General features: G+C 45.0%; 10 protein-coding genes, 2 long non-coding RNA genes and 3 pseudogenes across 20 annotated transcripts; 4 read left to right on the plus strand and 11 right to left on the minus strand.

Annotated features, from left to right (window-relative positions):
- Positions 1-22,312: 22,312 nt before the first annotated feature.
- On the plus strand, positions 22,313-34,004 carry LOC136511460 (protein PSK SIMULATOR 1-like). Its single transcript, XM_066505524.1, has 12 exons — positions 22,313-23,050; positions 23,619-23,944; positions 24,092-24,184; positions 24,267-24,357; positions 25,089-25,176; positions 25,408-25,505; positions 25,674-25,743; positions 32,259-32,359; positions 32,676-32,792; positions 32,903-32,979; positions 33,075-33,119; positions 33,226-34,004. Exons 1-12 carry the CDS (start codon positions 22,721-22,723, stop codon positions 33,743-33,745), a joined length of 1,956 nt encoding a protein of 651 aa, XP_066361621.1. The 5' UTR covers positions 22,313-22,720; the 3' UTR covers positions 33,746-34,004.
- A 32,224-nt stretch (positions 34,005-66,228) lies between these two features.
- Positions 66,229-68,881, minus strand: LOC136511463 (uncharacterized). 8 transcript variants are annotated; one of them, XR_010772722.1, is made up of 5 exons: positions 68,022-68,881; positions 67,747-67,896; positions 67,298-67,592; positions 66,665-67,201; positions 66,229-66,533 (listed from the first exon to the last, which is right to left on the minus strand). It is a non-coding gene; the product is annotated as an uncharacterized lncRNA (long non-coding RNA). The 8 variants fall into 8 exon arrangements; XR_010772719.1 differs by having other exon boundaries at positions 67,298-67,620; XR_010772718.1 differs by having other exon boundaries at positions 67,298-67,620; positions 67,736-67,896.
- Positions 68,882-69,564: 683 nt separating this feature from the next.
- On the minus strand, positions 69,565-73,027 carry LOC136511461 (probable magnesium transporter NIPA6). 2 transcript variants are annotated; one of them, XM_066505526.1, is made up of 9 exons: positions 72,675-73,027; positions 72,379-72,435; positions 72,206-72,296; positions 71,901-72,061; positions 71,496-71,623; positions 71,275-71,412; positions 71,100-71,192; positions 70,905-71,022; positions 69,565-70,131 (listed from the first exon to the last, which is right to left on the minus strand). In XM_066505526.1, the coding sequence occupies exons 1-9, from the start codon at positions 72,829-72,831 to the stop codon at positions 70,001-70,003; spliced, it is 1,074 nt and encodes a 357-aa protein (XP_066361623.1). In that variant the 5' UTR covers positions 72,832-73,027; the 3' UTR covers positions 69,565-70,000. The 2 variants fall into 2 exon arrangements, with proteins under 2 accessions (XP_066361623.1, XP_066361622.1); XM_066505525.1 differs by having other exon boundaries at positions 71,901-72,064.
- Positions 73,028-75,507: 2,480 nt separating this feature from the next.
- Positions 75,508-76,219, plus strand: LOC136510911 (protein ROOT PRIMORDIUM DEFECTIVE 1-like). The gene is made up of 2 exons (XM_066505202.1): positions 75,508-76,051; positions 76,212-76,219. Exons 1-2 carry the CDS (start codon positions 75,508-75,510, stop codon positions 76,217-76,219), a joined length of 552 nt encoding a protein of 183 aa, XP_066361299.1.
- Positions 76,220-77,032: 813 nt separating this feature from the next.
- LOC136510912 (uncharacterized) lies at positions 77,033-80,285 on the minus strand (annotated as a pseudogene).
- A 9,683-nt stretch (positions 80,286-89,968) lies between these two features.
- On the plus strand, positions 89,969-92,760 carry LOC136511692 (amidophosphoribosyltransferase, chloroplastic-like). Its single transcript, XM_066505732.1, has 2 exons — positions 89,969-91,979; positions 92,627-92,760. Exon 1 carries the CDS (start codon positions 90,328-90,330, stop codon positions 91,966-91,968), a length of 1,641 nt encoding a protein of 546 aa, XP_066361829.1. The 5' UTR covers positions 89,969-90,327; the 3' UTR covers positions 91,969-91,979; positions 92,627-92,760.
- LOC136510913 (protein NRT1/ PTR FAMILY 5.10-like) lies at positions 92,623-98,293 on the minus strand (annotated as a pseudogene).
- A 947-nt stretch (positions 98,294-99,240) lies between these two features.
- LOC136510914 (protein NRT1/ PTR FAMILY 5.10-like) lies at positions 99,241-113,941 on the minus strand (annotated as a pseudogene).
- Positions 113,942-133,099: 19,158 nt separating this feature from the next.
- LOC136511691 (protein NRT1/ PTR FAMILY 5.10-like) lies at positions 133,100-149,733 on the minus strand. The gene is made up of 5 exons (XM_066505731.1): positions 149,622-149,733; positions 148,744-149,412; positions 148,375-148,592; positions 134,132-134,661; positions 133,100-134,026 (listed from the first exon to the last, which is right to left on the minus strand). The coding sequence occupies exons 2-5, from the start codon at positions 148,877-148,879 to the stop codon at positions 133,216-133,218; spliced, it is 1,695 nt and encodes a 564-aa protein (XP_066361828.1). The 5' UTR covers positions 148,880-149,412; positions 149,622-149,733; the 3' UTR covers positions 133,100-133,215.
- On the minus strand, positions 141,165-141,811 carry LOC136511693 (protein NRT1/ PTR FAMILY 5.10-like). The gene is made up of 2 exons (XM_066505733.1): positions 141,682-141,811; positions 141,165-141,566 (listed from the first exon to the last, which is right to left on the minus strand). Exons 1-2 carry the CDS (start codon positions 141,752-141,754, stop codon positions 141,391-141,393), a joined length of 249 nt encoding a protein of 82 aa, XP_066361830.1. The 5' UTR covers positions 141,755-141,811; the 3' UTR covers positions 141,165-141,390.
- A 3,667-nt stretch (positions 149,734-153,400) lies between the features above and the next one.
- Positions 153,401-157,074, minus strand: LOC136510915 (uncharacterized). Its single transcript, XM_066505204.1, has 4 exons — positions 157,012-157,074; positions 155,285-155,611; positions 154,841-154,875; positions 153,401-154,060 (listed from the first exon to the last, which is right to left on the minus strand). The coding sequence occupies exons 1-4, from the start codon at positions 157,072-157,074 to the stop codon at positions 153,928-153,930; spliced, it is 558 nt and encodes a 185-aa protein (XP_066361301.1). The 3' UTR covers positions 153,401-153,927.
- A 727-nt stretch (positions 157,075-157,801) lies between these two features.
- On the plus strand, positions 157,802-158,693 carry LOC136513412 (cypmaclein-like). The gene is made up of 3 exons (XM_066507419.1): positions 157,802-157,958; positions 158,084-158,117; positions 158,257-158,693. The coding sequence occupies exons 1-3, from the start codon at positions 157,890-157,892 to the stop codon at positions 158,436-158,438; spliced, it is 285 nt and encodes a 94-aa protein (XP_066363516.1). The 5' UTR covers positions 157,802-157,889; the 3' UTR covers positions 158,439-158,693.
- An 8,536-nt stretch (positions 158,694-167,229) lies between these two features.
- Positions 167,230-175,297, minus strand: LOC136514406 (uncharacterized). The gene is made up of 4 exons (XR_010773638.1): positions 175,251-175,297; positions 174,942-175,023; positions 174,801-174,856; positions 167,230-169,058 (listed from the first exon to the last, which is right to left on the minus strand). It is a non-coding gene; the product is annotated as an uncharacterized lncRNA (long non-coding RNA).
- Positions 175,298-183,545: 8,248 nt separating this feature from the next.
- Positions 183,546-187,568, minus strand: LOC136512366 (bifunctional aspartate aminotransferase and glutamate/aspartate-prephenate aminotransferase-like). The gene is made up of 10 exons (XM_066506330.1): positions 187,332-187,568; positions 187,031-187,241; positions 186,599-186,692; positions 186,412-186,515; positions 185,519-185,767; positions 185,293-185,406; positions 184,967-185,050; positions 184,364-184,534; positions 184,180-184,293; positions 183,546-184,100 (listed from the first exon to the last, which is right to left on the minus strand). The coding sequence occupies exons 1-10, from the start codon at positions 187,436-187,438 to the stop codon at positions 183,960-183,962; spliced, it is 1,389 nt and encodes a 462-aa protein (XP_066362427.1). The 5' UTR covers positions 187,439-187,568; the 3' UTR covers positions 183,546-183,959.
- Positions 187,569-188,192: 624 nt separating this feature from the next.
- Positions 188,193-191,372, minus strand: LOC136511810 (uncharacterized protein At5g49945-like). Its single transcript, XM_066505835.1, has 3 exons — positions 190,303-191,372; positions 188,844-189,047; positions 188,193-188,759 (listed from the first exon to the last, which is right to left on the minus strand). The coding sequence occupies exons 1-3, from the start codon at positions 191,326-191,328 to the stop codon at positions 188,532-188,534; spliced, it is 1,458 nt and encodes a 485-aa protein (XP_066361932.1). The 5' UTR covers positions 191,329-191,372; the 3' UTR covers positions 188,193-188,531.
- Between the last annotated feature and the right edge of the window lie 96,986 nt (positions 191,373-288,358).

The following is a 288,358-nucleotide window of genomic DNA, read 5'->3' on the forward strand; positions in this document are numbered from 1 at the left end:
TAACTCAACTCTCCAATCATGGACATCTCAAACTCATTAGCCATCATCTTTCCAAACTCATCATAAAAGTCTTGATTGATTGATCCAAATATGATGTCATCAACATAGATTTGCAACACAAATAAATCTTTTCCAATCTTCTTGATAAAAGAGTGGTGTCAACCTTGCCCATCATGAACCCTTTAGAGAGTAGGAAGTCCCTCAATCTCTCATACCATGCTCTAGGTGCTTGCTTCAAGCCATACAATGCATTCTTCAACTTGTACACATGGTCAGGCTTCTTATCATCTTTAAAACCGAGAGGTTGCTCAACATACACTTCTTCATTGATGTAGCCATTGAGAAATACACTCTTAATATCCATTTGATAGAGCTTGATGTTGTGGGCACAAGCATAGGCTAGCAACATCCTAATTGCTTCCAATCTAGCAATGGGGGCATATGTTTCTCCAAAGTCAAGACCTTCAACTTGTGTATAGCCTTGTGCTACTAATCTTGCTTTGTTCTTTACTACTATCTCATCTTAATCTTGCTTGTTTCTAAAGATTCATTTGGTTCCAATTACATTGTGTCCCTTTGGTCTCTCTACTAATTCTCATACTTGATTTCTTGTGAAGTTATTCAATTCTTCATGCATAGCATTCACCCAATCAACATTCGTCAATGCTTCATCTATCTTCTTTGGTTCAATGGATACACAAATGAGAAATGCTCACAAAATGAAGCCAATCTTGATCTTGTTTGTATACCTCTAGAAATATCACCAATTATAGTATCCAATGGATGATCCCTTGCAATATTAGTTGGTTGAAACATTAGAACTTGATTGCTTGTATTTACTTGATCATTGGGTTGAGATGATGTACTAGCCACTTGATCTTGTTCATTGTCATGAGAGCCACTTGTACTAGCTTGATTTGTATCATCTTGCATATTTGAGTTAAAGAGCACTTGCACTTGATCATCTTCATCATCATTTACTTGCCTAGGTCTTAATTCACTAATATCCATGTTCTTCATGGCATTTGAAAGTTGAATGCCTCTAACATCTTCTAAGTTCTTATTCTCTACTTGTGAACCCTTGATTTCATCAAATTCAACATCATGAACTTCCTCAAGAGTACCACTATCCAAATTTTAAACTCTATATGCTTTGCTTGTAGTGGAATAACCAAATAGGAATCATTCATCACATTTCTTGTCAAACTTACCCAATCTAGTGCTTTTCTTCAAGATATAGCATTTGCAACCAAAGACCCGAAAATATGCAATATTGGGCTTTCTACCATTCAAGAGCTCATACGGTGTCTTCTCTTTCAATGGGCGACAATAGAGACAGTTGCTACAATAGCAAGCCGTGTTGATAGCTTCGGTCCAAAAAGATTGACTCACATTGTACTCACTAAGCATAGACCTTGCCATATCAATGAGTGTTCTATTCTTCCTCTCAACAAGGCCATTTGATTGTGGAGTGTACTTGGCCGAGAATTGATGTCTAATTCCAAATTTATCACACAACTCATTAATTCTAGTGTTCTTGAACTCACTACCATTGTCACTTCTAACTCTCTTGATAATTGTTTCAAACTCATTGTGAATGCCCTTAACAAATGATTTGAATGTTGCAAATATATCACTTTTGTCCACTAGAAAGAATACTCATGTGTATCTAGTATAATCATCCACTATCACAAAACCATATTTGTTACCACTAATGCTAGTGTATTGAGTTGGCCCAAACAAGTTCATGTGCAATAACTCAAATGCTTTACTAGTGCTCATAATGCTTTTCTTAGGATGGGTGTTTCCAACTTGTTTTCCGGCTTGACAAGAGATACAAAGCTTATCCTTCTCAAACACATCTTTCAAGCCTCTAATCAAGTCATGCTTAACCAATCTATTCAATTGTTTCATTCCAACATGACCGAGTCTTCTATGCCATAACCAACCCATGCTAGACTTAGTGAACAAGCATATAGATAATTTAGCTTCACTAGCATTGAAATCAACTAAGTATAGATTCTCATATCTAAAGCCTTTAAAGATCAAATTAGAGCCATCCACACTTATGATCTCTACATCATCTACCCTGAATATGCATTTGAATCCAAGATCACACAATTGAGCCACGAATAGCAAATTGAAGTTTAAGCTCTCTACTAGCAATACATTGGATATGCTCATGTCATTGGATATTGCAATCTTACCAAGCCCTTTGACCTTGCATTTGCCATTGTCACCAAATATGATACTATCATAACCATCATTGCCATTGGTATTGATTGAGTTGAACATTCTTGCATCACCGGTCATGTGTTGAGTACACCCACTATCAAGAACCCAATGCCTTCCTCTAGCTTTGTAATTGACCTACAAAAGAAGATCAATTCTTTTTAGGTACCCAAACTTGCTTGGGTCCTTGAAGGTTAGTTACTAAGCTCTTTGGTACCCAAATGGCTTTTTTCTTTGAGCCCATCCATGGTTTACCAATGAACTTAGCATTTACACCATTTGCACCCTTTATAAGCATATAAAAAGAATCAAGCTTAATTGAGGATACATTAGTATTTTTGCTCTTGTTTTTACATTCATGCTCTTTATGACCAATTTGCTTGCAATTAGTACAAAACCGACCATTATTCTTCACAAAACTAGTCTTGTGAGGAGCAAAGGCCGCCTTGCCTTTCTTAGGGGTATAGCCCAATCCCTTTTTGTAGAGAGAAGCTCTTTGACTACCCAAGCACATAAGCAAGCGGTCATCACCACCATAGGCCTTAGCCAAGGTGTGAGTGAGCTTATTGACCTCCTTCTTGAGGTTCTCATTCTCAACCATTAGTGAGGCATCACAAGTGAAACCATCACTACTAGAAGATATGGAAATAGAAGTACTACAAGAAGGGTTAGTGGGAGGAACAATGATAAGCATAAATAATGATTCATCAATTATATCACAAGCTAAGCCTACATTGCAAGTTTCAACATGCTTCTTTTTATTTTGCTCATCAAGCAAAGAGGAATGCGCCTTTTCAAGCTTTTTGTGAGCCTTGCCAAGCTTCTCATGGGCTTCCTCTAGCCTCTCATAGGATGCATTGAGCTCATCAAAGGCTTGCTTAAGGGCTTTTAGTTCCTTACGCAAGCTTTCCCTTCTCTTGATGTCAAAGTGTTCTTTAGCATCTTCTAGCATGCCAAATAGTTCATCCTTAGTAGGTTCATCATCATCACTATCACTTTCATTTTTATTATCATATTCCTCATCACTTCCATCATCACAATTTTGTACCTTAGTGGCCTTAGCCATGAAGCATGATAGAGTGTCGAAGAGAGAAGGTTTCTCATTGATTGCAATGCTTGCAAGTGCGTTCTTCTTGGTGGTCTTGTCATCATCACTATCATCATCATCACTTGAGAAAGCATCACTATCCCAAGTGACCACATATGAACCACCCTTCTTCTTCTTAAAGGTCATCTTGTCCTTCTTCTTTTTTTTCCTTCTTGTCCTTCTTCTTTTTCTTCTTATTGTCATCATCATTGTTGCTATTGTATGGGCATTGAGCAACAAGATGATCTTTGCTTCCATATTTGAAGGACCTTCTTGACTCTTCCTTGTTCTTGGATGAAGATTTCTTTCTTCTAGCACAGCACCCTTTCTTCATCATGAACTTGCCAAACTTCTTGACAAAGAGAGCCATCTTTTCATCATCATCATCCCATGAACCATCATCTTCACTTGATGTATCTTGTTTTGCCTTGCCCTTGGATGATGTGGCCATGAATGCCACGCTCTTCTTTTTCTCATCCTTCTTCTCATCTTTCTTCTCCTTCTTTTCTTCCTTCTCATCATCATCTCTATATGTATCATCGGTCATTATATCTCCCAACACTTGGTTTGGTGTCATGGTGTCCAAACCACTCCTCACTAGAATAGTGACCAATGTACCAAATCTTGAAGGCAAACATCTCAAGAACTTGTGGGAGAAGTTCTTGTCCTTCACCCCTTCTCCAAGTGCTTTGAGATCATTGACAAGCACTTGAAGCCTATGGAACATCTCCGACACACTCTCATCCTCCTTTATCTCGAAGCTTGCAAGCTTTTCTTTGAGAATGTATGCCTTTGCACCCTTCACGGCTTGAGTGCCCTCAAATGATTCCTCCAATTTCTTCCATACCTCATGAGCTCTCTCAATGTTCTTAATTTGCTCAAATGTTCTCTCATCTAAAGCATCATGGATGACACTAAGAGCAATGTCATTATTTTGGAGTAGTATTTCTTTGGCGGCGGTGGGAGCGTCTTCATCTTCAATCTCAATATTTGTCTCTACCACCTTCTAAACCTTCCTATTGATTGACTTGATATAAGTTGTCATCTTAGCTTTCTAATAGGGAAAATTTGAGCCATCAAATTGGGGTGGCTTCTGGGTGTTGTTGATTTGAGCTATTTTTACACCAAATGTTGTTAAGCCTCAAATCACGGTAACTTCGGCTCCGATACCACTTGAAAGGTCCTAATGGCTAAAGGGGAGTGAATAGCCTATTAAAAATTTCTACAACAACACTTAGCAAACCGGTTAGACAATTATGAGGTGAAGCAAGTGTTACGCTAGCCTACTAAAAATGCAATCCACCTACCATAATTCTAGTTTCTATAGATTCTAACCACACAATGACTATGGCACTACACTAAGTTAGTGTGCTCTCAAAGGCTAACTAAAGAGCCACACTAACCAAACTAACAAGCTCTCACAACTAGCTACACTAAAAAGCTTGATAACTAGTTTGCGGTAATGTAAAGAGAGTGAGCAAGAAGGTTATACCGTTGTGTCAAGGAAGGAGCCAATCAATCACAAGAATGAATAACGATGAAGACCAATCACCTCGGAATCAAATGATGGCACAATAATTTTTCATTGAGGTTCACTTGCTTGCCGGCAAGCTAGTCCTCGTTGTGGCGATTCACTCACTTAGAGGTTCACGCACTAATTGGCATCATACGCCAAACCCTCAATAGGGTGCCACACAACCAACATAAGATGAGGATCACACAAGCCACGAGCAATCCACTAGAGTACCTTTTGGCTCTCCACCGGGGAAAGGTCAAGAACCCCTTAGAATCACCACAATCAGAGCCAAAGACAATCACCAACCTTCGCTCGATGATCCTCGCTGCTTCAAGCCATCTAGGTGGCGGCAACCACCAAGAGTAACAAGCGAATCCCATAGCGAAACACGAACACCAAGTGTCTCTAGATGCAAACACTCAAGCAATGCACTTGGATTCACTCCCAATCTCACAAATATGATGAATCAATGATGGAGATGAGTAGGAGGGCTTTGGCTAAGCTTACAAGGTTGCTATGTCAATGCAAATGACCAAGAGAGTGAGCTTGAGCCGGCCACAGGGCTTAAATAGAAGCCCCAACGAAATAGAGCCGTTGTACCCCTTCACTGGGTACAACACGGGGTGACCGGACGCTCCGGTCATATTGACTGAACGCAGGACTCCAGTGTCCGGTCGTGCGATGCACGCCACGTGTCCCCTCTCTTCAAATATTGACCACCCGTTCTCAACGGTCAAGTGAAGACCGGACGCAACGGCCTAAAGTGACCGGACACTGGACCTCAGCGTTCGGTCGTTTCTAGTAAGCATCTAGAAATGATTTTTTACAATCGGACACGTCTGGTCATGCTCGACCGGACACACCTAGCGTCCGATCATACGGTGACTCTTTTGTGCGCTGCCACATCAGCCAGACCGGACACGCCCTGTCAGCATCCGGTCACCAAGTGACCCAGCATCTGATCGAAGACTGACGCTAGTGTCTTGTCTGTATCATTGATCGGGCGCACCGGTCCTAGTGAGACTAGTGTCCAGTCACAGCGTGACCAGTATGACTAACTCATTTTCAACTCTATCTTCTTCACCCTTGCTCAAATGTGCCAACCACCAAGTGAAAGCTCTAGTTTGGTTTTGGTAAATTGATGAAACCCTAAGTGCTAACCTAGTTTATCAAGTGATCATGACATAGGTAGCACATTCCAAGTGGTGAAGCAAATGAAGATCATGACATGATGATGATGATGCCATGGTGATGATCAAGTGCTTGGACTTGAAAAGAAGAAAGAGAAAAACAAAAGGCTCAAGGCAAAGGTATAAATGGTAGGAGCTATTTTGTTTTGATGACCAAGACACTTAGAGAGTGTGATCACATTTAGGTTTGATAGCCGTACTATTAAGAGGGGTGAAACTCGTATCGAAATGCGGTTATCAAAGTACCACTAGATGCTCTAACTCATTGCATATGCATTTAGGATATAGTGGAGTGCTAACACCCTTGAAAATGTTTGTGAAAATATGCTAACACATGTGCACAAGGTGATACACTTGGTGGTTGGCATATTTGAGCAAGGGTTAGGAACTTCATCGGTGGAGTGTCCACCTGTAGAGTGCGAATAGTCCGACGGTACCACCGGCGCCCTAGACAGAAAAGACGAAGGTCACTGTAAGTGACTAGACGCTGGTCTCTGAAGGATCAGCGCGTCCGGTCAGTAGCAGCAGAAGAAGCGCAGCATCGGTCGTCGACCGGACGCTGGCTGGCTACGTTCGGTCACACTGACATGGTCATGCACAGGAGAAACGCCAAGTGACCGGACGTGTCCGGTCAAAGAAATTCGTTTCTAGAACCTTACTGGAAACGACCGGACGCTAGAGGTTCAGCGTCCGGTCACTTATGCCACAGCGTCCGGTCGACTATTGACCGTTGAGATTAGATGAACAGTATTCAAAGAGAGGGGACATGTGGCATGTATCACGTGACTGGACACTGAGGGCCAGCGTCCGGTCGATCTGACCGGAGCGTCTGGTCACCCCGAGTTATGCCCAGTGAAGGGGTACAACGGCTCTATTTTATGAGGGCTTCTATTTAAGTCCCATAGCCAGCTCAAGCTCACTCTCTTAGCCATTTGCATTGACATAGCAACCTTGTGAGCTTAGCCAAAGTCCTCCCACTCATCTTCATCATTGATTCATCATCTTTGTGAGATTGGGAGTGAATCTAAGTGCATTGCTTGAGTGTTTGCATCTAGAGGCACTTGGTGTTAGTGTTTCGCTATGGGATTCGCTTGTTACTCTTGGTGGTTGCCGCCACCTAGATGGCTTGGAGCAGCGAGGATCGTTGAGCGGAGGGTGGTGATTGTCTCTGGCTCTGATCGTAGTGATTGTGAGGGGTTCTTGACTTTTCCCCGGCGGAGAGCCAAAAGGTACTTTAATAAATTGCTCATGGCTTGTGTGATCCTCATTTTGTGTTGGTTGTGTGGCACCCTATTGAGAGTTTGGCGTGTGATGTCAATTAGCTTATGAACCTCCAAGTGAGTGAATCACCATAACAGGACTAGCTTGCCGACAAGCAAGTGAACCTCAATAAAAATCATTGTGTTCATCATTTGATTCTGAGGTGATAGGTCTTCATTGGTATTCATTCTTGTGATTGATTGGCTCCTTCCTCGACACGACGGTATAAACGAATTGCTCACTCTCATTACATTACCGCAAACTAGTTATCAAGCTCTTTAGTGTAGCTAGTTGTGAGAGCTTGTTAGTTTGGTTAGTGTGGCTCTTTAGTTAGCTTTTGATAGCAAACTAACTTAGTGTAGTGTCATAGCTATTGTGTGGATAGAAACTATATAAACTAGAATTGTGGTAGGTGGCTTGCTTTTTTAATAGGCTAGCGCAACACTTGCTTCGCCTCATAATTGTCTAACCGGTTTGTTAAGTGTTGTTGTAGAAATTTTTAATAGGCTATTCACTCCCCCTCTAGCCATTAGAACCTTTCACCAAGTGTATCACCTTGTGCACATGTGTTAGCATATTTTCACAAATATTTTCAAGGGTGTTAGCACTCCACTAGATCCTAGATGCATATGCAATGAGTTAGAGCATCTAGTGGCACTTTGACAACCACATTTCGATACGAGTTTCACCCCTCTTAATAGTATGGCTATCAATCCTAAATGTGATCACACTCACTAAGTGTCTCGATCACCAAAATAAAATGGCTCCTACCATTTATACATTTGCCTTGAGCCTTTTGTTTTTCTCTTTCTTCTTTTCAAGTCCAAGCACTTGATCATCACCATGGCATCACCATCATCATGGCATGGTCTTCATTTGCTTCACCACTTGGAATGTGCTACCTATCTCATGATCACTTGATAAACTAGGTTAGCACTTAGGGTTTCATCAATTCACCAAAACCAAACTAGAGCTTTCAGATGGTGACGACATAAGTTGAAAAAACCTTGGTTAGTGTTTTGCGTCTAGCTTTTTCAAATCTTGAAGATTCCTAGGCATTAAATAAACACTATACGGTTACGAAGTCCTAAAGATTTCTCGACATTTGATAAATGTCATACGGTTATTGAAAGTGCATTTGCCCCCTATGTGGGTTTTGGTGTATTGATGACATCCAAATTAGGGACTAATGTGATCTAAATGAGATATGTTGCAGCTATTAGTCCCATGAAAGAATCAAAGAGTTGAAAAAGCTGAAATGGCATCCCTCAATTCTTGAAGTTGTAAGGGCGGAAGAACTCAAAACGATCTCCAAAGGTTTTAATTTTGATTTTGAGTTTAGGACCGCCGCACTATAAAGAGGGATGCAAAGTGATTTGGTCTGAGGAAGATATAGTGCTCAAGCATAATAATTAAATAAAAATTGGGACACTCTAGCACTTCATGAGCACATAGAATATTTTTTCTATGTCTGGCGGTGTCGGAAGTCCCGACGTATGTCAGAACTCCCAACGGTCAGAAGTCCCGACCTAAACCGGGAGTCCCGGCACCTATGCTTCTGAATGGCTAGCTGTCTGTGCTCGTCGGAAGTCCCGACGATCATCAAGAGTTCTGACCATCAGAAGTCCCAAAGTTTGTCGGGAGTTCCGACACTGACTTGACCCAAGCCGGGAGTCCCGGCGTCAGTGGTGCTGACTGACTTGTTCAACTGTGCACGTCAAAAGTCCCGACGAACGTCGGGAGTTTCGACCGTCGGAAGTCCTGACGTTTGCCAGGAGTTCCGACACTGACTTGCACCCGTAGACTTCTGACCCGTTGTGAACAGTGTTTTCTGTTAATGTTGGAAGTCCTAGGATCTGCGTCGGGACTCCTGACGTAGATCTGAACGGTTGAATTTTCACTTGGAGTATAAATACTCCTCTCTTCACTTCTAATCATTACGGACCCATTTCACAGTTGACTCACTTCGTGCTGAACAACTCCCAAGCAACTAAAGCTCCCCTCTCCTTCCCCCTTAGCTCCAATCTTCGATTCCCTTAGGGTTTGAGTGAAAGAAGAGTGGATTAAGTGAGAGCATCACTTTGGAAAGCTTGAGCACTAGATTTCTTCGTCAAGCCAGTTGTTTTTGCGTCTATTACTCTTAGGGCTTTGCCCCTAGCCGGCTAGGCGTTGCCCAAGAGCTTCCATCTTATGGAAGAGCCTTGGGAAGTTTGTATCACCCTTCGATTTCTTAGTGGAAAGCTCAAGTGACCTTTGTGGTCACTTTGAGAGAGGCAAGGAGGCGGAAAAGACTCCAACCTTAGTGGTCACCTCAACAACGAGGACGTAGGAGCTCCTTTGTGGGGTTGCCAAACCTCGGGATAAATCCTTGTATCCCGCATACTTGTTGTTGTTGTTGAGATTACTTGAGATTACTTGTATGTGTTTGTCTCTTTGTCTCCAAAATCTCTATTTTAGGGTTTGGACTCGATCTACGGTTTGGAGGCATTACGGCGTCAAGGGAGTGACCCAACATCTTCACCAAACCACTAGGAAGTGAGGTTGTAAGATTATATCTCCGCAAAGTTAAATTTGGCACTGCTTTTGTAGTTCACGTAGGCGTCGGAACTGCTGACGTTTGCATTGGAACTTCTGACAACGTCGGGAGTTCTGACCCAAACATCGGGACTTCCGACAGTGGCTGACAGATTTGAACTTAGCATTTGCAGTAATTTTTTAGATACGCCTATTCACCCCCCTCTAGGCATTGTTAGATCCTTTCAATTAGTATCAGAGTAAGGTCTTCTCTTTGTGTTTCACCACGTGAGAAGAAATAATGTTGGAGACCGACAAGATGCAAGTCATTGCTGTCGAAATGGCCAAGAAAATAGCTGAAGAGTTGATGAGTGCTCAAGTCAAGCTCTTTCAAGATGAAATGAAAAAGATGCAAGATGAGATGAGCAAGTTGAAGAAAGAATTGAGCAAGAAGGTTGATGATGCAATAAGTGGCAAGAATGATATTAATGACAAGAATGAAGCAAACAAAAATGCCGCTATTGATATTGGAGCCAGTGAGCATGCTCATGGAAAAGGAATATATTCACACATGAGTTTTGACTATGGACAAATCATGAAAGGTTCAACACTACATACTCCATCCGTCAATATTGGCAAGCCACCTCACTTTGATGGAACAAGATACACCGATTGGTCTTACAAGATGAAGATGCATCTAATAGCCGCAAGACTTTGGGAAGTTGTGGATGTTGGTGTGATGATTCCTACCGATGAAGATAGAGAGATAACTCCAGAAGAAGTGCATAACCTCCATCAAAATGCACAAGCCGTGGCATTGCTTGTATCAAGCTTAGCTCCGGATGAGTTTAGAAAAGTAAATGGAATGGAAAGTGCAAAGCAAATTTGGGATACTTTGAAAGTATCATTTGAAGGAGATAAAAGTGTGAGAAAAGACAACATAGAGTTACTTCATGGTGAATTGGAAAGATTTGTATTCTTGCAAAATGAAACAACACAATCCATGTTTGATAGGCTCATGGCATTGGTCAACCGCATAAGAGCTCTTGGTAGCAACGAATGGGATGACAACAAAGTTGCTAGAAAGATGTTGAGAACCTATAGAGCCAAGAACAACATGCTAGCATCTGTGATCATGGAAAGGCTCGGTTATGATGAGATAACCTCAAGAAGTTCTTTCAAAGCTCAAGCATTATGAGTGTCTAGATGAAGATGCAATCAATGCTCACAATCAAAATTCTAATGCAATGGGATTCAACAAGAGTGCCGCCCTTAAAGCAACTCAACAACATGAAGGTCAAGGTTCAAGTCAAGAAAAGAAGAAGAAAGTGAAGGATAATTCCTCAAGTGGAGAAGAAGATTCTGATGCGGAGGTTGCATTTATGATTAGAAATATTAGAAAGTTTATGAAGAAGAAAAGCAACTGTAAGACCTATGGTGATGGTAAGAGAAGGTTCAAAAAGAGATTTTGCTATGGATGTGGTCAAGTCGGTCACTTCATAGCTGATTGTCCTAATGAGAAAAAGAAGCACAAGCATGACAAGGATGAAGATAAGAAGAACAAAGGCAAGAAGAGAGGTGAAGCTCATCTTGGGGAAGAATGGGAGTCAAGTGATAGTAACTCAAGTGATGATGAGAAGAAGAAGAAGGGAGCCGCAAACATCGCCATCCACCACTCTTCTTCACCGACCATGATCTTCCCCGACTCAACTTCACCACCAAAGCTCTTCTCCAACCTATCTTCACCACCGAGGCTCTTCTCTAACCTCATCGACAACGACTACTACACCCCAACTTGTCTCATGGCAAAAGGGGAGAAGATACATACTACACCCGTTTCCTCTAGTGATGAGTATGATAGTTGTGATGATAACATAGAAGAAATTGAAGCAACCATGATAAAAAAATTTGGTAAAAAGGCATTCACTAAAATAAAAATGCTAATGAAGAAATTAGAGAAGAGGGATAGATGCTTAGAGTTACAAGGAGATATAATTACTCAAGAGAGAGAAAAACCTTGCACTTGAAGCATCTATCGCCAAGGAAAAGATGAAGGTTGAGAAGTTAACCGTTGAATTGTCTTTAGCTAATGACTCAATTGGGAAATTGACTAAGGAACGTTCCTCGGTTAATGATCAAATAGCTAGCCTTAAGAATAAAAATAGTATAGCTCAAGAAAGCCTCACAAGCTTGGAAGAAAAATATCAAAATCTTGAGCTAAACTATAGTACTCTTTGGGCTAGCACTTCAACTTCTCCTAAGGCAACTGAAGTCTCTAATGTCTCCACTAGTGATGGTTGTAAAAGATGCTATAAAATTGATGTAAATGCATATGCAACTAACCTTGTTGAGTTAGAGAAGAAAAATAAGGAGATTCATAGGTTAGAGATGATTGTGAAGAATGGGTGCAAGTGTCAAGAGCAATCCAACAAGACTATATACAAGTCATTAAGGCACCCATCAATCAAGGAAGGCATTGGCTACAATAGGTATGATGGAAAAGCAAATGGAAGGAACATGATAAATGGTGTGCCTTGTGTGAAGTTCAACAAGGGCGTTGCTCTTGATGAGCTAATATGCAAGGCCAACAACAAGGTCTACATTCCAAAGATCCAACCTACAAATACCAAGACTATCAAGACAAAGCAATTCGATGTCATCAAGCCACAAGCACCACTTCCACGGTGCTATGCTAGTGACTATATGTGTTGTTGGGGCAAGGATGGCAAGATTGTGGTTAAGTATGTTGGTACCCAAAAGAGAAGGGAAATTATGAGGAGTGTTTGGGTGCTCAAGTTTTATGTGACTAACCCCCTAGGACCCAAATCTTTTTGGGTACCTAAAATAAAAGCTTAATTTGTTTTTGTAGGAATATTCCTCCGATGGAACAAGTTGGGTGTTGGATAGTGGATGCACCAATCATATGACCGGAGAGAAGGACATGTTCACATCATTCCAACCAAGTCATGATCAAAGTGGAAATATTGTGTTTGGTGACAATGAAAAAGGTGAAGTACTCGGTTTGGGTAAAATTGCAATATCAAATGATAATTCCATTTCCAATGTCTTGTGAATTCGTTAAGATATAATTTGTTGTCCGTTTCACAACTTTGTGAGATGGGTTACAATTGTCTCTTTACGGATAAGGGTGTGAAAGTCTATAGAAGGGAGGATTCCTCTATTGCATTTATGGGTCATTTAAAGGGGAAACTCTATCTAGTTGATTTCACATCAAATAGAGTAAATCCCGAGACTTGTTTAATGGCAAAATCTAGCATGGGTTGGTTATGGCATCGTCGACTTGCCCATGTTGGGATGAGGAACTTGGCCAAACTTCAAAAAGGCGAACACATCCTTGGACTATCAAATGTTTCTTTTGAGAAAGATATGATTTGTAGCGCATGCCAAGTGGGAAAACAAGTTGGAGCTAAACATCCCATCAAGAATGTTGTAACAACCAAAAGGCCATTGGAGTTGCTTCACATGGACATATTTGGACCTGTCGCTTATATAAGCATTGGTGGTAACAAATATGGTTTTATAATTGTTGATGATTATTCTCGTTTCACTTGGGTATTCTTTTTGCGTGAAAAGAGTGAAGTCCAAGGAATCTTCAAGAAGTATGCAAAAAGAGCCCAAAATGAGTTTGATATCAAAATCAAGAGAGCTAGAAGTGACAATGGGACGGAGTTCAAGAACACCAACATTAAAGAGTTTCTTTATGAAGAAGGAATCAAGCATGAGTTTTGGATTCCATACACTCCACAACAAAATGGTGTTGTGGAGAGGAAGAACCGAACACTCATAGAAGCCGCAAGAGCAATGTTGGATGAGTACAAGACTCCAACCAACTATTGGGCGGAAGCGGTCAACATGGCATGTCATGCCATCAATCGCTTATATCTTCATAAGAAAAGAGAAAAGACTGCCTACGAACTTCTAACCGGTAAAAAGCCTAAGGTGCACTACTGTAGAGTTTTTGGATCTAAGTGTTTCATACTTAACAAGAAATCCAAAAGTTCTAAGTTTGCACCAAAGGTTGATGAAGGTTTCATGCTTGGTTATGGTACTAACGAACATGGATATCGTGTTTTCAATAAAACCACCGGTTTGATTGAAATCGCGGTAGACGTGACTTTTGATGAAACCGACGGCTCTCAAAAAGAGCAAGTCAATGTTGAGAATGTAGGTAATGAGGAAGCCCCACATGAAGTAATCAAGAAGCTTGCTATTGGTGAAGTAAAGCCCATTGAAGACGAAGATGAAGACCATGTTGTGCATGATGATCTTGATCCAACCATTCATCATGTTTTATCAAATGAACATGGTGAAGCTTCTGCAACAAGAGATAGTCAAGATGGGAGATCAAAAGAAGCACAAGGTCGTTCTCATGAAGATAGTGTCAACAATGAGCGAGCTCAACCACAACTCAACAATGAAGAAAGGAGTGAAGTCAACTCTCCACAAGCTCATGATTGTGATCTTCTAATCAATCATGACCGTGATGATGATGATGATGGCCCTATCCAAAGATCAACTCAAGTGCCACATCCTAGAGTGCATCAATCCATTCAATAGGATCATCCCGTTGATAACATATTGGGGAGCATTTGACGAGGGGTAACTACATATTCCCGTTTAGCAAGTTTTTGTGAATATTACTCGTTTGTTTCTCCTTTGGAACCTCGTAGGGTGGAAGAGGCACTTGATGATCCGGATTGGATGATAGCCATGCAAGAGGAGTTGAATAACTTCACTTGGAATGAAGTCTGGTCCTTGGTGGAAAGACCCAAGCAAAATGTGATTGGAACCAAGTGGGTTTTCCACAACAAGAAAGATGAGCATGGCGTGGTAACAAGGAACAAGGCAAGGTTGGTGGCTCAAGGATTCACTCAAATTGAAGGCTTGGATTTTGGAGAGACCTATGCACCGGTGGCTAGGTTAGAATCAATTCGCATTCTACTTGCCTATGCCGCCCATCATGATTTCAAGTTATATCAAATGGACATGAAGAGTGCATTTCTCAATGGCCCCCTATCTGAGTTGGTGTATATAGAGCAACCACTAGGCTTTGAAGACCCCAAGTATCCAAACCACATCTACAAGCTCGACAAGGCGCTCTATGGGCTCAAACAAGCCCCTAGAGCTTGGTATGATTGTTTAAAGGATTTCCTACTCAAACAAGGTTTTGAGATAGGAAAGGCCGATGCTACTTTGTTTACTCGCAAAGTCAATAATGAAATCTTTGTTTGCCAAATATATGTCGATGACATAATATTTGGTAGTACTAATGTGACTTTTTATGAGGAATTTAGTAGGATAATGACAAATAGATTCGAGATGTCCATGATGGGAGAGTTGAAGTTTTTCCTTGGATTTCAAATCAAGCAACTCAAGGATGGTACGTTTATAAGTCAAACCAAGTACACCAACGACATGTTGAACAAGTTTAACTTGGACAAGGCCAAGCCCATCAAGACACCCATGCCAACCAATGGGCATCTTGATCTTGATCAAGGAGGAAAGGACATCGATCAAAAGGTATATCGCTCCATGATAGGATCACTCCTTTACCTTTGTGCATCTAGGCCCGATATTATGCTTAGTGTGTGCATGTGTGCAAGATTTCAAGCTAATCCGAAAGAATGCCATTTGACGGCTGTTAAGAGAATTTTTTGGTATTTAGTGCACACTCCTAATCTTGGCTTGTGGTATCCTAAGGGCTCCACTTTTGAGTTACTTGGCTATTCCAATTCGGATTATGCCAGTTGCAAAGTAACTCGAAAGAGTACTACCGGAACTTGCTAATTTATTGGTCATACCATGGTGTCTTGGAGCTCTAAGAAGCAAAATTCCATTGCTTTGTCCACCGCCGAAGCCGAGTATGTGGCGGCCAGCGCTTGTTGTGCCCAACTACTTTGGATGAAGCAAACACTAAAGGACTTTGGATGTGAGTTAACCAAGATTCCACTTTTGTGTGACAACAAGAGTGCCATTAAGTTGGCAAACAACCCCATAAACCACTCTCGAACAAAGCACATAGACATCCGGCATTATTTCTTGAGAGACCACGAAATCAAAGGAGATATCGCCATTCATCATGTGAGCACCGAAAAACAATTAGCCGATATCTTCACAAAGCCCCTAGATGAGTCAAGATTTTGTGCTTTGAGGAGTGAACTAAATATCATTGATTCTCATAACGTGGCTTGATCCCTTGCACACATATTTTGTTTGATCTAGTTAGGAGAAAAGAATTGTGAAAATATTGTGTGCCACTTTCAAAATCTATTTTGTAATTTTCATGAGTGACTATTGTTTTGTATTGGATGAATGAAATCTAGTCACCTATGAAAATATTAGTGTCCATCATATTTTTGCCCCACATGGTAGAGCGAGTGTAGGTTAAGGTGTTTTTCTGTTTCCCTGCGTCGGAAGTCCCGACATTCGTCGGAAGTCCCGACCGCCGGAAGTCCCGGCGTACGCCGGGAGTTCCGACGTAGATCTGACTATGCCATGCCCGTTGCTCGGCTCATTTATAACCGGCCAGGTCCTTTTTTCCCTCCCGATGCTGCCTTGGCTCCTCCTCGCGCCCTCCCCCCCACCGCCGCCCTACCTCGTGCTCCGACCTCCATTCTCCTTTCTTGCGCCACCGGAGGCCTTGCCGGTAGTGCCGACCGCCCTTCCTCCCTTCCACCACCCGTGCCCTCGTTTTCTTTGGATCATGGTGACCTTGTGATTGGTGTGGTGGAGAACCAATTGGTGGTGGAGATTGTGCCCGTGGATTTGTTCGTCGTCGACTGCAATTCGCTTCTCTTCATCTCTTCCATTCTCGTTTCAAGGTACTACCATGGTGTTCTAACCCTAAATCCAATGTACCTTTTGTTTTGCCTCTATTCTTTCTTTCTCTCTACTCCTCTATCTCCCTTGTTTGGATGTGTGTCGTGATTTGAAGCCCCATGAATGGGATGGTCAATTTGGGTGTTGGAGGTCCTAGAGGCCGTCGGAGGTTATGACCGTCGGAACTCCCGATGTTGGGCCGGGACTTCTGGCTATCAGAAGTCTCGACCTTGGTCGGGACCCCCAACCCTAGAGTGACCACTCCATTCCTATTTCTTCACTTCTCGATGCTCGTTCGCATTTCCTTGTATTGTTTCTCAGTTCCACTTGGTGTTCTTCGCAGTCATGGAAGGTGGTAGCAGTCCCTCGCGCCATCGGGAAAAGCGTTCCAAGAAGACTCAAGATCGTGTCGCTGTTCCCAAGCCACCTAGCCACACTAAGGCGTCTTACTCGTGTGGTGGTGCTGGTGGTTCCCATGGCCGTGGTGACCAGGGGTCATCGGCTGCCGTTCTGCCTCCTGCTCCGGCCTTTGTTGGGGATATGCCGATCGTAGATGAAGCAGAGGAAGCTCTTGATCGTGCCGGACGCACCATTGCTACTCCACCGATTCGCACACTGACTCGTGGTCCAGCAGGTGTGTCTTAGCTTGTTCCATTCACCGGTGTGTCGCCGATCATGCGGGAGCCCACCATGGCTCCCAATCCTGCTGGTGGTTGGACTCCTCCTCTTCCAGTGGATTATCGTCACCAGGTTAAGGATATCAGGTACAATCAGAACAGGAACCTTTATGCTGAGGATGATAAGGACCTACGACTTGTGTATTGTTTCTGGCATCCCTTCCATTATGACTTGTGTATTGATGCATACTCTCTTGGCAAGTACAAAGAACCCGAGTTGGAGCAGATGGTTCGGGATATCAACTCAATGGGGCTGTCTTACCTGTTAGAGTTTAGGAAGCATTAGAACAACGAGCTAATTTGTCAATTTTATGCTTCTTATCATCATGAGAGAGACCGCACCGGTGTTGTTGACATTATTCATTGGACAACTGAAGGCAAATATTATAAAGTGGACTTCATCACTTTCTCCCGCCTTCTTGGTTTGAGTCACAGTGACCGCATTGCTACTGAGTTGACTGAGTATGAGGATCTCGATATGGAGGAGTACCAGCACATGTATCTTGATGGACACAAGGCTGATGGACAGATAGTGTTTCTGAAGCCCTACTATTATGTTCTAAACAACATCTTGCGACAGATCTTGTATTCGAAGGTGCTTCAGCGCTTTGGCGATGAATTTCAGAAGTTTTCCATCAGCCGCTATATTTGGAACAAGATACATGATGCTATTGAGGATCCGGTAAAGCATCTTCCCTATGCACCATACATTATGCATGTCATTGAGCAAGTATCTGGCATCCGTTTTCCCTATGACACTCAGCAAAAGCTCCTCAAGATATCCAACAAAACCTCCATCCTTGCTGCAAGAGAATTAAAGGAAAAAGCTGAGGCAGCCACAACGAGAGGGAAAGGTGTCTCGGGTTCTCGCTCTCGCCATGGTGCTTCCACTGCTACTGCTCGCTCTTCTAGTGCCGAGCCCCTCTCCTCGTCCTCCTCTAGAAAGAAGCCCAACAAGTTCAAGTTCCTAGTGACATACATGTTTGGACAGTGTTGTGCTAGTGCTCAACGTGAGCACGATATACAAGAGAGGATATATCGGTTGGAATAGCAAGCAGGCATTGTATCTTCTCTTTCCGCCACCGTTTGTGCCTCCTCGTGATCCGTTGGCTTTGTATGATGAGGCTTGTGCGGCGTACGAAGATGATGCGACTTCTCGCTCGCATGGCAAAGGGAAGGCGACTGAGGACAATGAGGAATACATAGGAGAGGATGATGATGAAGACGACGACGGTGGTGACGACGATGACTAAGATGAGGACGATGACTCCGACGATGAGTAGCTGCTTATTCACGCGGCCTACCCCTTTTGGCACTTGTTGACAAAGGGGGAGTGTTAGGCTTTGATTTATCTTGTAATAAGTTAGTTGGTCTTATGGTTTCAGAACTTTAAAACCTTTAGCATGTATGAACTATGTCGTGTGGTGGCAATCGTGTGATGGACAACTATCTATTTATATGTGTGTGATGGATGATTGTAGGATAAGTAATGTTTTAATCTATCTTATTTGCTTGTGCTTATCTCTACTTGTCATGATGAATGCTTTTTGTATGGCCATGTGTTCCTTCAAGTTTCTACTTTGAAATCTTGGCCATCATACTTCTTTTTACTTGTTGTGTGAAATAACATGTCATATTGCATCTCTTTTCACCGATACTTATTTGTTCACACACTTGTTGCACCCCACGAATTGCAAAATTTAGGGAGAGCTTTTGTCTTGGTGTATGTAAATCATGTATACATGATTCCAATTGAAATTCAAATTCATGCATACATCAAGGGGGAGCTCTCCATAAATTTTGGGGTTCAAAAGTTTTAAAATCTTTCATTCTTATAAAAGCCTAAGTTGGTTGTCATCAATTACCAAAAAGGGGGAGATTAAAAGTGCATTTGCCCCCTATGTGGGTTTTGGTGTATTGATGACATCCAAATTAGGGACTAATGTGATCTAAATGAGATATGTTGCAGCTATTAGTCCCGTGAAAGAATCAAAGAGTTGATAAAGATGAAATGGTATCCCTCAATTCTTGAAGTTGTAAGGGCGGAAGAACTCAAAACGATCTCCAAAGGTTTTAATTTTGATTTTGAGTTTAGGATCCACCGCACTATAAAGAGGGATGCAAAGTGATTTGGTCTGAGGAAGATAGAGTGCTCAAGCATAATAATTAAATAAAAATTGGGACACTCTAGCACTTCACGAGCATATAGAATATTTTTTCTATGTCTGGCGGTGTTGGAAGTCCCGACGTATGTCGGAACTCCCAACGGTCGGAAGTCCCGACCTAAGCCGGGAGTCCTAGCACCTATGCTTCTGACTGGCTGGCTGTCTACGCTCATCGAAAGTCCCAACGTTTGTCGAGAGTTCCGACACTGACTTGACCCAAGCCGAGAGTCTCGACGTCAGTGGTGCTAACTGACTTGTTCAACTGTGCGCGTCGGAAGTCCCGACAAACATTAGGAGTTCCGACCGTCGGAAGTCCCGATGTTTGCCAGGAGTTCCGACACTAACTTGCACCCACAGACTTCTGACCCATTGTGAACAGTGTTTTCTGTTAATGTCAGAAGTCCTGGGATCTGCGTCGGGACTCTCGACGTAGATCTGAACGGTTGAATTTTCACTTGGAGTATAAATACTCCTCTCTTCACTTTTAACCGTTATGGACCCATTTCATAGTTGACTCACTTCGTGTTGAACAGCTCCCAAGCAATTAATGCTCCCCTCTCCTTCCCCCTTAGCTCCAATCTTCGATTCCCTTAGGGTTTGAGTGAAAGGAGAGTGGATTAAGTGAGAGCATCACTTTGGAAAGCTTGAGCACTTGATTTCTTCGTCAAGCCAGTTGTTTTTGTGTCTATTACTCTTGGGGCTTTGCCCCTAGCCGGCTAGGCGTTGCCCAAGAGCTTCCATCTTGTGGAAGAGCCTTAGGAAGTTTGTATCACCCTTCGATTTCTTAGTGGAAAGCTCAAGTGACCTTTGTGGTCGCTTTGAGAGAGGCAAGGAGGCGGAAAAGACTCCGACCTTAGTGGTCACCTCAACAACGAGGACGTAGGAGCTCCTTTGTGGGGTTGCCGAACCTCAGGATAAATCCTTGTGTCCCGCGTGCTTGTTGTTGTTGTTGAGATTACTTGTATGTGTTTGTCTCTTTGTCTCTAAAATCTCTATTTTAGGGTTTGGACTCGATCTACGGTTTGGGGGCATTACGACATCAAGGGAGTGACCCAACATCTTCACCATACCACTAGGAAGTGAGGTTGTAAGATTATATATCCGCAAAGTTAAATTTGGCACTGCTTTTGTAGTTCATGTAGGCGTCGGAACTGCTGACGTTTGTGTTGGAACTTCTGACAACGTCGGGAGTTCCGACCCAAACATCGGGACTTCCAACAGTGGCTGACAGATTTGAACTTAGCATTTGCAGTAAATTTTTAGATATGCTTATTCACCCCCCTCTAGGTATTGTTAGATCCTTTCAATTATAGAGTTCTAAAGATTTCTAGGTATTAAATAAACCTTATATGGTTATGAAGTCCTAAAGATTTCTAGACGTTAAATAAACATCATATGGTTAAGGAGTCCTATAGATTTCTAGGCCTTAGCTAAACGTCACGACTATGGAGTCTTAAAGATTTCTAGATATTGTATAAGCGCCATGCGACAAAGTTTTGAAGGTTTATAGGTATTAAACAAATAGTGTCTATGTTCCAAAGTATAAGACGTTTTGGTTTTCTAGATACATTATTTTTACTTCTTGATTGTATCAATATGTGCAAAAGAGGACATCAAATTACTAGTTCGATGTCGAATTGCCTGCCAATACGAATTTTTGACAAGGAAGTTTGAAATTTCTTAATACACCAAGAATGAAATCTCCTTCAACCAATATGATATATTTAGAAATGCTTGCATGTGCGTGTAGACATGGTTGTGAAACATTACAACTAACACAGAAAACTTTATCGACATTAATGATGACAACAAAAGCTAAAATGAATCTCATGTAGTGTGCCACAACTTGCTCTAGCAATTAACAAAGCAGACACATTGTAGTCCTAACAAACAGTTAAAAATATAATAAGATTTTGGTGTTAGAAAATATTATAGTGAGAGATCTCCTTTAAAGATGGGTGCTATTTCTTATTTCTTATAATGCTTCAAGATTTTACTTGTCGCATAGATGCTCTTGGTGTATCCTCTATCTATATTATCGATTTGCCTTCTTGATTGTATTAACATGAGTAAAGGGGAACATCAATCCCTGCTTGGATATCTAATTACCAAAAAACATCAATATTGGACAAGTGGATTTGAATTTCATAATGCACTAATAATCGTGACCACCTTCTACAATGGCGATGTATTTGGAGGCGATGTATTTGGAAATGCTTACTTGTGTATGCAAACATGGTCACTAACCATACTAGCCGTCAATGATGAGACATAAGTTGAAGAAACCTTGGTTAGTGTTCCGCGTCTAGCTTTAGTAAATCTTGAAGATTTCTAGGCATTAAATACACGCTATACGGTTACGAAGTCCTAAAGATTTCTCGGCATTAGATAAACATCATGGTTATAGCATTCTAATGATTTCTAAGTATTAAATAAACCTTATACGGCCCAAAGATTTCTAGAAATTAAATAAACATAGTACGGTTATGGAATCCTAAAGATTTCGTCACGGCTACAGAGTCTTAATGATTTCTAGATATTATATTAGCGCCACACGACAAAGTTTCGAAGATTTACAGGCATTAAACAAATAATCTCTCTGTTCTAAATTATAATTTTTTTGGTTTTTTCTAAATATATTGTTTTTACTATGTATCTAAACGTTATATATATATATATATAGATAAATCAAAATATCTTATATTTATAATGAGGGGGTAATATAGGAAGAAATCATTTCAGACATGTTCTGTGTTCAATGGTATAACAAACCACTTCTCTGCTACTGTACCATTTATTATTGACTTCCCCTCGACCTGCGCTTGTTCTTCCTCTACTCAACTTCCTTCTCACTTTCTCAGCACGAATTCATTTCACCGGCCTTCGGGGCGCCGTCGCAGCCTCCTCCCACCTCCCGCCATCAGCATAAAAAAAGAAAAAGAAAAATAAAGGAAATCCCCTCTTCCCCTGACCGCCGCTGTCGCCGCCGAACACATCTCTAGTCAGCTTCTACTGGAGCACGCCACCCCGAATTCTTCTCTCGCAGTCGTTGCCCTCCTCCCCTACCCCCATATATTAAAGCAGGTTCGCAGATCCACCCGGACTTGATCGATTCCTTCTTCTATTTCTTGCGAATAAGGCCCAAGCATTCTTGGATGGACTCCGTCACTGGCTGCGACGGCGGCAAGAAATTGGATTAGGACGAGGTGGGGATCAGGGTATTCGTCTTGGGAAAGGGGATGGGGGGTCTCTGCTCGAAGGTCTCAGCTGTAGATAAGTTACCGAGCGACACCGCGCTTGGCCGGAACCAGGTCGCCGATCATGCGCCCGGGGCGTCGTTGGAGTTGGAGAAGCCGCCGGTGTCCGGAGAGGCAGCTGCGCAGGCAAAGCGGCTGGACGAGCAGCAGCAGCAGCAGTCTTTCTCGTTCCTGGAGAGCGTCGTCCCTGGGGTTGCTTTTCATGCCGGGGCTAACGCCGGCGGCGAAACGGGGTCCAGGACCTCGCCGCAGCTGACCAGGTCGCTGTCGCAGAGGGCTGGTCTGGGCAAGGCAAAAGCCGGCGCTGCCAAGGTTTGAGGAATTCTTGTGCCTCTTGTTTGATCTATGTTTAATTAGACCGCAATATAGCATGTTTTGTTAAGGCGCAGTTGTTCCAAGTGATTCTTAGTCATTTGTTAGATTGCCGCAATATACAGTGTCCCTACGGTACATAAAAACTAAATAATTCTAATCATGATACTATTGTATATTGGGGACAACACTCACTGTTTGTTCAGTATCTATAGTCTTCTTTACCATTTGACTAGGAATAGTTCAAGAAATTTTCTTGTAGCAGGAAACCATGCCATTCTGTATGTCTTATCAATAAAGTTCTTATATCTGTATTTATGCTTATTAGCATCCTGGCAAAAGAAATTGAGTTGTTAATGTTCTCTAAGGCATCTTATAGTTAAAAATTAAATGGTCTATCATGCACAAGCGCAATTGTCTATGCTATTGCATTTTGGCAGCTACATGTGCTTCAATTATCATTTTTTATAGTATACCTCAAAGTCTAGGTTAGTGCTGTGTTTATGTCGGAGATTGTTAGTTAGGCATCTCTATCATTCATATTGGTTCCTTTCCTGTATTGAAACAGGTTTCAGAAGTGAGCTCAATTTTAGGTAGAGCTAGAACTGTTGGGCTTGAAAAGGCAGTGGAGGTTCTAGACACACTCGGCAGTAGCATGACAGGTTTAAATTCTAGCAGTGGTTTTGTGTCAAGTTCTGCAGCAAAGGGAAACAAAATAGCCATGCTGGCTTTTGAGGTGGCAAATACTATAGTTAAAGGCTCAAATCTGATGCGTTCTCTATCGGAGCCTAGCATAAAGCATCTGAAGGAGGTGGTGCTTCATTCAGAAGGTGTTCAACACCTTATATCGAAAGATTTTGATGAACTGCTCAAGATGGCAGCTGCTGACAAAAGGTTTGTGCTTGGTGTTCACTTCATATCATGTAACCTAATTTATCCATGCTTGTTGTGTGTGTTACCCTGCTAGATATGTATTGAAAATTGTAGTGTGCCTTTTATTTTTATCTCGAAATCAATACCTTAATTGGTTAATTCCAACAGGGAAGAGTTAGAAGTATTCACAAAAGAGGTTGTTCGCTTTGGAAACCGTTGCAAGGATCCTCAGTGGCATAATTTGGACCGCTACTTTGAGAAGTACAGTTTTTTCTCAGTACCTGAACTTGTCAATGTGTTTACTTTAGGTTACTAACTTTTATTTCTGTTTGGATTCCATTAGGCTGGCATCCGAACGAACACCACAAAGTCATCTGAAAGGAGAAGCAGAATCAGTGATGCAGAAGCTGGTCACTTCGGTTCAAAATACAGTTGTAAGGATGCCCTGATTTGTTTGGCTTCAATGGTTTATTTGCTAGCCTATCCGAACTTGCTTGAGAATAAAAGGATTTTGTTCATGTTATTTCCAGTGACTTATAATATACAGTGCCATTTTGGCTATTTCTGTATTTCAGCTTGAACCAATAAATAATTTTAAAGACTCTATCTTGGCTGACAGTCAATAAAATACTGTGGTCTTTTTGGGCTGCTGTTGTCAACATTTCATTTTGGTGCCATCTGACCGAATTTTTTTTGGTTCCTCTAAAGTTTGTAGCCAGCGTGATATTTACTGCCAGTTGCAGTATGTCCATGCCAGTTATGCTTTGTATTCCTGTTGTTTCAAAATGTTTGTCAACCTGTAAAGTGGAGTGACACAGTTAAGTTGTGATCATCAGTAGGCGAAGATGTTTCTAATTTTGCCAGATGAAGTTTTTACCACTATATTATTCTTGAAACTTTCATAATGTACAACTTTCTGTTTTGCAACAATGTATTACACAGAAATTAGTAGTCAAAAGTGATGCCAAATGCTGTCTACCTATATTTTTTTTCCGAAGTGGCTAGGAGCAGTATAATTGTATTATTTTGAATAAGGAATCCCTACTTCCCTAGCACCATTGATGAATTTGTGTGTGTTTTTATCATCTGCCAATTTGGCCTTCTTATTCTGGTTATTAATATCACATTACTTATTTATTTTCTCTTCCTACTTTTTTGCACTCAGGAATTATATCATGAATTGCATGCTTTGGATAGATTTGAACATGATTACCGTCTTAAACAGAGAGAACAGGATAGCTTGAGTTCAAGAGGTCAGTTTCATCAACTTCGAATGCGGAAGTAAATAAATATTATGGCTGCAGTATAAACAACTTGTTTCAGATTCTGCTCAATTTCCACGGGCATTTAAGCAGTAGGATATAAAAGTGTCTTCACTTTTCTGAACGATACATTGTCATTTACTTCTACATCTCATCCCATTCTGTGAATAGAGTTAGTTTGAACTTCTAATGGATTAGAGACAACCTGTGATTCCTTTGCAGGAGACAGTCTGGATATACTGAAGCAGGAAGTGAAGGTTCAGAGTAATCACGTTAAGAGTTTGAAAAAGAAATCACTTTGGTGCAAGAATTTGGAAGAGGTTGGTATGAGGTGCCTTTGCACAAAACTGTTATATTACCAAATGCTGGCAAGGGAAGACATTTTTAGGATATTGGTTACTACTAAAACATTTTAGGACCCTGCTCAAACTGCAAACATCCTTTCCTACCATCTTATTTCAAGGTCTAAATATTACCTTTTTTCTCAGGTGATGATAAAGCTTGTAGATATTGTCCACTTCTTACATTTGGAGATGTACAACACCTTCGGTCGTACTGGTATAATCCTTACCTATGGATCCTACTTATTGTTGTTGCACAGTCTGAACTGCTGTTGAGTACTAGTGTTTCTTGATTGTGGTGCTTTGTGGAAACAATAAACACATTTTCTTTGTCTTAATGATATTTCTTATGTTTACTTTATCATATGTCAAGGACCTGGGCTCCTAGAGTTGGAGGCCCTGACTTCTCAGCTCATAACTCGAACCAGGTAATGGAGGTGCCAGGGTTTTTGCCTGACTACCCCAGCAGGAGGTGAGATTAAGAATAGCAGAGAAAGGGGAAGATTAGGGAATAGCTTCTTTCTTACTTCCTTCAACGAGTACAGGGGTACATATAGGAGCTCTGCTCCATTGCTACTTGCGCCAGCCATTAACTGCTAGCTGGCTAATTAATTCCTTAATCTCTTCAACTTCTACTTAATTGTTTTAGAGACAGCAGCCCCTCCAACTGCCTAAACCTCCTTGGGTTCTTCCAGGCCATGCGTCCCCTTGGGGACTGCCCCGGCTGCACCTCGATGACATCTCTCCCCCCCCTCGATTAGCAGCTCGTCCTCAAGCTGGAAGCTTGGGTAACGCTCGGTGAAGCTGTCAATGTCCTCCTAGGTAGCGGAGGTCGAGGGCTCGCCTTGCCAATGGATCAGGACTTGGCGGACGCCTCGGGCCAGCCTGGATCGTGAGGCGCGTTCTGGAACCGGCTGTGTGGCGCCATGATGCATAGGAGGTAGAGCCGGGGGGGGGGGGTGGCCGGGGGAGTACCCACGAACTTCTTCAGGAGCCCGACGTGGAAGACATCGTGCAGCCGGGCGTGGGGAGGGAGCTCGAGGCGGTAGGCGACGTCGTTGATGATGGCAGAGATGCGGTACGGCCCATAGTACCAGGGTCGCAGCTTCCCTTTGGTGACGTCGTGGAGGGAGGCCGGGGCGCGATGGCAAAGACGAAGCCAGACCCAATCACCCATGCTGTAGTGAACGTCGCGGTGATGCTTGTCGTAGAACCGCTTGTAGACGTCCTGAGCTTGCTCCAGCCGGGCCTAGGCATCAGCCAACATTTCATCGCGTTCAGCCATGGTCTTGGCCACCGCAGCCACCCTGGTTTCGACAGGCTCATAGGAGCGGATGGAGGGTGGCTCACGGCTGTAGACGAGCTGAAATGGCGTGGTCTTGAGCGCGGACTGAAAAGCGGTGTTGTAGATGTATTCCGTCCATGGCAGCCAGCGCAGCCACTGACGGGGGCGATCGCCAATCAGGCAGCGCAAATACATGATGATCACCTTGTTGGCTACCTCTGTCTGGCCATCAGACCGCGGGTGGAATGCCGTCGTCATGTGTAGCTTGACTCCGGCAAGGCGCAACAGCTCTTTCCAGAAGATGGAGGTGAACACGGGGTCCCTGTCCGAGACAATGGACTGCGGAATACCGTGCAGGCGCACGATGTCGGAGAAGAAAGCCTGCGCCACGGACTCTACAGAGTAAGGATGGGCCAGCGGAATAAAGTGGCAGTATTTGCTGAACTGATCAACAATGGTGAGGATGACAGATTTGCCTCCCACGCGCGGCAAAGCTTCGTTGAAATCCATCCCGATGTCTGCCCAAACTGTTGTTGGCACTGGCAGGGGAAGAAGGCCTGCTGGGTGCAGGTGCTCGGACTTGTAGGGTTGACAGGTGGCGCACGCGCGCACATAGTCCTGGACCACGGCACGCAGGTTCGGCGAGTGGAAGTTGCGGCGGAGGCGCTGGAGTGTGTGTTGGACTCCTTTGTGTCCGTCATCGTGAATGGCAGCGAGGAGTTCCTGGAGGAGGGGGGCGCCAGACGGGATGTAGAGACGCCCCTGGAACGCGACCAACCCGTCGACGAGGGACCATGGAGCCGCGCGCTGGGAGGAACTGATCTCCTCCTTGATGGCGACCAACGTGGGGTCCTGAATATTAGCTTGTCGCAGGCGCTCGATGAAGTCAAAGCGCGGTCCCGAGAGCGCCAAGATCGCTGCCTCCTCCGTGTCACGGCGGGACAGGGCGTCGGCTACCGTATTGGTGCTGCCCGCCTTGTATTCCACGGAGAAGTCGAAGCCCGGCAATTTGCCCACTCAATGGTGCTGGGGAATGGTGGCCAGCCGCTGATCCAAAAGAAATTTGAGGCTGAAATGGTCAGTACGTACTAGGAAGCGGCGTCCCCAAAGGTACGATCTCCAGTGGCGGATGGCCAACACCAATCCAATCAGCTCCCGCTCATGCCGCCAAAGATTGATGTCGAGGGGCAGCAGGGTGGCTAAAGAAGGCGATGGGGTGCTGATCTTGAAGGAGAACGGCCCCAAAGCCATGTGTCGAAGCGTCGCACTCCACGATGAACGGTTGCTCGAAGTCGGGCAGGGCCAGTACCGGTGCTGTGGTGATGGCCGTCTTGAGGGCGACGAAGGCTGCGGCCGCCTCATTCCAGGTCAACTCCTCCTTCAGTAGGGCCGTCAGGGGTGCTGCTATGGCACCAAAATCCTTGACGAACTTGCGGTAATACCCCGCAAGCCCAAGGAAACCCCGGACCGCGCGCGCCGATCAGGGCTGCGGCCAATCAGCGACGGCCTGGACTTTATCAGGATCCATGGCCACCCCCTGTGCTGAAATGATGTGCCCCAGATACGCGATGGAGTCAACACCCAAGGCACACTTGGATCTTTTGACGAACAACCGGTGTTGATGCAACACGATGAGGATAGCGCGCACATGGCGAAGGTGTTCAGCCAGGGAGGCGTTGTAGATTAGTATGTCGTCGAAGAAGACGAGGACGAAGCAGCGCAGGAAGGGGCGGAGAACGTCCGTCGTTCATCAATGCTTGGAATGTTGCTAGGGCGTTGCACAGCTCGAACGGCATGACGAGGAACTCATAGAGCCCATCGTGGGTTCTGAACGCCGTCTTCTCCACGTCGGCTGGGTTCATGCGAACCTGATGATAGCCGGAGCGGAGGTCTAACTTGGTGAAGAACCGGGCGCCATTCAACTCATCCAAGAGCTCGTCGACCACTGGAATGGGGTAGGCATCCTTGACTGTAATAGCGTTGAGGGCCCGGTAGTCGACGCAGAAACACCACGTCCCATCGGCCTTCTTGACCAGCAAGACCGGGGAGGAGAACGCCGATGTGCTGCGCTGGATAAGCCCCTGTTCCAGCATGGTGGTGCATTGGCGCTCCAGCTCGTCTTTGTGTGAAGCGGGGTAACGGTAGGGCCGGACTGCCACCGGCGAGGACCCCGGGATAAGGTTGATGCAGTGATCCCGGGATCGAGGTGGAGGCATGTCGGTCGGCTCAGTGAAGACCGCGGCAAACTCGTCCAACAGGGCTAGTAAGAGATCAGCCACGCTGCACACTCGTAGAGAAGGGCCGGTGCCCCCGGCGATGCCTGTCCAGCACACCCTGTGATCTCGGTGCCAGAAGGACATGGTGAGTGCGCCGAAATCCCAGAGGATCGGACCAAGGGAGGCCAGCCACTCGGTGCCGAGGACGACGTCATAACCAGCTAGCGGTAGTGCGAAGAAGTCGGTGGAGAACGGTTCGCCGGCGATGGAGAAGGGAACGGCACGGTAGACGCCGGGGCACGGCACCCGTTCTCCATTTGCCACCGTGACCTTCATGTTGTCGCGGGGTTGAAGCTTGAGGGAGGTGCGTGCCGCTGCTTCCTCGGACACGAAGTTGTGGGTGGAGCCCGAGTCCAGCAGGGCCAGTAAGGATGTCCCGCCCAGCTGGATGCGGACTTGCATGGTCTTGCTGGAGCGGACGCCTGCCACGGCCAGAAGTGAGATGATCGGGTTGTCAACCGCAGCGTCGGTCTGCTCAGGGTCGTCGTCGTCATCGACCTCGGCCAGATCGAGGAGGAAGATGTGCTTGCAGACGCGGTTGTGACCCCTGCCAAATTTCTCGTTGCAGTTGAAACAGAGGCCCAATCGGCGCCGCTCCTCCATCTCTGATTGGGACATCCGCTTCACTTGGCGGCCCTCGACGGTGAGGGAAGGGGCGGCTGCACGGGATGGGGGGGCTGGCAGGGCCAGCTGTGGTGGTGGCCCCGTCAAGAGGCCGCGCGTGGCCTGCCGTGGCGCAGGTAGTACTGCTCGCGCAGCTCCAGCTTGCGCGCGAGGCTCATGGCAATGACGAGGGACTGCGGATTGTGGACTTCCACGTCGAGGCTGAGCGGCGGCTGCAGTCCTGCCGTAAACGCTTGTACGCGTTGTGCCTCCGTGAGCGTGCCGACGCGAGGAAGCAACGCCTCGAAGCAGTTCTGGTACTCTGCTACCGAGCTCGTCCGCTTGCACGCCATCAGCTCACCAAGGGGATTGGAGCGGATCGGCGGCCCAAAGCAAAGGTTGAGGAGCTCGGAGAAGCGGTGCCAAGACGACGTACCCTCGTCCTGCTACACTTGGAGGAACCACATCTGGGCGCCGTCTTCCAGGTTGTATGACGCCATCCAAACTTGCTCCTCAGCTGCAATACGTTGTTGATGAAAATACGACTCACATCGGTTAAGGAAGGCCAGCGGATCAGATTTCTCGTCGAACTTGGGAAAGTCCAGCTTCTGGAACCGAAGTGGACGGTCCTCGTGGTGGTCACCGTGGCCCGAGCCGCGCGATCCTAAGCCGGAGAACGCCTGTGGCTGCGCCTGCTGAAGAGCGGCGACCTGCTGTTGAAGGTCGCTGATGGAGGCGTTCATGGTGGTGGTGAGGGCCTGGATCATCTTGGCCAGGTCGGCGGTGGACGGCTCAGCCATTGGCAAGGATGTGGAGGCTGCTGAGGCGGTGGGTGAAGCAGGGGTTGATGGCGAGGTGGCTGCAGGGTTGGAGTGCGGGGCGGAGGTGGAAGAAGATCGCCGGCTAGCTGATACCAAGTTGTCAAGGACCTGGGCTCCTAGAGTTGGAGGCCCCCGACTTCTCAGCTCATAACTCGAACCAAGTAATGGAGGTGCCAGGGTTTTTGCCTGACTACCCCAGCAGGAGGTGAGATTAAGAATAGCAGAGAAAGGGGAAGATTAGGGAATAACTTCTTTCTTACTTCCTTCAACGAGTACAGGGGTACATATAGGAGCTCTGCTCCATTGCTACTTGCGCCAGCCATTAACTGCTAGCTGGCTAATTAATTCCTTAATCTCTTCAACTTCTACTTAATTGTCTTAGAGACTGCAGCCCCTCCAGCCACCTAAACCTCCTTGGGTTCTTCCAGGCCATGCGTCCCCTTGGGGACTGCCCCGGCTGCACCTCGTGTTCGAGGCCGGCGGCTGTATTGTCGGCCCCACATGACATCATATCAGACAGACCCACCCTGGTAACCCCATATATGCTATGAGAATTGAGAATACATTCTGATGTATTTGATTAAGTCTATTGTTCCTGCAATCAGTTGATCAATCCAAAAATCATAAATGGATGACTCCTTTGCCTTTATATTATACTTCATATTGGCTTTAAGATATTATGAATACTTGAGGTAGTTAATATTTGTTTATTGTTTGTCTTGTTTTGCAAAATACTGATCTAAAAACACTCGAACTAACGCAGGTTACCTGATGCACCTACAATGTTTAGTCTCCTGTTAGCAAAATGTTGGTTTAAACTTAGTTGCAATTCTGGGAGAGTGAAAATGTGCACCCATACCACTATCATATACGATAAATATATGGCGCCCTCCTTATCTGGAGCCGTTGCCAGGCACACTGAGATTCGCTTTTGACAGAAGCCTGTGACGGTGTTTCTTCCTCCACCTCCCTCCTCGTCTCGTGTTTCTCTGCTCCGGTCCGCGCCTCCCTATGAGCACAACCCCCTGTAAGCGTGCGTGTGCCTCCCCATGAGCACGACCCTAGCGCCCCTCTTCGTGATGCTGCAGCTGCCCCTCTTCTTGATGCAGCGGCTGGATCCAGAGGAGATGGGGAGGGCAGAGGCAGCCGCTCCTCTTAGTGATGCAATAGCTGGAGCCAGGAGGAGATGGGGAGGAGCAGAGGAGGTCGTGGGGAGCGGAGGCAGCTGTTGGATCCGCCCCTCCTCCTCGTGATGCAGCAGCTGGAGGCTAGGAGACAGGGAAGAGCAGAGGAGGTCATGGAGAGGAGCAGGGCCATGGCTGGCGTGCTTATTGGCGGTGAGGAAGACGGGCGGCGGTGTGAGCAGTGAGGAAGAGAAAGACGGCTCCGTTAGCTCTGTTTGCTTTCCATTTATATTAATTAAGATGTACGCTCCAGATAAGGAGGGCGCCACTATCATATATTTGTACAGAACTTGCATGGTTTCCTCCTGTTATTAGAAATGTAGTGTTTGACCCATATAAACTGCACAGTGCATCTATTTCCTAACTTCATTGCTAGCCATTGCTGTGACTTGTCCAACGATTTTTTTCCCTTTTTGGGTAAAAGATGTCTTTCTTGCCTACATGCTAAGAAAACTCTTTTCTTTCCCCATTTTTTCCTTGGTAATGTTACTGAAGCAACAATGATTCTTGACTCCATGATCTGTGGCATTGCTCTAAAGTTTCTTGCTTCTATCTTACTGCAGACAGTGAAGAGCCACAAGAAACTGCCAAACACCATAATAGATTGGGACCAGCAGGCCTCGCATTGCATTACGCTAATATCATCAATCATATTGACAATATTGTAAGTTCACATACTCTTCCAGATATCTTATTGAACTATATTGTTATTAGAAGATAACTTTTTTTTGACAATATATTAGAAGATAATTTGGTGAACCTTCTACATCAACCATATTTATTGGAATAAGTCTTCAATCAAATCCCATTGCTTGTTTGAAGACTGTCAGAAAATGAGCACTATTACAAGGACTGTAACCAATTGTGGTTTATCCTATAAATTGGCATCACATCCTTTGGTGGCAGCTTTGTCTTCATGTGATGAATGCTTTGACTTCAGTTTCTTTACAATATATTAATAAGGATTGATCGATTGGTAGGTCTCTCGATCATGTGCAATGCCTCCAAACGCAAGGGATACGTTATATCATAGTTTACCACCTACCGTCAAATCTGCTCTCCATTCTAAGCTACAATCTTTTGAAGTCAAGGAAGAGGTATGCCAGGCTGGAGTCTCAAATTTGCTAATTGCTATTATTATGAATGCACAATAAGAATCTATATGCTATGCTGTGCACCTGAACATAATTCTGCTAAATGAATGCAGCTTACAGCTTCTCGGATCAAAGCAGAAATGGAGAAGATTTTGCGATGGCTTGTCCCTTTTGCTAGTTACACAAATAAGTAATTAATCTCACCTAATCACCTATGATCTGATGATTTACAGCCACAATGATTATTCATATTGTACTTCAAATGTTATTACTTGTTCATACCAGGGCACACCACGGCTTCGGTTGGGTTGGAGAGTGGGCAAATACAGTGTTAGCATCTGTACAATCATTCTACACAGAAATTGATGAAACTGAAGTTTCTCAGTGATGTAAATGGAAAACGATGAAACTACTGACAATCTCTTTTCTAATGCAGATCTGAATTAAACTGCAAGCTATCAGGGCAGATGGACATGTCCCGAATCGAGACACTGTATCATGCTGACAAGGAGAAGACTGAAGCACTTATCCTGGAGCTGGTTGTGTGGCTTCATCATCTTATCAGTAAATCAAGAAACGCTAGTGGAGGTGTAAGGTCTCCCATCAAATCTCCAGTCAGCTCACCAACACAAAAGGGTGCTGCAATCAAACTGTTGCCAGGCAAAACAAACAATTCACCACCGATTCTCACCCAAGAGGATCAGGATATGCTAAGGGATGTTAAGTACAGGAAATTTGTCCCAGGAATAAGCAAAAGTCAAGAGTTTGACACAAAGTCAAGTCACAGCAAACAGAGTAGGTTGAGCAAGAGCAACAGCCACTCTCCAGCCAGTGGCAACAGGAAAGGCTTGCTCCCAGTTAGGAGGCCTTCCATGCTTCCAGTTATTGACTTCGAGATTGACAGGACCAAAGCTTTAGATCTAATTGACAGGCTTGACAACCTAAAAATACAATGAGCATTGAAGCTAACTGGAACGGAAACCTGAAATTTATGTGGTCATCCGCACGCAGTCTTGAAACCCCAGCCGCGGTATAAACAGTTGTCGTGTATCAGCAGCAAGGCCGCCCGTTAGACTCTGTGGTGAGAAGCTAACAGTATGAGAAGCTGGTATCGTATGTCCTGTACCGAATAGAATAGGAGAAAAAATGTTGTAAAAATTACCTGTCGTTTCTACCTGTACAAGAAATGGAAAGTGCAAGTTTTGATAAAGAAAAGGGACTAAGGGAGGGCAAAAAGGATCTAGGTGTTCTATGTTTTCATGGCCACTAGGTCGGAATAGTTTGTATGAACCGTAGTATCATTTTTTTTTTCAGAAAACTTAAAAGCAGGGAAACCGTAGTGTCAATTTACCCAGTTCCCCAATCTAATAGATCATCCAGAAGTATAGGAGCAACCAAATTAGGAAACATTGCGACATTATTTCATTCCTCAAACCTAATTCCATTACATAGACACATAGTTGAGCTCAGTCAACCTATCATACAAATCAGCTCGTTTGCTCTGGACTGTCTAATAACAGCAGGAGCATTTCTAAAGTATCGTGTCTTTGAATCATTAGATGGACAGCTATTCTGAATTAATTCCTCGTATAGGCGCAGGTCCAGGGAAAACTGTCCTAGAATGGTGCCACGAACGACACTAAATTGTATTGTGATATGAACAAGCACATGTCTTTTATCTAAGGATCTCTGATATCCCCATTGTTCATGTTGGAGGTCTCTCCAGCGCCACCCATCCAAATTTGCCTTTCCTGTAGTCCAACAATATGCGGAAAGCCGCCTGGCTTGTGTCTCCATTGAACAAGTGAACCGAGAGCTTTGTGACAAACCTGCAGCTTATTAAAAACTTTATCAGAACATTAACTCCTAGTACTATGTCAGAAGGGCTTCTTTTTTTGGATAAAGAACTAGAGAGGATCAGTCAAAGCATACGTTTTACCGCACTCGCTATCTACATCAATCCTATATCGTCTTCGAAATGCTTCAGAACATGAGTCCATCAGCAATGAATTTAGACAAGCACAAAGCAGAAGCATCAATACTTCATGAAACAACAGCATGCAAATGTCTGATTCTAAAAAGCAGACTGATCTTTAGGATGTATTACTATCATCTTGTCTCTTAGCTGTAATGTATCACTCACTCTAGTTGCAAAATAAGTGATGTTTTGAGGTTGTCCGAAGTCAACCATTTCCAAACCTTGTTTATAAATTACTTCTTGTGTTAGAATTTGGACACGAAAAATGATGAGTAGATTTGTTTCAAAACATAACTTCATAAAAGTATAGTTCTGTAAGTACTAGTCAAAGTTGTTCTGAAGACCATGTGGATGTCGAAAACACCACTTATTTGTGATTGGAGGGGGGGGGGGGGGGGGGGGGGGGTGTAGTCGTTAGCTTATAAGAAAACTGACCTACTCCAGGATGTCTTATCAACATCTGCACAAGAATTGCCGTCACATCAGCGAAATCGTATGACCTTTCTCCAATATCATCACATATAGCAAGCTTGATTGCAGATGTCTGGTCACTAATTCGCATAGGCAAGATTCTAGGTAAATCTAACAACTCTAGGTCTGTTCCGAAACTATGGGGGTATAACCCCAGGTACCCATGGCAATGGACATGGGTTGCACCACCAGGGGAGGTCCAGTCCATAAGATCAAGGCCTACGGTGCTCGGCTCTGGTCGGCGTGTACGTCGATCAGACGTCCTGAACCTGTCTAAATCTTGTGTCTTGTCACCATCTCGCTCCTGATCTCGCTCACCTCTACGACAAATCTACCATCGCGGGATACCCCTCGGTAGACTGCCGAACATCTTTTGTCGACAATTGGCGCGCTAGGTAGGGATGTGCGCTTGATCCCATGGCGAGCCAGATGGCATACCTCAAGATCAACAACATTCGCGGCAACTCGGTTGATCGAGTCGACATCCTTCAACAACCACGGCGCATCTCAGAGTAGCACGCGTCACCAAGTCTAGGCGCTGCTATCTCTGCAGCGACTAAACCAATCGGCTACCGACGGCCCAACAGATGGCAAGTTCGAATCGGCAGAGGAATCTAGACGAGGTCACGCTGCTCAAGCCGTTCGCATATCGCCAGTTTGGTATTCGATGAAGGTCACTTCCCTGCACGACGTCAAGCTAACCTCCTACTCCGCCTATGGGAATTTCATGACGCAATGGAGCCGGCTGCCGGCGGAGCTAGCGGTGTGCGTGGGCCCGCACCACGCAGAGGCCGGTGCCGACTCCTAGGCTTCATCGACACGCCAAGCCGCATCCACACGAGACTACGGGAGTCCTACTCCGACCCAATCAAACATGCACAGGAGTCCTACAATTGGATCGGACATGCATAATGATTGGTTGCCACCACATGCAAGATACTAAGGCTTCACGTGTTTATGCATGCAAAGCATCTATGTGGGGGGTAGTTTCCCTCGGTATATACGGTTTTCATCAATGCAAGGACAACACGTCTGCTTGCACATCACTACATCCGATCTACAAGCCGTGAGCCGGACTCGACAGTGAGCCGCCCGAGCTACCAAAACCGTCAAGCAAGCCGCTAAACGAGCTGTCCGCGTCGCCGACCAGTAACATAAGGACGACGTTGCTCGGATTACTTACTCCGACCATCGATGAGGATCATCGCGAAGAACGGCGCCGTGACAACCACGACCGCCGCCATGATGTCAGTTCGGAAAGCTCGAGGGCCGGGCAATTTCTTCAATGCCGACTAGATAACGCCATACGCCGCTGATCATACGTTCTATCTAAAGCTAAGTCACACTTTAATATTCTTCTAAATATTCTTCAATCCTCGTATATCACCATGATGTTTCTCCGAGCTGTTTTCTTCATATTTGCTCTCCAAATGATTTTATTTTATGTATACGATCTTAAAGATGACATACAGCTAAACCTAAGGCAAATCCCCGAACAGTCATGTTGATGCTCGGATGTTCCTAGAGACGGTCCTGTCTCCGACCTCTCCCTACACGTGCACGAGCGTCTGGCCTCTACGTTACGGGTGGTCGGCAACGGCTCCTTGACGACGCTTTGTTCTTCCTACACGCACACGGGCTCCGCGCTCCGCGTTATGGTTAACAGGCTAGCTAGGACTGGAGACTCAGCTATACACTAACTGGTCGGACGGTTTATATTAAATATAAACACATCTTCAGAATAACACTAAGTGTTCACACCAACTCATCGCCGAACTGCATATGCTATTTCATCACCATTGAGTTCATATAATTTTACATCATATACTACCTATTCTACACATTTGTTTCACAGGGGCACGGCTCGGTCAACGAGCTTATGCTCAGGGACTGGGCAAGATGATCATCGTCTGGGTGGTCGGACCACCTATTGGACGGACTTCACCGCCAACCAACTGGTCGGACTGCTCGGAACTCACTCCTGCTCAGCGTTCACTTCGCCGCCGACCAGTTGGTTGAACTGCTCATCGCATGTACTTCATCGTCAACTACGTTGGGGGCTCGCCGGCTACGCTGGGGACTCCTCAGTGTTTAGATTCTTCGTGCAAGCGTCACCAGCTAAGCCGGGGACTCCTCGACGTTCGGGTTCTTCGTGCAAGCGTCACCAGCTAAGCCGGGGACTCCTCGGCGTTCAAGTTCTTCGTGCAAGAGTCACTAGCTAAGCTGGGGACTCCCTTGGTGGATCATCGCCCAGGTGGTCGGACCACCTGGTGCTCGGACTTCTCCACCGATCAACTGGTCGGACTGCTAGGATTATGGACTTCGTTGCCGACCAGTTGATTGGACGGTTCGCTGATCAGTTCTACTCAACGCTCACTTCATCATCGACCAGTTGGTTAGGCTGCTCAGCGCTCATTTCTTCGTCAACCAACTGGTCGGATTGTTTGTCGCTTCATCGTCAGCTACGCTGGGGGCTTACCAGCTAAGCTGGGGACTCCCTTGGTGGTCGGACCTTGCTACGTCTCATCGATGTGCTATCAAACTGCTCCATGCTGCTCGGATCAGGGTGCTAATCTTAGGCAACACGTCTAGGATCTTGATACGTGCATGTCAGATGACGTCGGCAAGCTTTCAAGCTTCTTTTCTTTGACCCTGCTATAAGATTTATTCTTCATCTTCCAGCAGGCTCGGGACTAAGTGGCTACACTTCACCTGACGGTGAATGTAGTGCTTATTTCTTGATTTACCCTCCTTATTGATGGAGTCTAAGTGGCTACACTTCTCCTAAGGGTAAGAATTTTTAAATTTTATATTGAGCCCCTTACATCCTTCTGGCAAGCTTTACTTGGCTAAGTCTAAGATCTTCTTACCAGTTAAACTGGTCGACTTTGATTTTCACCGCCTAGGTCACTAGGTAAGTTGGTCGGCTTCGACTTCCACTGCTTGGATCACCAGTTAAACTGATCGGTTTCATGTCAAACTGCTCGGACTTGTTCAAGACAGCGTTGCTCAAAGGATACAAGGCGCTCGGGGACTAGCTGTGGGGGGGTATAACCCCAGGTACCCACGGCAATGGACATGGGTCGCACCACCAGGGGAGGTCCAGCCCATAAGATCAAGGCCTACGGTGCTCGGCTCTGGTCGGTGTTGAAAGCATCTAGGCCCCTAGTTGGATTTTGGTGATTAATGATAATACAAGATTACTATGACTAACGTGTGTTTTGCAGAGGCAATTGAGTTAGGTCATAGTAATGGTGATTGATTGGGCAATCGAGATGGTCATGCCCCTACGATGGAAATCGTTTCGGTTTTCAAAGGATGGACAACAAGGTTAAGGATGACTAGTTCTAAGTGTCGATTGGAGTTGGAGAGACACTTAGAGTAGTTTAGTACTTTATTTTTCCTTTGGCCGTACTATTAAGGGGGGTATGAACGGGTAGCTTGACCTAGTTGAGTCTAGTGAGTTAGGTGTGGTGCACACTTGTTAAAACTAGCTCTAGGTAGCTCCTACAAATGCCTAAGATCCTTTGGAGCAAACTTTATTCGCATATGATCGAGAGTTGGAAGTGATTAGAGGGTCAAATGCTGATCGGACGCTGGCCCCGGTGCGACCGGACGCTGGCCGCAGGGTCCGGTTAGTTCATTTGATCAGCAGACAGCGTACGGTGCGACCGGATGCTAGAGAGGTCAAGTGATCGGACGCTGAAAGACAGCGTCCGGTCGATTCCAGTAAGGTTCCAGAGAAGGGAATCTGCGACCGGACGCGTCCGGTCAATACTGACCGGACCCTGAGGGTTCAGCGTCCGATCGAGTCCAGTAAGGTTCCAGTAAGGGTTTTATGCGACCGGACACGTCCGGTCAGTGCTGACCGGACCCTGCCAGCGTCCAGTCAACTCATTTTTACTGGTTCATGGGTTGAACTGACCGGAGCGTCCGGTCAACATGACCGGAGCGTCCGGTCACCCCGCAGAAGCTCATAACGGTTTGTTTTTTAGGCTGCCTTATAAATAGAAGCTCCACTCATGTGTGGACTTACTTTTGCTCATTCCAACAGCTAAGAAACATGTTTGTGAGTGCCAAGAAGAGCAAGGTCCTAGTGAGGTGATTGAGATTTGAGAATCCAAGAGAGTAGCCTCATTAGTGAATCAAGAGTAGTCAAGTGTGCATCCATCTTCTCATTAGGCTTCGCAAGGTCAAGTGAGAGTTCGTGCTTGTTACTCTTGGTGATCGCCATCACCTAGACGGCTTGGTGGTGGTTGAGAGCTTGGTGATCACCCGGCGGAGCTTGTGGGTGACCCAACTCAAGTTGTGAGCGGCTTTGGGTGATTTGCCACGATGGAGTGTTGAAGAATCAACCCGTAGAGAGCACTTGATCCTTGCACGGATCAAGGGGGAGCTACACCCTTGCGTGGGTGCTCCAACGAGAACTAGTGGGGAGTGGCGACTCTCCGATACCTCGGCAAAACATCGCCGCGTTCCTCTCTCTTTACTTTGAAGTATTTACTTTGAGCAATTCATTACTTGTCTTTACATTCTTAGAATTGCCATATTAGAGTAAGTTTGGAACATAGGTTGTTAGTCCTTTTGTGCTTTAGTTTGATAGAAACACTTTTCTAGGCACAAGGGGTTAATTGGGCTATCCATAGGATTTGATTATTGCAAGAAAATTTAGAATTAGCCCAATTCACCCCCCTCTTGGTCATCTTGATCCTTTCAATTGGTATCAGAGCCTTGTGCTCATGTTTTAAGCTTAACCGCTTAGAGCAAGATGTTTCACGGGGATGGACTTCCTCCTATCTTTGAGGGAGATGACTTTCTATATTGGAAAATTCGCATGGAGGCGTACTTAAAAGCTCTAGACGTTGGTATTCTTAGAGCCGCCTCACAAGGCTTCCCAAAACCTCAAAATGCTACTAACCTACAAGGCGATGAGGTTAATTATGAAAAATGGAATGCAAAGGCTCGCAACACTATCTTTAGAGGCCTTTGCAAAGATATGTTCAATCGTGTAAGGAACCACAAAGACGTCCATGCACTATAGTCGAATGTTTGTGCGCTCCATGAGGGAACCAAGAGTGAGCGTGAGGAACGCTATCACCTTGTAATTAAAAAGCTAAATTTATTTGAAATGCTTCCCAAAGAAAGTGCTAATGAGATGTATTCTTGTTTAAATGTTCTTGTAGAGGAAGTCAATGGGCTTGAACTTACTCAAATGTCACCATCCGATGTTGTGAGAAAAATCTTGAGTGTCCTCCCCATTGACAAATATGGGCACATTGTGACCGTGCTACATCAAGGTGATCTTTCCGCCGCTACACCAATACAAATCTTGGGAAAGATCAATGCTCATGAGATTTACATGGACATCACGCCACAAGATGGCTCATCCTCTACAAAGAAGAAAGAGAAGGACTTAGCATTCAAAGCTAGCCAAGATAAGGGCAAAGCAAGACTTGAGTATGAGAGCTCAAGTGATGAAGATGATAAAGAAAGTCTTGCTCTCAGGGTGAAGAAGACCGCCAAGATGCTAAAGAAGCTAAACAAGAGTGGCATCAAGTTTGACGGCAAGAAGAAGAAGTTCTTCACTAGCTCAAGAAGAAAGCCAATCTCCGAGATGGATTGCTACAATTGTGGTGAACTTGGCCATCTAGCTCATCAATGCACAAAGCCCAAGAAAGATAAGCTCAAGAACAAGAACAAGGGTAAGAAAGATGACTCAAGCAACAAAGATGAAGATGAGAAGAAAAAGAACAAGCCATACAAGAAGAGAGATGGCAAGAAGAGGGACTTCCACAAGAAGAAGAAGAGTGGAAAGGCCTACATTGTCGGTGATTGGCTCACGGACATTGATTCATCAAGTGAATCATTCGATGATGATAGTGACAATGAGAAGGTAGCCGTCATTGCTATTGATCTTGCATCTTCATCGCCATCATCCTCTACACACCTATGCCTTATGGCCAAGGGTGAACGTAAGGTAACTAAGAGTGATGATAGTAGTGATGATGAGCATGCTAGTGATGATGATAGTGATAGCGATGATGATTCACCTACATATGATGATCTTGTCAAAATACTAAGAAAATACACTAAGATCATTAGAAAGAGTAGAGCTACAAATGAAAAACTTGATGCTAAAAATGATTCACTCTTAGCTAAGTGTGATACATTGGAAAAGGCTAATGATGAGCTTAGAGAAACTAATGATGCTATATCATCCAAACTCAAGGAGCTCAAATCTTCTAAGAAAGAGCTTAAAGATAAACATGATAAACTTGAGTGGGTGCACAATGAGCTCATCACTAGCCACAACAAGCTAAAAGATGAATACACTACTCTTAAGATCAATCATGATACTCTTGTCATTGCTCAAGAATTTTTACCAAATGAGCCATATGATGCTACTAACCATGTTGTTAAGATTGATATAGCTACTTCATGTGATGATTTAATTGATGAGAGCATTAAGCATGGATCTAGTAGCAAAGGTAAGCAAGTGGTTGAGTGCAATGACTATGATGAGTATGTCAAGCTCAAGAGTGATAATGAGAAGCTCATGAAAGATCTTGAAGAGATGAAGAGCAACAACATCATTGTGCTAGAAACTCTTGATCATGACAAAGAGTTGATCCTTGAGAATGAGAAGCTCAAAGAAGAGAACAAAAAGCTCAAGGAAGAGAAGAACAATGAGGTTCTTAAGGAAGAGAACAAGAAGCTCAAGATAGAGAAAGAACATCTCAAGATTGGGTTGAGCAAGTTTGCTAAAGGCAAGCATCTCCAAAGTGAGCTACTCATGAACACCGTCATGAAGATGGATAGGAGTGGCATTGGATATGTGTCAAGTATAGAGAAGAAGAAGGCTCAAGCTCAACAACAACAATCAAAGCCAAAGCCAAAGCCAAAGAGATGCTTTGAGTGCGGACAAGAAGGCCACTTTGCTTATGAATGTCAAACTCCACCGCCACAACCCTTGCCCAAACATGCTAGACCCTTTGCTTTCAATGCTCACTACATGCTTAGAAAAGATTCTAGTGGAAAGATGAAAGTCATGTTCTTAGGACCCCCCAACAAGAGTAGGCCTAAGAAGATTTGGGTGGCTAAGTCACTTGTTGAGAAGGTGAAGGGCCCTCAACAAGTTTGGATTCCTAAAGTTTGAATCTCATGTGTGTAGGTGAACTACAAGATCGGTGGAAGTCATTGTGTTATTAATAGTGGTTGCGCTCAACATATGACCGGTGATCCTCGTATGTTCACCTCACTAGATGAAGAGGTAGATGGACAAGAGAAAATAACATTTGGAGATAATTCAAAGGGCAAGGTTAAAGGATTGGGCAAAGTGGCAATATCAAATGATCATTCCATCTCCAATGTGCTCTATGTTGCTTCATTGAGCTTCAACTTGCTATCTGTTGGGCAATTGTGTGATCTTGGCTTTCAATGCTTGTTCACCGAGAAGGAGGTTGTTGTATCCAAGGTAGATGATAATCAAGTGATATTCAATGGATTTAGATACAACAACTTATATCTAGTTGACTTCACCTCCGAAGATGCAAATTTGAAGACTTGCCTATTCACCAAAACAACACTTGGGTGGCTGTGGCATAGAAGACTTGCTCATATTGGGATGAGCTCACTCAAGAAGCTTATGAAGAATGATTTGGTGAGAGGGTTGAAAGATGTGAAGTTTGAGAATGACAAGCTTTGTAGTGCATGTCAAGTCGGCAAGCAAGTTGCAAACACTCATCCAACCAAAGCTTTCATGTCAACCACAAGAGTGCTAGAACTCCTACACATGGATTTATTTGGACCAACAACATACAAGAGTTTGGGAGGAAATCTCTATTGTCTTGTGATTGTGGATGACTATTCAAGGTATACATGGGTGTTCTTCCTTCATGACAAATCCGAAGTTGCATCTTGCTTCAAGAAGTTTGCCAAGAGAGCTCAAAATAAATTTGAAGTGAAGCTCAAGAAGATTAGAAGTGATAATGGCAAAGAATTTAACAACACAAATATTGAAGCCTATTGTGATGAAGTTGGAATCAAACATGAAGTCTCCGCAACCTATACTCCTCAACAAAATGGTGTAGTTGAGAGGAAGAACCGGACTTTGATCAGTCTTGCAAGGACAATGCTAGATGAGTACAACACCCCCGAAGCTCTATGGGCGGAAGCAATCAACACCACATGTTATGCATCCAACTGCCTATTCCTTCAAAAGTTCCTTGGCAAGACACCTTATGAGTTGCTCAATGGGAAGAAGCCAGACGTCTCATTCTTTAGAGTGTTTGGTTGCAAATGCTACATCTATAAGAAGCGGCAACACCTAGGGAAGTTCCAAAGACGTTGTGATATAGGTTTTCTTGTTGGTTACTCATTGAAGTCCAAAGCATATAGAGTATTTAATTATGCCACTGGCTTGGTTGAAGAAACATATGATGTGGAATTTGATGAATCTAACGGCTCCCAAGGAGCACATAAGAATCTTGATGATGTAGATGATGAACCATTAAGGGAGGCCATGAAGAATATTCCGGTGGGAGACATCAAGCCAAAAGATGATGAAGATGATGTACAAGTCATTAACCTTTTTCATCAAGTGTGCCACAAGATGGTGAAAAAGATGGAAGAGTAGAAAATGAAGATACTCATATCTCCCATGAGCAAATGGTGGTATAAGCACAAGATGTTGATGCTCCACAACCTCCTCCTCAAGTGGTCAATAGAAGAAATATACCTCTCCTACAAGATCATCCACAAGATCTCATCATAGGGAGTCCATCAAAGGGTGTAATGACTCGATCTCAAAAACTTACTTCATTTATTGCTCATCACTCTTTTGTCTCTTGCTATGAGCCTACCAAGGTTGAAGAAGCTCTTAAAGATCTGGATTGGATCAATGCCATGCATGAAGAGTTGAACAACTTCACTCGCAATGAAGTTTGGACTCTTGAAGAGCGACCAGACTCTTGAAGAGCGACCAAAAGGAGCAAGAGTCATTGGAACAAAGTGGGTGTTTCGCAACAAGCAAGATGATCAAGGTGTTGTTGTGAGGAACAAGGCAAGACTAGTTGCAAAGGGGTTCTCTCAAGTTGAAGGTTTGGACTTTGGAGAGACATTTGCACCGGTTGCAAGATTAGAAGCCATCCGTATCCTTCTTGCATATGCATCACATCATGAAATGAAACTATATCAAATGGATGTGAAAAGTGCATTTTTAAATGGCTTTATTAATGAACTAGTCTATGTTGATCAACCTCCTGGGTTTGAAGACCCTAGATATCCTAATCATGTTTATAGGTTGTCTAAGGCACTATATGGGCTTAAGCAAGCCCCAAGAGCTTGGTATGAGCGCCTTCGGGACTTCCTCATTGAGAAGGGCTTCACTATTGAGAAGGTCGACACCACACTATTCACTAAGAAGCTTAATAGACATATCTTTATTTGTCAAGTATATGTTGATGATATCATCTTTGGATCATCAAATGAAGACTCATGCAAAGAATTTGGTGAATTGATGTCGAAGGAATTCGAGATGTCAATGATTGGTGAGCTTACATTCTTTGGTTTTCAAGTCAAGCAAATGAAGGAAGGCATCTTCATCTCTCAAGAGAAATACACAAAAGATCTTCTCAAAAGATTCAAGATGGATGAATGTAAGCCAATCAAGACACCAATGCCTACAAATAGACATCTCGACCTAGATGAGGGAGGTAACCCGGTTGATCAAACTCTCTACCGTTCTATGATTGGTAGCTTGTTATATTTAACCGCATCTAGGCCCGACATCATGTTTAGTGTGTGTATGCGTGCTAGATTTCAAGCTAGTCCTAAGGAAACACATTTAATTGCAGTAAAAAGAATCCTTAGGTATCTTAAGCACACACTAAGCATTGGCCTTTAGTATCCCAAATGAGCTTTATTTGAATTAATTGGCTATTCCGATTCGGATTACGCCAGATGCAAAGTTGATAGAAAGAGCACATCCGGAGGGTGCCATTTGCTTGGTAGATCACTTGTGTCTTGGTTCTCCAAAAAACAAAATAGTGTGGCTTTATCCACCGCTGAAGCGGAATACATTGCCGCGGGTGCTTGTTGTGCACAAATTTTATACATGAAACATAGAAAAAGTACCTCTTTTGTGTGACAATGAAAGTGTGGTAAAACTTACAAATAATCCGGTTCAACACTCTCGCACCAAGCACATAGATATCTGCCATCACTTTCTAAGAGATCATGTTGCTAAAAATGATATATCACTAGAAGGGGTAAGAACCGAAGATCAATTAGCGGATATCTTCACTAAACCGTTACATGAGGCTACATTTTGTAGATTGTGGAATGAGCTCAATGTACTTGACTTTAGTAACTTCACAAAAAATTGAGCTTGTGTTGTCCCTTGCATTCATTATAATATACAACATGTTTAATTTTTGGCAATGCATATAGGGCTTGTCTAACATGGTTAAGATAACCGCCGAAAAGCGTGTGAAGAAGCTTAACCTTGGATCAAACTTGATAAGCAACTAGTTTTACTTACAAGTTTTGCATATGCATGAATGTTGTTTTGTCATTTTATTCCATTTGCCCTCTTATTGCCTATTTTCTTAAAAAGAATTATAGCCTAAGGCAAAATATTTTGAAAAATATGGGGGTTTGAGAGAGGTCACTCACATCAGTCCCAATTGGTGTTTATTTGGATCTTATTCTAGTTGGGACTTGATTAGGAACAGGCAGCGCAAAGGAAGTTTGAAGATTTACTGGAAAAGGTGCACCAGACGCTGCACCGAACGCTGCTGTCCAGCGTCCGGTCAGTTCACAGGAGGTGAACTGCTAATGAAGGAGTGACCGGACGCTGTGTTTGTGTGTCCAGTCAGGAGGGGATCCAGCGTCCGGTCGATCGAAGGAAGATCAAGCTGTACTGACCGGACCCTGCCTACGTCCGGTCATGGAACACCATACGCGTCCGGTCCTGATTCCAGGAGAATTGGACCTCTCTAGAATCGACCGGACGCTGGGTGGTAGCGTCTGGTCGCTACCACCGAAGCGTCCGGTTAGTGGATCCTGCGCGGCTTTAGGACTCTTTTTCTGTTTCCTTTCTTGTCACGTTTGGGGAATCTATTTAACCAAATCGCCGTACCCTTTTCTCTGCATCCCGTCGTGACCAAGTCGTGCCCTAGCTAGCACCATCGCTCCCGCGCCTAAGCCTCCGCGCCGCCTCAGCTCGCCATGCTACCGTAGCTTCATCCCGTGTCCACGCGCCCGCCACTGCGCCTCCCTTGACTGAGCTCGCCCCTGCCTCGCTCACCTTAGCGCCGCCGCAGAGGAGCCCATTTGCCGAGCATCTCTGTGCCATCGCCGCCATCGGCTCCCAGGCATCGAGCATCACTCAGGGACGATTCCAGTGCTTCTGGCCTACCCCTTTTTAGTAAAGCTTGATCTTTGTACCAATTTTTGATTTGCTTAGATCAAATTGCAATTCAATGCACTAATTTCAAATAATCTAGGGCCATCAATTCATCGTTGTTCTTCATAACCCTAGCCTCAGCCGATTCCGAGGATTCCCCCCGCGTGACGTCTTTCCTTTTCTCGGATCACCAATTCGTCAGGTAGCTTGCCCGTCGTCTCAATTTCGTATCTACATTACTTGCTTCCTAGGTTTTCGCACCTATTAGATATATTGTATTTATTTGTATATCCATCTATTCCATCATGCAGCGAGTCGGTGCCGTTGTGGTTCTTGTGGCAGTTGGCAGTCAACTCGGAGCCAAGCTCACGAGTAAGGATCGAGGCCAAGCCTCGAGAGTGTCAGTTTGTCTGTTGATCTTCATCAGCAGCAGTTCATCCTCTTGTCAGATCAGATGGCTCGCACCAAGAACGTTGGTGGTGGCCTAGGTGATGATGATCGGAGGCCCCCGCCTCGCCAGCCTATAGGATCGAAAGGCAAGTCAACAAAGCAAGTGACATCCAAGAAGCGCAAGTACACCGACGCAGAGACAGCGAGAGCAGCTGTAGTTGCTGAGGCCGCAGAGCGTGCCGAGAGAGGTGGTGCCCGCAGTGGAGTCGTCATAGCAGATCAGCTGGCACCAGATGTGCAGGACAGACTGAGGGAGATTGAGTGACTTCATGGTAGTCCACCTAGGACTATCATGATGGCTGGTCGTCATCTAGCTATTGAGGAGCCACAGCATCAGGGGGAGTCCCAGCAGGAGGCACAGCAGCAGCCCCCACCAGCAGAGCCTCAGCCAGCCCAGGAGACTTAGGAGGGTCAGCAGACCGAGGAGACCATGCCAGCACCCCAGCTACGTCGCTCTGGTCGGACCAGTGCCATAGTTCCACCGAGGCTAGCTACACAGCATAGGGGTTCACGCCCTCCGCCCAGACCTCAGGGTCCGTCTCCAGTGGTTCACCTCGACTTGAGGGCCGCCTCAGCCAGACAGGTTCGCCAGCTATGTTTTGTTGAGTTCGACGTGTGGTTCCCTCCGAGGAGGGATGAGAGAGTAGCTGAGGGGTTCTATATACCACTCCAGGAGGACTTCTACAATGCCTATATCAACAGTGGGGCAGTGTTCAGATCACAGAGGGTCTGCAGTTTGAAGTCTATTATGGCAGCAGCCGGAGAGCACATCCACCCCTACTTGTCATATTTGCCAGGGCTAGCAGATTTGATCGGTCGGACAGGAGTATATGTACCATCTTGGGTCTGGTAGTTTTATGCTTCACTCTACGTTGATCCGCATCACAACTTCATTCACTTTGCATTCAACGGTAGAGATTACCGGGTAATGAGCTTCAGGGCCCGAGAGATACTAAGGTTATAGGAGCGGCCTATAAAATTGCATGAGGTATGTTATGGACAGTAGGAGCCTCCTAGGCGTCCTCATGGAGGGTTGGTGCCCCCTATAGATTTGGTGCGACATTGCTTCAAGGAGCCCTTTGGTGAGGGGTTGAGTAGGAACCCTAGTGACTTGACTCCTACAGCGCGAGTGTTAGAGGCCATTATCAGGAGGACACTGCTTCCCAGGTTGGGATACAGAGAGGGTCTGACTCGCCTACAGCTCTGGCTCCTTAATGCTCTAATGCAGCAGACTGTGTTCGATATTTAGGACCTCCTTCTATCAGAGATGGAGGATACTATTGCTGAGGGCTTCAAGGGTCGTCGACAGCTTCCTTATGCACATTGTGTCACATTCTTGATGCTCAAGTGTGTGCAAGTCAGGACCCCTGAGTTAGTTGCTGAGTATAGGGCTACCACCACAGAGTTTCCAGCATATAACGTGGCACAGAGGATCAGACACAGCACTCCACAGGCACCTGCTTAGCCCAGCCGTCGTCTAGATGTTCCAGAGTCAGCAGCTCAGTAGGACGAGATCATCAGAGGCATAGCCGCCACAGAGGAGGAGCAGCTTGAGGCCCAGCAGGGGATGACCGAGTCCAGTGATAGCTCGGATGATGACTATCAGCCGATACCTTAGATGCCTCCACACAGACATGATGCAGAGGTCGGCAGTTCTAGCTCAGCACCACCTACACCGCAGACGGACCTCGCATTGATTGCCATTCTTGAGCGGATGCAGCGAGAGCAGGCACGATAGGCACAGGAGATAGTTGCCAACTTCGTACAGTTTCAGGCTCATCAGGACGAGTTCCAGCGGCAGCAGCAGCTCCTTCAGCACCAGCAGTTACTTATGCAGCAGCAGCTCATGGGATTTATGCAGCATGTAGTGACAGCACTTGGGGCCCCACAGCCACAGTCTTTGCCCCAGCTTGCTCTGCCTGCCACCACTTCGACGACTCCAGCAGTACAGCCCAGCGGGCTTCAGAGTCAGGGACAGCCTCTAGCTCCATTTGCTTCACCTACAGTTCAGGTGTCCCAGTGGTTGTCCTTACCAGTGGTAACCCCGTAGTTCACGCCTCTTCAGACGAGTTTCACACCAGAGCAGTCTTTCTCGCTATTCATGCCTGACACGTCAGTCTCTAGGAGTCTTGGAGCATCTTTCAGCGAGCTGATCGGCATGCCTACTCCGCCACACATGCATACCGCTGGTCCTTCTATAGCAGCTCCAGTTGCAGTGACTACTCAGAGGCTCCCCTCATCTGTCGCCTCATTAGATCCTATGACAGACATTCTTGTAGCTTCCCAGGCAGCACCAGCCCCAGCTCAGACCCAGACCGCTTCAGCGACACTTCCTGCTTCAGAGGGTCAGTCAGTTCAGAGCTCAGGGTCCAATGATGATGGCGCCCAGTTCCATCTTGCTCCACGTACTTCAGCACCCGGCTTGTCTGCTGTAGCCCCACCGTTTGACCCTTAGGTTTTGGTGTTTGATGCCAAAGGAGGAGAGGGATCGAGTATGTAGACTCAGGGAGAGCGAGTTTTAGGGGGAGCTAGTTATCTAGTATTAGCTTATTATATACATTTGGAGTTTTATTTGTGTGATACACTATTACTTATGCATTCGTGTGCTTACTTTCATGCATACTATTATATATATGTGATAGTGTTATCTACGTGATTGTGATATATAACATGTGTGCTTTCTACTTTGCATTATTTAAATGTCATATCACTTGTGTTATGCTCATTTGCTTTTGCTTCCACGTTTATACTTCGAAGTAAATGAGCATTGTCACTTGTACTCTTACTTAATTCATATCCTTTGAGTACATAGTGTTGGCTTGGGTCATATAAGCTTGTCTAACACTTTTGTTCATTTCGACAAAAGCTTATATGAACCAAGCCCATCAAAAACCTCACTCTTTCACATACTCGATGTGGTATTGTCATCAATCACCAAAAAGGGGGAGATTGAAAGCATCTAGACCCCTAGTTGGATTTCGGTGATTAATGACAATACAAGATTACTATGACTAACGTGTGTTTTGTAGAGGCAATTGAGTTAGGTCATAGTAATGGTGATCGATTGGACAATCGAGATGGTCATGCCCCTACAATGGAAATCATTTCAGTTTTTAAAGGATGGACGATAAGGTTACGGATGACTAGTTCTAAGTGTCGATTGGAGTTGGAGAGACACTTAGAGTAGTTTAGGACTTTGTTTTTCCTTTGGCCATACTATTAAGGGGGGTATGAACGGGTAGCTTGACCTAGTTGAGTCTAGTGAGTTAGGTGTGATGCACACTTGTTAAAACTAGCTCTAGGTAGCTCCTATGAATGCCTAAGATCCTTTGGAGCAAACTTCATTCACATATGATCGAGAGTTGGAAGTGATTGGAGGGTCAAATTGTAACACCCCGGGTGTTTGCCACCAGTTAAGCAATGGGTTTGAGCTCGAACATGGCATATTAAGTGATGATGAAGATGTCAAGGTCCAACCTATAGAAACGAGCCCCAACCTAAACTTGGATATTGCACCTTTGCTCGCCTATAGACCCCGTTTTCAAGATATATGCTTGGGTGGTGTCATTGGAATATCTTCGTGTGTCTCACATCAATAACCATCTATATTGATCCATGGAAAAGTTTCGTGAAGTTTAGAATCAAGAAGTCACATGAAATGACGAGTTATGTCCTTGCTTGAATTATTTTATAAAGTGAATGGAATTCTCGATCGTCAACCAAATCTTGCAACCATGCCCAAATGACTCTAGATGAACTCTACAACAAAAGTCATGAAAGGTTCATGTTGGGCAAATGCCAAGAAAACGCTCCAATTGATCAAAAAGGATAATTTAAGCTTCATAGTGATCCTACTTTGGTCAAAGTAGAACAGTAGGTTCTATACCAGTTTTGAGGTTGGACCTTAAATGAAAGTTGTAGTCCATATCATGTAGAACAAACTTTGTTTTTGGACAAAGAGCTAGATCATCTTGGAAGTAAGTCAAATCGAGGTCACAAGATCAAATTTGCTGCTGATTTCAGCACTTAGAAATATTCTAAGTCTGAAATTCATCGACATCGGCATTGACATCTCGCGTTCTCCAAATTTCGTTAAGTAACTTGACTTGACCCCAAAATAAAAGTTGGAGCTTATGTGGTGGAGAAGAGCAGGCAAGAAGATGGCACTTGTCGGACTTCATTTTGCCCATCAATATGGAAAGATTGTTAATTGTTGCCGATACTTTGACAATGTCATATTGGCACTTGATTATTCCCTAATCTGTAGCTCTAATGGCTGTGCACTCTTAATATGAAATGTAGAGTAGGCTGAGATTGACAACTTTTCTTTTGGGCCCAAAGTCTAATTCGGACCCGAGCTAGCCCAAAACAGCGTCCCACCTTGTCCACTTCGCTGCACACCACGTGCTCGACGTTTTGCCTCCGTGGCGACCAGGCGCAAGCACCACGCGCCCACCTCCTCGCCGCGTGTCCCGGCCGCCCTGCCGTGCCCCTACTGCTCCATAATGGAGGCCGAGCTATCCCAGACGCTCCCCACTCCTCCCTGCTCTCACTCGCTGCCCTTGCTCGCCCTCCTTCGCTCTAGAGCTTGCGAACGCCGTGCATGTCCACCATGGCCGCCGTGGAAGCTCCGGCCACCGCAGCTGTTCTCGCCGCTCCCAGTCTCCTCACTCCCCACGAGCACTGCCCTCAGCTTCGCCGCCATCTCCTTCGCATCGTGCTCGTGCTCGCCGTCGCAAACCGCCACCGTGGCCGTGGATGTTCCGGCCGCCGCCGCCGCAGCCGGCGCCCGCGTGTGGCCAAGCCGCCATGGGCCACCTTGGGCTAAGCCGAGCAGCCCCGCGGGTGCGTAAGGACCCCTTGGTGCTTCCCCATCACTCCCCTGCCGACGACGTACCTTCTCCGGCCGCAACAGCAAGCTCCGGCCATCCTCTGCTCTGTTTTTCCGACCAGGGACCTCGTACAGCAATTTGATGAAAGGGAGGGTCCTATCTGCAATGTCATAGACTCAGGTGAATAGTGCCGTAAGGACTGGTTTGTAATTATTTTGCAGGAACTTTGGAAATTCATAGTAAATCGTAGAAAATTCGTAAAATAGTAAATGAGGACTTTGTGGAATCCTTGTGAAATTATCTATGCAGTGGATCTATAATATGGCATGTTTTAGTTTAAATATTTTGCGGTAAAAATAGATTTGTGCAGTAAGGTTGTAATGCTAGTTGAATTTGTTATTTTTCATAACTGTAGATCTAGGGCTCCAAATGAAGTGAAATTTTTGTGGCATGCTACTCATATGATAGTTGATGTGTGGTAAAAATTTCATGAGTATTGGAAGAAGTATGAGTGAGTTATTGGTTTATCTTGCTCTCACATGAATTCTTGCTTTAGCAACTTGTCTTTTTCATAGAGGTTGCTATACATATCCAAATGAAGTGAAATTTGTACAGTAGACTATTGAGAGGATATGTGAGCCACTGTAATTTTTGTAGAAGTTATTGTGCACTTTTGGTATATGTTCATTAAGTCACCTTGTTATCTAAAATAAATTAAGAAATGCATTAAAAGAATTTATTTGGTCATGGACACTAGGTTTTCTGGTGTTCTTTAGTCATGTGTGAAATGTTGGTAAAGTTGGTTTTGCCCAATTATGTATTTGCAACATAAGTTAATAATTATTTTCTTGCCGATGTGGTTTATGGACAGATCTGGGAACTTAGCAAAGTTCTTCATGATAATGTGCTTTGTTATGAAACTTGTTTATACAAAAGTTGTAGATAATTCATGTATCTAGCTTCTATTAAAATTTGGTGTTATTTGTCCAAGTAGTTTAAGAGTTACAGCTGTTTAAAGTTGGGTTTCAGAAATGGCTGTTTTTTGTCAATTGTGGACCAGTTTCTGTAAATGGATATATTTGACTTAGTTAACTTGAGAATCATGCTAAGATGATTAAAGATGAATTGTAGAAAATTTCATAAGCTTTCCATAATGTCTTCTTGCAAGTCATTTGGATTTGTGTAACTCTAGTTATAGTTAAATCTTGTAGCTGCTGTTTGCATGTCCAGAAATTGGCAGATTCCAATTATAGTGCTTGCTTGTATATTGTTAAGTGTGACGTATGCCTTGAATGATGACTGAGTTAGAGCACTTGAGATCTTGGGAAACTTGTGTCATGATTGGTGTTGTCGTCTTCTTTGCCATCTTAGCATGATAGATTGTGTGATGTTTAAGTTAAGCATCGCAAAGTACTTAAGTGTGTTAGTGTAAACTATGCTTGTCTTGCTTGCTATTTTGTGGTGTGTCTCATGGTACTATTCTTCATATTTATGCACTTGCATATTGCATCTCATCTAGGTACGCTAGATGAACCACGTGAAGGACGTGATGTTGGAGCCAAACCCGAAGACAGTGTTTGATGGATCTATCCCGAAGATGGAAGGACTAAGCGAATGCTAGAACCGGAGATGTCACCAGGATGGTGCAAGCTAACTGAACTGACTTGTGTCGGATCCCAGGCAAGCCCCAGAACATTCTAAGTCTCCTACTTTATAAAAGCAATTCTTTCTATATACGAGTTATATATTGTTGCATTAAGTTGTAGGAGTTGATTGAAACCGTTGATGCATTTATTATTATCCTTGCCTACCTTATTACCTTTTTACCCTGTTAGGTCAGGATCGAATAACTGCTTAGCCTTGCTTAGACCGATAGCGATCGGAGATATCCGGTCACCTACATTATACGTGGTTACTGGAAGAATTTAGCTATGGAAAGAATGATATCCTGGAATTAACCATGTGTGATGGATAATTGGAGACCGGACGGAAAAAGTTGGAGGCAACCAGACAGGGTTCTAGGGTGCTGTTAGTTTCTATCTGTGTTGATTAAGGACCGACCGTTGTTGGGCCTCGAGTCATGTTGAACGCATGCCTTACATTTAGCTGGCCGGATAAAGTACCTTCCGACCGCGAAGCTAGGAGATTTTTCGGGCCGAGTAGATTGCCCGCAGCGCACTGTGCCGGAGCAGGTGTGGTAGGACACGGGGGCGAGATGATAAGACCAAAGTGCAGTTGGTCAGCCCCTGAGTACATGTGGTTCTTGGCAAACTCGAGATTCCTGGAAAGTTGACTCGGTGATCAATATCTCACTTTAGCGGGTGAGTAAGGTTTGTGTAAGGAATAAATCACCAGCTGGTTAGGAATCGATTTGAATCGCCATCGCTCCTGGATAGTGAGCACTTGACTCGAGTTACTGCATCGTAGTAATTATTATGGAACAATGATGGTTATCTGGATGGTATGGAATATGCTAAATCTAAATTGGTAACTGGATGTTATTGGTTAATCAAGTGATTGCTATAGTACAGGTGCTTACCTAGATGGATAGGCCATAATAAAGATGATGCAAAGTACTTAAAATGGTTTCTTCATGATAGCTTATGCTTTTCGCAAACAAGTCAGCTAGCCTACTAAAGAAAGCCTTGCATGATCCTTGGTGTCATTTGTTTTGGTTTCAGACGGGTAAGTCTGGCTGAGTACATTCGAGTACTCAGGGTTTATCCCACCTTATTACAGGTGATGTTCTCGACCTATTGATGATGGTGGCTAACCACTGGTGGGCTCGGTGATTCTATACTTACTTCTCATCTATATGCTTTTGTCGGATGATGTCACTATGCTAGCAATATATTTGGAACTTATATTAATATAATCATTTGAAAGCTATGTTGTTTTCACTAAGCGGTTTTGAAACCCCAAACTTGTACTACTAATTGTTAACTCCTTTGTAATATTATTTCCGCTGCAACCCGATGTATGTGATGTGTATTTGCTTAATCTCGCGATCTTGGTTGTGATGTCGATTTATCGAGGCCTTTCGGGACACTCGGCGGACTACTAGATTTATATGAGTGAAAGTATGGGTGTGTCAACGTGTTAGCGGGGACAACCGTACTTGATCTTGTATAAATTGGGCGGTTCTATCACAGCTGGTATCAGAGCGGGATTAAGCATAATACTGTCAGGTACATAGTTTTAAAAGCTAAGTTTTGGTTTTAAAAGGTCTATTTTAACTAAAACTTTAGCTATAGGCGAATTTGTTAAAACTTATTTGCAAAACTATGCTAGCGACATCTTCCTTTATGCCCAGTTAAGGACTATTAGGTGGCTATCTAAGTACTAACTTTGGGGGATGTACTTTATTGAAATTTTTACTTTCGTCGTCCATACGGCGTGCTTTTGTATGGATGCCATTCGCTTGAATGGTAATGTATGGATCAATTGTCTCTACGTCCAGGTAAGTGTGAGTTGTGAGAGCATGACCGTCCAACTGTCGGTCTAAGGGAGAGTTAGCTGTGGCTACTGGAATATTTACATGTTACACACATGTATATATGAAGGTACTTAATTGCGGGTATATTTATCGGGTAGCTATGGATATCAAAGTATATACATCTAGGGATGTATATATGGAGAGTATCTTAGTTTACTGCTTTCATTGTGTGCTTATTTATCTCTTTGTGGGGATGGGCTGCAATGAATTTGCCTATAGGTACACTAACCACGAATGCGTAGATGGAATATAGCTGACGACTAGTTATATATCGAGAGAGTACGTGTCATGCCACCGACATAGAACGTGATTGCCACCTTAGGCTGGCAATTTCGTGAGGACGAATAGGACGAGCATGCATCATGATTGTGCTTGTGCATAATTATGCTTCCCTTCCTTTGTTCTGAGTACTAAGTAACTTGTGATCGATGTATTGCACTATCTTCCTTGTGTGGAGTTAAACAAGAATGCCTTGTTCCATGTTGTTTGAATAGGAAGTGCTTGAGAAAAGTGTGTGCTTAGCCTTGCTAGAAATAATTGTGGTTACATGCTTAACCTATAATGTCCTCTAGTTTAGCCAAGTGGTGGGTATGTATGCTTGTTATCTAATTAGTGCCATAGTTATCACCCCTTTTGTCCTCGGTAAGCATACGAGTGTTGAAGAGCGCTATCCTAGAACCACATCCAAGTTTTGGCAATCTCATGGTTGTCATTTTCAATTAAGTTCTCTCTTAGGAGCCTAAGCCTGTACATGTGGTTGCTAGCCCTTGAACGTTGCGCTACGAAGACCTTTATCCCTGCCTTTGCTTGACCTTCGACCCAAGCTTAGCCCCCTTCTTTGCTCGCATGTTTTGTGGTTGTCCCACTCCTGTGTGGGAGGACATTGCTTAAAAATCCTTGTTAGATCTCATTGCTCCTTCTTCAACTAATGATCTGGTGCAATGCTAATCGCTATCTACCCTGCTTTGGAACCTTTTTCTCACAGATCATGTCGTTGTCTTATCAACTGAATCCTTAGTCAGTGCCTTGGCTCTGACCCTTGAATCTTGTTTATTTTGTCTCCAACCTTCCCATGTCTCAGGATGTCTATCAGTCTTGGTCTCATGTTGCTACTCGACAAGACCAAATCTCATGTTAATCTTTATCTGGTAATCACTTGGGTGGACACAAGACGTATATGGAAATTCGGCAAGAAGTCCCCTACTCGGTTGTCTTTGGCAATTAAGCTATGCTCTCTTGCGTTGTGTTTTGATCTTTGGATCCTCTGCTTGTTAACTCCTAACCTTGTGACTACCTTTGTTTGCTATCCCTCCTTCGCATAGTGCTTGCTCCTATGCAACCCAATTTGTGCCATGTGAGATTTCTTGTAGGTTATATGTTCAGTAATGGTGCCACGATTAGCGATCTATGGTGCCACGACGAAACCAAGAGCCCCTGTGGGCGCGCACACAAGGTTGTGCTGCTCGGCACGCGCTGGTATCGAGGTTTCTAGTCATGATCCATTACAGAACTACACCGACATGTTATTTTCACATGAGCTCTTCCTTGGTTATCTCTCCTTATCATGTCAAGCGATCTATATGTCGAACTAGATGCAATAGGACTCCCTTATGAAGTCGTCCAACGGTTAACCTTTGAAGAACAGGTCACTAACAGGAACATAAACAGACTACAAGAGGGTAGACAAGTAACTCTACTCGACGTGACTGTCCCTGTAATGACGTCGATCATCTAGTGAACAACTTATGTCATTTTCATTGGATCAGAAAGGTGCACCACACTTAAGGTTGAACAAGTTATCAGTCAAAAGGTAAATGGACCAGGATATTATGTGCTATGATAGGTCACCTGATATATATGAGTTCCTATCCAAGTTCTCAATCTTTAGGTGCATAAGGATCACGTAGACGAACCAACCTTCTTTGGTGTGACCCCTTTCTGCTGACTTCAATGGCGACCATCTGTAGGCTTTGACCAAAATTTTTATTATCAAGAGTGAAGATTTGGAACCTTTTTAGTGTTGAGGGACAACTGATTTGTTACCAGTAGGAAAGTTAGTCTTCAGTTAGGTAACGACTATTTGGTAACTATGAAGGCCAGATCTCACAGAACAAAGTTGATCAAGGAAACATCAAACCTAGCCCCGCAATGCAAGTGCTACTTCTTCTCCAAATGTGCTATCCAGTCAATTCCATCTTTGACAATCACGTATATAGTACAAGACGTTGTATCGGCTAGGTAGGAGCTAGTGAAAGCACGTCCCTGATTTTAGTCAGCATCTTTATGCCCCAAGGTGCCAATTACACATATGCCCGGACTCTATTGGATGAAGTGCCGAAGGATATATAGGAATGGTTCCTTGTCGATGTAGAAATGCCCTACATGTGGAATAATGTTTTGTGCCCTGCGAAAACAGCCCACCAGTCCAATGCTTGCGCATCGTCAAGTTGGTGTCTAAAACGATGGTTGAAGTATTACCAGAGAAGCATGTAAGGAAAACTCTAGCCTCCATCCTCAGCTAGAGAAAGACTGCTGCTGCTACGAGAAAAGTTAGAGAGTGCAAAACACACACCTCAACATGTGGGGCAAAGAAAAGAGAGGACACAAAATCTGTCCAGATTTTGTGGCACTAAACCGGTTATCTTCAAGCCGACGGTTAGTGACTCAAACGAAGTTGGATTGACCCCAAACTTGGTGATCTCATTCCTTGCTTAGGGCCCTTCAATGTCTTAAGTTGGTTTGAGTATTGGTTGAGTAAAATGTCGGATTTGAGAGATATCTTGTCAGGCTCGGTTTGCTGCCATTTTAGAACAGAGCAGTTTTGGTAGATGAATTGTTTGGATGGTCAACGGTGTTCGGTTGAGTTGATTTTTGGTGAGTAGTTAGAAGACCCATGGATCTACAAGCCCACCAAATTTTGTGCATATTGGAGCAGTAGTTTATGAGATATGAATAGAAATCAAAAGGGTACAGAATCTGCAATTTCGCTGTGATTGCGATCCTCATTTGCATTAAACGGTTGTGTTTGTAATTCATGCCAAGAAATTACAACTTGTAGGTGTATCGCTGTTAGACAACCCTCCATGCCCTAGAGAAGACTCCTTGCACCCATGTTTGTGCCGTACCTTTGTCCTCTTGTATCGATAATAGTTGAGCAGTCAAGGTGTTCTACAAGTCAACTTGTGCCATTGCAAGTCAAAAAATAGATTGGAAGGGTGTCAAACCGTAGATTTTCAGATTATGGTTTTTGAGATATTGATTGGCCTTAGAATGGAAGTCTCGATGACAAATGTAGTAAGAAAGCTGGTTCTGCTATGAGGCAAGTCAACCCAACTTGCTGTGCAACTGCACCACGAAGGCAAATTATGCTCAACCTGCTTGGTAGTGAACTAGTCCCTAGTTTTGTGATTACTTGCAACTTGTGTTGTCCTCCAAGCCTCGCTAACATCCTTCTGCGTCAATGGTTCTCTAATGCTAACATGTCTTTGGTACCTTATATGTGTTTTTACCCAAGAGGTTGCATCAGATCCTTGTTGCAACCTGGATCCAAAGGCTCCCTAAGGAATGATCATCAAGAACGTTGAGCTGACAGAGTCAACTATTACGTTTACCACTCACTCGGCAGACTCAGACCATACAATATTGTTATCAAAGAAAGAGCACTGCGCACATGGAACATTATGTAGCTTTCCATCAGTTGACATTTGAGTAATTGCACCATTATAACCAATTTGGATATTGGTTAACTAGCTTCTCATACCCTCAAAGGACGTTTACCCGTTTATGATCACATCCTTTATGAGAAGTTGTGCTCAAGCCACTTTAATAGAGAACTGCTTTTCAAACCTTGGGAGCAAATATAGCACCGTTGCAAGAAATATCCGTCAACCGACTGCGGTCTAGTGCAAAGTCCATATGGTCTGTGCTATATCCACTTGGGAAGTAGATGCTGCAAGTATTTAGTCTATGTTTGTATCGCTCTTCGTACATCAAGGGCGAAGTACGTAGGACATTGCTATCTTGGATTCCTCCCAAAGTAACAATACATCATGAAGGCCAACGAAGGAAATTCTTCAGACAAAACTTACTACAAAGGACAAGTATTAGAAAGTGTCTTGACCAAATTAGTCTCTCTTATGCTTGAAGCTATGTAGCCTAAAGCTCTGGCTGATATTGGAAACTGGTAGCATGTCTCTCTTCCACAAAAGTCTTTCGTCCTGAATCTCGGGACACGATTCTTTTAAGGGGGGAGGGCTGTAACACCCCGGGTGTTTGCCACTAGTTAAGCAATGGGTTTGAGCTCGAACATGGCATATTAAGTGATGATGAAGATGTCAAGGTCCAACCTATAGAAACGAGCCCCAACCTAAACTTGGATATTGCACCTTTGCTCGCCTATAGACCCGTTTTTCAAGATATATGCTTGGGTGGTGTTATTGGAATATCTTCATGTGTCTCACATCAATAACCATCTATATTGATCCATGGAAAAGTTTCGTGAAGTTTGGAATCAAGAAGTCACATGAAATGACGAGTTATGTCCTTGCTTGAATTATTTTATAAAGTGAATGGAATTCTTGATCGTCAACCAAATCTTGCAACCATGCCCAAATGACTCTAGATGAACTCTACAACAAAAGTCATGAAAAGTTCATGTTGGGCAAATGCCAAGAAAACGCTCCAATGGATCAAAAAGGATAATTTAAGCTTCATAGTGATCCTACTTTGGTCAAAGTAGAACAGTAGGTTCTATACCAGTTTTGAGGTTGGACCTTAAATGAAAGTTGTAGTCCATATCATGTAGAACAAACTTTGTTTTTGGACTAAGAGCTAGATCATCTTGGAAGTAAGTCAAATCGAGGTCACAAGATCAAATTTGCTGCTGATTTCAGCACTTAGAAATATTCTAAGTCTAAAATTCATCGACATCGGCATTGACATCTCGCGTTCTCCAAATTTCGTTAAGTAACTTGACTTGACCCCAAAATAAAAGGTGGAGCTTATGTGGTGGAGAAGAGCAGGCAAGAAGATGGCACTTGTCGGACTTCATTTTGCCCATCAATATGGAAAGATTGTTAATTGTTGCCGATACTTTGACAATGTCATATTGGCACTTGATTATTCCCTAATCTGTAGCTCTAATGGCTGTGCACTCTTAATATGAAATGTAGAGTAGGCTGAGATTGACAACTTTTCTTTTGGGCCCAAAGTCTAATTCGGACCCGAGCTAGCCCAAAACGGCGTCCCACCTTGTCCACTTCGCTGCACACCACGTGCTCGACGTTTTGCCTCCGTGGCGACCAGGCGCAAGCACCACGCGCCCACCTCCTCGCCGCGTGTCCCGGCCGCCCTGCCGTGCCCCTACTGCTCCATAATGGAGGCCGAGCTATCCCAGACGCTCCCCACTCCTCCCTGCTCTCACTCGCTGCCCTCGCTCGCCCTCCTTCGCTCTAGAGCTTGCGAACGCCGTGCATGTCCACCATGGCCGCCGTGGAAGCTCCGGCCGCCACAGCTGTTCTCGCCGCTCCCAGTCTCCTCACTCCCCACGAGCACCGCCCTTAGCTTCGCCGCCATCTCCTTCGCATCGTGCTCGTGCTCGCCGTCGCAAACCGCCACCGTGGCCGTGGATGTTCCGGCCGCCGCCGCCGCAGCCGGCGCCCGCGCGTGGCCAAGCCGCCATGGGCCACCTTGGGCTAAGCCGAGCAGCCCCGCGGGTGCGTAAGGACCCCTTGGTGCTTCCCCATCACTCCCCCGCCGACGACGTACCTTCTCCGGCCGCAACAGCAAGCTCCGGCCATCCTCTGCTCTGTTTTTCTGACCAGGGACCTCGTACAGCAATTTGATGAAAGGGAGGGTCCTATCTGCAATGTCATAGACTCAGGTGAATAGTGCCGTAAGGACTGGTTTGTAATTATTTTGTAGGAACTTTGGAAATTCATAGTAAATCGTAGAAAATTCGTAAAATAGTAAATGAGGACTTTGTGGAATCCTTGTGAAATTATCTATGCAGTGGATCTATAATATGGCATGTTTTAGTTTAAATATTTTTCGGTAAAAATAGATTTGTGCAGTAAGGTTGTAATGCTAGTTGAATTTGTTATTTTTCATAACTGTAGATCTAGGGCTCCAAATGAAGTGAAATTTTTGTGGCATGCTACTCATGTGATAGTTGATGTGTGGTAAAAATTTCATGAGTATTGGACGAAGTATGAGTGAGTTATTAGTTTATCTTGCTCTCACATGAATTCTTGCTTTAGCAACTTGTCTTTTTCATAGAGGTTGCTATACATATCCAAATGAAGTGAAATTTGTACAGTAGACTATTGAGAGGATATGTGAGCCACTGTAATTTTTGTAGAAGTTATTGTGCACTTTTGGTATATGTTCATTAAGTCACCTTGTTATCTAAAATAAATTAAGAAATGTATTAAAAGAATTTATTTGGTCATGGACACTAGGTTTTCTGGTGTTCTTTAGTCATGTGTGAAATGTTGGTAAAGTTGGTTTTGCCCAATTATGTATTTGCAACATAAGTTAATAATTATTTTCTTGCCGATGTGGTTTATGGACAGATCTGGGAACTTAGCAAAGTTCTTCATGATAATGTGCTTTGTTGTGAAACTTGTTTATACAAAAGTTGTAGATAATTCAAGTATCTAGCTTCTATTAAAATTTGGTGTTATTTGGCCAAGTAGTTTAAGAGTTACAGCTGTTTAAAGTTGGGTTTCAGAAATGACTGTTTTCTGTCAATTGTGGACCAGTTTCTATAAATGGATATATTTGACTTAGTTAACTTGAGAATCATGCTAAGATGATTAAAGATGAATTGTAGAAAATTTCATAAGCTTTCCATAATGTCTTCTTGCAAGTCATTTGGATTTGTGTAACTCTAGTTATAGTTAAATCTTGTAGCTGCTGTTTGCATGTCCAGAAATTGGCAGATTCCAATTATAGTGCTTGCTTGTATATTGTTAAGTGTGACGTATACCTTGAATGATGACTGAGTTAGAGCACTTGAGATCTTGGGAAACTTGTGTCATGATTGGTGTTGTCGTCTTCTTTGCCATCTTAGCATGATAGATTGTGTGATGTTTAAGTTAAGCATCGCAAAGTACTTAAGTGTGTTAGTGTAAACTATGCTTGTCTTGCTTGCTATTTTGTGATGTGTCTCATGGTACTATTCTTCATATTTATGCACTTGCATATTGCATCTCATCTAGGTACGCTAGATGAACCACGTGAAGGACGTGATGTTGGAGCCAAACCCGAAGACAGTGTTTGATGGATCTATCCCGAAGATGGAAGGACTAAGCGAATGCTAGAACCGGAGATGTCACCAGGATGGTGCAAGCTAACTGAACTGACTTGTGTCAGATCCCAGGCAAGCCCCGGAACATTCTAAGTCTCCTACTTTATAAAAGCAATTCTTTCTATATACGAGTTATATATTGTTGCATTAAGTTGTAGGAGTTGATTGAAACCGTTGATGCATTTATTATTATCCTTGCCTACCTTATTACCTTTTTACCCTGTTAGGTCAGGATCGAATAACTGCTTATTCTTGCTTAGACCGGTAGCGATCGGAGATATCCGGTCACCTACATTATAGGTGGTTACTGGAAGAATTTAGCTATGGAAAGAATGATATCCTGGAATTAACCTTGTGTGATGGATAATTGGAGACCGGACGGAAAAAGTTGGAGACAACCAGACAGGGTTCTGGGGTGCTGTTAGTTTCCGTCTGTGTCGATTAAGGACCGACCGTTGTTGGGCCTCGAGTCATGTTGAACGCATGCCTTACATTTAGCTGGCCGGATAAAGTACCTTCCGACCGCGAAGCTGAGAGATTTTTTAGGCCGAGTAGATTGCCCGCAGTGTAAACTATGCTTGTCTTGCTTGCTATTTTGTGATGTATCTCATGGTACTATTCTTCATATTTATGCACTTGCATATTGCATCTCATCTAGGTACGCTAGATGAACCACGTGAAGGACGTGATGTTGGAGCCAAACCCGAAGACAGTGTTTGATGGATCTATCCCGAAGATGGAAGGACTAAGCGAATGCTAGAACCGGAGATGTCACCAGGATGGTGCAAGCTAATTGAACTGACTTGTGTCGGATCCCAGGCAAGCCCCGGAACATTCTAAGTCTCCTACTTTATAAAAGCAATTCTTTCTATATACGAGTTATATATTGTTGCATTAAGTTGTAGGAGTTGATTGAAACCGTTGATGCATTTATTATTATCCTTGCCTACCTTATTACCTTTTTACCCTGTTAGGTCAGGATCGAATAACTGCTTAGCCTTGCTTAGACCGGTAGCGATCGGAGATATCCGGTCACCTACATTATAGGTGGTTACTGGAAGAATTTAGCTATGGAAAGAATGATATCCTGGAATTAACCATGTGTGATGGATAATTGAAGACCGGACGGAAAAAGTTGGAGACAACCAGACAGGGTTCTGGGGTGCTGTTAGTTTCCGTCTGTGTCGATTAAGGACCGACCGTTGTTGGGCCTCGAGTCATGTTGAACGCATGCCTTACATTTAGCTGGCCGGATAAAGTACCTTCCGACCGCGAAGCTGAGAGATTTTTTAGGCCGAGTAGATTGCCCGCAGCGCACTGTGCCGGAGCAGGTGTGGTAGGACACGGGGGCGAGATGATAAGACCAAAGTGCAGTCGGTCGGCCCCCGGGTACATGTGGTTCCTAGCAAACTCGAGATTCCTAGAAAGTTGACTCGGTGATCAATATCTCACTTTAGCGGGTGAGTGAGGTTTGTGTAAGGAATAAATCACCAGCTGGTTAGGAATCGATTCGAATCGCCATCGCTCCTGGATAGTGAGCACTTGACTCGAGTTACTGCATCGTAGTAATTATTATGGAACAATAATGGTTATCTGGATGGTATGGGATATGCTAAATCTAAATTGGTAACTGGATGTTATTGGTTAATCAAGTGATTGCTATAGTACAGGTGCTTACCTAGATGGATAGGCCATAATAAAGATGATGCAAAGTACTTAAAATGGTTTCTTCATGATAGCTTATGCTTTTCGCAAACAAGTCAGCTAGCCCACTAAAGAAAGCCTTGCATGATCCTTGGTGTCATTTGTTTTGGTTTCAGATGGGTAAGTCTGGCTGAGTACATTCGAGTACTCAGGGTTTATCCCACCTTGTTGTAGGTGATGTTCTTGACCTATTGATGATGGTGGCTAACCACCGGTGGGCTCGATGATTCTATACTTACTTCTCATCTATATGCTTTTGTCGGATGATGTCACTATGCTAGCAATATATTTGGAACTTATATTAATGTAATCATTTGAAAGCTATGTTGTTTTCACTAAGCGGTTTTGAAACCCCAAACTTGTACTACTAATTGTTAACTCCTTTGTAATATTATTTCTGCTGCAACCCGATGTATGTGATGTGTATTTGCTTAATCACATGATCTTGGTTGTGATGTCGATTTACCGAGGTCTTTCGGGACACTCGGCGAACTACCGAGTTTATATGAGTGAAAGTATGGGTGTGTCAACGTGTTAGCGGGGACAACCGTACTTGATCTTGTATAAATTGGGCGGTTCTGTCACACAAATGCTGACCGGATGCTGGCCCCGGTGCGACCGGACGCTGGCCGCAGGGTCCGGTCAGTTCATTTGATCAGCAGACAGCGTACGGTGCGACCGGACGCTGGAGAGGTCAAGTAACCGGATGCTGAAAGACAGCGTCCGGTCGATTCCAGTAAGGTTCCAGAGAAGGGAATCTGCGACCGGACGCGTCCGGTCAGTACTGACCGGACCCTGAGGGTTCAGCGTCCGGTCGAGTCCAGTAAGGTTCCAGTAAGGGTTTTATGCGACCGGACACGTCCGGTCAGTGCTGACCGGACCCTGCCAGTGTCCGGTCAACTCATTTTTACTGGTTCATGGGTTGAACTGACCGGAGCGTCCGGTCAACACGACCGGAACGTCCGGTCACCTCACAGAAGCTCATAATGGTTTGTTTTTCAGGCTGCCTTATAAATAGAAGCTCCACTTATGTGTGGACTTACTTTTGCTCATTTCAACAGCTGAGAAACACGTTTGTGAGTGCCAAGAACAGCAAGGTCCTAGTGAGGTGATTGAGATTTGAGAATCCAAGAGAGTAGCCTCATTAGTGAATCAAGAGTAGTCAAGTGTGCATCCATCTTCTCATTAGGCTTCGCGAGGTCAAGTGAGAGTTCGTGCTTGTTACTCTTGGTGATCGCCATCACCTAGACGTCTTGGTGGTGGTTGAGAGCTTGGTGATCACCCGACGGAGCTTGTGGGTGACCCAACTCAAGTTGTGAGCGGCTTTGGGTGATTCACCGCGACGGAGTGTCAAAGAATCAACCCGTAGAGAGCACTTGATCCTTACGCGGATCAAGGGGGAGCTACACCCTTGCGCAGGTGCTCCAACGAGGACCAGTGGAGAGTGACGACTCTCCGATACCTCGGCAAAACATCGCCACGTTCCTCTCTCTCTTTACTTTGAAGTATTTATTTTGAGCAATTCATTACTTGTCTTTACATTCTTAGAATTGCCATGCTAGAGTAAGTTTGGAACATAGGTTGTAAGTCTTTTTGTGCTTTAGTTTGATAGAAACACTTTTCTAGGCACAAGAGGTTAATTGGGCTATCCATAGGATTTGATTATTGCAAGAAAATTTAGAATTAGCCCAATTCAACCCCCCTCTTGGGCATCTTGATCCTTTCAGGCGTGCACCACAAGGCAATCAGAAAAATCTTGAAGATAGAGAAGAATCTGTTCGGATAGGATAGATATCGTAATACTTGTAAATACTTACCATATAGCCGAATAGATCTAGATCTAACTGACTTGTAACCCTGCCCCCAGACTATATAAGGCGGGCAGGGACCCCCCTCGAAATCATCTCATATTCAATACAATCAATCAAAGACACATGACGTAGGGTATTACGTCGATCAGGCGGCCTGAACCTGTCTAAATCTTGTGTCTTGTCACCATCTCGCTACTGATCTCGCTCACCTCTACGACAAATCTACCATTGCGGGATACCCCTCGGTGGACTGCCGAGCATCTTTTGTCGACAGAAACGAACCCACCTGTTCAGTCTCAAATGTTAGAAGCTCAATAGTGCAAATACAGAATTGTTTTGTATGAGTAAACAATACATATACATTACGTTTCTTCAAACCAATTGTAAAATTACATGTATGCATCTACTATAGCTTACTTCCGCTCTCTTGTGACACCTGGCCTAGGTGCTGCTGGGCACATTCTTCGTTTTAGCAAGCGATTAATCAAGGAAGATTTGCCAACATTTGGATATCCAACTATTCCAGCTCGAACCTTAAGGCAAAACAAAAACAAGCAGCCAAGTAAACATGTCTGGTTGATCACTATATTTATCTTGAATAATCAGGATATTATTAAGCTTCAAACAAGTTCCAAAACACTAGTATATATGAATTTACAGAAAATTGGGTTACTATAGTCAGAAGGAAATGGTCTTCAAACTGCCTAGTTCAAACCAAAATCTCCGAGTGTTATGCTAATCGTTTGGAAAGAAGACTTGAGTTCTATGATGTCTCAAGCAAGTCCTGACCCATACTAATTTGCACAAAATGAGTAACTAAATGAACCAATGAAACACGAGGAACCAACAGGATATGAAATGGATTATCGGACGAGGAAGTAATCCCTTTTCCTTTCTCTTTGTGTTCACAACAGATGCTACTGATTTTGCCATCCTACCTAATTTCATTGTACCCTGCACTCCAGCAAAGGAAATGGTGGCAAGTGAATGATATATGCATCAGCGAATCAGCCAGATAGACCAAATCAGTTAGCTGCCAGGCTATCTTACCATGCCCAGCTGGCCATTGGAGAAAACAACTTTGGTGCCCTGATTACCAAAGTAAGTAGCCCATGCATTCCTATCCCCAGTTGAGATCATGTCCTCACGATTCAAGACTATGATCCTTTTCCGGTTGCCTAGCCATGAGTCCATTTGATCATACATAACATGACTCAGTACATAACATGACTCAGTACAATCACCAAAAGCATGACCTTAGGATGGCTGGTGGACAAGGGAATCCGAGCATCACGGATCTCTATAACAACATCCATGAGCCTCAATTGTTCCTTCAATTCTTTCTCTGTTTTTGCAATATGACCAGTATACCACTGTGAATTAGCAATTGAATAGGAAAAATGAATATGTCAGACATTATCTTATTTTACGGTGCATATGGTGGTGAGCTCGTATGCTTGTTAGTGACTTAATTCCACTAATGCACACCTTATGTATACCTGCACTGGGCGCAGGGATCTGGTCCAGTAACGCAAATCAGCATCCAAGGTTTCCCAGTAGCTCTCTTCTTTAAACTCGTCGTCGGCTTACCGCGAGAGGCCTAACCTCTCTTTCTCATACAAACCAAGCAATGTGTCACCAGCAGCAACCTAATAATCCACCATAGCATGAGCAAAGCAAACAGAGTGCATCAGATGGATACCTATGACTGTGTTGCGCCTAATACAACTTATAATTGCTGCAAACAGTACCAGTAATTCTGAGCCATAATTACTTTTTAAATGGAGCTCTTATACGAATTAGTGATGAGCATGAAGCTTTCAGAGGCAGTTGAAGACTGAAGCTGAGGCATTAGTTAGTCGACAATTGGATGGTAACAGAAAGATATTTACCTAACTATGCTTTTGGCCCAAGACCTGGTCCGTTTTGGTTGTGAATACCGATTTTGTTCTTTTGTAATTTAAAAGTCTGATGATTCGAAGGAACGGGCAGGTTTACAGTGATTCGTTCTTTTCTTCTGTAACCTTGTACGCAACCGCACAGCTACAATCAGTAATCTGAACTCTGAAGTAGTAGAACTGTAGAAGACACCGACTCTGAAACCAATTATTATAACAAAACACACATATGCAACAACGAAGTTTTTGGGATTTCGCTGTTTCATTGGAAACTTGGCAGCACACATCACAAGGGTTGCTGTAGAATAAGCAGGTTGCAGGGATTTCGAATCAGCACGCCCAAATAGAGCAGCCGAATACAATCGAACATCTCCAAATTCGAGGGCTACCGGAAGCTAAACATCTAACACAATAATCGAATCGAAGCAGCAGAAGAAGAGGAGGGATAAAAAGCAAGAACCCATTGGTGTGAATAAATCAGCCAGCCACGAACCATGGCGGATTCGCCAACTGCGTTGAGAAGCACTCGGCGGGGAAGCGTCCTGAGGGGTAAAGGCCCCGCCTTGATCCTCCACGGCCCCCGCGCCAGCGCCGGCGCGAAGGAGGTGGTGGGCACGGCCCAGGAAGCGGCAGCCATGGCGATGGGAGGAGAGGAGCGGGGGATAGCCGAAACGGGTGGGCTTTAGTTAATGGCGCTCTGCCGCTATGGATGATACGGCTGGCTGTCAACGGGCCCAGCTTGGGCAAGCAAGGTGGAGCCGGCTTGCCCAAGCTCGGCCTCGATATCTGTTCGGCTGATATTAAGATCGACTGAACCTGAATCTCACAATAAATTAGGTTCAGCCGGCTACCGAAGGAAACGTAGTATAGCGTTTTGTGTAGTGGTAATCAGCATCGACCATTGCAAATTCAGTTGTACCTTGTACGGCGATGCATGAAGCTCGTAGATAGAAAAAAAAAAACTCAACTCACATTCCCACAGGAAGTGGAACCTAGGACACCAAAAGTGCTACTAGAGCTACCTAACCAGTCCGAGTAGGCTGGTATTCACGAAACTTGCAAAGAAAAGGCAAGCTTCAATGTAATGTGATTGGCGAGCTTCAAAAGGCAGAGTAGGAGTCTCGGGATTTATTGGCAGACTTAGTCTGATCGATCGTGGGCGGTAGGTCTCTTCTGTTCGGAGGAGCCCTACCAAATGCTTTTGCAGAAAGAGCTATTTGGAGCTGTTTTTTTAGTGAAAAAAAGGAGCCATGCCAAACACCCCTTCAATGGTCCATGCAAAGAGACCTCAGTCTTGAAGCCCCCTGTCTTGTATGATAAATACAAACCATGTACCTTGCTGCCTTGCATCATAACTTCTGAACCAGGAAGCAATAACAAAGCATCACAAGTTAGGAGCAATATATATATAACCTAAAGAAGCTCGACAAAGTTTGTCATGAAATATCTGCGCAGATTCTGTTAGCTCTAATTCATACATTCACATTAGACTGTACACTATAAATACAACAGCTGCACCACCCTGATACACTGCAGCAAAACCTTGCTCAACCCAGCAGGCTAGACAGATTGCTTACATCTTACTACAAGGCATCGGCCCGGGTGCCTGTGATCAAACTGGAATCAACAAATCCTAACCATTTCTACAAAACTTAGCAATTACTCGGGTCAGTCCAGCGGACACAGAAAGACTGCCTTTGACTCTTGAGGCATCATGAGCATACGAAGCATAACGAGTTTCTCGATGATGAACCACGCAAAGTGGGAGAGCCGCAGTACATGGAGCATCAGTAGGATCCTTCGATAGTGTTCTCTTCTTTTTTTAATCAAGAACATTGAGCATTGTGGAAGGTCTCTAGACAAAGTAGTCTTGTCGCACCACGGTAATGAAATCGCCAGAGAGTAAATCATCCTCTTTCAGTTTTCCTCCTGTTTCACCGTTGCCTTGGATATGCCAATATATTGGGGAAAGAGGAGCGTACAGATCTGTAGTTGTAAAAGAAAATTAGTTAGTTACACTGTATCGCTTTTGATATGAGATTCAGATTTCATAAGCCAAAAGATTTCACATGGAGAAGTGGATATCTACATAAAAAGGCCTTGCAAAATAATCTAGAAACAAACTTTAAAGAATTTAAAAAGGACAGCCGTGTCAGCAGTCAGCACATCAAAAGTGGTTGGTGGCAGGTCCAATTTCAAAAACTTAGAAATGGTGGACCATCTCTTGATCCATAAATAATGTCCTGACAACAATTGTCAACAGAATAATCTCCAGGTACTCGTAGCAAATCACCAAATAACTTTTCAATTCAACCAACTTTGCTGCTAGAAAATTGACCAACTTTAGCAGGGATTGTAGAATTGGTACCCAATACAATAGTAGCATAAAGTACCAACTCTTAACAACTACAACTTCTATGCTATAATCAACAATACAAGGCTGGCAAGGGAGAAATGGGTAGTTTGAAACAAATTTACCATACAGGTTTTCTAGTCAACGACTTTCCCTGCTGCAAAATTTAATAACTTCAGTAAGATTGCCAAATTGATACTCTGTACGACCATAGCGCAAAGTAAGAGCTCTAATGCTATAAGGCTACTAATTTGGAAATGGGCAATTTATGACATCAGTGACCAAAGATCTTATGCTAATTCTGGGAGAACCTGGTAAGCATGTTTGCATAATGTAGTCGTCAAGCCAAAAGTGCATTGATTTATCACATAGCAAACATTCATCTTTCCAGTAGAGAAGCGTTTACCTGAAGAAAGGGTTGGATCATGTTCTCTTGTAGAATGCAGTACAATAGTACCAGTAAGCACAGTAAGAAACCCACAAATCTCAGAGGCAATACTGCTTATACTCTGCCCGGACCAGTCCTAGTTGTAATGAAAAATCCTTAGTTCAGCAAGAACAAAATATTTGGAATTTATGGAAGTTTTCAAAATTAGAATACCTTGAACATTATGGCACTTGCTAAAATTGTGAGGGATGTGAACATCGCATAGTAGATGGGAGAAACAACTGCAGTATTGAAAGTATCCAATGCCTGGAAGTTCAACATGATGTGGAGATGCAAATCAACATCGCAAATGTTGTTACCTAAATTTTTAACTTAATCCTGGCAGTACCTTGTTCAGGTAAATTAACTGAATAATTATGCATGTTGCTGAAACAGTTGCAAACAACCAAGTCTGGAAATAGCCAGCCTGGTTTATACCCTCAATTGTAAGCTTGATAGCAATGCCTACCGCCTTGATGCTCATTACCTAGCAAAAGAAAAGGCAAAGAAACACTCCATAAAAACCAAAACGAAGTTGGTCTCGAAGGTATGCCAATGGACATCATTTACCGTCAAAGATCCTATCACCGAGCAAATTCCCACATACACCACTATGTTGGTCTGGCCATAACGGGGTGCGCAGTGAAGTATCAAGATTAGTGAGATCGCCAATGCAGAGACCGCATAACAAAGAAAGGCTGCAGAAAGCAAGGAGAGACATTACACAATGTATGTCAAAACCCAATAGGTTCGTTTTGGTGACCCAGCATGTTGTCCCAGAACGCATCACTCAATACTTTAACTAGACTATGAATTAGGTAAACCATATGAAAAACAATGCAAACCGGTTATCTTGAAAATCATGTTCTTATTAGGATTTACATCGGAATAAAAAAATTTATCAAGATGTATTTTTTCAGATCGTGTTGATATATATAAGACTAGTTATTTAGTATTTATGATAATAGGGAATACCAGGTTGCGTTGCCAAGTGCCAGATCTGTGTCACTGAGCTTGGTGTCTCTTCCTCAGGTGCATGGAGGATGATAACGGTTGACCCGACTATACAGAGCACACAACCCAACACACCCATCCGCTGCAGCTTCTCATTCAGGGTGAAATGGGCTAGAACAGCACTGCTTCGTAGAGATCACACACAGGAGCGTGTACATGTTTTTTTTTTAAAAGAAGAAGAAGAAGAAAATACACAAAATTTAGCCATCTCCACTCTCCACATGCTATATAACAGTCATTTAGCAATCACATATTCACAATCTTACCTGACAATTATGCTGAGCGCGCCAAGCGGGGTGACAAGAACAGCTGGCGCAAACATGTAGGCCACAAAATTGGCAATCTCCCCAATCAGCACTGCGAAGTTTCGAGCATTTCAATTATTTCTGCCAGACAGATGCCGTGAAGAATGAGCCAGCCAAAGGAATCAGGAACGTACTCGTAACCATCCCAACCCACCAGAGTGGCTCCAAGAGGTACCCATAGCCTCCAACACCTGCAAATTCCATCACCAACACAGATTCACAAATGTTCGTCGAAGGGAGAAGAAGAGAGCAACGAACTGGTCATGAAAGAGGCTGACTTTTCAATTGTTCGTCACGTAGACTACACCGGATGGCTAAAAATAGAACGAAACGAAGAATTCGACGCGCAGCCCACGGGACTAACGACAGAGAGAGAAAGAGAGGAGGCGCCTTTCGGCCGCCGGCGAGGTGACGGAGAGGGGGCGTGCACCTGCGCGGGCGCCGGCGGCGGCCGCACGGCGTAGGCCCTTCTTCTTGACGATGAAGCTGACGCCGATGAAGGCGGAGGAGGCGACCGCAAGGAGCGCGCCCGTGAGGTTGGCAGCGAAGAGGTCGCCGGCGGCGGCGTTCGGAGGGGCGGGAGTCATCGACGGCGTGCAGCGGCGACGGCGCGAGGCCGGCGCATTTGGGGCGGGCCCAGGTGCGGATTTGGAAATGGAGGTTGGGATCTGTTTTTTTTTTTTTTTTGGATTTTTCGTGTTTGAAATTTGTGCTTATTCACCTGGAGAATATGGTGGTGTGTGAGGCTGGACGGAGGAGAGAGAGAGAGAGAGGCCGCGACGAGAGCGGACAAGTGTGTGCAACCTGGAGATGGAGATTCAAGGTGATTAAAGAATGGAAAGGTTTTGCATGCTATGATTCGTTTACGTCTTTGCTTGGAGTACATATGCTGCGCACACGGCTGTGAGGCAATGCACATTTGTATGTGTGAAAAGAATTCTAGGGGGAGACATTGGTTACCCTTTTTTTGTGGGTACATAGGAACAAAGGAAACGTTCATCTCACTATCTCCATCCATTTTTTTCGTAAATTTTGAAGATATTATTTTAAAAATGATACTCCATCCGTTCTTTAAATATATAACGTTTTCGATTTCATAGATACATTATTTTTGTCATATAGACATCGAGTATATCCAGTGCATAACAAATGTATCTAGAAAAGTCTCGTTGGCACCGGTTCAAATAAAAATCTAAATTAAATGCATAGCTGTAGATGAAATCTTTGCATGTATAGCATCGTGTTTGCATGTGTAGCACTTAACCACACATTAATTTCCCCTCTCTCTAACACACACATACACTACTAATTTAGATTACCATTTTTGTTTTGTTTATATTCAAACTTGCTTAGAGCATCTTAAAGAGTTTCCAAAACTCACTCCTAGTCTTGATTTTTTTTTTTTTTGCAAGATTGAAAAAATTGCTCTCCAACACCTCCGTATCTTAACTCCCAACCAGTGATGTGGAAATATATGAGCTGTATCGATCCGATCGATCGGCGGATAGGGTTCCTAATGCAAATATCCATGAGGGAAAGAAATTATAAAAGTGGTTAGAAAGATTTGCAAATAATCTAGGATTTTTTATGAAATTGTCTTCTTTATTTTAGGAGCGATATTTTAGAAACTGTTAGAGAAGCCCAACAAATATACTCCTAATTTTTTTAAACTCGCTGATTTACTAATTGATTTTTTTTAGAAACTATTGGAGATGTTACGTCGTCACCTTTGGTCGCTGAATTCTACATGAAACAAGCAGATGTAGGTAACGGTGTGTCCATAGCAGAACCCACGAGAACCAAGGCCAACCGAACTAATGCTAGCGGAGTTGTTAGATGGGATCAACGGTGAAGCCGTGAAGGTGGCACGATTTGCGCAATGGCGCCTCCTCCCGGTACCCGCGACAGCGCACGGCCCACACCCATACGCCTCCTCCCTGTCGCGATCTAGATCTCATCACGCACCACCGGCCGCGCGGGACGTGGTGGTCCCAGCGGCCAGCGCTGCCTGTGCCTGCACCGCTGCACGTATACCTCCCCGCGCGCTGCCGTCCCGAGACTGCTAGTGATGCTCCACCCCCAGCCGGGCGCCGGCACAGTCCGCGATTGGCCAACCAACCTCCTTCCCTCTCCCGCCGGCCGCCGCCCCTCCCGGCTCCCATTCGGACTGCCGTCAGGGCTCGTTTGGTCGGGGGAATCGGTGGGAGGGAATGGGAGTTAGAGAGGAGGAACTGCCGTCGGCTGCGGGTTTTCACGTGCCCTGTACCTGTCCGTCCTCGTCCTCGTCCTCGTCCGCGTGGCTCGTCCTCTGGCGCGCTTGGGTCTCGCTCTGTCGCCGCGGGACGGGGATACGGCGAGATGCGTGTTTTTTTTTTTTGGCGAGATGCGTGTTTTTTTTTTGTGTGTGTGGCACGGATTTCAGGCTGGGTCGGGTGTCCAGGGCTAACTTGTAAATTCTATTCCGGGTCATTCCGGTTTACTCTTTGGAATGGTATATTTTGGTACCGGTGCATTCCGGTGTACCATTCCGAATTTTTATGATTTTATGGAATATATAAATTATTTTTTATATCTAAACTCTTCTGATACGAGAAATTAGACCATCATTCCGGTGTACCATTCCGCATTCTGGTATGTTTGGGCCAGCCTGTAGGAACGCACTAAAAACAGTAGAAGTAGTTTTGGTAGTCAACGTAGCAAAGTAAATCGGATTTAAGTCCGGCCATACGTCCACAGCCTCCTACCTCCTAGTACTCAAACCAGCAAACCAATGTGAATTCACCAGGCGAGGCAAACGACGGGAAGAGACAGGAGGCAAGAAGAACCAGCACTGCTTTTTGCGTCATTTTCATTCCTGCCCGGCTATCATCAGCGACTCAGCGCATGCAGCAGAGCCAAGAAGCAGGCAGCGTCTTCCTCAGCGCATCGACGCAGCGAAGCAGAGAAGTAGAACGATTACATCTCATGAGAGGGGGAGAGAGTTTACATCCATACAATTGATCTGCAAAAGCTAGAGAGCAAGGCTAGGAATACGACACTGCCAGAGGAGAAAATTGAATATTTGACACCTAATCTGCGTGTCCGTGAACATTTGACATCCAATTCGCACGTCGTTGAAAATTTAACACTCTCTATGCGAATTCGTTGAAAACAGGTGTTTTCTCATTCTTTTCTTCATTCAATATTTTTTCTATTCTCTTTTGGCTTTCAAGGCCAGGCTGAATGACCAAAGTACCCTTGACCTTTTATCCATCCATTTTTTTATGAGAACGAACATCGACGCGCTGCGGGCCTGCCCCGAGCCGCTCGCGCTGCCGAACCTCGCGCGCCGCCTCCCGCTCCGCCTCCACCGCCGCGGGCCGCTCCACTTCCTTCGCCTCTTCCCGCGCGTGTTCCACCTCCGCGCCCTGCTCCTGCTCTCGTTGTCCCTGACCCCCGCCGCCGCGGGCCTCCTCTCCGTCGCCAGCTCCCCCGCCGACGCGGCGCGGACGCTCCACCGTCTCCTCGCGATGTCGGTCACCCGCTACCTGCCCCTCCGCACCATCTTCTGCGTCTGGCGCGAGCTCGCCCTCCCCAACGACTTCGAGGACTCCGTCGCTGAGGGGCACCCGCACCTCTTCCGCCTTGCCCCCAATCTCGACGAGCCCAACACCCACATTCTCCACCTCGTCGCCGATCCGGCGACCGAGGAATTCACCCCGGCGGTGGAGAAGACCCGGCCGGACAGGTACGCCTTCAAGCTACGGTTTCCGCCGGGGTTCAGGCTGACCAAGGAGTACCCCGCGCTTCAGGCGTTGAGGAGACCGAGTATAGAAGTTCAAGATGTGATTTTTTTTTTGTCTGAACCTGTCGGTGGCCAGTGGCAAAGGAGATGAACAATTCTTTTGTGCAGTGTTGTGAACTATGCATCGGTGCAATTTGTGAATGATGTATATGAAGCCAATTTATGAACAATTCTTTTGTGCAGTGCTGTGAATTGTGCATCGGTGCAATTTGTGAATGATGTATATGAAGCCGATTTGTTCAATCACTTGTAACTGAGTAATCCTGTAATGCAAGAAATTGAAGTAATGGAACCTATGCCTCTGTGGCCTCTTACTCCTGCAACATTGAAAATATCTATATCATTGCATTGCTGCCATATCACAACACGCATCAGCAGAACCAAACCGAAGACCAAGAAAATGCTCAATTGATTCTTCAGTTCAGTTCAGTTTTCAGTTCTCACTCAAGACCTCACTGTTTCAGTTGTGCAACTCTTTGCCATCTACAACTGGAAGCAAGCACATAGAGCTAAACACACACAAAGGATACCACGCTCTACCACAGGCACAAGAATACCTACCGCCTGTTTCTTCCCTCCCTTGGTGCTTATGCTTCAGACGACAACACACAACATACATACATACTCTGAATCAAAAGACAGGGAAATTAAACAAGCACAAGTTCGCCTCATGTGGTGCCACATACTATCATTTCACGTTCAGACTTCAGAAACATGCCACTGAGGATCAAATAATTCAGAGCCAATCACAGGTTGTGTTACTCCTTCACGGTTCCACAAGTACATGTACATCTGGCGTTGCCGGAGGGCACGTCGCTCTCCATTGCCCATAGATGCATCATGCATACATTACACCCAAACAGATGCCACAGTACCACATACATTACAAGGTTTCTTAGGAATTTAAGAGGTTCACAGTTTAACATAGGTAGAGGTATCATCTAGGTGCACATGTCCCTGGGAATTTAGAATTACAAAAGATATGACAATATTCTTGGATTGTCTCATGCGGCATAAATTTTCCCCTTCCTTGGAGTCAGCTTTTTGTTGATAGCTCTCTTTGTTGGAGACTTCTTTGGCCTAGTTGGGGTAGTCATAGGATCTGTTGCTCCACCAATTTGACTGAAAAAAACATAAAGTCTTAGGCAAGATGAACGAGCTGCAAAATTTGTCCTTCATTTGAACAAGGATTTTTACCTTCTTGTAACAGGTCCTAGGTTAATATTGACATGACTTGTCTCTCCCATATTCTCCATGGTTAATTGCAGTTGACTAAAAAAAGAGTAAATGTTCAGTTTGGAAACGGAAAGAATAAAATGTATAGATTCAACTATTGTACCTTCTTGTAACTGGCATGGGAGTTGAACTTTCCTGCGCATCAACCTTTTGCCTTTTAGGTGTACCAGTAGTTGCATCTCCTTTGTTGGAGGCAACTAGATTACAAGGCCTCCCTTGCTTGGCATGACTCTTCCTGTAAAATTAAAAGGGTTGAGATTAAGAAATCTATTTCACTCAAATAGCAGAAAAATAGATTTTTGTACCTCTTTTTAGTTCCAGTAAGCGGGCACTTTGGGGATCCAGTTCTATGCCCATAAGCAAAGCAAGTCTTGCATTGTACCTGTCACTTGCCTTTGGTCCTTTTCTTGTTTCCCTTATCTTCCATGCAGCCAGGAATTCTAAGCTTCCTTAGTCTCCCTACTGGCAATTTAGATAGAGGTGGCAGCACCCTAAAACCAAGATTCACTTTTGCCCATTGAGTTTTGTCCGGCAATGGTTTAATGACACCACCATAGGCAATCCTAAAATGATAAACTGAATAGTAAGGATGCATGTAATCTTGCATCTTAGGATTTTGACATGTAGTAATGAGTGCTAATGCATGTGGGCATGGTTTCCCCGAGACTTGCCACTCCCTGCACGTGCATGCATGATTTGTAAGATTAACCACGTGTCTTATGATCTTGTGCTTCTGAGTGATCTCTGTCACCTCTGCTTCATCTCTTCCACCTTCTTTGACATGTAGGTGACCCAATTGCCTACTCATTGCATAGAGTTGGCGAACTACAATAGGGAGCATTACATGGCCTTCTAATTTTTCACCAATTCTTCTCCTTTTTGCATACAACTCCATGAACGTAGACCGAAGAGTGTCTGCAAGATCAGCTATGGGAAGGTCCTTGCTCTCCTTCACCCAATTGTTCCAAGACTCTGCAAGATTATTGGTAATGTGATCACACTTTATCTCTTCTGAAAATTTGCTCCTGGACCATTTCAAACTATGGTGTTCTTCCAACCAAGGCTTCACATCTGAACTTGCTTCATATATTTTATTCATCAGGTACTCATGATATTCTGGCTGGAAAGTCCTAGCTGCAGGATACATTCTCCCATATGCAGGCCCTCTAAACTTCTTGACAAAATTCTTCATCAAGTGGACAAAACATTCTCTATGTTCTGCCCAAGGATACACTTTCTTCACAGCATTTGCTATGCCCTTACAAGCATCTGAACATATAGCTAGATAAGGTGGATTGCCAATTGCCTTTTGCAGCTGCTGCATAAACCAAGTCCAATTGTCATTTGTCTCACCATCAAAAAATCCAAATGCAACTGGAAACATCCAGTTGTGTCCATCTAGAGCAGTAGCTTAAGGTAGGTGTCCATTCCACCTACCATTGAGAGCCGTGGAATCTATACTCAGATATGGCCTACAACCATTTAGGAAGCCATGTATGCTAGGTTTGAAACAACAAAAAAATCTATGGAAATATACACCATCTGGCTTCTGTATTACATCTATCTCTACAACACTTCCCGGCATTCTGAGCTCAACCTCTGCCTTGAAATTGAACAAGTATCCAAAGCTCTCTTCCCATGTACCAAAAATGTGTTCAGCTGCCTTCTTCCTACCGAGGCACACTGTATGATATCCAATTGAGACCTGATACTTGTCCTCCAACTCTTTTTGTAATTTCTTGGGACCCATGTTTGGGTCCTTCTTTAGAAAAGGGATTGCCTTCTCTGCTACCCAATGGTAGGTTGCCATCTTTGTCCTCACCCTCCCAGTGGATGGACAAAAATGTTCTTCCTTATTCAAAGTAACCTGCCAATCAAAATAGCATATATTAGTAAAATTAAAAATATAGTTAAGTTTGTCATATCAATAATTTTAGTTAAAAGTCCAATCAGAAAATCATAAAAAGTTAGCAAAGTATACCCTGACATGCTTTTTATCACTCATCAACCTTGCTACAATAGCCCATGGACATCCCTCGGCTTTGCAGTAGCCCCTGAATAATGTTGTACATGATTTTTCTGTTCCAAGATCAAATTGACCCATTATAGCATGTTGTCTCACAGCTGATCTGAACTCATTCATACTAGCATATATGGTTCCAACTTTCATTGGAGGGTTTTCCTTGTCATAAAAAATAGAATCTTCACCAGGAATACAATCATCAACAGGCAACTCAGCACCCTCTAGGTCCATAGGCCCAGCATTAGTTTCATTTTCAGCATCAAAGCTAGCTTTCTTTGCTCTCTCATCCTCTGCTCTAAGACCAAGAAATTCATACATTGCATCTTCACTCATCAAAGGGACTGCGCTACCAATCTTATCTTCTGTAAGTGGAATTATCTCTAAATTATCCCAATCAATTCCATGTTCAATAGCAGGCTCAAAGCTTGATTGCATTAGTGCACTATTATTATCATTAACCACATTGCTCAAGATTTCTGTTGCTTCTGAAACAACTGAGGTTGCAACCAATTCTACATGTTTCTCTTTCACATCAACATATAGAAACATCTTCTTATCGATCAGTCTTTCGGAGAAGGCAATAAACAAATCATTATCATCCACTATTTTCCTTTTCCCACCTTTGCTCATATCAAATTCAGATATTATAGGATGCTGGTTGCTTCCCCACTTGGCCCTAATTGTCAGGTCTTTTTCTAAGTTCTGCAAATTATAATAGCGATAGTCCACCACCCATTCATCATATTTGCGTTGAACATCAACTGAGTTAGCATTATCTAGTTTTGCTGTGAAAGGTGAAACCTGAACACATAGTTTAAATGCCCCATCCGGATCGACCCTACCGAGTTGAAAAAAAAGAGAGAGAACATAACCATGAGCATCAGCCATGCTTCTCCCCCAAATCCAAAAAAGCAACCTTGGAGAGGACAGGGGAGGGATAGGGTCTGCGTTCTTACCCTGGGGGGACCTCGAAGGGGATCATAGCCGGCCTGATCCGGCCACCCAAAGCTCCTCCTACAGTCCGAGGACCAAACCCTAGCAGCTTCTGTTCACTCGTGAGAGAGAGAGGAGGCAATGAGAGAAAGAGAGAAACTAGAGAGAGAGAGGGAAGGAATGCAATGCTTCTCATCCAGCGAGATAAGTTCCATAAAGAGATACGTTTGGGATTCAACCTTGCCTTGGAAGCAGATACGTTCCATAAACAACAAAAGATCTCCTCATCCAGCAGATGCGTTCCATAAAGAAATAAGGCTAATGGGTACTTTGGTCATTCAACCTTGCCTTGGAAGCCAAAAGAAAATAGAAAAAATGTTGAATGGAAAAAAGAAGGAGAAAACACCCGCTTTCAACGAATTCGCACCCAGAGTGTTAAATTTTCAACGGTGTGCGAATTGGATGTCAAATGTTCACATGCGCGCAGATTGGGTGTCAAATATTCAATTTTCTCCTGCCAGAGGGATGTTGTTGATCTGCAGGCCGCTACAAATCGATCCCACGCTAGGAGGAAGCCCTCGGAACACTACATCATGTTGGTATCTATATAAGAACTTTAAATTTGAGGCCTTTCGCGGCATCGCGCACTATTCATCCAGCGTTTCCACCGACTCAGAACCCTGTAGATCAACAGTACCTGGGTGCGCTACTGTTTATCCAGGGCCCAATGAGTTTCCCCCAAAAAGGAACAGTGCCAGCCCGATAAAAAATTTAACCGTTTTTCCTGCGTTACTGTTTATCCAGCCCGATAAGTTTTTTTTCCTCTTTTTCCCCCAAAAAGAAACAGTGTCAGTCCGATAAAAAAATTACCCATTTTTTTTTTCCAACCTCCTTCCCACGGGCACCCACGCTAGTTTCCATAATTCCCAGCAGCATAGCAGGATCAGTGTTGAGGCCGCTCTGGCAGGCTCCCATCAGGCGGCTTAGTGCATCATAAATATTCACTCACTAGTTCGGTCGTCTTGAGTTTTTAGTGCCTAAAACAATTTGTAGAAGCTTAAAAAGAGCGTACTAGTATAAAATATTTTAACCAAAGTAAACATGTTTAAATTTAAATATATGCTTAGACATAGATAAACAGCATCTTACGTCATACTTGCTTCTGGCGCTCAGTTCGCGGTGGTTTAGTTGGTACTACTTTTACAGTAGGTAACAAGCAGACAATTCTTGATCCCGTATGATTTCGTGTCTAAATTTTCCACGTGTGTATTATATATATAGTGTTACGTACGACGACCACTAGCTTGGTTACTTTTCTCACTGATTAAGAACAACTGTTACTGCATAACTGACTTTCACTATCGGTTTCTTCCAAACCGTTAGTAGACTACTAGCCTATCACTGTCGGTTTTTTGCTTGAACCAGTAGTGGTAGGACCAATCGACACTGATATTGAGGTCATCGTTGTCGGTTTCTTTCATTGCTGGTTTTTTACCTAAACACGAAAGCGCAGGTAATGCCAGTTGGCAAAGTGGCGTTAAGCATCCCTAGTGGTATCCTTCTGAAAAAAAGTCAATCTCTCTAAAAAAAAATAAGCACTTCAACACTGCCATTTTCTCACTTGAACTGACAGTATGCTTGAACAGAGCAATGATAGGCTGCGCAGAAAACTTTATAACTTTCTCATATGATATCTGATGAAGACGAACTTTATACCAAAGTTGTAGTACTTTTCGAGATCTACAACTTTGTAGGTCAAACTTTTTGGATTTGAGGTCGTTTGGATGTCTAAATATATATCACAAGATTTTATAGGGTTAATACCAAAGGAGTCCATATACTCTAAAGTCACTAGTGAGTGTTTAGTGGTAGAAAAGGATCTCGGATAGAAAAATAAAAACAAACAAAAGTTGTAGATCTTGAGAAATTCTGTAACTTTATAGTTCACAACTTTTTTTATTTTAAAGTTGTTTTGATGCTGAAATATTTGTTTCACAAGATTTTATAAAAGTTAATAGCAAAGAAATCCATGTGCTCTATAGTCATAGGTAGGGCTGGATAACGAGTCGGCTCGGCTCGGCTCGTTCCGGCTCATTAAGAAAATGAGCTAGCTCGACTCGACTCGTTTACGAGCTCGAGTTGGCTCGAAGCTCGCGAGCCAGGTATAAAAAAGTACATAAAATATAATATTTATATTTATCTAAAGTTTGAGAATAGTAATAACACAAAAGTAACACATCCAACAGCCTTAAATCGAACAAAATATTCATATGTGCTAACATATATACAAGTATAATAATATACTATAGTATTACATCATACATCCATGGTACATACTCCATATCATATATAATGCGTCCATGATTATCCATACATCCACTAAAAACAAAATAATAAAGTCATAATAATCCCAAGTTTATAGAGTCTAGACAAGTCATCAACCGATTGTAAAGTGCAAAACATGAAGTAATACAAAACTAATATAAGTTATGTTGATTTTTTTTCTGAAAGCGTAGCTCGTTTGGCTCGCGAGCAGCTTGCGAGCTGGCTCGAGTTGGCTCGTTATCGGCTCGTTATGATAACGAACCAAGCCAGCCACGAGCTAAGTGAGCTAACGAGCTTCGAGTTTTTTTGTCCAGCCTTAGTCATAGGTGAGTGTGTAGTTGTACTTAAGGATCTCGGATGGAGAAGTGACCAAAACAAAAATTGAAGATCTCGAAAAGTTATGCAATAATGTAGTTGATAACTTTTTCATTTGAAATCGTCTATCCAACGAAAATTACATTTGAATTCTCATATTTGAAATTTGAATTTTTCAAATGATCTCGAATGGAGAAACAATCAAAAGAAAAGTTGTAGATCTCGAAAAGTTATGCAACTTTATAGTTAACAACCTTTTCATTTGAAATCAGTTATCCAAGAAAAATTATGACCGAATTTTCTCACATTTGAAATTTATTTTTTTCGAACAACCTTGGATGGGAAACCAAAGTCGTAGATCTCTAGAGACGGGCTTAATTAACCGAGGACTGAAGACTCAAAAAATAATTGAGACCAAAACTAAAGTATCCGAAAGCAAAATATTCAGTCACTAGTTCAATCTTGAGTTTTTCTGTAAACATAAAACAAGTCGTGGTCTCAAAAAGTTATATTAGTACAAACTGATTTAACCAAAATAATCATATTAACATATGTCACATATGTGCTTATAGACATAAATAAACCGTTACTGTGTTAAATAGCACAAACCCACCTTGCCCTAAATTTGCTCATTATATCTTGAAAATGTTTCTCTCCTATCTTCCTTTCTACTTTTACACTCATATGTGTTCTTTTTACTATAAGTTATTTTCTTTTGTGTTAGAACACCAAGACCTTAATAACTTCCACTTTTTATGTAACACCCTAGGTGTTTGGCTCCCACAAAATTGCATTTCACTTTATAAACATGTGCATCATCTATCTCATCATGCCATTGTTACTGAAACATGTATATGCAACATTCTCAATTATGTTGTTTCATACTTGATTGCTTGTGAATGGTAGTTAGTGCAACATGTGAATGCAACATGAGTTTCTCATACCTTGAAATATGGCAACATGGTAGTGTAATATGACAAGTTTAAAATTGCAACAAAGTCATGAAACATGTGAAACATGGATTTGCAACATTAGGGTAATTTGAGTGTTTTGTTGTTTTATCACATGTGATACTTAGAAGTTGGTGTAGCACTTGTGTAGAGTGGTTAATTATGGTCTAATACACCTTAACTACACTTAGGATAATTGATGGGACATTGTTCATGTGGACCAAAATGACTAAATTGCCCTCTAGGTGGAGGTTTGACTTTAGGATGACCTCTAGAGTGACTCTGTTTGACTGATTAAAAAGTCCAACCTAGAGATATTGCATGGATATGCACCCTTTACCAAAGTTGTAGCCAATTTATCAAGGAACAAAAGTCTCAATATGACCATCTCATGAAAATGGCTAGAACATGCTCAAATAGGGCCCACAAGTCAGGTTTCCCTGCTGATTTCAGACTTAGAAAATTTTTAGTCGAGTCCTGACTTACAGTTTCATGAGCCCCTCTTTGAGACCTTGCATCTCCCAATCCAGACCGAATTAGTCTAAGCCCCAATTGACAATGTTGTAGTACTAATATAGCTCTACAAATTTGCTATTACTACCTACCGCTAACTCGGGCTAGATTATGAGCTATGAGGCGATGAAATGGCGCTGTCAGTCATGCCACCGGACCCCGATTCAGTCATTTTAGAAAACGTTCAGTGAACGTCATGGCCGACCGATTCATAGGCTGGCCACCGCATGGTGTGCATGCCCAGCTAGCACCTCCACGTCGCGCGCCCGTGCTCCCAGGTGAAAGCCAAGCCAACACCTCGCTCACTCCCTCTTCCTCTCGCCATTTCCCTCTCTACCGTCCTCTTCCAAGCAAGCGCGGTGATCGGGAAGACCGTGACCGCCACCGAGCCAAATCACCTAACTGAGCGCCATTGTCCGATTCTCCTAAACCACAGCACCACCGTGAGCCTCTCCACGTCCTTGACCTCACCGAAGCCTCGTCCTCGCCTCAGGTAGGGCTCACCGTGATGGCGGCTCCACCAGGTCGCCATGTCCACCGCCGGCCGAGCTCGCACGTGGCTGTGCCGCTCGAGCCTCTTACTGCCCCCTCTTTCCCTTGCTTTAGGTCTAGTTAGTGATGCTGATGCTCGTAGGGTAGACCATTAGGGTCGTGTTACCGTCAGCTCGCCGGAGCTGGCCAACTCACGGCCGTGTGTCGTTGCCATTCCCCTAGCCACCGTAATTGCTGCAATTAATGGTACCCCTAGGTGCGCACGGGTGAGGTGAACACGCTAGTACCGTGGCCTCGCGCGGAGTTGCCACCGGTGGCGAGCTACCGCCATCGCTCTTCTTCCCTCCCCTGTTTTTCTCTCTGACTAGCGGGGCCCGCTTGTCAGCAGCCGCGCGCGGGCGGGAGCCAACCACGGGCCGTGCACGTGAGTGGGCCACGCCATGTTTTTGGGCCACGCTGGCGGGTGCAGGCGCGCGCGTCGCGGGCCGCAGTGGCTTTCCGGGTCGGCCCAGTAGTTGGTTAGGGTTTCCAATTTGTTTTGTTTTATTCTTTTTCATAGATTTGGGTATAGATTCAAAAATGTATATCTCTTAGTTGGTAGATCCAAATGATGTGGTTCTAATTTTGTTGAGTTCCTGGTAATGTCTAGTTTATATTAAAAATATAATTTATGCCATGTTCTGTTATGAAAAATGGAGTTGCTAATTATCTCTTTTAATCATGTGGGAAATAGGGGTAATTATATCTTTTTCTGTGTAGCTCCAAATGGCATAAAATTTTTATGGTGTACTGCTCATATCATGAATAGCTTGTAGTTAAATTTTCACATACTTTGGACACTGTATGTAGGAGTTATGTAATTCTCTTGTTTGCATGGATGGATCTTGTGTGAATTTTCATAATTTTTCTATAGATCCAGTAAAGGTTAAATTTGGTGAGTGCTATTCTTATGCTAGAATAATATTAGGAAAAATGTGAAATCTATTGCTTGACACTTTTCAATAGGGTTTCCTAATTATGCTAGAAATAGACCTGCCATCTGTTATTTTTGATACAGCAAGTTCTGCTTGTCCAATTGCTTTGAAATTTTTATGGTAGTCTATGTGAAGCATGAGGTAGCTACTGTAATTTTTGTAGATTTTTCTGTACAATTTTACTATATGTTGCTTTAATCACCTAATTAACTAAATAAATTAGAAAAGGACATTAAATAATTTATTTAGAAGTTGGCACTATACTTTCTGATGTTACTCTGGTATGCACAACAAGTTGGTAAACTTGGTTTGGTCCAATTATGCTTTGCATCATCACTAAATATTTAATTTAGTAAAGCTGCCATTTCTGGACAGATTCTATGTTTATTTGAATTCGATTTGGTTAACGTAAGAATCATGCTTTGATGTTTACAAATAATTTGTAGAGAATTTCATAAGCTTTCCAGAATGTCCTCTTGCAAGTCATTTGAATTTGTAGAACTCTTGTGGTGATTGAATTAAGGAACTGCTCGTTTGCATATGAAACCTTAACTTTTGATTTAAATATGCCTTTACTATTCCTAAGCTTGTGGTAATGTTCCTAGGTGTTAGGCCTTTAACTGAAGATGAGCATCTTTATATTAGGTTATGCAAGTTAGGTAAGTTGATCTTGTTCTTCGAGTTAAGTTAGATACATGTTTTAAAGTGATTTGAATAGAGCTATTCTTAATCGGTAAACAAGTGTCCAGTGATGTTTTCGTTAAATACTTACTGTTATCCATTCATCATGAGCATCATGTCATTCTTTATGCATCCATGATATTTATCTCGTGCATCTGCATGCAATAGGTGTACCGGAAGGTGTGACACTGCTGGAATTCGAGGAACCGAGCGGGGAGCAGCAGCAGCCAACACTGGAGGTTCAGGAGGTGCAGCCCTCAGGAGAAGTGCCAGACGAGGTCACCGTTGAGTGCCCGGATCACCGTCCGTGCAACTTTGTGAAAGGCAAGCCCCGGAGCATATTAAGCCTCTTAATTTCTGAAATGCAATTAAAGTATTATTGTTACATATATATTGTTGCATTAAGTTTAGGTGTTGGATGTAAATACTTGCTGCGTTGGTTATCCAATCCTTGTCCAGATATTGATACCCTAAATCCTATGTAGCTCAGGCTCGTATAGTGTTTAGCCCTGCTTAAATGTGGTAGAAGTCAGGTGATTTCCTGTCACCTACGAGCTATAGGGATATACACATGGCACGGTTGGCTATAATTGCTATCGTGGAAAAGAACCTGTCTTAATTTGAATTGAAGACCGGGCGGAGGCTTGTCGGTTCGCAGTGACTCCGTCTGTGTTGCTTAAGGACTGAATCTTGGAGCCTTTCCTGTTCATGTTGAATGCATACCTCTCTCTTAGTTGGTCGGGTCTGGAGACCGACCACGAAGCCGAGTAGCTCAACTCAGGTCGGGAGTCGATAAGTATAAAGTACGCCTCGAAAGGGAGCCGTAGGCGTGAGTCCAAGGGCAGGTGATTTAAAAGTCCTGATCGTCCTGGCAAAAGGGTAATCCCTGAGAGTGCTGGTGCTGATCGAACCCACGAATTTGGTTTCTGAGTTGTACGAAAGGTGACCCACGGCTACCCTTGCAAAGTATGCCAGGGTGAGAGTTAGGAATACCCCCTCAGCTGAGTTGTAATTCGATTCGAGTCGCCGTCTCTCACCGGTTAGTGAGAACTTGATGGGCTTATCTCCAAAGTAGATACACTAAATAACATAATGGTTTAGGAATGATGATATGATGATGACAGCCTTATTATACCTGCTATGGTTAATATTGATTGCTCCTAATAAGTGAGTGCTCTAGTACATGTGCTAATCTAGTGGACATGTAAATGATGATAAACTTGATGCTAAGTTTAAATTTGGCACTATATTTATAAGCTCTTTTATGTAACTGTGTCAAGCTTGCCCATCTCATAAGCCTTGCATGACCCTTGGTGTCCTTTATTTTTGGTTTTGACGGGTAAGTCTAGCAGAGTACCTTCTCGTACTCAGGGTTTATCTCCCACCTGTTACAGATGACCAGTTCTACTTTGGTTGCTGCAAGTATTGCCTTCTCCCGACTGGGGATGAAGACTAGACCGTTGGGCGCGGTCTCTCCTAGTTATCGTACCTGAAGATGCTTTTGGTGGGACATGACTAAGATCTGACAATGTATTTAAAACTATGAAGTTATGTACTAAACTATGTTGCTTCCGTGAATTTGAATTTGGTTTGTAATATTTTATTTGAACTCTGATGGATGTAATCCGGATGCCACTTGTGAAATATTGTAACGAATGATGTGTTGTGTTGAATCACTACGGTCTTGGTTTGTATGTCGGGAGTTGTTTGAAATCCTTCGTGATTTCCGGACTACCGAGATTATGGGAGCTTAAGTACAGGAATTTGATCACTTCGGTGATTGTTTTTGTACTTACGTTCTTATAATTTGATCGGTTCTGTTACAATTTATATGCTCATAGCATAGTGCGGCAACATGTTCTTGAAGTCATGTGTAGAGCTCAATGGATGTTGTGTTAGGCGGTGTGCAGTGTGTGCTTGGTGCCTCCGGCCTGCACTTACTCCAACCATTTTTTTAAATTCTCGCTTATCCGGAGTTAAATATTTCTAAATCTAATTAAATACATATAATACTACTATCTATGATGTGTAACAACTATCACTAGATTAATCATAAAATATTTTTAATAATTAATATATTTGAAAATGTAATTATTGATTTATCAATCTAGTCAAACTTAAAATTATTTAACCTGCTCCTTCTGTTTCAGAAAGAATGCAATTCTAGTACAGTGTTATGTTTTAGAATATTAAGGGTAGCCTTCCTGGCTCTGTTTCGAACTACAAACGACAATTTCAATGGATTCCAAGGTAAAGATTCTTGGCTTCAAAACTGGAAAGCCCAATTCCATTTTTGTTATATGATTTACTTGCCCGCTTCCTCATCCTTGGAAGTAGACTTCTTCCACGTGAGTATTGGACCAACCACAACACCGTCAAAGGAGCACAATCGACCGTGCCTACTCAAATATGATGGGAAAGCATTTCAATTCAAGGCCAAACAGACCGTTACATTAATTACGAAATGTATTTTTATAATAAATTTATTTGAAATTGTAAATGTGAATATTATTCACTAAAAACTTGGTTAAATGTGAACTATTTTACTTGGCACGAAACCAATAGTTGCATTGTTTTTAGACGAGGGAGTATTTTGTTAACGTTTGACAATACACTGTAACAATGCACAAACCGGCGTAGTAACCATTTGCTGCAAGCATATTGCGTGCGCCTTTAAAGTAAACAGTGGCACAAAATTTAAGTGACGACCTATTACTGATGTGATAGACTTCTATAACTATACAAAAGAAGACATTTTTTTTAAACAAAGAATTTGAGTGGGGGCATGTGCCCCTGCTGCTTGTGTACTTCGTTGCCTTGATTAGTTTAAATTAAGTAATCGTGTTACAGTCTTTATTCTTATATTATCACGTCAACCTTGAATACTTGTTATCTTGAGACACCTGAGCGAGTTAATCTAATCTACGCAGGTTTATGGGTGCATTATAGCTTCATAGGTCATGCATCCATGATACATTAGTGGCAGATTTTTTTTGGTCTCTCTAAATCTAAAGAAAATGGAGTAGCTAGTTTTCGGCCACTGCGACCCATACACATACACCACCAAATTTGACAAAATTATTTATTAGCCAAAAGGCTGATCATATAAAATACGGGAATGTGAACCTACACAAAAGTACAAAATCATTAGCAAATTCTCTTCTTGCTTCTTCATCAGGGCCTTGTTTAGATTGCAAGTTTTTTCACTCTTTCTCCATCACATCAAATCTTTGGACACATGCATGGAGTATTAAATGTAGATAAAAAAAATAACTAATTACACAGTTTGATTGTAAATTACGAGACGAATTTTTTGAGCCTAGTTAGGCCATGATTGAACAATAATTGTCAAATATAAACGAAAGTACTACAGTACCAAATACTGATTGCTAACCTCAATCTAAACCAGGCCTAGATGTGTTATCAGCAAAAATACCAACAGCAATAATCTCCAATGCCTACTGCCTGCTGGTGCGTGGGCTGATTGTATTTGTAGCCGTAGCAATGAAGGAAACCCATCGTCGTGCAGCAAAATTGGGCCTTTGTGCATATAGTTTCGTGGGTCGAGTTCTTTTAGCACGGGCCATGCATATAATTTCGCACTTCCTGGGCTTGTGGCCCATAGGCTCTGTATTGACTGTCCACTTCGAGTCAACTCATCCTGCCGGTCCACAGCACATCAAGTCGGCTGACCGCAGCGCGCCCAGCAGCCAGCAGGAGATACGATACGGTTGCCGACCTAATCCAGCGGCAGCCAGGCACTCACCAAGCAAACCTCTTTAAATCTGGCCCCTTGACGCGCAGCCGGAGAGTGCGTGTGCCCTCGCCGCCCGCCCCAATCCCCTCCATCTCAAAAAATGGGAATTGTCACCCCCGCCGCCGCCGCCTCCGCCGCCACGTGCACGTCCCGACTCCTCCACTACCACGCAGCCGCTGGCACCGACCGCCGTCACCGGCACCAGCTCAGGTACTCCGCGAGTCCGTTTCCTCTCTCGCTGCGCTGCGGCTCCGGCCGGCGTGAGGCGGCGGCCCGGGCGCTCCTGCCCGTCCGCGTCACCCCGTTCTCCTACGGCGTGGATGAGGACGCGGATGACCACCCGCGCGAGGAGTGCGGTCTAGTCGGGGTCGTGGGCGACCCGGACGCGGCCTCGCTGTGCTATCTGGGGCTGCAGAAGCTGCAGCACCGCGGGGAGGAGGGGGCCGGGATCGTCGCCGTGGGCGGGGACGGCAAGCTCAAGTCCGTGACCGGGCTGGGGCTCGTGGCCGACGTGTTCGCGGACCCGTCCCGGCTCGCCTCGCTCCCGGGCCCCGCCGCCATCGGGCACGTGCGCTACTCCACGGCAGGCGCCGCCGCGTCGCTGCGCAACGTGCAGCCGTTCCTAGCCGGCTACCGGTTCGGGCAGGTCGCCGTGGCGCATAACGGCAACCTCGTCAACTACCAGGCGCTGCGGAACAAGCTCGAGGTCAGGGGATCCATCTTCAACACGTCCTCGGACACGGAGGTCATCCTCCACCTCATCGCGACGTCGCTGTCGCGGCCGCTGCTCGCCCGCGTCTGCGACGCCTGCGAGCGCCTCGCGGGGGCCTACTCGCTTCTGTTCCTCACGGCCGACAAGCTCTTCGCCGTGCGCGACCCGCATGGGTTCCGCCCGCTGGTGATGGGCCGACGCCGGAACGGCGCCGTCGTCTTCGCGTCGGAGACCTGCGCGCTAGACCTCATCGACGCCACCTACGAGCGCGAGGTGGAGCCCGGGGAGGTGGTCGTGGTCGACCGCCGCGACATGTCGGTGGCCTCGGCCTGCCTCGTCCCGCACCGCCCCCGCCGCTCCTGCGTCTTCGAGCACATCTACTTCTCGCTGCCCAACTCCGTGGTGTTCTCCCACGCCGTCCACGAGCGCCGCACCGCCTTCGGGCAGGCGCTGGCCGAGGAGTCCCCTGCCCCGGGCGCCGACGTCGTCATCCCGGTTCCCGACTCGGGCTTCTACGCCGCGCTCGGGTTCGCACGCTCGTCGGGGCTCGAGTTCCAGCAGGGTCTCATCCGTTGGCACTACAGCGGCCGCAGCTTCATCCAGCCGACGCAGGCGATCCGGGACCTCGCCGTGAAGCTGAAGCTCGCCCCCGTGCGCGGCGTCATCACCGGCAAGAGCGTCGTTGTCGTGGACGACTCCCTGGTGCGCGGCACCACCTCGAGCAAGATCGTGCGGCTGCTCCGCGACGCCGGCGCGCGGGAGGTGCACATGCGGATCGCGAGCCCGCCCGTCGTGGGCTCCTGCCTCTATGGCATCGACACGCCGAGCGAGGGCGAGCTCATCTCCAACCGGATGGACCTGGATGGCGTGCGCCGGGAGATCGGCAGCGACTCGCTCGCCTTCCTCTCGCTGGGCAAGCTGCACAGCATCTACGGCGAAGAGTCGGGGGACTACTGCGACGCGTGCTTCTCGCGCAAGTACCCTGTGCTACCCACGCTGGCCGACCCGGTCGCCGAGCCGGAGGAGTGAGCCGCGAGCAGGTGAGCTCTGCTCTGCTTCGTCTGCCTGTACTTCTAGGTTGTTCGGAGTGTGGGACAATTTTGCGCGCCTCAAGGCTGTAGCTTTATATGATGAGAAGCGCTTTTATCATGGTACTGATGGATTACCAATAAGAAAATGACAAAAGCCAAAATCTGGTAGTTGTGTCAGCCCTTGCTGTGCCGTTGTGCTCTCTATCACGTTATTACTGCTGAAGTGCTGATCAAATTATCCATGTCATTGCTAAATTTTGGCTTCGTCAGAACATAAATTTGGCCTGGCGCAGTGGGGTCAGGCTGCTAGCTAAACGCACCCTAAAAATCTTATTTTGCACAAATTTATCCTTTGTGAAGCAACTTCACAATTTTTTACCCAGAAGAATCAACAGCGAGTGAAATCATTATTGTGCCCCATGACCTCACTAGTACTACTTGGGCCGTAGTTCACTTTCATTACCATTTCCCGATAGCTCATTATATTTTTCAAGAACACTGAAGAACGCTATTACCTGCTATCCATCTGACGCGCTAACAAATAGTATTTTTCTCTCATGATAAATCAGTCAACAGTACTTTCAGCAATGGCTTATCAGCCAAACGAACAGGGCAATACATATGCTGATATGCATGCTTCTGTGTCCATGGGTCAGTGATTGCCTGCGTTTCTCTGGTAAACGTAAGACGTTGAGAAGTAGGCGAAAGCCAGAAGCTCCAACGCGGTGAGCGCTGCAAGGAGAAGGTAGAAGTAGTCGAGGTGACCCCGGTTGAGGTCGTCGGCGAACCAGCTGGTGCCGCCATTCCTCCTCGTAACGCCATTGATCACCGTGATGAGGATGCCACTGATGAAGCTGCCGACGCCAAGGACGCTCAGGTAGAGCGCCAGCCCGAGGCTCTTGAGCGCCCCGAGGACCTGGTCGTCGAAGAACTCCTGCATGCCGACCATCGTGAACACGTCCGCGGCGCCGAGGAGCACGTACTGTGGCACGATCCACCACAGGCTCATGGGGACCGCTGACGTGCCAGAGCCATCCACCACCACCAGGCCGCCTACGGTGTCCCTCGCCCGTTCGCAGCCGCTTCATCTCCACCAACGCGGCGACGACTAGAGTGACAAGGGACAGCGCGATCCCCGTGCCGATCCGCTACAGCATGGTGATGCCCGAGGCGACGCCGGAGACCCTACGCGCCACGGGCACCAGGACGCGGTCGTACAGCACGATGCAGCTGACGATGCTGTTAGAATCATAAATGTGTATCTCTGTGTGTAACCGTAGATCTGGGGACGATCTCTTCCTTTAGGGCTTCTTCACTCGTCCTGGGACAGTAGCACCACAGCGGGTAGACGCCGCTGTAACGATGTAGAAGACGTCGGTGGTGCTGCAGTGGAACGGTGGAACTCTGCAGGCGCGACGGTGAGCTTGGTGGGGCACATCCCGTCGCCGGCAGCAGTTCTTTAGGATCGGTTTAGGGTTTTCTCTGTAGGTGGGTGGCGGCTCCGTTCAACCTCGTGACCCGAGCCCAGTTCCCCACTCCTATATATATGTGCTGTGCGACAGGGGCCCACCAATCAGTTAGGGTTGGGCTCCCCCGATCAGGGAGCAGAGGCAAGGACCCAATAGGCCGTTGGGCTTATTGGTGGAGGTCAACTAACATTCTTTCCCTTGATCTCATTCCATCTTTCAATTTCATATCATTTACTTTTGTTCATTCCATTACAGATTAGCGCATAGAGCATGTCTCATCGTTCCGGTCCATTGCCGATAGATTTAACAGCTACAACACACTACTCTGTTCTGAAATAGATACTAATCTTTGGGCCTTCTTTTGTCCAGAAATTTTAGGCTTTCCCTTAAACCCATGCTAGCCACATGTTCTCTGAACACCATGTTTTTTGAACATGTTGGGTGGTAAGCCTTTTGTAAGCGGATCCGCAAGCATCCTTTATGTACTTATATGCTCAAGACTTATGACTTAATCTCGGACTTTATCTTTCACAACATAATACTCTATGTCAATGTGTTTGGCAGCACCACTTGACTTATGTTGTGAGCACACTGTACTGCCAGATTATAATCGCAGTATAACTTAAGTGGTCTATAGATGTTGTCAACCACCTTCAAACCGGGTATGAACTTCTTTAGTTAGTTCACATGCCCGTTGCCTCATAACACGCTACAAACTATCATACATTATGGACGATGTAGTGACAGTTTGCTTTGAGCTTTTCCATGAAATAGCTCCCCTTTGCGAGATGATAGAAAATCCACGTCTAGATATATATTCACTCTCGCATAATCAGAATCTGAATATCCCACTATGTGAAGTCAATCAGATCTTCTATACGTCATCATGAGGCCTTTCATTCCTTGCAAATAACGCAAGACTTTCTTTATCAATTTCAGTATTCTGTTCTAGAATTGCTCTAGAATCTGCCAAGTAAAAAACCCGGTAACAAATGCTAAGTCAGGGCGCGTACATACTCGAGCATGTTGCAAGCTTCCGACAGCTGAAGCATATGGAACCACTTTCATTTGATTGAGCTCATATTGGTTCCTAGGGTATTGAAAATCCCCATATCTGTCGCCCTTGACTATAGGAGCAGGTGAGGGACTACATTTGTGCATACTGTATTTCTTTAAGATTCTTTCTATGTATGTCTTTTGTGACAGTCTTAATACCCCTTTTCTTCTATCTCGGTGAATCTCGATCCATAGAACAAACAAGACTTCACCAAGATCTTTCATATCAAGTTTTGAAGATAAAACTTCTTTGTCTCCTGTAGTAGACTGACATCACTAATAACAAGTAAGATATCATCCATATACAGGACAAAGAAGATAAACTTCCCATTCTTAAACTTTGCATAGACACAATTGTCCTCTACATTCTCTTTAAAACCCAAAATTCTTTATTGACTAATCAAACTTCAAGTACCACTGTCTTGAAGCTTGCTTTAATCCATAAATGGATTTCTTTAGGCGGCATCCCATTCGTTCTTTTCCTTCCATGACAAAACCTTTTGGTTGTGCCATGTAAACATTTTCCTCCAAGTCTCCGCTGAGAAATGTCGTCACTAATACCATTATGATTCTGAAGGAAACTTTACATGAGACTGGAGAAAATGTCTTATTGTAATCAATCCCTTCATTTGCATAAAGCCTTTTGCCACAAGTCGTGTTTTATATCTTTCTATATTTCCTTGAGAGTCAAGTTTTGTTCTGTAGACCCATTTACAGCCTACTGTTTTGGTTCCTTTAGGAATTATCTCCAAATCCTAAACTTTATTAGCATTCATTGATTTCATTTCATCTTTCATGGCCTCAAGCCACTTTGATGAATGATCACTTCTCATGGCTTCTTCAAATGAGGTGGGATCATCCTCTATTTGAAATTCATCAGTGTTGTACACTTCATAATCAGCAGGAATAGCTGATTTTCTAACTCTTTAAGACCTTCTAGGGGCCTTTACATTTTGCACATCTTTTGTTTGAGGCTGCTGTTGCTCCCCCTCATGTGTGGCAATAGGTTCTATATGATCCTGAAGAACAGGTTCCTCATTTTCATTCATTATTGCCACAGTTAGAATAACAACAGGTGCTGACACCATAGTCTCTTGCACTGTCGGTGCAGCGACAGCAGGTAGTGAAAAAATTGGCACATGAATCACTGGAGTGGGCGCATACACCCGCTTCACTTCAAGGTCAATTTCTCGAGCTACCATGCTCCCCCTTATCAATTTATCCTCTAGGAAAACAGCGTATCTCGTTTCCACAAACTTTGTATATCTCTCTAGACAGTAGAAAATGAAAACCTTTTGACATTTTTGGGTAGCCAAACAAATGGCATCCCAATGTTTGGGTTAAATACTTTAGCCTCAGCAGTGCTCATCCACACACACGCAAGCGTTTAGTGAGGGTACTCTTCCTGTCCACAACTCATACGGTGTTTTAGGCACCGACTTACTTGGTACTCTATTGAGAATATGAATGGCGGTTTTAACGCCTTCATCCACAACCGCTCATCTGTAAGGTGGAGTAACTTATCATACTGTCCACTATATCCATCAGGGTACGATTGATTCTTTTAGCTACTCTATTCTGCTGAGGTTCGTCCGGTATAGAATACTGGGCTACTTTGTCATTCTCCTATAAGAACCTTACATAAGGTCCAGGAACTTTGGCCATATGGGGTATGCCGACCGTAGTACTCTTCCACGGTCAGACCTGACTATCTTTATCTTTAAATTGCGTTGGATTTGAACTTTTGCCTTAAATATCTACATTTATCCAATGCTTCTGTTCTTTCTTTGATTCGATAAATATAGACATAATGGGAGTAATCATCTGTGAATGTTATGAATGAATTATTACCATCCACACTCTTTATAGGAAACTGACCACAGATGTCTGTGTGAATAATCTATAAAATTCCTGCGCTTCGTTTGTCATCTTTCTTAATCTTCTTTACATACTTTTCTTTTATGCATTCTCTGCATTGTTCTAAATCTGAGAGCTCTAATGGAGGAAGAATATCTTCTTAACTTATCTTTCTATTCTCTCCCTCGAAATATGGCCTAAACGACAATGTCATAATTTCGACAATGCATCGTGAGCTCTCTTATGCCACCACTTCCAGATTAACACTCTGTCACCAGCTGCTTCATCAGCTGAGTGGCATATATTTTTGAAGAGCCAGTGAACTGACTCTTTATAGCCAGTGAATTGACTCTTTATTCTATCGAGGTACTCGGTGACCGTGTCGCATTCTGGGATTGAGCCCATAATTGCAGGTTCAGTCATGTTCTTTATCACAACCAAACATTTCTGGTTGGCTATGACCCACTTCCTATGCACAAAAGTCATAGGACTATCTTTTGGGATTCAAAATCTCTCTCTTTAGTTGCCTAAGTGACATCATTCTCTTTTGTCTCTCTCACCGGTTTCACAAACTCAGTGGAACACGGTGAGGTGACTACCCAGTCCACCTTAGACAAGATGAAAACCAGGTCAAAACTTTTTTTAACATAAAATAACACCATTTGCATGCCTTGATTTCAACGTTGGTCAAAATCAAAACATACAATTATTCTTATACACTAATTCTACATCACCGTTGGGCAGAAATAGAATTAATGTATAAATCTTTAACTTTCACAACTGTTCTTACACATTAATTCTACATCACCATTAGGCAGAAGTAGAATTAATGCATAAATCATTAAAATTAACATATGTTCTTATACACTAATTCTACATCACCGTTGGACAGAAATAGAATTAATGCATAAATCATTAAAATTATGATATTGTTATTAACAACGTTGGTCAGAAAATAACAACATCATAATCATGTCAAATCTCTTTTTCTCCAATTAAATACCACATTGGTTCAAAATAACTGGAGAATCAACATTTTCTTTAGCAGCGAAAAAATCTCTTTTTCTCCAATTAAATACCACATTGGTTCAAAATAACTGGAGTATAGACAACTTTTCTTTGGCTATGGAAAAACTCTCTTTTCCTTGAATTTTACCCACAGAAAAAATTGTATTTTCGATTTCCTTTAATCCATTAATCAATTTCCAGGAAATAAAGATTTACTGAAAAAACTTTTTTTTTCTCCAGTTAAATATCACGTCGATTCAAAATCACTGGAGAATATACTTTTTTCTTTGGCAGTGGAAAACATATACTCAATTTCTTGAATTTTACCCACGGGAAAATTGTCTTTTCTCTATTTCTTTTGAGCCATTTTCCATTTTTCAATTTACTGAAAAAGAAAAACAGAAAATGTGGGCTCATTTTGCTTCTCTCGGCCCAAAAACCGGCAAAAGCCGGCTCGGCCCAGGTCTCTGTGCGCGCGCAGGCCGCACCCAGGCCGCAACCTGGGCCTAGGCCGGCAAAGCCGCGCCGGTGCGCTCGGCCGCCTGGGCCGCGAGTCAGCCCGAGCATCCGTGGACGTTGGATTCATCGGACGGTTGCACGCCATCTTCGGGTGAACAAAACCGCTCCCAGCCGCGTCCTCCCAAACCCTAATCTCATTTCGCCGTTTGCTTTCTCTCCGTTCGCTGCTCTCTCTTCTCTCCCAGCCGCAGCGCGACCATGAGCGAGACGGCGAGCGAGCGGGCGGTGGAGCGACCATGGCGCCGTCGCCGGCCCCCTCACCGGCGCGCGTGCTCCCCAACGGGTGAGCACGCCGCCGTCGAGCGGCCTGGCCACGGTGCAACCCTTGGACGAGCTCTTCTTCTCCCACGCCGGCGAAGGGCCATCCCGACGCACAGCGAGGTAGTTCCGTTCCCCCTTTCCCTTCTTCCCCATCCCCTTCTCTTTTCTGGGATTAACCTGTGGTGGGGTTGGGGTCAAAATTAGGGTTAGGGTTTCGCTTTTCGATTCGATTCGGCCGATTTGGTTTTCTCTCCTTTTGATTTCTTTTTTTTCGTTCATCCGAATGTGGATCTAGAGTTAGGGTTAGGGTTCGGGTTTCGACCCCTGTACTTTTTCTTTCATTGAATTTCCTTTCTTTCTTCTCGGATTCAACCGGTTAGGGATGGGTAATCGTTCTTGGGTTAGGGTTTTGGCTCTGTTCAGATCCGAAAGGAAGTGTTCGGTTCTTTTCTCTTCTTCACTTCTTCTCTGATCCGAACACGGATCTGTTCTTTCTTGCCGTGTTAGTGCGGCACTTTTCCCGTGCGGTGGCGGTGGTGACCAGGGTTCCTGTGACCTCCGCCACCCCCGTCCCTTTTCTGTTTCTTTTACCCGATTAGGGTTCGAGTCACACAGAGGCAACCTCTCTCTGATACCATTGTTAGAATCATAAATGTGTACCTCTGTGTGTAACCGTAGATCCGGGGACGATCTCTTCCTTTAGGGCTTCTCCACTCGCCCTAGGACAGTAGCACCGCAGCGGGTAGACACCGCTGTAATGGTGTAGAAGACGTCGGTGGTGCTGCAGTGGAACGGTGGAACCCTGCAGGCGCGACGGTGAGCTTGGTGGGGCACATCCTGTCGCCGGTAGCACTTCTTTAGGATCGGTTTAGGGTTTTCTCTGTAGGTGGGTGGTGGCTCCGTTCAACCTCGTGACCCGAGCCCAGTTCCCCACTCCTCTATATATATGTGCTGTGCGACAGGGGCCCACCAACCAGTTAGGGTTGTCGGTTTAGGGTTTTCTCTGTAGGTGGGTGATGGCTCCGTTCAACCTCGTGACCGGAGCCCAGTTCCCCACTCCTCTATATATATATGTTGTGCGATAGGGGCCCACCAACTATTTAGGGTTGGGCTCCCCCGATCAGGGAGTAGAGGCAAAGGTCCAATAGGCCGCAGATGCTGGCTCCGAGGAAGCACTGCAGCGCCGCGGGGGGTATCTGGAACGACTGCCCGACCCTCTAGTCCAGCGTCGCCGCCTGCTTCATGAAGAGCGTGGGCGGCTGCGCGAACACCACGCCGTAGAGCAGCATGTCGCCCATATCAGGAACAGCTTTGCCAGCCCATTCACCTCCTCTGCGAGCACGGCGTCCTGCGTGAGCTCATCACCGTGTCCCAGCTCCACCGACCGGCTGCTCCACGCGGCCTCTTCCTCCAGGCCACGAAGGCCTTGCGGACTAGGGAGAACGTGCTGGCACTGGCACCACCGTCGTAGAACCTGTAGGTCCTCGTGCCAAGCAGGAAGGTGACGAGCGCGAGTAGCATGGCCATGGACGGCAAGCCAAAGCCGAGGGCCCAGCCGATGTTGTCCTGCACGTAGCTCATGAACGCAATCGTCACGGTGCCGCTCGTGCAGAGCCCCATATACCACCAGTTGAAGAAGGAGACCCGGGACACGAACTCGTCGGGGTCAGTCGCGTCGAATTGGTCCGCGCCGAAGGCCTGGACGCAGGGCTTGTGCCCACTCTGGGCGATGGCCACCAGGAAGAGGGAGACATAGAAGAAGGCCATCTGGAGGGAAGAAGGCAGGCATACACCTTGTCCGTCGGCGGAGTGACGGCATTGTTGAGGTGATGAGAACATTGATGAGAGCGTCAGCATCCTAAGGCCCTGCCATTTGCCAAATTTGGGTGAGAAGAAATGATATGCACATACTGTAACTCACACTTGGTGAAAGTGTGGCTTTTGACAAAAGGGCAACGTTTTGATATTCATGCAACAAAGCTTTGTAAAATTTGGCACAGATACATGAACATGATATATGGATATGCATCTTTAAATATACTTGCATAGTTTTGCCGCTCTAATTTAAGGGATGTTTGGATCCAGTGACTAAAATTTAAGAGGTGTCACATGAGGACGTCGCATGTGGTGTTCGAATACTAATAAAAAAAATAAATTACAGAATCTGTCAGTAATCCACTTAGCGAATTTATTAAGCCTAATTAATTCGTCACTAACACATGTTTACTATAGTACCACATTGTCAAATCATGGACTAATTAGGTTTAAAACATTCGTCTCGCAAATTAGTCGTAAACTGTGCAATTAGTTTCGTAATTAGTCTATATTTAATACTCCATACATATGTTCAAACATCTGATGAGACAGCTACTAAAGTTTAAGAGGAGGAATCAAACACCCCCTTATTTGGTTTATAAACATACAACATCAGTACATCACATTTCTTTCGACAAGCAGGCTATTCGCAGGAATCATGTTTTACTCGAAGCATGCCATATCATCACAGCAGCCTTTGGCTGTTTGGATCAATGCGACTATCAACGTTTTTACTTTTGACGCTTAATTGGACATGGACATCATACAGGTAGTGTATATTCATTTTTTTAGACAAAAGGTTTCTCCTGCTTTATTGCTAAAGCGTTCAAACATTCAGCATAGCGTTTAGGCGCGCCCGCCATCATTCAAAAACCGGTCTCATAAAGCATGGCCTAGAGGCCTACAGACATTCTTAAGTCTTCAGGATTTGAATCTCCAAGGGACGTAAACGTTTTTTTGGTTGGCGTGTGTTTAGTTCTATGAAGTTGGAATTTGGGACACCGTAGCACTTTCGTTTTTATTTGGTAATTAGTATTCAATTATGGACTAATTAGGCTCAAAACGTTCGTCTCGTAATTTCCCACCAAACTGTGCAATTAGTTTTTTTTCGTCTATATTTAATGCTACATACACGGGCCGCAAACATTCGATGTGATAGGTACTATATCACTTTTTGAAAATTTAGGGTGAAACTAAACCAGACGTCGGATCCGTTTTCTAATCCGAATGGAACATTTGTTACCCAAATTAGACTTAGCGTATATTCGCAAAAACTTAGACTTAATTTGAATGCGACCACAGGCCGGTAATGCTCCTGTTTTGCCTCTGAACTGTCAGGCTTCACCGAAGGATACAAGGCACGCTTTGATTTCTGCTGAAGTCGGCACACTGAAAACGACTGAACGAACCAAAGACGTCTCCGGGGCTTGGGTTGCCCCTCCTAAATTTTAGTCGTTGTCTCATTAAATATTTAGATAGATGTATGAAGTATTAAATATAGACTAATTATAAAATTAATTATATAGTTTGCGACTAATTTACGAGACGAATCTTTTAAGCCTAATTAGTCTATGATTTGACAACGTTTTGCTACAGTAAACATATGCTAATGACAGATTAATTAGGCTTAAAAAATTCATCTCATAGAGTACCGACGGATTATATAATTTATTTTTTTATTAGTATCAAAATACCCCATGCAATATCCTCCCAATATACCTCCTAAATTTTAGTCACCGAATCCAAACACCCTGAGAAATGTGCATGCGCAGACGTCGCGTAGTCCTCTTGAATTCAGATTCAGAACGCTCAGGAAAAGACGTCTCCAAGGCCATCTAGGGTTGTGTTTAGTTCGCGAATTTTAGGAATTTGACTACTGTAGCAATTTCGTTTTTATTTAACACTTAGTGTTTAATTATTGACTAATTAGGCTCAAAACGTTCGTCTCGCAATTTTCAACCAAACTGTGCAATTAGTTTTTTTTTTCGTCTACATTTAATGCTTCGTGCACGTATCGCAAGATTTGATGTAATAACTACTGTAACATTTTTTGGGAATTTTTTTAGGAACTAAACAAGCACTGAGATGATGATGATTCTAACATGGAAAATGGAGACATTTTTTATGTTGAACGTGAGATAGGATGGATGGTCGTTGCAGGGGCAGGCCGAGTGAGCCGCTCGAGAGAGTCAACCAGCGTCATATTCGCTCGCTTATAAGCCATATTTTTTCAGCAATCAATATTATTTTTTCTTATATAATAAATTTGTCAACAGTTTTTTCAGTCATGGCTTATCAGCCAAGCAAACAGGACTAAGATGCACGGTCAGCTTGCTATACTGCTGAGCTACGGACACTACTGTCACAACTGCTAGTATACGTAGGGGGTGTTTGGTTCTAGAGACTAAAATTTAGTCTCAGTCACATCGGATGTTCATATGCTAATTAGGAGGACTAAATATGAGTTAATTATAAAACTAATTACACATACGGAAATTAATTTACGAGATGAATCTATTAAGCCTAATTAACCCATCATTAACACATATTTACTGTAGTGACACATTGTCAAATCATGGACTAATTAGGCTTAATAGATTCATCTCGCAAATTAGTCTCAATCTGTATAGTTAGTTTTATAATTAATCTATATTTAATATTCTAAATTAGTGTTCAAACATTCGATATGACAGGAACTAAAATTTAGTTCATGGAACCAAACACTACGTAAACCCAAAAAATACATGAATACGTAAGTATGAAACAGGGTGCATGAGCGTCAGCTAAGCAACCACCAGTTCTTGTCTGATTCTTGGAATCCATTCATCACTCCTCCAGATGAAAAACTTGTTTAACTACCTTTTGTTTTTTTTAAACCGACAGGAGTATTTCTGTACTCATTTTGCCTCATTTTGTGCCGAATTTCATACTCGGAGTGTGGTGGTCGTGGACAGGTCAGCGAAAACATGACAGCAAAGAGTATAACCCAAGCAAGCACGCGGAAGCGGAAATTGATTAAGTATGTCGGGGTTGAGATGGAGGAGATCGAAAGCGGTGCGGCGTGGTTGGGGCTCACCGTGATGTAGAGCACGGAGGAGGTGACGATGGTGCGGTAGCGTCCGAGCCAGGAGTCGGCGACGGCGGCGCCGAGGAGCGGCAGCATGGCCTCGGCGCCCGACCACGCGTTCACCGCCGTGGCGGCAGCCGCCGTGGTCTGCCCGAGCGAGCCGGTCAGGTAGCTGATCAGGTTGGACGAGATGCCCTAGTATGCGAACCACTCCGTCACCTCCACCCCTGCATGCACGTAGCTCCCACTAGTAAGCGAATCGAATCGAGGTCGAGGCCGATCGAGCGCCGGCGAGATCGTGGGGGGCAGCGGGGCTTACAGATTATGAAGAGGGCGGACTTCCAGCCGCCCGTGGACGGAGTGGCGGCCGGGGAGGAGCGGCTCTGACTCCGAGGAGGCAGGGCCCAAATCAGACGCCATGGCCGGCTGACGACTGAGGCTGGTGGTGTGCTCGCGGAGTGCGAGCGAGCGCAGAGAACCTCTTCTTAGAGGAGGCGGCGTTGTCGCGCCTCGACTAGTTAAGAGGAAGAGAGGAAGGGGTGTGGGCTCTTTCGGAAAGAGAGGAAGGGGTGGGCAGGTGGCAGTCGGTTGCTCCGTCCTAAACCCGCATATAGAGAGCTCTCAGCAAGATTTGGTTTTTCTGTAAATCCGGTCTCTTCCTCTCTTCTTCTCCAAATCCAATAACTTTACAAAGGGCTCGGGGGAGGCAGGCCGGCCAGGTGGTGGGACGATAGGAGGGCAGCGTTCATGTCCTGATGACGGCGGAGACGGTCGGGCCAAGTCGGGGCAGGGGCACCCATTTGCCGGAGCGCCGCGGAAGGAAGGGGACAGGGGAAGGAGGATGAAGAACAGTTAAATTGAGTGTCGCAACACTCTAGTGCGCAATAGTCAGACTCTAGAAATATATCTAAACTGCGTATATCTAAAATTTGAATGGAACAAAATTTGTTTAGGGAGGGAAAAAAAGAGACAGACATTCACATATTTGCGAGTGCAACCGTTCATGTCTAATCTGCAACCCTACAACGAATTTGTTTACTTTTTCCTTTTACTTAAATAAATTTCTATTCCATCTTAAAAAATGTATATTCGCATAGATCATGATCTATTCATCCGTATTCTTTTTATAAATTATTATGCACCACTTTACAATTTTTTGTACCTAGAGATAGAAGTGAGCTAGTCTGTGAACTCATGTATAGCCAAGGTAACAACATATTTGGATAACCCAAAGTCTAATTGGACCCTAGTTGCTTTGAATACACTCTGGACGCGGTCTATTTGGGTTTGGACATCCACCATGTGATCCATTACAATCCAAAATTTTCATTGGAGATTAACTTAAAATGTTCAAGTGTCCATTGATTTTTTTTCGGCCACTCCTAAGCAAATTTTTCAATAAGAAGAGAAAGATACAACATAAGGTCCCAGCAAGCCTAGACTTACCAAGGCCAATCCTTCCTTACATGTCTAGTCTCATAAAGGTCACCCACAAAGTTCAAGATAAGTAATTAGAGCATCTCCAAGAGTCTTTCTAAATCTCACTTTCTGTGGGGGGTATGGCCCCCAAGACATAGGCCGCACCATCAGAGGTGGCCCAGCCCACAAGATCAAGGCATGCACGGCGCTGCTCGGCGTGCACCGCAAGCTATTGTATAGTACCAAATATGATACTTTCTTTGTAACCCTACCTCCTTCAGAGTATATAAGGAGAGGTAGGGGTCCCCTAGTGGACAGATCTATCTACTACATCTTAATACAATCCACCAAAGACACATAACGTAGGGTATTACGTCGATCAGACGGCCCAAACCTGTCTAAATCGCTGTCTCTGCGCCTTGTGTCACCATCCGGTTTTTGATTACGCGTACCCCCACCGACAAATCTACCATCATGGGATACCCCTCGGTGGACTGCCGAGCATCTTTTGTCAACAGTTGGCACGCCAGGTAGGGGCATGCGTGCTGATCCATGGTGAACCAGATGGGATCTTAAGACTTACGTCCTGGCGAGACCAACTTTCATCTCCATAATTGCTCTCCAAATAATTTTCTGAACCCCCGAACAGTCATGTTGATGCTCGGATGCCTCCAGAGACGGCCCAGTCTCCGGCTCCTCCCTACACGTGCTACGGGCTCCGCGCTCTGCGTTATGGGTGGTCGGCCGTGGTTCTTTGGTCACGCATGTTCCTCCTACATGTGCACGGGCTCCGCGCTCAACGTTATGGTTAACAAGCTAGCTAGGGCTGGAGACTCAGCTACACACTAACTGGTCGGGCGGTTTATATTAAACATAATTACATTTTCACACCAACTGATCGCCGAGTTGCATACATTATTTCATCGCTATTGCTGATTTTTCTCTGGAGTTCATATATTTTTACATCATGTACTACCCATTCTACATATTTGTTTTACAGGATCAGAGTCCAGGTGATCGAATCACCTGGTGCTCGAACTTCTCCACCGATCAACTGGTCGAACCGCTAGGTTCATGGACTTCATCGCCGACCAGTTGATCGGACTGTTTGCCGGTCACCTCTACTCAACGCTCACTTCGCCGCCGACCAGTTGACCAGACTGTTCGTCGCTCGTGCTTTATCGCCAGCTACGCCGAGGACTCCTCGGCACTCGGTTTCTTCATGCTCAAGGACTAAGTGGGCACACTTCACCGCACGGACGTCGCCAGCTACGCCGGTGCTCGGACCTCGCTAGCTTCGTCGGGAACTCCTCGGTGCTCGGACATCGCCAGCTACGCTGGGGACTCCTCAGTGCTCGGACATCGCCAGCGACGTTGGGGACTCCTCGCTCCTCGGTGCTTGGACATCGCCAGCGACGTCGGGGGCTCCTCGCTCCTCGGTGCTCGGACATCGCCAGCGACGTCGAGGACTCCTCGCTCCTCGGTGCTCGGACATCGCCAGCGACGTCGGGGACTCCTCGCTCCTCGGTGCTCGGACATCGCCAGCGACGTCGGGGACTCCTCTCTCCCCGGTGCTCGGTCATCTCCAGCGACGCCGAGGACTCCTCACTCCTCGGTGCTCGGACATCGCTAGCAACGTCGGGGACTCCTCACTCCTCGGTGCTCGGTCATCGCCAGCGACGCCGGGGACTCCTCGCTCCTCATTGCTCGGACATCACCAGCGACGCCGGGGACTCCTCGCTCCTCGGTGCTCGGTCCTCACCAGCGACATTGGGGACTCCTCGCTCCTTGGTGCTCGGACATCGCCAGCGACACCGAGGACTCCTCGCTCCTCGGTGCTCGGTCATCGCCAGCGACGCCGGCGACTCCTCGCTCCTCGGTGCTCGGTCATCGCCAGCGACGCCGGCGACTCCTCGCTCCTCGGTGCTCGGTCATCGCCAGCGACGCCGGTGACTCCTCGCTCCTCAGTGCTCGGACATCGCCAGCGATGCCAGAGACTCCTCGCTCTTCGGTGCTCGGTCATCGCCGGCGACGCCGGCGACTCCTTGCTCCTCGGTGCTCGGACATTGCCAGCGACGCCGGGGACTCCTCGCTTCTCGGTGCTCGGTCATCGCCAACGATGCCGGTGACTCCTCGCTCCTCGGTCATCGTCAGCGACACCGGTGTCTCCTCGCCCCTCGGCGCTCGGACATCGCCAGCGACGCCGGGGACTGTTCGCTCTTCGGTGCTCGGTCATTGCCAGTGACGCCGGGGACTCCTCGCTCCTTGGTGCTCGGACATCGCCAGTGACGTCGGAGACTCCTCGCTCTTCGGTGCTCAGACATCGCCAGCGACGCTGGGGACTCCTCGCTCCTCGGTGCTCGGTCATCGCCAGCGACGCCGGGGACTCCTCGCTCCTTGGTGCTCGATCATCGCCAGCGACGCCGCTCCTCGGTGCTCGGTCGTCGCCGCCTATGCCAGGGACTCCTCGCTCCTCGGTGCTCGGTCATCGCCAGCGACGCCGAGGACCCCTCGCTCCTCGGTGCTCGGTCATCGCCAACGATGCTGGGGACTCCTCGCTCCTCGGTGCTCGGTCATCGCCAGCTACGTCGGGAACTCCCTGGGTGGTCGAACATCGCCGGTTACGCCCGGGACACCTCGATGCTCGGATCTTGCTACGTCTCATCGGTGTGCTATCAAGTTGCTCCATGCTGTTCGGATCAGGGTGCTGATCTTGGACAGCGCGTATGGGGTCATGATACGCGCATGTCAGACGACGTCGGCAAGCTTTCAGACTTCTTTGACCCTACTACAAGATTCATTCTTCATCTTCCAGCAGGCTCGGGGACTAAGTGGGCACACTTCACCTTGCGGTGAATGTGCTTGTTCTCATCTCGAGGCTACGCCCGGGGACTGGCTGCCTGCTCGGCTGGTCTTCTACTTTATGACCCTAGCACCACGTGACTACGTCACCTACTGTCAGGCTCGGGGACTAGTTGTGGGGGTATGACCCCCAAGACCTGAGCCGCACCATCAGAGGTGGCCCAGACCACAAGATCAAGACGTGCACGACGCTGCTTGGCGTGCACCACAAGCTATTGTATAGTACCAAATATGATACTTTCCTTGTAACCCTATCTCCTACAGAGTATATAAGGAGAGGTAGGGGTCCTCTAGTGGATAGATCTATCTACTACATCTCAATACAATCCACCAAAGACACAGAATGTAGGGCATTACGTCGATCAGATGGCCCGAACTTGTCTAAATCGCTGTCTCTGCGCCTTGTGTCACTATCCGGTTTCTGATTACGCGCATCCCCACCGACAAATCTACCATCGCGGAATGCCCCTCGGTGGACTGCCGACGATATTCTGTCGACACTCTCTAAATTATCATTTAGAGTCATTTACATAAAAATCGCTTTCTATATCTTTTTATTTTTCAATAATTTTTCTATATCTCATGCGCACTCTAGAGAGTCAGTCTCGTCTTCTATTTTTGGCTAGCGAAAAATTCGGAATAGAAGATGGCTATATTTGGATGACCATTTAAAAAAGTTGTTGGAGAGTAGTTTTTTTCATAAAAATATTTGTTCCTAGCATTTTAGAAAGGATATAAAGAGTCTGTTGAAGATGCTCTTATATAAGAAAAACTTACGTCTCGAGCCAACTTTGTACCAAGAGAAATAGCTACCAAAGTAATATGGCTAGCAACTAATAGCGACATTCCTATCCTAGGCCGTAAAGTTCACCCCAAAGTCCATCAACAGTAGCTAGCCCAAAGGAACACGACAGCCACCTCCATGCGACATGGCGCTTCGCGGCATGCCAATGGTCCATAGGGCGGTGCGGCGGAGGTGCCATTACCAAGAACAACAACCAAGGATGAACTGTGGAGGTTGTGCGCCAAATTGAGGCGAAGCATCACTTCTTTTGAAATTTTCAGTAGAATTACCGGTGACGATAACTTCTCAAGCTTCAAAGAGCGGCACAGCATAGCAACATCTTGATCCCTGAAAGGAGCATCCATGGTGGAACATGGAGCAGTAGCAACAGGCAGGAGCAGAGTAAGAAATTATACATAGAGGGGACCGATCGAAAAAAAAACAAACTTATAAAACTGAGCGTGACTCAACCTATTAGTTTTTTTCATGGTGGTCATCTGGATTAATTCATCGACTTCACACAATTACTCGCATTTTCTTATATGTATTCTATAATTTAATGCTATATCCTTTCTGTGCTAGGCGACATGCCAATTGAAGCAAGGCTCTATGGTAAATCGCAAGATCTACCAGCCTAGTCTTTGGGAGGTATTTGTAAGGATGATTTTATCTAGCTGTGTTTTCTATAATTTTATTATCTACTCCATCATCCTTCCCATAAAAAGTATCGCTATGAAATTTGTACTGGTCTTAAGTTTGACTACGTTTATAGAAAATATTAGTATCTATAAATAAGTTTATTATGAGAATATATTCAATGATCTATCTAATTATACTAATTATGTGCTATAAATATTAATATTATTTGACTTCTCAGAAAGTGAGAATGATATTTTTTTCGGACGAAGAGAGTAGAAGATATTAATAAGTATATATGACAATAATTTGTTATATTCTTCCACTAAATATAAATAAAAATTATAAGATTATACTAATAACAAAATTGATGTCATATGTTACGGGGAGGCATGCCCCTTCCGACCCAATTGGCTCCGCCGTTGAGTGTACTGTATAGTTCTTCTGTATACGGGGGCAAACTCTCCTATTCATAGTCATGCAAAATATTTCTTACGGTTGTTAGTACTGATCCGTCTTAATGTTTAGGTGCTGCACTGCTCTTCCCCATGGCTATAAAGGGGTATCTAAATATATTAAGGCAGTTTGTTTTGGCTGCCTCTCATTAGGCTATCCACGTCACCCTCATCATTTACCGCCGTTGGATCTTTAATCGTGTGGCTATGGTTGTCTGGAGCAGATTCGGCCGAAAACAGCTTCTACCGCTCTGCCTTCGCTTCCATAGCTTTCCCTTACCTATAAACATGTAAGTATGTAACGGACAGGGATTACGAAGCAGACACAAACCCAAAGCAGGGGGTATAAACATGTAACGGACAGGGATTAGGAAGCAGACACAAACCCAAAGCAGAGACAGTTCTTACGAATACGTACTCGATCCTAGTACTCAATCCTAGTGTTGGCCCCGGTGTAGGCTGACTAGAGGAGAGTGAATATTTTTTTTTTAAAAAATAATCTAATCAAAACAAATATATAATTAAAATTATCGATCTAGCTAAGACTAGATATCTCTATCTAAATTCTTAAGCATCTTATAAAGATTCTAAGTAGGCAACAAAAGTGCTAGGCTAGTTAGAGCTCACCTAAACAATTCTATTAGCAATGGCACACAAACCTATGCAACTAGTACTTTGACAACCAGGAGAGCTCCTACACAAACTAGTAAGCAAAAGCACAAAGCTCCTAAGCTCACTAGCAATGCTCAATAACAAGGCTACACAAGCCAAATTAGAGAGCTCAAATTACTTAGCTACATAAACTAAGCAATATTACTAACAAGACTATTCAAGCCAATTAGTCACGCAAGGGAGCTACTTCTATGCTACACAAGTATGAAGGTAACTAACAAGCTACATAAGCCAACAAATTACTAGTACACAAGCATAATATATGAAAAGTAAATACCAGCTTGTGTAAGGGGATTGCAAACCAACGGAAAGATGATGACACGCTGATTTTTATCCTGAGGTTCACTTAATTGCCACCAAGCTAGTTCCCGTTGCGTCGACCGCTTATTTGGTGGTTCGACGGTTAATAGGTATTTCACAAACCTAGCCCACACGTTGGGCACAAGAACCGACCTTAAAAGTGAGGGTAGCTCAATTACACGCTCTACTCCGCAGAGCGAGCACAACACCCCTCACAAATCTCTTCTCTGTAGCACCGCACAATCACCACGCGGGCTTCACAACGGAGACCACAACCTTCAAGCCGTCTAGGTGATGGCAATCACCAAGAGTAATAAGAAATTCTCCGATCACAATGATTTCCTAGTGCCACAAAATATAAATCCCGAATGCACACACTAGGCTCTTAATCCCTCACTCAAATTAGCACCACGCATAAGAGGGAGAGGAAGGGGAAGGGGTGGATCTTAAATTTCACATCCACACTCACGAAGGCATGTTGGTTTAAACTTATTAGCCGGCTTATCAGCTAGAATATACAGTATTTTTCTCTCACAACAAAACAGCTTCAGCCGGCTTTAATACCAGCCGAACAGGCCCTCAATCTCTCCTACAAATCTTAGCTCAAATCATAGGGGGAGAGAGAGAGGAGAGGGAAGAACCCTAGGTCACCAAGAGCAACAATGGGGAATGGGAGTGGTGAGGAAGGAGAGGAGAAGCCAGCCTTATTCTCTCACGCACAGGCTCCCTCAGCTCTCAGCCCCGCACTGGAAATTTCAGTCAGCGCGGCCTAAAAATTCTCGGGCGAACGCTCCACACACCAGGTGCGCTTTCGACCGTTGGCGCCGAGGGCCCCCGCACTGGAAATTTCAGCAGGCGTGCCCTGGAAATTCTCGGGTGGATGCACCTCTTCCGACCGTTGGCTGGGAGGACTCCCGCACTGGAAATTCCAGGCGACGGCTTGGAATTTCTTGGGCGCACGCTCCACATACCAGGTGCGCCTCCTGCACAGACAATTTCAGCTCGGGCCAACTAATTTTCTTGTTAATTAGGCCAATCCAACAGAGAACCCCTGCTTGGAATAATAACCACTATGAGCAAAAAATTCCAGCAGCAGTATCAAACTTCTCCTTCTTCACCCTTTCTCAAGGCACTAACTCCTCCAAGGTACTAAACCAAAATTATCACATGAATTAGCATTTTCATAAAGATTTTTTCTAGGCGTTCTCGAGCATCTCACCACGTCACTAAGCGTAATGCATATGAAAATGAAACTCACACTGAGTAGCACTAGATAACCGTTGTAACTAAAATATTTTCTCTCTTTATAGTACAACTATCTAACCTAAATCCGGTCAAGCACTTCTCTACTCAACTTAGACCGGTGAAATGAAATATTCTATAGGTTATACCTTTGCATTGCGCATTCCATTCCATCTCCTCCAATGTTGATGCAACACATGCACCAACCAATCACAAATGATATCATCCACTTCATATCATCACGTGACCGTATTGGTACATCGATCTTGACTTCACTTGTTCTTCACTGTTGCTTCGGTCCATCAGCGCCAAGTCATTACTCAACTTACCCTTCACACCTGCAACTAGTCCATCAAACCAAGTCTTGTCTTGATCTTCTCCACCTTAGTCACATGACTCAATGTCATGTCTCATATGCAATGAGCTCCTTCATCCAATATTTACCTATGAACTAATTTCCTGTGTATCTCATTATCAATGTTTGACCACCGATAGCCTGCCATAGGGGTACCCGGGGCAGTATGTTCGGGTTTCAGCGTATGCAGATGTAACAACCCGGGTTTTTTTTGAGAAACCAAAAATACGAACTTTTTAAATTTTTTCCTGCAATGTGTGAAGCATGTAGATGCTAGGTCAAACTAAGAACAATTTATAAATAAATTGTTGCAACCATGTAGAAATGCTCGTAGAGGTTTGCCGGTGTTCTTTAGTCGGTTTAGATTTTTGTGTTGGAGAGCACAATCCGTAGCAACTCTCTTGTCCATTCTCGCACCTCTTCCGAGTTCCTCCCGACCTTCCTCGAAATCCCTTCCAAAAATTCCATAAGCCATAATTCATAGGAGGGGGGGGGATCCTTTTCTTTTCCCCTCAACCCCTCCTTGTTTCCTGCCTAGCTCATGCACAAACATATATGCATGCCACTGTGCTCATGTACTTATCACGTGAGCATCCTGCTACTTCTCTAGTTCTCCTAAAACTAGGAACACACAAGGTACATGCAAGCTGTAGGCAGCAACATGCACTGCCATGCTAGGCTCTACACGTGTATATACATGTATACATGCCAGTGCCTAATAGCAAGTACCGGAGCCCAGCTTCCCTTCCGGCCCATCACCATCACGGCCAGCCACAGCAAACCGCTACCCAATCCTCTAATCACGTGAGCTCCTTGCTGTATACACAGCCATGCAAGCACTCTATATGTGTATGTAGACGTATATACGAACTAGTGCCCAATCGCAAGGCCCATCTCGTGCAGCACCGTGACCCAGCTAGCAACGTGGCCCAACTCGCGCTTGTGCTCGCCCGCAGTCCGCATGTGCGTGCGCACAGCCCAGCTTCCTTCCCTGCATCCCGCGTACACAGCACGTGACGCCGAACTGCATGGCCCTGTTCCTTCACCCGTGGGTCCCGCACGTCAGCCGCACTACAGAAGGAACCGAAGCCTCCGTCTACCTTTTCTGTCCAGCGCTTTTCCTCTTTTCCGCTGGCGTCCAGAGCAAGGAAGCAGGCCACCGCGTCGCCCTCGGATGCTCCTTGCACCCCACCCTGGAGCCTACCTCGCGTGACGAGAGCCCAGCCGCGGACCCCGCCTGGAACGAACAGACCTGCCACGACGCCACCAGGACATGGACCCGCATTGCAAGCCGTAGATGCCCTCGAACCGTACTGCAAGCTGGCGAGCCCGGCGCCCGTTCTGGAGCACTCCAGAAGCTTCCCAGCTCTGCTCACCTACCCCGCTTCGCGGATGGGCGCCACGTGTCCGGCCGGCCGCACCCCAAAGATCACCGCCGCCCGTAGCATGCCCCGGCCTCCGCGAACCGTAGCCCGAGAGCTATAAGAGCCATGCTCGCCGCCTCGCCCTCACCCTTCCTCCACACAGCCGCCAGCGCGCCGCGGCAAAGGCCCGAGGAGCCGTTTGGGCTGACGCCACGCCCTGGCGGTAGGTGCACGACGTCGCCGTCGCCGCGAAACCACCTTGCGCCAAGCTCGGGTCATCTCGGAGCCGCACGCTTGCACTGCGACGCCGCCACCGCGAGCCGTCGCCGAGCCGGAGCACCCCCGGCGTCGCCACCATCAACGCCACCATAGCCCGCTCTACGCTGCACCGACCTGTGCACCAAGGCGGAGCCACAGCACTACGACCGCACCCTCCGGCCAGCCACCGTGCTGTCTCCTCCTCGTCACAGTGCGACATCGCCCGTGCCTCGACGGTCTTCGATGAAGCCGCAACCGCCGTGGTCACGTCCTCGCCGTGCTGCACGTCAAGCCGCCGCCAGCCGTCACCTCGTCGCCTCGCCACGGCAGCACCTCGCCCTGCACCGCCATCCTCTCCTCGCCGCCACCAACGGTGAGTCACTGCAATCCCTTGCTCACCGTGAATACCGAGACCCGCCGTGGTGCCGCGCGCTCCCATGCCGAGGGGAAGCGAAGGCGGAGCTCTTCCGCTCCTGGACACTCACATCACGAGCACGCACGAGCAGTTGACCAGCCAAGCCAAATCGACATACGGCGTTGAAGAACGCCGGCGTGATCACCCTGACCGCCATGACCGTCATGGTCAAGACCATGCCCCGTCGACCATCACCGCTGTGTTCCGGCCGCCCTGAGATAGTAGGAGCAACGCGAGCCCCTGGACCAGCCCTGCCTCGACGTGAGACATACCGTGCGCTGGCTGGATGTCTGAGCCAAGCCCGAGAGCCGACGCCCATCCCCGCCTCGCTGGAGTCACGTGCTCCCATGTCGCCCCCGTAGCGGAGATGCCCCTGCCCTCTCCGGTCACCTCACGTCGTGAGGACGCGATGTCAAGAAACACCCTCGACGATGCCTCGTCGTTTGCCGCCACTGCCGCCGCTGGTCGCGAGCTCTTACACGCGCCCGCGCAGACCCGAGGCCCCATCTTTCCTAGTTGCCACGCCGTCGGCGAACCTCGTCGTGGACGTGACCACGCACGCACACACAGACCCAAAGCCCGACCTTGGCCACGCTGGCGCTCATACACCAAGCAGTGTCACGGCGAGCCGAGCGCGCACAGTGTCCGTGCCCTCAGGCTCTTCGGTCAAGCACCGCTGGGCACGGTCGCGAGCTGCTCACCCGAGCCATCCCCGCACCGTCCAGGCCTCACGGTGTCGACAGCAAGCCACCGCAGCCGCTTAGCCTTGCCACGAGGCCACACGCGCGGACACGCACACCAACGATGCCATGCGGGCATCGGAGCACCACCGCCGGTCGCCCATGACCGTGATCACCTGCACTCGTGCACACATCACTTGAACTCACGTAGCCTGCGGCACTGCTTGACACGCCACCACCGCGAGCACGACGTCAAGCTGTACAACGAGCCATCGACGACCGCAGCGCACGACCGCCGCGGTGAGCGTATCTCCGCGCGGCGCCGTACCAACGGAGTAGCAGCCGACGGCCTACTCTTCTTCAAATCTTGAGCCTCCTCCTTTCTTGGGCTGTCAGCCACGCCGAACGCCTGGAGCCCAGGTGCTGACCCCTCTAGTCCTTCACCTTTCCGCGGATGGGCCGGCCAGCAAGCCAACCCAGCCCACTCCGGCTTGTGGCCCGCACGCGAGCCCCTGCCATGGGCCACCAGCAGAGAGAAGCAGCCCACTTGAAGCCTGCCCTTTCCATCCTTTTTCTGATTTTTAGAAATTCTTGGCCTCCTTTGGAAATTCGCCAAAAATTCATCCTAGCTCCTAAAATTAAGAAACCAGTTTCATAATTTTTCTAAAAACAAGCCTTACGTCATGAACCCATCCTTGAGTAATTCTGACCCCTCACAATGGTAAGCCATCACAATGCTTGTGCTCACTCATGTTCACGCAGCTCACAGACTAACTTTGGATTGCCACCGCGGGACCCTAGCACCCGACGACCGTGATATATGCCTAAGCCAAAGACTCGACGCTCGTAGCCAACCCTTGGCCACCTGTAGCCATGACCGGCCAACCATGGCCCACCGTAGCTCCACGAGACTGGCTAACTAAAGCCGTATCGAGCCATAGCAGGCCATTGTTGGCCAGGTGCAAGATGTGACTCCGTCTACTGCGAGCCGTTACCTCTGGATCCTTGAGTTATCAACCTTAGTCGATGGAAAGCCCCATCTATTATCTTCCCGTATGCGCATATCTACCTTGTTGGGCCCTAATCTTACAACCTATCTGTCCATGACTGTCTTACAGGATCTATCCATCTCCCAGCTATGGAATGTGCTACTCCGCAGTCGTGTCGAGTTGTTGCGTCTTTCGGTCATGTTTGGTTCTTATCGCTGGTTGTTGGTGTTGTTGCCTGTGTGCCGAGCCTTCGAGCCGGCTGAGGGATCGTACCTTGTTCGGACGTTACGATCGCGGGATCCGTCTCGCCATGACCGTGATGCCGAGTGTAACTCGACCCCTCGCTTTTTAGTTGACTTCATAGTACCACGAGTGTTAGCTCCTGTCTTCGGCCCTAGGACATGGTCGTGATGGATTCGATGTCGATACTAACATCGATGTGGATGTCACCCGCACGCTTTGAGCCCTCCATGACCAAGTCCTGTGGTAGATGACCTGGGAGATAACAATCATGGAACAATGGATGCCAACTCGTTGGTGTAGCTTGTGGCCGCAAGTTCGCCTTGCCTTGACCATGGAGCTACGCCACTCTTTTGCTTTTACTTGCCTCTTCGTGCTCAAACCCCCGTATGCTTGCACCTTGTATGACCATCGCATTTCTTTGATTCCCGCGGTGACAACCGCACCGCTAAGAATTAGAGAGATGTCTTAGTGCCGATGCACCCAGGTCGAGTACCCTACGAGTGGCTTACGCACTTGGTGTTCTTGAGTGTCGCTCCTTCCGATGCCCCGTCTTTGTCGTGGCGTGTGCGTTAGAAGAAGTGGACCTTGCTCTTGGTTGTTCTTGCTCTTACTGCCCCGATAGCCCGCTCTGTTCGATCCCGTCTTGCCCGTGACGATTGGATCAAAGACCGCACTATTCCCTTTGTTAGCAAAGCTATGGTCTATGTCGTACCTCGGACCCGTGCGTGTCGACCCGATCGACCGTCTAAAACCATCTTTCCCGAAGATGTGTCTGAGAACATGACATGGATGTGCCTAGCTAACCCCGCATCTTTTGCCGTGTTGAGCGACTCTCCTCTCGGCTCTCGACGTTATTTTGTCGTGTGGATCGAGGGGAACCGTTGATGTCTAATCTCTTTGCGCTACCGCTTTCTACCATAGCGGGCGAGCCGAAGTATGTTGGAGCCAAGTTACGATAGTGTTAATCATTCTTGTTTGCTACTCGTGTCCAATTGTGTCTTGCGGGATAAGGCCATAAGAGCCGAACCCCGTCGTTCTTTCCTTACTTGGCCCGTCCTCCGATTCCCGTCAACTCCATGACGCCCGAATCGAAAGACCGTAAGCCGTGATGCTTGCTATGGATAAGCCTTGGTGGCTTAAAACAATTATCCTACAGCCGTTCCGGCTTGGCCATGACTTAAGCTTGTGCATAGCAAACCACCACTCTTGTTTCTTTGGCCCGAGGAAATCGGACAACCACCGAGAGGGCTAAGCCGTGTATCTTAACGTGTCTCGTTGGTGTTATTGGGTTTTCCTGTGTCTTGTCCTCTTTTCGAGTGTTGAGTGCTCACTTGCCTTGTGTGTCGCCTCGCGGAGTAGCTGACGATCGGATCAAGAGAACGTGGACGACGACAAGGACTGCGGAATGGAGTCAACGTAGGAGGAGGTGACCCCGCTAATGGAACACCAACGAATGGAGAATTGTACCACTACTACCTCAACATCGCAGGTGTCATGGCAGCACCCTCTTTTAGAGAATCCTATTAGACATTGCATAATATCTAGAACTGCTAGCGCTTTATAATTATTCCTTTGCTAGTACTTTTGATGCATGCTACTACCTGAGCCATTACTACCCTGATGCAACCCACTCTACCACGTCACCCTGCTTTGCGCATTCGCACGCTTATATATGCTTACTTGCTTGCTTGCTTGCATGTTACACCACTATACTTATTATTAACTCCACTTCGCATTATATCGGGGATGTGATGCTGGTGGTGAACCCCCCCTGGGAATGGTTTGGTTATGGGTACCGGGCTTGGTGGTGTGTGAGCGTGCTGCGTGTGTCTTGGGTGCGTGGAGAGTGAGGGTTGTGTCGACTGAGCTAGAATAACGACGAGCCTGGGGCGAGTCTTGCCATATGGTGCTACCTGGGCACTTGGATATGGAATACCTGTGGCAGGTAAATGGTAATTGGAGGTGGCCTTGGGTGTGAACCTCGGAGAGGTGGAGCCCAGGGTGGAGGTGCTGTGGTGGCACATAAAATGGAAACCCTGATGGAGACATTCTGGCTTGGTTAATCCCTAAGGACTTACTAGTACTCAGACTCACCGGGAATCCTTTACATCCCACTCGCCCTATATGGTGCGGGACGGTCGGACTACTTGGTAGAACAATGCCACTACTGCTAGGCGAACGTGTGCAAGGAGGTACGGGGTGCGCGGTTTTCCCCCACACCCTTCCGAGACTTTAGGAGGCCTTGTGGACATGGCTCTTGACATCCGGAGGGCCCCGGCTCTGTCTACGACTCACAGTATCAGCCATCCCAGACTAGACTTGGGATGTACCAGGGCTGAGAGGTAGGGTGGCATCGTTCTAGGCTAGCAAGCGGCCGAAATCTGCCTAGACGGGGCACCGTCGAGGATGGCTATCTTGTGGGTATGTAAAACCTCTGCAGAGTGTTTGGTTGATCGATCGATACATATGCTGACTTGTCAGCTATGGACCTTTCCTAGGTTTCGCTTAAACTAGATAGGAGATGAGTCCTTCTTTCCTCCCTCCAGGGTTTGGGGTATTTTTCGGCCGTGAGCCAGGGGCTGCGGGCCGTTGAGACAAGTGCCGAGAGGGAGTTGGCCTGTCGACCTGAGTGTGTGAGATGAGATAAGGTGTGGTGGTATGGAGACGGTTTGGGATGGATGGTTGGGGATGGATATGGATGGATGTGGATGTGTGTGGTTGGGAATTGTGTTGAAAAACTGGACATTATTATTACATTACTACTGTTACTTACTTCTCATGCGCTAAGGATGCAAACCACAACCAAATGTTAGGATCGCCAGATCCTCTTGTTTTATCTTTTCCACTAAAGCTCATCGGTGCTGACCATGGCCTGCACACATCTGGCGGTGTGCAGATTTCCTGCTTCTCAGAGATGCTGACTTTAGAAGGATTAGGAGGTCTCGTGCCTACGCTCAAGTTTGGTTCGGAGATGGAATCTATGCTGCACTACGCCAACTCTGATGATGACCTGTGAAGGAGGAGCCTTCACTCGATAGTCTTCCGCTAGATTAACTCTGTAATAGGAGTGTTCCCAGAGATGTAATATCTTGTATTCTTGTAATCTTACGATGTATGACTGTGATAACGACTGATATATGATAATATAATGGAATCAACTATTGGTTTCATCATATTATAATTCATTCTGTGGATTTTCCCTTCACGGAAAATTGAGGATGTTTCAGCAGAACTCGATGGTTAACGCAAGAGACAGTCGGTTTATCCTAGTTCAGGCCCTCGATCGTAGATCGAGTAATAGCCCTACGTCCAGTTGGTGTTAGCTTTTGCGTTGGATTGATTATGAAGCGTGGTGTTGTGTACAATTGTTCTCTTGAACTCCCGATCTAAGGAGTCCTGCCCTCCTTTATATAGTCAGGAGGTCAGAGTCCTAGTCGGTTTATAATGAGAATTCCTAGTAGGATTATAGAGTAACACTGCTACTAAGATTACAAGGGAAGAATCCTAATTAGACTAGATCTTCTCCCTTTCTTGCGGGGTATCCCGTAGGTCCTACACCGACAAGCCCCCGAGCACTTCATGGTTGAGTTCTAGAAGCCTCGTCTTGTTCCTTCAAGCCTCGTTGAGTAGGAACAAGCGTCGTCCGAGTGCTTTCTTGAGCAAAACCGTGCAGCGCTCCGTGAGATCTTTGCATGGCTATGTATCTTTTTGAAGAAAAAAGTACTCCTATTTGGATGTAGCCCCCGAGCCTCTTGCTATTTGGTACAAGGAGCTTGAGGGTCTTATCTTGAAATCGTTCTGATTCTTTGTTGAAACCCGGGTTCTTTATCAAAAAGAACTCGAATATAGCTTGGTCCGACTTCTTTTTGTTAGGAGTCCTTGAAGTAGCTTTATCTTGAAGAGGTCTTCTTGGTGACGTGCGCTTTTTTAAAGAAAAAAGTGCACTCACTGAGTGTATCCCCCGAGCCTCTTGCTATTTGGAACAAGGAGTTGGAGGGTCTTGAATCTTATGTTGTTTGAAAATTGCTGTCTTGAAGAAGTCTTCGAGTTGTTCAATAGAACTGTATACCTCTCCTTTTGCAGCCCCCGAGCATATATCCGGGTTGTTTTGTTCAGGAGGAACTCAGAAGCAGAGTTTTGGCGTATTCTCTGGTAGTCTGCTGTTGTCAGATGTAGTTGTATGGTGGTGGTTGAGTGTAAATGCCTTTCGTTCACGGGTTGCACTGTGCCGGTATATTCTTCTGAATATGCCCATTTTTTAGTACTGTTCCCTCTCGCCTGAGTCTTCCATTATTGAGTCCTGTCTTTTCACTGTGTCCTTTGTTAGGCTTATTTTGTTGGTACTCCTGGTCCATGTGCACCGCTCCTTTGATCTATAAATACCCTTCTCGGAGTGCTTGTTTTCATCCATTGAACATTCTGTAGAAACCTTCGTGGTCATGAACATGGTAGTTTATGAAGTAGAGCAGCCCCCGGGCATGTTTTGTAGTTCCTATGTGTCTTGTCGTAGCTGACGGAAGTCTTGTGATAGGGATTAGAGGTAGGCTAATCCTGCGGTAGCATTGTACCAGGTTGTACGTGGCGGTAGTTGGAGGAAGTCTTGTGATGTGGACTTCGTTCCTTCATCTGGCAGTTCTAGGTTGATCCTCGTCGCCTGTCTTGAGACTGTCCGGTGCAGATCAACACCATATCTAGCATCACATCGGTCTTGGGTAGACAGATGCCTGCCGGCCTTCTCTGCTCCATGTTGTCCTGCCGTGCTGCTGATTTCCACCTTGGATGCACTATGTCTGTCCTTTGAAGAAAACAGTGTAGCCGATGGCGGTTTGTCCTTCTGAGTGGCAATTTGGGACACGTATTCGTTCCAGAGCCTAGCCATGTCCGTGATCTTCTTTGCTACTTTGCTTTTCATGGTACCGAGTACGTTGGGTCTTGTAAGATTTGTAATCTTCTATTTTTGAAGTTGCTTGTAATGGAAAGAATCTTGTCTTCTGAGTTGTCATTTATTTTTATGCTATAGTTCCGGTTGTTCATGATATTCCTGAGTTCTTTCCGTAAGAACCGAGTTCTTATATTCCTTGTGAAGTTGCTCCTCTTTTCTTCTTGGTTGACGGGTTGTTCTTGTAGTTATCTGATAACTCCACAGTAGTGTTGGACGGATAAGTCTGAAATCTACCCGTTGAATTGTACCTTTGTATGGATTTGTGTCCTCTGTCATTTTAGCTATGTCAATAAATGGACCGTTGCGTTCTCACACGGTGCTTTAATGGGCCTGGTGGGCCGTTTTTAACGCTGTAAAATCTATTTAAAGACCCTTCATCTTCTTTTTTGACTGCCCTTCTCTTGCCTTCAAACCCTAGCTCTTAGTCATCCGCCGTCGCCATTGCCACCACCGTCTTTAGCGCCGTTGTCTAAGTTTTTTCTTCCCCTAGTTTCTTTTTTTGCCTCTGTCAGTACATGGGTAAGAAGAAAACCGTAAGTAAGGCTCAGTCTTCCTTCGTGGATGAGGAGTCATCACTCTCCGTGATTGAGAATCAGGAGTTTGTGGCCATGAGGGCCGCCCAGAAGTCTTGGCTAGCTCCGACAACAACCGAAGAGCAGCTCCACGAGCTCGTCAGTGACGGTTTGATCTAGAGCAAGGCCTTTGCTGAATGGAGAGTTCTAGGCGAGCATCGGGTCCCTGCTCCAAGTCTTGGTGAGATCGTTCTTTTTGTCTCTTTCATTCGTGCTGGACTTTGTTTTCCTGCCTCTGCCTTTCTTCATCAATTTCTCAGCTATTTTGGGATTTGCCTGAATCATCTTGCTCCTAATGCAGTCCTTCACCTTTCTGTCTTCGTTCATCTTTGTGAAGCTTTTCTTAGAATTCCCCCTTTTCTTTCTCTGTTCCGTTACTTTTTTCGCTTGAAACCCCAACCCCGCCGTGAAGACACCAGTGTTCTTGGTGGTTGTGGGATTCAATTTCGCTAGGGTCTTAAGAGCAAGTTCTTTGACTATGACCTGGTTGATTCTGTAAGGGATTGGCGTGCCGACTGGTATTATGCCGCCAATCTGATCCCTTCTCTTGCTATCCACTCTGGATCTGGTCCCGTGGTTAATGACCAATGGGATAAGAACCCTATGTCGTCTACTGAGGTCAGGTAATCCAGCCATTCCTTGATAGGATTAGTATTCTGAAACAGCAGGGTTTAACCGGTTTTGGCATTGTCTCGAGTTTTCTTCGTCGCCGAGTTTAGCCTTTGAAGGAGCAAGAGCACCTTGGCTTCGAGTACTCTAGGGTTGAGGATCCTTCACGCATGGTCCCAGCTCTTTAGCTAACCGATGAGGAGGTACTTGAGCATCTCTAGAAGATGCTGAAAGGAGCAAGCGTTGTCCTGCTTACTATCTCTGAGTTCTCTGCCAACAACCTACCTCCAGCTGTAAGTTATTTTCTCTCCGTTTGGGTACTTTATGTATTCTTGCTGTATCCTTTTTTTGTTTAACTTTTCCTCGTCTTGTTGTTTTATTCTTTTTTGTAGGAATTTGGGCGCAACTTTGTTGACCTGATCCCTCTTGATGTCCTCCCTGTTGTGGCGAACACTAGGGAGAGACTTGCTGGAGCTTCCGCAGCTAGTAAGTCCCTAATCTCCACAGCGTTTCCTAGAGTTTCTTCTGGATTTGTTGATGTATATGAAGAATATGTTCCTTGTCTAGTCCCTCGTGGTCCTCGTAGTGTCTCGAAGAGGGGGTGAATGGATGGGTCTTTGTCTGGCCTGCCTGCTTCCAAGAAATCTCGCATGCCAAGTACTCCTCCAGGTACTCCAGTTGTAGCTAGCATGCTCTTAGGTGAGCATATTTTATACTCTCTGTCCCTTTGTTTTCTTGTTTTTATCTTGAACCGAGTACTTTTATTCTTTTTTTAGCGGGTGCCCTGGTGGTCTTGGTTGAGACTGAGGGGAAGAGGATGATGAAGTACCCCTTATCATGCGACGGTGAATTGTTTTCATATTCCCCTTCTATTGAATTTCTCCTCTTTGTCTTGACTTTCAGTCTTGATCTTTTTGAAGTAACCGGTCGTCGGGTATGGGTTCTTCTGAGGCTCCTGCGTCGGCTTCTTCTAAAGCTTTGGTGTTGAGTTCTTTGGTAGCTTTGGTACCGAGTTCCTCCGCACCTCCAGTGCCGAGCTCTTCCGTAGCTCTAGCCCCGGCTTCTTTCGGGGCTTCGGTATCGGCTATATCGCTCCTGTCACCAAGCAGCGGGGACATTTTTGCCACTGTGGTCCCCCCCTATGAGGTCTTCTTTTGGTTTTGCGAAGAAGAAGGTAGCTGGGTGAGTAGATTCTAGCTTCGTCTTTTTGCTTCTGTTCTCCTTTTCTTTGGTTCTCATCGACGATTTCTTTTATCAATTTTCAGTCCTTCGTCTTCTCTCGTTTCTTCATCGACTTCTTCTCAGCCCTCCATCGTGCCATCTAGTACTGAGCCTCAGGACTCACAGCATACTGTTGGTGAAGTGGCTGTGGGGGCTACAAAGCTTTCTGGCAACGGTGCCGCTACATACTTGGCCACCTCGGAGGTGACCGTGGCCATTGCGTCGAGTCCTTCTGAGCGATTGGCCTTGGCTTTCTAGGAGGTTGCTCTGGTCGTTCCTTCTTCCCCTTGGCCGAGCTCTTCTTCTCCTTCTCTTACCTCCGGTGGTCTGTCTTTTGCTAATGATGTGGTGCAGCAGTTTGATGCCACTCATCGGCTATCGGAATTAACTGCTACCTGGGGAAACTTGTCATCCCTTGCGACTTCTTTTGGAGAAAAGCTCTATGTAAGCTTTTTCATCGTTCCTTCTTTGGATGTTCACTTTTCTTTGGTCCTTATTCTTTGTATCTTTTTGCTCAGTCCTTCTCTCATGATCATACCAGCTTCTTTTTCTCGTCTGAAAATAAGAAAAAGTTGTCTTCAGAAGTGAGCGCCCTGAAAGCTGATCTTGATCTCCTCCGAGCCGAGATGGAGGCCGAGCGTCAAACGCATCAGGATGAAGAAAAATCTCTTCGTGCCCGGGCTATTGAAATCGAGAAGCAGAGGGATGCCGCACTTTAGGAGGCTTGAAGGAACTCGAAGGTCGTAAAGAACTTGGAGGCCGTGAAGGAGTGCAACGGTATTGAGGGTTCTTTTTATTTCTTTCTGTATTTAAACTTTCCGTTCTGCTAACTTGTTGTCTGCTGTTTCGTCCAGCTCTCCGGGTAGAAAAGCAGAAGCTCTCGAAGGGTGTTGAAGAAATGGAGACTCTTGTTCATACAAGTCATAAAAAGCCGAGGAGGTAATTACTCATGCTGAAGAGGAAATCGTGCTTGCTAAGTTGATTAGGCGTGGAGCTGATAGAGATCTTATGTAGGCCCAAAAAACTATTGAAGACTTGTCTAGCAAGTTGGCGATGGCTACTGAAAACTGGAAGGCTTTGTGGAAATCCTTTCGTTCAGTAGCCGACGTTCTTCGAACTCCAGCAGATGACAGACAATCTTAGGCTCAATTGATTCCTCGAATTCTGACTCGTTTCCAAGAGTTTGTGAAGAGGTGCGCTCAACTGTGTACCAAGAATGTTCGGCCTAGGTCCGGGTTCTTTCTCCAGTGGCTCCTTTGTCCAAGATAGCAGAGGAAGCTGACAGTCAAGAATACATTGATGCTGTTGAGAGGATGGAGCCTGAAGTTGAAGACTTAGCTAGTAGGATAGTAGATAATCTTAATATTGTTCTCCCTTCTCCTGATGATGAGGCTTGATGTATTTGACTTTTATGCCCGTGCCTTGTAATATGACATTATACTTCTTTTTTGAATGAAGGTCTTTTTTGTTGATGTCTTCTTTGCCTGAATGCGTTGCCTATTCCTCGGATGATTTGTCGAGTACTTTTCTGCCCTGTAAACAACTCGTTATATGTAGATCTTTGTGTTGATGACCTTTCTTGATCTGTTGAGTGCTTGTCTGGCCTTCTCTTGTGCCCTATAAATAACTCGTTACATGTAGATCTTTGTGTTGACGACCTTTCTTGATCCGTCGAGTGCTTGTCTGGCTTTCTTTTGTGCCCTGTAAACAACTCATTTGCGTTTTTGGGTATCTCTAGTGTAGCCCCCGAGCCTCTTGCTATTTGGTACAAGTAGCTGGAGGGTCTTGCTTTTGAAATTGCTCTGGTCTATGCCCAGGCTTAGTTTCAGTCGTTTTGCTTTTATTTCGGGTTCTAGCTTGTTAGGTACCTTCATCGGCGGGCTCAAGCGTCTTTTTAGCTATTTTGCTCTCGGCCGGGATGCTCAGGTGTATTTTTAGCCATTTTGCATTTTATTTTGGGTGTTAGCTTGTTAGCTACCCTCATCGGCAGGCTCAAGTGTCTTTTCAACTATTTTGCTCTCGGCCGGGATGCTCAGGCGTATTTTCAGCCATTTTGCTTTTTGTTTCGGGTGTTAGCTTGTTAGCTACCCTCATCGGCAGGCTCAAATGTCTTTTCAACTATTTTGCTCTCGGCCGGGATGCTCAGGTGTCTTTTCATCCATTTTGCATTTTATTTTGGGTGTTAGCTTGCTAGCTACCCTCATCGGCGGGCTCAAGCGTCTTTTCAGCTATTTTGCTCTCGGCCGGGATGCTTAGGCGTCTTTTCAGCCATTTTGCATTTTATTTTGGGTGTTAGCTTGCTAGCTACCCTCATCGGTGGGCTCAAGCGTCTTTTTAGCTATTTTGCTCTCGGCCGAGATGCTCAGGCATCTTTTTAGCCATTTTGTATTTTATTTCGGGTGTTAGTTTGTTAGCTACCCTCATCGGCGGGCTCAAGCGTCTTTTCAGCTATTTTACTCTCGGTCGGGATGCTCATACGTCTTTTCAGCCATTTTGCATTTTATTTTGGGTGTTAGCTTGTTAGCTACCCTCATCGGTGGGCTCAAGAGTCTTTTCAGCTATTTTGCTCTCGGCCGGGATGCTCAGGCGTATTTTCAGCCATTTTGCGTTTTAGAAACAACTCGGAGAGGTCCATGAGACAAATGCTTGTTGAGAGATAATCATCTTTATTGATCATGAATATTGATGTGTTACAGTGATACATAGCGCTATTTTTGTTGATCATGAACGTTGATCTCCTGTGTCTTGTATACATATTTTCCCTTGAGTTGTTTTTATGCATAGAATCTTCGTAGCTGACTGATGTGCCATATATTGTTGACTTCTTTTCCATCTTCAGTTATGAGCTTGTATGTGCCTGGTCCGATGACTTTTGTGATGATAAAAGGACCTTCCCATGGACTGAGTAGTTTGTGGCATCTGTCGATTTTTTATATTTTTCTTAGTACTAAGTCTCTGACTTGTAACGATCGAGACTGGGTATTCTTGTTGTAGTGGCGTCTTAGTCCTTGGAGGTATTTCGCTGATTGCAGGGTAACGTTTACTCTGACTTCTTCTGTGCTGTCGAGTTCTAATCTTCGGGTGTGTTCTGCTTCTCCCTCGTCGTATTGTTCTATCCTTGGTGACGTCCAGATCAGGTCTGCGGGTAGTATGGCTTCTGATCCATATACCAGGAAGAAAGGTGAGTATCCGGTGGCTTTGCTTATTTGAGTCCGTTGCCCCCATACAACTTTGGGTAATTCTTCGATCTATTTTGACCCATAGTCTACTAGTTCTTCATACAGTCTTGGTTTTAATCTGGCTAGTATGAGTCCATTAGCCCTTTCTACCTGTCCATTGGCTTCTGGATGTGCGACTGATGCGTAATCTATACTAAAGCCACAATCCTATGCCCAACTTTTAAATTCTGTAGCTATAAAGGGAGAACCCAAATCTGTGATGATTCGATTGGGCATGCCGAAACGGTGCATAATATCTTGGATGAACTCGACCGCTTTGGCTGCGCTGTATTTTGCGAGTGGTTTGTATTCGATCCACTTGGTGAACTTGTCGATTGCTACAAAGATGTACTTGAAACCGCTCTTTGCTTTCTTGAGAGGTCCTACTTGATCCAGCCCCCAGCAAGAGAAAGGCCAAGCGGGTGGAATGCAGATGAGGTTGTGGGCTGGCACATGAGCTTGTCTTGCGAACATCTGACAACTTTTGCATCTTCTGATGAGTTCTTCTGTGTCTTTCAAAGTGGTTGGCCAGTAGAAACCAGTGCAGAATGCTTTGCCGACTAGTGTTCTTGAAGCGGCGTGATTTCCACAGCAGCCTGAGTGTATTTCGTCTAGGATTTGTTTGCTTTCTTCAAATGAGACGCATTTTAGGAGTACTCCTGATGATGCGGCTCTTCTGTATAGCTTGTCTCCTACTAGGACGTAATTCTTGCTTCTGCGGACGACTTGTGTGGCTTGCTGTTTTTCCATCGGCAACTTATTCTCTTTGATGTAATCAATAAAAACCTATGTCCATGAAGTGTTGATCACCAGAATCTGGTTGCCTTTGGCTGTGAGTTCTGTGGTTGTCTCACCGGGTTGTTTGATAGAAGGAGCTGATAATTCCTCTATGAATACGCCAGGTGGGACCTTTGCCCTGTCGAATCCAAGCTTGGCAAGAACATTTGCTGCAATGTTGGAATCCCGTAGGACATGTAGAATTTCTAGTCCTTGGAAAAGTTTTTTGAGTTTTTGGATTTCAGCACAGTAAGCACCCATGTTTTCTTTGGTGTAATCCCAATCTTTGTTGACTTGGTTGATGACTACTGCTGAATCGCCGTATACGAGTAGTCGCTTGATTCTGAGGGTAATAGCCACTCTTAGCCCGTGTATGAGAGCTTCATATTCTGCTTTATTGTTGGTGGCTTGCCATAATATCTAAAGGACATACTTTAGTTGTCTTCCGTCTGGAGAAATTAGGAGGATGCCTGCACCGGCTCCGCCTAGCTTGAGTGATCCATCGAAGTACATCTTCCAATGATCAAGGATGACGCTTGATACGGGTTGTTGAATTTCTGTCCATTCGGCAACAAAATCAGCAAGGGCTTGGGATTTAATTGCTTTCCTTGGGGGTGAAATCGATATTGAGAGCGCCGAGTTCAACCGCCCACTTGGATATGCGTCCTATTGTGTCTTTGTTGTGTAAGATGTCTCCTAGTGGGAAATCTATCACCACGGTAATCTTGTGGCCTTTAAAATAGTGACAAAGCTTGCGTGAAGTGATCAGTAGGGCGTAGAGTAGTTTTTGCACATGCGGGTATCGGATTTTTTATCCTGACAGTACTTCACTGATGTAGTATACTGGGCGTTGTACTTTATACGCGCGCCCTTCTTCTTCCCTTTCTACTACTATTACCGTGCTGACTACAGTAGTAGTTGCTGTAATGTATAGCATCATGTCTTTGTCTTTCTTTGGAGGTGTGAGGACTGGTGAGGAGGTGAGGTATGCCTTAAGTTTTTTGAAAGCTTCATTGGCTTCTTCCGTCCACTCGAACTTGTCTGTCTTCTTTAGTAGTTTAAAGAAAGGCAACCCTTTTTCGCCGAGCCTTGATATGAAACGGTTGAGTGCTGCCATGCAGCCTGTTAGTTTTTGTATGTCTTTGATGTTTCAAGGAGGGCCCATCTCCATTATTGCTCGAATTTGCTTGGCGCTTGCTTTGATTCCACGATGACTGACTAAGAATCCGAGTAGTTGTCCTGAGGGAACTCCGAATACACACTTGTTTGGGTTCAATTTCCACCTCCACTTCTTTAGATTCTCGAAGGTTTGTTTTAAGTCTTCAATCAGTGTATCCGGGTTCTTTGTTTTTACAACCACGTCATCTATGTATGCTTCTACATTTTCGCCGATCTGATCACCGAGGCATGTTTGGATGGCTCTTTGGTAAGTGGCTCCGGCATTCTTAAGTCCAAATGACATAGTCCTATAGCAGTAGGCACTGAATGGAGTGATGAAAGATGTCTTGCTTTGGTCCTGTTCTTTTAATGTGATCTGGTGATACCCGGAATAGCAATCAAGAAAAGATAATAGGGTAGATCCTGCTATTGAATCAACTATCTGATCAATGCGTGGTAGCCCGAACGGATCTTTTGGGCAGTGTTTGTTGAGATCTGTGTAGTCAACACACATGCGCCACTCATCCGTGTTCTTTTTCTATACTAGAACTGGATTTGCTAGCCAATCCGGATGGAGAATTTCCCTGATGAATCCAGCTGCCATTAGTTTTGCAATTTCCTTTTTAATTGCTGCCTTCTTGTCGGGAGAGAATCGTCGTAGTCGTTGCTTCACAGGCTTGGAGCCTTCATTGATATCAATTTCGTGCTCAGCCAACTCTCTTGGGACCCCTGGCATGTCGGCCGGCTTCCAAGCGAAGATGTCCTTGTTGTCCCGAAGAAAGTTGATGAGCGCGAGTTCCTATTTTGCCGATAGGTGGGCACTAATGGTTGCTATTTTTGTTGGATCACCGGTGCCTAGGTCGATTTGCTTCACGTTGGCTTCTTTTGGTGGTGCTAGGATGCTTGGTCTCTTAGCCAGTATCTCTAGTTCTTCTTGGCTTATTTCTGCGGCGATAGTGGCTATTTCTTTTCTTCCATCGTTTGCCTGTGCCTTTGCTGCAATTTGGATTGCCAGTACGTCGCAGTCAAATGCGCGCTTTAAATCGCTCCGAAGAGAAAGAACTCCGTTAGGCCCTGGCATCTTAAGCAATAGGTACAGATAATGCGGTATTGCTATGAATTTTGCTAGTGCCAGCACCCAAGAATTGCATGATATGATGAATCAAAATCTGCGACTTCAAATTTGATGAACTCTGTGCGATAGTTCGAGGGAGTCCCAAAGGTAACCGGTAGAGTGATTTGTCCAAGTGGCATTGCTGCCTTGCCAGGTACTATGCCATAAAAAGGTGTGTTTGTTGGTGTGATCATCCCGGTGAGTTGTAGTCCCATCTTTCTTAGAGTTTCTGAAAAGATGATGTTGAGTCCGGCTCCTTCGTCGATTAGTACTTTTGTAACAGTCATGCGGGCAATGGTTGGATCCAGAACTAATGGGTAATGGCCTACGTTTCCTACGTTGGTCCACTGGTCTTCTCTTGAGAATTGGATTGGGTACTCTGACCAGTTGAGATATCTTGGTGTAGCAGGTTCTGCGGCCATGATTGTTTGTAACGCTAGTTTTTCTTGATGTTTGCTTCTGGAGTCTGGAATCTCGGCAAAGATTACTGTGACTGTCCCTCTGGATTTTTGGAATCCCTTGTCCTCATGGTTGTCTCCTTCTTTTTTTTGATTGTCTTCTTTATTGTTTCCCTTGCTATCTTTTCTAGTGTATCTTTCGTTGAAGGTGTAGCAATTTCTGATGGTGTGCTTTCCGTTGGGGTGCAAAGGGCAACGCGTGTTCTTAATGTCGTCATATCTTCTGGGCTTGGTAAATTTCTTTGATTTGTCAGCCATCGCTACTATGTTGTCTAGACCTCGCTTTCTCTCCTGATGTCTGTTGCTTCGAGGATTTTGCCTATCCGGGTTGTCTCTGTTGTTCCTTTCCGGATATCTTTCTCTTGTTTTTTCTTCTGCAGTAATCATCTTTTCTACTGTTCTTCTGAATTCTTCGTTATTTCTTGGGTTTTCTTTGCAGAAGTCTTGAAATTGCCATCTAGCCATGATTCCATGAGAGAAAGCTTCGATTACTTCTCGTTGTGTGATGTCGTGTACTTGAGCCCGTAGTTCGCCAAATCGTCGATAGTAATTTCTGAGACTTTCACCTCCTTTCTGTTTGAGTCCTTTTAATTCTGTGTGGGTGATTGGATGTGTAATAATTCCCACAAAATTTTCACAGAAAGCTATTTGCAAGTCTTCCCAATTTCTGATTGATCCAGGATTTAATTTATCGAACCATTGAAGCGGTATGGTTTCTAGGGCCATGGGAAAGTACAAGGTTTTGATGTCATCGTCTCCTCTGGCTAATTCAATTGATTGTGAGTAAATCCTGAGCCATTGCTTTGGTTCGGTCTTGCCGTCGTACTTGGAGTGGTTGGACGGTTTGAACTTGTGAGGTAGTCAAATCAAAGCCAGTCTATTTGCAAAACAGGGAATCTATCGTGTGTTCTGGCTTCTGTATATTCTGATTCTGTGCCCCCTTCTTGCCAACTGTCGTCTTGGTGAGAGTAGTTTTGTGTGGCTGTCCAAGTTGGTGCTCTGCTTCTGGTCTTTCTTGGTTGCTCGACTCGGTTATTTTGACTGTGATTTCTTCGGCTCTCTCCGTTGTGGCTTCTACTTGGTCCTAGTCTTTTGAAAGCAGACTTCCTTTGATTTTGATCTTCCTGTTCATGAGATGTTGCCTTTCCGTCGTTCGTTTTGAAGACTATTGATCGAAGGAAATCTCGGAGCTGTTCTTGTTTCTCATTGGGATGTGAGGTCGCCCTGAGTTCTTCTAGTGCTTCTCGGATCTTATCGTAGGGTGTATTCGCTGCTCGTCCTTCTTCGATCTCTCATTCTGATTTTCTTCTATTGTACTCGGCTAGGTCTGATTCATATTTGATCCAAGTGTCTTTTCGCTGCTTCGCACGGCGTTGTCGTCCTTGTTTCAATTTGTTCTTTCTTTCTCTTGCTTGCCTCTGACTCTCAGTCTCACCATCATACCCCTGGATAAATGGTGATATGTTGGACTCGGATTCATCTGAAGATCTTACGTCGGGTGCTTCTAGGGGGATCAATGGTGATCGAGGACGGCGAATCATGAGTACTTCTCTAGCGTGAATTGTTCTGTCATCGTCGTTGATTTTCGTACTGCCAGAGCTGTTGATAACTTCAGTAGAGGTCTCAAAGTCATGGATAGAATCTCCTTCTTGGTAGGGTAGAATTGCTGTTGTTGTGTCGTCGACTAGTTGGGTGTCGTCATCCTCAGGAACGGTATCTGGCCAGTGAATGATGCAGTCTTGAGATGTTATGGTTAAAACGAGACCTTTCTGGGCTCCTTTTAGCGACATTCTAAGCATGGGATAAGTGGGTCCTTCATACCATGTCTGATAAGATGTTGCCATGTTGTGGAGTCCGAACGGAAAAGGATCCGACTTCTTTGAAGTATTCTGGGTGTTCTCCGAGTAGTATTCTTGACAGGTTGACGTCATGTTCCGGAGCTTTGTCAGAAAAGAACTCGGTTTTCCGAAAGAACTCGGATAAGACTTCGTTTCGGAAGCGGAACCTGAGTTTGAATCGGATGCGTGAATTTGTGAAAACTGAGTCGGATTGGACATTACGAGCTGTGCGAATCTTCCGGTAAGCTGATCTGTCGTTATCGTCGAAATAGGATGGTCTTGATGATGATCTGAATCTTCAAAGAGGCAGCCTTGGAGCTTGCCATCGTCGCCTGCCTTGCAGATCCATGAACCGAAGATGAAGGTTGATCTCTTCAAGAAGATCATGTCGTCGAGGTCCATCAAGCTCTCGGATGCAAAGTCGCCGAAAGTCCCTACCTGACGCGCCAGCTGTCGATGTTTGACCACCGATAGCCTGCCACGGGGGTACCTGGGGCAGTATGTTCGGGTTTCAGCATATGCAGAACTCGATGGTTAACGCAAGAGACAGTCGGTTTATCCTGGTTCAGGCCCTCGATCGTAGATCGAGTAATAGCCCTATGTCCAGTCGGTGTTAGCTTTTGCGTTGGATTGATTATGAAGCATGGTGTTGTGTACAATTGTTCTCTTGAACTCCTGATCTAAGGAGCCCTGCCCTCCTTTATATAGTCAGGAGGTCAGAGTCCTAGTCGGTTTACAATGAGAATTTCTAATAGGATTACAGAGTAACACTGCTACTAAGATTACAAGGGAAGAATCATAATTAGACTATATCTTCTCCCTTCCTTGCGGGGTATCCCGTAGGTCCCACACCGACACTCATATAAATACATATTAGTCCACCTAGGTTGTCACTCAATTACCAAAACCAAATAAGGATCTTTCACCCGGGGCCGCCCCTGTAGCACCATCTGCTCTGGTGCGCCATTGATGATGATGACGAGGGCCTTCGGAGCAGCAAGGTTTCTGGCGAAGTGAGGCCGTCGGCGAAGCAAGGCTTCTGGCTTCGCATGCGCGGACAAGTACACAAGGAGCGAGGCACGTGCCCCTCTCAAATTCTAGGCCATTTCTAATAAATTCTGGTAAATTTTACAAAAAAATAATGTGCAAAAAATACACTGCAGATACAAACGTAATCTAATTTTGATCATGCTTTTAGAAAAAAATATGTTAACATCTATAAGTATAAATAAATGCACAATTGAGACATGTTTCATGAGAAATTCGATGAAAGTAATTTGATATTATAGGAGTTGATGTATTTTTCTATAAACTTGATCAAAACTAGTTAAGTTTAACTTAGAACAAATATATAATGAAATTGTAATTTAAAATGGAGGGAGTAACTCAGAAATGAACCGCTGATTTGCTGATTACTGATTTAACCTTGGCTTAAGAATTGAATGATCGCATGGCCCTCCCAACAGATACAAATGGGAATCAACATCAAAGATAAGTTGGGACGATCACAAATCCTAATTGAGGAAAAAAAGACATTTACACTCTTAGTTGGGTATCTTATCACCTATACTACGTACTTACGTATGGCGTACCACACAGCTCTAGCTAACCCTCAAACAGTTGCATGTACGGCTCCTTTGTTCTTGTACTTGTATGTCACCGCGAAGAAGACATAGGCGAGGAGCTCGACGGCGCTAAGCGAGGCGAGCAGCCAGTAGAAGTAGTCCACGTGGCCGCGGTTCAGGTTGTTGGAGAACCAGCTCCCGCCCCTGGCCGTCGTCACCCTGTCGATGACCGACACGAGCGCGCTGCTGATGAAGCTGCCGACGCCGAAGATGCTGAGGTAGAGCGCGAGCCCGAGGCTGCGCAGCTTGTCGGGCACCTGATCGTAGAAAAACTCCTGCAGCCCGACCACGGTGAACACGTCGGCGGCCCCGAACAGCACGTACTGCGGCACCATCCACCACAGGCTCATCGGCAGCGGGACCTTTGGCTTGTCCACGAGGCCAGCGTCCCGCGCGACGCCGAGCCGGTGCTTTTCGACGAGCGCCGCGATCACCATGGACAGGAGCGAGAGGAACATCCCCGTGCCGATGCGCTGCAGCATGGTGATGCCGGATGGCTTCCCGGAGTACAGGCGCGACACCGGCACGAGGACGCGGTCGTAGATGGGGATGAAGACCACGATGGTGATGCTGATGAAGCTCTGCAGCGCGGCCGGTGGCACCTGCAAGCCGTGCCGCCCGACGCGCCGGTCCAGGGTCGCCGCCTGTTTGGTGAAGAACGTCGACGACTGCGAGAACGCCACCGCGTAGAGCAGGCACGTCGCCCATATCGGGAACAGACGGATGATGGCCTTCGCCTCCTTGACGAGGCCTGCGTTATTGCTCACTGCAGCCTGCTCCTCCTCATCGACACCAGCACTGCATAAATCAACAGACATCAAAAGGCAGTGAAGTCATGCTGTGCCGTCGAACACATCGTGCAAGATTGTACGAGACTCCCACATATAGTGATAGAGTAGATACCTGAATCCGGGCGCCCCCTCTGCTGCCGGTCGATCACCATGCTGCAGGGCCTTTCGCCTGCGCCGCCACTCAGCGAAAGCCTCGGCGACACGAGCGAACAGGCCCCACTCCCCGGCAGTAGTGACGTAGTACCGGTACGTCCGCGTGCCGAGAAGGAACACGGCGAGCGCGGCCGCCATGACGGCGCACGGGATGCCGAAGCCGAGCCCCCACCCGATGTTGTCCTGCACGTAGCTGAGGAGCACCAGCGTGACGGCGGTGCCGGCGCACATGCCGAAGTACCACCAGTTGAAGAAGGAGCTCCTGGAGACGGTCTCCTTGGGGTCGCTCTGGTCAAACTGGTCGGCGCCGAACGCCTGGACGCACGGCTTGTGCCCGCCCTGCGCCACCGCCACGATGTAGAGGGAGACGTAGAAGAAGGTCACCTTAAGTGTGGACGGCGCACAAGTCTGGGTCTGGCCCCCGGCGGTGGTGCACTGGTGGCCGCTGCCCGAGGAGAGCAAGGTCGAGAAGGCCAGCATGCCTAGACCCTGCATTCGTTCGTTTTCCAGTGGTCATTGGCAGAGTTGCAGTTAGTCAGAATCAGAGTATCCGTCAACGAAGAAGAGGAGGAGAAAACAACGACGTGAAGGCATGGCTGAAGGCCCAAATTTAAAAATGATTTCCATAGAGGGCCATGGAAGCCTGGCCCAAAATCTTAGTCTCTTAGGGAAATCCAGGCCCATCAGCTCAACGAAGCAGGTATGTGAAGACTGTATAGACTGAAAGAGAGAAAGAAAGGGCTGGAAAAAATATCTGAAGGCTCTACCACAGGAGCAGGAGCAGTTGGTGGCTATAGATGCTCCTCTTGAGTTTTGTATGATCCCATCAGCGGTGATGTTACTGCAACGGCAAGCACTAGTTTTGCGTGATGTGACGCGACGAACCCAACTAATATACTAGTCCATCGAGCCCGGCGATATAGGCCGCGTTCACTTGGCTGATAAGCTATGACTGAAAGTATCGTTAATTGATTTATTGTGAAAAAAAAATATTGTTCGTTGACTGAAAAAGTACGGTTTATAAGCCAAACGAATTTTCATCCACGTGACGTGTAATCATCACTACTGAAAAAACGTTTGTAACAACGGGACAATTTTTTTTTTGGTAGGGGCGGCGAGTGATGGAGCCGCCTCTACAGTGGCCGTGCTCGGAACACACAAGACCAGCCGCCCCTACAAATGAAACAGTAGGGGCGGCTGGTGATACGAGTCGTCCCTACAAATGAGTCGATTTGTAGGGGGCGGCTCAAACACCAGCCGCCCCTACAAATGCTGCCACCGAAACCCATGGGCTCTAAACCTGGGCTTGGGCCTCACTTTCCCTTGTAGGCCACTGAAACCCACATGCCTGTTAAGGCTGTCAATGATCTAAGCCCTTGGTCTGAATCCAATGGCCGAAGTTCGTCCCACCAGGAACAAAACCGTCGGACTTCCCAAACCCTAACCAGATTTTCTTATTCTATCTCTGTCACCCGTTTTCCTCCCTTCCCCACCTTCTTCCTCCTCCCGTCCCCAACGGCGTGCTTCCTACCGCATCCTGGGTGCCAGCGCCGCAGCGCCGGTGCGTGCGGGTGTGGCCGGAGGACCTGCCTGTGGTAAAGAAGAAAAGGGGGAGGGACGCGTTTGTAAGAGAACTGACTGTAGGAATAGTGTCATGGGTCGCAGGATGATTCACCGGTAGGTCAAGGGGATTTACGCATAAGTGACCGGCGCGCGCAGGCCTCCCCATCGCGGGTCGTGCCGCGCGGTTGGGCCTCGCTGGCGGGTCGCGCGTGCGCGTGCGCTGCGCGTGCGTGGGCCACGTCGCTCGCTCGTGGGCCGCGCGGATGGATTTCGGTTTTCCTTTTCCAGGGAATTAGTAAATGTTTATCAATTTAGTTTTGAGCTGATCTTTGGAAATGATAGTAAATTCTGTAGGTGTCCAAAAATAGTGAAACAAAATTTGTTAGGTTCACAAAAATGTTATCTATCTATTGGTGTAGTTAGTTTATAGTTATCTGTGATAATGATAGAATCATTAATTTGTTTAGGAACGCTTAGTATTATTTAGCTTAATATTTGTAGGAATTTTTGTGGCAAATTGGTTGTAGCTTTAGCCATAAAATTTTGACAGTAGGTTCATTAGATTATTATGTGCTCACTGTAATTTTTGTAGCCCTAGAGTAAGTTGATAAATAGAGTAGCTAGTACTCCTTGTTTTATCATATATAGAGTAAATCGATATTAAGAATAGGAATGCCTTTAGTTGCTAAGATAATGCATGCAATGTTTCATACTTGTTAGTGGTAACAATATGTAACTTAGCATCTTAGTCGGTAGAGCATTTAGTAGCTTGATAGCTGTATTTTATTTTAAGAGTTGTTGTTGCCGTATTACTAAGTGTTGCATCATCATTTCATGCATGTAGATAACGAGTTGGTATAGTTCGTGCATGTGGGCGAACAGGAGTACGAGGAGATCATTGAGGAGTACGAGGAGGAGATTCTCGTATAGGAGGGAGTTTCGGAGCCATCAGTTGTTGACTTTGTTGACACACCACCTGCATAAGGCAAGCCCCGGTGCATAGCCCTTATTTTTGAATGATCACTGAATATATATGATGTGCATTTATGTTACAGGCATTTTATGGAAACTACATGTATAGATAAACTTATCTATGAGTCCTACTAGTATAGGTGGAGTAGCTGCTATGCTCAGGATTTCGGTAGCGTGAGTAACCTGCCGTTACTCACAATAGGTGATTATTATGATCATTCATGATAAAATAGTGGAAAGGAAAAATGGAGACCGGACAGAGATATGGTATGGGTATTGGTGGATGTAGGAGGTTGTGTCCTGTGGCTAACGGGGCATAGCTTGGTTACACTTTTTCTCTGTCTGTGTTGGTTAAGGACCGGCCGTTGTATTGGGTTCTAGACAAGTCACAAACTTATTATCCCGAGCACATACTTGGGTATGGGCGCAGGAAAGGCCTGTTGCTCTCTTGTCGTGGGTTCCAGCTCTTTCCGGGCCGACTGATTGGAGGCAGGGATGGTGGAGGTCCAAGCACCGCACTGAGTCCGAGACTCAGGAGCGGGGGCTTGAAGTCCAAGTTTGACGGGGTCCTAGACCTTATGATAGGAGAGTGATGGGTTGGTCCTGCTTGTGCCTGTGGTACAAGCGGGGCATGTGTTTCGGGGTACCTAGCTGGGCACAATGATTCGCGAATCACCGGTGTTTCGGTACGGATTATCTATAGTCTAGCACCGTAGTAAGAACTGAAAGATGAAAGGTGATGAAATGGAACTGTTTGCTCAACTCTTGCTTGAAAGTAGAACAGATGCTTACATAGAATGGCTAGATAATGAATTAATCATGACTGCTAATAATAACATAAATAAGGATTTACTATTAGTATTGCTTTCCACAAAAAGAGAATCCAGCAAACCATAAAGCTTATCATATCCCTTGGAGTCAGGAAATTATCCCCACTAGTCGAATAAATCTTACGAGTACATTGTGTACTCAGGGTTTATTTACCCCTGTTGCAGGTATTGCTTGAGGAGTAGCCATTGTGTGAAGGATTCATCTGGTGGGCACAGACGGATCCTTGTATATTATCGATAGATGTTTCTTTTCTTTTCACTGCTAAATTTCTGCACTCTAAATTTGGTACTGTAATAATATATTTCTGAGAACTCTAGATGTATGAAATGGACTAAGCAATGTAAACTCATTCTCATTATTGGATCCTGCGGAAAAAAAGTGGACTATTCGGGCTGTCCTTAGGGTGTGCTCGACGGAATCCGCCTGATGTAGCTCGCTCTTGGGGTGCTTAGTGTCTAGTGGAAGACAAGCGCCTCCGTAAGTACGTTATTTCGGGCGATTCTGCCACAGTTGGTACCAGAGCCAATAATGAGTTTACGAGTTTCATCACTCTTTTCCAAAACCTAAAATTTGACCAGCAAAAGTTTTGTGAAAAGTAGAATACGATAAAAAAATTATCTAAATAAGTATAAGCAATATGGTCTATCTAGGATAGCGGCACTTGTTTTATCTAATCAATTTTCTGTAGGTACACTAACTTGCGCTGCGTAAGAATCGTTAGCAAAGCGGAAAGTGAGTGTGCGATGTGCTAAATTTTTTGCGAATACCGCTATATTCTGGCTTGAGTGAGCGTACAGGCCGATGCATGCATCATGATAAGGAAATCTTACTTATAACTAAATTCCCCCTACATATATAATTTGGATTAGTAAATTGATAGGGTAACTAAAAGAATGCTTCAATAAATATCTTATCATTTCTCTAATCTCTTATTCCTGATCTAGAGGGTGGTCCTAAATGGTTGGTTCCTATCTGGTTTCAGATGAACTTGAGGTTCGGTCACGGGAGCACCAGTGCTGGAGCGGGCCACGGTCTTGGCAAAGGCCAAGGTGAAAGTGGCTGGGGCAATGGGAACGGCAACAGGGAGAGCCATGAGGCTACACTTCTGGCTCCTCCTCCTCCACCACCGCCACCTCCGATGACTCATGCAGAGATGATGGCGGAGATGTTGGCTACTTGTCGTGAGTCAGCCCGTGCCATGGAGCTGCTGGCATAGGCTATCGGTGGCTTTGCCCGTGGAGGCCACGGAGGCAATGGTGGGAATGGGGGTGGTGCCCACGGTCCTGAGGGACCCTGCTCTTATCAGGATTTCTTAAAGACGCACCCACCTACGTTCGCGCCGATGGCTGAGCCTCATGATGCGAAGCATTGGCTTCGTATTCTGGAGCAAAAGTTTCTGCTTCTCACCGTAACTTAGGAACAGAAGGTGCGCTTTGCGGCGCAACAACTGTTGATATCTGCTAGTGCATGGTCTAAGCCCTTAGTCTGAATTCAACGGCCGAAGTTCGTCCCACAGGAACAAAACCGCCGGACTTCCCAAACCCTAACCAGATTTTCCTATTCTACCTCCGTCACCCGTTTTCCTCCCTTCCCCACCTTCTTCTTCCTCCTCCTGTCCCCGATGGCGTGCTTCCTACTACCGCCGTCGGCGAGCTGCTCATCCGCAGCATGACTCTGCATCCTAGGTGCCTCGTCCTACCTCTGGCGGCTGCTTCTCCCTGAATCCCGCTGTCCTCCATCCGCCACGCCGCCTCAACCGCACCGCGTGGCTTCCAGACGCCTCGCTCGTCCATCCTCACCACCTCCCTCCGCGGGCGAAAGTACGACCCCGCTCCGTTGAGCTCCCTCCGTTGTTCCGAGTTAGTCTACGCGCCCCTCCACCGGCGGGCTGTGCTGCGCGGACGCGGTTCACGGATCCGGCAGTCGGATCTGTGCTGTTCTCACCACCGGCCTGTTCCCTCTCCTCGCGGCTGGGCGCACACCCCCTACTCCACTACCTACCTTTCCTGGGCCACGTGGAGTGGAGTGGAGACCAGGGTTGGCCTTGGCCCTCCGCTGGCCACTTAGATCCTCCCCGTCCTAACCTCTTTTACTCCTCTTGATGTAGATCTGCTGGAGCGCCAGCAAGGAGGCCTCGCCATCCCTCCGGAGTCCGGAGCAACAAGGTAAGGCATGCCCGTACCGATGACGGCAGCATGCGTGGCGCCCCCGGTAGCGGATCTAGGTCGGCAGCGCCCTATGATGGTGGATCCAGGGCGGGCGCGCTCCCTGATGATGAATCTGAGGCGAGCCTATCATCCGGCGACGGATCTAGGGTGGTGATGTCCCCCGTCAGTGGATCAAGGGCGGGTGTGCTCCGCGACGGTAGATCCAGGGAGAGCCCATCCTCCAAGCGGCAGATCTTAGGTGGTGGCATCCTCGGTGGTGGATTGAGGGCTGGCGCGACCGGATCTGAATTCGATGCGAGCGGGCGGAGATATGATGTGGTCGGATCCTTGGGTGCTTCCTCAAGCAGTCAGCGCCCCTTTGTCGGTGCTAGGCCGCAGCACATGGTGGAGTGGCGTCGGGCCAAATCCTAGCGCAGCCATGCCGGTCCGTCTTCGTCGGTGCTTCGGCTCATCTCCGAGGTGGCGGCGGTAAGTGCTGTCTGGTCCTCTCTTTTTTCACATTTTCTTTAGTAGATTTGTCTCCCGTATAAATGAGTTAGCTTCTTATTCAAGTCGGCATCTACTTTCGTTTAAATTTGCAACAATAACATATCGTTAGATCGTTGTGTCTTCATTTCTCATAATTGGTGGTTTTTATTTGCAACCCATCATCCTAACTTATGATTTCTCGCTCACTCATGTGCAGGAAATAAGAACAATGGAAAAGCTATCGGAATTGATGAACTTAGCTATTTTATGATTTTGGTATGCTCTTGAGTTTTTTTTTATGATTTTGATAAGCTCCCACTGCAACGTGGTGTGTATTGATGCTGTGAAACTTGTTAAATTTGGTTAATCTGAATACGATAATGGATGTAATGATATTGGGTTGTGCATATGCTCAGATTTGAATTATATATATATATATATATATATATATATATATATATATATATATATATATATATATATACACACACACACACACACATACATACATACACGGGTCGAATTTGAATTGTAAATTTAAAAAAAATTACGGAAAAATGTATTGTAGGGGCGGTTCTAGAGTGAACCGCCCCTACAAACATGGATTATAGGGGCGGCCGGTAATACGTCCGTCCCTACAAATCAATTTTGTAGATGTGGCTGGTGTTACCAGCCGCCCCTACAAATCGATTTGTAGGGACGGCTGATAACACCAGCCGTCTCTACAAATCGATTTGTAGAGGCGGTCTGAAAACCGTCCCTACAAATATATGATTTGTAGAGACAGTATGATAAGGACGGCTGGTCGAACCGCCCCTACAGATACCATTAGCCGTCCTAGAAATCATGCATGTCGCCGGTGTCACTCGCGTGCCGGCAACTCACGTCCTAGAAATCATGCATGTCGCCGGTGTCACTCGCGTGCCGGCAACTCATATTACGTTTTGAATAGGTAATGTACGTACGTGTACTTCCTTAGCGATCGTTTTTCCCGACGGATGATAACTAGTGGTATTGGTACGCCCGTTACATGTCTCAATTGTTCATTAGTTTATGCAGGCAACGTTTTCTTCACGCACGTAAGCGAACAGGGCGATAAACTTGCCGCGACAATGGCTCAAAAGCAATGTACTCTACCACTTGTAGACAATCTGTAGCTTCCTAGACCTCGCCCATGGACGAAGAATTTTCAAAGGAAGGCCGAAGGGCTAGTAAGCTAAACTACTAGTTCCACGCGTTCCACGCCCAGCAGCGGCAGCAGCTGCGCCACCCCGTTCCACGCGTTGATGGCCGCCGCCGCCGCCGAGGTGCCTTCCCCGAGCGGGCCCGTCAGGTAGTTGATCAGGTTCGACGACACGCCGTAGAACGCGAACCGCTCCGCGATCTCCACCGCTGCATTATCATATCCATCGATCGCGAGCTAACTGATGACTATGTGCTGGGGGTCGCTATGTATGAGAAGTCAGAGAGATCGATCCAGGGGCGAGGGCGAGGTAGCTGGACTTGCCTATGATGAAGAGCGCCGACCTCCAGCCGCCGGTGGCACCGCGGTAGTCCAGCGCCGCCACGTCGCCGGTCATGCCGTCGGCGTCGGCGGCTCGGCGCGCGCCAGCAGGGGGTCGAAGTAGTCTGAGCCGGAAGGCATCGTCGCCGGAGTATAAGGGGGATTTATTGATACTTTCGTCGGCTGAGAGCGAGTAGTTAGTGTCAGCGACCGATTCTTCAGACTTCTGTGTAACTGCTAGTCGCTAGTCTTCAGCTGAGCCGTGCATGCAGGTTAGTTAGAATTGATCGGCTAGGAATGATCGGCAAGATGTATAAGTACATGTACACTGAACATCGAATGAACTGAGCGTTCTATTCTCTTACATGGTATCAGCTATCTCTCGATCCCACCTCCCACCCACTGCTTCCGCCTCTCTGAGCCATGGTGAGTCCATCCGGGTCTGCTGCCTCCTCCGGCTCCAACCCTTTCGCTGGTCCTGCTGACCCTGCTCCACCCTCAGCCTCCACCCTTGTGCTACTTAACATCCGTAGCCATGTCCCCGTCGTGCTGTCTGCCGACGAAGGCAATTTCCGGCAATGGCGTTCCTGCATTGAGCTCACTCTCCAAAATGTTGGCCTCGTCAATCATATTGACGGCACCATCGATGCCGCTGCCATGATCAACGACGCCGAATGGCTCCAGATCGATGCTTGCATCGTTTCCTGGCTCTACAACACCGTGTCCAAGGAAATCTGGAACGATGTCAACCGCCCCAACGCCAACGCCTACTCCGTCTGGACTGCGATCACCGGCCAATTCCTCGACAACAGTCTTCAGCGCGCGGTGTATGCCCAGCAGGAGTTCCACAGCCTGTACCAGGGCGACAAGTGCGTCGGCGAGTACTGCGGCCGCCTCAAGCGCCTCGCCGACACGCTCTACGACTGCGACGCCGCCGTCTCAGATACGGCCCTCGTCATCAACACCCTGCGTGGCCTGAACAACAAGTTCAGCCAGGCGATTGCTGTCCTCACCACCATGTCTCCCCCACCCACTTTTCTCTACACCAAATCATACCTTCTGCAGGAAGAGAACCGCATCCGCCACTCTCTCCAGATGGAGGCGCAGACGACCCTTCTTGCGGCGGCCCCCAACAACTCGGCGTCTCAGCCCGCCGCGCCTTCTCCACCAACGTCCTAGGCATCCAACAACAACGCCAATGATCGGTGCAAGAAGCGGAAGGCCAACGACGGACGCACTCGCAACAACAACTCCGGCGGCCCTCCGGTGCATCCTGGCGGCACTCCACCACCACAGTGGGCGACGGCTCACAACCCGTGGCAGGGGGTTGTTCAGGCGTGGCCCATGAACGCCTGGAGGCCCAGCATTCTCGAATCAAGACCCGACGTTCACCCTCCATCCGCCATGGCGACACTCCCGGCGCCATCGCCATCACCTGATGCCGCCTTCTACGCCGGCGCCTCGGGATCGTTGCCAGTCGGCCTCTACTCCGCCCTCAACAACATGTCCCTCAACAACACCAACGATGGCGGCGGCGACTGGTTCCTTGACACGGGAGCCACATCGCACATGGCTTCCAGCTCTAGTATTCTCAATTCCTCCTCAACACCCACTGTTCATCGTCATATTGTTATCGGCAATGGTCAGTTCATTCCGACTGAATGCACTGGGCACGCCACCATCCCCACTCCTTCTTCTTCCTTACAATTATGTAATGTGCTCATTGCTCCTCACCTTGTTAAGAATCTGATTTCCGTTCATGCTCTAACCCGTGACAATTCCATCTCTGTTGAATTTGACCCATGGGGCTTCTCAATCAAGGATCTTCGCACCAAGACGGTACTGCTCTGATGTGATTCTTTCGGCGAGCTCTATCCACTCTGCCAAGTCAACAACACATCGGCGCATCCTCCAGCTACACTTCTTGCCTCCCACGACAGCAGTCTCTGGCATGCGCAACTAGGTCACCCTGGCCATGCCACGCTCCAGCGACTCTCTCGCTCCACTGGTTTTTCCTACTCCAAGTCTAGCCGGCACACCTGTGATGCCTGTCACCGTGGCAAACACGTACGGCTACCCTTTAGCGAGTCCAATAATGTTTCCCAATTTCCCTTTCAACTTTGGCATTGTGATGTATGGACCTCGCCAATAATGAGCAATTCTGGTTTCAAATTCTATCTTGTCATTTTGGATGATTACTCACATTATGCCTGGACATTCCCACTACGCCACAAATCCAATGTTCTGCCTACCCTCATCTCCTTCCATGCATTTGTTCATACACAGTTTTAGGTACCCATCATGAGCTTCCAAACCGACAATGGCCGCGAGTTTAACAACTCGGCCTCCCGCGCGTTCTTCGCCATGCATGGCATTGCTCTTCGGCTCACATGCCCATACACATCACAACAAAATGGTCATGCTAAACGTGTGCTCCGCACACTCAACGATGGCGTTCGCACACTGCTGTTTCAGGCAGCCATTCCCCCTACCTTCTGGCCCGATGCTCTTGCGGCCTCCACCTATCTCCTCAATCGACGACTGTGCCAACCCCGTGACAACTCGACTCCCTTCGAGCTCCTCTTCGGCACGGCACCTGAGTACAACCATCTCCGGGTGTTTGGGTGCTTATGTTATCCCAATCTCGCGTCCACTACACCGCACAAACTCACGCCGCGTTCAGTGCGCTGCGTTTTCCTTGGCTATCCCCTTGATCAAAAAGGATACAAGTGCTATAACCTGGAAAGCAAACGAGTTATTGTCTCACGTCATGTCTACTTCGACGAGACCTGTTTTCCATTTGTGCAGGACCAGACAACATCAGCACCGTCGGCCCCTCCTTGCGCGCCGTGCCTGTCAGACGAGGTTCTAATCCCAGTCGAACCAAGTCCGACTCGACGTCGTGCGCCAACGAACGCTCCGCGCGCCGCGGCCTCTACATCACGCAACGACCAGGCGCGCGGACTGACTCCACCGGCCTCACCCATCATGATGCCGCCAGATGTGCCACCCTCATTGCCCACGCCCACCGTGACGTCCATGCCTACTGCACCTCCAGCGCCCCCAACGGCGACCGACGATGTGCCACCGCCTCGACACCCGATGGTCACGCGCGTGCAAGCTGGGATCCGCATGCCTAATCCCAAGTACGCGCACGTGGCTACTACAACGGCACCGTCACCACCACCGACTTCGGTCCACGCCGCTCTTCGTGACCCAGAATGGCTGGCCGCGATGCAGGCCGAATTTGATGAGCTAAAGAGCAACGGCACCTGGACACTGGTGCCCCGACCTGCCCATGCCAACATCATCACTAGCAAATGGCTGTTCAAGAACAAACTACAACCTGATGGCAGCCTAGAACGCCGCAAAGCTCGGTGGGTTGTGCGTGGGTTCTCGCAACGCCCAGGGGTCGATTTTCATCAGACCTTCTCACCGGTGATTAAGCCGGCGACCATCAGGACTGTGCTTCACCTCGCGGCGACACGGCAGTGGCCAGTGCATTAGCTCAATGTCAAGAATGCTTTTCTACACGGTGACCTCGCCGAACGCGTCTACTGCCATCAACCTGCCGGATTCGTCGACAAGGACCACCCTGACCATGTTTGCCAGCTCGTCAAGTCCTTATATGGACTTAAGCAGGCGCCGCGGGCCTGGTTCCTTCGACTTGGTGGCCAACTTCTTCGCATGGGCTTCACTGCGTCACGATCCGACAGCTCTCTCTTCATCTATCAGCACGGCATGCACGTGGCGTACCTCCTGGTGTACGTGGACGACATCATCCTCACCGCCTCGTCGCATGCACTTCTACGTCAAGTTGTCGAGCAGCTTCGGCAAGCGTTCGCGATCAAGGACCTTGGTGAGCTGCACTTCTTCCTTGGCATACAGGTGCGACGTGATCATGCTGGTTTCCACCTCAACCAAGCCCAGTACACAGAAGACATTCTGGAACGAGCAGGCATGGCGAATTGCAAACCGGCATCCACGCCTAGTGAAGTCAAGCCCAAGCTGTCTGCCAAGGACGGCGAAGCTGCAACAGACGGCACGTTCTACCGCAGTATCACCGGCGCGCTCCAGTACCTCACTCTCACATGCTCGGACATTGCCTATGGCGTGAACCAGGCGTGCCTTCACATGCATGCTCCTCGCGACGTCCACTGGAACCTTGTCAAGCGGATCCTGCGATATCTGCGCGGCACCATCAACACCGGCATCACCATCTCGGCTACTCCATCGACAACACTGAAGGCATATTCAGACGCTGATTGGGCAGGATGCCCAGATACTTGGCGTTCGACGTCTGGCTACTATGTGTTTCTTGGTGACTCACTCGTCTTGTGGTCGTCCAAGCGACAGACTACGGTCTCGCGATCGAGTGCTGAAGCCGAATATCGGGCGGTCGCCAACGCTGCTGCGGAGTGCTGCTGGCTCCGTAATCTCCTTCGAGAGCTTCAAGTCGTCGTCGACAAAGCCACGGTGATCTATTGCGACAATGTATCTGCAGTTTACCTTTCAGAAAACCCAGTACACCATCGCAGGACCAAGCATGTCGAGCTTGACATCCATTTTGTGCGAGAGAAGGTGGCCCTCGGTCAGTTCAAGGTGCTGCCAATACCAACCCGGTACCAAATTGCCGATATCATGACCAAAGGCCTTCCAACGCCATTGTTCAACAGAGTTCAGAGACAGTCTGTGCATTCGATCACCCGATGCTCCAACTGCGGGGGGTGTCAGCGACCGATTCTTCAGACTTCTGTTAGCTAGCGTAGGATCTGCTCCTCCTCTTGTAACTCAACTGTGTAACTGCTAGTTGCTAGTTTTCAGCTGAGCCGTGCATGCAGGTTAGTTAGAATTGATCGGCTAGGAATGATCGGCAAGATGTATAAGTACATGTACACTGAACATCGAATGAACTGAGCGTTATATTCTCTTACAGTTAGTTTATCATTATTAATACATGTCCCACTTGTCTCTCTCATAAATTTTCTAGTTTTTTATGTCTAGACCGGCTATAAGCGTACAACCTACTTCTGCTCTCCTTTTCTCTCTCCTTCACCTCAGCATTTAGCCACTTTATATCTCAAACAACAATGTGTCTACACTATATAGCAGCAGCGGGCCGTGGAGGAAAAAAATTGGCTTGCTGGATGCGCAATTGAGGAAGCGGGGATTGATTGAGGTGGAATGAGGCGTTCTGGGATGAGACTTTCATGACGGAATGCACTGACTAAGCTCGAGGTGTGCATCCAGGGCCTCCTTAGTGGTCAGTGTGGTAGCTTAAACACGAGGGCGCTGCAAAGGGCGACCTGCATGGCACAGATGGTTCGTAAACGTACGGATACGGCGCATTTATATGATTAAAATTTGTCCTCTGCAACGTAACCTCAAGTTACACAGTGGTGCTATGACTATATGATTAAAATTGTCCTTTCATAAGAACTTATAGTACTTAAACTTTGAATGATCGGGGGTGTACAGAGGTGGACACTAAATTTTACTATACTCCATCCGTCTTAAAAAAGAACTTGTTATTTTAGAAAACTTTAGACAAATCATCGTGAACCCAAATGACCATGGTAGCCCTATTTATACATATTCTAGGTAGCATTTTTCAAACACTTTATTTGGATCCCTATAGATAATAGTTATCTACTAATAGTTATCTCTTTTGGATCCAAACAAGTGCAGCTAATAAAATAGCTAATTGTTAGCTAGATCTCTACGTAATAACAATCTCACTAGTTGGATCAAATAAGATAATAGCAACTAATAATTATCTTATTAGCATTTTTCATTAGTTGCACATCCAAACCACCTTTCAGCTAATAGGTAGCTACTATACTTAGCTAGCTGATATTAGATATGAGTTGTTAGGGCACTCCCAACCATGAAACTAGATGGTTTCTATCTTTATTAATTAGGATGCCATCTAAGAAAAAGATGACGTGACATTGCGATTAATGAAGAGAGGTGAGGAAATGGTTTCTTACAGAAGAAATCATGTCTACGCGAGAACCAAAACATGAAGAGATGTGATTGGTAGATGATAGAGAGAAAAGACTTGTGATTGGACAAAAAATTATTGTATATGATCTCTCTGTTGAAAACATATTTTCTACATGTAGTATCTAAGAAAATTAATAAACATGGCAACTACCTGTGATTTTTAGCATTGGGACTGTCCTTAGCCAGCTAACTATTAGCGGATAATGAATCAAATATGGCCTAAGTTAATTGTGCTTGCAGCTATAATTAAGGAGTCTGCAGTCATGTGGATGCGATTGGGGAAATATATAGAGGAACAAGATACGCGATAGATCAGTTGATATACGTGGGACCTAACTGGCTGTCCAAAGACTATAACGGTAGATTTTGTGGGACAAATTTTGAGTGTTAGAATGACAATCTTTTGAGCACAGAGTGTACCAAAATCTGAAGGGGTTGCTCTAGAAAGAAATCATTGGATGTTTTATTTTTATACTGAGAATCTTGTCGCGCCCCAATATCGATCGCTTAATTTATGTTGAAATAACCAAAAAAAAAAAACTTCATCACAACAGACTGGTGGTTCGTGCAGGGGAGCTGTCCAGCAGCGAATCGGGAAATTTATTTTAAAATGCAAAGCAATGAATCAACAGCAAACTAGCTAAGTAAGGAAAGCAAGCGGAAATTTATTCAGTGTTTTTCTTTGCTTACGAGGATGTAGACGAGCGAGGCGAGCACGATGGTGCGGTAGCGGCCGAGCCACGAGTCCGCGAGCGTCCCGCCCAGCAGCGGCAGCAGCTGCGCCGTGCCGTTCCACGCGTTGATGGCCGCCGCCGCCGCCGCGACCTCTTCCCCCAGCGGGCCCGTCAGGAACGTGATCAGGTTCGCCGACACCCCGTAGAAGGAGAACCGCTCCGCGATCTCCACCGCTGCACGCATGAACCCATCTCATCTCAGTTCTCGCTTCTCTGCAAGAAAACCAGTGTTCGCCGGCGGCTCCGATCCCGCGCGCGGTGCAAAACGCAGGACATAAGCCGCTGCATATATATACGGACGATCGAGATGCGGATGCCAACTTGCCTATGATGAAGGAAGCGGACTTCCAGCCGCCGGTGGAGGCGCGGGACGCCGGCCGGCCTCGGTGGTCCACCGCCGCGTCGACGACGGCGGCACTGGCACCGCCTGCTGCCGCGCCCTGCTCGTCACCGTCCGCCATTCTTGTGAATAGAGCGAGTTGGATGGCTAGCCTAGGTGTCCGACCAGAGCCCGATGACGCCTGAACGGCTGAACCGGCCGGAGCCAGGAGCAAATAATTAATGGCTAGGCATCCATCCTCGCCGGAGCAGCAGCGCGGTTGGGGTCCGTCTGGGGCGTTAAATAGCCGTGGACTATGGAGAAATCAAGAATCAAGCACCGCACCGCTGGAGAAGGCGGATCGGAGATGACAAATGCGCTAGCTTATCTTCGTGTTCAGTTCTTTATTTGCCACGGGTTTGACTTCATTTGCCGTCCTGCCGATTTCGGTATCGTGATCGTGAGAGATACTACACTGACTCTGTGAGGCACGCGGTCAACTTGCTTCGATGTGCATTCATCCACGACGCAGTCACGCTCACGCAGTAGCTGGCCTCATCGGCGGTGCGCGGCGCCGGAGACGTGTACGCTGGATCCCTCTGCGCGTGCCACCACTGCACCAGCTGGAACACAGGACAGGTGGACATCCATGGCGGCGGGAGCTATTGTGCCTGTCTGTGCGTATAAGAAAAGACGGCACTAGTCACACTTTCCTCCAGCAATCAGTCTGTTCGTTTCGTCGTAAACGATCATGAATTATTTATTGCTGGCTGGTTTAGTGTGAGAGAAAAATATTTTTCCAACTTATAATTCATGATCGTATATGAGCGAAGCGAACAGGCTGATTATTCGTTCGTGTCTCACTCCCCTGCCCTGCTACCAACCTGGCCAAACCGGCGAGCCACCGCCGCCCGACGAAGCCACCAGTATTCGCGGTCGATCGCTTTGCACCGCCGACGGCCGATACACGGCGCCGATCTTTCAACTAGAGAATCTACTTTTGAACATTAGAAGCAGTCTCGATGCAAACTAAAAAAACAAACAAACATCTGAAGCATCCATTAAAAGTCATTGAATTGGTGAACTTTTGATATTACCACTTTTGGTTTCCGACTCCTGTGCGCGAGAATCACGCTCATGCAGTCAAAAGCTACTTTTGGTTTCTGAGTGAACTTTTGAATTGGTGATCAACTCGAGTACATACGACGACTGTGTGGTATGTTCAGTAAAAAAAAAATAAAGTAGTTTAATTCAAGAAAAGAAATAATTTCGTTAAGTAAGATATCTCACGGAAAGACAGAGACTTCTTACTTCAATGAGTCCCATATTCTTCAAATGGATCTCATAATTGTTTAGGTTTCGAAAATACGCTATAAGGCATACCCAGTAAATCTTACAAGTCAACCAGATATTGGGATGGTGACTGAAGTTCTGTTTCCATTTTCATAGAAGTTCAAGATTACAATGGATCAATAAAAAGACCATGTTCCCTAACAAATGGATTCAATTCTCGATTCAAAATTTACAAGCTATAGTATGGGGAAGGGAGCCTGCTATGTTTTTCTTTAAAATAACTTGTGAACTAGCGGCCTAAGTTGCTCTCCTTTACGTAGTCACGCAGCCTCATGGAGTTGTTAGTGGATCAAGGTGATCGCCGTGTTGTAGCATAATCGGAGTCTCGAAAAGGTGAGGCTGAGGCATCCGTCAGAGAGCAAAACTAAAATCACGACCATCGGTCATCTTTCTCGCACGAATCTTAGCATTCTGGCTCCGTTGATTGATATCACCAAACTTATTACTGGACTATAGCAAATTATTACCATCTGATAATTGGATCATAACTAATAATGGCCCATTAGGCCCATTCCTGATATCACCAAACTTTGGTATTCTATTAGGTAACCTACAACTATAGTACCGTAATGAGCCCACCCATAAAGAGGTGGAAAACTAGAAGCAAAATGAGATGTACGATTATTAGCTTGACATGACGTATAGTTTTCTAAATTACACTTTGACCATTTATTTATTTTATATTATATTGTTTTAATTATAAGCTTATGATAATTAGATAGTACATTTGATTATAAATCAAACTGTATCAAATTTATATTATAATAATAGTTAATAATAATTAACTACATTATTGATCAAAGATTTTAGATTTGAACCTTGATATACATGTGTGTCTATTAAAAATTTGGAGAGAGTATATATTATAAGCTTACACGCACAATACATGCCTTACCTCTACACTGAACTTGTTGCGTCAAAGAAATTAGTAGATCCATGACACTGCAATTGGCAAATGACAAGCATGACAAGCGATTAGGGGCGGAGCATAGGGCATACCAAACTGGGCCATACCCCCCTAACATTTCAAAAATTCTTAATCGCCATATACTAAACCATGGCTAATATCATTTGTGCATAGTTAGTGTCCCCTCCAATTCATCCTGGACCTTAATGGCGTGTTTGGATTGGATCACGAGCCGGCTCCGGAGCCACCCGATCCTATATCTGAACCTGGCAATTTGTTTGGATTGAAGCAAGGAGCCGTCGCATGCAGCACAAAGTGATCCTTTCTGGGTGATTGGTTGCCCGAACCAGGGCGTCCGAAGGCGCATCCTACATTTCTCCGTGCACTTACGCTGTGTTTGGTTCTCTTGCTCGCACCTTTTGTCTGTATCTTTTCATTTATCTGTCGTCCTCCATCCTGCACGTCTCTATCTTCTGGATTTCTCCTTCCCTCATGGTACAGGATGACTTGATTCACCCATGATGCAGGGACCCATGTGTCAAACACCTAAAACACTATGCATGCATGCAACCGAATATAATCTCGTCTCGTACTGGACCAACAAAAAAGACAACTAAATACAACTACCTACACGAGCTCAACCCAGCTTCTTTAGTCCTGCATAGCCCGGCCATCCTAGATCAACACTTACTCTGCAACCAATCACACCCTTTGTAGTTTACTAGGTTGTGCCCGTACATTGCTACGGGACAGCTAAATCATTGTACTAAAAACACACGGATCTCACAATAAGATAACAATAATGTGAAACTAAATACTGATGTTAAAGTGATATTTAATCCAAAAAAATAAAGTTTGCGAAATTAGCATAGTCATGGAGAAAACGACGTCACAGGCTCACAAACTCTATTGTATAAAGTATAAACCTTTCCGTGATGTAGCTAAGATAATGTTTTATATTGACAGAAAACAATCTCCATGTTAATGATAATGGCAAAACAATCTTGACAATATCAAAAAACAACCACCCTTGCCTGAGCGACTTGAGGGTTTCGTGACTCGAGCGTCGCCGCCGCCCCCGCCTCCACCACCGTAGGTCCCCCTCCCTCCCCCTCCAGCATATCGTCGGAGGGCGGAGGGAGTGAGGATTCATCGTTTTTAATAAGTTTTCCTAGTAGATTGAGTTTTTAGGGTTAGGGTCTCTCCATGCTAAGTTTCTTGGTTTTGGGGATTTATTTTCTCCTTCTCTCCGGCGACGGCGAGAGGGTAGGGTGGAATCGTTTTCTCCATGGCGTCTCTGTTGGAGAAATGGGGGCAACAACTACGACGTCAGCATCCTCACCGGTTTGATGACATTGAGACTTTTATTTTCGGACGACAACATCAAGGCGGAGATGGTATTGTCACCTTGGAATAATTTTTTTCTGGTATCTTCTCTATTTTATTGTGGTTAGATTTGGCCACGATAAAGGACTAGGGAGAATAAGTTCTAGATCAGTCTTCCTCGTTCTTCGGTGGCAGAAAGAAGAAGAAGGAAGACACCAGAAAGAAAGAAGTTTCTCAACTCCGCCTACATGAATGTTGGCCGTCGTTCGTTAGGCATCTGTTCTCGGGTCTTTTGCCGAGTGTTTGCCTGTGCGGTCATCCATACTGCAAAGCGTCGTACAGGTTTAGTTTTCAGATCTGGAGCTATCCACAGCGTGGGTACAATTTAGATGAAAATCAGTTTATGCATATTTGTGTAATCCAGAGTGCTTGTAACGTGTTGATGTACCTGACTATCATCTAATACAATTCTTCTTTCATCGCAAAAAAAATACAATATCAAAAAACATGATCTATGTCAGTTGGTGGTCCAATAATTAATTGATATCATTATTGGAAAAATAATTAATTGATATACCATATAAAATCAATCTACAAAAAAGTAAAGAGTCACGTCCAGCAAAAATGAATCGCTTAGTAAAGTGTGTTGCTCAAATTAACAGAAGCAAGTTCATGATACAATTACATGTTTGTTGGTTTCTCCTACAACACCCCCTTAAAGCCTTCTTCCTCCAAAGGTCAATACTTTTAGTTAAAAAAAGTAATTATAATTTGAGCTACTGCCAGTCAGCCACTGCCCATATATCACTTGCCCGGTTAACCCTCAAATCTACAGTCCAATAAAAACAATTAAGAAAAAGTATGACAAATGATTATTTGATATTCATTGGTAGTTTAAATAACTTGCTAATCGCAACATTTATCCATAACTTGCTAATTCTATTTTCACTCACGCACTGATGCTCCAAAGAGATTTTTTTTTTTCAAAAACCTCGCTCCAAAAAGAATCAAGCTGTGATGGATAGAAATGTGACATCAACAATCTAAAAGACAACTGGCAACATAGTGTAATGCCTCAGGTAGCATAAAATGCCATACACTATGCATACCTCCACCCTCTAATAAGACAGCAAGAAAAATATTTTGTTCATTCTGCAACCGGTATATATTAGGGGACTTAAACCATAGCATGCAAGTGCAAAGCATGGAATCTAACAAATACCTTTAAGAATATTTTGAGCAGAGCATATGACAGCACACAGAAGCAATAGCAGGGGAAAGAGATCACCAATGATGTGTCTGCGGCTGTAACAATGACAGGAGAAGATAATCGGGGTATCATGACTCTTCTTTAGTCCATTGTATTAGGACTTGCCCTTCAGAAGTTGTTTGTGCCTATTCCGCCATGCAGCTTAGCATAGAAAAATAATACAATTACAAAGCTGTAAAAAGGAACTTACCTTAGCACATCCTCTGATCAGCATTGCCATATTATTGGAGAATTGTTGCTATTAGGTAAAATTTATTTAGAGACAGTTTCTTCCGCGGACGTTTGCAGTGGTGGCCGAGGAATCAATGCAGAAATAAATTGGTTTCGTGCGCAATCACTCATGAGGAGTTCGAAGAGTCGATGGCACCAGACCCAGCCAGGAAGCGCAAGCGTTCCCTTCTGCGTTTCTTCTTCTACATGCGCAGGGCGGCTGGGGTGAGTAGCCAAGAACGATGACGTGGAGCGCTCTGGATTGAGAAAAATTGGTCAGTGGAGTTTTGTTTTATAAGAGTTTAAAGTAGGATTAGGCTACATTAAAAAATAAAAGAAAATGACAATGGTAAAACAAACTAAATCATCCATCTGCCCTGTTCGTTTCGCTGAAAAAACAAGCCGAAACATTGTTGCGGCTGATTTGTTGTGAGAGAAAAACACTATTCCAGCTGAAAAAACGAGCTAAAAAGTATCGATTATAAGACAAGCGAACAGAGCCACCGTGAAGACGTTACATTAGCTTATGGTGGATTCAGAAAACTTCTTGGTCTGCAGAGCTGAGTGGAACACAGTAGCACTGAACTGTTTTTTCTCTCACATCCGTTCTGCAACAGCAGAGGCATGTCTTTGTGTATCAATAGCTGCCTCTTGCGGCAAGAAATTCAAGCTAGAGGAAGCACCATTACTTCTTACATCAATAGTTGTAAATGAAAGCAGGTCAACATCAAACTGTATCGTTGCATCGGTGGAATAGTTACATTGTTTTGTTAGCTTCTTCTTAACCATTCTACTTTGAGTGCAGAGTAAAAACTAAATTCATTACTCCTAAATTAATCAATAAAGAATTATAACTGGTACAAAATCCTCAATTTCCTTTGTCAATGTGTTCTCAAACATAAAATGCACCAGACATAAGTAACTGGCCTGAAACCGTGAAGATGCATGAACATACCAATGCAGAGAGAAAAAAATTGACTCCTGCATGACTGAAATTTTGCAGTGCGGAAAACAAGGTATAGATCAAAGGATGTCACCTTGGCTCAGCAGCTTTGTTGCATATGGGCAGCACCTGCATGAAAGGCACAAATTATTCCACTTTGGATGGTTCCTCCTCCGAAATTTAGACGTCTCATCCGAAACTGAAAACTTACAGTAAATATTTGATACTTCTATATACTAACCGATATATTTCTTTATTAGAATTTAAGCACAAGTTTTTTTTTTTGCTCAAGCGCCGCAACTGATCCTGCTACTATGTTTGATGTTTCCCCTCCAAATCGACCCTCAAGCCACAGTTAACTTTGACCAAATGGAAACAATAGAGAGTAGATCAAAACTGATCGATGTTTCTGATTTTTTAACACGGTTCCTTGAATCTTTCATTGACTGTTAGGAGTCGACAACGTTCCTTGTGACCTCAGATCAAGCCACAAATCAAAACTAAGAAAAAAAATGGCTGACCTGATCTGTGCACTTACCCTATCGTGCATGGAGAGGATGAGGTGGCCGGTGGCGTCGAGGAGGACGTGCCAGTGACGGACGCTCAAGATGGCGCTCTTGCACCGCAGCACGACGGCGACGTTGGCGTTGGTGAGGTTGACGTCACCGTCGGAGAGGCTGATGTCCTTCTTGGGCGAGGGTGGCTGCTGTGCGCGAGCGCGCGACCACGAGGATGACAGTGACGACGTGGGTGCGACGAGCGAGCACACCGCCCTGAGGGTGAGGACTGCGGGGGAGAGGGATTGATCTTTCCTTTTGTGCTGGAGCGAGGCGCGGGGGAGACGGATCGATGATTGAGCCGCGATCTTCGTGCGGGGGGAATGAGGGGATCAAAAGCACCGCACGCGTGATTTATGATTCCTTCTTTCGCCGGCATCGAGTGGCAGGCGGGGATCGTACGGGGGAGAGGCAGAGTGACCATCCAAAAATTGTTGCACCGTTGGGTTGTCTTTGTTTTGTTCTTTTTAGGGTCTGTTTGGATCCGTTTTAGATTCTAGAAAACCAGCTATTACTTCTAGTTTTTAAAATCTGGTTATGAGCAAAATCTGGTGGGATGTTTGGATCCCTAGTTTTTAGAAGCTGGTTTCATTTATGATTAGTGCTAATAGACTATTAAACCCTTCATTTATTGCTCTTAAACAACCATGGCGTGGTCTTTAACGAGGGCAAATAGGTACTTGTGCAAAAAAAAAAAAACTGGCAATAGCTGAGTCTCATCCGCATATGGGTTCTTTTAAGAATCTAGGTAGGTAGATTTTAAAAACTGCCCCAAAATCTGGTCTGTTTGATCCTACTTAGTTTTTAAAAGTCAGATTCTTAAAATCTGAGTGGATCAAACAAGCCCTTAGTTGTAGGAGATTTCTTGGACTCGGCTCGTCCGCCAGAAAAGCAAGGGGCCGCCTCGTCCGGAACCATGCTGACCGGAACCACCTAATCCAGCAAACCAAACAGCCTGAGTTGCTGGCCCTGGCACCCTTCAAGATTATCTCGCTCAAGCTCCGCTACTACAAGCGATCGGCTGAAGACCAGTTGACGTCATCCGCTTGGTGGTTTTCTTTATGCAGGCAGGACAAGAATGACCGAGCACAACATCTCTTTGGCCATGCACTCGTAGCCCTCTAGTCCTATTCTTAGTATTACTGTACTCCTAAAGCCTCCATATTAATATTTTGAGGCAGGTTAGTAATAAGCGATCAATCCTAACAATTAGTAAAAACGATAAAAACACTCGGTCACCAATTTGATAGACTCAATCATCACTGATAATAATAGCTATTGGATATATTTCATTATCTTGAAATCATTCGTGTCTAACAATATGATCGAAAAATAGTTTGAAGTAACCGCTGAGTTATATTTGAATCATGCACATGCACCTCTGTCACTGTAGAAAATAATCTAAAGTAACCCTCTTAAATCTTCATCTAAATTATCCATCTATGTAAATAATGAAAAATAATATGAAGGAACCTTAAATTAATTTTATATATGAATTACCCATCTTTACCATTATTAAGAATAGTAATCTAGAGCAAATTCCTAATTATTAATATTTATCTAAATTACTTATGTCTTCCGCAAAAGAAAACAATTATACTTACCTTTGTCATTATAAAAAAATAATCAAATTACTCATATATGTGTTCCTAAATTACCCACATTTTACAGTGTTACTCATGTTCATGTATGTGCCGGCACACCTTACCTCTCGGCTCCTTATTGGTGTTAACTCTATTATCGTCTGTATAATCTCATTAACACGATTCATTTATGGCATTAGACTAAACCTAAAGGTGTATCAAACAACATGCAGAAGAAACAGAGGGCTAACATAGCGGCGAGAGAAGAAGAATAAAAACAAAAAAAAACAGTACTCAATTCTAATGGCATATGAAAACAGAAAACATGAGCCCCATGGAGAGAGTGGTTGGTTCCCATATGTGGCTTTGAGTTGTGTGTGAGACTATCTCACCTTCCTCTCTACTTATAATGGTTTAATTGCTACACCTTACTAATAGCCAGCAGACAAGTAAGTCAACCAAAAATGCTCCTAGACGATTAATGAGGGGCATGATGGACTGTCGCCTCGCTGCATAATGAGTCCTAAAATTGGTAGAAGTGACAGTTTTTCAAATCGAAGACGTGATCTTCCGGCGCTGCAGAACAAAGTTTCTAGTATGAATTAGCAAGTGTCGATGTCACTCTAGCTAGACCAAAGTGTGGCGACAATTGCACTTTGCTCTTAGTAGCGGATCACCGAGTGAGACACGGCTCAGCTGGTTTCGCAACCCTGTCTCAACGTTCGCGGAGAGAGAGATCAGGCAACACGGAACCACACCGACGGCGTGTGCTTGCGTACGCCGAGCTCGTGCGCTGTGCACAGCAAGCGTGCCGCCGCCCACTGTGCGTCGCCCGGAATCCTCTCCAACCGCCGCGCCGGTAGCTCGGCCTATAAATTGGCTTCCGCGCAGCAGCCAGGCTCCTCATCTCGCTCCCGCAAGCCACAAAGCAACATACTAACAAGCACTATCCGTGTGTCTCTCGCTCGTGCAAGGAAAGAGGCAAGCAAAGCTTCGTTCCAGCATGGCCAAGCCCAGCACCAGCAGGCTGCTCTTCTCGCTCTCGCTCGTCGTCCTTCTGCTCCTCGTGCAGGTGAGAGCAGACACGACACGAGCTTGGTTAACTAAAGCGCTTCTCTGATCGATGATATATATACATGCATTGTGCTAATTGGTTTGTATCCTGCTTGTTTTAATTGATTTCTTGGCGTTGTGCAGACCACTGCTCCCCATGGACAGGCTGATGCCATCGGTAAGACCTGCTGCATGCATTCGTGTGATTCTAGCCCGTCTCTTGTTGCTCTGAATGAACATGCATCATGCATGTCGATCAAAATACATACTGACGATGCATGAGCAAATGATGTTTGTTGGGGTGAACGCGTACGCAGACTGCGGCGCGAGCTGCGCGTACCGGTGCAGCAAGTCGGGGCGGCCCAAGATGTGCCTGAGGGCGTGCGGCACCTGCTGCCAGCGCTGCGGCTGCGTCCCGCCGGGCACCTCCGGCAACGAGGACGTCTGCCCCTGCTACGCCAACATGACAACCCACGACGGCAAGCACAAGTGCCCGTGAACAACCGTGCATCCCGGCCACTCCCAGCAGCATCAGCCGCTACCAAGACATGCATCATACTGCTTCATTCTACCTATATATAGCTGCTACTACTACGCCATCCGTACGTCCATCCGTCATCAGGTTCATTGCTGTGTACGCGTGCTTTCAGCTACCTGTAGTAATACCTACCATTACTCTGAATTAACGAAAATCAAAGCTCTGTATTCCGATCATACGACGTACGTACATGAATAAACACAAGATATAAAACTATACTAGTATGAGAATATGGTGTTTGGGTGACGCTGCTCCGACAGTGTCCACACACATGCAGTGATAGATTAGCTGGGCTATGGATATGGTCACTTCAAGCACCAGCACGTACTTCACTTATTCCTGTGTACGAATGGCACGCGTGTTGAAATCCTAGGACGTGTAGATCAGTGGGTAGATCCTTAGAAAAACAAGTAGTTTAACCTAGAACTTGAACTAGAGATAGAGAGAGAGGAGTAGACGTGGCTGACCATCGGACTTGGAGGAGGAGCTGGTCATGGCGTCGGCGGCGGTGAAGGGAGGGGGGGGGGGGGGAGTTGGCGACATAAGCTCGGCGGCGGTAAAGACGGCGGTGAAGCTTCCCGTCGCCGTCAACACATCCTCTCGATCGGACTAGGGTATGTAGGTGGGGTTAGTGGCGGTGGTGAACCTCGTACCGTGAGCCCCGGCCCCCACCTCCTTTATATAGCGCTGCGCGACGGGGGCCCACCAACCATGGTTCAGTTGGACGCCCCCGATCAGGACGTGAGTCAGGGTCCGACTCGGTCGTTGGACCGAGCCGGTGGAGATCAATCCAACATTCTCCCCCTTGATCTCAATTTATAACTTAAACTTAAAATACTTATCTCTTTTTCCATTCCATCACAGATTAGTGCATAAAGCGTGTCTCATCACAACGATTAGTACCATTAGATTAACAGCTATAATATACCTCTCTGTTTAGAAATAGATTCTTAACTAGGCCCTTATTATCGAGGAATCATAGGCTTTCTCATAAACCTATGCTGGCTAAGTGTTCTCTGAACACATTGAGCGGTAAGCCTTTTGTAAGCGGATCCGCAAGTATTTTCTTTGTACTTATATGCTCGAGACTAATAGAATGATCATGTACTTTGTCTTTCACAACATAAAACTTTATGTCAATGTGTTTGGCAGGGCCACTTGACTTATTGTTGTGAGCATAACATACTGCTGGCTCATTGTCGCAGTATAATTTGAGTGGCTTATGGATGTCATCGACCACTTTCAACCCGGGCATAAATTTCTTTAGCCAGTGCACTTGCCCCGTGGTCTCATAGCATTCTATAAACTCAGCATACATCGTGGACGATTGTTGATGCGGGACCCACGGGATACACCGCAAGGAAGAGAGGAGATCTAGTTTGATTAGGATTCCTCCCATGTAATCCTAGTAGTAATACTACCCTGTAATCCTACTAGGACTCTACATTGTAAACCGACTAGGACTCTGGCCTCCTGACTATATAAAGGAGGGCAGGGCTCCTTAGATGGGGAGAGCAGAAGAGAACGTAAAACACAACACTTGACAATCAATCCAACGCAAAGGCTAACGCCGACTGGACGTAGGGCTATTACTCGATCACGGTCGAGGGCCCGAACTAGGACAAATTGACTGTCTCTTGCATTTACCATTGAGTTCTGCATACGCCGAAGCCCGAACAAACTGCCCCGGGTACCCCCGCGGCAGGCTATCGGTGGTGAAACATCGACAACTGGCGCGCCAGGTAGGGGCTTTCGGCGAATTTGCATCCGAGAGCTCGACGGATCTCGACAACATGATCTTCTCGATGGGATCAACCTTCATCTTTGGTTCATGGATCTGCGAGGCAAGCGACGATGGCAAGCTCCAAAGCCGCCTCCTCAAAGACTTGGATCACCTTGAAGACCTTTCTATTTCGACGACTACGACAGATCAACTCGCTGGAAGATTCGCGCAGCTCGTGATGTCCGATCCAACTCAGATTTCGTGGTTTTGCGCATCTGACTCAAACTCAAGCTCCGCATCTGAGATGGAGTCTTTACCGAGTTTTTTTGAGAAACCAAGTTCTTTTCCGGTGGGGCTCCAGAGCGTGGCCTTAGCCAATCAAGAAAACAACTCGGAATACACTCAGAGTCCTTTCAAGAAGTCAGGTCCTTTTCCGTTCGGACTCCACAACATGGCAAAATCTTACCAGGCACGGCTCGAAGGAACCCTTGATCTGGTGCTTAGAATGCCACTAAAAGGAGCTTAGGAAGGTCTCGTACTAACTATAACATCTCAAGACTGCATCGTCCACTGTCTAGGTTCTGTTCCTGAGGACAGCGGTACCCAACTAGTCGGCACGACGACGACAGCAATTCTACCCTACCAAGAAGGAGATTCGATCTGCGATCTTGAAGCCTCTACTAAAATCATCAACAACTCCGACAGTGTGGAAACCAACACCGATAACAGAACAATTCACGTACGAGAAGTATTCATGGTTCGTCGTCCTCGATCACCATTGGTCCCCCTAGAAGCACCCGACATCAGGTCATCGGATGAATTTGAGTCCAACATATCACCCTTTATCCAGGGGCATGATGGTGAGACCGAGAATCAGAGGCAAGCCAGAGAAAGAAGAAACAAATTGAAACAAGGACACCAACACTGTGCTAGGCAGCGCAAGGAAGCTTGGATCAAATATGAGTCAGATCTGGCTGAGTACGATAGAAGAAAATCAGAACAAGAAGTCAAAGAAAGACGCGCGGCGAATACACCCTACAATAGGATCCGAGAAGCACTAGAAGAACTCAGAGCAACATCACTTACCAGTGAAAAACAGGAACAGCTCTGGGACCTCTTCCGATCAGCAGCCCTATGGACGCACGACAGAAGGACCCGCTCAAGACTACCTACCAGGTCAACATCTCATAGGAAGGAAGATCAAAATCAAAGGAAGTCCGCTTTCGAGAGACTTAGACCAAGTGGAAGTCACAATAGAGAAAGTAGAAGGGACCATAGTCAAAACTACCGAATCGAACAACCAAGGAAGATCAGAAGTGAAGCACCCATTCAGACATCCCTGCAGAACTACTCTCACCAAAACGACAGTTGGCAGGAAGGAGATGTCGAATCATAATACAAAGAAGCCGGAACGCACGATAGATTCCCCTATTTTGCAAACAGACTTGCTTCAATACGACTACCTCACAAGTTCAAGCCGTCCAACCACTCTAAATATGATGGCAAGACCGAACCAAGGCAGTGGCTCAGGATTTACTCACAGTCGATTGAACTAGCCGGGGGAGACGACGATATCAAGACCTTGTTCTTTCCCATGGCCCTAGAAACCATGCCCCTCCAATGGTTCGACAAATTAAATCCAGGGTCAATTAGAAATTGGGAGGACTTGCAAAGAGTTTTCTGTGAAAATTTCGTGGGTATCATTATGCACCCCATCACCCACGCAGAATTAAAAGGACTCAAGTAGAAAGGGAGCGAAAGTCTCAGAGATTACTATCGACGATTTGGCGAACTACGTGCTCAAGTACATGACATCACCGAACGAGAAGTAATCGAAGCTTTCTCTCACGGAATCATGGCTAGGTGGCAATTTTAGGACTTCTGCAAAGAAAATCTGAGAAACAATAAAGAATTCAGACGCACAGTAGAAAAGATGATTACTGCAGAGGAGAAGACACGAGAGAGGTTCTTGGATAGAAACAACTGAGACAACCCGGACAAACAAAATCATCGAAACATCGTCAGCTGGCGCGTACAAGTTGATAACTGAAGATGGAAAAGAAGTTAACAATACATGGCACATCAGCCAACTAAGAAGATTCTACGCATGAAAACAACTCAAGGAAGAATATATATACAAGCCACAAGAGATCAACGTTTATGATCAATAAAGATGGTGTTCCTCGACAACATAAGTCTTATTATGGCTTTCCTGGCCGAGAGCAAAAGAGCTGAAAAGATGCTTGAGCCCGCCGATGAGGGTAGCTAATAAGCTAACACCCGAACCAAAAAGCAAAATGGATGAAATTATGCCTGAGCATACCGGCCGAGAGCCAAAGAGCTAAAAAGATGTTTGAGCCCGCCGATGAGGATAGCTAATAAGCTAACACCCGAACCAAAAAGCAAAATGGCTGAAATTATGCCTGAGCATACCGGCCGAGAGCAAAAGAGCTGAAAAGATGCTTGAGCCTACCGATGAGGGTAGCTAATAAGCTAACACCCGAACCAAAAAGTAAAATGGCTGAAATTATGCCTGAGTATATCGGCCGAGAGCAAAAAAGCTGAAAAGATGCTTGAGCCCACCGATGAGGGTAGCTATTAAGCTAACACCCGAACCAAAAAGCAAAATAACTAAAATTATGCCTGAGCATACCGGCCGAGAGCAAAAAAGCTGAAAAGATGCTTGAGCCCGCCGATGAGGGTAGCTATTAAGCTAACACCCGAACCAAAAAGCAAAATGGCTGAATTATGCCTGAGCATACCGACCGAGAGCAAAAGAGCTGAAAAGATGCTTGAGCCTGCCGATGAGGGTAGCTAATAAGCTAACACCCGAACCAAAAAGCAAAATGGCTGAAATTATACCTGAACATACCGGCCGAGAGCAAAAGAGCTGAAAAGATGCTTGAGCCCGCCGATGAGGATAGCTAATAAGCTAACACCCAAACCAAAAAGCAAAATGGCTGAAATTATGTCTGAGCATACCGGCCGAGAGCAAAAGAGCTGAAAAGATGCTTGAGCCCGCCGATGAGGGTAGCTAATAAGCTAACATCCGAACCAAAAAGCAAAATGGCTAAAACAAGCAGTTGTCTGACTACTCGTCACAATTTCCGACTACTTTGGCTGCGGTGACCAACTACTCGACAGCTCATGTCCAAGTACTCGTAAGCTGATGCTCGGGGGCTACAACCACTGGGGTCTCCTAAGCGTAAAATGTTAGGATCGCGCACTGATTCTACCACGCAACCGTCAATCAAGCTAAGTCATGGTTTAATATTTTTTTCAAATATTCTTTAATCATCATATATCTCTAGATATTATCCATATGCCTCCGTGGCTCTACTACAGTTGATTTACCTGGGTCGCTGAGGCCTTAATCCTTGAAGCCTACTCGCCGAAAAGGGAACCATTTTCTAGACCACGTCATCAAATAAGGAGCTCGCCCACCGCTGGCTGCCTTACTTGGCCACTACTTCGTTGGGTGAGACACACGCCCCACGCTGTCTTACTCGGTTGCTGCTCTAGAAGTTGCCAAGATGTCCGACTACTCGGCCACGATGATCGACTACTCGGTTGGGGTGATCAACTACTCGACAGCTAAGGTCGACCTTGTTGCGGTGATTTGGAAATTCTAAGGTGGGGGTGATATGGGGTCTCCGGTGAGGGGACTGCCCACCCAAAGCCTTTTGATGGATTATCTAGGTTGCCTTACTTGGATCGGATCATGGTCGAACGAGAAGATTTTGCGTCAGCAAGATGAGCACGAATATGAGGATGCACGTGCATATTTATATGTACTTTCATTACTCAAGCGAAACAAAGGAAGAGGCATGGCATACAGCAGCATGCAAGAAGACATCAAGCACACAAGATAATTATGGAAAGTACTCGGTGGCGCAACTGTGTTGACTTGCAATGGTATATGGATGGCCTACTATAGTTCGCGGGTTACTTGGATACACCCTTGAGAATGTCTACAAGATCCTACATATCCTCAGAAGAGGTTTTCAGTTCTTTGAATAACTCAGATTCAAGACCCTCCAACTTTTTGTTCCAAATAGCAAGAGGCTCGAGGGCTACACTCAGTGAGTGCACTTTTTCTTCCAAAAAGCGCACATCACTCAGAAGACTTCTTCAAGATAGGAGTTTTCAAACAACATAAGATTCAAGACCCTCCAACTTTTTGTTTCAAATAGCAAGAGGCTCGGGGGCTACACTTAGTGAGTGCACTTTTTTCTTCAAAAAAGCGCACGTCACCAAGAAGACTTCTTCAAGATAGACCACTTCAAGGCCTCACAACAAAAAGAACCCGGACCGAGCTATATTCGAGTTCTTTTTGATAAAGAACCCGGGTATATGCTCGGGAGCCCTTCGACGAAGAATCAGAGCAATTTCAAGACAAGACCCTCTAGCTCCTTGTTTCAAATAGCAAGAGGCTCGGGAGCTACATCAAGATGAGAGTATTTTTTCTTCAAAAAAGCACACACCACTCGAAGATCCCAAGAAGCGCTATATGGTTTCACTCAAGAAAGCACTCGAACGACGCTTGTTCCTACTCGGCAAGACCTGAAGGAACAAGACGAAGCTTCCAGAGCTCAACCATGAAGTGCTCGGGGGTTTGTCGATGTGGGGCCCACGGGATACACCGTAAGGAAGAGTGGAGATCTAGTTTGATTAGGATTCCTCCCATGTAATCCTAGTAGTAATACTACCCTGTAATCCTACTAGGACTCTACATTGTAAACCGACTAGGACTCTGGCCTCCTAACTATATAAAGGAGGGCAGGGCTCCTTAGATGGGGAGAGCAGAAGAGAATGTAAAACACAACATTTGACAATCAATCCAACGCAAAGGCTAATGTTGACTGGACGTAGGGCTATTACTCGATCACGGTCAAGGGCCCGAACCAGGATAAATTGACTGTCTCTTGCATTTACTGTCGAGTTCTGCATACGCTGAAGCCCGAACAAACTGCCCCGGGTACCCCCGCGGCAGGCTATCGGTGGTGAAACATCGACAATGATGTAGTGACGGTTTGCTTGGAGATTTTCTAGAATATAACCTGATGTGGATTTTGTATCATCTATATCTCCCGCAAAATCTGAATCTGAATACCCTTCTATATATAGGGAACCAGATCTTCTGTACATTAGCATGAGACCTTTTGTGCCTTGCAAATAACGCAAAGCTTTCTTTACTATTCTCTAGTGTTCTATTCTTAGATTACTCTGATATCTATCAAGTATCCCGGTAATAAAAACTAAGTCAGGGCGTGTACATACTTGAGCATACTGCAAGCTTTCTACAACTGAAGCATATGAAACCACTTTTATTCGATCGATCTTATATTGGTTCCTAGGACATTGGAATTCCCCAAAACTATCGTCCTTGACTATAAGAGCGGGTGAAGGCTTACACGCATGCATATTGTATTTCTTTATAACCTTTTCTAAGTATGCCTTTTGCGATAATTTTAAAACCCTCTTTCTTCTATCTTTGTGAATCTCTATTTCTAAAACAAACGAAGCTTCACCGAGATCTTTCATACCGAAATTTGAGGACAAGAACTTTTTTGTCTCTAGTAGTAGATTAACATCACTACTAGCGAGTAAGATGTCATCCACATATAGGATTAGGAAAATGAATTTCCTATTCTTGAACTTTGTATAAATGCAATTGTCCTCTACATTATCTTTAAACCAAAACTTTCTTATTGTTCCATCAAACTTTAAATATCACTGTCTAGAGGCTTGTTTCGATCCATAAATGGATTTCTTCAAGCAACATCCCATACGTTCTTTTCCTTTTACGACAAAACCTTTTGGTGGTTCCATATAAACATTTTCATCCAAATCTCTGTTAAGGAAAGCCGTCTTTACATCCATCTGATATAATTCTAAATTATAGTGTGCCACTAATGCCATTATGATTCTAAAAAAATCCTTGTACGAGACTGTAGAAAATGTCTCATTATAATCTATTCCTTCTCTTTACGTAAAGTCTTTCTCCATAAGTCGCGCTTTAAATCTTTCCACATTCCCTTTGGACTCATATTTAGTTTTGTAGACCCATTTACAACCTACTGTCTTGACTCCTTTAGGATTTTTTCTAAGTCCCAAACACCGTTGGTGCTCATTGATCTCATTTCATCTTACATGGCTTCAAGCCACTTCGACGAGTGAGCGCTTCTCATGGCTTCTTCAAATGAGGTGGGATCACTCTCCATTTGAAATTCTTCACATTCATAGATTTCATCGTCATCAAGAATGGCTGGTTTTCTTGCTCTTTGAGACCTTCTGGGAGCCTCATTAGTTGGCACTTGTTCCATATGGGGCTATTGATGCTCTTCCTCATATGCGACAACGGGTTCTATAGGATCATGAAGGATAGGTTCCTCATGTTCATTTGTTGTTGCCACGAGAGAACTAACAATAGGTATTGTCACTGCAGAGTCATGTATGTTGGTGCAGCAGCAACAGATAGTGAGAAAAATGGCTCTTGAACCATCGGAGTGGACATGTATACCCGCTTCTCCTCAAAGTTAATTTCTCGCGCTTCCATGCTCCTCTTGATCATATTATCCTCTAAGAACACATCGTGTCTTGTTTCTATAAACTTCATATGTCTGTCCAGATAGTAGAAATGATAATCTTTTAACTTATCTGGATAGCCAATGAAATGGCAACTAACTATTTTGGAGTTTAGCTTCCTAATATTTAGGTTAAATACTTTAGCCTCAGTTGGACAGCCCCACACACGTAAGTGGTTAAGTGAGGGTTCCCTTCCTATCCACAACTCATATGGTGTTTCGGGCACCGACTTGCTTGGTACTCAATTGAGAATATGAATGGCGGTTTTTAACGCCTCTATCCGTAAACTTATCGGTAAAGTGTAGTAACTTATCATACTTTTCACCATATCCATTAAGGTACGGTTGTGTCTTTCAGCTACTCCATTCTGCTGAGGCTCGCTTGGTGTGAAGTATTGGGCAACTATGCCATTTTCCTATAAGATCTTTGCAAAAGGTCCAGGAACTTAGCCATATGGGGTATGTCGACCGTAGTACTCCCCCCATAGTTAGATCTTACTACCTTAATCTTTAAATTGTGCTGATTTTCTACTTCAGCCTTAAATATCTTAAATTTATCCAATACTTCTGATCTTTTCTTAATTGGATAAATATAGCCATAACATGAGTAATCATCTGTGAATGTTATAAATGAATCATAATCATCCACACTTTTCATAGGAAAAGGATCACAGATATATGTGTGTATTATTTTCAAAATTCCTACGCTTCGTTTGACGTCTTTCTTTATTTTCTTAACATACTTTCCTTTAATGCAATCAATACATTGTTCTAAATCTGAAAATTCTAATGGCAGAAGAATTGATTTCTTAATCAATTGTTCTATTCTCCCCCTCGAAATATGGCCTAAACGACAGTGCCATAATTTCAAAGATACGTCATGAATTCTCTTCCGCTTATTACTTACATTCATAGATGAGGAGGCATTCTCATTATTAGTGCCCACAACATTCATATTCTCACAAAGTGATAACAAATAAAGCTTATCTTGTCGGAAGGCAAGACTAACACACTTATTATTAAACGTAATCTTACATTAGCCATTACCAAAATGGCAATCATATCCATCATCGTCTAAACGTGAGACACTTATTAAGTTTCTACGCAAAGAGGGTACATAAAGGACATCTGAAAGCTTAAGTACAAAGCCATCATTTAATTCTAATGGGAGGTCTCCAATAGCTTCAACTTTAGCTTTGACTCCATTTGCTACCTTAATGTGTCTTTCTACTCTTTGCAGGGTCCTCCTCGTATGGAATCCCTATAATGAATTTGCAACATGAATAGTTGCGCCTGAATCAATCCACCAAGTAGATTTTGCATAACTTAAATACAAGGACTCATCTACAAAAGTAATAATGTCCTCACCTTTTCTGATTAGGTGCTTCAGGAACTCTGGACAATCTTTCTGGTAGTGTCTAGTCTTATGGCACCATCTACAGGTGTCCTTGTCCACTTAAACATAGTTGGATTTCTGATGGTAATCTTTCTGAGGGGCCTTTCCTTGTGACTTAGAGGAGGAGCTATTGTCCCATTAAGGTTTTCCTTGTGGTTTAGCATTCTTGTTGTTAAAGTTCTTCTTTTTATTTTCCTTGACATGGTTGACGGAGTCACCATGTTAGCTCTTAAGCCTCTTCTCTTCTTGCACACACATGGCAATGAGCTTCTCAATGTCCCACTTATTTGGCTGTAAGTTGTAATTAACAACAAAAGTCTCATACTCTTTGGGCAAAGATGCAAAAACCAAATGAATTAGGAACTCATTCTTGAGCTCCAAGTCCATTGACTTGAGCTTGGATGCCATGTTGCTCATCTTCAATATGTGCTCTCTAATCCCTCCACCAGAGTATTTCTCATTGACTAACTTCTTAATAAGAGTGCTTGCATAAGCCTTTGAAGAGCCAGTAAACTGACTCTCCACCTTCTTGAGATACTCAGTGGTAGTGGTACATTCTAGGATCAAACCCCTTATTAGATCCTCAATGGAGCCCTTAATCACCATCAAACACTTGCGGTTGGAACTATCCCACTTCACACGATCAAGATCGTATGTCATTCTCACTGATACATGGTCACGTTGCCGAGTAGCGAAAGCTGCATCAGTCTCATTTGCTTCCCTCATCAGGTCCACTGGCTCAGTGAGACATGGAGAGATAAGTGTTAGATCATTGTCGGACAGCGCAAGTGCTATCTCAAGCTTCTCTTGTCATATGTTATAGTTGCTTCCTTTGAGAGGCGGAATGGACGAGATAAACGTCATTGGGTTGTATCCTGAAACAACGTCAGAGAAAATGAGAAACACTTGACATAATAATTGCATGCCATAATTTAACGTTGGTCAAAATTAAAACATACAATGTGCTTCTACATTAATTCTACATCACCGTTGGGCAGAAATAGAACTAATGCATAAAACATTATGAATAAAAAATTATAATATTGCTATCATCAACTTTGGTCAGAAAATAACAATATCATAATTTACAAAAAATTATTGCTACTCTTCAAAAATTAAATCCTCCCATTGGTTCGAATTTAATTAGAAGATAATAAGCATCATCTTTGCAGCGGAAACATAAAAATAACCTTAAAATAATATTATTTAGAAGCATTTTAAAGCACTTTTCTACTCTCTGAACAAATTTTTCCGTTAGTTCAAATTTGTACAAAGATTGAACATTTAAAACTTAACAAAAAAACATCAAAATTGCTTCTAAAAAAATATAAAACGAGATCAAAAGCCCTACTGTTCTTTTGGCTCAGCCACAAAAACGGCCCGTGGCCAAGCCACACATGCCGCCCTCTCTCGCGCCTAGGCCGCAACTTGGGCCTAGGCCAAGAAACCCCTTTCCCATATGGGCCTAAAGCCGGCCCGAGCTCTGTCGGCCGTCGATCATGATCCGACGGCTGTGCGCACCGATCGGGAGAACAAAAACACCCCCCCGGCCGGCCTCCCCTAACCCTAGCCTCATTCTCACCCAGCTCTTTTCTCTCTATGCCACGGAGGTGACAGCTGCAGCGGCGGTGAAGGTGGGGTGGAGTTGGTGATGTCAGCTCGGCGACGGTGAAGGCGGCAGTGGAGCTTCCCATCGCCATCAGCGCACCCTCTCGGTAGGACTAGGGTATGTAGATGGGGTTAGTGGCGGCGGTGAACCTCGTACCGTGAGCCTTAGCCCCCACCTCCTTTATATAGCGCTGCGCGATGGGCGCCCACCAACCATGGTTCGGTTGGGCGCCCCCGTTCAGGGCGTGAGTCAGTGTCCAACTCGGTCGTTGGACCGAGCCGGTGGAGATCAACCTAACAACACGTAGTGCTCGCCTAGTGCGGCGTTTCAGTGGCAATCTCCGATCCATGGCATGCCCCACGAGAAAAGCTTTGTTTCTGGTACGCTACTGGCTACTCACACGGGCGCCTTGTACGCTTGCTGCATGTGATTGTGAGATCGATCAGTCGACGTGATCGATGCGACCAGTGCAAACAAATACATTAGCAGCACCAGTGCACTACATACACTACGGTTAACATCTCCCCTTCCCTTCCCCCGAGCTCCCCCAACGGGTGAGTCGGGGGCAACCACGCCGGCCACCGAGCTCGCCCCCCTCCTAGCCTCCCCTCCGGCCGCCATCGCCGCCCTCTAGCGTGCGGCGGCGGCGGCCAGCGGCGGTCCCTAAAAAGGGCGCTCGTCCACGGTTTCTGCCCACTCCCTCTCTCTTGCTCCTCCACCACCCCCTCCACCCCCGTCACCTACGGCGGTGAACGGCGGTGGTCAGCCGGATCTGCACCTCTAGGGGCTGGATCTGTCATCTGGTGGCGCCTAGGCCATCCGTGCATCCCTCCTTGTCGACGGCCAGCGGTGTTCGTCCGGGCGACCGGGGAGGGACTGGGTACACACGCATGGCGCCTGCTCTTGGTCGGCCTAGCCGGCAGTCCTCTTTGGCCTGTGCTGGGGGGCCAGTGGCGGCTGGCCAGGGCATGGCAGGGCCACCCTGACTACGCTCCCTCCCCCTCCTCCACCGTTACCTTTCCCGGTGGATCCGGCGGTTTCAATGGCCAGCAGGCAGATCCCGGGGCCCCGGGGCCGGACCTGGCCTATCCTGCCATGGATCCGTGGTGGCCGGTTAGGACGCTACGGCTGGCCCGGCGTTCGGTGGCCTTGGTAGCCTAGCGGCTCACCTATGGTGGTCGCCCAAGGCTATGGCTGCCTCACCGTACCTGCTGGCAACGGCGGGCAGGCAACAATGCCGCAGCGGCCAGGCCGCGCCTACCTTGGTCATGCCGACATCCACGACTGCGGTGGCTAGGCTATGCTATGAGGGTCTGGTGTCTGCGACGGGCGTCCATCGGATCTGGCCTACTGTGGCCGGTGAACAGTCTTCGGATAAAAATCCCGCCAGGCTTCTTGCCTTGGGCCGACGACGGTGGCGCGCTAGTGTCTTCACCTTCTTGGAGGTGTCACCATTTTTCTGCTCATCGCTGGGGGTTGCTGGGGCAAGTCTGGGGAAAAAGTCCATCTTGGGTGCCTCTCCCAATGAAGTTGGCGTCCGTAGATGTCATTCCTTTATTGAAGGCTTCGTTATTGCACTCCGCCTGCTTCTCCCACGCCGTTCACCGGATGTCGCTCCTTACTATATTGTGCCTGCATGTGCCTCATTCTACTCTTCGCATCAGTCTGCCCTGCCTTAGTTGATGTTGCCGCTGCGGTCGTTCGGCTGGTCACAGTGGCTACCTGGTCGATGTTGACGTTACAGTCGCAGTTGTGCGGTTCACAGCGGCTACCTGGTCGCTGTTGATGTTGCAGCTGCAGTCGCTCGGTTCACAGCGGCTACCTGGTTGATGTTGGAGTTGTCGATGCAGTCGTTCGGTTGACCACAGCAGCTACCTGGTCGCTGTTGTCGCCGTTATCTGGGTTCTTTCGGCGGTTGATCACAACGGCTACCTGATCGCTGTTATCGCCGTTATCTTGGTTCTTCCGGTGGATGCTTTGCCACCGCGGCTTCGTTTTCTGAGTGGGCAGCCTTTGCGTTGAATTTTTTTCCTACAGGTTCAGTCGGTTAGGTCTATGGTGAAGGGTCCTCTCCCTTCCGCCTTTCTTGTTATTTTCTTGCTTTTTTCTTGTATTGGGTGCTTGGGGTATTGGTAATCTTGGAATTACCGGAATGCATGTTGTTTTAACTGTTTAACTACCTTTACTTTCTCTTAATGAAAAACGGGCTATATGGCCGATCGAGAAAAACATACACTACGCAGGGGATCACTTCGTCGCAGGAGCACAGGACGAGCAATGCCCACGGGAGCTGGACACAGTCACACAGCCAGCCATGCATCATGCATGCATGCCTACACTACACGGGCAGATGTTCTTCTCTGTGTCAACAAGCGCTTCACCTTGATCCTGTTGTGTCTAGAACTGATGTGCAAAAGGCAACGAAGCCTTACACGACGTTTCTCCTCTTGTTTATCCATTCTAGGCTTCTGGAGTAGCTAGCTTCGTCAAGCAAAGTTGGCAAGTTGCTCGATTGAGCTGAGCTTACGTGCAGATGATCTGGGTATATCTCTCTCGAGTATCGACGTTCTTGATCTCGAGAGTCTCGACAACTCGACAGCAGCCCTCCACCGATCGATCGCTCATCACTCCAACGGACGCCGCCGTAAGCTCACGCATGGAATCGAGCCAAACAAGCATGCATCAAGGGCACACGACTCTGCTTTTTATGGGAACGCAGCTACTCTACTACAGCCTATACAGGGTAGGTATACCGCACGACAAATGGTTGCCACTTGGCAGTGGCGTTTTCCCTGCCCACCAAAATCTTGCACAACTCATACAAAAACCGTCGTATCAATACAAAATCTATTCTTATTGCTCCCTCCGTCACCCAAAAATGCAATTCTGAAACGGTGTAATGTTTTAGTATATCAAGTTTACCCAATTATAGATTAATAAAATAAATTATGAAAAATAATACCATTAGATTAATTATGAAATGTATTTTCCTAATAAATTGATTTGGAGTCATAAGTGTGAATATTATTTACTAAAAACTTGGTCAAATATGAAAACACGCTGGCACGTAACCCATAGTTATATCCTTTTAAGGACAGAAGTAGTAATTTTTAAGTTAGACGACAAAAGTTCGAACAATGTTTTTAAGGGATTTTTTTCAAGATTCCGCCAAGAAGATGTTTTACAACAAATTTTTTTTCCTAGTGGAATATTCGATGGACACCATGGTACAATCCTGAAAAAAACCTATAACAAAACATTCTTATAATGTAAAGACAAAAAGCAAACAAACCCAAACTTGGCACATCAATAATTGCAAAAGTTGAGATGCAAAATTGATATGGAACATGTTCGCTTGTCTTAGGAGCCGTACTATTTCAGCGAACGAACAGTATTTTTCTCTCACAATAAATCAGCGAATGAACATTATTTTTCTCTCACAACAAATCAGCGAACAATACTTTCAGCCATGGCTTTTCAGCAAAGCGAACATGGCATATGTCCTATAGTGCACACTGTCGATGAAATATGGTCGGCAGTCCACCGAGGGGGGGTGCCCGTGGTGGTAGATTATCGGTAGACGGTGCGTGTAATCAGGAACCAGATGGTGACACAAGGCGCATAGACAACGATTTAGACAGGTTCGGGCCGTCTGATCGACGTAATACCCTACGTCCTGTGTCTTTGGTGTATTGTATTGAGATGTAGATGGATTGACCTGTCCTCTAGGGGACCCTTGTCTCTCCTTATATACTCCGAAGAGACAAGGTTACAAGTAAAGTATCCAATTTGGTACTATTACAATATCTAGTACGACTTGTAATCTTGATGTGCACGCCTTGATCTTACGGGCCGGGCCACCTCGGATGGTGCGGCCCATGTACCATCTTGTGGTACCCGAGGGTATATCCCCCACACACACATATATGGACTTTGCCATTTTTATACAAATTTTGTAGAACTGATTTTTGTATCATACTAACTTTTGCGACAAAATAAGGTTACATGGAAATGGGCTAATAGGTAAGAGGGTCAATGGCTCGCTCTTTTATATGGACATTAGTATACAAGCACGTGCAGTACGTGTATAAAAAATCACTATTAATGGATGAATATGAATATGTAATTTTTTTCGAGAAGTCAATGCCTATATCATATAAAAAATGTTCTTGATCCAGGTCAACAAGGTATATAGGCCGCAATTCATTTTGTATATGATTCAAAGTCTGTTACTTCTACAGATAATTATTTGCTTCTACCATCAAGCATTCGTCGCTTCTATCGATAATTGTGAACCAAACCTTCCATAAAAAGTTTACACAATTGGCATATATTCTGGATCAGCTTGGATTTGCCGGGAAGAAAATAGGGCAGATCTTGAGCGCCGGAGGGGTGCACGCTATCAAGCAGTCGGTGGCCGTTAACACGCTATCGAGGGCGAGCGTTGAGCAAAAACTGGAGAATGGTGTGAGGCGAGTCAGGCGGATGGAGATATAAAACCGAGACTCGTGAGGCACGATTGGCGTGCATAGAGGGGAAGGATCCGAAGGATGCAGCGTGAGATGGAAAGGGAAAACGAGTGCATAAGAGCTAGAAGAACCGGCGAGTGCCAGAGCAGAGCAGGGCAAAGCGAAGCATGAGAACGTACGTCGTCTACTGGGTAGAGTCAGCTTTTAATGCTTTTTAGTTGTAATAGAGATAGAGATTGCTTTAAAAATATATTTTTTTAAGAAAAAAAAGTTTAAATACAATCTATTTTAACTTGTTACACTAAAAATGATTATTAACTGAAAAAAGAGAAGTACTGAGTAACTACTAGTATATTGTCCGTGCTAACGCTACGGTGACGTCTAGAAAAAATGACATTGGTGTTCTAGCTATTAATATTTTATGTGTTTTTTAATCACTGCTTTAGATCAGGACTACTTAAGGAAAAAAAAGAAACCTAAAACTACAATTGATGAAGTTTTAATAATAAGAAAAAATAACTTAGTGATGAAAGGATCACCATAATACTTGGCAGAGCCTCATCTACACCACATAAATTTGCTTCAGACTAACCACCTAAAATCAGAATCATTTATTTAATTAAGTAATTAAAATAATTGCAATGTACATACAAAAAAAGCACTAAAAAGATCACTTATACCTTTTAAATCCATTTACAAACAGTTCCAAAATCTGAAATCCACTTAAAAATTAACGCCGCCAACTCAGCCCGGTATTAACACCTGAGTCCAAAACAATTAGCAAACAGTTAGTAGTAACCAGAATTTTTTGCTGGCAAGATCATGGATTCAATGAATAAGTCAGAACATGAGTAATCCCTATCTGATCATGTGGTTCATATGTGTCTACTTCCCAACAAGCTTGTGATCCTAGTATTCAGAAGTTCATATATGCATCTACGGGTATCCAAATATTCAGTTTAATAGTAAGGCAAATATTCAGGTTGTACCCTTTCTCTGCTATGCCAAATATTTGAATCAAGCATGGGAGATAATGGGACTTGGAATTGCTGTCAGAAACTGCTAGCAATAGAAGTTCTTCCCAACTGTATGTGTAGTAACAGAATTAAGGAACTGAAGTCCACCAGCCGAAGGCGCGCAATGATGCATTCAAAGCTCGCAGATTCTTGTCACCTACAGTACAAAGTCTCCAACCATGAATCGTCAGTTGCCAAATTCCATTTCAGCGGAAGCAGCGCATCGCTTTTTCATAGCACGGCCACAGTCCGTAATTACAGACAACTAATAATTGTTAAATTCTACAAGTTTGATTCTTCGGGAAAAAAAATCAATGCATTGGCCTGTACATGTCGATGCCTGCCTGCTCATGGCATTTTCAAGTGTGTATATATCTGATAATCCAGATGCTTTTGCAGGCTAGCAACTCAAACTGAATCCAATGAATAATCATAAGATCGGCATTGCACTGACACAATTCAGATACGAGTTTCGGTTAATAATTAAACTGGCCTAATTAATCAGGAACCATTTTGAATTCAGACCAAACATAATCAGAAGTCTAGACCATTGCACATTTGTTTGAATCAGTAACAGACTATTGCAGCTAAATTGTAGGCTCTGTTCCCTGCTTCTGCGATGAAGGCAAGGAGGAGAGGATGGACAGCCTGTGGGAGGAACTGAACGACGATCATCTCTGCGCGGATCTCTGTTGAGTTGGCGACGTTTTTGAACCCGGGCAGGAAGGCAACATCCGTGTCGTCTGGGTAACTCACGAAACGGAGGATGGCGTCTTCGTAGAGCTCAAAGGCCGGGTGAAGGGTCGAGATGGCGACTAGAGGGGGGGTGAATAGTCTTTTCTAAAATTAATCACGTCGGCTAACCGATATAAATGCGGAATTAAAACAATCGGTCTAGCCAAGACTATACCCCTCTATATATGTTCACTAGCACCTTGCAAAGATACTAATTATGCAACTAAGGTGCCGGGCTAGTTAGAGCTCTCCTAAACAATTCTAGGAGCAAGGTCACACAAACCTATGCCACTAGTACTTTAAACAACAAGGGAGCTCCTACACATGCTAGTAAGCAAAAGCACAAAGCTAACTAAGCTCACTAGCAATGCTCAATAACAAGGCAACTAATGCCTAATTAGGGAGCGCAAATACTTAGTTACACAAACTAAGCAATGTGACTAACAAGGTTACTAAAACCAAATTAGCCACACAAGGGAGCTACTTCTATGCTACACAAGCAAGAAGGTAATTAGCAAGCTACACAAGCTATCTAATTACAAGAGCAACTACACAAGCTTAATATGTATAAAAGTAATTGCAAGCTTGTGTAATGGGGATGCAAACCAACGGGAAGAACAAGGTTGACACGATGATTTTTCTCCCGAGGTTCACGTGTTTGCCAACACGCTAGTCCCCGTTGTGTCGACCGCTCACTTGGTGGTTCGACGGCTAATTAGCATCACCCGCTAAGCCCGCACGTCGGGTGCCGCAAGAACCTACCCCTTGAGTGAGGGTAGCTCAATGACACGCTTTACTAGAGTTGCTCTTCGCGGCTCCCGCGGGGCAAGCACAATGCCCCTCACAAGCACTTCTCCGGAGCGCCGCACAAGCTTCTTGCGCGCTTCGACGGAGACCACCACCAAGCCGTCTAGGAGGTGGCAACCTCTAAGAGTAACAAGCACCACCAGCTTGCAACTCGATCACCTAGTGCCACTCGATGCAACTTCACGATGCAATCGCACTAGAATCGCTCACTCACACAATCAAATGATCACTATCAAGTATATGTGTGATGAAGGGCTCCCAAGCACTCACAAGCATGGACACTAAGTCCCTTGAGGTGCTCAGCACCAGCCATGGCCAAAGGCCACTTCTATTTATAGCCCCAAGGGCTAAACTAGCCGTTACTCTTTCACTGGGCAACGGTCGGGATGACCGGACGCTCCGGTCGTGTTGACCGAACGCTGGACCTCAGCGTCCGGTCGCCCGCAGACGACCACGTGTCCCGATTCCAACGGTCACTTGACTTGACCGGACGCAGCAGCTTCAACTGACCGGACGCTGGACCCTCAGCGTCCGGTCGTTTCCAGTAAGCTCCCGAGCATGACCGGACGCGTCTGGTCGAACGCGATCGGACGCAGCCAACGTCCGGTCACTCTCCAGCTACTGCTACACTCCACGTCAGTGCGACCGGACGCAGCCTGCCAGCGCCCGGTGCATTCAGATCCAGCGTCCGATCAGTTGACCGACGCCAGCATCTTCTCCATTCTCTTCACCCTTGCTTAAGTGTGCTAACCACAAGAATTTGCATCCGGCGCAATAGAAAATAGGCATTCCATTTCTCGAAAGCGCCGAATCCCGCCTCACAAGCTCGACGGGAGGGAGAAAGGGACCCAAACCCATCTCACCCCTACAAACACCACCTCCTTTATAAATGTGCCAACACCACCAAGTGTACACCACCATGTGTATGTGTGTTAGCATTTTCACAATCATTATCCAAAGGATGTTAGCCACTCAACTTGCCACGCCACTCGATCCTAGCGATAATGCAAAGTTAGATCACTCGAGTGGCACTAAATGACCGATATGCAAACAAGCTTGCCCCTCTTGATAGTACGGCCATCTATCCTAAACCCGGTCATAAACTTCTCTACACACCTATGACCGGTGAAATGAAATGCCCTAGGTTATACCTTTGCCTTGCGCATTCCATTCCATCTCCTTCAATGTCGATGCAACACATGCACCAACACGATCAACAATGATATGATCCACTTCATATCATCACATGATTATATTGGTTCATCGATCTTGACTTTACTTGCTCTTCACCGTTGCCATCGTCCATCGCGCGCCAAGTCTTGCTCAAGCTTCACCGCTACGCGGTCCATCACTCCAAAGCCTTCGACTTGCCCTTCACGCTTGCAACCGGTCCATCAAGCCAAGTCTTGTCTTGATCTTCTCCACCTTGATCACATGACTCAATGTCATGTCTCATGTGCATTTAAGCTCCTTCACCATCATATGTGTGAGCTTTGCAACATCTCCAAGCCATTTTCACCTCCATGGCATATGTTGCTCACACACATGTACCTGTGGACTAATCACCTGTGTATCTCACATAAACACAATTAGTCCACCTAAGTTGTCACTCAGTTACCAAAACCAAACAAGGACCTTTCACCGGGAGCGCACCGTGTCGATGCTGGCGTGGAACGCCTCGGCGGCGGATTCCACGTTCTCCACGGGCGTGAAGGTGTTGCCCCGCCTTGTCCTCGGCGGGAGTGCCGCAACAGCAGCCATTGCCGCCGGCGACTAGAGCTAGGATTTCGAGCCCGCTCGTGGGGGCCGCGCTGCGCGCCCTCGACATCGTCTTCACGTCGCCGCTCGCCCGCCCTCGCGAGCGCGACAGGGACGGAGCACCGGCACCGATGCGCAACCGCCCCGCGCCGTCGCGTCGCCGTTCCACGGTCACTGGAGTCGTGTTTTTGCGGGAAAAGAGAGAGAGAAGCAGGGATCGAACCATGGCTGCCGAATGGGGGCGTGGAGTGCTGAGCGCCAGCGTGGAGGGCAGACGCATTAAACATAAGCCGTCAGATTTAGATGGGTAATGAGAAAGAATGACTAAGAGATAATTTGGTGTATTCGTTTTGATGGTGTTATATTTTCTAGGTGCATTCGTAAGTGTGGACGTAGCATAGATCGTGACTATGGAGCAAATATTTATTGTGTGGTTGTAGATTTATTCTAACTGGTGTATTATAGGCTAGGATAAATTAGACTTTGGAGGAGATTCTTCTTATTCTCGCAAGGAATGGAATCATTTCTTCCGGCCAAACACAGTATAATTTGGTCTCTCCATTTCGACTCCTAATAATAAGGAAATTCTACTTCCTAATCAAACGCATGCTAAGGCTCCTCTTTGGAATGCATAATTTTTTCTGAGTCTTTTTTTATAAAAACTAAAATGGTAGAATTGCTGCATTCCAAAAGAGTTCTAAATTAATTTTTTTTCTGATAAATCCACAAGTCAATGGCTAAATTATTTTGGTCCTTTCCCCCTCTTCTTCTCCTTTTCTTCCCTACTCGGAGGATATTTAACTTTTTACCATCATAACGGATGCCGCCTCCACAAATAGCAGCTTTAGGTTTGACGCTACGCTTTTAGCAGCAGAGAGAGAAAAACAATACACATTTACCACTTGTGCTCGCGTGGCACGCCAGCTCCGCTGTCCAGCTCGGATCCGAGTCAGCAGGCTTAGATAAAAAGACCTCCCTGCCCCTGGCGTCTTTATCCCCCTCACTGACACGCGGGCCCCAAGTTAGATTCTCCTTCATCCTCTAGCCATTGCCACCGATTGCCTTCTTGTACATGATTCGTTCAGACATGGGAGGCAGCCACCGAAAGAAGTTGATCACCACACGGCCACCATCTTCATGGGCACCATGTACAGCACCATGGCCACAAGGACGCACAGCGCGACGAACAACACCGTGGCGGTGTGGAGCGTCAGCGTCGGCACAATGAGGTCCGGGTGCCATGCGAGGAGGACCAACACGGCGTGTGCCATCGCGGTCGCTGTCGGGTATTCCGCCACGCCAGTGTGTCCTCCATCCAGTGCGCCGCGTCGGCGACCCAGGAGAGCGCGGCCATGGCGCGGTTCCAATTGGTGCGCAGCTGGCACATGTTGAACCCGCGCGGCTCCGTAGCGTCCAGCATCCACGTTGCCACCTCGCGCCGTAGCGACAGCTCCGCCGACCGCGCCAGGTGCGCTGCGGAGATGCGTGCCGCCGCCAGCCGCAGCGTCTCTCGGTTCCGGCAGGCGTAACCCGGGCTCCATGGAGCGCGGCCAGCTCCGGCGAGTGTGACCCCGACTCCAGCGAGCGCCGCCCGTCCCTGGCTCCGACGAGCGCGGTCGGCTCCATCTGGCGTGACCCTGGCTCTAGCGGTGGACGCGGCCTCGTCGGGGTCACTGGCGTCTCGGATGGAGACGGGCGGTGTCACCATGGACTGCACGAGCTCCTCCCCTTCCTCAGTGTGTGGTGATGACCAAAGGTTGAAGAAGAATCTGACTTGTGGGACCCGTGTGTCAGTAATAGGGGGAGGGAGAAGTCAGGGGCAGGGACGGTCATTTTACCTAAGAAGGCTGACTCGGATCAGCGGAGCTGATGTGTATGTTGTTACGTGTCTAGTGCCATCCGTGATGACGGTAAAAAAAAAAAAAAAAAAAACACACACACACACACACCCCCTCCCGGGCTTCCCCGATCTCTTGCTCTCTCTCTCTCTCTTCTCCCCCATCTCCAGCTCTCCCCCTCTTCTCGCCCCGAGCCCGACGGCGTTCCACCTCCTACCCTCCTCTCTTACCGCCCGCGCCGTCCCTTCCTCCGCGGTAGCCACCGCAAGCCCCGCGCGACGCACACGGCGGTGGTCCACGTTGACCAAATCGTCCGCCGCATCGCGTTCTCCCCGGCTAGCGTCTGTAGGCGAGGTCGCCGGCGAGGAGCTCGGCGCCCAGATCCGCCCAAGCCACCCTCCAGCTCGTCACAGGTGCTCCTCTTCCTCCCTCTCTCTTACGTCGCGGGCGGGTCGCGGCTGTGCGGTGGGCGAGCTCGCCGCCCCGATTCGCCGCCGGAGATGTCCTCCGGCCACAACTAGCCGCCGGAGATGTCCTCCGGCCATAGGGGAGGGGATGCATCCCTCCATTTGAGGTAGAGGGGACTATAGGTGGAGACTCGCTATAGGTGAGGGGATGCATCCCCTTCATTTGAGGGAGAGGGGGTTATACCTAGGTATTGGGTATTGAATTGAATGAGTTGAATGATTAATCTGTTGGAGCCCTCTCAGTTACCTGCTGTTTTTAAGGTATTGGGGATGATTTGAGTAATCTGTTGGAGATGCGCTATTTGTGTTCGGATCTGACTACATGCATGGTAGCTTCAGGGTTTGCAAAAAATATTGGGTTTATATGTGTATACATCCATGTCCTATACTGGGTCCGCCACTAGGATTGAGAAATGAGAAGTTGGTCCTTGCTTCTGATCTTGCAGGGGAACTTCCCTTTCCTCAAAATTATAATAGGCTTTGCTGCCTTTTTTTTCTTGTTGGTCAAAAAAGTTGTTTCTTAAACATATCCATTGTCATACATGCTTTTGTTCATTGGGCGTGGTAAAGACACTCCAGGGGTTCAGCCCTTGTCATTGCCAGAATGCAGAGTAGATCTGTTATTCCCTTAAATTAGCCTCACATGTTATTTTGTAGTAATACATGCTTCTTGGTTGTATAAATCTGAACACTGAAGAATAATGTCAATAAGAAGATTTAACCCTTGTCATTACTACTCCCCCCATCCCTTATCAGGCGTAAAATCTATGTATCTAGAAGAATAATGTCGATAAGAAGATTTAACCCTTGTCATTACTACTCCCTCCATCTCATCTCAAATTATAAGGCGTAAAATCTATGTATCTAGAAATGCCAAAACGTCTTATAATTTGGAATGGAGGGATATATATACCAACGTGTACAGATTGTACATGCTTATATGCATGCCGTTTCCTTTATAAAGTATTGTGTTAAATGTGCTTTTGGGTTATGCAAATTTGAGCCCTGAACATAAATCTTGATTGCCATTCAAATTTTGCAACCTGCACAGCTGTGAATGACTCTGATTTGGACCACCATCTTCCCCACGATTGAGCTGATGCATTGGGTTGTTGGGCATTGATGATTATATGTGGCATGGTAGTTATTATTGACTTTCCATTTTATTCTAAACATATGAGAAAAAAGGGGCATAGCTCATGGCATATGTTTGTTGTTGCCAGTTATTACTGAATGAATCAGCAATGCTGGTAGAAGTTTGTTTACTCCATGCAGTGTGAGATTATAATTATTTAAATTCGGTCAGAAAGCTGTGTTGGGATCTATTTGTTGCTACTTTGGTGCCACATCAACACCTTTTTTCTATATGCCTCAGCAGCATGGAATTTCCTATATGTTCTGATAAAATGTTAGATTATTGTTTAATTCATTGCAGTAGCAGCCAGTGGGGTTTCAGCCAGACAACAACCATGAGTCTTGCTTGTCTTGTATGCCATGGCATGAGCAGCCCCTCGCACTCTCTTAGAAGCTACTCAGTGTCAAGTTCAGAGGAGGAAAGCCGATGTGGAGCTGCTGTTGCCTGCTTAGGTCGAAGAGTAACACCAGCTGGAACTTCTAGTGTTGGGACATCAAAAGTGACCCCCTTTCCTCCCATGGTGAGTGGTCAAGTTGGCACAGAGGGCACTCCTCGACTTCAACGCAGCCGTGCTGTGTCCAGGGACCTTGTTAGAGATTGGAACTTCGATGAAGTAATTGTTGCAAATTAGAGTAGCCTTCAACAGTTGTCAGCTGGACTTTGTGCTCTACTTATCAGGAAGGAGATTCCTTCATTTGATGTAAATTTTTTCATAGTAGACGTCTGGAAGTCCATGTTACTATATATCAATACTTAATCACTTGATGAGGAAATGCTCAAGAGGGATGGTACCTTTCAGGAGCAATATTTGGATTGTTGCAGTTATATATGGTCGCGTACCTGTGTAGCTAGGATAAATGTTGAGTATCTTTTCCTATTTTCAAACATGTATAAGTTGCGATGTACCTTTATGTATATTATGAATGAATCCAACTTCCAATCTCGATCTAATATTGAAAACGGAAGTGATGTTTTGGTGTGTTGCGATTGATCTTTCTAGGTCTACATTTTGTCAGGCTTAACATATTGAGTCCGTATTCTCTGCTGTAACCCTCTATGGTTACTCAGCACAAATGAAGGCAGAAACAAAGCATTTGAGCTGGACTTCCTGAATGGTCTTGAAAACTTGAAATGAAGATGTACCATGGGAATCTTATACCAGATTTGATCATCAAACACATAAGGAGTGGACACCTGTCTTACCAGACAGTTTTCGCACTGCTTTACGCTGCATCTCCACTAACCAGGGGATTGATGGTGGGTGGGTGGGTGGGTGTGTGTGTGTGTGGGGGGGGGGGGGGGGGGGGGGGGGGGGGGGGTGTGCAATACAATTTTTTCACCTGGAGTTCTCGATTCAAATCTTGATGTCCATTTAAGCGCATGGCAATACCTGATAAAACTTGTTTCCCTTTTTTTTTGCCGGTGCTTGTGTAATCCCCAGGGGGGATCCCATAGCCTTCTTTCACAGAACATGTTCATGGTTTCTTCCATGTATTTTCAAGTTTTCAAAATAAAGACAAGTTTTCCATTTCTATTCTTGCAGGAAAAAAAAAACATTGCAGAGTTCATTTATATTATAGCAAGTATATCCAAATCTTCGGATACAAACAAAAGGTCCAAAGCCAAATGACAAAAAGGGCGTACCCAGCGCAGAGAGCTCCCGCTCTGTGCGGGGTCTGGGGAAGAGTGTTAATGGCAAGCCTTACCCTCGCCTGTGCAATGCGAGGAGACCGCGACTCGAACCCGGGACCTTCTGGTCGCAGGCGGTAAGACTCTACCACTTGCACCAGGCCCGCCCTTCCCAAAGCCAAATGACAGCATAGACAATTTTTCCAAAAAGGGAAGAAGATGGATCCTATTTTACGTCAATTGAATGTATTTAATATGATAGAGAAATGCAGAAGCCTTTGGTCCACAACTGATTAGCGATACGTTGCTTTTGCTAAACGGCAATAGGAGGCCTGAGCAGAGCCATCGCTTCTTTTATCTTTCCCATTGCAGTTTGCAGTGTCGACATTGCTGCAGCATATGAAATGCGAACACCCTTGTCATCGCCAAAAGCATCCCCAGGGACAAGTGCAACCTATAATGCAATCAACAATAAGCACTGTAATGTTCTTGTATCTTATACTGATGTTCCCAAAATTGAAGTAACTTCTTACCTGTGCCTTTTCCAACAGGAACAAACAGAGGGACTCAGAGTCCTTGATGGTACCAAAACCTTCCACCTCAGACCCATAGTACGAGCTGAAGTCGATAAATAAATAGAAGGCGCCCTGTAAATTTGAGAGCTTAGATACTCTCCTGGTGCATGTTATATATTCTCAATAAGTACTGTAAACATACCTGAGGTTCTGATATCTTTACTCCTGGCAGCTCTCTAAAGCTTCTTACAAGGTAATCACGACGCTCCTGGAATGCTTTGACCATGGTTGATACTGCTTCACCACCAGCATAACCTAGGTTCAAAGCTGCAAGCCCTGCCTTCTGTGATATACTACTGGCCCCAGAGGTGTACTGAAGTAAACAAGGCACTAGCATCAGGGCTCAGTGTGATAACTAATTCAAGAATTTCAAGTCAGTTTCTACTAGATCCCAAGATTATGTCATAATGACACAGCACTCACAATGAGAGGTGCATGATAGAGGTTGCAGTCCTTTTAATTAATAGAGATGGTTGGCAATATGATGTTAGTATGTCAACGAATTGATGAACTAAACATAAAAATAAATATATTCTCATGCTGAAAGTCAGTATGTAAACACAACAAGGAAATAAGGTTCTTTGGTGAGATAATCCTTCATTTTATAAGATTAGCATCGTCACAAAGAAAGGAACAAAAACAACAAAAAATTGGCTATAGCCTGCAATTGTGAGTGTGAGGAGAAAGAGAGTAAGAATAAAATCAGCTAATATTTAACTGCATATCATTTTAAACGACTACCCACCTGGCTTTGGATCTTTCCACAGGCCGCGACAAAATGTTTAGGGGCAGCTAAGTATCCGAGTCTCCAACCAGTCATAGCAAAAGCCTATAAGAATATAGATCATTTAGATATTCAAAAAATTAGTTGGACATGCATATGGTCTTGAATATAGTGTAATGCAATGAACAATGAAATCTGCTTCTTCACTTATCAAGTATTCAAGTTCCATATGCCAACTAAATTATTTTCTGAAAAATTCAGGCCCTATGTGCTATTACAGAAGGACCCTTACAGCCCTTTAGATTCACCCACAAAAAAAGAAATAAAAATAACAGCCAGATAACTACCTTAGAAAATCCATTCACAGTTAATGTTCTTTCCCACATTCCAGGCAATGAAGCAAAGCTTGTGTGTTTAGCAGGTTGATAGATAATATGCTCATAGATCTCATCAGATAAAACCTGGAAAGGAAACAATAATAACATGGTACATCATTAATAAAGGTGGGAGTTTTGATGAAGGGTACCAACTCTAAAATAATTGAATTGAATATAATAAGATCATAGTGCTTACTAGGAGCCTAGGATGCTTTCTGACTATAGCAGCAATCTCCTCAAGCAACTCCTTAGGATACACAGACCCTGTTGGATTAGATGGAGAGCAGAGAATCAAGATCCTTGAATTTTCATTGATCACTGAGGCAAGTGACTCTGGCCTTAGGAGGAAATTGTCTGATATGCTTGTAGGGAGAATAACTGGCGTTGCACCAGCTAGTCTAGCCATCTCAGGGTAGCTGACCCAATATGGAGCAGGTATCAAAACCTACGATAAGATAGCAATTCATTATTTTTGGAGAACGCAATGCAGAATGTTCCAGAACAATAAGCGCCACAGAATTATAACAGTTTTGTTTCATCTGGATTAAGCTATACATAGTTGCAGTTAAACTAAGAAGAATAAAGCAATCACCTAGGCTCCTAAAGATTACTTTCCACAACCTCCTCCCTAAAGTACATCAGGACAGAAGGACTCAATACCGCTACTTTTATGGACATTTCAAATATTAATGTTATTATGTAAGGTCATTCCTCCTAAATTTCAAGTAGACAGATAATAACAGTATGTGGACACAATTCTTACAGGGTTTGTTTGATTCAGCCTAAGCTATATATTCAGTGTAGAACTTGGAATTGGCAGAATTCTCAAATTATAGGAATAACTTCTTTTGCACTAGGGGAAGCCAGATACAGAGCAAGGACCCTCAGAATTTTGAACATTCCTAAATTGAAGCAATTAGCTAGGTTGTAGAATTTGCAGTATCAAAAGTAAGGATGTGTCCAAATAATAATTAATTATCTGCAAAGATAAGCATATGCTGCTCTTATCATGGATACCTAAACACTTGACATGGAGCAATATTTAAGAAAATTCCTCCTAAAGACTACTTAGAGAGCTGAGAGCTTTACTTCATCACCAGGTGAGCAGACAGCAAGAACTGCTTGTGTAATGCACTGCTTGGCTCCATTGCTTACTAGCACCTGATCGGGGGTGTAGGATAGACCATTCTCCTCTGCATATCAAAAGCCAACATTAGTCGTTAAATTTCTTAACCAATCTGACAAATCAGGGAACAAGGAATCCGTCGGCACCCACCCTCAAGCTTTTTGCAGATAGCCTTCCTCAGCTCCAGAGTTCCGGCATTAGGCGTGTATCTTGTAGCCCCATCTCTGATGGCATTCATCCCAGCCTGGACCCAAGCAACAACGAAAGATATTCAACCTAACTTCCTACAGCTGCTACTAATGTCAACAAAATACATTGCTCTGAGCTCTGCCATGAGATTCAGAGTTGCTATGATCCAAACGAAAATATTGTTACATGAATCGGCGAAACAAATTCATCGTGAAGGTATTTGCAATTAAGCTGGCTAGCACTTTCACCTAACACCAGGAGGATACACATTGCACCAAGATCCAAACTAATAAGACATCTGTTCCTATTTTTCTTCCCCTCTCTTTTTCCCCTGGCCCCTTCCCTTCGCAAACCAACCAATTAAGAAGGCCGCTCTCAGTTGTCAGTTCTCACCTCGGCGATCACGGCCGGCGTGTCGAAGTCGGGCTCCCCGGCGGCGAGTCCGATGACTGGCACGCCGGCCTGCCGCAGCGCCGTGGCCTGGTCGGTGATGGCCATGGTCTTAGACGGCCTGAGCGCGCTCACCCGCGGGCTGATGGTCGTGTCAACCGCCTCCGCCCGCACCGTCACCATCCTGGCCCTGGACTTCAGCGACTCTCTGGCCCTGCGAATCAAAGACACAAGCAGCCTTTACCGACGGGCGCCGACGACGCGGGAAAGAAGGTTGGCAGACTGCTGCCGGTCAGGCGCTCACCTGGGGAATGACAGGGAGCTTGTGCCAGGGGAGGTTTTTGTGGGGAGGTTGAAGGACGGGGTGGAGGTGGAGGAGGAGGGGGCAGAGAGGGAGGAGAAGGATGCCATTGGAGCTCCGGCTGCAGGCTCTTGCTCGTTGGCTGGTGGCGCGGTTCTGCGAGGTTGTTGGGCTACTAGTACTGGGTTATACTGCTCCGCTTGGGAAGGGGAAGGTGGGGTGGTAGGTGGGTCGCCGCCGGAGACTAGTGCTGGGCTGCTGGCTGCTGGCTGCGCCTGCTCTGCTGGGTTGGTGCCAAAAACTGGTTTTGTTGGCTCGACTCCGTTTTTCCAAACGAATAGGGAAATTAGATGTTTTCCCAATTGTATAGGAAAATCAGGGGAAAGTTCATCATATACCAGCAAATTTCCCTTTCTAGACAAAAAAAAAGAGAGTAAAAAGAGTAAAATTCATACACGCACTAGTCTGAATATCCTTTTTATAGGAAATATATGTGTCCTGGAAAGTTGATCCAAGTCTGTAACAATTGATCGCTTTCTGAATTTCCCTGGAATTTTATAGGAAATTCAGAGCATCCAAATCCCTCCATTTAAACTCACCCAAGCATCAGTCGGGATTTCTCCTCAGAAATTTCATGCACGCGTCACAAAAACAATCGCAGTTGAACATCTATCTAAAACACACACAATTGGACAGCACCATCAAACTTCAATCCAGCACTTCACTACCAGGATTCCAGATATCGGAAAGGCTGTAACATCACTGTACTCTATAAGTCTCAACATGAGTGAGAAAAAAAGGAACAAAAACATTACAAACAACAGAAATGGATGCTGATCAACGTTGCTAAAACCTGAAAGCATGTAATCCGAGCATAGAATTTCATATCATAGTTCTATCACCATTTTACACAGTGAATCATGTAAGTTCTATTTCTCATACAACACAGCTCCTGCATAACCAATTTTTCAAAGAAGTTGCGTGGGCGAATTAGGCTACAGATATTTCTGGCACACATCCAAGAAAAAGCCGAAACGCCAGTGAGGATTCTTTTCTCCTCGATCTTTTTTGCTCATTCTCACAAGGGGAAACCATGGTGGCCCAAAATTGGAATATAAATGAGTAGCAGAAACTGAACTATATGCTAATCAACAAGTGAATAGCAAAAGCCAAGCTATGCTAGATTCTTGAATCTTGACGTTATTAAGAGCGGAGCATCTTCACTTTGGGCCCAGACTTCTTCATTTGCCGAGCCCTTTCCTTTTCCTCTTTCTTCCGGAGTGCCTCAGCGCTTAGTTTGGCATCTGCCTCCTCCATGAGTTTCTTCTTTTCAGCCTTTTTCCTTTGCAGGGTCTCCTGCCTGGCACTCTGCAGTTCCCTGAAAGCCTCCTGAGCGGCCTTTGTTCTAGCTCCATCAGTTTTTGAGCGAGCCTACAAACAACATAGACAGAAAACTTTAGACATATAATTGGAACATGATGATGAGCTCTACGAAGAGAAAAAATGGATACTCACATGAGAGCTGAGCTTATAACGCCCAACCAAATCAATGTAGTATGGCACAAGAGCAACCAATCTTGTCATCTCTGACATGTTGCTTGCATCTGGCAATACAAACTTGAATGTAAGGACCTTCTTGTAGGATCCTGCCAACTGGTCTGAAAGATGAAGCGAGATGAACCACTTTCCGAATTTCTCAAATGCCTTCTCACCAAGAACCTGGAGATGAAAGAATCATTAGAAGCAGGGTAAGGCACACTATATACAAGATAAACTAAGTCAGTCACATTGGCGAATTGATCCATTCAACCTAGCTTAAGCTTAGGTCCTTGGTATTAAGACAGTGTCCAAGTCCAACTGAATAGCTTTCTTTTGGTCCTAGTTAATCCCATTTAAGTCCTAACCCAAAAGATCAAGATGAAAGTGCCAGTAAATGATTCATAATATTTAGAAACAGACATACTTACTGTTTTACAATAAGCACCGCAGATCTAATCTAGCTAACAACAGATTTCAGGATAACCTAAATTGGACCTTGCCAAAATCCAATCATCTCACAGGCAATACCACTGATCTCAAAACTGCTTTATATATTATAACAGGGCCTGTTTGGATGGCAGCGTGGGAAAGCTGCCTGAGCCAGGCATCGCTCCCAGGTGTTCGATTTCGAGCACCTGGGGTCAGATGCGCTTGCCTGGCCGGTGCTCCTAGGCCAGGGCTGCATCCAAACACGCCCAAGAAACTGAAGCTACTTCAATCATTAAAAATCTCTAGCATGAATGAACTTGATTATGGAAGTAACAGCAAATGTCCAAGTACGTTCTTTCCTTGTTCAAACCAGGCTTTCATCAATGTCCAAAAGGTGGCAGAGCAAGAAAATATCAAAGACAAAAATAAATCTCTAAGAATGAAGAAATTCAGGAGAGAGAAACATGACATGTTTCAAATTCAATAAATGGTAGTTAAAATCTACCAACATGCTACTGCACATCTGCATTTATACAATTCCATAATTTAAAAAGGCTATCCATTTCATAACTTCATGGTATCCCATCGCCTACTATAAACAAAATACTACCTATAAAGAACAATAACAAAATAACTTATGCCATGGACAGTAGGAACTACTGTTGATAAGCTTTCCATCAAAGCAACAAGTTGAGCTCAGTTTGCAATTCAAAATGCAAAACTTTAGGTTGAATACAAGCAATCAAGCAAACTTCTCTGTTCTCTAATGTCAGCTTTTAAAAGCATAAGTTCAAAAAAATGTGAGCCTACCTCAAACCACACAAATTTCAGTAGTTCTCCTTCTGAATTATATTTTTGAAAATTCAGCAGTTAAGATTCACCTTTATCGAGTTCATTAAATATTGAAGCAGCAACTTAGTGTAAGTATCTAAGTTAATAATCTTATCCAAATGAAGCATTTACTTTAGTGAATCCACAAAACCAAAATTCTGTAGTTCACTCTCACCTGATCAAGCACAGCCTCAGTGATCATATCCCCAGCAACCTCCTTAGACTCGGCCACCACAGCAAGCTCATCCGACACCCACTTCCTCCCAGCAGGTGCCGAAGTGAGAACGTTGGCAAACCTTTGCAGATCCCTCTCCTCTTTCTGCATCGTCTTGGCCGCCTTCTTCCTGGCCACAGCCAGAATCACATGGTCCATGGCCTCTTCGTTCATTACCACCTCGAACGTGATGGTGTCCTTCCTAGGGAAGACCAGCTCGACGAACTTTGACAGCAGGTCGTGCCGCGCCCGCATCTCCATGGTGGCGAGCATGCCCTGGCAGAAGCGTCTCCCACTGGCATAGAACTTGAACACGTCCTGCCCCTCCTTGAGCAGGAGCGGCGTGTCCTTGCCGTCGCCTGTGCCAAGAAGGCTGAAGTTCTTGTCGAAGATGGAGTCCCTGGTGGCGAACTTGGTGGCCCAGGCCAGCGCGATGTTCTCGTTTTGCCGCTTCCCAGTGAAGTAGTTGAGCACGAAGCAGATCAGGAAGCTGACGCACGCGATCTCGACGGAGAACGCGCGGAGGAGCTCAGCCGGGCTCCTCTTCGCGGCCGGCGCCGCCTCGGCCGGTGCCTCCGCGGAGGGATCTGACGTGTCGGCCTCGGCTGGAGCGGCGGAGTCGTCGGAGGGGATCGCTTCCGGCACGGGGATGCCCTCGAACTCGTCCTCGTCCCAGAGGTCGAGCGCCGGGGTGGGGTCCCGAGTCGCAGGCGTAGCGGGGTTAGGGTTCGGCGCGGATGTCGTCGTGACGGGAGGTGAAGGCGCGGAGGTGGAGAGGGAGATAGGCGGAGGGGGCGGGAGGTCGACGCCGTCCAGCCCCTCCTCGTCATCGTCAGCATCGAGGCCACCGGCCGCGGAGGGAAGGTCGTCGGAGTCGAAGCCCTCGAAGTTGGCGGCAAAGGAGAGGGAGATGTTGAGGGCGAGGAGCAGCAGGATGAGGAGGGTTGCACGCGGCTGCCGGAGCCGGATCCAGCTCGGCGCCGCCATAGCTGAGGCGGCGGAAGGGTAGGTATGCTGGAGAAGACCCGGGGAGGGGGGGGGGGGGGGGGGGGGGGGGGGGGGGGAAGGGATAAACGGAGGATGGAGGAGCCGTGCGACTTGCTATTGCTACTGTGAAGTGGTTGATCGTCGGGATCTGAATATTCATTTTTCTTTCTTTTTTTGTTTCCTTTTTTTTTCTGTTCTTTTGGGTGTGATTTACCAACGGAATGCACATTTGCATCCAAAATTTTAAAAATATTCAGACTGCCTTTAATACCGGACAATATATACGCTTCGTAAGTTTTAAACCCGGACAAATTATCTTTTGACTATTTTAAAATGGTTTCTTAGATGGTTTTGCTGATGTAGTAGTAGGCTCCACTTGTCATTTGGTATCTCGCTTTCTCTTATATAAAAAGAATATAATTTTCCATATGAAGTCATATGCATATAAATACAAATTTTATATTATAATTGTAGAGCTTGATATGATTTATAGCTTTTGTAGCTGATAATTTTTTAATACATTTAGAGATCCAAATATTTATTTTAAGTCACCACATTCTAAAATTCAAAATTTTAGCTTTTTCAAATGACCTTGGATGTTTGACATAGTATATACAAAAAATGTATTTTGTTTTTCTAGTAAGACCTACAACTTTATAGTTGACAACTTTTTATGAGATTGTTTAGAGGCCCAAAATTCATTTTAAGTTCTCAAATAATGATGTGGTCTAGACTAAAGTTGTAGCTCTCAACATGATATATAACTTTGTAGTTGATATTTTTTTAATTTAAGATCGTTTAGAGATCCAAAATTTTATTGTTTCAAAATTTTAAAAAGACAAATTTAAAAATATGAGAATTTAAAGCGAACATTTAGGCTTCCAAGGACCCTAGACAAAAGTACGTGCAATAGTGCATGCCCAAAATAGAGCCTAATCGGTTTTCGGATAGAGATGGCGGTTCCACCTAAAAACGTAGTACCAACGCTTTTTATCAGATATTGAGCATGTTTGGATCAGTTAGGGATACTTATTATTAGAGCTAAAAATTAATTTAAATTAGCATTTAATTCTTATAAATTAGAGTATTTGTGTAGTGTCGGTGTTTCGTAAACCGGACTAGTGAACTTATACGATTGCCGCGCTGCTCCAGAAAGACGATGGTAGCATTCAAAAGACACGAGGATTTATATTGGTTCAGGCCGAGGCCCTACGTCCAGTTTCAGAGATGATCGAGTGCATGTTCCTCGCTTAAATACTCTAAAGTTCTTACAATAGGGGTGCAAGAATGGTGAAAGAGGTAGAAGTACCTAAACTAAGCGATGGGCTACCCAAAGGGAAGCTTCAGCAGCCCTGCTATGATGGAGAATGAGTGAATGAGTAAGGGATTTTGAATGTATTGAGAGGGTGCCCTGACTACCCTTATATAGAGTTCAGGACCAGGGCGCATACAAAGCAGGAGGTTCTCCCAACCGAAGGGTCATGAGTCTGAGAGAGGTCCTAGTTAATTTGGCTTGCAAGCTATGCTATCTTGTGGAGCTCGTCCGGGCGTGGCTATCGTTATCGCCTTGTGGCCACATCACAGCAGGGTGTGGCGTGGTGCCTACTGTGCCGGTAGTGGCGGCATTGTAGGCACGGTGGTAGTTCACCAGCTGTCCTGTACGGCGTGACCTTTGTCGTGGTCTTTGTCCTTGTCTCCTAGTTTCCTAGGGCGCGGTACGTGAGTTGGTAGCTGCCATTAGGTCGTCGATTGGCTGATCGTCTTGAGGAGCCGAAGGCCATGATCCTGATCATTAGGGTCGCGGCTCTCATTTGCCCAGGTGGCCTCTAAGTCAAGGCCTCCATCGTGGATCCCATCCCGTAGTGGGTGAGATCGTACATGCGTCTTGTCGGGCTATATCTGGCCGGTGGTTGTCGTGCCTGTCGTCACCGCCTTGGGGCGATGTTGTCATGTCCGACCTTGGTGGTCCAGGGTTGGCATCTGACCAGACCGAGGTGACTAATGTCCCCTCGATCCTCACGGGGTCAGTGAGGTGTGCCTGCCCTCGCTAAAGTGGGTGTACTTAGGGGGGTCAATCTCTCCCCATCCCTTTCAAGGGTCATGACAGGGGCGAGGTCATGCGCTTTTTGTGTGCCGTGTGGCTAAGACAGGAGGAAGAGATCATGGTCGTCCCTGGCCCTAGCGTCTGGCCTGGCTTGCTCAGCTTGGCTAGGCCTCGGTCGTTTGGGCCTTCGCCAGCTAGCGTATTGCAGGGCACACGGCCTGCTAACTAATCGGTGCTCTGAGACATCCCAGGGTTATAACCCCGACAGTAGCGCCCGAGCATTTTTACGATCGCGGAGTGATCATGAAAGTGCTGAAAGGCGTGCGTATTGAGCGTGGGTCCATAGTAGTGGCTCATGCGAGCTTCGTTGCTCGACCCTTTGTGGGTTGGTGCTTTTAATGCGGCAGGTGGTTGTTGCGTTCTACCCTATTAGGTCACCCTAGTGACGCAGTATGCGACTGTTAGGCCTAGCCATGTTAGTGTGCTGCGTGTCGGGGCTCGTGACCTAGGCGGGACCGAGTAGTCTCATCGAGGTTGTACCGATTTTGCCTTTTGAGAGTCTCGATTTTGCCTATTCTCACGTGGGCATCCGACATTGGCTGTGTCCCCTCATGATTTGCCACGCAGCTCGGGAGTTTTAGGCTGTTCGGTCTACCCTTGGGCCTATAAATATGGGCATTCCTTTCATTCGAACCATCCATGACTGTATCTACAAACCGCTCTCGTCCTTCCTGCTGAGAGGGTGAAGGAACGAGAGAAAAAAGTTTAAGAAGAACCACATGGTTCTCCTCCTGTGTCCCTACTGGTAGTGCCCGGAAGTTGGTGGCACCCCTTCGACAACTAGTGCTAGAAGGGATCTTGCGAGCGGGGGAGGATTGAGGCGGTGTTCAGGCCAACTGCAAGCCCTAGTGGTTTTAGCGCTTCCCCAAACCCGTTAGTTTTGGGTCGCTAAAACACGAGTGTCAAGGACAACAATCAACTGCTCCTAGAGCCCATGGGCTACTCCTGGGAGTTGCCCATGGTTCGAGGGAGGCGTTGCCGTCCCTTGGTGTCCCCATCATGCTTTCCAAAGCATGACGGTGGTCACCTGCGGGCTTGATCCTGCTCTCATCTCGTCCTCCCCGCGCCTATCTGCCTCAGAGGTTGTGATGCTACAAGAAGGGGAGTGAAGCGATTTCTCATCTTCTTCCTCCCGCACTTGTAGCAAGCGCCTCTGGGGACCCCAACGATGCCACCTAGATAGCGGAGTCATGATTTAGTACATTTCCAAGCGGCTCGACCGCTCTTGTACTTCTAGGGATTTGAATGAAAAGAATGCTCTTTTCTATGCATTTGGGTTTTCTTTTGAGCCTGTCACGAGACCCTAGGTCATGGGGTCGGGATTGTGGCTTTCGGCTTAACGCAAGAAAATGTTTTCTTGACCTCTTTTTGCCTATTCATGAGGTTTTCTGCAAGCGTGCACGGGCTCATAGGTCTTGGACCTTTTTGCTTTCTCCATGTGACCAAGCCATGATCATGTTTTGGGTTCCACATTTGTCCAGGTTATAACCCCGGGGGTACCTCAAGGCACCGATTAGATAGCGGGTTGCGTAGCCCACGACGCATCAGCAAAGGCCTAAACGACCGAGGCCCAGTAAGAGCCAAAAAGAGCAAGCCAGGCACTAGGGTCAAGGTTGCCCACGACCCTTCCACCCGCCTTAGTCACATGACGCCCGTAGGGCTCACGACCTCTCCCCTCACGACCTCTGAAAGGGACGGAGAGAGGTCATGCCCAATCAAGGGTGCTTACTCTAATAGAAGCAAGCACGCCGCACTGACCCCGCAAGGATCGAGATTGTAACAGAACCACCCAATTTATACAAGATCAAGTACGGTTGTCCCCGCTAATACGTTGACACGCGCATACTTTCACTTATATAAACCCGGTAGTCCACTGAGTGTCACGTAGGACCTCGGTAAATCAATATCGCAACTAAGATCGTATGATTAAGCAAATACACATCATATACACAGAGTTGCAGCGGAATTAATGTTTACAATGAGTTCACAAATAATAATACAAGTTTGGGTTTCAAAACCGATTAGTAAAAATAGCATAGCTTTCAAACGATTACATTACTATAAGTTCCAAATATATTGCTAGCATAAGTGACATCCTTTGACAAAAGCATATAGATAAGAAATAAATAGAGTCACCGAGCCCACCGGTGTAGCCACCATCTTTAGCATGTCGAAAACTTCACCTGTAACATGGTGGGATAAACCCTGAGTACTCGAATGTACTCAACTAGACTTACCCATCATAAACCAGAAATAAAATGACACCAAGGAGTATGCAAGGTTTTATAAGTAGAGTTGATAGACATTATTTGCATAAAAAGCATTAGTTGTCCAATATTAGTTAAACTGTGAATCACCAGTTATTAATCCTATTTCATACTAGATTAGCAACTATCCTCTACCAAATATGTTGGTATCATTAAATCAACACAATAATAACCATATCTAGTTGAGTTCTTTCATAATCTCATAATCAGCACTTCCATCAATTAATATGATGAAGTGTGATCCTGTCAAGTTCTCACTATCCAAGAGAGACAACGATTCGAATCGATTCCTACCCAGCTAGAGAATTATTCCTAACACACACCTAGACATACCTACACCAAGGTAGTCTTGGGTCACCTTTGGTACAACTCAAGTACAATCACGGGTAGGACCAGCGCCACACCCTCAAAGATACAACTAATCTGCCAAGGGGGCTCGGGACTCTAACCCACCCTTGGGCTTACGCCATTGTCTCTTTGCACATCCTTACTGCCTTTAGGGTGTGCACTTTAACTGCTCGTATCCCCGGCCTGAGTTGAGCTACTCGGCTTCACAGTTAGAATGACTTATCCAGCCAACTATGTGAGAGGTATGCGTTCAACATGACAAGATGACCTCCAACGGCTGGTCCTTAAACGACACAGACGGAATCACTATGATTACCACAACACAAGACTCCATCCGGTCTCCAATTAATCAATCACACCAGGTTATGTTCCACGATAGCACAATATAGCCAACCGTGATCAAGTTATCACCTATAGCTCGTAGGTGATAGGAAATCACCCGACTTCTACTGGTCTAAGCATAGCTAAGCGTTCCTAGACTTAAATAGGATTTATGGTAGATATTTCTGGTCAAGGAAAGATAATATGCAGCAAGTATTTTCAAACAACTCATGTCATGTAATGCATCAATACGAATAACTTTAGGTGACATTAATAAAATAGGGAGACTTATAATGCTTCGGGACTTGCCTGGAATCTAACACTAGGTTAGTGTTTGTTAGATGACACTCGCTTGGCGAACATCTCCCATCTCAGCATTTGCTTAGTCCTTCCATCTTTGGGATAAGTCCACCATACATCGTCTTTGGGTTTGGCTCCAACATCATGTCCTTCACGGGGTTCATCTAGCATACCTAGATAAGATATAAGATGCAAGTGCATGAATATGAAGAATAGTAATATGAGATGCATCACATAATAGCATTCAAGGCAAACATAAGATCATGCAAGACATAGGCACCTAGAGTTATGTAACTAACATCACACAACCTATTATAGAGGGATAGCAAGCAATTAGGCATGGCATACAAGCGAACTTAAGTTCAGATATTGCACACATGCATCGATCAAGAACTAACCAACATGTTTAGCCAAAACAAGAGCAAGTTAAAGCAATCACCTAGCACATGTATAGAAATCTGGACAGCAGCACAACAGTTATTTGTTTTAACCATAACTAGAGATCCAGACATCCAAAAGAAGGTGATCCTAAACTTTCTGGAAAGCTAATAAAATTTCCTACAACATTGTTATTATCACCAAAAGCTTATTCTAAAGCTAACCAGGTCAAACATACCAATATTTTAGATCTGCACAGAACTAGGACAGAAGAGTAGTAGTAGATTCAAAAAGGCATAACTAGAGTTATATACATCAAACAAGCATGAACCTTAACTTTATAGAAAGATTATTAAATTATAAAAAACATGTTTATTATCATCATAAGGTGATTCCACCATTAACAAGGTCAATCAAGCACAATTGAGCACCTTTGTCCAGACTTGGACAAATTCTGCCATGCAACTTCACAATGTTATAACTAGAAATTTAGACTACCAAAAGGAGTGATCTTTAACAATTCGGAAAGATCATAAAAATCAATACACTTCTTATATTATCTCCAAGACATGATTCAAAGCTTAGTTGGGTCAAACAACACAATCATTCAGATCTGTACAGAGAGCATGCAAAACCTAATAGGGAAATTATAAAATCTATAGCTCCTAAATTATCAGGTCTATGGTCATGAAAATTTAACACAAGTTGGTTTATGAAGTTACCTACAACTTTGGTATTCACCACAACCATAGAAAACATAATTTACACCACGAAAATAATTGCACAAGCAAAACTGCACATGCAGCCCCAAACAGCAGTGGTACAGAAAATTGATAGAAACTTCAGAGAAGCACAACTGGAGTTCTAGACCTCCAACAAATATGAATCATAACTTTTTGAAAATATTATGAAGGTACCTACAACTTTATTATTCTCATCTCAAGACGATTCTATAGTTAACAAGTTCAATTAATCCAATAATTGCATCTCTATCTAAAACATGGATAGAATCTGACATACCAATTTAAATAGCTATAACTAGAGTTCTACATGTCCATTAAATGTGGTTCTAGAGTTTTTAGAAAGCTTAAAAAATTCTAAAAAACTTTGTTATAAACACCTAAAGCAAATTCTACTATTAAAAAGGCCCCACAATATGAACAAGGCAACCCTGTCTGGGTTTGTTCAGAAACAACCACAAAAATTTAAGCAACAATAACTAAAAATCTAGTTAACCAAAAAATATACTATTTAGCTTTTTGAAAAGCTTAAGAAAAGTACTACAACTCATGTATTTTCATCAAGGCATGATTCATAACTTAACTTAGCCAATTAATACAAGCATGCAGGCCTATTCAGAATAGGAGCAAAGCAACATAGGGCATTTGTTATTTTTATATCTCTTAAACTATCAAGCCTAAATGCCTAAAATGTTTACCTGAGCATATACATAGCATTAGTATCCTACCATAAAAATTTCACATTTATTCGAGCAAAAAAACTACAGTTATGAAAAAGACAAGACATAACTAGTATTAAAAACCTAACTGCATAAATTGATTTTTACAGAAAAAACTTTAAACTAAAACATGCCATATTATAGATGTACTGTATAGATAATTTCATAAGGATTCCAAAAAGTCTTCATTTGCTATTTTTGGTTTTTTCTACAGTTTACTACAATTTTCTAAAGTTTAGCTGATTATATGCATATAATGAAAAAGAAAAGGAAAAACACTTTTGCACTAGGGTCCCTGTAGAAAACATAAATTAAACGCAAACGGACCGGCCCTTCTTAGCACTATTCCTCTAAGTCATGGCTTCACACGTAGGCCCTTCAACTTCATCTAATTCATGCCCGTGGTCCTTCTCTGCTTCCACAACAGAGAGCAGGGGAAGATGGGCGGCTCGGGATGGTGAAGCTCGTTAGCGGCGAGTGGTGGTGCTGGGGGCATGCGCCCACTCCAGGGGGAGCCCATGCGGCTGGCCAAGGGGCATAGCTCGGCCAGAGTGACCCAGGCCAGCTTGGCCATGATGTCAGGGTGGACTGAGACGACGGCCGTCGTGTATGGCAGTGCACTGCGCTTGAAGGAGAGGCACACCACGTGTGCTTGGTGGTGGGGTAGGCAAGACGAGGTCCAAGCAGGCGGAGGAGGACCGGAGCGGTGGGAACGACGACGCAGGAGCTTTGTCGCTCGGTAATGGCAGCCATGGCCACAACTCAGTGTCGGTGCTCTATTGCATACACATATCATAAGTAGCCTACCATAAAAATTTCATATTTATTTGAGCAACACAACTGCAGTTATGAAAAAGACAAGACATAACTAGTATTAAAAACCTAACTGCATAAATCTATTTTTATAGAAAAATATTTAAACTAAAACATGACATATGATAGATCTACTGCATAGATAATTTCACAAAGATTCCAAAAAGTCCTCATTTACTAATTTACGATTTTTCTACTAATTACTTTAAATTTGCAAAGTTGATCATCCAAATCTACAAAAACCAATGAAAAGGGATGTAGATCTTGCATCGAGAACCCTGCAGTTTTCACAAATTAAACTCAAACAAAAAGATCCTTTCTTGCACTATTCAACTGAGTCACGACTTTGCACTTAGACCCTCCCATTTCTTCTAATTCCTGCCCATGGTCCTTTGCTCTTTCTTCATTACAGCAAGGGAGCCACGCATTGCTTGGGGTCGACCGGACTTGGTCGCGAGAGCTGGCAGCGGCGGGGAGGGGCCGGCGACGAGCTGTAGGGACATGGTAGGCCATGGACCATGCCTGGCCATAGCTTGACCAGTGGTAGCGGTAGGAGGAGGGCGCGGCTGCTCGAGTGTTCTACCAGGAGAAGGCCATGGTGGCATAGACGTGGTCGAGCACGACAGCGTCGTGAGGCCAGGCGGTAGACAACGGCCGGCTATGGCCCTGCTATGGCCAGCAGCGGTGGGCAGAGCAGCTAGAGGAAGGAGGAGAGGAGTAGGGTGATGGTGGTGGATGGAGCTCCGGCTTGCCTTTGCCATGGCTAGCGAGACACAAAGGAGATAAAGAGAGAGATGAGTGAGTGAGAGAGGGAGCAGAGGGTGCCATTTTCCTTTACATGAGCGCAGCTGGGTGGAGAGCTAGTGGCCATGCAAGCAGTGAGGGCACCACATGACCTGCAGTGCCTGCGAGCACGGTCGGCCATGTTTCAAATACTAAAGAAACCAATACTACCGCAAAAATACGATTGAAACACAAACTTCGGCTCCCTCAAACTCTCAAACCGACGCAAATTAGCGAGAGATCCATTAATCAAAGTGGTAGAGCTACAAGTAAGCTCCAACATTGCCAATATCAACATTGTCTAAAACTCCATGGTTTTCAAACTATGAGGCACCAAAGTACACTACACGAACACTGTAAAGCATTATAACACTTAGACAAAATTTTCAAGTTTCAAATAGCACTGTGATGATTTTTGTGATCTAACTTCAAACATGTTAGGAGCTGAATTAGCCTGTGACCCAAAAATAAAAGTTGTTACACTACTTGAGTTCTACAACTTTGTTTTAGGGTGCATAACCATGCAAAGTTTCTAAAGTGATATTCAACTCTAGTCAAACATACAACATGAAATTGGTACTTAACACTATAGGGATGACTTAGAGACCAAACTAGCTTTAGTCATGAGTACTATAGTAGTTCCTAGTGACATTCTAAACATGTTAGAAGCATTCCTAAGGTTCCACAATCATTTCATACATTGATCACATGTAAATCCTAGGTCAAACTCAGCATATCATCACTTAGGAGCTTAATTAGGCAAAGTGATCCACATGAACATTGTTCCAATAGGCATCCTAAGTGTAGCTAAGGTGTTTTAGTGACCAACATCAATAACTTGCACTCAATCACACATGATCATAAGCATACACATAGGGAAAACATAAAATAACAAGTCATGTTTCACATGTTTCAATTGCATGTTTCATATGTGAAAGCTCATATAAGGATGCTTGATGCTTATGCTCATGCAATGCAAGTGCAATTATGCAAGCCTAACACCTAGGGTGTTACAGAGATGACAGTAGTCAGCCCAGTCAAACGCCAACCCTGTGCCATGCTATATGGACAAGACAACACCGCCTTGAGGTGGTAACGATAGGTACGATGATCACCGGCTGGATATGACCCAATAAGGTAGGTATATGGTCCTACCCACTACCAGATGGGATCCACGACAAGGGTCTCAACATAGAAGCCATCCAGACCGGTTGAAAGCCCTAACATTGATGATCAGGGTCATGGCCCTTAGCCCCATGAAGCGACTAGGTGATCGATGACCTAAGGCGGCTACTAACTCCCGTGCAACTAGGAGATGGCAATGAAGGCCATGACAGATAGCGTGTCATATAGGACGACTGACGAACCACCACCATGTCTATAGTGTTGCCATGGCCAGCATAGTAGCACCACATCACACCCTGCCATGACGTGGCCTCTAGACCATGACGATAGCCATGCCTAGACGAGCACTAGAAGATGACACAGCTCACAAGCCAAGTTAGATAGGACCTCCCTCAAGCTCATGACCCTTCGATTGGGGGAACCTCCTCTTTGTATCAGCCTTAGCCCTAAACTTTATATAAGGACTACCAGGGCAATGCATTGGACATCCTCTACCATTTCGTTCATTCACCATTGTAGTAGGGCTCCTAGAGCTTCCTTTAGGCAGCCCTTCAGCTAGCATAGGTCCCTCCATCTCTTTCATCACTCTTACACCCCCCATTGTAAGAACTTTAGAACATTCAAGCGAGGAACACGTACTCGATCATCTCTAAGACTGGATGTAGGGCTTCAGTCTAAACTAGTATAAACCTTCATGTCTATTGAATGCTACCACCATCTTGCTAGAGCAATGCGACAATTGTATAAGTTTACTAGTCTGGTTTACAAAATATCGACAGTTCGTGCGCTAGGTAGGGGACAATCATGCGCTCTCGATTGTTGAGAAGGAAGCAATGGCTCCCTACACCTATGTCAGACTTGCCCTCGGGGTGGCCCTCAGTGGCCACATCTGCTTTGGAAGCCTTGAGTTCACCAACATCAATGGGCTAGCTCCCATAGACAGTCTTCTCTCCGGCCAAGCCTTACACTTCGGGGATTTGGACTTCATGGCCAACCACCTAGGTTGGCTGTGACTGAGCGAAGAGAATGTGGCTCTACCATACATCTTGACACCCAATCATGGACCGGTGTAAGCCGGTCCCATGATTGTCGACTCTGGAGTGCTAGCATGTAGGATTGACACATACCTTAGGGCGAACTCTGAGCTAACACTGAGCCGACACGTGTTTTACATGTTGGCAAACACTTTTGCCCAACTCTTCGGAAGCGGGCCCTATCACCAGAGGTTGAATTCTAGAACCCTAATACTTTACTACCCTCCAAAATGAGGGACACAATCACTCTCTTCGAGCGAGAGCTAGCTAGGCACAATGGTCGAACAATGATGCCAGATTCCCCTGGGTTTATGGGGATGATGGAACATGATCTGAAGTCCCTCTTTGACCTCTTGCTGGCAACCCCTAAGAAGATGGACTCCAAGTTTGATTTCGAGTAGAGCTGCTCTCCACCGAGAGAATGCAACATGTTGCACCCCTTAGAGGATGGGGCAGCACCGGTAGAGGACGTAGAAGATAAAGCCTATCTGATTCTTTGCACCCCTAGGGAATAGGACGAGTATGACTAGGAGTGCCTAGAACAAGCCAGGGCGTGAGAAGCTGATCTAGCCAACGCATGCCATGACGAAGGATGCCCTAGTTCGCAGCGCCTCAACACTAAGGATGCGTGGGCATGGGCATGCCACGTGTATGATCAAATCCAATAGGGTAAGATGGAAACGCTAGTCTTCCCTCGAGCAAGCCAGAACATCGCGGCAGCTGCTATGATCATGTGGATGGCCCCTGAGTCCTCGATCGATGAGGGAAAACACATCCATCCGGAGCTATGAGACCTGCTAGAGATAGGGGTGGTATAGCTAGCTCAAAGTTCTATAGGGAGGCGACATCCCAAGGCCAGCTTCATACACATCTCCTCGGCACGTGGTGCCCCCATGGGGCACCATGCGCTAAGCGAGCTCTGACCAGACCAACTCAAGGTGCCAGGCACCTTGGGCCAGACTGGGCGTGCAAAGATCAACTACACCATGGTGACAGTGACCTAGACAACCATGGCCAACATCCAAGGGTGTAGGACACTCGACGCAGCCCGAGCCCGGATGCCTGTGGCCCATAGGTGTTCACAAAAAGGATCCGGTAGATGTCATTCTAGGTGCACTTTCATGCACTGCCGAACATCATCATGTACTCTGAGGATACCAACCATGCCGTATGGTTGGAAGACTTCTGCCTTGCCTGTGGAGTAGGCGGAGCGGATGATGATCTCTTCATCATCTAGTATTTGCCACTCTACCTTGTAGAGAGCGCCTGAGCATGGCTTGAGCATCTCTCCATGAACAACATCCATTCATGGGAGACTTCAAGCATGTCTTAGTAGGAAACTTTCAGGGCATGTACGTGCGCCCTAGAAATTCCTAGGATCTCAAAGCCTGCAAGCAGAAGGTGGGAGAGACTCTACATGAGTACATCTGCCATTTTTCTAAGCAGTACAACAAGCTTCTCGACATCGTGGATGCAGACATGATCGAAGCGTTCATCTCTGGCATGACCAACGAAGCACTCATCCATGAGATTAGGTGCTACAATCCACAAATGACATGAGAGTTGCTCGACCTCGCAATAAGCCACGCCTCCAGCGAGGAGGCCGTCCATGTAATCTTTTACAAGCACAAGGACAAGGCACAAGCTGAACCCATGAACGAGGCTAGGGACTGCAACTAGCGTATAAAAGGCAAGAAGGATAGCTAGAGGTGCCACGACAATGAGTTTGTCAAGGCCGTCGATAGGGTCCACAAGCAGAAAACTAGCAAGCTCAACCATGTCAGTTTCGATAGGATAGTTAAGATGCTATGTCGCAACCATGGCTATCCAGTCAAGCACACCCTCGAAGAATGTGACCTCATCAAGCGCTATTTTAGTGGTGACTACAAGACAACTGGCATGGACACGCTGTCTGGACACGTTGACAATGAAGAGAAGGTGATGCATATCCTGACCTGAGAGGGTGCTTCATGATCTTCGGTGGACCGATGGTGTACAAGTCTAGACAATGGTAGAAGCAAACAACTAGGGAGGTCAATGTGGCCACCCTAGGCGAAGCTGTCCCAACATTCTTGAAATGGTCAAAAACCACGATCACTTTCGATAGAAAGGATCACCTCGACCACATTTCGCAACCAGGACGCTCCCCCCTCATCGTTGACCCAATTATCGGCAAGACCCACCTATCTCGAGTCCTCATGGATGGCGGGAGTGGCCTCAACCTTCTCTACACCAAGACTTACGATGCCATGGGGCTTTCATGGTTAGCTATGCCACCGTCTAGTGCTCCATTCTATGGAGTCATACTCGGGCTCCAAGCCATCCCCCTCCTGTAGGTCGACTTATCAGTGATGTTCGGGGGGTCAAGCCAACTTCTGCATGGAGATGCTCACCTTTGAGATAGCACTGGGCTAAACCGCAGCATAGTATGCATTGACGCTCACCAGAAAAATCATCATGACCTATAGAAAGGACAACGACGTCAGGCGCGCTGCCGCCGGACCGCTCTTGTGACATAGAAAGGAGACTATGACACCTAAGAGGGGGGTGAATTAGGCAACTTAAAACTCTAACTCTAAACTATGGCATATTTTTCTATTCTTAGCAAAACATATGCAAAAGATAAATATCTAAATATGCAACTACGATTATGCTAGTGTGTTGCTATCTCTACCACAAAAGGAGTTATGCAAACTATATAAATGTGGAGGCTAAAGAGTAAGGTAGAGATATGCAAATTCCCATCAATGACTCCGGTATTTTTACTGAGGTATCGAGAAGCGCGCAAGCTCCCCCCCTAGTACTCGTTGGAGCCCCTCGTAAGGAATCCTTCGTAAGGGCCAAGCTCCTGGTCGGGTAACTCCATGGATAGCCCTGGGCCTTCCCCACACACAAGTGGGTCTTTGGTGTGCCTTCTGACAAGCCTCTCACAGACCACTCCTCGCCGTCTTCACTATCAAGCTTCTGGCCAAAACGCCATGGGCCTTGTTCACTTCGATACACGGTGGCGGCCACACCACAAACGCGGTTGTTGTGATCTCGTAAGACTACCAGCCCCTCTGATGTACAACAATGGTGCGCATAAGCATCGAGTGGTAAGAGGTATGCAAACCTCACTAAACACTAGGCCTAAACCTAGAGCAAGTGCATAAGCGGTGGTGTAATCAACCTAAGCAGTTCACAAAGCACCTATGCTAATCACCTAATGAATCACTAAGCACTATGCAAGTGGAGATCACTAAAATAGTGTATCAACACCCTTGGTAGGTTTTGTTAGCTCCACATTACTCAAATGGTCGGTTGGGGGTCTATTTATAAGCCCCACTGAGAAAATAGCCATTGGGAGTGAAACCTAGCTTTTTGCTACTGATCGAACACTGATCATGTCCTGACTAGACACATTCGGTCGTCCCAACCGTTAGAGCACGCGCGTTGATCAGACTCGACTCAGAGTCCAGTCATCATCGACTAGACGCGTTCGGTCGCACTAGCGCCGCTCTAGAACCTCTCTGGACTTGATTGGACACTGCACTTCGTGCATTCGGTCATCCAGTCTGCTGCGTCCGATCACGCTGAAAACACTGCCGTGATGATGATAGTGTCACCGGTGCATCCAGTCACTATTTTGCTCTATGTCTGATCACTGCTTCTCAGCATTCGGTCACAGCTGTCGACGCCTGGTGTTGCCTGGCACCTAATTAGACGTGTCCGGTCACTCATAGGGCCACATCTGGTCACCTCTGCCGGGCTTGTTTTTTTGTGATCTTGCGTCCGGCTTGGTTCTAATTTTCGTGCTTGGACTTTGCTTGACCTTGTATGTATTCTATGCATCTTCAGATGTCTTTCTTGAGGTGGTGATCATCGGATCATCATGTCGCCTTTGTCCAAGTCATGTTTTGCATCCTATTGAACTACAAAACAACTACTTGCAAATCCATTAGTCCAATTTGGTTGTGTTGGTCATCAAACACCAAAATCCAAAGTAAATGGGCCTTGGTTCTATTTTCCTTACAATCTCCCCCTTTTTGGTGATTGATGACAACACGACCAAAACAAGCAAATAATAAAAATTTTAGAATTTAAAAACTATTTACTTGCTAGGATACAATGCAAAAGGGCAAGGTTATATGATGCTAAAAGATACCACATGTAAACATCTTTGGAAACTTATCTTGCCCTTGCAAATGTCCCCATGTGGCATTATGGATTTAAGCCCCCCTAACTCCATAATCCACTATCCTTCCTTTCTTGGACCATTACCACTTGTAAATTATTATGATTGGGCTTGCTTTTGGTCCTACAAATTCTCCTCCTTTGGAATCAAACACCAAAAAGGAAGATATTAGTAGCACAAGGGAGGGTCAAATTTTGTGTTCCTTTGTATGTGGAGTGAAATAGGTCACAAAATTTGACTCTCACATTACATAGACTGAGCTTCCCCTAAATACATGCATACATATGATGGAAAATGAAGTTAATGCATAATTGACAAATTAATGCTCAAAGGAGTTTAATCTATATAATGCATGGAGAAATCATATAAATACCAAAGTGAAATCAACATGATGATATCGGTTTAGAAATACCACATGTGGAAACCAATTTGATTTATACAACTTGCAATAGATGGTGGATATTTGAAGTATGATGCTTAACTCCAGACACTCCATTTTCCTTGCAATAAGACTACTACATACATGATAAGCTTGAAAAGGTGTTAGTCTCAAAGCATCCAACTTGTAGAGTAACCTCACCCTAAATTTGTGCACACAAGTATGGAATACTTGTAGGAGACATGCACATTGATTTTAGAATAAAAAATAGCACTTGAAAGATGACATCACATGAATGTGAGAATCATTTTTGAAAGTGATATTCAGGAGAAATTATCTATAATTTGGACTTTGGCACATATTAGATGAATAATTGTAAAACAAGCTATGTGTTGTGGTCCTAAACAATTTAAACCATATAGGTTTGCTCCAAGGATTAAGAGTGAAACCGAGCAAGCCTACCATAAGATATACCTTGTGTATGCAAAACAAAATATTTAAGCATGCAAATGCAAACCTAGGCATGAAAAGGAACTAGATGCTAAATGAGATTGTAAGAAATTAAATCTAGTTACCAAACATGGGAAGGGGAATTTGGGTCCATAGTATTCACTAACCCACTTAGCAATTTCCTTGTCCATAATGATGCACCCCATGAAGTGCACCCATACTTTGCCAAGTCTCCAAATTCCCCGAAGTCCATCGGACTTCTCACTTCCCTTTTGAGATCCAAACCTTCTTGGTGCTTTTCATGTTGGAAATTATCTCCTTTGGCACCCAAATGTGTTTGGCCCCTGCTGGCACAAAAATGTGTCGATGCGCCTGGCACACAGCAAGCTGGAAGGATCTACTTGATGGAGCAAGGCTAGAGATCCTCTTGGCTAAAATGTAGGGTTAGCCGATCCTACGAATTCCTCCCAAGGCGTGCTAGTCAATTTGACCTGTAATTGATAAAGAGAGAAAGTTTATCAGTAATTTAAGGAGGAATATGCTGGTTTTGCCTAGACAGTTCCAAGTGTGTCGCTTCGGGAGCAACCAGATGGGAAAAATTGACTAAACGGCCGATACACAAAGAAATCGACTGTTACGGACTATAAAGCTTTTGGGTTGTGATTGATTTTATGTTGACAAGCATAATGCATGCAGGTATAAGTAAAATCATCAGCTAGGTGGGTATTACCAGTGTAAAGCATTGAGCCGATGAATCTAACGAGAAAGGATATAACATGCGAACAAATCGACTATTTAGTACAAATGGATCTATAGACGCTTTGAATCTAATCTGTTACCATGAACAGTGAGGATCGGCCAGATCAATAGCAGCTATGATGATAATAACAAACTAAAACCAAAGAATCCGTAAAACCATCTATACATTGATAGTCTTTCTGAAAGACATGCTATATGTGTGAAAGCTTAAGTGGATATGCTGAAATAGCAGATTCAGGCGGAAAAGGGACTACAACATGTAAACAATCGACTATTTAACATGGACAAATCTATGAACTCATCAGACTTAACCTTCTCTCTCTAACAGTGGGGTTCGACAGGATCGATGGCAGCCGTTATAACGACAACAAATCAAACCTTCAAAGTAAACAGATCTATTCACATTTAACAGAATCATGGAAACATACTGTAGGCATTAAAGTGTGGGCGATCGGCTATTTAGCCGATGCAGGCATAGAAAATAGTCAAGGTCATGCTTGATCGAAAATAAATCTACCAACTAGCATCCTCCGATCTAAAGTGCCATCAATGGGGATCGACTAGATCGTTACAGCCATAATAGCGAACTATAGACCATATTTAACTAGCCAGTAAACCTCCTCAAGATCAGACATGCCTTAACCGCATACTATGCAAGATCAAGATCGAAGTAGAATAGCCGATGAAACATAACCCATCGCTCAAAGTAAGAAACATTGTATTGTAGCAAAGCAAACGATGGACTAAAAGGATATGAGGCCAAGCTTGATCGATCTTAACCGGGCAGGTTGATGTTGCTGAAAACTAATAACAATAAGAACATCAGCAAGATCAGTAACTTAATGAATCTACCCAAAGGATTCCACCCTTAGGCAGAGCCGATAACTTGACCTTGATTTAATTCGAGCAGTGGAGGTCGAACTTAACCGATGTAGCCGTACTTGAACTAGATAAGGATCAATAACTAGCTTATACTAGAGTTCGCAGTGGAGGTTGAACTTAACCGATGCAGCCTTACAAACAGAAGTATAAGCCATGACGGTACTTACAGACAAGCCGAAGGTTGGCCGGACCGATGCAGCGCTGCTTGTTGAAGAAACTCACCGAGATCTACACTACTCCTACTCCTAAGGGTTGGCGTAAAACCAAAAAAAGTAATTTGTATTGATTGGATTGATTTTTTTTACAATAGCTAGGGTCCAATATTTCTACCCAGAGCCTAAGCATGAATCCTACTCAAGTACGACTCATTATAATCTTTGATATAAAAGAAAACATTCCTAACTTAAGATAACTTGGACCCTAATCTTTCTCTTTTTATAGAGTCCGACATGTATTTCCCGATGCCAACCATAGCTCATTGTCGTTATCTGCTGACGTCATTCGAAGAGAGCCAATTCTAGTGCCGCATCTGAATCAGCTGATATCGATCCTTATGCAATTGATTCCTTGGTTGACACAATCTTGGAAGCTCTGAGTTGTTGCATTCTTCTTTCCAAATTTTGGTGTAAACACATGCCCCCAATTTTGGGATAAAAATAATTTTATTCCAAAATTCCTATTTATCTGTTTACCACGTCGCAACCATTTTATTCTGAGATATACGCGTGACTCCTGATTTCTCGGTCTGAGTCTTATATAATATCCCAACAGTATCTTTTCCAACTTACTCGGCCCATTTGATTTCCTCTTCTTTCTCGAGCAAATCTTAACAACCAAAGCCGCCATCACCATGGCCTCAACCCTAGCAAATCCTCTGCTTCATCAAGCTATTCTTCAAGTAACCCTTCCTAGATTTAGATCTATTTTGGCTACAATGGCGACTAGCGACCATGTCCCTGAGGTATGCTTCCAAGTTCCTTCTTTCCAAGTACCAGCCGCTACCCTACATTTCCTTTCTTCTCAAATTGATTTCATATGGTTTCTAGGAAATGAGGAATGAAATCTTGATTCCATCGGTTGTTGCTTCCAATGTCTATTTTCTTAGGCCTATGGGTGACCCTGATCCATCTAACTTTATTCATCAAGAAACCAACCGAATCTCCTTCAAACAGTATGTAGTGGATTTGAACTCCTAGAACACCAAAACTCTCTTGAGAAACTGGCCCAAAATGCCTTGGGGATAGAGAGATTGGTTCCATAGGGTATCGGCGAAAAAGGCTGGAGATTGGGAGGTTTATTACTTGAATCAATGCTCGACACTCTCATTGTCTGAGATGGAGCAGAATGATTCACTCCTGATTTCTGCATCTTATTTCTGGTCTAACACCCTAAATGCTTTTATTTTTGTCATGGCCCAATGACCATCACTTTCGCCAATGTTTATATGTTGACCAACCTTAGAATAATAGGATCAATGCAACCTTATGACTTTTAAGTGCCAGATCCAAGAAATTAGCCAAAATATCAGACTGCACAGGATGGGTAAGCTACATTCTGAACTATATTGGAGATAGGTCAACTGTTAGCGAAAGAGAATATATGGCCTTCCTAAACATGTGGTTAGAAAGATTTATCTTCTGTGGGTCATCTTGTGGTCCGACTTACAATCATAAACTCATGATAGAGCATCTAGCAGTAGGCGCTAAAATTCCTCTTGGTAAATATCTGTTGGGATCAGCTTACCATTTGATACATCAGGTGGTCGCTTAGCTATTCAAGAATGAAGCAATGCACACCATTAGCGGCCCTTGGTGGCTAATACAAATGTGGTTAAACTCGTACATGCATAAGATTGTAAGGCCAAATCTCTCTAGAATTTGAGCTTTCCTTTCTCCAACTTTGATGAGGAATACAGAGGTGAAGAAGGAAGAACCTATCTGTGCATGAACTATGGTGAAGCTGCATCGACCATAACAATTTCTATCGATGTTGGCCATCTCTTCAAGAAGTTTTATAGAGGGTTTGATGCAGATATCCTGACTTGACTACCCTATGATGAGGATGAGAATGAGTTGGTTTTCCCATTCAAATTTTGATTTGAATTAGGTTGCTCAGATGAAATGGTGGCTGTAATCTTCAATTCCTTCATCAAACCTTGTGTTCTTCCAATCGAGTTTTGTCGTGGTCGTGGAAAAATGTCTATAGGTTCCTTCCTTCCAGTCAATCTTCCAACCTATGAGTTTTACAACCCTTCTTTTGTAGCTCATCAGTTTGGTCTTGGTCAACTGCCTCCTCAACTGTTCTTCAAGAATATACTAAAGCCAAGAGAGGGTATAAGTGAATTGTTGGAAGCCTCTAGAGTCTTTCAACTAGGATCAGATCTTTCTTCCTTTTGCTTACATGACTGGATAAGAGTCAACTTCACTTCTAACCTTTTTGACTCTTGATGTCAAGAATGACACTCCCATCTCTTTTATGGGTTGACCCATCCTAGATGCATAGCTTTGGATGGAGAGTTTGCTTCCAACAGTGAGGTAACTTACCATTCCTTTGTAGAAAAATTATTTGATGAATCCCCCTACCAACTGTTTTAAAAGACATTTTTCAGGACACCGAATTTGATCCCCCAAGCTTGGATAGGAAATGACATCCTATAGATTATCAGCCACCATGCCCAGCCTCAAGAATAGGATCAGCTGCACCTCCACTGAAGAAGCTGATGAAAACTCATGCTTCCTCAACAATTGTAACATATCAATCTTCAAAGCGCAAGGCATCCCAAGGGACAACCCAAAAAATCATTACTAGAAAAAGACTTCGCAAAATGAGACCATTGACTGCTCAGGTAAAACAATTCATCCTTTTCCCAAAATGATATTCAATCTCTAATTCTGAGTCTTTCCTTGCAGTTATCGACCATTGCATCTCAACCCGCTCTGGGTGCGGAACTATTGTCCTAGGCGTTCAAGTCAGCATGAACTAAACCTTCATCGGCTGATCCTCAAAAGGAGCCAATTTTGGTTGAAATGACAGAAGATGTGAGTCTTTCCATTTCACCCCCTGATGCTGCCAAAGTATTTTTTCTCAAAATTCTTGATTTTTATTCAGTTTTTTACCCTTCTCTAACCATTTACCATGCAGACACTCCCTAAAGAAACATTCATGCAAGGTCAGGAGTCTGGTAGTCTACCCATTGAAGGTGATCCTATTGATGTTGACACTTAGACTGTTGAATCTCCAGTCCAGCAAACAATCGATGGTAAGGAAGTCATATGCTTAGTTTATCTCTCTGCAACAAATATGAACTAAAAATCTTCCTTGATGCTTGTAGATACCATTGTTGAGAGTTTAGAGCCGATTCAACCAGATACCATTGGTGCTTCATCAACCATTCCTTCTTCTCAGATAGAAGCTATCCTAGAAAAGGTACCATACTTGCTTCACCGTTTATCTTATTATCAACTGATTCAATCCTCTTAACAACATTTTCTTATATATAGGCACTTAATCTTCTAGCTCCGAGCTACTCTTTCAATCTTGAAGAGTATCTAGATGAAGATGAAATCAGCTCATCAGCCACCTCTTCTAAAGAAGCTTTATCAGAAGAGACCAAAAATCGGCTAAGGGATATATTGTCAATGCTTGAGAAGAATATAGCTGATTTGGTCTAAGATTCAGATTTAATGCAAAGCCTCCTTGGCCTTTAAGGATAATTCATCCCCAGTTCTGATGAGGGCATGACACCCATGCATATGACCATGTTTGGTGCATGGTATAGAGGGGTAGGAGGCTAGCAAGGGTGTCCAAGTCAAGAAGGAGGTCCGAGGCTAGTTTGGTTCAAATCCCCGAGGTGGATGCCCAAAGCAACTCAAGTTCGAGTCTGCCTCGGCCTTAGGACTAGTCTGCCTTAAACTGGTCACCCAAGATGCATCCAGACTCCGTTTTTGATGATCCACATATAGTTGGAAAGCTAATTTGATAAGGAATCCAATACAAGTGGTCTCACATCAAAAGACCTTCAGAATCAATGGTAATCATCGAAATAAGTCAGCGTTCAGAATCTACCAGGGTGCTGCGACACCGTCTTTTGGTCCGTTGGACCGTGTATCGTGTTTGGGCCCATTAGGGGGCGCATCCAGGGGGTGATGCCCAAGACTCTATAAATAGCACCCATTGCTCTCCTTAGAGTTTGAGTTTTGTTTAGTTCTAGATTTCCTCATGAAACAGACATCATTTTGCTGCAACTGTCGCCGCCAAGGCCGCTTGCTGTGAACCAGGGCCCTAGTTCTCGATCTTGTTCGCCTATGGCAAATAGTCCTATCGAATAAAGACTTGAACTCCTTATTATCATAAGCCTCATATTTATTTGCAATTTTAGATTGCGTTCATCTCGTTCTTGCTTGTGTTCTCGATTCGCTTGTAGGAAAGCCTTCTCGGCGAGGTCAATCGCGTTCATGTGGTTGATAACCAATGGAGCAGTGGTGTAACAGTTGCGGGGGTCCGAATCAGTCTTGGTTCGAAGCCTAGATCATGAACATCAAGTCTCCACCAATCAACGCTATTATACCTTTCGAAAGATCGGGCCTAGTCTACATCAAGTGGTATCAGAGACCTTGTTGTCCGTTAGGTATAACTTTGTTTTTCCCTTTGGATTGTTACTATTTTTGCATTACCTATAGTCCAAAAAAGCCAAAAAAATATATACACTATCACATATCTCTAGTCTTATAGCCCTGCTGTGTCTTTGCATTTTTTTTAATTTCAGTTTGCTTTATTGAACTGTCATCCCTCGCCGCGTCTTAGTTTTCATTGTGTTCTGATCTTATTCTTGGTCTAGTGCCAAGTATTGTCTTCCAGTGTGGTGATAGTTTGTTCTTTTTTTGCCAAATCTTGCATCCCTGTTGGTTGTTACGTGAGCAAATTGAGGGAAAAGAATAAGTCAAGTTGAGAGAGACATATAGTACAAATCTTTATCCTGATCCTTATTTCCACATTTAAAAAGGATATCTCATCTGATCTCTATGGTTGTAGCTGGTGGATTATTCTTGTGCACAGTTAGAAAGAAAGGAAAGCATTAATTGGTAGTTATAGTCTTCTTTGGAAATAATATGCACACAAGATTTTCTACTGTTGGTTAGTTGTGATCCTTGTTGGGCATCTCTTTGGTTTTTCCTTGCGCTAATCCAAAAGGAAAGTTCCTGTTAGGGTGTCCACGCCTAGGCAGTCCTACTACTAATATTGCTTTGCTAGCTGAGAGTTTATATCACGCTATAGTGCAACTTCTTGATATTTTTATTTACAATATTTTTGCAGCACTTTTCTGAGTAAAAAAAAGAAAGAGTTAAAGGCAAAGAGGTGCAAAAACCAAAAGAAGGAAAAAAGCCACACCTAAAAAAAGAGAGAAAAAATAAAGAAGGAAAGAAAAAGAAAGTGAAAAAAAGTTCAAAAGTGCTTGCATCCTTTTGAGTCCTTGTGCTGAGTAGTATTGTATCGCTTGCTTGAACTAGGTCCAGGACGAGTTTAGGCCAGCGACATAGACTAGCCTAGGACTACTTTTCAATCTTGCAATTTCTGAATTAAATTATTGCTATTCTTTGCTACTATATTGTGCCTGTCAAAGCTCCACTTTCTTCTAATCAAGTATAGGTTCACCTTGCAACTATTACACTCAAGCTACAATGGTATTATAGTCACCGACCGATTGCACCACCTGTTGCTTTGGTAAGAACACTTGTAAGACCGTGGTAAGACGCTTGAGAGTTGAGTGCCTTATTTTTCCTTGTCCACAACCTAAGTAGTTGATAGGGATAATACTTTTGTGTTGTCTTTTGCTGTCTTCTAACAATGACAGGTTGTTCATATCCACCGACTTATGATGGTATAGGTGCTGATGAGTACATGGAGTGGGAAATTTCCATCGATAACATATTTGCTACTCATTTTATGTGTCCAAGGAGGAAGGTAAAAAATGCAGCTAGTGTTTTGCGACATTCTGCTTTATCTTGATGGGAGTCTTTGGATCCTTATGATAAACCTCAAACTTAGAATGCTATGAAACTCCTTATGTGAGAAACCTTTGTTAATCCACCTCCTATTTTGACTTCATATGCTGAGGTGCACTGTTTAGAGGAAGAGTCTATTGTTATTCCTCTCACTATGACTAACCTTCTGCAGGATAATGTACATAAGCGAGAGGATGACATGGAAGAAAATGAGGAGCTCACAACCTCATATGCAAATTCAGAACCATCACTTCACAATGCACCTATTACTCCTGCTGATAACATAGGTAATGCCCATGGTGCTACACTCATGGAAGGTGAGAATTGTTTTAATGTACTAAATTCTTCTACAAACCATGCTATCATAGAGCAATTGTTAGTGGAACCCTCTCTTAATTTATCTCCATCCCATGATAATTTGCTTGAAGTTCCTTGTGATAAAGATGAATTGGTTGATGATGCCTTAGTTTTAGATGTTTTGGAACCAGTCACTTGTGCTAAAAATAAACATATTATTAATATTGCTACTAAAACTGATGAGTTCAAACTGTTGTCTTCTTTACATACTTTGGGTTACATTGAATTTGATGTTTTGTATAACCTAGATTGTTTAGAGGAGAGCCTTTTTAAATATGTTAATTTGCCTTGGTTCTCTAAACACACATATCATGTTATTAACAAATATAATAACAAGGGACAATATATGATACATCGAGTATACATTCGTAGTAATATGAATTCTCCTTTTGTTGTATAAGATTATGATCATTTAGAGGGCAGCCTTAATAATACAAATATTTTCTCATGTTCCTCAAAGAAATAAGTTCACTTCCAAGAAGGGGAGCATTGTTGGTTGCTACCTATGTCTACTAGATCATCTATTCCTGCATTGTCTTTGGTTAGTTCTAATCTTTTGCAGGATAGTGTTGACATACATCGTGTGCATTCGGATCATGGAGTCTACATGCTTGCTAAAATTTTTATGCGAGATGACATACTAGAAACTTGGAAACATGGTCATATTCCTTCTCACAATTATTTCAGTTTCCTTTGTCTTTGCAACCCCGTTCTCCTTTATGTTGTGCAGGATCAGTTTCAAGCACAATCGACACTGAGGATGACTTTTCGTTAAGAAGGGAAGGATGATGAGGACATGACACCCATGCATATGACCATGTTTGGCACATGGTATGGAGGGGTAGGAGGCCAGCAAGGGTGTCCAAGTCAAGAAGGAGGTCCAAGGCTAATTCGGCTCGAATTCCTGAGGTGGAGGCCCAAAGCAACTCAAGTTCGAGTCTGCATCGGCCTCCAGCACCAGTCTGCCTTAAACTGGTAACCCAGGACGCATTCGGACTCCATTTTTGACGATCCACATATGGTTGGAAAGCTAATTTGATAAGTAAGTCAATCCAAGTGGTCTCATTTCAAAAGATCATCGAAATCAATGGAAATCATTGAAACAAGTCAGTGTCCAAAATCTGCCAGGGTGCTGCAACACCGTCTTTTGGTCTGTTGGACCATGTATCGTGTATTGTGTTTGGGCCCATTAGGGAGCGCATCCAGGGGTGACACCCAAGACTCTATAAATAGCACCCATCACTCTCCTTAGGGTTTGGGTTTTGTTTAGTTCTAGATTTCCTCATGAAACAGATGTTGTTTTGCTGCAACTATCGCCGCCAAGGCCACTTGCTGTGAACCACGGCCCTAGTTCTTGATCTTGTTCACCTATGGCAAATAGTCCTTTTGAATAAAGACTTGAAATCCTTCTTGTTATCATAGCCTCATATTTATTTGCAATTTTAGATTGCGTTCATCCCGTTCTTGCTTGTGTTCTCGATTCGCTTGTAGGAAAGCTTTCTCGGCGAGGTCAATCGCGTTTGCATGGTTGATAACCAACGGAGCAGTGGTGTAATGGTTGCGGGGGTCTGAATCTATCTTGGTTTGAAGCCTAGATTGTGAACGTCGAGTCTCCACCAATCGACGCTATCATACCTTTTAGAAGATCGGGCCTAGTCTACATTAGGTTCTCACCAAGGTCTTGTTATCTTTGTCCATCATTGAAGATCATGCTCCAAAGGTGAAAAAGGCTCAGAGGAGACTGTCTAACCATGAAGCTTTACTAGCCAAGAAGAACTCCAATAGGCAAGAGGCCAAAGTGCTGACAAAGCTGATCAATGATTTGAAGAACTCGTCTCTTAGGATCGATCCAGAGCTGACCCAACTGGAAGCTAGACGTGTAGAACTTGAGAAGGAACTAGAGAATGTGAAAGCTACCATCGACCGCCATAAGTCCAACCTAGCTCAAATACCCAATGCCATTAAGTAGAAGAAACAAGAACTGTTGGTCAAGGTCAGAGAAGGCAGGGCCATCCGCAGTAGTCTTGAGGATATTCTTGGATTAGCCGAAGAAGACAAGCAACAAATCATAGAAGTCGATGCTATCTGGCTAGAAGCATTGAAAGCAATCCATGATGTTCTAAACTTGTAATATGCAAATCAACATGTGTTTGGTGTAGAACCAGTTATAACCATATTTTCTGTCGCCTTATTGTATTTCTTGTCTCGGCTAAAGTGCTGATTTGAAAATAGTTGATTCCAGACTTCTAACCTCAATCTGATTAAGTCTAAAAACATGGCCTCTATTAAGAGAACCCCTCAACCTTATTTCCTTAGTTGCATTCTCTTTGGCATTAGTGCGATGGTGCTTTGCCTCCTATTAATTGTGGTTGCCTTTTGCACATCCCAAGATGTCCACCACCTCGCTCCGTGGATACAAATACCAGCTGAGGGCTCTGGCCTCGAACACATCTACACTCACAACTGTTCCTATGCCTTTGAACTTCTCCACCCTTGCAAACTCTATAGTGGTTTTCTTCCTCCTTCTCGTAGATCCAATCAATCATATGGCCGATGAGGACAACTGAGGCAAACATGTGGTAGAGGATGTTCTAGAGGAGGACATACCGATGCACCAGCACCTTCGATGCATAAGGTGAGATCGATATCTTCTGCTCATAGCGATGAACTTTTCTAACTTGTTTATAGGTTCATCTTGAATGACAGCCTTTGTCCTCTTCCTAGGGATAAAGAGCCCTTCAATGTCGTATCTGATGCTGCCTCTACGCCGGACTCATCATCAGACTCCTCTAATTCTTACAACGGCGACAACGCCGAGTGTTTCTTTCAAGAGTGGAGGGCAGCCTAGGACTATTATCCCGAGGTAACTCAGGAAAATGGCCAGCTTGAGATCCACCTCAGGGTCTCTCAAGCCACCCTTCATGCCACTGAGGAAGAGGCCAGCGCTGCTCGAGCATGGCTAGCCGAGTCTGACACCATGGTGGCGGGTAAGATGGATTCTAGGAACACCTTTATTTTGATTTCCACTGTCTTTATCTTGATAGCCTTTTGTTTCTATGATCGCTAGCCCTGATGGCGTAGTTGGATCCAACTGGCAGTGAACATGGCTACGACGGCCATCAACGCCCGGGCCCCCCTCATCAACTCTTGCCTCCACGATGTTTCGACCCACGTCCAAGAGATCGCCCTTTATGGCGTTCATCATGGTGCATCGATGGCACTGGTCATGGCACAGGTTTAGACTGGGTATGAGCTCCATACCATGGAGACAGGTTTCCCGATGGGCAATGGCCTCGAGGAGCACAAGGAGCTGATTGAGGAGTTCATCGATGTAGTGGAGGCCATCGTGGACATCACATCTGCTCAGGATGTGATAAACAATGTCTTTGATTAGTTTGTATTTAGGGCAAACAAATCAATGAATAAAGTCTTCTATTTTTCCATGATTGTATCTCAACGTACTTCTACAATGTCTTTGTATACATCATGATTTGCTTCTATGTTTGTTTTTGCTCTATAGGCGATACATCCTGTATCGGCTTTCCCCCCTTTTGGGTTAATTTTGAACTAGAGGCGATACCCTTCTAGTATCGGCTATTAGAGTCGATGACTGAACAAATCGGCTATCAAGTGTTGATCCAAATGCTAGGATAATATTCCTTCAAACATTTTCCATCGATCGCTTCTTGACAGGTTGCACCATAACTCCTCAGACCAAAGATGAAACAATTGACCGATCTAGGCCAAGCATCTCATTAAGCAGAACAATCTTTAAATTTCCTTTAATAAATCTATCGACTCTAGCTTGTACTCAGGATTCGATTTTGCGCTCATATACATCGGCCTAGGCCTATCTCCAAGACCAATGTCTATCTCCTTTAATCCACCGGTCGACGTGAAGCCATGTCCTAGTTTACCACTTGTGCCATCCATTGGATTATCTATTAAATCAAACTCTTAGAGCTAATTGCTTGGATCAACAGTTGGCTTTCATCAATGATCCTAATGAAGCCTCCTTCCCATAGCTTGCTAGAAAAAACACTTGAAGTCTTCTAGCTCCCAATATATTGGATCGGCTGTTGCGATACTCATAGATTCATCATTGTGAACCAGCTCAACATCATCTCCATACCACTGAATCAAATATTGATGCATGGTTGATGGTACACAATAATTTGCATGAATCCAGTCATGACCAAGGAGTAGATTGTATGAACCTTTTTCATCAATGACGAAGAATGTGGTGAGCAAAGTCTTACTTCCGATTATCAATTCGATGTTCATTGCCCCCTAGTCTTGGATGCATTGCCCCTAAAATCCTTAAGCATCATGTTGGTCTCAAACAAATCTCCTGGTCCCTTGCCTAGTTTATGAAAAGTGGTGTAAGATTGACAGAAGCACCTCCATCCACCAACATCTTGCTCACCGGCTTCCCATCAACAAAACATTTTACATATAAAGCCTTTAAGTGCCAATACTTGGCTGGCTTATTGAATATAGCTTGATGTACAACTGCCAGCTTGACAACTATCTCCTCATACTCTGATTCATCAAAATCTGAATAAACTTCTTGGTCTGCTGGAGCTCTAAATTCTGACGGCAACAGAAAAGCCATTTGAATATTAACCGATGGTTGACCCCTATCGGCTGTTTGTTTAGCATGCCACACTTGAAGTCTACTAGATACCTAAGCCTATTCTAACTCTCTATTCCTTAGGCATTGTACCCTTCTTTTCTAGCTTCTTATCAAACCTCCTAGACACCATTGCCCTTCCTACCAAACATACTCCTCTTCATTATCTTCTTCTTCATGATCAGCCCAATTTTGATCAATAACTCACTTTCCAAGCCGATCATGAACACTTCTATTTTTTAAGCACCGATCCATATTATGATGGTACTCATCTCGAGCATGGATAGACCGGTAGTTGGCTTGAGATTGCCTAAACTCCCAATATTGTTCACTGCACTCTGGCAATTATTTCTAGTAGGCAATTTCAAACCTTCATTCCAACAATATCTGAAGAAAGAACAATTCTAATGTGATTTAGCTTGCTTTCTTTCATGCCTTTCTTTCTCTTGTTGATGCTAGTATTCTTTCTCTTCTAACCAACGCTGATAATCCTTTTCCTTCTACCGCTACCATTTATTCAACAAAATTCAAGATGTAACACGTGGCCTTGTCGCCCCATCCCTTGACGCCTCTCCCTGCTCATATCGGCTCTTCTGTTGGTCATGATGCCTTTTAATCTCTCTATACTCATTAGCCAATATTTGTATCTTTGGGTTGATGGTTCTGGCTTCTTTAGCTCTAGTTGGTGTTAGGACTTTAGTCTTTCCTTTGAGCAACCTAGCATCAACCATGTTCTAATCTCTTGGGAAAGGATTATTATCAATTTTTATTTTTCGAGGTGTATCAAAATTGAGCCTTCCTTGTTGAATAGCCCTCTGTATATGTTGTCGGAAAACTCTGCACTCATTAGTAGAATGAGAGGTGGCATTGTGAAATTTGCAAAACTTCTTATTCTTCAACTAATCAGTAGGCAACATAATATGATTATCGAGCAACTTGATCTGTCCCTTCTCAAGTAAAAAATCGAAGAGCTTGTCTAATTTTGTGACATCTAAATCATAGCTCTATTCAACTCCTTTTCCCCAAAGATTTGGTACCATTATTGTCTTCTTACCCTAATTCCATTCAGCCACGGCAACCTCTTCTTCTTCATTGTCTTCATAGCCATCATCGACTGAGTATGGATTATATGTTTCAGCAATTATGACACTCTTCTGGAATCAGGTATCTCTGTGCATATTCTAAAATTGGCTATTGAGCGCTGCCACTTGTTGAGCCAACTGACCTAAATTGTCAAACTCTTGCCCAAGCAGTTTCTCTTTCCACATTGGCAACATTCCTTGAATGGTCAAAACAGCTTGCTGATCATTGGTCAAGTTCAATGAGAAGCACAAATTCCTGGTCTCTCAAAATCTTTGAAGAAACTTAGTGCTTGATTCAATAGTTCTCTGCCTTATAATCATCAAATCAGTAATTTTCTTTTCTCCTGTCCCAGTGTAAAAATATGTAGGAAACTTCTTCTCTAGGTCAGCCCAAATGGTAATGGAATTAACTGGCAACAATAAAAACTAAGTGAAGGCTGGTCCTAATAGGGACAAGGAGAAGAAACGAACTCGATGGGCCTCTTTAACGGATGCTTCACCCAACTGTGTAAGATACCGACTAACATATTCTATTGTGCTTATGCTCTCTTGGCTAGTGAACTTAGCAAACTCCGAAAGCCTGTAATTTATAGGAAGGGCTAAAATTGACGGTATTTGGCTTGACGTGCTAAAATTGACCATTTGATTCTGAATTTGCCCCGTTGGCTGTTGCACATACTGCACTGATGATCTAGGATTATGCTGTATCTGATTAGTAGTAGCACCCTGAACTTGCTTAGATGAGCTCTGAACTGCCTAGACATCATCATTACTAGCTGGTGCTACTTCTTGAAGGCTAGTACCAGCTTAATTAGTCCCCTAAGTCAACAAATGTGGAATATTGTTGTAAACCAGTCCAACCTAATCAATTGGATATCCATGAAATGCCTCTTTCATGGTGTTGTGGAATGTGTTCAAGAAAACTGCATTATGGTTCAATATGGCATCATGAATAGATTTGTTTATAGCCTCTACAAAGAAATGCCTATCCTTAGCTTCGTCTGTATCTGACTGTCCATGCAACAAAACTCTTGGCAGTGGATATTTCTGAATAACTTTATTGTCACGTCTCTTGGTGTAGGACAACAAACACTTGTTCTCAAATTCTTCTATAGCTTTGCTGATGACATCTTTATCCTCATCAGGTAGGTCTTCATAAGGCACCATAAGAATGTCACTGTTGTTGTAAGTCACCATGACGATTGTGGGGTCCCACCGGGTGTGCCCAGAATGTGTATCGATGCAAAAACGTGTTGATTCGCCTAGCACATAGCAAGCCAAAAGGATCTGCTTGATGGAGCAAGGCTGGAGATCTGTTTGGCTTCAACGCAGGGTTAGCAAATCCTACGAATTCCTCCCAAGGCATGCTAATCAATTTGACCTGCAATTGATAAGGAAAGAAAGTTTATCAGTAATTTAAGATGGAACACGCTGGTTTTGCCCAGACAGTTCCATGTGTGCCGCTTCGGGAGCAGCCAGACAGGAAAAATCAACTAAACGATCGACACACGAAGAAATCGGCTGTTATGGACTATAAAGCTCATGGATTGTGATTGATTTTATGTTAACAAGCATAATGCACGTAGATATATGTAAAATCATCAGCTAGGTGGGTATTACCAGTGTAAAGCATTGAGCCAATGAATCTAACGAGAAAGGATATAACATGCGAACAAATCCACTATTTAGTACAAATGGATCTACAAACGCTCTGAATCTAATCTGTTACCATTAGCAGTGAGGTTCGACTGGATTGATGGCAGCGATGATGATAATAACAAACTAAAAACCAAAGAATCTGTAAAACCATCTATACATTGATAGGCTTTTTGAAAGACATGCTATATGTGTAAAAACTGAAGCGGGTCGGCTGAAATAGCTGATTCAGGTGGAAAAGGGACTACAACATGTAAACAATCGACTATTTAACATGGACAAATCTATGAACTCATTAGACTTAACCTACTATCTCTAATAGTGGGGTTCGACCGGATCGATGGCAGCCGTGATAAAGACAACAAATCAAACCTTCAAAGTAAATAGATATATTCACATTTAACAGAATCATAGAAACACATTGTAGGCATTAAAGTGCAAGTGATCAACTATTTTGCTGATGCAGGCATAGCAAACAGTCAAGGTCACGCCTAATCAAAATCAAATCTACCAACTAGCATCCTCCAATCTAAAGTGCCATAAGGCACACATGTGAGGTGCTTGATGATGAGTGCTTGTGCCCTCACCTCTTGTGATGGTCTTCTTCTTCACTTGAAGAATCATCCCATGACCTTATTGATGTGAGGGCTTTGTCCTTGTATGCCTTCTTCTTTGTCTTGGGTGTGGGCTTGTTTGGACAAACTTCCACAAAGTGCCCCAACTCACCGCATTCATAGCATCCTTTCTTTCTTTGCTCATTTCTTTGATTGGTGAAGATGAAATCTTGAATTTGGATGGGCACAACCTTGACATTAAGTTTTTGGATCATCTTCTCCACCTTGTTGATAAGCTTGATAGATTCTTCATCAAGATCGGAGGTGGAGGAGGAAGATTGATCATCATCACTTGATTCTTCATCGTCGTCATCCTCATCTTCTTGTTCATCTTCACTTGAGGAGCTTGAGCTTGAGGTTGTCTCAACTTGCTTGCCCTTCATCTTCTTTTTCTCACTACATGTGAGAGCTTTGCCTTTGCTTGATGAAGAGGCTTCTTCTTGACCCATCATGCGTGACATTTCAAATGCCACTATCTTGTCAATGACTATGGCTGGGGTCATGGTGCTCAAGTCCTCCATATTGTGAAGGATGGTGATGATGCTTGCATATTTCTGTTGTGGTAGCACGGAGATGATCTTCCTCATGATGTACACATCGTCTATCTTTGTTAATCCTATTAAATGGAGCACATTGATAATTAGATTGAAACGAAAATATATATCATGAACAAGCTCATCATCATTCATTTTAAAGGAATCATAATTTTGTTTAGCTAGACATGTTTTTGCTCATGGACATTAGTTGTGCCATCAAGGAGCTCATGGAGTTTTAACCAAATTTCATGTGCCATATTTAAAGTGAACACTTGGTTAAACACATCCATGCTAAAAGATTCAAACAAGCAATTTTTAGCTCTAGCATCAAAAGAATTTCTTTTTCTTCACTCTTTGTGGGTTTATCGGGATTCTTAATGGATTTCATCCTATCACGAGTGACTCTCCAAACACCCAAATCTACCGCCTCAAGGTGACAAGCCATTCTAGCTTTATAGTAAGGGAAGTTAGTGCTGTTAAAGTGTGGAGGCCTGGAGGTATCCATCCCAACCACTCTAAATAGCGTCGGCTCAACGATGATGAAGCCAAAGGTCCAAATTGAGCCAACCGGCTCTAATACCAATTGAAAGGGGACTATGATGCCTAAGAGGGGTTGGGGTTAATTAGGCAACTTAAAACTCTAACTCTAAACTATGGCCTGATTTTCTATTCTTAGCAAAACCTATGCAAAAGATAAACTATCTAAATGTGCAACTACCGTTTTGCTAGCGTGTTGCTATCTCTACCACAAAAAGAGTTATGCAAACTATGTAAATGTGGAGGCTTAAGAGTAAGGTAGAGATATGCAAACTTCCATTGATGACTCTGGTATTTTTACTGAGGTATCAAGAAGCACACAAGCTTCCCCCTAGTCCTCGTTGGAGACCCTCGCAAGGGCCAAGCTCCTGGTCAGGTAACTCCATGGATAGCCCCAGGCCTTCCCCACACACAAGTGGGTCTCTAGTGTGCCTTCTGGCAAGCCTCTCCTGGACCGCTCCCCGCCATCTTCACTATCAAGCTTCTGGCCAAAACGCCGCGGGCCTTGTTCCCTTCGGTACACGGTGGCAATCACACAACAAACGCGGTTGGTGTGATCTTGCAAGACTACAAACCCCTTCGAGGTACAACAATGGTGTGTGCAAGCACTGAGTGGTAAGAGGTATGCAAACGTCACTAAACACTAGGCCTAAACCTAGAGCAAGCGCATAAGCGGTGGTCTAATCAACCTAAGTACTTCACAAAGCACCTACGCTAATCACCTAATGAATCACCAAGCACTATGCAAGTGGAGATCACTAAAATGGTGTATCAACACCCTTGGTATGTTTCCTCAACTCCACATTACTCAAATGGCTAGTTGGGGGGTCTATTTATAAGCTCCACTGAGAAAGTAGCCATTGGGGGTGAAACCTAGCTTTCTGCTACTAGCTGGATGCTGATCACATCCTGACAGGACATGTTTGGTTGTCCCGACCGTTGGAGCACGCGTGTTGATCGGACTCGGCTCAGAGTCCAGTCATCATCGACCAGACGTGTTTGGTCGCTCTGGTGTTGCTTTGGAACCTCTTTGGACTCGATTAGACACTGTACTTCATGCGTCCGGTCATCTAGTGTGCTGCGTCTGGTCACGCTGAAAACACTGTCATGATGATGAATAGTGTCACCGGTGCGTTCGATCACTGCTGCTCAGCGTCTGGTCACAGCTGCTGATGCCTGGTGTTGCCTAGCACCTGATCGAATGCGTCAGGTCACTCATAGGGTCATGTCCGATCACCTCTGCCGGGCTTGTTTCTTCACGATCTTGCATCTGGCTTGGTTCCAATCTTCATGCTTGGACTTTGCTTGACCTTGTATGTCTTCTATGCATCTTCACATGTCTTTCTTGAGGTGTTGATCATTGGATCATCGTGTCGCCTTCATCCAAGTCATGTTTTGCATCCTATTGAACTACAAAACAACTACTTGCAAATCCATTAGTCCAATTTTGTTGTGTTGGTCATCAAACACTAAAATCCAAAGTAAATGAGCCTAGGGTCCATTTTCCTTGTAGACACTAAGGTCACGAAAATGGAGTTGCACCAAGCCAAACTACACAGGTCGATCCCTAGGTAGCCTCACAACTATGACGTTCAAACAAACAGATCAACAATGGACATGTGAAAGAAAAACAAGCATAGGACACAAGCTAAAGGATTTCATTCATCAAAGAACCCTAGGTATAACCTAAGGCCCCGGGCCACCGCCACGAAGGATGTCCTCCACATTCATAGTGGCCATGATGGCGGTAGCAACAGTGGTGAAGCCGTCAACCAGCTCCACTTGCTTCGCCTGGCTGGCATGGTCCGGGAACCTAGGCGCCACCTGATGGAAGTCCCAGCCAGTGTGAAGCTATAGGGCGGTGAGAGCAACACCGGCCCCCTGTCGGATTCTAGCCACCACCGCGTGTTCGTGGTCCTCCATTAGAAGAACCTCCTAGAGGCAGGCCTCCTCCGTTTTGAGGCGTGAAACTGCCAGCTGCTCCTCAATGCTAACAACAAGAAGGCGAGAAGATCAGGAAGAACAAATAACGAATGGGACAACAAGATGCAGAAGCATCCTTACCCATGATGCAGGCCTAGGCATCGGCGACCGCCACCTGTGCGGCCGCGGTCTCCCTCTGTAGGGTCAAGATGGCGGACTAGAGGGGGGTAAATAGTCTTTTCTAAAATTAATCACGTCAGCTAACCATAACAAATGTGGAATTAAAACTATCAGTCTAGCTAAGACTACACCCCTCTATATTAGTTCACAAGCACCTTATAAAGATCCTAATTAGGCAACAAAGGTGTCAGGCTAGCTAGAGCTCACCTAACAATTCTAGCTTGCAAGGTCACACAAACCTATGCAACTAGTACTTTAGCAACCGAAGGAGCTCTTGCACAATCTAGCAAGCAAAAGCACAAAGCTCCTAAGCTCACTAGCAATGCTCAATAACAAGGCTACACAAGCCAAATTAGAGAGCGCAAATTACTTAGCTATACAAACTAAGCAATATGACTAACAAGGTTACTAAAACCAAATTAGCCAGTCAAGTGAACTACTTCTATGCTACACAAACAAGAAGGCAACTAGCAAGCTACTAGAGCTAAGCTAGTCACAAGAGCAACTACACAAGCACAATATAAATGAAAGTAATACAAGCTTGTGTTTCATGGAATGCAAACCACCGAGAAGATGATGAAGACAGTGTTGACACGATGATTTTCTCTAGAGGTTCACTTGGTTGCCACCATGCTACATCCCCATTGTGTCGACTGCTCACTTGGTGGTTTGGTGGCTAATTGGTATCACTCGCCAAGCCCACACGTCAGACACCCCTAGAACCTACCCTGAAAGTGAGGATAGCTCAATGACACACTCAACTAGAGTTGCTCTTTGTGATCCCCATAGGGTGAGCACAATGCCCCTCACAAATCCTCCTCTAGAGCACCGCATAATCTTCTCGCATGCTTCAATGGAGTCACAAGCCACCAAGACATCTAGGAGGTGGCAAGCTCCAAGAGTAACAAGCACTACCGGCTTGCAACATGATGACCTAGTGCCACTTGATGCAACCTCACAATGCAATCGCACTAGAATCGCTCACTCATTCGATTGGACGAATACTATCAAGCTCAAGTGAGTTAGATGGCACCCAAGCACCACCACATAAGCCACCAAGGCTCTAGTGTGCTCAACTACTAGCTCAAGGCTAGCCACCACTTCTATTTATAGCCACACGGGCTAAACTAGCCATTACCCCTTCACTGGGCACTCTGCACACTAACGAACACGTCCGGTGTGGCGACCGGACGCCTCCGGTCGCTGCGTCCAGTCACTACTCGACCTCCACATGTCCCTCTTCAAATGAAGTAGCCATTGGTGCCCAATGGTTAGCTCTGACATGCGCGAACACCACTTGATCAGACACACAAGACCATGATCGAACACACCCCACGCAGAGTCGCTGTTGACGGTAGTTAACAATCATTATAAACCGTCAATACAACATGTATAAGGGCATAAATATAATCACCAATAAAGGTTTAGAGGTTTAAACTAACAAATTCCATGAGTTTTGGTGAATCTATATTTTCTATAGGGTTTATCTAAAAAACTATCAAGGTGGACCTACATATCAGATTTAATTGCGCTTATCCATAGCGAAACAAACACCAGAAGACTCTAGAAGACTTGGGAGGACTCCACACCAAAGCAGAGGGCAAGACGCCGCCAAGTGGGCCCCACCATAAGCCACTCGACCCCTGGGTCCCACCTGTCAACCCCTTGTTATTATGTCGGTTCTCCACCGCCTCCTAGGTTGCATCTACGCCGTCCTTTAAGTTGGTTTAATCCAAGGGCTCACGTTGGACGCTCTAGCCTATATATACCAGCCCTTGCCACCCCCCTAAGAAGGCATAAGTCATTTAAGAAGATAGAAACCCTAATCATACTTAGAGCTCCACCATATTCTAGGGCATTGCTAATTAGGCTAGGTCTAGAGGGAGGCAAGCAGGCTTCGCTTGGATTGCTAATCTTGTCAAGAGTGTGGTTTGGTATAATCTTTGTACCCCTCTCTCTTTTGTATCTCCATTACTTTTATATGCTAATTACAATTGTTATGACAATATTAGTATTCATCTTATTCATATTCTTTGTTATACTATTCATGGTCTACTTTGATTATATGCTTAGTATAGTTGGATTATTATTATGTTCATACATAAGTTCGTATAGCGCTCACTCTAAGGATCCATGGGTGGGTGGTTGACATTGTGTAAGCATGGTGTTTATACGTTGTTTACCTGTAGATACACCCTATATTCTGGGTCATGTGGTAGATCACGGATGTGACACTCCCATTGAGTCCTTTGAAGTCCACTCCCTGAATTTAGGCGCACGTAGGGTTTGGTTACGAAGGAAGAGCAAGCTCTGTTCTTAATCTTCCTTAGTAATATCCCTTATGTATAGATATGATGATAATGTTAGCAATGATTACTAGGTATAATTGCACTAATCAATGTATGCTTTGACTTGTAATTAAGAACGCCTTATGAATTATTCCTCTAATATTCTACCTGACCATGCTAATGCCATAGAAAGGAGCACTCTAAGTGATTTATCATTACCATTGATCAATACTCATCGTATATATATCTTATCCTATGACTTGCCCCTGTTATGAGTAGAATATTGGTTATGCTTTACTTCTCCTTTAATAGTATAAGTTATCAATACATGTCCATGCTAGACCTTCCCTGTGGTAAAAATATAAATAACGATACCTGGAATACTCTCGGTAAAATGCTATAATGGTATATTATCTGTGCGCTTGCAGATCCTTTTCATTCATATATTTATTTATTCTTCCTAGTCACATAATTAATAAATAACTGCTTAATATTATTCTAGTAGTAATGCTATGTAGTACCAACAAGTATCTTTGATATCATCACTAGGGATAACAACCTATTAAAATTAGGAGATATAGGTTTATAATAGGTGGCTATTTAAAAACAAGTGACACGTTAATAAATACCAACAAGCATTTCTAGTGCTGTTGCTAGGTACTAGATTTAAAACTCTACTTTTAGTAGCAATGCTAAGAAATGTCAACAAGCATTTTTGGCGCCATTGCCGAGGAAGGTAGCTAGGCAAAGGAAGTATTGATAAGCTTATACTTATTGATGTGATCGAGATAACCATTCACCCCTGCTCAAGAAGGATTACCCTTGTTTTGTCTACTTGTGTATCTTATGAGGGTAATGTATGACCAGTTTTGGCCTTCCAACAAACTATGTTGAAGATTCTAAAGCATTAATCAGAAGGACTAGAGCTAAACTCAAGAAAGTTCTAGCTTTAAACTCAGAAGACAACCATATAAGGCGAAGCTTAACACCAGAATTTGAAGCCATGGCTAACAGGACTCTCCATGATTTTTCTACTCCAACTACAACCAACATTTGTACTAGACCAATAGTCAATGTTGGAGATAGTGGATTCGAGCTCAAGCTAGCTCTCATTAACATGGTGCAAGCAAGCCAATTTTGTGGAAAGGCACATGAAGATGTAAGTACACATCTCCAACACTTTCTAGAGGTTTGTAGGGAGTAACCTAGGATGCCATATTACTTTACCTCTTTCCATTCTCACTCTTGGGGAAGGCAAAGCAATGGTTCTACGCCAACAAAGATAGAAATATTACATCGGATAACTACTCCACTGCTTTTCTAGCAAAGTTCTTTCTCATAGGCAAGACCAATGCTCTGCGTGGGAGAATTTCAAGCTTTTAGCAACAACAAGAAGAAGAATAATAGGAGAAGGAGAAAGAACAAAGCTAGGTAGCCACAAGAAGAATCAGTCAACATGATCAACACACTCTAATCAGAGTACGACCACCTTCTTGCTTCACCATTCCTTGCTAAGAAGGATGATCTAGGCGTACCCACGATCGAGTGTACCATTGGACAAAGAATCTTCCATAAGACCTTCTGCGACATTGGGTCGGGTGTCAATATAATGTCCAAGGTAATGTATGAATACTTATTTGGTGATGAACCTTTGTTCCCTACATATATGCAATTACAGATGGTGGACCAATCAATCTGATTTCCAAAAGGAATAGCAAAATATGTCATGGTAAGGATACATGATCACTATGCCCTTGCCGACTTCATGGTTCTAGACATGGGAGAAAAAGAAGATGATGCACCCATCATCTTTGGACGATCATTCCTCAACACTACCAACGCGATCATCTACGTCGGATTTGGACAAGTCCACTTTCAATTCCCTAGAGAAAAGATACACTATTATTTCAATAGTTATACCACTTATGAGCAGCCAAAAATGTCCTGCTCTAGGAGGAGATGTCGATCGTCCCAAAACCAAAAGAATCAATCCCTAAAGAAAAGTTGGGAGGAAGATGAGGAACCTAAAGAAGTTGTAAAAGATGAGCCCGCTCTGTCCAAGTCAAGTCCACACACCAAGTAGGTATGGAAAGAAAAGATAGCATCGCCACTAGAGTCACAAGAGGTGCAACCATCAGGGTCTCCATCCCCAGGACCGACTGATGCACCTAAGGAATCAAGAAGATAGGAAAAGTGTCATGTTTGGAGGACTTAAAAAATCCGAACCCTCGCCGAGAGATAATATCGGTAGTTATCCATATTTACTTTTTAGTATTGCATGAATTACTTTTCATTTTAGCATATTTACTTTTCTACATTAGCATTACATTTAGAATAGGAAGATAAAAAGTTTCATGACTGCATTACAGTATTGCAACATAAATCCTAAGCCTCACGTGAGTAAATTTTTCGGTGTGTAAACACCCATGGGAAGATTCATTGTGGTGGCATAAAAAATAATAATATATATATAACATGCATGCGTAATTTTCTTTCTGCATTATATAAATAAGAAAATCCAAAAATATTAAATAGACATCCTGCTAGAACTTTATCAATTAGAAAATCTGTCTAAACCTCTAAGGACAACAAATCTCTGAATGGCTGACCGCTAACCCCTTATCTTAATCTGTGCCACTAGTTTTGGTGTTTTTGTTGGAGTATTTTGCAGGATAATCATGAGTAAAGCTATCCATCCGAAGTACATTTTTCCAAACTGTCACTACATTCGCTACACGAGGAACACAACTTTTGGACAAATGAGAAAGACTTTTGCTTGTAGATTCGCTCTAAGAAAGATCACGACAATATCCAACTTGGGGGAGGAGCATCCCCAATGTATCTAGCTAAGTATTTCTTTCCGCTTTTGGTTTTACTATTTTTTAAGTTTGCTTCATATTTGCTAAAAGAAATAAAAAGATGCATAATAAACATAAACAAAATAAAAAAATTATCTTAGTTATATAATAGTAAGGTGTGATCTTAAAAGTAAAAATAAAATAAAAAGTGTGCGTCTAGTTTTCTATTTTTAAGAAGCTAAATAAATGAACTCTAATGATAATCTCTTGCAATGGAAATGATGAATAGTTGCTCTGTCATAATTTCTTTCAAGTACCTAGTTTTTAGCCTTGAATTCTCCCGAGTTTTGGATACGACTATTTTGATATAAGAATTTACTCTGAACTTGAAACTCGTGGGTAGCATATGCTTGATCTCTAAGTCTAGGTAATTGATGGATATGATATGAGAAGGTCTGAGCTGCTGTTTATCTTGTTCCAAGTGACACTAAAATTCAAGAGATTTATCTTTTGAAAAACATAAAAATCCTACATGATGAGCTTCTGTATGACAAAGCTTGAATTCCTACCAGAGCCGTATATGATATTTAGATTAGGAAAACGTCCACTTATATGCTGTTTGCATTGCATTGAGTTTAGTCAAGCTTTATTGACCCTTATGAAAGGTTTATCATGCTCTTAAAATCAAGATCACATACACACCACCCACATATGCACCACTACTACACTGGGGGTAGGCGTAAAAACATGTCATTCCATCTAGATCCACCTAAAAATATTTTACTCCTACACTAGGAGTAAACACCAAAAATATGCCCTATAGGATATCCACAAAATAAATGCTCTAAGTTCTTGTTGCTATCTCTCAAAACTTTTGTTGTAGAAAAGAAGCATATGGCTATGCAAAAGTTATTCATAAAAAAAAGAGAGAGAAAAAGAAAAAAAAGAATTGAAAAAAGTGGACAAGTGTTCGATATATTTAAAACAATGGGTACTTAGATGCCCGTCTGAAAAAAGACAAATAAGATAGCCCATGTTCTCTTGCAAAGTTGTTTTCAAGTTTTAAAAGAGAGATATATTTTGAAGGAGCAAGGTAGAATTAGGTTAGCCACCAAATTTATCCACACACATGCACATCTTGATTTGATTGTATGCCTTAACTCTCTCTAGATCCTAGGTTTGACTTTACAATATATGTATTACAAATATGCTCTTTTATGCTTTCTCCATTCCTATGAGCTCCACATAAGCCTTAGTTATAGGAAGAGAAAGGTATAACACCACTATTGCGTTGGTGAGGATCCACAAATACCATATATATTAAGAGACTTGAGAGTGTCATACAAAGGAAGCTCTAAGTTTTATTTTAAAAGCCTATAAAAACTCTAGAATAATGGTTGAGCAAAGAACTTGAGACATAGTGCTTGACTTGATTGTTCTGTCTTTCAATTGCTCAAGACCCAAGTGAAGGCTGAGAAGCTCCATGATTGAAGGTAATATGGGTAAGTTTGAAAGTCAGATCAGTTTATTCTAATCTAGAGGAGAATTCTTGTTTAAACGCATGTGTACTTTTGATGAGTTGTGTCAATGTTTTTAAAATCCATAAACTCTTGATCCATTTACTGAGTTTAGCTTTGCTAAGGGACTAGAAAAGGTTAAGCTTGGGGGAGTTTGTTGACAGTAGTTGACAACCATTATAAACCATCAATATAACATGTATAAGGGCATAAATATAATCACCAATGAAGATTTAGGGGTTTAAACTAATAAATTCTATGAGTTTTGGTGAATCTGTATTTTCTATAGGGTTTATCCAGAAAACCGTCAAGGTGGACCTACATGTCAGATTTAATTACGCTTATCCGCAGCAAAACAAACACCAGAAGACTCTAGAAGACTCAGGAGGACTCAACACTGGCCCCACCTGCAAGCCGCCCGGCCCCTAGGGCCCACTTGTTAGCCCTTCATTGTTATGTCGGTTCTCCACCGCCTCATAGGTTGCATCTACACCATCCTTTAAGTCAGTTTGATCTAAGGGCTCATGTTGGATGCTCTGGCCTATATATACCAGCCCCTGCCACACCCCTGAGAAGGCATAAGTCATTTAAGAAGACAAAAACCCTAATCATCCTTAGAGCTCCAACATATTCTAGGGCCAAGCTAGTTAGGCTAGGTCTAGCGGGAGGCAAGCAGGCTTCACTTGGATTCCCTATAGGATCTCTGGTATGCTTAGGGGGTGAATAGGCCTGTAAAAATTCAACTCAAACCAAAGTCAAATTCACCCACGGCACTGCTGCCCCTATAGGAGAGATTAGTTCACAGTTCAAAATCTTCCCAATGAAATTTAGATCGGGTATATTTCTTAGCTTTCTACAGGGTAGTAGATCACAGATCGATAGCTAAAAGTGGTGGGAACACCACACATAAGTAGATCAGCCTCAAACTCTAGAAATCACCTCAATCAATAATATATCATGCAAGTAATGTAAATCAAGAACAAGTGACACAATGATTTATCTCATGGTTCGACTCACCACCAAGGCTTGCCTACCTCCATGTTGTTGAGGTTAGCCACTAAGGCTTAGAGCTTTCCAGCCCTTCCTCGTTCTCAAGTCAAGAGACTTAACTCTTGAGATGAGGGGTGAGTTTACTAGCTTTAAGAGATGGTTACAAACCTCCCGGGGCTGCCACACAAGTTGGCAAGCTCCATGGGCAATGCTTTAGCCGGCTAGGAGCCAGGCTCCAAGAGTAACAAACACAACCATCGGCCAAAACGTGAACCAAGTGCTCTTTAGAGTTTGAGAATCAATGGAGTTGCTCTCTAATCGAGTTTGGAACCCTTTTTCCTCAAGGATTGATGGGGAAATCAATGGATTTGCTTGAGGGATTGAGGTCAACGATGGAGTGAGAGAGAGTCCTCCTGCTCTATTTTGTGCATGCTAAAGTGAGGAAGAAGAGAGCTGGTTCGTTACCATTGGGAAGGAAGGGGAAAGGTATATATACCCCCACCCCCCAACAGTCATTAAAATCATAGATAGCCTTTGGGAAGGAAAGGGAAAAGTATATATTCCCCCAGCCCTCAACGAACATTGCACCCAAGAGGTCGGGCGAGACAAGGATGCGACCAAAGGATCGGGCAAGCCAGAGCCCATAACCATGGGGTCAAGCAAGATGGAGCCCATGACCAGAGGGTCTGGCGATCCAGAGCCCATGACCTTAGGGTCGGGCGAGACAGAGCCCGCGACTAAGGGATCGGGTGAGTCGGAGCCCGCGACCAAGGGGTCGGGCAAACTAGAGCCCATGACCAAGGGGTCAAGTGAGCCAGAGCCTGCAACTGAGGGGTTGGACAAACCGGAGCCCACGACCAAGGGGTCAGGCGAGCCAGAGCCCACAACCAAGGGGTCGGGCGAACCAAAGCCCATGACCAAGAGGTCAGGCGAGCCTCTCTTCAAGTGCGGCAGTGCTGCACCACACAAGACAACAAGGGTAATAGTAAAGTGTAGACTGTTATGGCTATGAATCTGAGGATGCTTGTGGTTGTTTGAGCACTTGGTAGCACATATTAGCTTAAGCATTGTGCCCCTTTTATAGTACAGCTTTTCCTATACTCAAATTCAATATATAAAAGAATTTAAACCTCCTTTGAGTTTGAAGCCATCTACATTTGTAATTGGAGACTCCACAATTCCATGTAGCATCCTCGAATATAAGTTCCATGCTTGTCATCTCGATAAATCTTATTAGTTCTCTAATTATGTTGTTATTATCACCAAAACCCACAATTAAGTCTTGATTTCACTTTCAATCTCCCGCTATTTGGTGATTGATGGCAACCTAATTAGAGCTTACAAAAGATATGAAATAAATACTGAGACTTTTGAGCTATGGGTGTAGAGCCTCCCCCTAAGTATGTGAATAGAGAATTGAATTCTCAAATTGGCGTAAGAAGCCAAGATTCACATTTTAGTGAAAGTAATGGGGCTTCCCCTACATCCATGCTCTTGTGAGGTGCTGCATACTGTGTCAGGTATGTAAAACGTTATGCAAGTGATAGTTTATGCACAACATAGTTTCTGTTGCAGCTGGGTGCAGCACTGTCGCACTTGCTGTAATAGCACATATTAGAACAGACACCACACAATATGTGATACATATAACGATATACATTCTAGCATAATTGTATCACAAGTGATAGCATAGATTAATATATGTCCATATCCCACACAAAGAGTCAAATAGTAGCATTATTTCATAATTTAGAGTTTTGAGCGACTCTTAAACTTTCACCTAACAAAGACTACCCTAAACGGATACAAACATGACTCTAGCTGCAGCAACCTCCATGGCATTGAAAAAGTTGTTGACCCCTCTAATTTTCTCCCCCTTTGGCATAAAGCACCAAAAAGAGAAGAAAAGAAGAAAGATCAACACCTACTCGTTATCTCCCTGGATGTCTGTCCAATCAATATCATCACCTCCTGTAGCCCTAGCACCTCCTACAGCAGTCTCAGCACCACCATCACCATCATCATCATCGAAGTCAATACATGCATGGCCCTGACGATGAGTAGTGGTAGTGTAGCAAGTGGAATGAGTGGAATGCCTTGGCTCCTGTCTTTGACGGTATCCCTCTAGGGTCTCATCCCAATCTGCTGCCCATCCCTACTCCTCCTCCTCATCATCATCATCTAAATCTATGTCAGAGAGACTTGGAAGGTCATACTGTGGAGGAGGTAGAATAGGAGGAAGTGGTGGAAGGTCATGTCCATGCTACTGACGCTGCTCAAGCTATGTCTCATATGCTCTGTCAGCTGCATAGGTGCCCTTGCCAAAGATTGCCTTCAACCACTTGCCAAACTTCTTCATCTTTCCTCCTCTGCGAGACCTTGAGCGGGAAGATTCAGGGATATCTACATGAGCATGAGAGCTGCCTAATCCCTGAGTAGCTATAGCTGGCTAAGTCTTCTCAATTTTGTAGACAGTGTGCATCCCACCCTTTAGAAAATAAAATCCAGTGACCCTCTCAATCATGAACATGAGGTAAGGGGCATAGGGTAGATCCCTCCTCCCATCCTCCACTACAAATCTCAACTTATTCCACATAAATCTAGGGACAATGAACCTGTCCCCACCTGGAGTGAATCTAGCCAACACATTTCTCATATAGCCATTAATATCTAAGGTTGCTCCATCCTTTGGGTTGATGGTGTTCCTGATGAGGTTGTTGAGGATGTAATAGAAGCTGTGTAGACCGCTCCTCTTGCCATCTGTAATCCTTCTATCTCTCTACATGTAACTGATGTCACGGAACTCAACTTGAGGCTCATTATGAATGTAAGTGTAACCTCTGTGCTCCTCCCTAAAGCCAAGAATCTGGCTGAAAGTGACAAAATCAACTTGGTAGTGCCGACCATCAGTCATCTAGTGAATCTCATCAGAGGTCAGGTCATAGAAGTATGTGGCACGAAACTGTGCAAGGACCTCCTCATTCCAGTTATACTGGAAACCCATGATGTCTAAAAGCTAGAACCTATCACAAATCTTGATTACCTTGTCAAACTCAGATGATAATGTTAGCAATGATTACTAGGTATAATTGCACTAATCAATGTATGCTTTGACTTGTAATTAAGAACGCCTTATGAATTATTCCTCTAATATTCTACCTGACCATGCTAATGCCATAGAAAGGAGCACTCTAAGTGATTTATCATTATCCATTGATCAATACTCATCGATATATATATCTTATCCTATGACTTGCCCCTGTTATGAGTAGAATATTGGTTATGCTTTACTTCTCCATTCAATAGTATAAGTTATCAATACATGTCCATGCTAGACCTTCCCTGTGGTAAAAATATAAATAACTGATACCTGAAATACTCTCGGTAAAATGCTACAATGGTATATTATCTGTGCGCTTGCAGATCATTTTCATTCATATATTTATTTATTCTTCCTAGTCACATAATTAATAAATAATTGCTTAAGTATTATTCTAGTAGTAATGCTATGTAGTACCAACAAGTATCTTTGATATCATCACTAGGGATAACAACCTAGTAAAATTAGGAGATATAGGTTTATAATAGGTGGCTATTTAAAACAAGTGACACGTTAATAAATACCAACAAGTATTTCTAGTGCTGTTGCTAGGTACTAGATTTAAAACTCTACTTTTAGTAGCAATGCTAAGAAATGTCAACAAGCATTTTTGGCGCCATTGCCGAGGAAGGTAGCTAGGCAAAGGAAGTATTGATAAGCTTATACTTATTGATGTGATCGAGATAACCATTCACCCCTGCTCAAGAAGGATTACCCTTGTTTTGTCTACTTGTGTATCTTATGAGGGTAATGTATGACCAGTTTTGGCCTTCCAACAAACTATGTTGAAGATTCTAAAGCATTAATCAGAAGGACTAGAGCTAAACTCAAGAAAGTTCTAGCTTTAAACTCAGAAGACAACCATATAAGGCGAAGCTTAACACCAGAATTTGAAGCCATGGCTAACAGGACTCTCCATGATTTTTCTACTCCAACTACAACCAACATTTGTACTAGACCAATAGTCAATGTTGGAGATAGTGGATTCGAGCTCAAGCTAGCTCTCATTAACATGGTGCAAGCAAGCCAATTTTGTGGAAAGGCACATGAAGATGTAAGTACACATCTCCAACACTTTCTAGAGGTTTGTAGGGAGTAACCTAGGATGCCATATTACTTTACCTCTTTCCATTCTCACTCTTGGGGAAGGCAAAGCAATGGTTCTACGCCAACAAAGATAGAAATATTACATCGGATAACTACTCCACTGCTTTTCTAGCAAAGTTCTTTCTCATAGGCAAGACCAATGCTCTGCGTGGGAGAATTTCAAGCTTTTAGCAACAACAAGAAGAAGAATAATAGGAGAAGGAGAAAGAACAAAGCTAGGTAGCCACAAGAAGAATCAGTCAACATGATCAACACACTCTAATCAGAGTACGACCACCTTCTTGCTTCACCATTCCTTGCTAAGAAGGATGATCTAGGCGTACCCACGATCGAGTGTACCATTGGACAAAGAATCTTCCATAAGACCTTCTGCGACATTGGGTCGGGTGTCAATATAATGTCCAAGGTAATGTATGAATACTTATTTGGTGATGAACCTTTGTTCCCTACATATATGCAATTACAGATGGTGGACCAATCAATCTGATTTTCCGAAAGGAATAGCAAAATATGTCATGGTAAGGATACATGATCACTATGCCCTTGCCGACTTCATGGTTCTAGACATGGGAGAAAAAGAAGATGATGCACCCATCATCTTTGGACGATCATTCCTCAACACTACCAACGCGATCATCTACGTCGGATTTGGACAAGTCCACTTTCAATTCCCTAGAGAAAAGATACACTATGTATTTCAATAGTTATACCACTTATGAGCAGCCAAAAATGTCCTCGCTCTAGGAGGAGATGTCGATCGTCCCTAAAACCAAAAGAATCAATCCCCTAAAGAAAAGTTGGGAGGAAGATGAGGAACCTAAAGAAGTTGATAAAAGATGAGCCCGCTCTGTCCAAGTCAAGTCCACACACCAAGTAGGTATGGAAAGAAAAGATAGCATCGCCACTAGAGTCACAAGAGGTGCAACCATCAGGGTCTCCATCCCCAGGACCGACTGATGCACCTAAGGAATCAAGAAGATAGGAAAAGTGTCATGTTTGGAGGACTTAAAAAATCCGAACCCTCGCCGAGAGATAATATCGGTAGTTATCCCATATTTACTTTTTAGTATTGCATGAATTACTTTTCATTTTAGCATATTTACTTTTCTACATTAGCATTACATTTAGAATAGGAAGATAAAAAGTTTCATGACTGCATTACAGTATTGCAACATAAATCCTAAGCCTCACGTGAGTAAATTTTTCGGTGTGTAAACACCCATGGGAAGATTCATTGTGGTGGCATAAAAAATAATAATATATATATAACATGCATGCGTAATTTTCTTTCTGCATTATATAAATAAGAAAATCCAAAAATATTAAATAGACATCCTGCTAGAACTTTATCAATTAGAAAATCTGTCTAAACCTCTAAGGACAACAAATCTCTGAATGGCTGACCGCTAACCCCTTATCTTAATCTGTGCCACTAGTTTTGGTGTTTTTGTTGGAGTATTTTGCAGGATAATCATGAGTAAAGCTATCCATCCGAAGTACATTTTTCCAAACTGTCACTACATTCGCTACACGAGGAACACAACTTTTGGACAAATGAGAAAGACTTTTGCTTGTAGATTCGCTCTAAGAAAGATCACGACAATATCCAACTTGGGGGAGGAGCATCCCCAATGTATCTAGCTAAGTATTTCTTTCCGCTTTTGGTTTTACTATTTTTAAGTTTGCTTCATATTTGCTAAAAGAAATAAAAAGATGCATAATAAACATAAACAAAATAAAAAATTATCTTAGTTATATAATAGTAGGTGTGATCTTAAAAGTAAAAATAAAATAAAAAGTGTGCGTCTAGTTTTCTATTTTTAAGAAGCTAAATAAATGAACTCTAATGATAATCTCTTGCAATGGAAATGATGAATAGTTGCTCTGTCATAATTTCTTTCAAGTACCTAGTTTTTAGCCTTGAATTCTCCCGAGTTTTGGATACGACTATTTTGATATAAGAATTTACTCTGAACTTGAAACTCGTGGGTAGCATATGCTTGATCTCTAAGTCTAGGTAATTGATGGATATGATATGAGAAGGTCTGAGCTGCTGTTTATCTTGTTCCAAGTGACACTAAAATTCAAGAGATTTATCTTTTGAAAAACATAAAAATCCTACATGATGAGCTTCTGTATGACAAAGCTTGAATTCCTACCAGAGCCGTATATGATATTTAGATTAGGAAAACGTCCACTTATATGCTGTTTGCATTGCATTGAGTTTAGTCAAGCTTTATTGACCCTTATGAAAGGTTTATCATGCTCTTAAAATCAAGATCACATACACACCACCCACATATGCACCACTACTACACTAGGGGGTAGGCGTAAAAACATGTCATTCCATCTAGATCCACCTAAAAATATTTTACTCCTACACTAGGAGTAAACACCAAAAATATGCCCTATAGGATATCCACAAAATAAATGCTCTAAGTTCTTGTTGCTATCTCTCAAAACTTTTGTTGTAGAAAAGAAGCATATGGCTATGCAAAAGTTATTCATAAAAAAAGAGAGAGAAAAAGAAAAAAAGAATTGAAAAAAGTGGACAAGTGTTCGATATATTTAAAACAATGGGTACTTAGATGCCCGTCTGAAAAAAGACAAATAAGATAGCCCATGTTCTCTTGCAAAGTTGTTTTCAAGTTTTAAAAGAGAGATATATTTTGAAGGAGCAAGGTAGAATTAGGTTAGCCACCAAATTTATCCACACACATGCACATCTTGATTTGATTGTATGCCTTAACTCTCTCTAGATCCTAGGTTTGACTTTACAATATATGTATTACAAATATGCTCTTTTATGCTTTCTCCATTCCTATGAGCTCCACATAAGCCTTAGTTATAGGAAGAGAAAGGTATAACACCACTATTGCGTTGGTGAGGATCCACAAATACCATATATATTAAGAGACTTGAGAGTGTCATACAAAGGAAGCTCTAAGTTTTATTTTAAAAGCCTATAAAAACTCTAGAATAATGGTTGAGCAAAGAACTTGAGACATAGTGCTTGACTTGATTGTTCTGTCTTTCAATTGCTCAAGACCCAAGTGAAGGCTGAGAAGCTCCATGATTGAAGGTAATATGGGTAAGTTTGAAAGTCAGATCAGTTTATTCTAATCTAGAGGAGAATTCTTGTTTAAACGCATGTGTACTTTTGATGAGTTGTGTCAATGTTTTTAAAATCCATAAACTCTTGATCCATTTACTGAGTTTAGCTTTGCTAAGGGACTAGAAAAGGTTAAGCTTGGGGGAGTTTGTTGACAGTAGTTGACAACCATTATAAACCATCAATATAACATGTATAAGGGCATAAATATAATCACCAATGAAGATTTAGGGGTTTAAACTAATAAATTCTATGAGTTTTGGTGAATCTGTATTTTCTATAGGGTTTATCCAGAAAACCGTCAAGGTGGACCTACATGTCAGATTTAATTACGCTTATCCGCAGCAAAACAAACACCAGAAGACTCTAGAAGACTCAGGAGGACTCAACACTGGCCCCACCTGCAAGCCGCCCGGCCCCTAGGGCCCACTTGTTAGCCCTTCATTGTTATGTCGGTTCTCCACCGCCTCATAGGTTGCATCTACACCATCCTTTAAGTCAGTTTGATCTAAGGGCTCATGTTGGATGCTCTGGCCTATATATACCAGCCCCTGCCACACCCCTGAGAAGGCATAAGTCATTTAAGAAGACAAAAACCCTAATCATCCTTAGAGCTCCAACATATTCTAGGGCCAAGCTAGTTAGGCTAGGTCTAGCGGGAGGCAAGCAGGCTTCACTTGGATTCCCTATAGGATCTCTGGTATGCTTAGGGGGTGAATAGGCCTGTAAAAATTCAACTCAAACCAAAGTCAAATTCACCCACGGCACTGCTGCCCCTATAGGAGAGATTAGTTCACAGTTCAAAATCTTCCCAATGAAATTTAGATCGGGTATATTTCTTAGCTTTCTACAGGGTAGTAGATCACAGATCGATAGCTAAAAGTGGTGGGAACACCACACATAAGTAGATCAGCCTCAAACTCTAGAAATCACCTCAATCAATAATATATCATGCAAGTAATGTAAATCAAGAACAAGTGACACAATGATTTATCTCATGGTTCGACTCACCACCAAGGCTTGCCTACCTCCATGTTGTTGAGGTTAGCCACTAAGGCTTAGAGCTTTCCAGCCCTTCCTCGTTCTCAAGTCAAGAGACTTAACTCTTGAGATGAGGGGTGAGTTTACTAGCTTTAAGAGATGGTTACAAACCTCCCGGGGCTGCCACACAAGTTGGCAAGCTCCATGGGCAATGCTTTAGCCGGCTAGGAGCCAGGCTCCAAGAGTAACAAACACAACCATCGGCCAAAACGTGAACCAAGTGCTCTTTAGAGTTTGAGAATCAATGGAGTTGCTCTCTAATCGAGTTTGGAACCCTTTTTCCTCAAGGATTGATGGGGAAATCAATGGATTTGCTTGAGGGATTGAGGTCAACGATGGAGTGAGAGAGAGTCCTCCTGCTCTATTTTGTGCATGCTAAAGTGAGGAAGAAGAGAGCTGGTTCGTTACCATTGGGAAGGAAGGGGAAAGGTATATATACCCCCACCCCCCAACAGTCATTAAAATCATAGATAGCCTTTGGGAAGGAAAGGGAAAAGTATATATTCCCCCAGCCCTCAACGAACATTGCACCCAAGAGGTCGGGCGAGACAAGGATGCGACCAAAGGATCGGGCAAGCCAGAGCCCATAACCATGGGGTCAAGCAAGATGGAGCCCATGACCAGAGGGTCTGGCGATCCAGAGCCCATGACCTTAGGGTCGGGCGAGACAGAGCCCGCGACTAAGGGATCGGGTGAGTCGGAGCCCGCGACCAAGGGGTCGGGCAAACTAGAGCCCATGACCAAGGGGTCAAGTGAGCCAGAGCCTGCAACTGAGGGGTTGGACAAACCGGAGCCCACGACCAAGGGGTCAGGCGAGCCAGAGCCCACAACCAAGGGGTCGGGCGAACCAAAGCCCATGACCAAGAGGTCAGGCGAGCCTCTCTTCAAGTGCGGCAGTGCTGCACCACACAAGACAACAAGGGTAATAGTAAAGTGTAGACTGTTATGGCTATGAATCTGAGGATGCTTGTGGTTGTTTGAGCACTTGGTAGCACATATTAGCTTAAGCATTGTGCCCCTTTTATAGTACAGCTTTTCCTATACTCAAATTCAATATATAAAAGAATTTAAACCTCCTTTGAGTTTGAAGCCATCTACATTTGTAATTGGAGACTCCACAATTCCATGTAGCATCCTCGAATATAAGTTCCATGCTTGTCATCTCGATAAATCTTATTAGTTCTCTAATTATGTTGTTATTATCACCAAAACCCACAATTAAGTCTTGATTTCACTTTCAATCTCCCGCTATTTGGTGATTGATGGCAACCTAATTAGAGCTTACAAAAGATATGAAATAAATACTGAGACTTTTGAGCTATGGGTGTAGAGCCTCCCCCTAAGTATGTGAATAGAGAATTGAATTCTCAAATTGGCGTAAGAAGCCAAGATTCACATTTTAGTGAAAGTATGGGGCTTCCCCCTACATCCATGCTCTTGTGAGGTGCTGCATACTGTGTCAGGTATGTAAAACGTTATGCAAGTGATAGTTTATGCACAACATAGTTTCTGTTGCAGCTGGGTGCAGCACTGTCCGCACTTGCTGTAATAGCACATATTAGAACAGACACCACACAATATGTGATACATATAACGATATACATTCTAGCATAATTGTATCACAAGTGATAGCATAGATTAATATATGTCCATATCCCACACAAAGAGTCAAATAGTAGCATTATTTCATAATTTAGAGTTTTGAGCGACTCTAAACTTTCACCTAACAAAGACTACCCTAAACGGATACAAACATGACTCTAGCTGCAGCAACCTCCATGGCATTGAAAAGTTGTTGACCCCTCTAATTTTCTCCCCCTTTGGCATAAAGCACCAAAAAGAGAAGAAAAGAAGAAAGATCAACACCTACTCGTTATCTCCCTGGATGTCTGTCCAATCAATATCATCACCTCCTGTAGCCCTAGCACCTCCTACAGCAGTCTCAGCACCACCATCACCATCATCATCATCGAAGTCAATACATGCATGGCCCTGACGATGAGTAGTGGTAGTGTAGCAAGTGGAATGAGTGGAATGCCTTGGCTCCTGTCTTTGACGGTATCCCTCTAGGGTCTCATCCCAATCTGCTGCCCATCCCTACTCCTCCTCCTCATCATCATCATCTAAATCTATGTCAGAGAGACTTGGAAGGTCATACTGTGGAGGAGGTAGAATAGGAGGAAGTGGTGGAAGGTCATGTCCATGCTACTGACGCTGCTCAAGCTATGTCTCATATGCTCTGTCAGCTGCATAGGTGCCCTTGCCAAAGATTGCCTTCAACCACTTGCCAAACTTCTTCATCTTTCCTCCTCTGCGAGACCTTGAGCGGGAAGATTCAGGGATATCTACATGAGCATGAGAGCTGCCTAATCCCTGAGTAGCTATAGCTGGCTAAGTCTTCTCAATTTTGTAGACAGTGTGCATCCCACCCTTTAGAAAATAAAATCCAGTGACCCTCTCAATCATGAACATGAGGTAAGGGGCATAGGGTAGATCCCTCCTCCCATCCTCCACTACAAATCTCAACTTATTCCACATAAATCTAGGGACAATGAACCTGTCCCCACCTGGAGTGAATCTAGCCAACACATTTCTCATATAGCCATTAATATCTAAGGTTGCTCCATCCTTTGGGTTGATGGTGTTCCTGATGAGGTTGTTGAGGATGTAATAGAAGCTGTGTAGACCGCTCCTCTTGCCATCTGTAATCCTTCTATCTCTCTACATGTAACTGATGTCACGGAACTCAACTTGAGGCTCATTATGAATGTAAGTGTAACCTCTGTGCTCCTCCCTAAAGCCAAGAATCTGGCTGAAAGTGACAAAATCAACTTGGTAGTGCCGACCATCAGTCATCTAGTGAATCTCATCAGAGGTCAGGTCATAGAAGTATGTGGCACGAAACTGTGCAAGGACCTCCTCATTCCAGTTATACTGGAAACCCATGATGTCTAAAAGCTAGAACCTATCACAAATCTTGATTACCTTGTCAAACTCAGGCTCCTCCTTCATCTCATCCCAATCAATATACTACATCTTAATGATCTTGTTTTTCTTGGATGCAAGAATGGTAGTGGCATAAAAGTTGGAATGAAACTCATTCTAGAATCTATAATTAATGCCCAAATCCTTGTGCACTGGATAGGGATTGATCCTCCTTGCCTCTTCCACCAGCTTCCAACTCTTAGAATAGTTGACAATTACATGCTGGCGGGAGTCATCTGAAGGTCTCATGATGATCTCACTCTCAAAATCTCTCATGTATCTGCCATCAAAACCAGAGAGATGTTGTGGTGTGTCAGAAATGGCATTAGTGGTACGACCTATCATCTCTAGCCTCTCCTCATTTTAATGTATTGCTTGCTCCTACCCCTGTCACCAAGTCCCCTTGGAGCTACACTACTGCCTGCTGCTGTTGACCTCCCTCGACCACGGCAAGGTGGATCCTTATCTTTTTGCTCATTCATCTTTCTTTTCCCCTTCGGTCATTATCTCCGTGCTCCATCTTCTCAAATGAGGATGAGACAGGAGAGGGAAGAAACTGCTCGGGCCAGGGGCAGTAGCAGCCATCAGTGACATTGAGAGAGGGCTGGCAGCTATCGTGGCACTGCTAGAGATCAGCAACACGCGGCCAAGCGACGGCGACATCATGGGCGTGAGAGAGAGAGAGGCACGGGCGTCGGTGCCAGGGGTAAGAGATAGAGGGAAAGAAGTTTCTGTAGACCTGAGGATAAGAGGAAGAATAAATGGGCCCAACAGTAAAACCATTTGGGCCGAATCTCAATTGAGATTCAAAGTGTGGCACTGCCACACGGCAGGCGCAGCACTACCTCACTCCACAAAATAGTGGGAGTTAGCTATAATCTATATGACTCTCTCTATATAAGATATGGACATATATCACCTATATACCATGACTAGAAACAAATAATCAATACAAACCATGATCATGATGCATAAGTTGCCTTTTAGAGACCATTTTGAAGCACAATATGAAAATTTTCAACTCTTTTGCCTAGATACTAGTTTATCAAATAGAGGCATGCTAAAATTTAAACTACATTATGAGAATCAAGTATATTTAGCTCACTATGTAAGGCACAAAACATTGACTCGTCGAGGGGCTTTGTGAAGATATCGGCTAGTTGGATTTCAGTGCTCACATGGCAAATTTTGATATCTCCTTTGGTTTTGTGGTCTCTCAAGAAATGATGATGGATGTCTATGTGCTTGGTTCTAGAGTGGCTTATGGGATTGTTTGCAATCTTAATGGCACTCTCATTGTCACATAATAATGGGATTTTGGTAAAAAGACATCCAAAATCACAAAGAGTTTGCCTCATCCAAAGTAGTTGGGCACAACATGCATCGGCCGTAGTGTACTCAGCTTTGGTAGTGGAAAGGGCTACACAATTTTGCTTTTTAGAACTCCAAGACACTAGGGATCGTCCAAGGAATTGATATGTCCCTAAAGTGCTTTTTCGATCTACTTTGCAACCGGCATAATCAAAATCCAAATACCTAAGTAGATCAAACTTAGAGCCTTTAGGATACCACAAACCAAGGTTAGGAGTGTGTACTAAATATCTCAAGATTCTCTTAACGGCCACCAAGTGACACTCTTTTAGGTTAGCTTGAAATCTAGCACACATGCACACACTAAGCATAATATCAGGCCTAGATGCGCACAAATAAAGTAGAGAGCCGATCATGGAACGATATACCTTGGTATCCATGGCTATCTCTTCAATGTTGAGATCAAGATGTCCATTGATTAGCATGGGAGTTTTGATAGGCTTGGCATTCACCATGTCAAACTTCTTGAGCATGTCATGGGTGTACTTCATTTGACTAATAAAAGTTCCATCCTTCACTTGCTTGATTTGAAATTCAAGGAAGAACTTCAACTCACCCATCATGGACATCTCAAATCTCTTTGTCATGGTCCTACTAAAATTCCTCATAAAAAGTATGATTAGTACTACCAAATATTATGTCATCGACATATATTTGGCACACAAATATATCTTTACCAACTTTGTGAGTGAAAAGGGTAGGGTCAACTTTGCGTATTTCAAAGCCTTGTTTAAGCAAGAATTCCTTAAGGCATTCATACCATGCTCTTGGTGCTTGCTTAAGCCCATAGAGCACCTTTTGGAGTTTATAGACATGGTTGGGGAACTTGGTATCTTCAAAACCTAGTGATTGCTCAACATAGACAAGTTCTTGAATGGGCCCATTGAGGAATGCACTCTTCACATCCATTTGATATAGCTTGAAATTGTGATGAGCGGCATAGGCTAGAAGCATTCGGATTGCTTCAAGTCTTGCCACTAGTGCATATGTTTCCTCAAAGTCCAAGCCCTCTACTTGAGTGAAACCTAGAGCAACCAATCTTGCCTTGTTTCTTGTCACCACGCAATTCTCATCTTGCTTGTTGAGGAAGACCCACTTGGTGCCAATGATATTGGTGTTGGGTCTCTCCACCAAGGTCCACACTTGATTTCTTTCAAAATTGTTAAGCTCATCTTGCATGGCCATCACCCAATCCAAATCACCAAGTGCTTGCTCAACCTTAAGAGGTTACAAAGAGGAAATAAATGAGTAATATTGGCAAAAGTTTGCTAAATGTGAATGAGTTATTACCCCTTTCGAAGACTCCCAAGGATGTTGTCAAGAGGATGATCCCGTTGTATTGTTTGCCTTAGCTTTGGATGATCAATGGCCTCTTGTCCATCTTCTAGATCTTCATTATCCTCTTGCTCGAATATGGGTTGTAGGTTCTATCCTTGAATCAAAGTTGGACTTGCTACTCCTATCAGAGGGAGTGCGACACTACCTCTCTGTTGATTTGCAGTAGGGGTCAGCTCCCCCTCAGCATCAGGTATGTCAGTGGAAATTGGTGTAGCAGCAACTTGAGGAACCTCCACCTCAGTGACTTTGTCTTCTTGTGGTCTTATATCACCAATAGTCAATTGGTTGATTACTTCACATGGTCGATCCTCCTTTCCTACAACACTTGAATCAACTTGCTCCACTTGAGAGCCATTAGATTCATCAAATGTCACATCTACAACTATTTCAACTCTCCTGGTGGTTTTATTTAAAACACGATAGACATGCTCATTTGATCCATAACCAAGAAGAAAACCTTCATCAACTTTAGGTGCAAACTTAGAGGTTTTGGGTTTCTTATTAAGCATGAAACACTTGCACCCAAACACTCTAAAGTAGGACACCTTTGGTTTGTTACCGGTTAGAAGCTCATATGAAGTTTTCTTCAACTTCTTGTGTAGGTAGAGGCGGTTGATGGCATGGCAAGCGGTGTTGATGGCTTCTCACCAAAAGAGGTCTAACATCTTGTACTCATCTAGCATTGTCCTACCATGTCAATTAGGTATGATTCTTCCTCTCTACTACACCATTTTGTTGAGGGGTGTATGGAGTTGAGAACTCATGCTTGATGCCTTCTTCATTAAGAAACTCCTCAACTTGGGTGTTCTTGAATTCAGGTCCCATTGTCGCTTCTCATTTTCTTGATGGGGAGACCGAACTCCTTTTGAGCTCTTCTAACAAATGTCTTCACTTTGTCTCTAACTTGACACTTATCAAACAAGAAAAATACCCAAGTGAAACGGGAATAATCATCAACAATAACAAGACCATATTTGTTACCCTCGATACTTATGTAAGGCAACCAGTCCAAAGAGATCCATGTGTATGAGCTCTAATGGTTGCGTCATGGTCATGATGCTCTTTGGTGGGTGAGGTACGCCAACTTGCTTTCTGGCTTGACAAGTGCTACATATCCTATCTTTCTCAAAGTGAACATTTGTTAGCCCAAGGATGTGTTCATCCTTTTGAAGTTTGGCCAAGTTCCTCATCCCAACATGGGCTAGTCGGTGATGCCAAAGCCACCCCATGCTAGATTTTGCCACTAAACAAGTCTCAAGATTAGCTTTACTTTTGTTAAATCAACTAGGTAAAGCTTGTTCTTTAAATGACCTGTAAAGACAATAGAGGAATCCTCCCTTCTAAAGACTTCCACACCCTTATCCATAAAGAAACAATTGAATCTCATCTTGCATAATTGAGAGACGGACAACAAATTGTAACCTAACGAATCAATATGTAAAATATTTGTAATTGAATGCTCAAGGGTTATAGCAACTTTACCGAGACCAATCACATCCCCCTTACAGTTGTCTCCAAAGAGAATGTTTTTATTTGTGTCCATCTTTGGGGTATATGATGAGAACATACTCCTTTCTCCAGTCATATAATTTGTACATCCAATATCAAGCACCCAACTTGACCCACCAGAGGAGTATGCCTACAAAACAGATTTAGTTGCTTGATTTAGGTCCCTAATTTGACTTGGGGCCTTGCATGTTAGTTACAAGAAATTTAGGAACCCAAATATAAGTATTCCTATATGTGTTGGCTTCTTTTACAACATATTTGGCAACCACTTTTCTACTGATGTTGTTCTTTAAAACAAAACACGAAGTCAAGCTTTGTCGAGGTGGTTGAAACTTTGGTTGGTAGGCATACTTGTTCATAGTGCCCCACACTGATTCCTTTGGCTTCTGCTGAACCTATTTCTACTAGGACACCTTCTTCTTGGGCTTAGCTTAATCAGGAGTAGAATTGGTAGCCTTCCCATTTTTGTGGGGAGCGGCACAACCGGCCTTCACTGCGGCACTGCCGCTGTTTGTGTAGGCTGATATGTACCAACTCTTTCCTTCCTCTCAAACCTGACACACTCATAGCCATTTATGATCTTTCTTCCATTTGTATTGGCTCCTACAGTGTGCCCAAGCCCATGCTTGATTGAGGGGTGTCTCCCTTACTTGAATTTAGGCACTTTTGAATCATTTGCCTTCTTGTCACTTACTTGAGCCTTACCACTCAAGCAACCCTTGCCAATGATCTCATTGAGTCTAGCAATTTCTTTTCTCATTGCCTTCATATTTGCAAGGTTAGTGGAATAAGCATTTAAATCAATATTATAACATTTTCCACAACCGTGACTAGTGGAGGTAGTAGAGGCATCCTTTGCCTTAGAGGGATGGGAGTTGCTATCCCAAAGAATGTTATATTGCAGCTCAAGTTCTTTGTGCTTTTCATCTAAGTCACAATACTTTTTCTTGAGAGCAATATTTTCTTTCTTTATGATAGCATGGTCCCCTTGTTCTTTGGCCTAAGGCCTTGCGCAAGGATTCCACCTCACTTCTCTCTAATGCAAGAGCTTCCTTGCTAGCAATGTAGAGATCCTCTTGTTGGATAAGAGTTTTCTCTCTAGATTCTAGCTTGGCTTGGACACTCTCTAAGTCCTCTATTAGTTTAGTGATGGAATAGTTTAGTCTTTCCATCTAAGTTCTTAGTTAATTTATCGATTTCTTCATCACTAGAGCTATCACTAATATCACTACTAGAGATATCACTAGGAGGTGGAGGTGGTGGAGCTTTGACCTTGGATTTAGATTTTACCTTCTCACCCTTTGCCATAAGACAAATGTGAGGGGAGTAGTAGTCATCATCGGACATGTTGGTGAAGAGTCTTGGTGAAGAAGATAGCTCATGGATAGCAATGGTTGCAACTTTCTCATCTTCTTCACTTGAGCTTTCAATAGATGAATCCCATTCATGCCCAATGTGAGCTTCTCCCATGTTTTTCTTGCTCTTTCTCCAATCGGCCTTGTCCTCCCTCTCTTTCTTATACTTGTTCTCCTTGATCTCATGTGGGCACTTGGCAATAAAATGATCAGTGCTTCCATAATTGTAGCATGTCCTCTTCTTCTTGTTTGGAAACTTCCTCTTTACTACCTTGTACCCTTGCTTCTTTAATCCTTTGTGAAACCTCCTCATAAAGAGAGCAACATCATCCACTTTCTATATTGCTCATCATCATGTTCACTCTCACTAGAGGATGAGGTGGTCTCTACTCTTTCTTGAACTTGCTTGATTGCTTTGGGCTTGCTAATTGAAGCTTGCTTGTTGGTCTTGGACTTGCTTGTAGAGCCTTGCTTGCTTGATTTGTTGGCCTTGAGAGCTACATCCTTGTTGATCTTGATGCCTTCTAGCTTTGCTTGTAATTCTCCAAGCTCCTTCCTCTCATTTGCTTCTTCTCTTTACATGTCAAAGGTCAAGATCCTCCCAAGTACATCATTTGGTGTGAAGTACTCAAACTTCTTCTTATCTCTAATTAGAGTTACTATGGTCTTATTTCTTGGTGAATAGGCTTCCAACATAATCTTGACCACTTTGTGATCATCTAGCTCATCACAACCATAGCCTCTAATCTTGCCCACCATGGTCATCAACCTATCAAACATCTCATGTGGCCCTTCTCCATCCAAGATAACAAATCAATTGAGCTTGGACATCAATAAATCAATTCTTACTTTTCTCACTTTGTCAACCCCTTCATATGAAAGGTGCAAAGTATCCCAAATTTGCTTGGCAACATCCACACCAATCACTCTATTGTACTCATCACCATCCAAGGCACTAAGTAGCACACTAGTAGCTTGATCGTTGAGGTGGATAATTCTCATTTCTTCCATGGTTGGATTCTTGGGATCAACCGATGGCTCAAATCCATTGCAAACAACCTCCCAAATGCTAGGATGAAGACCTATAAGATAGGCTCTCATCAAGTGCTTCCACTTGGCAAAGTTAGTTCCATTGAAATGAGGTAACTTGTCCACGGACACATTGATGAAAGACTTGCGATCATGGTTAGTCATAGACATAGAAGAATAGTTAAAGGATATGGTAGCATATTTGTTATCGTCATTCTTCTTGCCCTTTCCTTTCTTGTCCTTCTTGCTATGCACTTGGTAGGACTCATCATCATCACCATCTTCGGAGCTGCTAGATAGCTCACTTGAAGATGAATTGGAGGCTTTTGCTTCTTGTTCCTTCTTCTTTCTTGTTTTTCTTCTTTTTCTTCTAGCTTCTCTCTTAAGTCTTCTTTCTTCTTTTCTTGCTTTCTTCTCTTCTAACTGCTACTGCTCCTTCTCTCTTGCTTCTCTTTTCTCTTTTCTAGCTGCCTTTCTTCTTCTACTTTCTTCTTCATTTTGAGCTTTTTTGGCATCGGTTGCCTCTAGCTATGGGAGCGTGGAGTTGCTCACTGTAGAGGCGCTAAGCTCACTGCTGTTGGTGTCATGTAGCCCAATATCCTTCGGATCAACGTTGATGGGATTCACAACACCGAATCCTCCCCTGAGTTCCATACCTCATGCGGTGAAGCACACATGAGGTAACCCACTCTAATACCACTTGTAGGATCTCTGGTATGCCTAGGGGGTGAATAAGCCTATAAAAATTCAACTCAAACCAAAGTCAAATTCATCCATGGCACTGCCGCTCTATGTGTGCGGCACTACTGCACCTATAGGAGAGATTAGTTCACTATTGAAAATCTTCCCGATGAAATTTAGATCGGGTATATTTCTTAGCTTCCTGTAGGGTAGTAGATCATAGATCGATTGCTGAAAGTGGTGGGAACACCACACACAAGTAGATCAGTCTCAAACTCTAGAAATCACCTCAATCAACAATATGTCATGCAAGTAATGTAAATCAAGCACAAGTGACACAATGATTTATCCTATGGTTTGCCTCGCCACCAAGGCTTGCCTACCTCCACCTTGTTGAGGTTAGCCACTAAGGCTTAGAGCTTGTTAGCCCTTCCTCGTTCTCAAGTCAAGAGACTTAACTCTTGTGATGAGGGGTGAGTTTCCTAGCTTTAAGAGATGGTTACAAACCTCCTGGAGCTGCCACATAAGTTGGCAAGCTCCACGGGCAGCGCTTTAGCTAGCTAGGAGCCAAGCTCCAAGAGTAACAAACACAACTGCTAGCCAAAACATGAACCAAGTGCTCTTTAGAGTTTGGGAATCAAAGGAGCTGCTCTCTAATTGAGTTTGGGACCCTTTTTCCTCAAGGATTGATGGGAAAAAAATCAATAGATTTGCTTAAGGGCTTGAGGTCAACGATGGAGTGAGAGAGAGAGAGAGAGCTCTTGCTCTATTTTGGGCATGCTGAAGTGAGGAAGAAGAGAGCTGGTTTGTTACCATTGGGAAGGAAGGGGAAAGATATATATACCCCAGCCCTCAACGATCACTAAAATTATAGATAGCTGTTGGGAAGGAAAGGGAAAAGTATGTATTCCCCTAGTCCTAAACGTAGATTGCACCCAAGAGGTCGGGCGAGATGAGGATGCGATCAAATGGTTGGGCAAGACGGAGCCCATGACCTTGGGGTTGGGTGAGATAGAGCCTGTGATCAAAGGGTCAGGCGATTTAGAGCCCACGACCTTGGGGTCAGGCGAGCCGGAGCCCGCGACCGAGGGGTCGGGCGAACTAGAGCCCATGACCAAGGGGTCGGGTGAATCGGAGCACATGACCAAGGGGACAGGCGAGCCTCTCTTCAAGTGCAGCAGTGCCGCACCACACAAGACATCAAGGGTAATAGTGAAGTGTAGACTGTCTTGGCTATGAATCTGATGATGCTTGTGGTTGTTTGAGCATTTGGTAGCACATATTAGCTTAAGCATTGTGCCCCCTTTATAGTATGGCTTTTCCTATACTCAAATTCAATATATAAAAGAATTTAAACCTCCTTTGAGTTTAAAGCCATCTAATTTGTAATTAGGGACCCCTTCATTCTATGTAGCATCCTCGAATATAAGTTCTCTGCTTGTCATCTCGATAAATCTCATTAGTTCACTAATTGTGTTATCATTATCACCATAACCCACAATTAAGGCTTGATTACACTTTCATTACCAATCTTGCCAAGAGTATGGTTTAGTATAATCTTTATACCCCTCTCTCTTTTGTATCTCCATTACTTTTATATGCTAGTTACAATTGTTATGACAATATTAGTATTCATCTTATTCATGTTCTTTGTTATACTGTTCATGGTCTACTTTGATTATATGCTTATTATAGTTGGATTATTATTATGTTCATGCATAAGTTTGTATAGCGCTCACTCTAAGGATCCATGGGTGGGTGGTCGACATTGTGTAAGCGTGGTGCTTATACGTTGTTTACCTACAGATACACCCTATACATGTTAATAAATACCAACAAGCATTTCTGTCGCTATTGCTAAGGACTAGATTTAAAACTCTGTACTTAGTAGTGATGCTAAGAAATGTCAACACCTGTGCCCCAGCTCCTTGGCCCAAAGACCAGACGCACCCTTGCGTGACCTAATGTTGAGCCAGCTAGAGTCTGATCGACTCTAGTATGGGTCCAGAGAGCAACTTTGATGACCGGACACGTCCGGTGCGGCCGACCGAACGCGCCCCTATGTCGGATCCTCTATTGATCAACCCCCACGCATCATGTCTCCATGACCTGATGCACAAAAAGTGTAATACCTATGTCCAGTCACCTCCTCAAACCTGAGTTTGATCATGTGCCTCAACTAATCACTCCTGGCCAGAATACTGGATGAGTCCGGTATCGATATTGGACGCGTTCGGTCACATCAGGAAGACTACCGCCTGAGTCAGATATTGGACATGTCTAGTCCACATGTTGGACACATCTAGTCACCCATGACCAACGCTATCAACTCCTTTTCTTCACCAACTTTAACTCCTTTGCAATTGTGCCAACACCACCAAGTGCAAGTGTATTAGCATTTCATAAACATTTTTCCAAAGGAGTTAGCCACTCAACTCACCACACCACTCGATCCTAGCAATGATGCAAAGTTAGATCACTTGAGTAGCACTAGCTGACTGATATGCAAATAAGTTTGCCCCTCTTGATAGTATGGCCATCTATCCTAAACCTAGTCATCAACTTCTCTACACACCTATGACCGATGAAATGAAATGCCCTAGGTTATACCTTTGCCTTGTGTATTCCATTCCATCTCCTCCATCGTTGATGCAACACATGCACCAACCAATCACCAAATGATATGATCCACTTCATATCATCACGTGACCATATTGGTTCATCAATCTTGACTTCACTCGCTCTTAACCATTGCTTTGGTCCATCGGCGCCAAGTCATCACTCAACTTGCCCTTCACACTTGCAGCCAGTCTGTCAAGGCAAGCCTTGTCTTGATATTCTCCACCTTGATCACATGACTTAATGTCATGTCTTATGTGCAATAAGCTCTTTCATCATCACATGTGTAAGCTTTGCAACATCTCTAAGCCATCTTCACCGTCATGGCATGTATTGCTCACACACATGTACCTATAGACTAATCGCCTATGTATCTCACTCAAACACATATTAGTCCACATAAGATTGTCACTCAATTACCAAAACCAAAAAATGACCTTTCACCCTCTCTGAGGCCTCAAGGGCCACCCGGATGGCCTCAAGACAACTCTCTAGCTGGCACACCTCATGGGTGGCATTAGAGAAGTGCTAGTGGGCCTCGTCCGCCCTGTGGATGAGCTCACAAAATTCATGCCGATGATCTAAGGAAGACAATGATGAACTTGTCCCCCCAGTGGATGGGGTCACACTATGAGCGGTGTTGGTGACCCCTGTGGGCACAGCATGGGAGGCAGCCCTATAGACCACACACGATCAACATAGGTTGGACCCTCGAACTCAAGCATCATCCAAATGCACTTACCCTTGGTCTCACAGGCAAGGACTTATAGGTGACTCTTCTAGCGGCCGCTTGCTGTGACTCATCCTCACTGGCAGGAAAGGAACCCTAGATGAGCTTTGGCAAGAATGAAGAAGTGGAGGAGCAGGCGACTCAGGGCGAACACCTCTTTGTCGCACTACTCCAAGCGTATTTGTAGCCACTAAGGATGCTCATGGTGCACATGCACACAACTACATTTACTAACTACTTGGAAAACCCAATAGAGCAGGTGAAGCATTTAGAGGGAGGTAGAACGATGGTCACCCACGCAATGGCACAATTCAAGTAAGCTACACACCCCCACTTTCTCCATGTCGTTTCAATTTATGTACCCACATCTTACGATGCATGACCATACGTGAGCAATCGCCATTACACCATGAAGTGACCAAGGAGGTCTACCACCCTCGAGATCATGCACCAAGCAGCCCATCGTGATCATGACCCCATATCATACTTAGGAAACACACTCTTGGGTCAGTCCTTAGAAGCGCTCGAGGCCACAAAAGGAATAGGGGCAAGGAGGAGATGGGCCCCCGTGGCTCTAATCGGTGGTGTAGAGCCACATGACCATCTCTCCCTGTGTTTGAGTCTTCCACTTCGAAGTCTCCCAGGTTTACCCCTTCTAGGGGAGGCATCTTGACCTCTAGCCACTATAGAGGTGGTTGGGGACAAACGGGATTGATAGCCAATGGTTATGGGACGTCTCACATGAGGCACAACTGAACTCCATGTCGATTGGGGAGGATATTGGGTCCCACTCGAATTACCCATAGACCTCGATGAGATGCACTGCTCCAACTGCATGGTTACGATGGACATGCCTCTCCTGATATGGGGCAAAACCAAGCCTGCCTATGATAGGGCAACACGACCTCTCGAGGTTGGTGGGGACACCGGGAAAATAGGAGTTGCACTAAACTAAGCTTCGTGGGTCACCGATCATGTTCGGGTTTAGCCCCTAGCGGTTGGCACACAGCTATCACGATGTCATAATTCTCCCATTCACATAGGTGTGCCTGCTAGAGGTCACCTCCCACAGTGATGATCCCATGAGGGCCGGGCATCTTGAGCTTCAGGTTGGTGTAGTTGGGGATAGCCATGAACTTGGCATAGCATGGTTGGCCTAGGATGGTGTGGTAGGTGCCGAGAAAATCTGCTATTTCGAAGGTGAGCGTTTCCATGCAAAAATTAGCTTAGCCTCCAAACATCATAGGTAAGTCGACTTGCCCAAGGGGAATGGCCTGAAGCCCGGGTATGACTCCATGGAACGGGGCACTAGATGGTCGTATCGCTGCCCATGAAAGTCCCATGGCATCATAAGTCTCAGTATAGAGAAGGTTGAGGCTGCTCCTGCCATCCATGATGACTCAAGATAGGTAGGTCTATCCATTGATTAGGTCAACGACAAGGGGAAAGCATCCCGGCTGTGAAATGTGGTCGGGGTGACCCTTTCTATCGAAAGTGATCGTGACTTCCAACCATTTCAAGAAGCTCGAGATGTTTTCACCTAGGGCGGCCACATTGACCTCCCAGGCTATGAGCTTCTGTTGGCTTTTGGACTTATACACCATTGGTCCACCAAAGATCATAAGGCACCTTCTCAAGTCAGGATACACATCCCCCTTCTCTTCATTGTCAGTAGCCCGGACGGTGCATCCGTGCCGGTCATCTTGTAGTCACCACTGAAGTAGCACTTGATGAGGTTGCACTCCTCGAGGGTGTGATTGACTAGATAGCCATGATAGCAGCATGTCATCTTGACCATCTTGTCAAAACTGACATGGTTGAACTTGTTAGTCTTCTATTTGTGGACCTTGTCAACTACCACAACGAACTCACTATCGTGACACCTCTAGCTATCCATCTTGCCCTTTACTCATCGGTTGTGGTCCTTGGCTTCATCTATGGGTTTAGCTTGAGCCCTACCCTTGTGCTTCTAGAATATTATGCACACGGCCTCCTCACCGGAGGCGTGGCTTGTTGCGAGGTCAAGCAACTCCCACGTAGTCTATGGTTTGCAACGTCTGACCTCGTGGATGAGTGCCTCATTGGTTGTGTCAGGGATGAACGCTCTGATCATGTCCATGTCCACGATATCGGGGAGCTCATTGCACTGCTTGGAGAAGCAGCGGATGCACTCATGTAAAATTTCTCTCGCCTTTTCTTGTAGGCTTTGAGATCCTAGGAATTTCCATGGCACATGTAGGTGCCCTAAAAGTTCCCTATGAAGATGCGCTTGAGGTCTGCCCACAAGTGGATGCTATTTGCGGGGAGATGATCGAGCCATGCTCGGGCGCTTTTTGCTAGGTAAAGTGGCAAATATTGGATGATGAAGAGATAATCATCCGCCCCACCTGCTCGATAGGCAAGGCAGAAGTCTTCCAACCACATGGCAGGGTTGGTGTCCTCAGAGTACTTGATGATGTTCAATGGCACATGGAAGTGCATCAGGAACTATGCCTGTCGGATCCTTTTTGTGAACGCCTATGGGCCGTAGGCATCTAGGCTCGGGATTTGTCACATGTCCCGAACCCTAGGATGCTAGCCATGGTTGTCCGGGTCACTATCACCATAGTGTAATTGGTCTTGGCCTGCCTAGTCTGGCCTCTGGCGCCTGGCACCTAGAGCTAGATGAGCATTGTGGTTTCCGACATGGCGGCCCTCGTGTTGGGGAGGGCTCCTATCTATGCGCCGTGTCGCCATCGTCTAGTCATAGCATGCTTGGCGCGCATGGTCATGGTGGCTGCTATGATGTTTTGGTTGGCTCTACGGAAGACAGGTGTCTCCCTCCTGCCCTATTGGATTTGATCGTACACACGACATGCCTATGCCCACACGCCCTTGGCGTTGAGGTGTTGCAGGCTAGGGCATCCGTCATTGCAGCATTCGTCGGCCTGATTAGCTTCTCGGGCCCTAGCTCATTCCACGCATTCCTGGTCATATTTGGCCTATTCCCTAGGGGTGCATGGAATTGGATAGGCATCATCCTCTGCGTCCTCCATAAGTGTTGTGCCATCCTTCAAGAGATGCACCATGTTGCACTCCCTTAGCAAATGGCAGCTCCCCTTGGAATTAGACTTAGAGTCTGTGTTCTCAAGGGTGGCTAGTAGGAGGTCATAGAGGGACTCTAGATCCTGCTCCATCATCCCCACAAACCCGGAGGATTCCAGCGTCATCATACGACCAGTGTGTCTGGTGAGCTCTCACTTGAAGAGTGCGATCGCATCCCTCATTTCAGAGGGTAATACAGTGCTAGGATTCTAGAATTTAGACTTTGGCTACAGGGCCCAACTTCTGGAGAGTTGGGTGAAAGCGTTCGCCAACACATAGAAAACACATCGACTTAGCTCTAGCTTGGGATTCGCCCCAAGATAGGCATCGATCCTGCATGCTAGCGCATCAGAGTTGACGGTTGCAGGACCAGCTCGGCTCGGTCTATGATCGGGTGTCGGGATGTGTGGCAGAGCCACATTCCCTTCATTGAGCCATAGCTGATCCATATGGTCAGCCATGAAGTCTAGGTCCCCAAAGCATAGGGCTTGACCAGGGAAGAAGCCATCAATGGGTGTTGGCCCATCGATGTCAGTGAACTCAAGGCTTCTAAAGCGGATGCGGCCACTAGGGGCCATGCCAAGAGCATGCCTAACATAAGTGCAAGAAGCCATCACTTCCTTCTCAACAACTGAGAGTGCATGACTGTCCCCTACCTGACGCCTCAACTATGGGTGCTTCATAAATTGGACTAGTAAACTTATACGATTGTCGCGCTGCTCTAGAAAGATGATGGTAGCATCCAAAAGACATGAGAACTTCTACTGGTTTAGGCTAGGGCCTTAGATTCAGTCTTAGAGATGATCAAGTGCATGTTCCTCACTTGAATGCTTTGAAGTTCTTACAATGGGGATGCAAGAATGGTGGAGAGGTAGGAGGACCTGAACTAGGCAATGGGCTGCCCAAAGGGAAGCTTTAGGAGCCCTGCTACGATGGAGGATGAGTGAATGAGTAGGGGATTTAGAATGTATGGAGAGGGTGCCCTGGCTGCCCTTATATAGAGTTTAGGACCATGACTCATACAAAGTAGGAGGTTCCCCCAACCAAAGGGTCATGAGCATGAGGGAGGTCCTAGCTAACTTGGCTTGCAAGCTATGCCATCTTGTGGAGCTCATCTGGGCATGGCTGTCATCATTGCCTTGTGGCATGATGCCTACTATGCCAGCCATGGCAACACTATAGGCACGGTGGTAGTTCGCTAGCCGTCCTATGCGATGTGACCTCTGTCATGGTCTTTGTCCTTGTCTCCTAGTTTCCTAGGGCGTGGTACGTGAGTTGATAGCTGCCCTTAGGTCATTAATTGGCTAGTCGTCTTGAGGAGTTGAAGGCCATGATCCCAGATGTTGGGGTTGTAGCTCTCATTGGCCCGGGTGTCCTCTAAGTCAAGGCCCCCGTTGTAGATCCTATCCTATAGTGGGTGAGATCGTACATATGTCTTGTCGGGTCATATCTGGTCGGTGGATATCGTGCCTGTCATCACAGCCTTAGGGTAGTGTTGTCATGTTCAACCTTGGTGGTTGTAACACCTTAGGTGTTTAGCTTCCACATTTGCACTTGCATTTCATAAACATGAGCATCATTCATCCATTCATGAGTTAGAATTGTATGAAACATGCTTTTGAAACATTGCAATATATTATTACATTCTATGTGTGATTATTCTAGGAAATGAATAGTGTGTAACACTACACTCAAGTGCAACATGTGCAACATACTTTAGTGAAACATGGTTAGCTAGTACAATGCCACAAACTCATGAAACACATGAAACATGGTTTTGAAACAGAAGTAACAAAGTCACTTGTTTTTCCTTGTTTCAATACATGTAATGCTTGATTTTGGTGTGACCAACATGTGGTGTGGCTAATTATTGTCTTAAGCAACTTAGTTATGCTTAGAATGTCATTAGGAACAATGTTCATGTTGATCATTTTGCCTAATTAGGTTTCCAAGTCATGGTTTGACTATTGTGGACCCCTAGAGCTCCTAAGTTTGACTATTTAAAAAGTATAGCTTGGAGTGTTTGCATGTCCGAGCAACCTAAAGCAAAGTTGTAGCAAATTTTATAAGGAACAAACTTTGTTTAGGAGCCAATTCATGAAAATGTGTAGAACATGCTCTAAAGGGACCCACAAGTCAGTTTTGGGGTTCAATTTGAGACTCTGAAATATTCTAAGTCATAAAATCGAGTTTTAGTTTTCTGTACCCAACTTGTGAGCCTTGTAGCTCCCTAACCAAGCCGAATCAGCTCAAGCTCCAATTGGCAAAGTTGTAGCCCTCGTGTAGATCTCCCACTTTGTCAATTGCACCATAGCCTGGATCTTCACGGTTTGGAAGTTGTGGTTCGGGGAAATGGCGCTGTTAGTTGGCACATTTGGTAACTGAATCGGAATTTCTGACTTGCTATAGTGCCGACCGGCAGCAGAGCTCTGCCGCCGCATGGCCGCCACGCACCATGGCCGGCCTGGCACCACTGCCCAGTGTCCTCTGCTTGAAGCCGTGTTCCTCTGCCCTCCTAGCGCTCTCATTCACTCTCCTTCGCCCCCTCCGCTCACAGTAGCAGCAGCAGCGCACCGGCTACGCCATCAATGCTGAGCAAGTGCCATCGCCTATCTCACTCGCCACCATGTAATTGCCATCTCCAGTTAGCCCACAGCTCTGCCATCGCCTACTCTAGCTCGTCCATCACGACGTTGGGCCGGTGAACTGAGGTAGTGGTCACATTTTGCCTTCCGCCACCGTCTGGACCTCGTCGGAGTGGCGCTCGTCATGGCCAGCACTACACTACTCTCCTTTTCCTTCCCTAGCTTATGTCTTGTCTTCTCCGTCACTCACTAATGCTTGAGTGATGATGTAACCATCCCCGCCGGTCCGGTCAGGCCAGAACATGGCAGCGCGCCGCCGTGCGCCATGGTTGAGCCGCCGAGCTCCATGGCCAGGGTGCTTAGGGGTCGGTAGAGAGTAAGGTTAGGGTACCAATCGACACGGGAGGTCAAGGCGGTCATGTTGGTGCCGTCGTCATCGCCGGAGACGCCGCCATCGGCGAGCTCCGCCGGTCCCCGTCGAGTGAACCGTCATGCTCTGTTTTCGTCTCACTGACATGTGGACCCCGCCTAACAGTGACTGTGTATTCAAAAGCTAGCTCATTTATTCTAGATTTGATGTTGTTTTGTAAAAATTGTATCTCCAGTTTTATAAATCCAAATTGGGTGGTTCCAATTTTGTTAGGATCATAGTTAAGCGTAGTATTTAGGAAAAATATAACATGAACACTTGTAGTGGAATTTTTGGATGAATTGTGCTCCAAAAATTATGAAATTTTGTTGGTGAGCTCTTCTTGCTTGTAGAAGCTCTGGTAAAAATTTAAGAGTCATTGCATGTATGGTTTTTGAGTTATAGGTTTTTCTTTTATCATTGAATGATCCTTGTGCAAATTTTGTAATTTATCTATAAATCCAATGACCATGAAATTTTGTGGGGGATGTCCTAGTACCTTAAGGATGCTAGGAAAAATATAAAATTTGTTGCTTGACACTTTTCACTAGGGTTTCCTAATTATGTCATTTTAAGCCTTTATGTCTTGTCATTTTTGTGTAGGATGTTATACTTGCTCAAATGATATGAAATTTTTATAGTAGTCTACTTGGAGCATGTAGTACCTACTGTAATTTTGGTAGATTAAATGGTGTAGTTTTCATATATGTTTACCATTTCTCCTAATTAATTAAATAAATTAAGAAAGGCATTAAAAGAAATGAATTGGTGGTGAACACTTTACTTTCTGGTGTTCTTGTGACATGTGTGATAAGTGAGTAAAGTTGGTTTTGTCCAATTATTTATTTGCAACAAAAGTTAATAAATAATTCCTTGCATTGTGTCTTTTTGGACAGTCCTTGGGACTTTATAAAGTTTCCCATGATATTTTGGTTTGCTGGGAATGTGGTGAGTACAAAAGTTATAGATAACTTATGTATCTAGCTCCTGTCAAAATTTGGTGGCAATTGGCCCAGTAGTTTAGGAGCTACAGTCATTCAAAGTTAGATCACAGTTTTGCTTACTCTCTGTCTTGTTTGGACCTGATTATTTAGTTCTGTAAATTCGACCTGATAAGGGTTAGAATCATGCCTTGAGGTTTGAAAATGAATTGTAGGCAATTTCATAAGCTTTCCAAATTGTCTTGTTTCCTATCATTTTGATTTGTAGATCTCCGGTTATGATCAGTTTACTATACCGATATATAAGTTCCTGTTTCGCTGAATTTTGAATGTTTGTGTGTGTGCTTAGTTGCGATGTTCTTGTTGATTATTTAGGTGCTAGCCTAACTTGAGAACATGCTTAGGTGCAGGTGCTAGGTCCTTAACTGAAGATGAGCAATTGTAGATTAGGTTGTATAAACTTGGTATGATAAAGTGATTTGAATAGAGCTTAAGTCAGAAAATGCGGACTGCAGTAAGCATGTGCATTCCCCGAGCATTCCTAACTTCGTTCATGTGCATCCATGATATTTATCTTATGCATACATGCAATAGGTGTACCAGAAAGAGTGACGCTTTTGGAGTCCAAGGGAGCGAGCTAGGAGGAGGAACCTGAGGTTCAGGCAATCGATGAAGCAGTCGCCAAGGAGGAGTTGCCCGAGTGCCCTGACCACCAACCGTCCTCTTTCCTGAAAGGCAAGCCTCGGAGCATATTAAGTCTCTCATGTTTTTACAAATATCTTGAGTATCTCTTATTGTTGATGATGCATTAAGTATAGGAATTGGTTGGAACCAATTGTTGCATTATATATATATCCTTGTCTAGATATCGCACTTGAATCCTATTTAAGTTTAGGAACGGGCTAAATGCTTAGCCATGCTTAGTGCGGTAGAAGTCAGATGATTTCCTGTCACCTGTGAGCTTTAGGATAAGGTGGATCACGGTTGGCTATATTTGCTATCATGGAAAAGAACCATGTTAATAATGAATTAAGACCGAGCGGAGTCTTGTGTAGGTTTAGACATAGTGACTCCGTCTATGTTGTTTAAGGACTGATACGTTGTATGTCCTCATGTCATGTTGAACATAGCCTAACACTTAGCTAGCCAGATAACTCGTTCTGACCGTGAAGCCTAGTAGCTCGATTCATGCCGGGGACGCGAGCAGGGGTCGCAATCTAGATGGTAGTAAGGATGTGCGGAGAGCCATTGGCGTAAGCCCAAGGGCGGGTTAAGTCACCGAGCACTCATGGCAGAGTGATTCTCTAATTTTGTGGCACTGATCGGACTCGCGACTCCTGAATCATACCAAAGGTGACTTGTTTGCGACCCTGACGGGGGAAGCAGGGTTTGTGCTTAGGAATACCCCTCCAGTTGGATAGGAATCGATTCGAATCGCCGTCTCTCCCAAATAGTGAGAACTTGACTGAGCAGCGGCAATGTAGATTCAATTAATTTACAATATGGTTAAATGGATGATGATGATAATGTTGCCATGATTTATACATGCTATGGTTATTAATGTTTGCATCTTAATCAAATGATTGCTTAGTACAGGTGCTAATATAGATGACAGGTTAATGGCTAAAAGTCACTGCTAGTTCATGTAACACCCCAGGTGTTTGGCTTCCACATTTGCACTTGCATTTCATGAACATGAGCATCATTCATCCATTCATGAGCTTGTATTGCATGAAACATGTTTTTGAAACATTGCAACATATCATTATATTTCATGTGTGCTTGTTTTAGGAAATGAATAGTGTGCAACATGTCCAACTCACTTTAGTGAAACATAGTTAGTTGGTACTATGCAACAAGATCATGAAACCTGACTATGAAACAATTGTAACATTTCATTGGTTTTTTATTGTTTTAGTACATACAGTGCTTGATTCTTGTGTGACCAATGTGTGGTGTGGCTAATAATTCTCTTAGACAACTTAGTGACACTTAGAATGTCATTTGGAACATTGTTCATGTTGATCATGTTGCCTAATTATGATTTTAAATAGTGGTTTGACTTGTTTTGACTCCTAAACTCTTTTGTTTGACTATTTAAAAAGTATAGCTTAGATTGTTTGCATGTCTGAGCAACCTAAAGCAAAGTTGTAGCCAATTTTATAAGGAACAAACTTTATTTAGAAGCCAAGTCATGAAAATGTGCACAATATGCTCAAAAAGGGCCCACAAGTCAGTGTTGAGGGCTGATTCAACACTTAGAAAAATTTCTAAGTCTAAAATGCAATGTCAGTTTGATCGAGCTGACTTTGGCTTGATATAACTCATGATTTGTTGAGAATTAGCTAGTGCTTTCTGAAGCATTGTTGTAGCCCTATCATAGCTCTACAACTTTCATGTATATTGTTTGCACTGATTCTTCCCGGTTTAGGAGATCAAACGCTGTAAATCTTCGCTGTCAGGCTCGATCGGGTTCACTGAAACGCTGCTACAGTGTCGATAGGGTTCAGAACTCGATGGCCACGTGGAGGACACCCATCGCCAGCCGCCTGACCATGCAGGCCACACGCCATGGCCGTCCTGGCGCTACTGGCCACTGCTTGAGATCACGCTCGTCTGCTCGACCTGCTCGCCATTCTATTTCACATTTTCCTTTGCCTTCCCCGCTCGCCGCAGCAGCGCACCACCGCTCTGCCATTGCCGAGCGAGCTCTGCCATCGCCTAGCTCACTCACCGCCGCAAAAATGCAACCTCCAGCTTGACCATAGCTCTACCCTGCCCTCCTCTACCTTGTCGACCTTCTAGCCGAGCCATCCAAGCCATAGGTGAGGGCCATTGGCCATTTTTCCAATGCCGTCTCCATGGCCGCACCTCGCCAGAGCAGAGCTCACCGTGGCCAACCACCATCGAGACCCTCTCGTCCTCCTTTCTCTGCTTGGTTAGCTCCGTGGTGACCTCATGAAGCTCGTACCGAGCTCAGGAGGGGCATTGGGGGCTCGCTGTTGTCTGTACCTCACGTCGGAGCTCCGCTGTGCCGCCTTCACTGGCGACGAGCTACCTCTAGTTAGCTCTAGGTCTTGTCGGTAGCACCAATCGACGCGTCTCGTCACGTAGATCACGTAGGTGCCCTCGGTGTCGCCGGAATCCTCACCATCGACGAGCTAGGCCACTGCCGTGCCATCGCAAGCCGCCTCCCCTGTTCTGTGTCGATGACAAGTGGGGTCGGCTGACACGCGGGTCCCACGCGTCAGTGATAGTTTAGTTGTAGGATAGTTCAAATTTGCAGATTTGAATGTTGTTTTGTGAATTTTGTATCTCCAAATTGGTAGATCCAAATGGTGTGACTCAAATTTTGGTAGAATCATAGTGAAGTCTAGTATTTAAGAAAAATATGACATGAGCACTTCAACTGGAAATTTTGGATGAATAAAATAGGAACTTGAAATATGTTTTTAAATGCATGCAAAAATTGTTTAAATTATATCTTGAGTTTTTGTGCTCCAAAAATTATGAAATTTTGTGGGTAAGCTATTTTTGCTTAGTGGAAGCTCTGGTAAAAATTTGAGGGTCATTGCATGTATGGTTTTTGAGTTATAGATTTTCCTTTTATCATTGATTGATACTTGTGTAAATTTTTATAAATTATCTAGGAATCCTATGACCATGAAATTTTGTGGGGAGTATCCTAGTATCTTAAGGGTCTATTCACTTTCTGGGGGAACCATAGCCTAGAACTAATCTAGCCAGGATTGTGTGTCCAGTTTGTATAAGTTTCCTCCGGTAGAAATAGTTCCTGCCTCTATTTCAGGTCAAACGAACGAGCCCTAAGGATGCTTGGAAAAATATAAAATCTGTTGCTTGACACTTTTCACTAAGGTTTCCTAATTATATCATTTTAAGCCATTATGTCTTATCATTTTTGTGTAGGCTGTTATACTTGCTCAAATGGTGTGAAATTTTTATAGTGGTCTACATAGAGCATGTAGTATCTACTGTAATTTTTGTAGATTTAATGGTTTAGTTTTCATATATGTTTACCATTTCCTCTAATTAATTAAATAAATTAAGAAAGGTATTAAAAGAAATGTTTTAGTGAGGAACACCCTACTTTCTGGTATTCTTGTGATATGTGTAATAAGTGAGTAAAGTTAGTTTTGTCCAATTATGTGTTTACATCATAAGTTAATAATTATTTTGTTTGCATTATGTCCTTCTGGACAGATCTGGGGACTTTATAAAGTTTCCGATGATAATTTGGTTTTCTGTGAATGTGAAGAATACAAAAGTTGTAGATAATTTATGTATCTAGCTCCTGTCAAAATTTGATGGCATTTGTCCCAGTAGTTTAGGAGCTACAGCTGTTCAAAGTTAGGTTCCAGTTTTGCCTACTCTCTGTCTTGTGAAGACAGGTTTCTATTGATTAAAGAATTTGACCTGGTAAAGGTTAGAATCATGCTTTGAGGTCTGAAAATGAATTGTAGACAATTTAATAAGCTTTCCAAATTGTCTTGTTGCATGTCAATTGGATTTCTAAATCTCTAGTTATGGCCAATTTACTGTACCGCTATATAGTTTCTATTTTGCTGAAATACAAATGCTTGTGTGTATGCTTTGTTACAATGTTCTTGTTGATTGATTAGGGGCTAGCCTAACTTGAGAACATGCTTAGGTGCAGGTGCTAGGTCCTTAACTGAAGATGAGCAATTATACATTAGGTTGTATAAACTTGGTAAGTTAAAGTGATTTAAATAGAGCTTAAGTGGAATATGTGGACTGCAATGAGCATGTGCATTTCCCGAGCATCCCTAACTTCGTTCATGTGCATCCATGATATTTATCATGTGCATATATGCAATAGGTGTGCCAGAGGGAGTGACGCTGCTAGAGTTCGAGGGAGCCAACCAGGAGGAGGAGCCCGAGGTGTAGGAAGCCGACAAAGCAGCCACTGAGGAGGAGTTGCCCGAGTGCCCTGACCACCGTCCTTCCTCTTTCCTGAAAGGCAAGCCCCAGAGCATATTAAGCTTCCCATGTTTTTACAAATACCTTGAGTATCTTTTATTTGTTGATGATGTATTAAGTATAGGAATTGGTTGGAACCAATTGTTGCATTATATATCCATCCTTGTCCAGATATCGCACTGGAATCCTATTTAAGTTCAAGAACGAGTTAAATGCTTAGCCATGCTTAGTGTGGTAGAAGTCAGGTGATTTCCTATCACCTACAAGCTTTAGGATTAGGTGGATCACAGTTGGCTATATTTGCTATCGTGGAAAAGAACCATGTTAATAATGAATTAAGACCGGGTGGAGTCTTGTGTAGGTTTGAATATAGTGACTCCGTCTATGTCATTTAAGGACCGATACGCTGTACGTCCTCATGTCATGTTGAACGTAGCCTAACACTTAGCTAGCCGGATAAGTCGTTTCGATCGCGAAGCCAAGTAGCTCAACTCAGGCCGGGATCCGTGGGGGTTGGATGCATTTTGGAGGTAGTAAGGATATGCGGAGAGCCATTGGCATAAGTCCAAGGGGAGTCAGGTGCTTAAAATCCTGCACTTCCTGGCAGAGTGGTTCTTTAAGAATGCAAGGTGGCCCGGACCCACGTCTTTTCTTTTATTTTTCTCCTGAGTTGTACCAAAGGTGACTCGTTGTGACCCTGATGGGGGAAGCAGGGTTTGTGTTTAGGAATACCCCTCTAGCTAGATAGGAATCGATTCGAATCACCATCTCTCCCAGATAGTGAGAACTTGACTAAGCAGCGGCAACGTAGATTCAATTAATTTAATGATATGGTTAAATGGATGATGATGATAATGTTGCCACAATTTATACCTAATATGGTTATTAATGTTTGCATCTTAATCAAATGATTGCTTAGTACAGGTGCTAATATAGATGACAGGTTAATGGCTAAAAGTCACTGTTAGTTCAGGTTAAGAGTTGATCATTATTACTTATGCTTTTCCGCAAAAAGAAAGTGTCAGCCAGATCCACTAAATTAAGCTATGCATGATTCTTGGTGTCATTTGTTTTGGTTTCCGATGGGTAAGTCTAGCTGAGTACATTCTCATACTTAGGGTTTATTCCCTCTTATTGCAGATGACCTTCTATATCAGGGATTCTATAAGTATTGTCTCCACCTAGTGGGTGATGAAGACTAGATCATGGGCATGAACTCTGTTTCTCTTATCTGAATGCTTTTGCGGGTTGTGATCAGCATACCAGTATTTGTATTTGAACTCGAGTGTGTAAGTTAAACTTTTTGCTTCCGCGTACTTTACAAGACTTGTTTTATAATAATGATGACTCTGAGGTGTTGTAACCTATTTGCAACCATTTGTGAAATGTTGTAACGTACGATATGTTATGTTGAATTACTGTGATCTTGGTTGTATGCAAGTTAGTTTGAAATCCTTTGAGGTTTCAGTTGACTACCGGGTTTATATGGGCTCAAGTGCGAGAATTTGATTGTTTCGGTGATTATTTTTGTACTTGTACTCTTATAAATTGGTCAGTTCTATGACAGCTGGCATCATAGCTAGATTCAACATTAAACATGTCTTATGACTATTTAAAACAAAAGCTTTTGTTGTGAAAATGGTTTTCCAACTTATAGTTATATATAAGTGTTCAAAAATCAAAATTTTTATGGTGTACTGGTGATCACATCCCTTGTAGCCCACTTAAGGACTTCTAGGTGGCTTATATATAATTACTAACTTGGGGGAAATTGGTTGTTTCTATTTTGTCGTCCATGCATCATGATATTGCTTGGGTGCTATTCGCTTGAATGGTAATGTATGGATCGATTGCCTCTACGCTAAGGTAAGTGTGAGTTGCGAGAGCATGACTGTCCAATCATCGGTCTACGGGAGAGCTAGTTGTGGTTACTGGAGTATTTACATGTTGCATACATGTATATATGAAGGTACTTAATTGTGGGTACATCTGTCGGGTAGTTTGGATACCGAAGTATATATATCTGGGGATATATATATGGGGAGTATCTTAGTTACTACTTGTGTTATTAGCATTATATCTTGTTGGGTTGGCCTGCAATGAAGTTTTCTATAGGTATGCTAACAACGCACCGTATAGATCGACTAGTTACCGCTAATTGAGAGAACGTATGTATGCCATCGTATATTCCGCTAAAACTTGAATTTTCTTAGGTTTGTGAGGACGTATGGAACGAGCATGCATCATATTTCCTCATGGCATTCATATTGCATTACTCCCTCCCTTATAATTGCTTATCCCAAGTATTAAGTGCAATCTCTCAGCAAAATAATCCTCTCATGTGAGTTGCATCGCTTTTTAATACAGATGGCCACGCTCGTGTTTCCTACTGGTAGCAGCACCTTTTTGGACCAATTCGGTACTCCCACCTTGCTCTAAAGGGTGCTCAGTTTAGTTGGGTACCTAGAGGCACCCCGCTACACATGGAGGCAGGCGGTACCATTGGGGGATATACCATGGTATGTCGTGACCTTTATAGTGCCGCAAAACGCCACAAGACCATTGTGGCATGGGTGGAGCATTGAGACTGATGGGCAAAGCCCATGGGAAGCCGCTCAGGTTGCTGCCCTTGATGTGCTGATGGATATAGCATAGAGCTTCGGGGATTAGTTAGTGGGTGGACCAACTTCATCCATTCCCTGAGTGGCTCCTACTGAGGCTGAGTTGACTCAGGACGTTGGCTAGGCCTTGGTTCGAGGCCATGGCGAACGGGTACAGAGCGACAATGCTGGAATGAGTGCTATGATGGCAGTCTTGAAGCTTTGTCAAGTCAGGCAAAACACCCTTTCCAGTGTGCTAGATGAAGTTGGTAAGGCAATGGCAGTTGTGGGGGGTACGACCCCGGATACCCACGGCAGGTCACATGGGCTATGTCTCTAGGGGCGGCCCAGCCCACAAGAAGGAGCCTTGCGGGGCACGGTTCTGCTTGATGACCCCCGCAAGGCACGGAGAGGATATCCTGAAGATGTTATGAGATCTGATAGGATACATATGATCCCATGTTTCTTGTAATCTGTTATTACTTTCCGGTTATCTCTCAGATCTAACCGACTTGTAACCTTGCCCCCCAGACTATATAAGGCGGGCAGGGCCCCCCTACGAAATCACGGAAAATCATACGATAGCTAATACAAACCAACAGACCATAGGAGTAAGGTATTACGTCATACTGACGGCCTGAACCTATATAACTCGTGTGTCTCTGTTGCCTTCTTGTTCTTGATTACACGCTCCTCTGCCGATCAATCTACCATCGCGGGATACCCCTCGGTGGACTGCCGACGATATTCTGTCGACAGTTGGCGCGCCAGGTAGGGGGATGCATGCTGTTTCCTCGTCGAACAAGATGGTTTTTTCTACAGGCTCTTTGTCCCTCCCGCAGCCCGGCCAAATTTTCACGGTCGGATCCATCACGTGGGTCATCAACGCCAACAGAGTTGGAGAGCTTCTTGAGCCGGTGCAGATCCATTCTACGCCGACCACCCTCACACCTGCAACCGCAGATCCAATCTTGAAACCACTTCTAGGGTCGACTCCATCAGCCACTCGCCACTCGCTTCCTTGCTACCAGAGGAGGCATGTCAACAATGATGATCTAATCGAATCTATCGATCAGGTTAGCCTGAAACTCGCTGATTGCCTCTCCATTGCTGAGTCGGCTCTGGACACCCTTGTTCAGCACCAAGCACCCTCCAATCCCGATCTGTCATTGTTCAATGCTTGGCAAACTCTAGGCCTCACTACCCTGCCCTTCGGGCTCACCAACACCGCAGCTACATATCAGAACGCCCTGAGGGGCAAATTCGCTGACCAGCTCGCCGACCAGCTTCCACCAACCATCAACATGCTGCACGCCGGCCGAGGTCTCAGAGCATCTCTCCAAACTATCCTTGAGGAAAATCCAGACTTTGAATCTCAAGGATCCACCGAGCCCCTCACCGAGACCTTCACCAAGCAACCTCCTCTCCTGCCTTTCCGGGGTGGCGCAATCTTCAACGTTAGTATCGATAGCCCCCCTCGGAACGGCAAAACAGATGAGGAACACGCCACCCATGAAAATAGGAACGCCAACCACGTGCAACGGCATGATAACGAACATGCCATTGCGATGGCCGAGGCCGCTCGTGATAACCAATTCGATTCACAAGGAAGGCCCCTCCATCGCAACCTCAACGAAGAATTCCTCCACGTTGATGGCCACGATGTTTTCAAGACTCCGAGCGCTAATCTGGCCGTGGCCGCCAATGAACTTGCTCACCTCCCACAGATACCCAAGCTCACCAAGGTCGCCGCTATGCTTAAAGTGGCACACTATCAAGTTAACGAGATCCAAGAAGTTTAGAGACCTTCATACTCCACAAGTGTGATCCGCCGATCAGCTGATCCTAGATCTAATCGCCGCCCCAGTCAAAGCCGCTTCGCCGACCAGTCACCACCTCCCCAGGGGGGAGTTGGAGGCCACCACGCTGAGCATCATCGCCAGCATGACCAAGAGGTCGAACAGGACGCCCGAGTGCACCTCAGCAACCTTCGAGATGCACGATGGCATATCGATCAATGACGTTTTGGGCGCATTGAAGATGAAGTACGACGTCGCCAGCAGTACGAGCAAGAGTACGGCAACCTAGACTCAGCTCTGGAGCCAATCGTCACTGGCAATACTGCCGATGTTGGCCCTGATAGCCTAGAAGGGCCCCCTGCGTTCACCAGGGCACTCTGAACGCTCCAGTGGCCCCGTGGTTTCAAAATCACCAGAGTCGAGCCCTATGAAGGAAGGATGAACCCAACTCAGTGGCTGCAGGCTTACACCACCACCGTCCGCGCCGCCAGAGGAGACACCAACGTCATGGCAAACTATCTCCCTACCATGCTCATGGCAGCTGCCATGAGCTGGTTCACAAGCCTCGCCCTAGACTCCATCGGCTCTTGGGAAGATCTAAAGAGAGTCTTCATCGACAACTACATGGCCACATGCAGGCGGCCGGGCACCAAGCACGATCTCAATCGCATCAACCAAAAGACATCCGAACTACTCCGCAGCTACATCAGATGCTTCTCCAAGATGAGGAATTCTATTCCCAACATCACGGAGGCCGAAGTCATCACCGCCTTCGTCCGAGGACTTCATCACCGAGAACTCCATTCAAAGTTCAATAGAAAGCCACCTACCGGCATCGGCGAGATGATCACAACCGCCAACTAGTACGCCAACATCGAGGAGGCGGAGGTACATTTTAATGAAGATATGGGCACTAATCGCCCGCCTCGCCGCCACAACGACCGCAACGGCGACCGGCAACACAATGTTCGCCGCCACGACGACCACAATGACAACCGACAGTACAACGATCGCCGCTACGATGACCGTAGTTTCCACCGGGACAGCGGACGTGATTGGCCAGATGGATTCAAACCTGGTCAGAATCGCCGCCACCGACCAGATCACTTTGTTGCCAACATCAATGAGCCGCGCGCAAAGCGTAACTATGATGAGCAGTACAAGAAGATCCTCGATTGTCTGTGCCCCCTGCACAAGAATGCCAAACACAAGATGAAAGATTGCCTTGGTTTGGCTAAGGAGTTCTAGGAGAAAAAGTACAACGATGACAATGGTGGGAACGGAGGATGCTGACCACCAGGGGATAATAATAATGCCTTCTAGGACCACGACAAGGTGGTCGCCACCATCTTCGGGGGTTTTGCCTCCAACGAAAGCAGAAGGGAATAGAAGCTCGCCGCCCGACGAGTGCTTGCCGTAGTTTCAGAAGAAACTACCGCCAACCCCAGCTATCGCCCGTGGTCCGAAATCTCCATCACCTTCAGTAGGGCCAACCAGTGGGCAGACATACCCTACATAGGGCGTTTTCCCCTTGTCCTTGACGCGACTGTCCAGAAGGTGCTCTTCAAAAAAGTCCTCGTCGATGGTGGGAGCGCTTTGAATCTACTCTTCGCCGGGGCCCTAAGGGAGCTTGGACTCAGGACAACAGACCTCAAGCCCTCAGACTCCTCCTTCTAGGGCGTGGTACCTGGCAGGGCATCCAGACCACTTGGGGAAATTACCCTACCAGTACAGTTCCACATGGCAACCAACTACAGAGTGGAGCATATCAACTTTTATGTCACCGACTTCGACACCACCTACCACGCCATACTAGGGCGTCCGGCTCTGACCAAGTTCATGGCCGTTCCGCACTATGCGTATTTGGTGTTGAAGATGCCTTCGCTTGCAGGAGTCCTGTCTCTATGGGCCAACCTCTTCGTCGCCTATGCCTGCGAGACTGAAAGTCTCGCCCTCGCCGAAGCCACTGACCTCTCCATCCAGATGGCCAGCGTGGTCACCGAAGCCAAGACCACATCTGCTGATGACATGGAGATCCCAGAGCCTCCTTGGGCCTCCGCCAAGTCCAAGGAAGTCAAGGAGATCGGCCTTGGCCTCGACGACCCTTCTAAGACGGTGAAAATTGGGGCTCACCTTGACCCCAAATAGGAAAGCGTGCTCGTCTCCTTCCTACGTGTCAACGCCGATGTGTTTGCTTGGAAACCTACAGACATGCCGGGGGTACCACGGGAGAAGATCATGCACTCCTTGAATGTCTCACCGACCGCTAAACCGATCAAGCAAAAACTTCGCCGATTCACGCTGGACAAAAAGGAGGCTATTAGGGTAGAAATAAAATGGCTCTTAGCTACTGGATTTATAAAAGAAGTGTATCATCTAGATTGGTTAGCTAATCCTATTCTTGTTAAGAAAAAGAATAAAGAATGGAGAATGTGTGTTGACTATACTGATCTTAACAAACACTGCCCTAAAGACCCCTTCGGCTTGCCTCGGATAGACGAGGTTGTAGACTCCACTGCCAGTTGCGAGTTGCTCTCCTTTCTTGACTGTTACTCAGGCTACCATCAGATCTCCCTCAAGGAGGAAGACTAGGTTAAAACGTCGTTCATCACGCCTTTCGGTGCATACTGCTACACCACTATGTCCTTCGGACTAAAGAATGCCAGCACGACCTACCAAAGGGCTATCCAGACGTGTCTCAACCAACAGATCAGATGCAATGTCGAAGCCTACATCGACGACATGGTCGTCAAGACTAGAACCGCCGACAATCTTATCACCGACCTTGAAGAAACTTTCTCCAACCTAAGCAAATACTGATGGAAGCTGAACCCTTCAAAGTGCATCCTTGGAGTTCCATCTGGTATCCTGCTCAGCTACATCATCAGCGCTCGGGGCATCGAACCAAACCCAATCAAAGTCTCCACCATCACCAACATGAAATGGCCGACGTGTGTTAAGGATATATAGAAGCTTATAGGCTGCATGGCTGCATTAAGCCGATTTATCTCGCGCCTCAGTGAAAAAGGGCTACCTTTCTTCAAGCTCCTCAAGGCCTTCGAGCTTTTTTCTTGGTCGGAGGAGGCAGACATAGCTTTCGAGCAGCTCAAATTGTTTTTAACAAAACCTCCAATCATGACAGTGCCACGACCAGATGAAACTCTACTGGTTTACATCGCCGCCACTTCTCGAGTTGTTAGTACAGCTATTGTCGTCGAACATGAGGAAACTAGACATGCCTACAAGGTACATCATCTAGTCTATTTCATCAGCGAGGTACTTAATGAGCCCAAAACTCATTATCCTCAGGTGCAAAAGCTGTTATATGCAATTTTAATCACCTCACGCAAGCTCCGACATTACTTCGAATACTACAAGATCGCCATGGTCACTGAGTTCCCTCTGGGAGACATTCTCCGCAATAAAGAGGCCAATGGTCGTATCATCAAGTGGGCTGTTGAGCTTGGCACCTACTCCATTGACTTCAGAAGCAGGCCGACCGTAAAGTTGCAGGCGCTTGCCGATTTCATCGCTGAGTGGACCGAAATCCAAGAACCCATCGCCGCCACTTGCCCCGAGCACTGGGTGATGTACTTCGACGGCAACCTTAATATCAATGGGGCCGGTGCGGGCATTTTGTTCATCACACCGATAAAGGATACACTCCGATACGTTCTTCGCATACATTTCTCGGTCTCCAACAATGCCACAGAATACGAAGCATGTCTCCATGGCCTCCGTATAGCCATCGTGCTCGGCATCAAACGCCTCATGGTATATGGGGATTCTGCGCTGGTTATCAATCAACTTAATAAAGATTAGTCCTGTTCCAGTGAGAAGATGGACGCTTACTATGCTGAAATCAGGAAGCTTGAAGGGAAATTCTACGGCATCGAGTACCACCACGTGGTACGGGATCAAAACCAAATAGTCGACCAGCTATCGAAGATAGGATCTTCTCGCACCACGGCTCCATTGGGGGTCTTCGTTCAGGACCTCTTGACACCATCCATTAAGGAAGACAAGGAAGTTGTAGAAGTACCCCCTGCTGAGTAGTTGGTACTCACGATACCTTCGTAGGTCGCCGATTGGAGGGAACAGTTCATCAAATACCTCTCCAACGGTGAAGTACCCGCCGACAAAATTGAAACCGAACGACTAATTCACCGAAGTAAGCACTACGTGTTGGTGGATGGTAGCCTGATGAGGAAAAGTGCCAAGGAAGGGATACTGCAGAAGTGCATCATCCAAGACGACGGTGTGAAGCAACTATCTGAAATTCACTCTGGCTCCTATGGCAATCATGTGGCTTCGAGAACACTAGTCGACAAAGCTTTCCGAGTAGGTTTCTACTAGCCCACGGCCATCTCCGATGCTGAAAATCTCGTTCGACGATGTGAGGGTTGTCAGTTTTTTGCTAAGCAAATACATGTACCGGCACAGGAACTATAGACCATCCCAGCTTCCTAGCCATTCTCATGCTGGGGACTGGATATGATCGGACCTTTCAAACCAGCGCCAGGAGGTTTCCGGTATGTGTATGTTGCCATTGATAAGTTCTCCAAGTGGATTGAGTACAAACCACTCGTCGTAGCTACTGCTAAGAAAGCAGTCGAGCACTTTGAAGACATCGTACATAGATTTGGTCTCCCGAACAGCATCATCACCGACCTCGGGACAACTTTTACCGGCCATCATTTTTGGGACTTCTGCGAAGAATGGTGCATCTCTGTTAAATACGTTTCCGTTGCTCATCCTAGAGCTAACGGCCAGGTCGAACGAGCCAACGGTATGATCCTCGACGCCCTCAAAAAAAGGCTCTATCAGAAAGAAGAAAAGCATCTAGGCAGATGGCTCAAAGAACTACTAGCTGTGGTCTAGGGACTGCGCACTCAAGCTAGTCGCAGTACTGGCGTATCTCCATATTTTATGGTCTATGGCTCAGAGGCCATACTTCCAGCGGATATTGCATTCCGAGCACCCAGAGTAGAAAACTATGATGAAGACCAAGCCGTAGCTGTTCGGATAGAAGACATTGATCGGGCCGAGGAAGAACGTCTGATTACTTGCGTTCGCACATCCAAGTACCTCGAAGGTCTGCGGAGGTATTACAACCGTAACGTCAAAGGTTGTTCGTTCGCGATCGGCGACCTCGTCTTACGTTGGAAACAAAAAAACGAAGGGCTTCACAAGCTGTCTTCACCATGGGAGGGCCCTTATGTCATAAAAGGTGTTACTCAACTAGGGTCTTATTGCTTATGCGACTTAGATGGACTTGATGTTCCCAACTCCTGGCACATAGAGCACCTTATACGTTTCTACCCCTAAAATAACATAGATATGTATTCTTTACTTTAATATCAATAAAGTTCGGGTCTCCATAATTTCTCCCCATTTTTTCCTTCATCATAAGCTTCACTTACCGTTAGCAGGCTATATGCCACTACGTAACGGCCTCCAAAACGCTCGCCAAGTACGCCCAAATCACCAAGCACGATTTCTCCAAATCGCCGAGAACGATTTCTCCAAATCGCCGAGCACGGTAACTCCAAATCGCCGAGCATGTTAACTCCAAATTGCTGAGAACGATTTCTCCAAATTGCCGAGCACGGTAACTCTAAATCACCGAGAACGATTTCTCCAAATCGCCGAGCACGGTAACTCGAAATCGCCGAACATGACCTCTCCAATTCGCCGAACACGTTAACTCTAGATCGCCGAACACGACCTCTCCAATTCGCCAAACACATTAACTCCCGATCGCCGAACACGACCTCTCCAATTCGCCGAACACGTTAACTCCCGATCGCCGAACACGACCTCTCTAATTCACCGAACACGTTAACTCCCAATCACCGAACACGTTTTTTCCAAAAATCGCCTACTATGCTTCCTCCGGGTCGCATAGGTTTTTCTACAAAAACAACGACGGTCTTGCATTCCAATTTTCGCAACATAGCCCGCCGATCGTCAAGCAGCACACCTTTTTCCTTCTGTTTTCTATGGAAATGACCCAATCTCTGACTACATCCTACACGTGTTGAGGGGCTCCGCCCTCTGCGTTATGGTTGGTCGGCTGCGGTTCCTTGGCCATGCCTATTCGTCCTACACGTGTCAGCGCCTCTGCGCTCGATGTTATGGACAATGGGCTAGTCAAGGCCTAGATTTCAGGCATGAACTAAACGCTCGGACACCGCTTTAGCCATTTCTCTCGCCACGTTACTCAAGTTGGCTGCTGGGCAGCATGTCTTTTCGCAATAGTAACTTCGGGGGACACCAAGGCTCTAACATCCCACCAAACGTACTATGAGCTCGGTGCTCTGCGTGCTGGGCGGTAGGCCATGGTCTTATGACAATGCCTGCTTCTCCAACATACGCATGGGCTCCGTGTTATGCATTACGGATCACGACCTAACTAAGGCATCAAGTTTAGTGAAAACTAACTGATCGAACAAAGCCTATATATAGCATAACTACATCGGGTTGATAATACGATGATTCTTCATAGCCAGATAAATCAAGTATTATAGGCGGTAATATCCGGGCAGTTCGTTAAGCTTCGCCAACAGTTTCTGTTTTGCCAAACAGGTCTATATCGCCGACAAGCACTTTCACCACATCCTCAACGTCATCCTCCAGCTGCTGGGTTTGCGTGTCGCTCAGCCCATCGGCGAACCCACCACCTATCGACTGGATGTCGACAGACGGATAATGGGACCGAACCACCGCAAGGGCATGAGTAGCGGCGATCAAAACAGCATCGCGGTTGAAGTTTTTGAAGTTCTCCCACGCTGCCTTGCATCTCTGGACGATGGTGTTTGGCCCTTGCTGCCTACCATCAGGACGGGGCGCCGGTTCAACGTCGACGCAGTCAAGCACTAGTTTTATTGCGGCAGTTATAGTGTTGAAGTTGTCCTTCTGGACTTTGTCTTCCTGCACTAGCACATCGAACTATGCCTTGGTTTTATGTCAATAATCTGCAAGAATTACAATGGTTCATCACGGCAAAAAAGTATTACGACGTCACTTCCAATCAGGGGAAACCTACCTTTCAGTTCTTCGGCCAGTTTATCTGCTCGCTCCGACTCCTTCGTTTTCTCTTGTCGGATTTGTTCGACGGTCTGGCGAAGCTGATTGAGTTCTACATCTTTCTCTGCAAGCACAAAAGATAAGAAAAGGAAAAATATATACGACCAATTACTACAAAGCACATTATGTGAAAAAGAATACCAGATTTCAGCTTGGATACATCCTCCAACTGCTAGCACTTCCGGTCGAGCTGCTTAGTTTTACCATCGAGTTCTCCGTTTTTCTTGCTCAACTGCTCGGACATATTCTTAAGTTCCTTGGATACAATCGCCAGCTGCTCGGATGTCTTCTTTAGCTATTCAGACAAAGCCGTCAGTCGCTCGGACAGAACCCCATTCTGATGTTCAAGGTCCCGTGAGTTTGACTCCACAAGGTCCTGCTCATGCTGGGCCCTCTGAATACTTTTCTCCAAAAGACTTATCGCCTCCTGGAGTATCTTATTTTCCTCGGTGAGGGGCTCCATCCTCTTTATCCGTTGGTGCCGTTGATCGGCTGTCCGAGCTATCCCCTGCAGATTAACAATGAAAGAGATAAACTTTGATCTTCCAACAACATATATCGGTGTTATTGGCGCGGCACTCACCTCGATTTGAGTCATAACTCCAACGACGGCGGATTTCAACCTCTTTATCTCCCTAGTGGTGTTTTCTTCCTCCACGACTACCACCTCTTCCCCGTGTTTCTAGAGAATCCGGATGGACTGGGGCTCAGGTGTGGCATGCTCAATCTCCACGACCTTGTCCTCCTCTGCCGTCGCTTGAGGCACCACTGGGGGGCTCTACGGTCAGACCGCCGCTTCGACCACTCCTGGCATCCCTATGGGTGACGACGTTTGCTCTTCAGCCGTTGACAGAGTCACATCTGTAACCTCCGGCGCATCAACAACAGCCGCAGTTTCCACTTCCAAGGTAACGACTTTTTTGGTCGTAGCCGTGGTTGCGATCGCCGACGCACCCATCGTGTGCGCCAATGATTCACCATCGCTAGGTCTGCTGGGAGCGGCGGCTGGCCCGTCCTCTATTCATCGAGCACTAGGGGACTCCTGGACGGGAGCAGTCGTTGTTTTTTCTTCTGAGGTCATGGGCCTCGGCGTTGCACTACGTAATATCAGCTTCTCAGTAACAAGGAGAAATCAAGGAACAATATTATTACTCCAAGGCAAATATACTTATAGTTTGGTCTTCCGATTGATTTTCTTGAATCGGCGATGCCTGCCTGACCCCCCAGGCGCGGCTGCTTGGTCGGCTTTATGGGAGGACTCCTGTGCCTCTACAGTGGGCTGCCGCTCTTCTTGGTACCTAGGGGCACCCCCTTCTGTGCGTTGTTCAGGGACTTTGGTAGTTTGCATCATAGGGACGTCTGCCGTTGCCCGACCATAACTTTCCCATGCTCGATGCTTGGGAGCGTCAGCATCCACCGGTGCCTCCGTCGTGCTCGGCGGAAGCGTTGACTGGTCCTCGTCATTGTTCGACCACTCAAGCATAGCCGTTCGTCGTGGCTGAACTGCTTGGTCCTCTCCAAGAGAGATGCCGCCTGGTTTGTGTGCATGAGAGCTGGCGGTTTTTCTCCTTTTTTGGACCAGCTCGTCTACTGCCGATCTTTTCCCGTGGACCTTCTCTGACACTAGGGATGGACTATTCAATGAGGAGCTTAGCTCATCCTCTTCGGGCAGCAGCGGCCGCCAAGGATCTACTCCTTTCGGCCAATCGGCTCTTGGCACGTTTGAAAAATATATTGCCCTATCCTGCAAATGGATCTTTTCATAAGTAAGTTAGTTCTATGCTCGACAATGGATGCCTGGTCGATGCGAAGTGAAAGGGTTACCTGAGGAGGTGGATTGCCATAGTTGAAAGCCTTCGTTCCTTTCGGCCAGCTGAATGAGACATTGGAAGTAAATAGATCCATGGCATGATCTATTACTTCTTTCTTTATCAGGCGGTCCGTGCTTTCATGGGTACCGTCGTTATCACCTTTAAAGTCGAACGCCGGGTGGACCCTCTCTTTGTAGGGTTGGACGCGCCGCACTATGAAGCTAGCTGTAACCAGTTCACCCCTAAGCTCCATGCCCTTAATCAATTCCAGAAGTTCCATTACTTGCTCCATGTCAGCGTTGTTGGGTCTCTCCGACCAGTTACTATGGTTAACCAGGATGTGATGGACGTCGCATCGAATCATTGGGTGACTTTGTTTGATATAGAACCATCTGGAGTTCCAACCTTTCAGGGAGGTATTTAGCGGAATGTTGATGTATTCGCTGGCCATCCCATCCCTGAGCTACAGGTACACACCGCCGACCACCTTTGAACCGCTGCCCCCCTTCTTCTTTAGACAAAACAGATGCCTAAAGAGGTTGAAGTGTGGAAGAACACCAAGAAACACCTCGCAGAAATGGATAAAGATGGACACATGTAGTATGGTGTTGGGGTGCAGGTTGCAGAGGCTAATTGCCCAAAACTCCATAAGATCCCTCAGAAAGGGGTGGACAGGAAACCCTAATCCTCGCCAGAAATAATCTTCAAACACAACAGCCTCATCAGTATGTGGTGTTGGGAAGGGCTCACCACTAGCCGACCACCATCCAGCAGTGAGGCGGTCTGGGAGAACACCCACCGCCACCATCCTATCGAGATCTACCGCCGACGTCTTTGATGGCACCCACTCCTCATCACGGCTGGCTCCGGTGGCCACTTTCTTCGGCTTTGCGACTCCTTTTTTTGGCGCCATTTCCTATGGATTGGTCCTAGGGTTGGAGGTGAATGATTGCGATTGGTGAGGAATGTGGGGTGCAAGGAGTGCAAAGGAAGGAAACAGGGTGGCTTGACAGAGGTAGGAGGCGATGTATGTGGCGGCACGGTTATAAAGCACTTTCCCCACTCTCCCTTGAATCTGAGGGTTTTTGGGAAACCGTTCCCGCGATCAGCGCTACATCGACTCCTCCAAAATGGTTTAATGGGCCACAACTTGGGCTATCATGTCATAGTAGCCCAGGCCGCTCATTTATTGCCACCACTTATTCTTCGAATTCTCCGCATTTTGTTGAGGCTTAGTAACTGATACTGTATAGCCATTACTCCGAATTTCTCGCCACGGTTTGATTTATCCGATATCTATGCCAGAAACATGGGGACTAGCTACCTGCTTGGATGGTTTGCTAATTTCTGAGCCTGGCACCACGTGACTACATCACCTACTGTTAGGCTTGGGGACTAAGTGGGCACACTTCACCTTGCGGTGAATGTGTTTGTTTTTTGTCTCGAGGCTACGCTCGGGGACTAGCTGCCTGCTCGGACGGTTTGCTAATTTCTGAGCCTGGCACCACGTGACTACGTCACCTACTGTCAGGCTCGGGGACTAAGTGGGCACACTTCACCTTGTGGTGAATGTGTTTGTTTTTCTGAAAGACTCTGAGCCTCTAAAAGATAAAACCAGGTATCTTTACCCTCGTTTTCGAATTCTAAGTGGGCACACTTCCCTTTACCATGCAGGAATTTTTAATTTTGGACTTGAGCTCCTTACACCCTTATGACAAGCCATGCTCAGAACACACTACTCGGTGATGTTGTACGCTGCTCGGCAGCTGCTCACAACTGCTCGGTGGCTCCTTATGGTGGTCGGACCATGATTTGGACAGCTCGGTTTTGGTTCGCACCTGCTCGGAAAGTCTCAAGACGGCGTTGCACAATGGGTACAAGGCACTCGGGGACTAGCTGTGGGGGGTACGACCCTAGATACCCATGGCAGGTCACATGGGCTATGCCTCTAGGGGCGGCCCAGCCCACAAGAAGGAGCCTTGCGGGGCACGGTTCTGCTCGGCGACCCCCGCAAGGCATGGAGAGGATATCCTGAAGATGTTACGAGATCTGATAGGATACGTACGATCCCATGTTTCTTATAATCTGTTATTACTTTCCAGTTATCTCTCAGATCTAACCGACTTGTAACCTTGCCCCCCAGACTATATAAGGCGGGCAGGGACCCCCTACGAAATCACAAAAAATCATACGATAGCTAATACAAACCAACAGACCACAGGAGTAAGGTATTACGTCATACTGATGGCCTGAACCTATATAACTCATGTGTCTCTATTGCCTTCTTGTTCTTGATTACACGCTCCTCTACCGATCAATCTACCATCGTGGGATACCCCTCGGTGGACTACCGATGATATTCTGTCGACAGCAGCCCAGCACAAGTTTAGGTTACGTGCCCGCAAGTATCGCCATAGGGTGGATGCATGTGGGAGAGCTCAGCAAGAAGTTGATGAGATTCATGGTATTGCAAATTATCGCCTGCAACAGTGGGGTCAAACAGCACGTGAGAGAGACAAGCTTCATAACCAGCTGATGAACCTCACTATTGAGAGAGATGAGGCAACACAAGAGTTGGATCATGTGACCCGTCACAGAGATGCAGCTTTAGAGTTACTAGAAGAAAGATGCCAGGGTTGGATTATGGCTAACCAAAATGCTTTCCATAGGGAGCAAGAACTCCAAGAACGGCTTGAAGAGCTTCAGGTTGAGCACCATCAACTGAACAACCATATGTTTCCTATTCCTCACCCCATATCGAGGTATCCTAACATGGGTGGACCTCAAGTGATTGAGACCGATGAGGAAGAAGAGGACGTGCAGATGGATGACAATGCAGCTGAGCCTACAGATGAAGAAGAAGAGGAAGACCCAGAAGAAGTCCAAGGTGTCGCCGATGTGAACAGCGATCACTTTGATGAGTAGTTTGTTAGCAAGTCTCACTAGTTTAAGCTTTTGCAGTCATTGATGTAATGAACTTAAGTATGATGACTGATGTTGGATGTACTGTTTGAATTCAAACTTGGCATGTAATGTACTTTAATTCACTCCATTCAGGATGCGTACCTTGATGGTTAAGTTTAAAACTTGTCATATTGGAATGCACTACGTATGGCGCTAGTAAGCTGATTGATGATGTGGCAATTGGAGAATGAATTATTGCCTCTGTTTATTATATGAAGTTTTTATTCTCTCCAGTAAATTCAGTTTGGCGTAATTACATTGTCCCTCTCCAATGTGCTAACATCATCAATAATTACTGGTTGCGCATGGTTGTAGATGCCTCGTACTCATTCCACTAGTGCAGCTGGTGATGATGATGACCTTCCACTGCCACCACCACCCACACCAACAGAATTGATGGCAATTCTTGTGGAAGGACAGCGCACTATGGCTAAGGCTCTCCGCACGATTGCAAATCATGATGGTCATGGTGCACGCCAAGGACCGGAACCAAATCAATACAGTGACTTCAAAGATTTCCTTGACATGAAACCCCCAATCTTCAAGGAGGCTAAAGAGCCCCTACAAGCTGATGAATGGTTGAATACTCTTGAGCAGAAGTTTCGTCTGCTCTGCCTGACTAAGGTGCTAAAGACTGAGTATGCATCTCACCAACTACATGGGTTGGCTAGTATTTGGTGGAGTCATTATTGGTCCACTATGCCCGCTAATGCCCAAATCACTTGGGATCAGTTCAAGTCTGCTTTCAGGGAAAATTACATTCCTCCTGGTCTCATGGCAATCAAGCATACTGAGTTCATAAAGCTGACCTAGGGGAACAAGAGCTTGAATGAATACCTACAGGCTTTCAATAACCTTGCAAGGTATGCTACCGAGTTCATTGACACTGATGCCAAAAAGATTGCTAGTTTCAAGCGGGGACATAGCCCCAAATTGATGAAGACCATGGGAAATTACAAGTGTGCTCATTTTAATGAGTTTGTAAGTGATGCTTTATCGCAAGAGAACAACAATGCTGTTTATGCTGCTTTGAAAAGTTGTAAGAGGGCCTACGAGGCAGGTGCCTCACAATCCAAGGCTCCAGTCACACAGAGGGCTCCATTCTGCCCTCCAGCATCAGGCGCTAAGTTTCGCCCACCACTGAAGAAAAATCCAGGCAAGACTAGGTTTCACAAGGCATTTACAGTTGCTCTTCCCAAGGGCACTACCAGTCAAGGCAGCTCCAATGTGCCGCCAAGTAACATGCCGTGCTGGAACTGCAACAAGACCAGTCACTAGGCAAGGAAGTGTCCTTACCCTAAGAAGAATAACTACCAAGGTGGCCGTTAGGGGTAGGTGAACCATGCTAATATTACTGATATTCCTTCAGGAGAGGTAGTAACTGCTGGTAAGTTTCTAGTTGATCAACATCCTACAGTTGTACTATTTGATTCAGGTGCTTCGCATTCTTTTATTAGTCCAGCATTTGCATCCAAGTTTATGCAGAAAACATACACTGTTGAGGGAGAGGGTTGTTGTATTAGGGATACTAGTGGTACTATCCCAACCAAGCTGGTAGTTGGGGACATACAATTTGAGATAGAGGGGCGAAGTTATCAGGTTGATCTGGTAGTTTTGCCGGGGCTGGGTATCAATGTGATATTGGGAATGAACTAGATGAGCAGTCATGGAGTGCTTATTGATACACCGACTAGAGTAGTCATGCTCAGAGATCTAGGTAATCAGGAGGGTTTTCTAGTACAGCTACCCAGGGACATCAATCTTTCTTGCACGACTAATGCGGTGCAAGCAAAGTCTTTAGCAGATATCCCTATCATGTGTGACTTTCCGGATGTTTTTCCTAAGGATTTGCCTGGATTGCCACCGGATCAAGAAGTGGAGTTCAAGATAGAGTTGCTTCCTGGTATAGTGCCCATCTCTAGAAGGCCATATAGGATGCCTCCCAATAAACTAGCCGAACTTAAGACCCAGTTGAATGAACTTCTAAGAAAGGCCTTATCCATCCTAGTTCATCTCCGTGGGGGTGCCTAGCTATCTTTGTAAAGAACAAGGATCAATCACTACGCATGTGTGTAGATTATAGACCCTTGAATGCAGTTACAATCAAGAATAAGTACCCTCTGCCATGCATAGATATCTTATTTGATCAGTTATCTAAAGCAAAAGTCTTTTCCAAGATTGATTTGAGATCTGATTATCATCGAATCAAAATTTGGCCTGAGGATGTTCCAAAAACTACATTCTCTACAAGATATGGTCTATATGAGTACCTTGTTATGTCTTTTGGATTGACCAACGCCCCCGCACATTTTATGTATCTGATGAATTTGGTGTTTATGCCCGAGTTGGATAAATTTGTGGTATTTATAGATGATATCTTGGTCTATTCTGAGAATGAAGAAGATCATGTTGAACATTTGCGGGTGGTTCTCACTAGATTGCGGGAACACCAGCTTTATGCAAAGTTCAGCAAGTGTGAATTTTGGCTTCGTGAGGTACCTTTTCTTGGACACGTGTTGTCCAATGGTGGAATTATGATTGATCCCACCAAGGTGCAAGGAGTGTTGAACTGAAAGGCTCCAATCTTGGTGCACGAGGTTCAGATTTTTCTGGGGTTGGCTGGCTATTATCGTCGCTTCATCCTAGATTTCTCTAAAATAGCCAAGCCTATGACTCGGTTGCTGCAAAAAGACATGAAGTTTGTCTGGACTCCCGAGTGTGAGGCGGCTTTCCACACCCTGCAAACTCTTCTAATGTCGGCTCCGGTTTTGGCACAACCGAATATCGAGAAACCTTTTGATATGTTCTGTGATGCATCAGGTATAGGTTTAGGAGGTGTTCTTATGTAAGAGGGTAGAGTCATTGCTTATACCTCTCGCCAACTTTGGAAGCATGAAGTGAATTATCCCACGCATGACTTGGAACTCACTGCAGCTGTTCATGCTTTGAAGGCCTAGAGACATTATTTGCTCGGCAATGTGTGCAACATCTACACTGATCATAAAAGTCTTAAGTACATCTTCACTCAACCAGAGTTGAATATGCGTCAGAGAAGATGGCTTGAGTTAATCAAGGATTATAACCTCCAAGTGCACTATCACCCTGGCAAGGCAAATGTCATAGCGGATGCCTTAAGTAGGAAATCTCATTGCCACTCATTGATTGAGAGTGATGTCCATTTGTCAAAACTCCTTCATCCTGTAGTCCTTTACAACATCACTGTCAGTTGTACTCTATAGAGTCAAATTATTGAGCTGCAGAAGACAGATGCAGGTGTGTTCCACATCAAGCGCAAGATGAAAGAGCAAGAAACCAAACATTTTCGCATAGATGAGAATGACGTGTTGTGGTTCAAGGATAGGTTGGTGGTTCCGAAGGATAGAGAACTTAGAAATCAAATCATATCCGAAGCCCATTCCTCTAAATTATCTATTCATCCTGGAAGTAGCAAAATGTATCATGATTTGAAGCCTCACTTTTGGTGGACCAAAATGAAGAAAGAGATAGCCGCTTATGTGGCTAGGTGTGACACTTGTTGTTGAGTCAAAGCTGTGCACATGAAAGCTTGTTTACTTCAGCCACTCTCTATTCTAGGTTGGAAATGGGAGGAGATAAGTATGGATTTTACAGTTGGACTCCCTACTACTCAGAGGAATTTTAACTCCATTTGGGTGATTGTAGACCATCTGACCAAGTCTGCACACTTCATTCCTGTCCGCATAGATTTCCGTCCAACTGACTATGCGTTGTATTTTAATCAGATAGTCCGACTTCATAGGATACCACGTACTATTGTCTTGGATAGAGGACCACAGTTCACTACTCACTTTTGGGAGCACTTACACGGATTATTAGGAACTAAGTTAGTAAGAAGTTCTGCCTATCATCCTCAAACCTATGGACAAACTGAATGAGTGAATCAAATCTTAGAAGATATGTTGAGAGCATGTGTCATCTCGGCTAAGGGTTCATGGGAAAATGGTTGCCCCTAGCTGAATTCTCATATAATAATAGTTATCAAGAGAGTATCAAGATGGCGCCGTTTGAAGCTTTGTATGGCTGAAAGTGTAGAACCCCGTTGAATTGGGTAGAAGCTGGTGAAAGGAGGTACTATGGAATTGAT

The sequence above is a fragment of the Miscanthus floridulus genome, chromosome 16, assembly GCF_019320115.1.
Source record: "Miscanthus floridulus cultivar M001 chromosome 16, ASM1932011v1, whole genome shotgun sequence".
NCBI classification, from domain to species: Eukaryota; Viridiplantae; Streptophyta; class Magnoliopsida; order Poales; family Poaceae; genus Miscanthus; species Miscanthus floridulus.

Bases quoted from the DNA above. Each gene is read 5' to 3' on its own strand.
- LOC136511460 (XM_066505524.1), top strand. From the start codon at position 22,721: ATGGGGGGTCTCTGCTCGAAGGTCTCAGCTGTAGATAAGTTACCGAGC. The intron at 24,185-24,266 runs GTACAGTTTTTT...GGATTCCATTAG, and splicing joins TTGGACCGCTACTTTGAGAA to GCTGGCATCCGAACGAACAC. The intron at 32,793-32,902 runs GTATGCCAGGCT...AAATGAATGCAG, and splicing joins CTTTTGAAGTCAAGGAAGAG to CTTACAGCTTCTCGGATCAA.
- LOC136511810 (XM_066505835.1), bottom strand. From the start codon at position 191,328: ATGGCGGCGCCGAGCTGGATCCGGCTCCGGCAGCCGCGTGCAACCCTC. The intron at 189,048-190,302 runs GTGAGAGTGAAC...TTTCATCTCCAG, and splicing joins CTGAGGCTGTGCTTGATCAG to GTTCTTGGTGAGAAGGCATT. The intron at 188,760-188,843 runs GTGAGTATCCAT...TGTTGTTTGTAG, and splicing joins GTTATAAGCTCAGCTCTCAT to GCTCGCTCAAAAACTGATGG.
- LOC136511461 (XM_066505525.1), bottom strand. From the start codon at position 72,831: ATGACTCCCGCCCCTCCGAACGCCGCCGCCGGCGACCTCTTCGCTGCC. The intron at 71,624-71,900 runs GTATTCCCTATT...TGCTTTCTGCAG, and splicing joins GCACTTGGCAACGCAACCTG to CCTTTCTTTGTTATGCGGTC. The intron at 71,413-71,495 runs GTAAATGATGTC...TTCTTTTGCTAG, and splicing joins CGGTGATAGGATCTTTGACG to GTAATGAGCATCAAGGCGGT.
- LOC136512366 (XM_066506330.1), bottom strand. From the start codon at position 187,438: ATGGCATCCTTCTCCTCCCTCTCTGCCCCCTCCTCCTCCACCTCCACC. The intron at 185,051-185,292 runs GTAGTTATCTGG...ATATTCTTATAG, and splicing joins CTGTGAATGGATTTTCTAAG to GCTTTTGCTATGACTGGTTG. The intron at 184,535-184,966 runs GTGGGTAGTCGT...TGTTTACTTCAG, and splicing joins GTGGAAAGATCCAAAGCCAG to TACACCTCTGGGGCCAGTAG.
- LOC136511691 (XM_066505731.1), bottom strand. From the start codon at position 148,879: ATGGCGGACGGTGACGAGCAGGGCGCGGCAGCAGGCGGTGCCAGTGCC. The intron at 148,593-148,743 runs GCAAGTTGGCAT...TCATGCGTGCAG, and splicing joins GTCCGCTTCCTTCATCATAG to CGGTGGAGATCGCGGAGCGG. The intron at 134,027-134,131 runs GTATCTACTCTA...TGATTTATGCAG, and splicing joins GAGGGGGCGCCCGGATTCAG to TGCTGGTGTCGATGAGGAGG.
- LOC136511693 (XM_066505733.1), bottom strand. From the start codon at position 141,754: ATGACCGGCGACGTGGCGGCGCTGGACTACCGCGGTGCCACCGGCGGC. The intron at 141,567-141,681 runs GCAAGTCCAGCT...ATGATAATGCAG, and splicing joins GTCGGCGCTCTTCATCATAG to CGGTGGAGATCGCGGAGCGG.
- LOC136510911 (XM_066505202.1), top strand. From the start codon at position 75,508: ATGAGAACGAACATCGACGCGCTGCGGGCCTGCCCCGAGCCGCTCGCG.
- LOC136513412 (XM_066507419.1), top strand. From the start codon at position 157,890: ATGGCCAAGCCCAGCACCAGCAGGCTGCTCTTCTCGCTCTCGCTCGTC. The intron at 157,959-158,083 runs GTGAGAGCAGAC...GGCGTTGTGCAG, and splicing joins TCCTTCTGCTCCTCGTGCAG to ACCACTGCTCCCCATGGACA. The intron at 158,118-158,256 runs GTAAGACCTGCT...ACGCGTACGCAG, and splicing joins TGGACAGGCTGATGCCATCG to ACTGCGGCGCGAGCTGCGCG.
- LOC136511692 (XM_066505732.1), top strand. From the start codon at position 90,328: ATGGGAATTGTCACCCCCGCCGCCGCCGCCTCCGCCGCCACGTGCACG.
- LOC136510915 (XM_066505204.1), bottom strand. From the start codon at position 157,074: ATGAATCGTGTTAATGAGATTATACAGACGATAATAGAGTTAACACCA. The intron at 155,612-157,011 runs GTAAGGTGTGCC...CCCCGCACGAAG, and splicing joins CACCAATAAGGAGCCGAGAG to ATCGCGGCTCAATCATCGAT. The intron at 154,061-154,840 runs GTGACATCCTTT...TTCTCAATCCAG, and splicing joins AACAAAGCTGCTGAGCCAAG to AGCGCTCCACGTCATCGTTC.